Consider the following 288,358-nt stretch of genomic DNA (forward strand, 5'->3'; position numbering starts at 1 on the left):
CTTTTTAGTTATCTTATTAAGTTTCCTGTAATCAACACAAAAGCGCCAACTGCCATCCTTCCTCCTGACGAGGACCACTGGCGACGACCATGGGTTCTGCGAAGGCTGAATGATGTCGTTCTTCATCATGTTCTCTACCTCGTCGCGAATTATTCGACGTTCCGTTGCTGACACACGGTGTGCTCTCTGGCTTATTGATTGATGGTCTCCAGTGCTAATCCGGTGCTTCACCGTCGATATGTCTACTTTGCTCTTCACCAGTGGATTGAAGCATTCAGAGAACGCTTGAAAAATGGCAAACAGCTTTCTCTGTTGTTCCTTTGTGAGATCTGGTGATAGTCGAGCTAGAAGATCTCGTCTCGTAGTGTTAGCACTAATTTCGCCCACAGACTCGGCATGGGAGTTTTCTATGACGCTGAGCTGTTCTTCAATTTACGGCTCAGTGTTTACTATGCACATGCGTCTTGGAAGGATCTGTGGTTCTCAGCGACAGTTAACTATCCACAATTCACCGAATCCGTTCGTAAACGAGACGACAGAGGCTGGGATGACCAAGTTATTCTTCAGTGGTATGCTTCTCATACATTCCACTACAATATCCATGGGTTGATGCATGGCATGACACATGTCAGTTATCTTTCTAGCGCTGACTGCAGGAATGATCACTTCATCCAGCACACATAATCTCCACACACACTCGGATGCGCATCTTTCTGTCCACTGTATCTCATCTCATCTAGCATAATCTTCGAGCGACCACAATCTATAATTGCCTGAGAAGCTTTCAAAAAGTCCCATCCGAGAATGAGTCATGACTACACTCTTGTAAGACGATAAATTCTAAGGGCTGAGGAATGACACATCGAATGACATCTTCCTGTAGGTTTCACCTATTTCCCATAAGCCACCTTCAGCAGAGATGTTTTGTTGTCGACGAATAAGGTTTTCTGCAACTGGCGACGGTACTTCTCCGAAAGGACTGAATATTATGCTCCTTAGTCCACAAGAGCTTGAGCTGGTCGGCCATCCATGAGGATATCGACGTAGTTTCCTATCATTTTTATAGTGATCGACGGCGGAGGATTTTTCTCTTCGGCAGCCTCACCTCCAAGGAAGGTCGCACCCTTTAGTTTTCCAGGTTGAGGTGGCTAGGTGATAGGCTGGAGCTTCTAAATGGCGATGGAGACCTTGATCGGCGTGTTGGGGAGCGTCCTCTCCAGCGGCTAGCTTTCGGCGATGGTGACCTACGTCGTCCTGGACCCACATCTTCTTGTTCATCTTCGTCATCTGGGGTTGGCGTCGGCTAAGATCGGTCTGCTGTCTTCTGGCGCGAGTGTGATCAGATATCCACCGCCTTTCTCGACAATAGCGCACCACATGTCCCGGTCGTCCGCAGTGGAAACATACTGGTTGGTTATCCTGGGTCCTCCAGACGTCAGTCTTCCTTGGTGCCAGAACAGGTTCCTCATGTGGCGTTGTAGGAACGTAACTCCGCCTGGTTCTCGACTTTTTCACCGTTTTAAAGGGAAATGAAGGTCGAGAGATTGGGTTCCATGTCTATTCCACTTCCTCCCTTATGATCTCTTGAAGCGTCTCGATTTTTTGTTCGCTGTGCAATCCAAGTGTCTTCTGAACTTCCCCTATCACTATGTGACGAAGAACACTTGTGAAATCAGTTGCTTCCTCCATCAGAGACATCGATACGACGTTTGGAAGCCGTCAGACTTCTTGCTTGTAATTTTTTTTGATGCATTGTCTCGATATACTGGCACCATTTTATGAAGCCGTCTGCTGTCGAAACCTCCTTCAGGAGTAGGGCTTGATACATGTCCTCAGCAACACCCTTCATGAGATGTGCAACCTTATCTTCCTCCTTCATTCTAGGATCCACTATTTTACACAGCTTCAAGACGTCTTGAATGTAGGATGCTGTAGTTTCTCCTGGTCGCTATGCCCTGCACTTTAATTTATCTTCAGCCTTGCACTTCTGTCGTTGTGTCGCCGAAATAGTTGCACAGTTCCGCCTGGAATACTTTCCAGCTTGTGAACTTCTCCTCATTGTTCTCATACCACTGCTTGGAAGTGCCCTCCAAGTAGAAAAATATGTTAGCCAAACACACGGTGTCATCCCATTTTTTAATTTGGCTGTACGCTCATGTAACTTCAGCCACTTGTTTGGATTTTGTCCATCGGCACCAGAGAACCCGGAAGGATGTCTCATGTGGTGGCACACAGTTGCTGTCATCGTAACGGCCTCTTCTTCTTCTCTCTCCGGTAGATTGCGATCTGTTGAATATGGTTCGAACTTGGGTTTCTCGCCACGTAAACGGCGGCTCTGTCGTGGCCTGATGAGAGCCACTGTGTAGTCGCGTTATCACAAGTTCCAATACCCAGCCCCTCCACCAGAATAATCTCACGTAGAAGAAGGTGTAATTAGATGAATGACGAACACTAACTTCAGAACTTGCACATACAACAGCGCGGAGCGAACTGCCTCCGGCCAGAACACATACAGTATATGTGCAGCTACAGAACATTCCAATACAATGATTCTTGCCATTTGTGGATACTTCTAGAATACTCGAACCGAATATAGAAATGAAAATTGTACAGTCCAGGTGAGTTTTGGACTCACAGCCCTCCATGCAACAATTTAGCATCATAACCAGTACACCACATTGCTACACATTTTCTATTTTTTGATAAATAATTCAAGTCGTTCAGATATTTTTTAGCACAGCGCCAATTTACACTATTCATGTGAAACTTACATAACTTTTTGATATGGAAATAGTGTAGTATAGTGAATATCTTTACGTATTTTGATAAATAATTCAGGTCGTTTGGTTACTCTTGTACACAACGCAAAAAAATTCGTATCATTTGGATACTTTTGAACGAGGTTTCTACACACTGGCTGCCTGTTTTGTTTTAATGCCTGGTAAAATAGTGTGCTGTCATTATCTGTTTAATTTTTTAAACATTCCACCATTAGCATGATGGATTTTTAAATTTCCAGCCACCACGATCTTGTATTTTTAAACATCCCGCCAAGGGCCTCATGGAATTTGATGTCATTGCCTCTAGACAACCCACAAATGTTGGCAGAAATACCCACACTGGGTCCTGAAGCCACGACTTCTAGATCTGAACCCAGGATTGAGTACTATTAGTCCTTTAGAAAAGTGTTTTGCTACTTTCTTTTGATGTTAATGGATTTTGTTTTGCTTAAATATTTCTGATCTTTCTATCATCGTTGTTTGGTGAAATTGCGGTTATCTCTGTCACGACTTTTGTTATCTTCATAAATTAATTGTACATGTTATTTGAATATGCCTAGTGAAGGCCTAATTTGCTTTTCATTGCACAATTTTGAGTGAGGCCAAACAAATATATAAGAATCCAAACCTCTATAGACAAAAAAATCTCAACAAAATAAGTGAATAGCAGCTGTACAAGCTGTATTACATGATGTTAAGAGTAAGATCGTATCTGCTGAGTGGCTCAAAATCATTAAAAAGTTTGGTCGGATGTAATATCAGTCAGTTAAACCATGTTGACCACAAGGGCACCGAAGGGAAAGATGATAAAATAAGGCCTAAATGCTAAATTTTAGCTTTCAAAACATCCACCAAGCAATCACAACACATTTAATACATTCTGCCACATATATTTGCGATAATTGTGAGATACTGAAATAAATGAGGACTTGACACAGTGTCCTATAAATTCTACACAGAGTATGTAGAGGAACTATACCCCCCTGTAGCACAGTTGACTATAGGTCAGTGAGACCCCGTAGTATTCCAGTCTGCAAGAAGTATCACAGCACTGATATGTGTAACTGTAGACCTATGTAACGAACATCAGTTCTGTACTGAAATATGGAAAATATGAGGTCATTCTAACAGTAAACTGTGCTAGTTTGTCGCGATATTTTTATTCTAGATAATGAAAGAAATCTGATATTACATACGAGGGTTTCCCAGAAAGTAATGCACTTCATTTTTTTTCAACAATTCTGTATTGAACATAATGAGAACTACACACACCAAAGAATGGTGTTTTATCTACACACCCTATTTTTTCATGTAATCTCCATTCTGTTCTATGGCCTTTCTACAGCAGAAAACAAGGGCGCATACGCCCTGTCGGTACCAATTCTTGCCCTAGTGGCGGAGTTAGTGCTTCACTGTGTGAACCACCTCCTCAAAATGTCATCGACGAATGGTATCCTTTAAGAGCCCAAACAAGTGGAAATCTGAGGGGGCTAGGTCAGGGCTGTAGGGTGGATGGGGTGACACTGTCCAACCCCATTTTGTGATGTGTTCAAGCAGTCTTCAGTCTTGTGTGGGGCCGAGTGTTATCGTATTGTAGCAAAACATCTCATGTGTTGCCATGTCACCAAAGTCACTGGCAGCGCTTGTGTAGTTTTGTTAATGTGTTGATACATGCTTCTAGGTTAATGGTACCATCTCTTGGCATCACATCGATGAGAATCACACCTTCACAGTCCCAGAACATGGTGATCATGACCTTACCGGTGGAAGCAGTTGCTTTGAATTTTTTCTTCTGTGGGGAGTGGGAATGGCGCCATTCCATCGATTGTCGTTCTGTTTCAGCCACAAAATGTTGAACCCAGGTTTCATCACCTGTCACAATCCGGGACAAGAAGGCTTCCCCCTCAGCTTCAAAACACTGCAACAAATGAAGACAAAATGGTTCAAATGGCTCTGAGCGCTATGGGACTTATCATCTGAGGTCATCAGTCTCCTAGAACTTAGAACTACTTAACCTAACTAACCTAAGGACATCACACACATCCATGCCCGAGGCACGATTCGAACCTGCGACCGTAACGGTCGCGCGGTTCCAGACTGAAGCGCCTAGAACCGCTCGGCTACTAGCGGCGGCAAATGAAGACCAATGTTTTTTCTGTGTAATTTGTAATCCACCGTTAGACACTGCGGAACCCATCGTGCACACACTTTTGAATATCCAAGAGTACAGATAATTGCATCCACACTTCCTTTGCTGATTGACAGATCCAGCGCCAACTGCCGAGTCGTAATGCGTCTGCCCTCGCGAATGACATCAGCTCGCTGCAACATGTCAGGCGTGACAGCCGTTTATGGTCTCCCCGGCCGCTGCAAATAGTGAAGCTCCACCAGATCGCCTTCTGATGACCTCACCCTCTGTGTCCAGCGGCTGACTGCACTTCAATTGACAGCAGATGGTCCATAGACTATGCAAAAGCGTTTGTGAATATTCCTCACAGTTTCTTTCTCTACAGTGAGAAATTCAGTGACGGCACATTGCTTGTAATGTACATCACCTACAGACGCCATTTTGAAACTGTCCTGCAGCTACATTATCTATCGAAAGTGGCAGAAGCTCAGGAGACTTCAAATAATACATACATAAAGTTTTGCATTCATAGCATTGTTTTCGGCTGAGAAAAAAAATGGGGTGGATTACTTTCTGGGCAACCCTCGTATTTTGATATCTTAACTATTTTTCTACATAGCCACTATTCTCATTTAAACATTCGCCAGAGCTCTTTACAGCCTTTCCTATGCATGTGTACTGAGTTTCTGCCAAGTTGATGGACCAGTTACTAATGTCATCTTGTTTCAGAACTTCATCAATTGGAGAAGAAGACTGAATTACTCTTTGCTGACTCCAGTCAAACAGTTGTATGTTCAAAAACTGATCACTTAAATTTCCAAAGCAAATCCTTCGTCAACACAGCAGAATGCGGTTGAGCATTATCGCGAAGGAGCACAGCACCGCTGGACAACAATCCACGCCGTTTCTTTTGGACGATGCACTGCAGTCAGTAAAGAGTGTCACAGAAGGCTGCTGCATTTATGGCCTTTCCTCTAGGCGCGAAGTCGACGAGTAGGACGACCTCTTGATCCCAAAACTCTATGGCATAAGATTTTGTTACTCAGAATTTGTTTGGCCTCTTTTGGTTTTGTTGGAGATCGCGAATGATACCATTCCAATGAGTGGGGCTTTGTTTCCCGACTTTTATGTGAAACACAGGTTTCGTCAGCAGTAACACTGTGGTTCAAAAACTCCTAGTTATTATTATTCTATTGACTGAGAAAAGTCAGTGCTACTCCTATTCGTTGTTTTTTATGGTCATTTGTCGTAAGTCGAGAAACTCACCGGGCACACACTTTTCTATAACCTAAATCACCACTAACAAGTTCATAAAGAACTGATTTTAGGAAAGTGTGATCTAACTCCATCAATAGAGGGACGTCTGTCCTGTTGAAATTTTTCCCCAGACGGCTTTTTGTTATGAATTCGTTCGTTCGCTGTCAAATATGACGCAGTATTTTCGAACTGAAGCTTCATTCTTCACAGTTCCGTAAACATTGTTTGTCTGTCTGTAAATTTTGGGAGTATGGACTTCTTTTTGCATTCAGAAATCGTATTTCACTAAGAACCCTACACTTGGCGGGACCACTAACTCTGTCGCATATGTTAAAATCACACAAATATTGTAAACAAGAAACGACTATTTCTGCTCGCTGTTTGCGTCGTAGTGGCGCCAGCGATTAGGATGATGAAGGAGGAGAACTGCACACCAGGTCAGATCAAAACGATATTTTCTTTTTAGAATGACCTACGTATACCAACTTCTCGTATGAAGACTTTTATGGAGACTTTACGACTCCTATGTAGGAATCAACATGGCTTCAGTGACTACTGTTCATGTGTAAACCATAATGCTTCCATTATTCATAAAATCCAGAAGACGGTCGATTGTGGGGATGTGGTAGACGCAGTTTTTATTGATTTCTAGACAGCGTTCGATGCAGTTCCGCTCCGTCACATTGCAAACAAAATAGCTGCATACGGAATATTCAAACAAATATGCAATTGGACAGAGGACTCCCTTGTGAACAGACCTCAGCATAACGTTCTTAACGAAAAATTATCGTCATAATGAAGATAGCATCTGTCATAGGACAGCAGCTTTTATGACATATTTGAAAGATTAGGCAGATTGTCTGTTGCACACTGTAATTTTTCGCAGGTGATGCAGTTGAGAATAAAGAAGTTGCTACGAAATGGAGTGACAATTGGCATTTAGCCCAGAATGTAAATAAATGTGATGCAACGCTCGTAAATAGACGAAAGGATTCTGTAACGTTTGTCTACATATCAGCATTAACTCACTGGTATCAGTCACAACCTTCAAGAACCTAAGAATTTCTGTCCAGAGATACTTAAGATTGAAAGACAACACATTAAACTGAGGAGCAGGACACAGATTCGAAACTTAGTTTTCATGGCGTAATCCTAAGGAAATGTAGTTCATGTGCAAAAGAGATCCATTACAAAAAGTTCTTTGATCAATTCTTGAGTATTGTTCTTCGATCTAGGACTCTTGCCAGGCTTAATTTATGGAAGGCATAGAAATATACAAACAAAAGCTGTACAATTCGTCTCTAGTTTATTTAGTTACAGTCAGAGTGTCACAGAAATCCTCAACAAACTATAGTAGGCGATGTTACAAGAAATACTTGTGTGTCACAGAGAGCCTTACCTACAAAATTCCAAGGACATTATTTTCAAAATGACTCAGAATCATGTTGCTTCCTCCAAGATCTCGCTCAATAACCGTTACACAAAATTAGAGAAACCTTGGCTCATACTGAAGGGTAGCAACAGTATTTCTACCTCGGTACATTTTGTAAATGGAAAAGAAAGGAGGGAAAAAATACTGACAGACATTGTGTCCTCCACCACACATCATGGGGAGGTATGCTGAATACAGATCTAGATGTAGATATTTATATATGATGATTCTGTTAAAAGTGTGGAGATGCTGTAGTATTTCCAGTCTTTCCTCCTGGCTTATTAAGGTGAACTCAAAATGTACTCAAAATGTTCCCTCTGTATTTTTCATTGCAATATATTGGCATAGGAACATGAAGTAATTTTGTATAGGTAGCTCAATGTGGGACACTATGCCCATAATATTTTTCCTCCTTTAAGACATTGTGAAGGCTCCACATGATGTTGCATAAATAACAAAAGTTACAATTTTTACAACTCACTTCCATACCATATTCTGAAAATACTGACTCTAAAGAAAAGACACTGTAACTCGTTTTTTAGTGAAAATATGCAGCAACATATAGTTAATCCATTTTTAAATCGACTATAGTATTATTATTATGTACTGTGAACATGAGTTAAATAAGGCGATTCAATAATTTTAGGCAGTGGGTTGCCTAATGAAGGTTGTGATCCTTCTGTACCCCCAAAAACCTTCTATTTCTACATACATACATACAGACATACATTAATACTTGTTCCATAGATTATGAATACATTTTGTAATGATGTGGAACATGTCGCTTTAACAGAATAATTAATTAATAATTTTTTTACAGTTACTACTACATATGTAAAAATTCATCTATTTAGTAGGAGATGTCATTCAGAAATTCTTTTGATTTGCTTTTAAATGTTAGTCAGCTATCTGTCAGACTTTTAATGCTATTTGGCAAATGACCAAAGATTTTTGTGGCAGCATAATTCACCCCTTTCTGTGCCAAAGTCAGATTTATCCCAGAATAGTGAAAATCAGCATTTCTTCTAGTGTTATAGCTATGGACTTCGCTGTTATTTTTTGATTGAGGTGGGTTATTGATAACAAATTTCATAGATGAATATATGTAATGCGAAGGTACTGTGAATATCTTGAGTTCCTTAAATAAATGTCTGAAAGGTGATCTTGGTTGGGATGCAGCTACTATTCTGATTACACACTTTTATACAATGAATACTTTCTCTCTTAATGAGGAATTGCCCCAAAATATGATGCCATATGAAAGCAGTGAATGAAAACAGGCATAATAGGCTAATTTACTGATATGTTTATCTCCAAATTTGCAATATTTTATAACTAATAACTTAAGTAGCTGAACCTAACCATTTCCACATATCATCAATATGTTTCTACCAATTCTGTTTCTCATCAATGCACACATGCAGAAATTTTGACTATTCTGCCTTAGTAACATATTTCTGTTCATAGTCTACATTTATCAATAGTGTTATGCCATTTAGTGTACAGAATTGTATAATCTGTGTTTTCTCAAAATTTAGTGAGAGTCCATTTGCAAAGAACCACTTATCAATTTTCTCGAAGACATTATTTACAGTTTCGTCAGCTGATTCTTGTTTGTTCAGTGTGATTACTATATTTGTATTAGCAGCAAAAAGAACTAGCTTTGCATCTTCATGAATATAGAGTGGCAAGTCATTAATATATATTAAGAAAAATAAGGGACCAAGACTGAATCCTGTGGGACACCATTCTTGATACCTCCCCAGTTACAGGACCTTGCTAATTTTTGCAGACTATCTATGCTGACAATTTCAACCTTCTGCATTCTTCAAGTTAAATGAGAACTAAACCATTTATGCACTGTCCTACTCATACAACACACTAATCTAGCATAATTTCATGATTCACACAATCAAAATCTTTTGAGAGATCACAAAATATCTTAATGGGTGATGTTAAGTTATTCTGTGCATTTAATATATGATCAGTGAAAGCATATATAGGATCTTCTGTTCAAAAGCCTTTCTGAAAACCAAACTGACATTATGTTAGTATTTTATTTTTACAAATATGTGATGCTACTCTTGAATACATCACTTTTTCAAGGATTTTGGATAATATTGTCAGAAGTGATATTGGGAGGTAGTTGTTAGCATCAGACTTATGCCATTTTTTATGCAATATTTAACAATAGTGTGTTTCACTCTATCTGGAATAATGCCCTGTTCCTGTGAGCTACTACATGTGTGGATGAGAACCCTACTTATTTGTTGGGAACAATCTTTTAGTACTCTTTTTGGCAATGCCATCAATTCCATGCGAGCTTTTACTTCTGAGTGAATTTATTATTTTCCTAATTGCAATAGGAGAGGTTGGTTGTATTTCAATTTTATCAAATTTCATAGGTATTACCTCTTCCATAGACTGTCTTATGTTTTATAATGAATACCTGGATCCTATTTTCTCTACAACAGTTAAAAATGATTGTTAAAAATGTTTTCTGCTTCTGATTTCTTGTTAACAAACTTTTTATTGAGTTTGATAGAAATACAGTCTTCCTGTGCTTAGGTTGCCCTGTTTCCCATTTAATAATGATGCGCAGGATTAGCCGAGCGGTCTAAAGTGCTGCAGTCATGGACTGTGCGGCTGGTCCCGGTGGAGGTTCAAGTCCTCCCTCAGGCATGGGTGTTTGTGTTTGTCCTTAGGATAATTTAGGTTAAGTAGTGTGTAATCTTAGGGACTGTTGACCTTAGCAGTTAAGTTCCATAAGATATCACTCACATTTGAACATTTTTTGAACAATTAACAATATTCCATATTGTTTTAATTTTATTATCAGATGTGCTGATCTCAGACATAATGCACATACTTCTGTACTTTTTAATAACTTTTCTTAATACAGTACAGTAGTTTTCATAATGTTTCACTGTTTCTAAATCATTACTCCTCCTAGCTATAAGATACATTTCCCTTTTCTGTTTACAAGATATTTTTATCCCTTTTGTAAGCCATGGCTTTTACGTGGTTTCTTACAATTATATTTGACTGCTTTCTTGGGGAAACTGTTTTCAAGTATACTCACAACAGTATCATGAAATATGTTAAATTTTAAATTAGCATCACGTTCCCTGTACGCCTCTTCCCAGTCTAACTGTTGCAAGCTTTCCCTAAAATTTTCAGTTGTCAAGTCGTTAATTGAACCCATTATTTTGGAGGACTGTTTTGCACTACTGTATGGAGCTATGTCATATACTGTAACTTACGGTGGATAATGATCAGACATACCATTCTTAATAGGAAAAGTTTCTATTTGATGAAATTAATCTTGGTCTATAAAAATGTTATCTATCAGTGTGCTACATTCCTGTACCATCTGAGTAGGAAAATAAATAACTGGCGTCAAATTGAAAGAACCAAGTAATACTTCAAGTTCAAACTTTCTATAGGACTTTTTCAGAAAATCGACATTGAAATCCCCACAAAGCGCCATTAATTAGTTTAAGCTCAAACCCAGATGCATCTATATGTTGCTCTACACAAAAATTTTTAGTTTTAAAATTTTTCACACTGTGACAGATTTTAACATATATAGGGCAACTACTCCTCTCTCCATAGTGTCTCTACTCGTATGTGCTGAAAGCTTATACCCACTTACATTTATCATTTCCATACCTGTGACTATTCTTGTATTTAATTATTTGGGTAAACTATTTTTATAGCTTTTACAGTCCTGTGAGAATTACTGATTTGTGTGTCCTGAGTTTTGTCAAAATTTAACAGTAATCAATTTGACTTGAAGCATGTTGATGACCAATTCTTAAGTACTGCTCATCTATCTGGGATCCCTACCAGGTAGGACTGATAGAAGAGATAGAGAAGATCGAATGAAGAGTGGCTCGTTTCGTAACTTGGTCTAAAGCTAGTGTGAGAGCATTATGGAGACGATCAACAAACTCTATTGGCAGATGTTGCAAGAGAGGCATTGTGCTTCACGGAGGGATTTACATCGAACTTTCAAGAGAGCACTTTCCAGAAAGAATTGGACAGCATATTAATTCCCCTGACATATGTTTTATGTAATGAACATGAGGAGAAAATTTGAGAAATTAGAGCCAATACAGAGGCTTGCTGACAATCATTCTTCCCACATATTATTCGTGAGGTTTGGAGGACTCAGTTAGTGGTAGAAAAAGTACCCTCCGCCACACATCATTAGGTGGCTTGTGGAGTACGTGTAGACATAGATATAGATGTTGTTATCGAATATTTCGTTAGATGGTGTTTCGCCAGGAGGTCTGGAAATATTTTTTTTCCTGTTCTTGTATCATCTGCAAGAAGTTTTGACTTTGTGTCTTCTGACAATGCAAGTGAAAGATCATTTATGGGTACCAGAAATAGTAATGGAGGCAGAATATTACCCTGAGGTACAACATGTCTGATGGATACAAATTCTGAGCTCCTATTTTCGTGTGACTGAGATGCAATTGATGCCTTCTGCTTTTGTACACACAAATAAAATAACAATTGTGAACCAACTGTGATTATTATTCCAAAATGCATTGCCTAATAAAAAAGGGAGGAGGAAATAAAATAAAACTTCACGAATTGAAATGGTATGTGATATTATTTCATTGATTACAATATTGTGTCAAATTTACAAAGGACTTGGCAGTATAAGCCCACTATTCAGTACAACATTCCACACCCTCTGGCCTGAATGCATGCATTGACTCAGTTGTGAAGGGTATAGTGAAGCTGTTTAATACTCTCCGAGACAAATTGTCCAAAAATTTTGTAACTGGTCCTTTATATCTGATTAGTGGCACTGGGATAGAGTTGATGTCTGAGCAGCAGTGGCTAGAATCAGATGATATTATCTTAATAGGCTGCATTCTGAAATAGCATTTTGCAGTGCATGTTGAGTCTGTCAGTAGAACATCGGTTTTTGATTAAGTCTGGCCACAGTGAAATGGGATAGCTTACATGTGGATGCTCGACCATTTTCGTGAAATCTTCAGGTGTTCCCATCAGTGCTTTTCAGTTCCATAGTCCAACATTTTTTTGCTTTCTACAGACCAATGGTCATGCACATGGAATGTAATTTTGATCTTCTTCATGCCACTAATTTGATTGAGAGATACATAATGAATTACGTGGAAAATGTGAAGCTTTGATTTTGAGCACGATTAGAATCACAAAATACGGGTTGTATAAAAAAGAATAAATTAATTTTAAAAAAATCATAACTATTATGTTATTTGAGATGTGTCCCTAAACAATGTACTGTTGGAAAGAGCAAACTGTCGAGTTTTACATGGTCCCTGCTACGTAGCAGCAGTGTGGCCCACTTCAGTTCTAGTAAAAATGGTGCTGGGACAACAGAAAGCGTTTTGTGCACTGCGTTTTTGCAGTGAGGGTCAGTAATAACTGTTCAGCATGACTTTCATACTAGGTACTGTGTGGATCCTCCCACAGCACAGTGCATTAGGCAATTGCATGAACCATTCAGAGAAACAGGTTGTTTGTTTAAAGGCAAATCGCCGGGACATCCCAGAGTGTCTGACACAGTTTCACAAGTAGTCTGCACAAATCTATTCACCATGCAGCTCAGCAGCTCAGATCCACTCACTGTGCAGCTTGTCAGCTCAACATGCCCCTGATGTCGGTCTGGTGTGTATTGCATCGACGTTTCCACATGAAACCATACATAATTCAGCTACTACATGTTCTTCGTGAAGGTGACAAACAGCAACCTCTGGAGTTCTGTAATTTCATTCTTTCAGAATGGAGGATGACAGTTTTCTTCCATGCTTAATGTTTAGTGGTGAGGCAACATTCCATTTAAATGGAAAGGTGAACCGCCATAATGTGAGAATATGAGGTATTGAACAACCACATCAAGTTGTACAACATGAAAGGGACTCTCTAAAATTTGATGTGTTTTGTGCAGTTTCACGGAAAAAGGTGTATGGTCCATTTTTCTTTGCCAAGACCAATGTTACAGGGAGCACATGTCTCAATGTGCTTGAGAACTTTCTTTTCTCTCAGTTGGAGACCTATTCAAATGATTTCATTTATCAACAGGACGGGGCACCACCACACTGTTGTCTGCAAGTGTGAGAATTTTTAAATCAAAGGATTACTGGACTATGGATCGGTCAGACTGGACCAAATGATTCAACCTTACATTACTGGTGTCCAAGGTCACTGGACCTGACTGTATGTGATTATTTCTTGTGTGTGTTTATATAAGACTCTGTTTATGTGACTCCATTACCAACAACAATGAATGAATTGACATCACATAACAGCAGCTGTGCAAGCTGTAACTCAAGACAAGCTCGCTGCAGCGTGGAAACAGTCTAAATACCATGCTGACATATGCCATACATCTTACGGGGGGCATATTGAATACCTATGAAAAGGTATGAAAAAAAACTTTTTGGGTTTCCCATTGATAAAAAAAATTCATTGTACATGTTTCTTAATTTCAGAAATATAAACGTCCAAATAAGATGATTCTTTTTGATACACACTGCATCTAGAGCGTTTCAGTGTCCTCATGCAAGGCATGTATGATGAAGTGGAAAAGAAAAGACATCAATTCATTTGCGCCCCTTTTCGCAATACATTCAGGATAAATATAAAAAACGATTTGCCCTTTACAAGATCATATAATTTGAATGAGTGCATCGGAGGTTTCCATTTAAAGTAAACATCTGTGGTGGGAATACATTTTTTGGAGAGTCTATACTCTTAGCTACCTTCTTTTTGTTTTTTGCCTTTAATTTGGCACTCTTTTTCCAATTGTAAAACACTTGACTGCTCATGATGTTAATCAGGTCAATTTGTATCTTATGTTCCTCCATTGATGAAGGTTTCATTTTTGCTGTGAATGCATCACTTTCATCACAAGTGTCTGCATGAGGATATCCTAATATCGGATTTTGTGTAGAAAATCATTCAGTATGTACCATGAGATATAGATATGCTAGGATGAATTTCATTAAAAAGATTGGATATTTTCTTTATATTCAGATTTTCAGGCAAGTATGTTTTTTTAAAGTCTCTGAGGCTGTAGTGATTCTGTCAAACCCTCGAACTTATTATGTGATTCTGAGTCATGGTTGTGGTTGTCTTATACTGTTGCCTGTGTTTTGTGGAATGCTTATCCATTTTAACTAAAGGTGCACATCACTTTTCTGCAAATAATAAAACTTATTTTTGATGACATTACACAATACGATTTTGCACAACCCTCAATGTCTTTTTTTGAACTACATCCACTTCTTGACAGATGTGAACTCTGTAAACGAAACCAGCACTGCGAAAATTTTCTTCTATGGCCTTCTATTTGTCACAGACCTAACTTTAATTACCCTTGCCAAATATGAATTCTGTTCATCAGGTGATTTTAAGTCATTGAACTGATGTAACATTTATTTCATGTCATGTTCACTCATGATGTGGTAGCAGCCAAATCGCTTACAATTGGAAGGGGGCCCACGTTCAAGTCTTGCAAGGCTTAGTTTCATATTTACGTCTGACATCCTTCTAGTCTACTTACGTTTTTTTCTATTCATTGTAAACGCTGACACAAACATCTGCACTTCATGCCATAGCTGTTAATGCCAATTGCTTCAGACAACTCATAGTATGACCAAGGCATAGGGATTGAAACAAACAACTCATCAGTACACTGAGCAGAGAGAACACAGCAGATTTAAATGGGTATATATCTATTTACCTTGACATATGATATACTGTTATCAGTAAATCAGAAATTACTACCACTAGGAATATTTTTTGAGTTGCCAAGTCTTTTTGATAGTGTGGTCCATAATATTCTAATGCAGAAGTTAAAATATTACAGAATATTAGGTTCATAGTTTGTATCTATACTTGTTGACAGAAAGCAATGTGTATCAGTTCCATGTCAATGACATAACAGGCATTCAGAATTTGAAATACTCAGACAAGGTGTATCACAAGATGTGGTTAAGTGTCCTCTGTGTCTGATAAACAAAAATGACCTTCCACTAGCAGTTTCAGATGATATAAAATTTAATTTTTGCCAATGCTACAAGATTTAGCAGTAAAAATAGTATTCGTTCCCTTACTAAAAAAGCAGCTAATAAAATATTCAAGTACAACAATAGATGGTCCAAAGCAAATGGAGTATCATTCAATTTTGATAATACTTGATACAAACAGTTCAATACTCTCCACAGAACTCTACAAGCTTTGAAAATAAGTTTCTCAAATACCAGAATACAAGGAGTAGAAAGGGTTACGTTTTTGGACCTGCAGATACATCACAACCTTAAATGGAAAACCTACTGCATAGAATTAATAAAGTACCTTGAATCAGATCTGTTTAAAGTACAGATGATTACTGCTACAGGTGATTTTAAAATAAATTAAGTAGTTTATTTTGCATATTTCCCCTCACTCTGACTTAATGAATTTTGTCTAGGAAAATTCAACTTACTGGCATCATGTTTTCAGAATACAGGTGTGTGCTATAAGAATTGTATTTGGTGTTAAATCGAGAACATTTTGTAGAGGTATCTTCAGAAAACTTGGTACCTTGACAAATACTACACTATACAATTATTCGTGAATGTCTTTAGACATTATCAATATTTTTCTTGTAACAAAAAATAGTGAAGAGCGCTAAGAACAAAAACAACCTCTAAAAAGTCCTCAAGAAGTTAACAGTAGTGCAAGTAGGCAACAGGTACACCTGCTTAGGTACACATGTGTTCAACAACTGTGGTGGCCCAGTGTAATGTTAAGCTCTCTCTAAACAGCTTAAGCGTTTTCGTGGACTTACTTGTTGAAGGATGCTGGTTCTGCTTTCTTGCAACGCCGATGTCTTCTGCTAGCACCGGATGCTTCTCCGAAGATTTCACTGCTAGGAAGGGGAAATTTTCACTCTCTCTCTCTCTCTTCTTATTTAAAAAATACGCTACTCTTGGAATATCATTCAATGCACCAGAACATATTTGTTTCCACTTCGTACAAAAAAACAACTAAACTTTATGATGTAAGCCCACACATTCCTGGGCACCCAGAATCAGTTAAGTACACATTTTTGAACACAATTAATACATAAGCTTTTATCGTGGCTGACTATCCACGTCCAGTCCACGTACTCTCAACAGCAGTTCAACATCTACTAAACAGTCACTATTTCGAGTCTCTCCATTTGTTTTTTAACAGTACAATACTACATTACCCTTTGCAGCCGGCAACGGAGCTTCCGGGCCATATTTGATTATTCTTGGCAGGTCGCGCTGAACATTTTTCAGCCTGCACAAACAATAAATGAGTGCAGTATCCCATGCTCATCCTTACGCCCTGCTTTAAAATAACGTGTATTCGAAATGGTTGGAACACAAGTGTCTCCAGACTTTTGTAAAATTCTGGGGGCACTACACAACTTACCAGAAAACATTAAATGTCATGCAGATAATTTTATGGAGTTTAAAACTGAATTAAAGGATTTTCTATTGGGCAATTCTTTCTATTCCATTGAAGTGTATCTTCACTGAAATTCCTTGGTTAATGTACTATTAAAATGAGCACTATAAAACAGTAATGTAATGCCATTTTACTGTACTGCACTTAAAGTTAATTTAATGTATGTTCTAAATTTCTGTCCACATTCCAGAGACCAGTCTCTGTGAGATCCCTGTACTATGAATAATGTAATGTAATTAACAAAAATTAACCGACAATGAAGTCATAATTACCAGAGCTGAGAAAGTAAATACCTTAATTATAGTGACAGATCACAACACACCACAAAACCTTTCAGTTCTTCACTGAAAATGACGTTGCAGGAATGCATAAAGATTCCACAAAACTTTTCAGACAAAACATGAACCACAGCTCAAAAACATGTTGTCTTAGAGTCCAAAATATAATTCAGAAGTGGACTGTCCAATCAGACCAACTCTCAACTCAAGAAACAACCTCAGCTATAAAATCACCCAAAAGCTTAACTGGACAATAACTAAGAGTTATACATATATAAAAAGCTCCACTACATTATCTTTTCACTTTTTTTGGGAATAGAGAAATATAGCTAACAACAGGTGATGTAATGAATGTTCACCAATACATTGTCCGCCCTGGTAGCTGAGTGGTCAGCGTGACAGACTGTCAATCCTAAGGGCCCGGGTTCGATTCCCGGCTGGGTCGGAAATTTTCTCCGCTCAGGGACTGGGTGTTGTGTTGTCCTAATCATCATCATTTCATCCCCATCGACGCGCAGGTCGCCGAAGTGGCGTCAAATCGAAAGACCTGCACCAGGCGAACGGTCTACCCGACGGGAGGCCCTAGCCACACGACATTTCCATTTTACCAATACATTTTGTGAAGCAGTTTTTAAAAACATCTAATTTTCTGAAGACTTTGGTGATGGATGTTTTAAAATTAACTTCAGATATTGTTATTATTATTATTACTGTAATACACATTTGTATCTTTATGCACTAAGAGCAGCGCGTAATCAGCTGCATTTATATGAAAATAAATTATGTGTCTCAATGGTCACAAAATAAAACAAAGGGAAGCTCTACTGTTATGGCTTCTTGGAATTGAAGGAGTTGGTTGCATTACCAGGACCTGTTATCATAAAGTAGACACAGTTATTGGTCTTTGATAAATAATGTCTACTATATACAAGCAATAACCTTTACATAATCACTGCTTTGAGAAAGATGGGAGATGATCATCTGATGACAAATATAGCACTTACTAACTTGAAGATATAACTTGATCAGAATAACATAGTGATTGACATCTGAATGTGGAAGGGGACTATGTTGTTGGTTCCTGTTGTCTGTACATTTAATATGGCTGCAGCAGCAACATCTGTACATTTCCTGTCTGGATGCCTTCACACATCCAGTATTGTGTCTGCTTAGATGGACTGTAGTGGTCTTACCGCTTTTATGTGCACTTTCATAACTAGTTTAGGACATTATGCCATATACAGACACCACTGTAAAGAGAAATAATGCAAACAACCAAATCGAATCGCCATTGTTACATTACTAACTGCAAGTTTTGTCTGCAACTGACTGTCGCAACTGGCACTTGAGGTACAATAACGATATTACCACACTGAATAGAATACAAGCCTTGACTTAGCTTATCCTCTGATTGTTTGTTGCTATGGTAGCTGTCCTGTAAACATGTAGCTGTCAATCACATTTTTCTCCTGATCCAGGTATAGTTTTGAACGCCGGACTGCCACCCTATGCAACGTTCTATTGGATTAGTTAATTACTAACCTTATGACCATGGCATATAAACATTCAACAAACTGTGTAAGAATATATAGTGTAACAGTAATCAGAATTGGTACACAATTCACATCTCTTATCAGCAGAAGGTTCGCACTGAACTCCCGATTCAGCTTTAATGTTATTGGTTGCCATTGACACTTAAGTATACATGTTCCATGGGCGAGATCAATTACAGCTTCTCTGTCCCATAAAAACTCAAGACCAAGTAATACTGGTATTGACAAGTTTTCCATTAATACGAATGTGCATAAAACGCTATCATTTCCAAAGGAAACTTCAATCTGTGTCTGGTGCTTTATAATCTGTGCCTTTTTCCCAGTGCTCCTATAACCTTACAATTCGGAACAGGCAAAATCGGCAGTTTTTTATTTGCGTTACCCTCTTGAAGAATTGTGTATTCATTACTGACACACTCGCACCTGTGTCGAGGAGAATAGAAGTTCCTACACCATTGATGGTTCCAGTGACACTTGCTTGAATATTCTCTTTTTCTTGCCTATAAGGGACAACAGATTCTTGATAGAGTTCATCTGTGATCCTCTTACCATCCTGATAGCGAATCATATTTATTTTCTGTTTTATTGACCTATTGCCTTCATTCTTGGTCTTGGTCGCCTGGTGAAGACCTACAGGGACCAAGCTTAATTTGTTGGCTTCTGTATATTCTGCTTTGGTTCTGAGGGTATCTCCACTAGTTTCACATTTTGTGAGTCTACAGTCGGAGGTGGCCTACTTGGGTCCCACCATTGTGGATACTGATTATTTGTCATGGGTATAGCCTGTATATAATTTATTGGCTGACCTGGATTCATAGAATTTTGTTGCGGCTGCCAATGACTTGTCCCTGGTTGTTGCCAATACTCATAGTTGCCTCATATGTTTCTAGGTTTATCCTTGTACGGACTGTCTGATCTTCTGTCATTTCGTCTTTTACGATTACTATTGTTGTTATTATTATTAGAATTTTTGTTATTATACTGCCTCTCATTACCATTTGGATGCTGGTAGTCATTGGACTTCTGGTAATTATTGTTATTATTGAAATATTCCGAATTTTGGTTGTAGGAATGTCTACTATTATTATATTTCCCATTATTATAACTCTTGTTTTTACTTTTCTTGGGACTACCTTCGCCCCTATTTCCACTGTTTCCATTCCAAGAAACTTTTCCATTAGGTTTGTTGGTATTACTTTTCAAAGCACACAAGCAACCAATGCCAATTGCGTGTGTGTTGGAACATTAACATGAACATCTGTTCCTACATTTTTTTACATCTGTGTGTGGATGGACACCACTTCTTAATCAGTGTTGTACAGCTCTCACTCCACAGTTGACATACACTCGCACAGAAAGCTCAGTAATGAAATAAAGAACAACACAAGCAATAATATTTTGTTATGGTACACTGTAACTGTAAGAAATCCCAATACTTAATTATTAAATAAATAAATGAGCATTGGTGGCCCCACATTGGGCGCCAGTGTGGCGGAATTGGTTTTTAGTATTTCGTGACTTTAATTACTTATAAATGATATATCAGGTAGATCAAAAAAATATATAAAACCATTTACCTATTGTCAGCGTAACAATTCGTTTGATCTCAAAAATGATTATCCTGGCTTATATTTGTCACTCTGCTAAGGAAATCTTCACTTGACATTGTGTAGAAAAATTGTTTGTAAAGTCGTGTGAGTGGCACTAAATTGCATATCATTTACCAGATTTTACACAACTGTTACTTAAGATGGAAGCACTTTTCTCTAGGAAAAAGAACATTTAGTCACAAAATACTACCCTCATGCGATACTGGCATATATCTCGTATAAAAATATTTCATATAAATCGTCCGAAATCATTAGGCTTCATACGACAGCAATGTAATGTGCAGTGAGCACTATTTTTAAAGATTCAATCTGAGTTGAACTATGTCTTTTAAAGTACATTCAGGACCCCTGGGGCACATTATTTCCCTTCATTTATATCTAACAACATTTATGTTTGTTAAAATTCTCGATTCAAAACTGTCATTGGGATATTTTTGCTAAGGTGGCGGCAGACAGACGATATGTTGAGTGGTACTTAGGTAAATAAATTAGTGAAATCAAAGAGAAGTAGAAATTAGAATATAAATGAAAAACTTGGTTTAGTTTAGAGAGTTACATATTCGCAAACAGCGGGCAGAACAGCAGAACAGAAGAGACAATGACCGTGAAGTCAGCAAGTTCCACATAAGTGGGCGCTGTCGATTCAGCTGTCAGGGCATTGCCCTACCAGCTCACGTGTTTCTCAGTTGTCGCATGTGAGCAAAGGCCCTCGCCTACATCCCAAGAGCCAATGACCTACGTTAAGAAGACTCTTCGAGAAGCTTTTCAACGTGACAGAAGAGGCAATGACCGGCTCACATGTTTCTCAGTCGTCACATGTGATCAAAGGCCCTCGCCTACATTCCAAGAGCCAATGACCGACGTTAAGAAGATTCTTCGAGAAGCTTTTCAACGTGACAGAAGAGGCAATGGCCGTGAAGTCGTTCACCTCCAGTGAACTGAAGTGAATAAATACGCGAGACGCGGTGGGCCCGACAGATGAAGACGGGGACGAAGACGAAGACGGAGACGGAGACGGAGACGAGAGACGAAGGAAGAAAAGAAGAGTAGCAGTAGTTTTCAGTCAGTTTCGGTGCTGAAGACCGTCATGCAAGAAGAGACTGCATCATGCACAGACGCACCAAGTCCGCCGCTGTAATGGAATAGCAAGCAGCAGCCGCGGCGCCAGAAGACAGAAGTAAAAGGTATTTGAAGTCTCATTTTTAGGTACCTGGGTGACTCGTGAGGACGGGAAGGAGACGGCCTCACCTCAGCAGTCACCTGTGAGCTGGGATGAAGACCTGACAGCCGAAGACTGGCAAGCGGGAGTCCGTGGTTCGAGTTCTGGACACTGGCCTTGCCCCGCCGCGGCGCTCCGCTGGTCGACGCACAACACACGCGGCAGCTTAGAGAAGAGAAACACTGGGACGCCACATCCAAGGTATCACCATCCGATGCACGACTTCGCTCGCAATAATTAAACGGGCCACCTCACGCTGCGCGTCTCCAGTCAACTGGGCGAGACGGCGACATGAGATACACACCGCTACGCGTAATCAGACGCCGCCGCTGCCGCCGCTGCCGCAGCAGAAGACTTCACAAACGACACAGCTGCCGCTCTCCGAACCAGAACATCCCGTAAGATACAGTTGTACAAATCTTCAATAAAAGTTATCTTATGTAAAAATGATGTTTCATTCGACCTCATACCCGAGCCAAGGAAGAACCCACCCTGCCCACATGTTGTTAAGAGAGAAAATTTATTTAATATTTTCACCCTGACAGAATGCTTTAGAATGCTCATCCTGACAACTGTCAGCATCAAAAGAGAAAACCCAGTTACATTGAGTGACAGACGTGTCACATTTAGTAACACAACTGTTACATTTGGTGTCAGAGAAAAAAACCCTTGGCTCAATATGAGGTGTGAATGACAGTCACTAAAGGTCCCCAGTTAGTATTTTTTAATGTGTGATGGGATAGAGGTTTGCATAGCAGTCGTAATATTTTCTTTATTTAGAAGTGTATTTTCTCTCATGATTTTAAGAGTTTGTCGGAAATATTTAAACATCTTTCAAATTCAGTATAGGAAGATTGTGTAACTAACAGTTTGTAAAATGATGACACGAAATCGTACAAAGTCAGAGTCAGCACCACAACCGGTTTCTGCTGATGAAGCTATTCAGATCTTAGTTAATCAGATAGCAGAGCTTAAAAACGATAACAATGCATTATTTAAACAGTTGAGTGAGGTTAGGCAAACCAGTTCAATCCCTCCCACCCTAGATTCCTCAGCAGCAGCCTTAATAACTCCTTTTTCAGGTAAACCTGGCGAGGACATAACAGCCTTTTTTGATGATTTAGTAGCAGCTGCAAAGTTAGGATCATGGTCAGATGAACAGCTCTTACAAATGACAAAGTTAAGATTGACAGGAGAGGCTAAAGCACACGTCTTATACCATGAAGAATTACGGAATGCTCCAACATTTGAGGAATTGAAGAAAGGATTGCTTAAACGTTTTCAAAAACAGAACAGCTGTAGATTTTATAGGGAACAGTTAAACACTATCACTCAGAGGCAAAACGAGTCGTTAGAAAGCTTTGTAGATAGGATTAGAAAAGTTAATATTAACACCTATCAGTTGACAACTAGTGATGAAGCAAATAAAGTTATTTTACAAGAGGCAGAAGATAGAGCTCTGGATACATTTTTACGTGGGTTACCTCCTGAAACGTCCCGTCGTGTCAGGGCAGAGTTTCCTAAAAATTTAGCAGAAGCTGTATCTGTGGCGACAGCTTTTGAAGAAATTGACATTGCCACCAGATACAAGGAGAAGCGAAATATATTTTCAGCAGGAGTACGATGTTTTAGGTGCGATCGACAGGGACATATAGCAAAAAACTTCAGACAACCTCAATGCACTAATTGTCAAAGAATAGGTCACACATTCAAGGAATGCAGGTCTAAGAAAGTTTTTGGAAATAGAAATCAGTTAAACTCAAACGGGAATGTCGGAGCCGCCGCCAGGCATTCCCAATAAAATTTCATGCCATTAAGGCGAATGTGAAGGCGGAATGCTGGTTATCTGCTACCATACAGGATAAAGAGGCAAGGATACTGGTGGATACAGGCGCAAACGTATCAATAGTAAGTAATGAATGTATTGGAGAAAAGAAATATGACCCTCCAAGGTATAGATTGAGTGGAGTAGGAGGAGGTACAGTGAAGTCGTTAGGATGTACATCATTGATTTTCTATATTCACGGTGTACAATTTCAAGAAGATGTAGAAGTGGTAACAAAGGTAACTGACGGGTACGACGCGATCCTAGGGTTGGATTTCCTGAGTAAACATCACGCTAAAATCGACCTCAGACATCAAACTGTAGAACTTAGCGGAATAGTGTTTCAGCTAGGTGACACCGCTGCAAAGGGCCCTCTGCCGCAAGATTTCCCTAACTGGAAGGCGAAATCAACTATACTGCGTGCAACGTCCTTGAAGGTTGATTCGCGGGATCAGATACCATCTGGCTCAGGAAAACTTTTCTGGATGACCGTTGACCCCGAAGTACCTACAGATACAGTGTGTCTAATAGAGCCTTTAGAGGAAAATGAGGAATTAGATGTATCACATTGTTTTGTACGTAGGAGTGTTGTATGGGTTCAAGACGTTGAGGGAGAAAGAAAAGTACCGGTACATATTGACAATTTCGGAGTGGAGGACAAAGAGTTGCATAAGGGAATATTAGTAGCTACAGTCAGTACTTTTGAAGAAGAAGATTTCATTTGGTCAAATATTAATGATGGTCAGAAACCAGACGCCTATAAAACCGCATTACGCCAGAAGATTGAGCATTTGCAAGGAAAGGATAGAGACACGATAGAAGCAGTTTTAGTTGAGTTCCAAGATTTATTTAATGCAGAAGGTCCACTGCCAGCAACAGATATCACACAGCATAGGATCCCAACAGAAAATAGCCCCCCAGTTCATAGGAAGCCTTATAGAGTTCCGCATCACTTACAGCCAGTACTGGATGAATTTTTAGAACAGCATCTAATAGATGGCATTATAGAATATTCTGATTCGCCTTATAATTCAAATATCGTAATTATTCCAAAGAAGTCTCCCGACGGTACGAAACGATATTGATTTTGTTGTGACTACAGACACATTAACAAACAAACTATCTCAGATGTTTATCCTCTTCCAAACATTACAGATATCATTGACAGTTTGGGTAACAGTAAATACTTTTCAACAATCGATTTACGTAGCGGATATCATCAATTGGAAGTTGCACCTGAAGATAGGCATAAAACAGCATTTTGTACCCCTGGAGGCCACTGGCAATTTAAAAGAATGCCTTTCGGTTTGAAAAATGCACCAGCAACTTTTCAAAGACTACTCGATGGAGTATTGCGAGGACTCAAAACTCAGCAATGTTGTGTATATCTAGACGATATTATTGTATTCTCCAAAGACATTAATGAACATGCTGTGCCTCTTCGTAACGTTTTCCAGAGACTTAGAAAAGCTAAATTAACATTAAATATGGAAAAATGTAGTTTTGCATTGACAGAGGTTACATACCTAGGGCATGTCATTAGTGAAAAAGGAATTAAAACAGATCCTCGATTAATTTCGGCAGTTAAGGACTTCCCAACACCACAACGCGTTAAGGAGGTACAAAGTTTCATTGGTCTCGCATCGTATTACCGAAAATATGTTCAAAATTTTGCTGAAATTGCCCAACCCTTAACCCAATTATTGAAAAAGGGTGCAAAATTTCATTGGTCTGAAGATTGTGAATCAGCATTTCAAACCCTTAAAGATAAGTTAACACACAGTCCAGTATTAGCCTACCCAGATTATAACAAAGAATTTATTTTATCCTGTGACGCAAGTGGTCATTCAGTAGGAGTTGTTTTGAGTCAGAATATTAATGGCGCGGAACACCCCATAGCCTACGCTTCGAGACAACTAACAACGGCAGAAAGAAATTATTCCACAATGGAGAAAGAATTGTTAAGTGTTATTTATGGTATCAAAGACTTTAAATGCTACTTGTATGGTAGGAAATTCAAGGTTATTACAGACCACGCAGCTTTAAAATGGTTGCTTGGATTAAAGGATCCATCTAGTCGTCTTACCCGTTGGGCCCTATGTCTTTCCGAAATGGATTTCGAAGTTATCCATAAACCAGGCAAAAAACACACGAATGCAGATTGCCTAAGTCGGAAAATAGCACTTTTGGAAGCAACAGGCCGAGATACTGAGGACTGGAGAAAGGCACAAGATGAGGATACAGAATGTAAAAAATACGCAACTCAGAAACAATTTTGCTTTGAAGATGGTGTATTATGCCGTAAAACAAAACTTGGACCGCGAATTGTTTTTCCACATCACCTTAGACAAGAAATAATGGCAGAGGCCCACGATCATATCCTTGCAGGACACGGGGGACAGCAAACAACCGAAAGACGTGTAGCAGAGCGATTTTGGTGGCAAACCAGAAAGCAGGATGTTGCGCAGTACGTTCGTAATTGCATTGCGTGCGCACAACGAGCTGAACTTTCTCGTTCAAAAATACCCTTACAGAGGCTCCCCGAGGCTTCATGTCCATTTCAAATCTGTGGACTGGATCTCTACGGGCCATTTCATAAAACACCTGCTGGTAATAAGTATGTTCTTACAATTATAGATCACTTTACACGCTATCTAGCTATGGTGAGTCTCCCAGATCAGCAAGCAAATACAGTTGCCCAAGCTTTAGTTAACAACTGGATACTTAAATTTGGCGTACTTGAAGGTATTATCACAGATCAGGGATCTAATTTTATGTCTGAATTAATGAAACAGCTATGCCACTTATTAAAAATACGCAAATTACGCACAACTCCGTTACACCCTCAGTGCAACGGGCGCACAGAAAGAGTTCATCGGACAATTGGCAAGATGCTTAGTTATTACATTAACGAACAACATTCTAATTGGGATACTTATTTACCAATAATCGTGTCGGTATACAACGCCAAAACGCATGAAGCAACTGGCATGTCACCTTATGAAGTGGTCTATGGGAGAAAAATGCCGTCCCCTTTTGATGTAATCAGGCAGAAAACGAAAAAGTTGGAGAAACAGTAAGAGATTTCAGTCGAATGATGAAGGATGTATGGAAAAAGGTTCAAAAATCTAATACAAAGGCTTTGGAACGACGGGAAAGATTAGGTAATGCCCAAGCTAAATATCCAAATTACAAAATCGGTCAGTGGGTGATGCTTTCAACTCCATATATTGCGAGAGGAAAAACGAAGAAATTTGTAACAAACTACAGAGGTCCTTACCAAATTATTGAGATCACGTCACCAGTCAACGTTAAACTGCAACTGCCCACCCGAACTACTATTGTCCATACAAGTCGTTTAAAACCTTTTAAGGGTGCTCCAGATGTAATTCCTTCAACAATAGTGTCTGCTTTTCCGAAGGGTGGAGGAAGTTCCCATAAAGGAAAAAGAGTGGCCACGCCAGCACAACATACAGACATGGCACCATAAATCTTCGATCAAGGGTGCGAATGTCCTAGTTGAATCTTAGTAGACTGTGGACAGTATAAAAATGTAAATAATTAAGAAATTATAATGGTTTATTTTTTAAGAAAGAAAAGTTGAACATAGAAACATGTAGATCTTGTAGTTAACAATGTATTCCTTCTTTTCTTTGCTTTTGTTTTTACTAGGTTTGTAGGTCCATAACCATGTTGTTTGCCTTTTTTTTCAGAAAACGCCATGCAAGCATTTCCTACACAAAACCTATCCTACCTCAATTACTACCTTGACAGTTCCCTTCTGAAGTCATTAGATATGTTCATAAACTCGCAGCAATGCAAAATTGATGCCAATGTTATGATGCAACATGTCTTAAAATTAAAAGGTGAACGCAAAACTAAAATTATAATGCTAGGAACGGGTATATCTGAAACCTTTGTGTTGGTGTTTCTGCTTTGTACAGTTTTATTTTATTTAAGACGAAAAAATAAGCCAAATAATAATATACCACTTCATCAAATCCCTGTTAACTGGATACCACACTCTTAACTGGTGTACTTCAGTAGTTACTTTCGAGCATTAGTGTATTAATTTTGTTTATTGTACTTCATTCTTTATTAAACAGTCTCTTGTTAAAATAAACAATACTGTAGAATAGATATTCTTGCATTAGTATAGGGTAGATTAAACAGCTGTTGCTATGTAATTTTCTAAGTGCAAAATCTATTTTTTGTTTATTCATTGTCATCAAGATTTGTTACACTTATTACAACCATTTATGTAAGAACTATGTGATTCATGACCGTACAGTGCTTTTGTAAAGTGATAAAGTATTTTCCACATACTTAATGTGAAGCGTGTGTAGTCTTCTAAGTCGAGAGTTTTCATTGCTTGTGCTTTTTCCGTGTGAAGAGTGGAGGAATGTTGAGTGGTAAATCGAGGGCGAATTTCTCCGAAGGGTGGAGGAATGTTGAGTGGTACTTAGGTAAATAAATTAGTGAAATCAAAGTGAAGTAGAAATTAGAATATAAATGAAAAACTTGGTTTAGTTTAGAGAGTTACATATTCGCAAACAGCGGGCAGAACAGCAGAACAGAAGAGACAATGACCGTGAAGTCAGCAAGTTCCACATAAGCGGGCGCTGTCGATTCAGCCGTCAGGGCATCGCCCTACCGGCTCACGTGTTTCTCAGTTGTCGCATGTGAGCAAAGGCCCTCGCCTACATCCCAAGAGCCAATGACCGACGTTAAGAAGACTCTTCGAGAAGCTTTTCAACGTGACAGAAGAGGCAATAACCGGCTCACGTGTTTCTCAGCCGTCACATGTGATCAAAGGCCCTCGCCTACATTCCAAGAGCCAATGACCGACGTTAAGAAGATTCTTCGAGAAGCTTTTCAACGTGACAGAAGAGGCAATGGCCGTGAAGTCGTTCACCTCCAGTGAACTGAAGTGAATAAATACGCGAGACGCGGTGGGCCCGACAGATGAAGACGGGGACGAAGACGAAGATGGAGACGGAGACGAGAGACGAAGGAAGAAAAGAAGAGTAGCAGTAGTTTTCAGTCAGTTTCGGTGCTGAAGACCATCATGCAAGAAGAGACTGCATCATGCACAGACGCACCAAGTCCGCCGCTGTAATGGAATAGCAAGCAGCAGCCGCGGCGCCAGAAGACAGAAGTAAAAGGTATTTGAAGTCTCATTTTTAGGTACCTGGGTGACTCGTGAGGACGGGAAGGAGACGGCCTCACCTCAGCAGTCACCTGTGAGCTGGGATGAAGACCTGACAGCCGAAGACTGGCAAGCGGGAGTCCGTGGTTCGAGTTCGGGACACTGGCCTTGCCCCGCCACGGCGCTCCGCTGGTCGACGCACAACACACGCGGCAGCTTAGAGAAGAGAAACACTGGGACGCCACATCCAAGGTATCACCATCCGATGCACGACTTCGCTCGCAATAATTAAACGGGCCACCTCACGCTGCGCGTCTCCAGTCAACTGGGTGAGACGGCGACACGAGATACACACCGCTACGCGTAATCAGACGCCGCCGCCGCCGCCGCCGCCGCCGCTGCCGCAGCAGAAGACTTCACAAACGACACAGCTGCCGCTCTCCGAACCAGAACATCCCATAAGATACAGTTGTACAAATCTTCAATAAAAGTTATCTTATGTAAAAATGATGTTTCATTCGACCTCATACCCGAGCCAAGGAAGAACCCACCCTGCCCACATGTTGTTAAGAGAGAAAATTTATTTAATATTTTCACCCTGACAGAATGCTTTAGAATGCCTATCCTGACAATTGACAGCATCAAAAGAGAAAACGCAGTTACATTGAGTGACAGAAGTGTCACATTTAGTTACACAACTGTTTGTCTATTGTTATTCTCGATCCCTTGTATATGAAGTTAATATATTAAGATAAAAGTCTTTAATCCTTTTGTTCTCTATTCTTTAGCATTTAAAATTATTCTTGACGAAAAATGTTTCATATTTTTTATAGCAGCTACTAGTAAAGTCCACTACAAGTTACTAGCGCTAATGGCTGCGCTGCTAACTGTGGAGCTAAAAATTAACACTTAAAAACACTAATTAGATTGGATTACAATTGAAATAAATACAAATCCATGTCTAGACAACAGCGATTCTATTTTTCAAGTAATGATTAACAATGTAGTTACAGGTTGTCTCCTTATATACCTTACACATCTCATTTCCAAACAGGTCATCAGTTAGCACAGGAAGAAGAACTGAATCACAATTATCACAGATAACGAAAATAAATCATAATTGTCGTTGTCTATGAATGTAGTTCTCTGATAATAGTTTTATTTCACTCAGAAATTAAATTATTACAGAAATAATTATCGTCGTTTTTACACGGTTGACTCTTTTTTATACGTAGTATCGATAATATTCGTTGAAGTTTTTACACTTAGTTCATTTTAACGGTGGCAGTAAAATTGCACAGAGTGCAGCAAATTTTTGTAGTTACATCATAGGAGTGTAACAAATTTAACTACTGTGCAATCTTAATTACCAAAAGAAACTGGAATTCTAATCAGATTTTGAAATTCAAGTGATAGTTTGTTCATGATTATCCACAAACCCATAAAAGTTTTAGCTTATGTACGACAATGCTTTGTAGGAGATCACATTTTCCATTACAAAACTATCTTTATAATGATGAAGGTTTCTCAGGTCTCCAGCTGGGTGGTAGCGTTAGTATCTCACGACGTGTCAGGAAGTGTCATACTACCCATCTTCCGGCGAAGAATATGGGTACTATGACACTTCCCGAAACGTCGCGAGATATCAACACAACCACCCTGCTGGAGAACCGAGAAACCTTGATCAATAGTTTACACCGGGAAAGCCTACAGTCACACATATCTTTCTAATACTTATTGTAACAGTCTCAGTTGTAATATATCTTTCATGGTAACCACTTTCGGTCACTTAATGGTTATCTGCGGATCTAACAATAAAATAAAACATTGATAAGTATCTAAGTTAGGTAGATAATGTAGACTAAAATGATTTAAAATACATATATTTTTAAATTGTACCTGATTAATCATGAGTTGTGAAAAGACAATATTCTTATAAAAGAACATAGATATCAGCTGTAAAAATAATAGGGACAGCACTATAACAGAATTGTGAAAAATTTAAGTGGTATATTGTCAGAAGTTTGTTACATACATTTGACAGCTCCTGATAATTTTTGATGTTTGTCAACTCCTGATTAATCAGGTACATTTTACGAGTATGTTATCCACTGTATCAGGTACAAATTTCAGAATTATAGTTGTAAATAATTTCAGTTTATGTTATCTACTTAAGTAGATGTTTCTACTCAAATAGGTGTTTCTTATTTGTTTTACGCGTAAAGATGATCATGAGGTGATTCAAAATAGTTTTCATTCGAGATAAATTGCACCTAAGACTTACGTACTAATTTTTTAAAATATGTTTTCACAGTTGCGTTATCTCGCATGACATTATCTCAGCCATTATTAAGAAATGTAGTCTTCTAAAAGTAGTCATCTCATCAGTATAATATCTCTGGTCTATTACAAAAAAATAGCCATAAATGTTACTGGAATGATCGACTGAAGTATATGGACAACTATAAGCAATTATATTTCTTGAAGTCTTATTTGTTTATTTTTGCTCTTATTTCAGTTGAGAACCATATCGATACCATAGCTTGAATTGTCTCGATATAGCTCGAAATCGCATATTGGAGTTTTGATACGTCTTTGTTTTTCATTCGACGCCATATTTCGTATAGGATGATTTGTTTTGTATAATTTCAACGTTGTAACAGATTCGTTTGTGTTTAGGTTTGAAGAAGAGGGAAAAAGTATTCTTGCGGTGAGTGTATTATTGTTTCATGTTATTTATATGTTGGTTGTAATTTTGAAAAGCTTCCTTTAAGAGAAAAACACGGATGTGGTCAAGTGGTGGATATTGTATCTGTCGTTGTATATACTGTCGTTCGGTGCTGCTGTCTCACAAAAACAATTTGTGTTCATTCTTCGTGTTATTGATTTGTTAAAAACACTGGTCATTTCTGTATCGATGATTTGCATCCATTTGAATGATATTGTTTGGTCCGCACACGATACATTTTTTGGTATTGTGTGTCAACAGAAGTGCTCCGACTTTGAAAACCTGTTTCCTCGTGATTGGTGAATATTACTCATGAATGGCTATTCCTATATCAGTGCGAAAGTTTACTCCTTGCTTGTAGACTTCTGATGCACATTGAAGTAATTGACGAAATTTTTGTTTATTTTGTGGGGCACGGATCTAAAGTAATTTGCTTCAAGCTGGATTATCAGTAGTAGTCATAAAACAGTTAAACACTAAACAGCTCCGCTGAGACGACAAACACGTGAAAAATTTCCGAATGCTCTGTAATAATGTTTACTCCATTGCTTTCTAACCTACATTTTCGACTCACGTTTTGTTTGGGGAATTTTGTAGGGCTATGTAAGGACTGTTTGCCATTTATCGTCAAATGTAATAGGTTAAATGTGAGTTTACGATTGCTAAGTATTTGTGAATGGAGGATTCTTATACCACATTCGACTGCTTAGAAATTTTTACAGCCGATTCATGTCAGTAGGGGTGTACATACCACATTGCACACCAATAAACATAACTTTTGCTGCTGATGATTTGTGTTAATTGTGGCAATAGTGTGCTTAGGCATCTCTGAAAGTTTCGTTACATACTGATACAGATACAGTTTTATGGTGGTAGCCTATTTGGTGCACTTAATGTGTTAGAAAGAAACAAATGCTATCTTGAATTCGATGCACTTGATTAGAAGCTGCTTTCGTTTTGATATATTGTTTTTGTTTTCATGTGTTTCAACCCAGTAGTTGCTTTCAACATGTAATGTTTTCTGTTGCGCCATTAGTATAACTTTGGGTTACTTATGTGGCCTCAAAACTCAAGTTTGGAAGTCACACTCATTAATTTGTGAAACGGAGAGAATGTCATAACTGTGTGTGGTCGTTTATTTTTGCTATAGTTTGTGGCTGCCATTCATGTGTAAGCAAATTTGGGGTGAAAGGACCAAACAATGAGTTCATCTGCCCCATCGGAATAGGGAAGGATGAGGAACGAAGTTGGATGTGCCCTTTCAAAGAAACTATCCCGATATTTGCCTGTTTCTACCCACTGTGCCACCTCACTCGGTACTGTGATTTTTCATCACTCTCATAGTCAAATCTCAAGAAATGCGTTAACAGTTGTGGTATATTTTCAGTTCTTATAGTTGAGATCATTGTCTCTCTCTCACAGTTACTTCGCAGTTTTGTGAACATTGCATTTTACATGTAGAGGTAGGTCTATCAGCTTTGTTGCCAAAATTTTCACGCTTTTCGATAAGGAGAGAAAATTCTCTCAGTTCCTTGTTTCTTCCACTCCAGTAATGTGCTCTTTGGGCTTACTGTTAAAAACAGGAAGAGGAGAGTGCAATAATTTTCCTGGTGTGTTGGGAAAGAATTGCAATAGTGTCATTGCCAAAAGCCTGCCATTAGTAGGCTGTAAGAATGTCACTAACTTTTGTCATTAATAATCTCAAAAAATGTGTTTGTAAGGCAAGCTTTTGTAGAAACTCTAGGTAAACGTGCATTAACCAGTACCGTTTGGTGAATTGTAAGGTGTGTTCTAAGTTACTTCCTTTGCATAAAATTTCAATGCCTGTCAATGACAATGCAGATTGAATCCGTCTGGCATTTGCATGTACTATTGTAGGTCATTTTATTTTAGACTACGCCAAGCTGTAATAATACACTATCTTGACTACAGTGTTTGTTTATGATATAGGCCAACAGAAATACGTAATCTGTGCATATTACTGTCTGTTTGCTTATCTTTAAAGTATGTTGTTAGCCTCCACACCTAACACTGGTTTTCTGAAAATTTTACTAGAGCCACAGCAGTTCACGGTAGTTTGCTTACTTATGAATGATTGCATCCCTCAGAAATGATTGGTTAAGTCATGCTGAAACACAGTGGTCCACTACGCTTCTTTGTGGCATAGTCCTCAGTTTGAATTTTTGGTTGCCATCCAGAACTATGTGCATACTGACAAGGGAAACTCCCAATCACAAGCCCCTCAGATTTAGTGGTATGATGTGCTAGTGGATAGCCTGTCAAAAACTGAACACTGATCATGCATGAAAACAGGAAGAAGTTGCACTGAATTGGGAAAAAAAGAAGTTAAATAGAAGTAGTGAACGATCCAAGCTCAAGATGTGCATCGAGTGAATTTGAATAGCCATGGTGTGGTGGTTATGTGGTCATGGTTTTGGACTCCGATGTGGGAGATCCATGTTCAAATCTCCCTCATGCACCATATTTATTTACTTGTGTTTATTTATTCACTTCACAAAACTGGTCATTGACATATCTGTTCAGCGTATTCAGATTTGTCTGTGTCATGGTTTAACATCTGCTTGCAACAGTGAGGTGTAAGGAAGGGACCTACAGGCATACATACCTCCTATTTATTCTAGGCAAGTACAGCATGTTACGACTCTTGCATTCCTTTTTGGAAGTTTTGACTCTTGAATTCCTTTGTTGTAACATAGTTTACTCCTGTGCATTGTTTCCATTTCTGTAAGAGGTCTATGCGGCATCTCGCCTTGTCTCACTATTCATCACATTTACTGGTGATGGTGATATATTCGGTGCACTACTCATATTATATAACCAGTGTATAGTATAACAGTCGCCAAACCTGCAGAAGGAGAACAGACGTGTCGGTGACCGCCTGGAAGGTTCATAATTTTGTGGGGGAAACAAAGAGAGTGTGTGCGAGAGAGATAAGGGGGGGGGGCAGCGAGACGGAGGAGATTTGTACATGGATCTCCCGCTTTGGAGTCCAACACTGTGACCATCCAACCGTGACACTGTGGTTCTTGCAATTTACTCGATGTTGCACATCATAAGCTTGGACTGTTCACTTTTTCTATTTTGCTTCTTTTTCTAACAGTTCAGTACACCTTCTTCCTGTTTTTGTGCTTGGTCTGTGTTCAGTTTTTGATGGGCTGTTCACTGGACCATTTTACCACTAAATCTGTGGGAGGTGCAATGGGTAATTTCCCTTGCGAGTTCTGTCTGTTAGATGCTCACCCAAGTCAGCTAGGACGGAAAATGGAACAGAGCAGAGAAAAATATCCTGGCATTCAAGTTTTTGTGGAAACTACAGATAAATATATTGGGGTGGTTGATTGGTGATTTGATCTCTGCTCTTTCCAGATACATTTGTTGTCTTAGCCACTGTTGAGGCATGAAATTTGTGCAGCATTATTATAAATGAGTAATTGGAGAATAAGCTTCACCATTTGATTAAGCATTTTGTACATTGTGGCCACTAACATGTCAGCTCTTAGGTGATCTTTGTGTGTATGGGGATGAATGTGGTTTAAAATGTTGGAAACATTTTGTTCTGCTTGAAAGATTATGAGAGTTATTTGTTGTAATGCTAAATATGTCATACAACTGACTCAAAGGAATGTAACAGAAATAACACAACAGAACACCGAAATAACAGTAGTAACCGGGAGAAGTGGTCACAGGAGGTTAACTGTGTGTTGTTGAGCAAGATATCGAGCTCGACATAGGTTTTCTTCTCAAGTAGATGATGATATGTAGTTGATTTATCAGAATATGCTCCAGAATGAATTAAAGAGTATCATTTCTGTTTGTTATTTAGTATTGAGTATTGACTAATCTTGAGGACCTATTGCAGTAAAATTTTTGCAGATAATGTCATAAAATTGGTATAAATTCGTTTACATATATTATTATTTACAAGAATTTCTCTTCCTGGAGCAGTTACAAAATTCAACAATATACCCAGAAAATTACTGCCTGGGTAGTCATATGTGAATTGGTCCAGAAAGGACAGAGTGAATGCAGTGCACATAGGTATTCATTGTATTTTTTGCTGGTCTACTGAAAAATGTGAGTTATCCAATGTTTTTTGTATTATGTCGTCATATGTTAAGTAGATGACATGGGATGCTTTTGTTTTTATGTTTTAGTTGTAGATAAGGGTTGTACATTTTGTTTATAATGTGGGTGGTGGCTTAGTGTGTGTTGTTTACAAGACCGATATAGGTTTAGTGGAGATGATGCATTGAGGGAATGAAGTTGTGATTTGTGTTGTATACTAGACATACATAGGGTTTCATTTTGTTTTATGATGATGTGGTTATGGATTGAACTAGGCTAGGTTGATAGGTGATAGGTTTTGAGTTGGCAAAGTCAATGAAATATGTTATAAAAAACTGTCCTTTTTGTTAAATGAAGTTTGCAGTATCGGACTATTCTGTATCATAGCCTGAGGCATAGATCACACTGGAAGATTACTGTGCGATTTTGAGTTGGCTGAACGTATGATTACAGACCTCTTTTGTATAAACATTGCATGTTTAATATGAACATTTATACACTCATCAAAACCAATATTTTCTGTCTGTGGTCTGATTTTTCAAGTTATTAATGTGTTCCAAGATGTTGATAACATGGACATTATAGGCCCAAAACCCTGAGTCCCGTTCAGGTCCTCTTAGTTCGTTGAATTTTATTTTTCTGTTGTGTTCTTGGTGCTAGTAATTTCAACCATTGATCATTTCTTTTTGTGTGTTAATGACCACATCTGTCTATTGTTGCAGCATCATGTTAACTAATCCCTGCTTTTCACCCATAAAATGTCACTGATCTGTGTAAGTGGTTCTGGTTAAATGCTTTCACAACATATCAGAGTAGGTTGAAACAGCGTAGTTTGCCTTATTTGGTGAAGGCAAATTCCAGACTGTGTTTATTGGTTGATTTGTGAGGAAAAGTTTCTTTACATTAGTAAAATTCAATGAAATTACAAAACCATCAAAGTTGCACAGAATTTTGTTTTTATTTACGTAGCGGCCAGCTTTTGACTTCAGTCCATTATCAAGCCAACCATGTAAGCCATACCCTAACACTGTAATGTGTGTACTCTGGCCGCATTGTTTTTATGAGTGTCTAAGTGCAAGGTAATATTTGCATGCAATAGTCTAGGGCTGTGTGTCCCAAAAACCAAACACAGCACTGGACTGTCATGTGGGAATTGTAACTTACACTTAGCCACTCAAACAAGTAACGTGGCTAGTGTAGACACATTATGGTAGGACTTATGTAAATGGCTTAGTAATGAACTAAAGTTTAAAACTGGCCAAAATTTAAACAATCTACTGTGCAACTTTTTTTGTTGGTTTTGTAATCTCATTGTCTGCTTAATTATCTGTTTGTGCTTGAAAGTGTAGTACAAAGAAGCATGCCTGCTCCAGATTAAATCTTCCAACTGATATACAATGAGGACCAATGTGCCAGCCAGTGTGGGTGTGGTTTTCAAGTGGTTTACCTCTTCCAGATAGTTGAACTCCCGTCTGCTGCCTATGTCCCGTTACACTACTCGCGAACATTTTGAAAACGTTGACACAATTTCACATTGGGATAATATTAGATGCAAGCAGATGGCATACAAAGAATCCGTCCCAAGGAGGGAAGGGTTGGCGAAAGGACACACATCTGATCACCATTTGTCACTAACATTGCTCAATCCAGATTAACATGCCAAGCCTGTAATGACATGGGATAAGGCCAGAGAAAAGAAGAAGTGAGGGAAATAGAGTACAAAGAGGACTTGTGCAGTTTTGACGAATTTATTTGCTTAGCCTGAGTTTCAGAGATTTAAACAAACTAGAAGGATTTCATAAATGATCCAAAGGAACTGTCTTCAGAGATGCTTTCAATGACTATTTTACTCCGTTATTGTTATAGACCAATGATAAAATTAGCATACCCACTGAGGGACATATCAAGCCACATTTCCCGTATGGTGTGCATAAATGGAATTCGAAAGTTACTAGGTGACAACATTATCAGGTATATCTCACCACACTGGTAACAGTTAGGGTCGAGGCCCCAGTTATGGCCACATTAAGGGCAATTCGAGATACACCACATTTTTAGTATAGGAAGAAAGTATACAAATTACTTAAAAAAATTGTATCTATTGCTTCAAAGTCTACACATTACAACCATGTAAAAACAAATATTCTAAGTTATTTAACAAAAGCAGAAAAAAATATTGAAAAATAAATGGCGCATTTCCCCAGTTTTGGCCATGTTAACCCCACCTATGGCCAGTTGTTTCCCCACTTATGGCCACTTCATATTATAATAAAACTATGGCTAAAATAATTGTCAATCCATGTGCCAGAAAGTAATTTCTGCTTTATACAAGTATATAAGACAACAAACATACATCAAATAGGTAAAAGGTACAGAAACTGAATGAACAGAAAAAAAAATTCGTTAGGCAAAGAATTGTCCCAGTAATTACTTAAATCAATTTCCACACAAGTTTATTTCTCACGAGTATCAATGGAACCAGGGAACTTTGTTTTTAATGAACGTCCTTCTTGCATCAAGACTGGATCTGGCAGTTTCCCTATAATATCTTCACCCGTTATAGTCGAAACATCATTTGCAATGTATTCGAAACAAGTTTTCTGAACATTAGAACTTTTTAGGCACTGAATTTCATATTCAGAGTCAGAAAGCACTTTCAAAATTACAGATACTTACTTAAAAATTGCAGGTCTTGTTCTTCTATTTCCTGTTAAACTAAATTTTACCAAAATAAAGTCCCCTACTTTCAAATTCTCACTCGAAGATGGTTTCACATTTTCTGGTATTTCATCTTCATCTCCTTCTACATAGTCATCGAAACTGCTTCCATTGTCCGTCCATTCTCGTTCCTCGGAAGAACTTGTTGGCCTATCACTTAACTCTTGTCTGTTTCTTGTTTTCCCCTTTTCTACGTGTGAGAATGGCAAGTGCTGCTCTTTGGACTTTAATTCCTTCATAGCTTTTCTCTTCCTTTTTTCCTGCTCCTTCTCCTGCTTCTCTTTTTCTTTCAGTTCATGATATTCCACCCACTTGTCACTAGTCACAACAGTGGGTGTATGTTCTTTCTTTCTCTTTGTGCCTCGTTGTTTAGGTTCTGGTCAAGTGATGACACTTTCAAAAACTGTTGCTAATGATTTTGGTGGTGTCACTTGGATACACACTGAAGATGGGCTATGGTTGGATATTGGAGTAACTGAATTATGTGAAATACTGTTGGGGGTTGTTGATATATCTGCAGGAATAAGACTGTTGGTGGGTGTTGAAGGAATATCTGAATTGCGTGTTGAAAATATGTCAATATTATCAACATTTTGATTAAGTCTGTCTGCGTTTTGTGAAACATTCTCTGTTTGATTATCTTCAGAGGGAGGCGCTATGCTAACTGTCAGAATGTCATCAGTGTTACCACTAGCACCATGCATTTCAACCTCATCAGCTATTTTTCTCCAGAACTTGAAAAGTAATAATGCTTCTTGATTTCCTTCCCACTCATGATTGCTTCTCTTGGTTGCTCTGAACTCATCTAGAAGGACAGGATCAATTTGCTTTTCTATGTATGAGAAATGTCTCTGAACTGTGGTTGAGGCTGGTATACTACGAACAACTATCTTGCTGTAATCTACATTGTTCACATTAAATGGAAACAGACCAGTGGCCCTGAAACTAGCACGAATATTTGCCACCATTTTAGGTTCTGTAGTAATTTGTGACAGAACAGAAGGTACATCAGATTTTGAAATTTCAGTGCCATTATTTTCAAAACGCCATTTCTGAACAATCTTCTTCCACATTTTTTTCATAGGTCCAAAGACAGCTACATCTAATGGTTGCAAGATGTGTGTAGAATTGGGATGGAGAGCAACTAGAATGATCTGATTTTCCCTACAATATCGGCTCAAATGAAGTGTCAAATGAGAGCAATGCCCATCTAAAAATATTACTACAGGCCGGGGAATTTCAGCTTCTTTCAAGACCGGATCAAATACATTTGTTATATACTCAAAAAAACTTTCACCTGTCATCCACCCATTTTCTGTTTTTCCAATGCCCCAGTTTGGAGGAGCTGCTTTCACCAATGATGCTGGAATCCTTGCATATTTGAACAGTGTTAAGGGAGGAGCAAATTTTCCAGCAGCATTCACTGCAAACAATGTAGTAACGTTATCTTTGTCAGAGTTACACGACTCTTCATAAACATGATGGCCACGAGGACCTATGATTAATTCCCCTTTAGGAGCCAGAAAAAAAGAAGTTTCATCCATATTAAAAATTCTATTTGGGTCATTTAACACATCCATATCATTTAAAGTGATGGATACTTCGTGAAACCAGTTTCTTATTTTCTTTTCTGTAACAGAACCTCTAGACCTATTGATATATTCTGCATGTTTTTGTGACAGAACCTTGTGCCTCTTAAGAAATCCATAATACCACTTTTTTCCAGGTTGATTGTTAGTAAATGTAGCCTTACAACTTTCCATATCTGCATTCTCAATAAGTTTGTGCACAGATGCACAGAGATTTTCTTTAGCAACTGGAAATCCCATGCTAGAACAGTCCAAAACCCAGTCCACCAATTTTTTTTTTCAATTTGTTCTCCTAAGACAGAATGTGGACCACAGTGCCCTGTAGATTCTTTTGGAGATACACCAGAAATTTTGTTTCTTAATGTTGTCCTTGGAACTTTGTACAACTTGCTTGCAGTAGCAACCTTCATTCCCTCATCAATAGCCTTTAGAGCATCTTTAACTTTGCTGGGAGAATACTGAAACTTCTTATTCTTTGGTTGACTCATTTTTCCTATAAATAATGCACAAAGATTTAGTTAAAGAATGTTGCATATTTGAATAGTGCCTATTGCATATTTTGTATCTTACAAGCATAGGTAAATTAGTATGATATGCCAAGACAATACTAACAATGAGGTATATATTGATATAAAAATACCAAAAATATTTTAATAAGCCTATTTAAATAAAATTAGCCTAGTGTAATGTAGGACAGAACACTAATATTGATGTGTTTGTATCAGTTTTTAGAAGTGGCCAAAACAGGATACATATATGTCTCCACTTATGGCCACATGCGTGGCCATAACACAGAACCAGGGCTAAATATGGATCTGTTAATGGCCACATACTTTTGATAACATGTTTTTAGGCTGAGCGATATAAAACTTAAAAGAAATGAAAATATAATGTCTTATCTTACCTCTGAACAGATTAAGTTTCTTCTGATGTTTTATTTAAACATGTAAAATACAAAAAAACAGATCATGTGTTGCTTAAAGAAAACTTCTGCAAAACCCAGCTTCTGCAACACTGATCATTTCACAAAATGGTGTCTCCAAACAAAAACAGACAAAAGAATTATTATGTAGACAAATGAAGAGAGCCTTTCACAAAGTTTATAATAATCTATAGTAGAACTGGCTGGTATTCCAGAGAAGCTTAAAAATTAACCTTTGACATCAAGGTGGCCATAAGTGGGGTAGTGGCCAAAACTAGAGCCTTCACCCTATATGTGGATTATCAGAGTTTTTTCTATGTATAGATTTTAAGAGAGTAAAGGGATCTGCAGCTGACTAGAGTGAAGGGAACATACTTACACTGAAAGGAATGGAAATGAAATACATTGAATAAGATAGAAATTTTCTCTGTGTTTCCTATTTAATGAATATATACATTAATTTTTTTTTACTCTCAATTGACAATGCAGAAATTTTTCAGTTTCAAACAAAACTAGATTACAGATGTCACACTGAATAACAGCAACCAAATTGTGGGACCCAAATATACTGCCTTGACAGTACACTAGCTGATTTGTGTTCATGTGAGGAGGACAGATTATGTATGTATGCTTAAATGGACATTTATTGCATGTTAAAGCTTGTGGCGGGTCAGAGGAGGAGTCTGATCCCACCCGTCGGCTTTGATCCGTGACATAAGGGTGTTGTTGTGTGTGACGTCATGACGGAGTAGAGTTTAGTTTATGCGTATGTTGTTTTTGTAGATATTGTCTTTCTGCAGTTAGTGGTGTCCTCTGGTGGTATGTGTATGGTCTGCATATTATGTGGTGTATGGGATTCATTTGGGTGTTGGTGCTTGAAGTGTGCATTTGTTGGTAGTGACTGTTATAGAAGAATGGAAATTGGTTTCAGTGAGTTAAGAATTAAGTTTCCGTTGTGTTTTTGTTATTGCGGTGTCATTTGATGTTATTGGTTTGCTGTTTGTCGTGCAGTAAGTCGTTTAATTCAATTTGTGGCTTCTTTTGTTAGGTATGGATATGACTCCCAAGTTTAATAGTGTGCATCTGAGGGCTGAAATGGGGGACAACATGTTGTCCATCATTAACTTTCTGCAACTTTTTGGGCTTGTGATGGAGACAGTGAAATGTGGTGTATGCAAGCAGAATATGCGAGTTGGTTGTGTTTTTCTGTGTGTGTGTGTGTGTGTGTGTGTGTGTGAGAGAGAGAGAGAGAGAGAGAGAGAGAGAGAGAGAGAGAGAGAGAGAGAGAGATTGGGGTGCCTGCCCTAGTGTATAGCACCGGAAGTTTTTTTGTGGTAAATAGTCGTTTTTATGGATCTATTGTTTGCGCGTTATGATGATCAGTGGGGTTTTTATGTGTTGTCGGCTCGGTGTTATTTACTGCATGTGTTGGTGGTTGATGTTTTGGTGTTGGCACTTGTGGTCGATGTATGTATCTTAGGGAAAGTACTCGATTTCAATTGTTTTGGTATCGTCAGTTGTATTTGAGCTATATAGGTCATGGGAAGTTACTGATTCGAATTTATCATCGTAGCTATGTGTGTTTTGGTATCGTGAGCTGTTGTTGACCTATATAGGTCAAGGGAAGTGTTCAATTCCACTGTGTCGTCGTCGCTATGTGTGTTTTGGTATCGTGAACTGCTGTTGACCTGTATAGGTCAAGGGAAGTGTCTGTTTCCAATGTGTCATCATAATTGTGTGTGTTTTGGTATCGTGAGCTGCTGTTGACGTATATAGCTTTGGTAAGCATCCGATACCAATTTTTGTTGTTTTAGGTGTTGCTTTTGTGGTATCGACAGTTGCGGTGTGATTATAATTTTTGGAATAGTTGGTTTCTATTTTGTGGTATCGACAATTGCAGTTGAACTATGTCGGTGAAGGGAAGTGACCGATTCCTGTTGATATTGTTAGTGTAGCGGAATTTGGGAATTTTGTGGTGTTTTTATGTCGTCATTTTGTGTGGTTTGGGATTGTGGTGTCTCTGTATGTATAATTAGTTTGTCCCCACCCAAAAACCCCCAATTTCCCGCACTGGTCCCATTAGTTTGATTATATTTTTGGAGGGAGATGTATTTGTTGGTTTTATATGTATTTTTGTGTTTGTATAATGGCGTCATATGTGCCATATTGGAGATGTTGAGAATGGTCATTTCTGCCATATTGGTGACGTCATGGGTCAAAGCAGACAGACGGAATTTGGCGCTTCTGTATTCCCCTTGTGGCAAACAAAGAAAAACCCTGTCTGGCTTTTGTTGTCATCACTATGTTGCTTTCAGTCAGTACCATGCCTCACATCAGCTGCCCTTCTGTTTTTAAAAATTCCACAATACTCCTCTGTTAAGCTCACATAAAAGTCTCCTGTAAGAGAGGGATCTAGGGGGGGGGGGGGGGGGAATATCTGAGCCCTTGATCACCCTCATCAAAATCTACTGAGGGTTTAATCAAATGATTATACTTAAATGTACTTATTAATATAATAACAGTAGAAAAAAGAGACACTTGTTATTAGAATTGAAAATACTACATCCAATCTTGTTTAGCTATTCATTACTATGAAACAATAGAATGATATACATGTTATTGGGCTTCATGTTTTGGCTCCTGTTGTATAATACATTCTTCCATAATGGCTATATTGATAGTTCATTTGTAGGTTTCACTGAAGAAGAAACTCCTTCCCACTTGCAAATGATGGTTACAGCTTTTTTTATTTTTGTTAGGTAGTTCAATTCTAGGCTTCTTCTGATGACTGTGTATTGTAGATGTTAGTAGTTTCTGTCTTGATTATTTACAGATGTTAGAGATAACATAGAGTGTTGGAACAGTTGATTTGGGACATATAAAAAAAAAATGCAGGAGTACTCTTATTTACAATGAAGAAAAGAAAATTGGATTGGTGCACTAGTTTTAGTACAGGTGAGGGTACCTCAGGTGTTTTTGAGGTTTACTGCATATGCTGTATGCTGGTGGCTTTTTTATTTTTTATTTATTTATTTTTATTTTATTTTATTTTTTTTTTTTTTACAGGCTGCTGTGCTTAATCTTGCTATAAAAGGTCAACACAATGCTTATATATTTCAGCTTGTGGTTTTGGTTTCAGATGTGTCATTTCTGGTGCAGCATCTGCAACCCGAGCTAAAAAACAGTTGCTCGACGAATTATCTCTTGAAATTATCATGGTTGGACTGATTTGTAAAACATACAACCAAGTAGGTATAAAATTTGGTGTTGTGTGCAAATAATATTTGTTTGCAACTAAGGTTTCTTAGGAATTAAGTTGTCCTGTCAGCTAGAAAGTGTAAATTGAATCGGCTTATAACAGTGTCTTCATTAATTCCTTACAATGATTTTACGTGACTGTCTTTTAGGTATAAATGTTACAGTTAATGCCTTAACAATAAGGAAGTATTTGTTGTGCACTGTAATATGCAGCTAATTTTCCAGTCTTCAACTGAGTCTTTACACTGTGTCACGTTTTATCAAAATTGGTCAGCTCAGTGGTAGTGAGCAAGCAGTTTACTACTAGTGCACTACTGTGCTCCACTGGAAGTTGTAATATCACTGTTTTGAACTGTGGAAGAAACAAGGTACTCAGCTAGGTGTAACTTATTTTGTGTTTTGTTGTGATTTTGTTCATAACATTTGCTGCTAATGTGCAGTAAAGATTGGCTTTGGTTGCTTTTGCACTGCCAGTGATTGATATTTATGAAATTGGCACAATGTAAGGACACACTATAAGGTCTAAAGACCATTGCATGCTTATACAATATACCAAGTTGTTGTTGTTGATAGATAGATAGATAGATAGAGAGAGAGAGAGAGAGAGAGAGAGAGAGAGAGAGAGAGAGCGCGAGCGAGCGAGCATGGGCACACGCACTGATGCTGAGAAAGCAGTGATGACTCACGTGTTGTTGAAGTGTGTGTGTTTGACAACCACTATTTGCCTGTGAGTAATTGTCTATTGTCACTTTTTGTATGTAAACTTTAATAATTTGTTTGTTGCTGATATTATTTTGAACTACAGTGGTAAATGTCAGTGTTTGCTGGGTCTGGAGCTGAGATGTGTCTGGAAGTAATGAAGGTCAGTACAAGATGTGTTGTATAGTTAGGGAAGGGACTGGATGATCTACGTATTGCCACTTGATTCTAAGTGTGACCAATAAAATTGCAAGTTTATGCCCAATTACTTTTCCAACCTTCAATCACCCATTGAGGGGCCATCAGTAGTGTGAGAGGGAATGATGTACTAATTATTTCTTGAAGTTCACAGTGAAGCTTTCAGTCGTCATGAAGTAATGAGGGATTGTCTGCAGAGAGAGAGAGAGAGAGAGAGAGAGAGAGAGAGAGAGAGTGAGTGTGTGTGTGTGTGTGTGTAGTGTGTGTGTGTGTGTGTGTGTAAAATTGCTATGCAGATTAATGAGGGATAGTTCATACTCTGCTTGTATTTGATCACAACAATTATCATATTTGATCACAACAGTTACCGATATAATATACCTTATCGATGCTGCACTTCACATGTGGGATAAACAGTCAGGTTTCTGTTGGTAGATATGCAAGATGATGACAGATCTTTCTGGCTACTCACTGGAATTTAATGAAGGTCTCTCACTTCACCGAGCAAATCTGCTGTTTGTCAAGGAAAATGTTCCTCTTAAAATTTTGGAAGTGTAAGTTCCAATTCCTACAAGGCCTTGGCGTGTGACCTGTCCCATTCTCGTTAAACACATGTATGTATTTATATGACTGTATACATGACATATTTTCTCTTGTATGAAATTGACGGAGCTTGTATCCCTGTGAAAGTGAACCATGGATGAATAAAATTACTCTACTACATTAACATGGGGCAAGAGATGTAGCTTTTTCTCCATGTACATCTAACGAAATTAGGGAAATATTAGACTTCCATGAGAACAGGACATAAGAAGAGGAGTGGGTATACAGTGATGATAAATAGTAAACGTACTGTCTGCCACAAAATGTGGAGTACAGATGTAGATGTGGGAGGGCGAGTAACTGAGTGGAGGGGCAGAAAATTAACAGCTTATGAAGAGCTAAGATGACAAGCTGCAAGAGAAAATGGTTGATAACCAAAATCAGTGCAATGGTGAAACCAGATATTAGCCAACAGGTACTCAGATTTGTTGAAATGGAGGCATTCATGAAAATCACTTTAGAATTTGTTACAAACAGTGGTTTACTACAGTGCTGCAAGTTGGATACTGTAGATTGTAGTTGTTAATGGGATATGCATCAATCCATTACCTGCGGCCGAAGAGTAAATTTAGTGAAAGCATAAAAATAACTTTTGGATAATATTGAATTCTGAGATACTTAATTGTCTGTGTGCTGTACTGATTTATGACATGACTCCCTAAGAATTAGTTCGCCTAACCCAAAGTAAGTGATCAGAAAAATGACTGAGTGGTGTCATTTATGTAGAGACCCAAAGAAATTTTGTGCATACATCATTTCACAGGTTATGAAAAATTACATAGCTGCCCAACTTTATTCAAGGGGAAAGTGGGAAATCAGATCAGTGGTTCAGCACTTTGAGCTGGTAAAGATAGGAGACTGTGCAGGTCTTCAGAGTAAAAACTGATATAGTGTATATCTTACTGGCTACGAAGACAGTCTACAATGGATATAAGTTACGAAAGATATTGTATCACTGTAAATAATTTAACAGAAGCAAAATCTCATTTAAAATAATCTGTGTGAGAAAGTAATTGAATAGAGACATTTACTTTCCAGTTGCAAAAATATAAATTCATGTTGTAGAATTCCATGCCCTAGCTGTAAAGAAGGTAGACTTTTTTGTAGCCTGTTTCCATTCCAAACATATGTTGTTGAGTTGCCACATGAAATAATCATCGTATTTGCTGTGCTAAGCCCTTGGCATGGCTGTTCAATGGTTTATAATTTTACTATCTTTGGCAGGCATAAAATGAAAATTCCACTAAAATCACTGCAGCAATTTCCATAAAGGAAAAACAAGAAACAATGAAATTATGGGAGAAAGTTGGTAAAATCTGTTACTGCAGTAACATTATCCATGCCTGTGCCTTTGCTGTTAACAAGGTCAGGTAGTTTTTAGTTAAACTCGAAGAATCTGTTTCATAGCTTTTGTTATGTTACTGCAGCAAATAGTTATTTTGTTATTTATGGGTTTAGTATTTATAACCTCTGGGTAGTAGAAGTAGCTCATAACTATTTCATCCTGTGCAGAATGGGACCTCTACATAATACTGCTCCTCTGTCTTCAGCTTCATTCCAGCAGGTGTTGACATTTCTCAGGTCATCTTTCAATGTTTGTTTCAAATTTTTCCATGGCCAGCCTTGTTGTAAGTTCTCTTGAAGTGATATCCAATGTATGATTGGCTTTCAGTCATTTTTAAGATGTTTCTAGTAAGTGTTCAGAAAGAGATGTGATTTGTCACCTTACTAGCTCATCATTCCGTATATGTCCGGACAAAGAATACCAAGGACATTCCCAAGGCAACGTCGCTCAAAAACATTATCTATTTGATCATTTTGGCTATGAATTTCCATGTTTCACAGGTGTATAAAGTTATTGGGATGAAGATTTATTCAAGAGTTTAATTTTCATAGAAGTGCTTATGGCTTTGGTTGCCCAATTAGGGTGCATGAACTGAGATACAATTGATGCCATTCCTCTTCTACAAGTGACGTCCTTCTTGGTTTCTACATCAGACGACATGATGCTGCCTAGGTAAGTGAATTGTTGGACACCCTCTGTAGTACACCCATGAATGGTTGCAGGAAACAAGCATGTAAAACAAAAATCTTTTAAGATGTACCGTCATGTTTAAAATAGATCCATTACTTATGGAAGATTTTGGTTCCAAAAAGAGCCATCACTTTCTTGTATACAGACAATTAATTACCAGAGAACAGTAGACAAGATCTGAAACACACTACCGTACTATATACTAAAGCACAGTGTAAGTATAGTGCAGTGTATTTCGTCTTTTCAATCAAATGATTTTTGGATTAGGTGAAATACACACTTTGTGTGGCAGTAAAAAAATCAAGGACAACTGGGAATACCCTAAATGTAATTGTTGTCATTTATTTAAAATAAAACAGCTTGATTGGCAGCTATGATCTATTTTGTGCTGATGGGGTGCATTTTTAGTGTCGTAATAATGAAATGAAACTGTCAGGTGTGATGTTGCCCCTGTTTATCTGTTCTGTGTATCAGAATTTGGCAAGTGAAGGCCATACTTTTTCTCGGAGAAAGGTGTGTCAGTAATTATGACCTTCGATTGTTGTTAAATGCTCAGTTAGTTTCTCCATTGACAACTGTGTTTTGAGATATCTTTTGTGAGGAAATATAATTTTTTATTGCGTGATTTCCCCATTTGCTCAATGAATATTATTCAGCTGTTGTATCAATGTCATTTTCAAACACGTGAAGCTATGTTGTTACACAGTGTCAGTTCTACAATTTATCAAAGTTGCAGAAATCAACAAAAACTACTGAACTTGTGGTTTATTGTGCACTTTGTGTACTGTTTGGCCAGTTTCTGTTATTATAAAGAATCTTCCAGATCCAATAAGTCCTTGACGCTAATCTGTGTAGGCATGTACTGCTTTAAGAGCACAGAACACACTGGGCAGCCTCCTAGTAGCATGTAAGTACACCATTGTCAAGCCTAAATCATCTGGAGTACCTCATGAAGTAGATTATGGTTTGATCCAGAAGATAGAGGTACCAGATTTTTACATGGATTTTGTACCTGTATATAAGACACAGCACTGATTTTTGAGTTGAGAGAGAAGAGGGAACTCAGTGTACGAAAAGAAAGGTCACCTTACCTGTTTACAAAGACTTGTCATATGGTCCCTCTTATCACATTTTTTAAAAAAAAACTTCACTATTTGTATGTATTTTTTTCATCGCTGTCAGTATTTGTGTCATTTTCCTTTCAAAATATGTTTTTCTCACTATCATATAGGGCATTGGGCATGCACCATTTCTTTATGCCTTTGATGGTAGAATATGGTGATATTGTGTACCATGAAGGGAGAATCTAATCACACTTAAGGGTAACTGATGCCATTTTTATTTTGCCAAATCGAATGAGTGCATGATTTCCATTGAAAGCCAATAAGATTAGTGTTTTTGGGGACTGTGTTTAAATTGCTTGTTTGTGACATGATCAAGCACCTACAGTTTTGAAGTCATGCCTCCTGATAAAACTGTTATATCACAACTTGCAAATATCTGAGGTCAGTCTATTGCAGCTTGGAGGGCAGCGCGGTATTCTCTGCCTCAGAAGATACTATTGGAAAATGTTCAGTAGTATCTGTACCACTCGCAAATGGCCCCACTTCTCAGAGCCTAAGATAAATAGGGTTACGCTGATAGAGGCAGGTAGTTCAAATTGCCGTTGGTTGTGAGTATGACAGCACATATAGGACAGATTATTGATGATGATTTTGCTTCTTTCTACAACTTAACAAAATGGGTACTCGAGATCAGTTGTGGACTCTGGCTGTGGACTCGACGTGAGTAATTGATACTGCAAGTCCAATCAGTATTAGTTAAGTACCGTAATTGTCATTGACAGAGTTGTGTGTGTGTGTGTGTGTGTGTGTGTGTGTGTGTGTGTGTGTGTGTGTGTGTGTGTGTGTCTTTCTCCAGTGAAGTTGTAATTGTCAAAATACAAAAATAATAGTTAAGTCTGTGTGCATGCAGAAACTTTATTTATTACATCAGATGTGCAGTGACGTGTAAAGGTATTCAGCACTTTCCCTTAAGAAAAATTTTACACTTCAGAATAATGTGGGAGAGGGGGGGTTAGCTTTCGTACTGATACCGTGGTAATTTTGTGTTCTTCAATTCTAGTTGCCCTGTTGAGATACTTTTTTATTCATTTATGGTCTACTGTTGTTGCTTCGTATATCCAAAGTCTCATTGTCATTGCTGATTCATGGAGAAGCCAAGAGTGCAGCTGCTGCTGCATTTGGATTATGTGCCTCTGGCAGCTGACAAATCCCTCAGTAAAATCTTCTGGTGTATGTATGTGTGAGGATTCTGTATCTTCCAACATTAGAATCGTTATATTTTGTGATATTTTTTGTAAGTTTATTGATTAGCGTTACCACAGAGTATGTAGTTCGTTACTGCAGCTACCATTGGTAACCGTGTCCAGCATTTAAGAGAAATCTTTGCCCATTGTCAGTGCTTTCTGAAATTGTGACTGTTGCTTCTTGTGCAAGCTTGACACACAGCATTACCAAGTGGACAGTTGCAGTAGGAAGTCGGCATTGGTTTGCCACACACTCTAATGCATTCAGGCTCATTAACTGTTCTGCACTCGTATGGTCTACAGGTTTCAGTGTGAAATGATTGACATTGTATTGTGTCATACAGGACATTGCTAAAACTGAGTGTATTGAACTGTTTTAAAACAAAGAACAACTTGGGTAATAAATTGTACAGTCAGTGGTCTATTAGTAACAGCTACCAATTGAACTTTTTGTTTTTATCTCCCTAAGAATACCAGTACAAGAAAGTGGACAGGGTGTAATAGAAAGGTATGACCGTACTCTCAGGCAACATTCCTCACATGTATTTATTATTATTCTGGATTTACAATGTGAGTACATTTTTCCAGCACCTATTCTAGATTACAGTAAGTTCCTCACATGTAGAGGAAGAAAATATGTTACATGTACATAGGTCCAGAAATGTTTTATTTCCATGCTAGAGCTCATTTTCTGCTTTTCATAATCACATTAATCAAGGGAAACATGAAAGAAAAGAACATATCGGTGCAGTGTGAAACACTTTGCTAACTCATATGGTCAAAATGCCCTCTGTTAGAAGGGATACATGCATCAATCCAGTGTCACATTGAATCCCTGATGCAGTGGTGTATCCTGGAAGAGTTGCACATTGTTTCACAACGCTTTACAATACAGGCATGAAGGCTCTGTAAATTTTATACTGAGATTCTGTACACAAAGAGCTTTCAAAAGCCCCCCAAGAAATAAAGGTTTTGTCGGTTTAGTGCTGGAGAACATGGAGGTCAAGCAGTTGATCCTCCTCTTACTCAAAAGATGACAATTAATTGCTTCAAACATCCTCCTGCAGGGGCACTGTCGTCTTTCTGGAAATCTCTCCCGATTACAAACATTGAACATCATGGCCATTACCATCTGCTAATCTATACAGTCATTAGGCTACAAACATTGAACATCATGGCCATTACCATCTGCTAATCTATACAGTCATTAGGCATTTGCCAACTCCGCATTTGAATACACTTCCATTGCCCTGTTATGCAAACCAAGCCCATGGTGAACACTGAACAGTTGATGCTACATGCTTGATGCTAGAACAGCAATGGAGATAGTCACATGTTGACACATGCAATGAAGTGAGTCACATGTCAACGTTACCTTCATTACATTGGAACAACAAACACTGTTACAACTGACCATATAATCTAACAAATCATAACCAAGAAGATATTTTGAATGTTTCATGTAAGGAAACACTTCTTGTAATCCTGGTATATTCCGTTGCTGTGTATTTCCCTCAATTAGTGTGATTATGAAACAAAGTAGAAAATGAGCACTAACATGGAAAAAGCATTCCTGGACCTACATATAACAGTTTCTATTCCTCAATGCGTGATTAATATTTCCTGAAAGTTTGGCCATATCTTTTCGTTACACCCTGCATAATTAGGTCATTGAGGAGTAGAGGGGGTACACAGCATCTTTCAATATAGCACACCAGCAAGTCATGGTATATGTGCTAGGGAAATATTTAATGAGATAGAGGGCCACTTGTATGTATAAACAAGTGACACCAACTGATACTTCCATGGAATTCTGCCTGTGTTAGATATCCCATGTTTCCTTTTACCTTGTACAAAGAAATGAATATCTTCAAGCTCAGGCTTTTCCCAGCCTTTGGTCATCTGTAGGACTTTTTTTGCTGAAACAGTAGTTTACCATTCATTCTCCATTGTGATCTAACAATGCACATTAGATTCATCCAAACAATACTTTGTGCTGACTCTTATTGGATATACTCTTCACATAACAAACAACATAGTGTTTGAGATTTGCATCATAATTGCACTGATTTCTGAAGGTTAGTGATAATTTTCTTTGGATGGCAGTGATGCTGCTTTATTCTTTATTTGCAACTGAGGAGCAAGCACTGGAGTTGAAATTTGTACTGTGCAAAAACCCCAATTTTTTTATGGCTGAGTTTTGGGGGAAAGGTACAGGTCATATTCAGCTCAGTTTGGTATTTATATGATGAATAGGTTGTTTCTGGAGCTGGTGCTTGACAAACACATTAGATTTGTGTAAAAAGGTTGATATGCACAACTTTTTTGAGGCCAGGTTTTCCCATTATTTTCCTCATATACTTACATAGTGATTTTTCAGCTACTGCTATGGGACATACTCATGATGACAATGCCATGCAATGTGGTTAAAACATGAACTATGAAGGCATGAAATCCACTCACAATAAAACTTCTATAGCTACAGATTGCAATTTCCATTTTGAAAAAGGGAAAAAAAATAATAAATCTTAATTCCAAGGAGTTCCGAGTGATTTTACTTACTTTGGGACAGCTGCTACTTGATAGTGAATATCCTGCTGCACATGTGTTTAACAGATATTTAGATGGAAGACACTATTCTGACAACCATCCACATTATTTAACAGGAAGCTTGATTTATTTCTTCTGGTAGTTAATTTCCATGATCCAAACAGGATGTTCATATGTCCACTATAGTTGAAATTACAGATGTTATTGGGCAAAAAAGTTGAAATACACAAGCTACCTGTTGTGCAGTTTTATCTGGAACAGTGTATGATGAATTACATACTCAGAAACTTTTACAGCTCCCTGCTGATATCATTTGACCTGTCATGCTTCACTTCCTGTGTTCACATTCTTGGTGAGATATGCTTTGTTATTTCTAGTTGTCAACATTATTTATTTTTATTAAATGATGAAAGGTGAATGATTTTGTGTGTGTGTGTGTGTGTGTGTGTGTGTGTGTGTGTGTGTGTGTGTGTGTGTGTGTGAGAGAGAGAGAGAGAGAGAGAGAATTAGAATGAATAATGAAGGAATTTGTGGTGCATCACAAGTGTTCCCACAACTCTTTCTCAGAAAATAAAGCTAACTATCAACAGTGAGTGTACACCCTTGTTGCAAAACTTGCATCACTCTTCTCCATTGTGGCAGTTACTTGACCTGCACGCCATGGCCCCATTTAAAATCAAGCAAGTTCAGATGTATGCACTATATTTACTGTTCGTAAATCACTTCATTTCTGTACTCCTTACTTCTGAACTGGCAGAAATTGAACGACTTCAGGCTGTTAATGCTTTGCGTCTAACCACTCTATTAATAATATATATGACGGTAGTATCTGTTCCCGAAAGAACAGTTACCGTGGATGACCATGCAGCATGCCCGCGGTGGCTCAGATGGATAGAGCGTCTGCCATGTTAGCGGGAGATCCCGGGTTCGAGTCCCGGTCGGGGCACACATTTTCAACATGTCCCCAATGAAGTACATCAACGCGTGTTTGCAACTTGGGTGTCCATTTAATTATCATTTCATTTCTAGCAAAGCTGCATGGTCATCCACGGTAACTGTTCTTTCGGGAACGGATACTACCGTCATATATAGTTAAAATATGGCTTCCCGGCCATTGACCTTCTTGTGCGAACGCACACGCTATGCCCGAACTCGTACGGGACTGGTGGATTAATCTGCCACGAGTAATGAGTATGATGGGCAAACATCTATTAGGTGCACTACGAATGTAGTGGTGTGGACATGTTGGGAATGTGGATCTCACGGGGAGCTTGCAAGGGATAAGTCCCTTCAGATGCACTATCCTCTGTGCCTGCGGTGGCTCAGATGGATAGAGCGTTTGCCATGTAAGCAGGAGATCCCGGGTTCGAGTCCCGGTCGGGGCACACATTTTCAACATGTCCCCAATGATGTCATCAACGCCTGTTTGCAGCTAGGGTGTCCATTTAATTATCATTTCACTCTAATAATAATAATAATAACAACTCTGTGTACAGCACTATAGCAGCCCTCCTGTGATTACTGCTGTTTCGTTCTAGCAATTAACTCATTTATGTGTTTCAAAGTGAATAATGAAGCAATTTCTGAACCACTGCAAGTACTATCTACAACTTGGAGAAGACATTTTCTTGAAATATTTAGCATTTGTTAGTATATGTCTCACTTTTATCATAAGCATTGTGCGGGACAAAGCACAACATGTGTGTTTAGTGGTTGGACTAAGTGGGTAACCTGAAACGTCCTCTGGATTAATGCTACTAATTGAGCAAAAGTAATTATTGATAACTCACATAAACAGTATTGGAGTCTTACAAAATCCTGATAATCTTCTGAAAATAATTTTGTTTTGTGACTGAAATAGAATCGAATCATTAGGTTTTCACACCTCAGAAAATTTTATTTTACCCCTCGGGGTAAGTACTGCAGGTTGGGAACCACTGTTTTAGGCCTTAGGAATTTTGTATCACTTTAATTTGTGAGTCAGGCCTTAATCAATTAATCAAGAAATAAATTAATATCTATCGATAAGAGTAGTGGAATTTATCCACATCAAGTGAGATCAAATTGTGTGATTTGTCAAAAACTATTCCACCTAAACCATGATTCTGTGACTAAAAGTTCTCAAGGAAATTAATAACAAGAGTGACGCGGATGTGTATCAATCATGGGTACCATCTCATCTTAATCAAATGCAGATCTTGAATTCTCCTTATTGTGGTTGTGACAGTGTCTTGTAAGCTGATCTGAATCATATTTTCTTCTGTTGTTTTAAACACAGTAACCATAGACTTTGAGAAAAGTTGCCATCCATCTATCTTCTTGTTATCTCGGTCTCCTCTATGCCAACTCCATATGTGTATACAGCACCTGCCGAAAGAGTGGAACATGCAGAAGGGATGGAGGAAATGAAGTGAAACTTCATGGGCTTGAGGGGGTATGTCAAATTTACAAAGAATGTGGCAGCCCACTTATGATGTTGCACCCCCTTAGGTCTGGGAGCATACACTGATTTGTTTGGGAAGGTTGTCATAAAGTTGTTGTATCTCCTCATGAGGCGAGCTGACCCACAACTCTAGCAATTGTTCCTTGATATTCCAAGGTACTGGCACTGGGACATGTTGACGTGCTAGCTGGTCCCCACAAGTTCTATCAGAGACAGGTCTGGAGATCTTGCTGGCCATGGGAGTACCTCATCATCATGCAGAAGGTTCACAGAGACACAAGTGCCATTGTAGAAGAGCATTGTCGTGTTGAAAAATGGCACCACAATACTGTTGTCTGAGAGTTAATGTGAAGATGATGGATGTCCATGAAGTACCCTTGTGCTGTCAGAGTTCTGTCAATTACAATCAGCCGTGACCTGAAGTCATACTCAGTAGCTCACCACACCATGATGCTAGGAGTAACACTGCTGTGCCTCTCGTAAACATTGGAATAATCGCACTTCTCTCCAGTTGCTGCCACACTCGACAATGATGATCATGTGGATTAATACAGAATCACTATTCAGCACTGAACACAATGCAGTGCCATGCAGCACCAGTTTGCAATTCAGGTATGGCACCACTGCAGACACATCTGTTTATGTTGTGGTGTTAACAATGGCCTATGCATAGGACGGCAGTTCCCTAGGCCGGCTGGACTGCTGCTAGTATTTGCCAGTGGTTCGGGATGACACAGAATATTGCTGGGAGTTCATTACTTGTTCTTGGATTGTAGGTGCAGCTGTGAAGGGGTTAGTGTTTCTAGTGCACACTATAGGGATCCTACCTTGTGGTGGTCAGACAGTGTGATTAGCAGAACTTTAGCAATGAATATGCCTGCCCTCACGTTCCCATGCAGTTCAACCGGACCATTGTCGCACCCGAATGTCCCACAAATCTAGATGCTGCAAAGTTCGAGCAGCTGGCTCAGTGCTGACCCACAGTGAGGCCCTTTTCAAACTCTTTGTCTGTTGTTGATATGCTGTATCACAAGAGTAAGCAGCATCTGCTTTCTTTACTGCAATTGCCATCTGATGCTGATCACACCGACTCTAAAACATTTACATACCTGCAAATGGTGTGTAAGTGTACAAAGTCCCTCCGATCATGTCTTCATTTTGTCAGTCAGTGTATCGATGATACTTAAATTCTTGACATCTTGACAAATTATGGTATAGCTCTTATTCCTAATACCTAGATATTCTCTGTTTGGGAAATAAATAGTTAAGATAATATTTGTAACAGCTATTTGAAACATATTTGCAGTATTCATGGCTATGTGGTATTTCTCCTGCCAAGTGCCAAATAAATACAGTAAATAAATAAATAGGAAACGGATCCCATCCATATTATAATACTTGGTGTCTAGCCAGTTTCTGCAACAGAATGATTCAGTATTATTTTAACTCTGTGTTGTTGGTATCACATTATGTGCTGCCACAGACTTATGTGCTTGTTAATCAGATCTAATAATGTTTGACAAATGTAATATTGGTGACATTTTCTTAGTGACAGTTGCTGTTATATAAGGGGCATTCAAAAAGAAATTAGCTGGAGGCATAATTACAGAAACCACTAACTGTGTGTTATAAGTATTGACCCTGGCTGTTGAGACACTTGTCCCACTGTGACACAAGGTGGTGAATGGCTGCCTCATATAATTCCCGGGGCTGCGATATTAACCAGTTCCCGCATGTACAGCTGGACGTTTTCCTCCAAGGTGAATTGTTTGCCCCTCAGAGCCTTTGTAAGGGGACCAAAAATAGCGTAATCACAGGGAGAGAGGTTTGGACTGTATGGAGGGTGGCCGAGAAACTCCCATTTGAATTTCTGCGGGAGTGCTGTGACTGTGTTGGCCGTGTGATGCTTTGCACTGTTGTGGAGCAGAATGACCCCACACGTGAGATTGCCTGGTCGTTTTCATTTGATCGCTTGGCGAAGGGTGGTCAAGGTTTGCGAGTAATGCTGGGCATTCACTGTTGTCCCGTGCTACAGGAAGTGAATCAGGAGGGGATCATCTTGGTCAAAGAAGAATGTCAGCATAACCTTTCCTGCAGTTGTGTGGATGGCCTTAGCTTTTTTTGTGGTGGTGACCCTGGATACTTCCACTGGAGACTTTGTCATTTTCATTCTGGTTCGAAATGATGACACCATGACTCATCTCCAGCCGCCACTTGTGCCAGGAACGCGTTCCCTTCCCAAGCATAGTGCTGCAGATGAGCAAGACAATGGGCCATTCGACATGCTTGCTGGTATAGTTGAAGACTGTGGGGCACCCATTGGGCTTGCGCTTTGCACATGTGCCGTCGTTCCTTCATGATGGTGTGAACACTTCCAATCCTCAGTCCGACCATGGCAGCTATGGCTTTCACTGTCACTCGGTCCTGGGTAATGAGTGCGTCCGCCAGCTGGACGATGTCATCGGTAATGCAGTGTGGTGCTGCAGACTGTGGGTCATTGGCGAACAACACCCGCCCTTCGCTGAAGCGCGTGTACCACGCCATGAGTCTTGCAAGGGACATGCAGTGTTCGCCGTACACTTGCGACATTCGTCGATGAATGTCTGTTCCACCTACTCCTTATGCTGTCAAAAATAAACACCACCTCTTTGCTCTTCATTTGATGCCTCCATGTCACTGTTCACAATGTGACTGGCAACATTGGACGATTGATGCATGCTGCTGCTAGCTCTGTATAGTCACGTGACATGCATGCGTGCCCTCTAATGACGGGCTGTGAACTTCCACGTTCTGGTCGGAACCACACCTTGTTACACTCGCCACGATATTACTGTCCTGTCACCAGTTAGCGCATTCCAGACTCCAGCTCATTTCTTTTTGAACACCCCTTATAGTAAACTCTTCTACTATACTTCTTTGGAAAGATTTCCCTGAATCAGTAGGAGAATAATATTGTATTAAGGACAGAGGAGAATTTACATTACATAAGTTATATTTCATTTATCCATGGAGAGGGGTCTCTGGGATGGGGAAGAAGTAGGAATATATAGTTTATCTAAATACAGTTTAACATTGTGATAGGTCATTGTGTTACAGTGCTAATGTCAATTGTAAAATAACACAAGACATTAATTTTAAATGTTTCTGTTGATATACCCTTCAATGGAGTGTGGAGAATTGTACAGTAGAAAGTTCTTTAATTCAGTCTTAAACTCCACCACATTATTGTTGGCAGTGCAGAAGAATGCCTATGAGGTTGAGAGCAGAGGAACCAATCTTTCCTTTTTTCCCTATGTTCCATAGCTGTTAGTAGTGTGCATTATTGGCCATCTGAACATTATTGTCTTGCTAGTAAGATTTCATTTTCTGTTTTGTTGTGACCTAATTATGCTCTCCAGTATTATTTTATTTGAATACTTCAGTGGTTGCTTGCCCATTACTAGTGCTGTAAACCATTTTTACAGCAGCTATAGATACTGTGGCAAGACAGATTAAGAATTTGACTGATTTTATTCCTGATGCATCACTACATTGAAAAGGTGTGATGATTTGTTGCTCAGGCCTTTGTATGGGAAGTTTTTGCTTTGTTTTGGCCCAACCATTCGTTTCTTTTCCTTGTGTTAGCACAAAACCACCATTTCTTGTCACCAGTAATGATACTGATGTTGTTGACAAGTCAGTTGATGAAAAGCAAGCAGAGATGTACATATGAACACATGCTGATTTTTGTGATTTTGGCTTAGAGCATGCAGTACCTTTCCCATTTCATGCAAATGTCACACAATGGTGCATCACAGTTTACTCCATTTGCCAGTTTTCGAGCACACTGATGTGCGTCATTGTGGATTAATGTGTTTAAACAACCTTCATCAAACCTGAAACATCTTCCTGAACGTCGAAAGTCACTAATGTAAAGATGATCCTTCATGAATTGACAGAACAGTATTCTTGCCATGCTCTGTCCACTGGTATTATCCCCATACAAGTTACAAATGTTTCTAGCTGCCTCTGCTGTTGTCACCCCTCCATTGAACTCAAGCAGAAGAATATGCGGGAAAGGTTCACATTTCTCCAGTTGGCACTCCATTTTCTAGTGTCCACAGCTCCAGTCAAGATCTCCAAATGATAATATGACAATATGTAAGCTCAAATGGCAGCAGTGAACTATAGGAATTGCTAAATAAACCCATAGCAATCTGAAAAAAAGAAACTGTGAGCTTATGTGCCAACCTAATATGATTTATTATTCCCATTATGTTCCATCAAGTCATTTACAATGTGATTTGAAGTTGGGAACTGATATTCTGTTGTACCACTATTCATGTGCTAACTTACTTAACACTGCCTTTGATTTTATCCAGCTACCATGTATACCTCTTCCTCCTCAGTTCTCCTCTTAATTTATTTGTTTCATAGCAGTATTTCTTTTCACTGTGATACCATTTTCTAAATTAACTTGAAGAGTGTGGTCATTGTAATTACAAGAGATAATCAAGAAGTTTCTGTTCAAACGCCGTACTGTCCAGGATTGGTATGCCAGTCGGGTAAAATCACTGAGCATTGAGGCAATCATCCCAACAACACACTGGTTGAAAATACCTGTATTGTAAAACACTACGACCTGCTGCACGAAGCAGACCATAACTGCATGCTGCAAATCCTCATCTGACAGGAATCGTAAACCCTTCAAGGCTGTTTTTTAAGTCATTGAAGCATGATTATCACACAGGGAGAGATTGGGACTGTGGGGAGAGTGCGCAAGTATCTCCCATCTGATTTGGTGTAACGTCTGTGCTGTGACATTTACAGTGTATGGAAGTGTGTCATCATGAAGCAGCAGTACCCCTTGGTACACCATTCCACAACAGTGGTTTTCGACAGGCATGCTGCCCCAAACACATTCTTTGTTCTCCTGTGGATGGTTACCAGTATTTGGTCTTTGACAGCCAAGAAAAGAATATAGCATGCAGTCCTGTTTAAACACTTTCGGTAATAACATTGCCATAGTTCACATTTACTGCATGCTCTCCAGAAACACAAGAATGCCACACTAACTCCTTGCCTACGTGTTGGTGCTTATATACCTGCATTGAAGTGAAGCTACATTGCGTATACGCTGCAGCAACACCCTCGTACAGAAACTTTTTGATCACTTCTTGTATCTCTTGAAACAATTGTAGAATTGATTTTAGTCTTTGCAGTTAAAAAGGCATGAACATTAAATACTTGACTACAGAAAATAACTTGTTTGGAAACGGAACATTGCTCTTTGCGTGAAAATAGGGAAGGACAAGTGATCACTGAGTGCAAAACTGGAGTTTGGGTATAGGGTTAATTATTTTCGTATTCAGTAGATTCATGACTTTTACTGAAATAAATCAACTGTATTTTTATGAGTAAAAAATGAGTTAATTATGTTAACACATAACTGTAATAGTTTCATAACTTTTGAATCAAATACCCACAATCAAAACAGATTTGGGGATCTGGTTACTAGAGTTGGTGAGATGGTAGTAAAACAGTGCCAAATGTCCTGTGCTGCAAAATAGAACACACACAGTTTATTTTATGTAAAGTAGGCGATACACTGCTATTATTGGACCACAGCAGATTGAATTAATTGAATTTCTGACATTGCTCTGCACTTCTAAAAAGAAATCATTTTTATTCCTGTCTGTCCCTCCGTCTCCCTGAGGGATAGGTGAGTAGGTCTAGGGGGTGGAAGTCTTTGTTGTTAGTTATAGTTTACATGCCAATTCTTGTGCAGTTATTATCAAAATAATAATAATAATAATAATAAATTAATAAATTAATAATTTCTTGTACCTGCAGGATGTGGCCAGCCCAAATACAAACACAGCAGCTCCAGCAGTTGCAAACCCAGAACCAGCTTCATCAGAAGCAGGTACAAAAGCAGCAACTGCAGCAGCAGCTGCTGCCACAACCCACTTCTTTGCTGCAGCAGCAACAGCAGCAACAACAACTGCAGCAGCAGCAACAACAACAACAACAGGAGGACCAGCAACAGCAGACTGGTCCTCGTACCCTTGGGATGACCTCTGCCATCAGCCTTGCCATGCCCAAACCCATTGACATTCAGAGAACTCTAGAACTGCAAGAAGTCCTTAAACCGTATAATGTATTTGAAACTGACGAAGAGCTCAATCATCGGTATGTTTACTGAGTGCCAGTGTTTGACTTCAGGTTTTTTGCAATTAAATGTTGACCACATATTTAATCTTTTGGTTATTACAAATATGTTTATTTCTTTTTTAAAAAAATTCTGCCAAAGTCGTAATAAAGTTAAATATTTTGTCGTATTGCTGTTATGAACTGCATTTAAGAGATTCTAGCTTAACAAACCTTTGTAATAGAATAATTTTAGCAATCAAATTGTGACATAGGGTGTTATTGGAGATGTCACAGTGCATTCCTTTGTATAAAATAAGTCAGCACACATAATAGTAGATTCTTTCACTTAGTATTTCAGAGTTGGGCATATGCAGAGAGTGACTTATGACAAATTTTGATTCTCAGATTTTGTGTTTTATTTTATCTCAGTTCAGTAAAACCCCTTCTTAACGAACTCCGTGTACCTAAATATTTTTTTCCTTAGATGGCAGTTTTCTTAAATGGATGGTTTTGCCAGTGTAAATGAAGGGAGTGACCCAGAATCATAATTCAAACATATTAAGATGATGTAACAGCTATTTATTTATATAATTACCAATATTCTTTGCTGAAAATTTAAATGCAGTAAATATATAATTATTTCACTTTTCACAGAACAGCACATTTTATTTATTTGTTTATTATTATTATTATTATTATTTTAATCAAGATGTCTTGTCTTGTTCTTCCAGCATGAAAGAAGGTGTTGCTCCAGCTGGTTGATATAAGTTAGAGTTGATACATCTAAATTAAAAGAGAAAATTTCTGACAGTATCAATTACTTGCACTGTGGCAGTGAAACATGATGCAATGCCCTCCTCCTCCTCCTCCTCCTCCTCCATCATCATTGCTGCCACCACCAGCTCCTACCTGTGTTTCTTCATAAGAATTTAATTTGCATCAATCTTCAGTATGAAAGTCACAACAAACAGTGTCCCAGAAGGTTGCACTTTCAGAAATAACAGTTTTGGTACTCCATTCTTCTTCAAAGACAATGTTTTCTTCAATTGATGTACCGTAGTGAAATAGTTTAACACAGACTATTGTTTTACAGAATTCCAGGCTGCAATAAACATATCTGGCGTCCATCTTGGCATCAAAACACACAAAAAATTTTAAACATTTCTGGCATCTGTGGTGACTGCCATTGTACTCATAAGTATGAAGAAGTGTTTTCATGTTTTGGAAACACTTGGGAATTAATGGGGGAGGCAACTTCTTACTTCAATCTCTATTTACATGCAGTAGCATTGCCATCTTTTCTTTACATATTTTTATCTCCATGGCATTTTTCTCCCTTAACCCTTTTGCTGCTACAGCTGTACTCTTTGGATTCTGTGCTGAGGTGGCTTTTGTTATGATTGTACTGCTCATCAAATGTGGTACCTGTGCTGAGAGATGACATTCTGACCGATGTTGTTGCTATTGTTTTGGTGGTGGTGGTGGTGGTGGTGGTGGTCAGTCCAAAGACTTGTTTGATGCAGCTCTCCATGCTAATCTATCCTGTGCAGGATTCTTCAACTCCAAGTAACCACTGCAACCTAGAGCCTTTGAATCTGCATAGTGTATTCATCTCTTGGCCTCCCTCTACGATTTTTACCCATGTCCCTCCATTACTAAATTGGAGATTCCTCGATGCCTCACAACATGTCCTACCAACTGATCCCTTCTTCTAGTCAAGTTGTGCCGCAAATTCCTCTTCTCCCCAATTCTGTTCATTACCTCCTCATTAGTTACGTGATCCATGCATCTAATTTTCAGCACTCTTCTGTAGCACCACATTTCGAAAGCTTCTATTCTTGTCTAAACTATTTATCGTCCACGTTTCAGTTCCATACATGGCAACACTCCATACAAATACTTTCAGAAAGGACTTCCTGACACTTAAATCTATACTCGATGTTAACAAATTTCTGTTCTTCAGAAACGCTACAAATGCTAGAAACATAGGTTTGCTTTAGTCTATCTTCTAAGATGAGTCATAGGGTCAGTATGGACAGATATGAAGTGCTCATGATCTGATTTTTCAAAAAATATTTACACATCTTTCAGGCTGATCTCTTCACTTGATGAAGAACTGAATTTCTTTTCATTATCCTTTCATACTTACTGTGCTGCTTCAGGTAAAACACTACATGAAACTTTAAAGAGTTTGCAGAGGTAAAAACACATGACATAAACCTTGGTTGATTTTAGCTCATACATCGCAGTGAGTGACATGTAGATAAGATATCAAAATTTTATTTAAAATTAAGGACCTCGTTTCATTCTCAAGTTATTGGGTGTTATATAAGCAGGTCATTCGCACATGATGTGCCCTTTTACATTGTTGCACACCGCGAATGGTGGCCATAACAATCTTCATATCTTATAAATGATTCAAGATGTCAAAAAGAAGTTTTTTGCAAATGATAGCGTGCAATAAGGCACATAAGTTCTATGATAAATACTCGAAACTTTTTTGTTCACCAAGATATGGAAGTAACTCTTCCGCAGCGGTGAGAGGTCAGCAGCTCTGAATACATTCAGATGCCCATAGCACTGCAGGAAAATCCAAGTGTCATGCCTATACACGTCCACAACACCTTTTAAATGGTGTAGCAGGATGTGTACTCACACCCACAGCAGCAAAAAGGGTTAACGGAATATGATTTTGCAAGAAGTAAACTATAGAAGATGTCAGTATCTTCAAGGTTAAAAATGTATGTGGACTCATAATCCCATATTTAATCATGTCAGTGTAATCTGTATCCAATAGTTTACACTTTCTATAACTGGAGCCTCACTTTTTTATAACTTGTCAGTCCTTTATTGGTTTGATGCTGTCTGCCACAGATTCCTTTCCTGTGATAACCTCTTCATTCCAGAGTAGCACTTGCACCCTGCATCCTCAATTATTCATTGGATGTATTCCAGTATCTGTCTTCCCCTATAGTTTTTACCCCTTACAGCTTCCCATAGTACCATTGAGGTTATTCCCTGATGCCTTAACAGTGCTGTATCATCGTATACTGCTTTCTTGTCAGTGTCTTTCCTTTCTGTGCTAATTCTGTGAAGAACCTCCTCATTCCTTACCTTACCAGTCCACTTAATTTTCCACTGAGCGAGGTGGTGCAGTAGTTAGCATATTGGACTCGCATTCGAGAGGGTGACGGTTGAAACCCATGTCTGGCCATCCAAATTTAGGAATTCCGTGATTTCCCTAAATCACTCAAAGCAAATGCCGGGATGGTTCCTTTGAGAGGACATGGCCAATTTCCTTACCCATCCTTGACACAATCCGAGCTTGTACTCCGTCTGTAGTGATCCTGGTGTCAGTGGGACAATAAACCCAATCTTCCTTCCTTCCAGTTAATTTTCAACTTTCTTCTGTAGCACCACGTCTTGGACACTTTGATGGCCTTGTCACAGATTTCCCTCTGTCCAAGATTCACTACCATTATAATGCCGGCTCCAAATGTACATTCTCAGAAATTTCTTCTTCAAGGCATCTGTTTGGTACCAGTGGCTTTCTTGTGACTTCATAGTCACTTTTTATGTTCTCCTTGCTCCTTCCATCCTGGGTTATTTTGCTTCCAAGGTAGCAGAATTCCTTAACTTCATGTACTTTCTGATTATCAATTTTGATGTTAAGCTTCTCGCTTTTCTCATTTCTGCGACTTCTCATTACTTTTGTCTTTTTCCAGTTTATTGCCAGTCTGTGTTTTGAAATCACTCATTCCATTCCACAGATCCTGTAATTTTTCTTTACTTTAACTGAGAAAAACCATGCCATCAGCAGATCTTGTCATTGATATCCTTTCACCCTGAATTTTAATCCCACACTTGAACCTTACTTTTATTTCTGTGATTGTTTCTTTGATATATAAACTACTCAGTAGGGAGTGAAAGACTGCATCCGTGTCTTACACCCTTTTTATTTTGAACCCTATGTTCTTGATCTCCCAGTCTTATTGTTCCCTCTTGGTTCTTATATGTATGAGAGATGATCAGAGGATAATAGGAATTTTTGTTTTTTTAAACAGTATTTTATTTATTCATCATTATCATGAGCTTTGTCCCCTTCAAAATAATCCCCCTCAAGTCTAATATACTTGTGCCGGCACATTCTGTAATCTTGGAAGCACTTCTGGAGCTCACTTTTGGTATAGTATTCAGTTCCTTCAGCAATTCTGTTTTTATGTCATTTATGGTGTTAAAATTACATCCTTTCATGATTCTCCTCAGCCGCGGGAATAGGAAGGAGTTGCAGGGGGCCACATCCGGCATATACGGTGGCTGAAGCAATGTAACAGTTTTGTTGTTTATCTAATAATCATGAACAAGCATTGAGGTGTGAGCAGAGCATTATTGTGATGCCGTTTCCCCGAGTGGTTGTGTCACAGTTCTCGTCATTTTCTTTGGATTGCTTCACACAAATAACTTCCAGGCAGTATTCCTTATTGACTGTATGGCCATAAGGCAGGAACTCACCATGCACTATCCCGTTATAATAAAAGGAAACAATGAGAAGAACCTTCACGTGCTGTCAGAGTTGTCAATTTTTTTGGTTTGGCTCTTCAGGGAGTTTCCACTGGGACGATTGAGGATTGGTTTTGATGTCATACCCATATACCCATGTTTCGTCACCTGTTATAACCTTCTTTAGAAGTTTCGGTTTGCTGTCGACTTCATTCATCAATTCTTGAGTGACATGTTGTTGGTTGAAATTCAACAGTTTCGGAACAAACTTTGCTGCTACATGTTTCATGCACAGATGTGCAGGAAAAATTGTTTGGTGTGGACCAGAGGATATGCCGGCATCAACAACCACCTCTTTTTTGATGGATGATTTGGCTATTTTCCAGAACCATTTCCCTTATTTCTTCCACATTTTCGTCAGTAATGACTTGCTAGGGTGTCCGGGACAGTCGTCTTCAGCATCTTCTCGATTCTGTTCGAAATGTTTATACCACTTGTAAACTCCTGTCTTACTCCTAGCAGATTTGCCAAAAGCTACAGTCAACATTTCAAATGCAGCACTGCACATTATTCCATATTTTTGGGAAAATTTAATACAGAATCTTTGATTTATCCTTTTCGAAAGTACAAATTCTCCAAGCACTCGAAAATAGGTAAAACCTTTTCAGCTGTTAACAATAAACTAAATATTCAAAACACCTGAAAATGCAAACACACATCAGTAACGTGGCTACCAAAAAGATAAAAATAAAAATTTGAAAATAGATGTATAATGCCCCCAAAATTAAAAAAAAAAAAATCTTTTGGTTTTTTATCACACCATAACCCAGCTTTCCCCGTAGCTTACTCGTATTTTTCTTAGAGTTTCATACATTGTGCACCATTTTACATTGTCAGAGACTTTTTCTAGTCAACATATCCAATGAACGTGTCTTGATTTTTCTTCAGTCTTTCTTCCATTATCGAGTGCATCATCAGAACTGTTTCTCTGGTGCTTTACCTTTCCAAAATCCAAACTAATAGTCATCTAACACAAGCTAAAATTTTGTTTTGGATCTTCTATATATTATTCTTATCAGCAGCTTGGATGCATGAACTGTTAAGCCGATCGGCAATAGTTCTCGCACTTATCTACCCCAGATATCTTCAGAATTGTGTGGATGATATTTTTCCGAAAGTCCGATGGTATATCGCCAGTCTCGTAGGTTCTACACACCAACTTGAATAGTCATTTGGTTACCACTTCCCCCCAGTGATTATTGAAATTCCGTTGGAATGTTATGGATTCCTTCTGGCTTATTTCGTCTCAAGTCTTCCAGCACTCTGTTAAATTCTGCCTCTACTACTCAATCCCCTATGTCTTCCATATCAACTCTAATTTCTTCTTCTGTCATGTCATCGAACAAGTTCTCCACCTCATAGAGGCCTTCAGTGCACTCTTTCCACCTATCCACTCTCTCCTTGACATTTAACACTCTGAGGACTGGCAGCTTACACACACTCTTGGTCCAGAGGAGTGGCCACTTTTAGTGATTTTTGAAATGTCACTGGCCTGTTTCTATATAAGATATCTTGAAACAGAAAACATATTATGAAAGAACAGTCTTTAAGGTTTATTTTAATTATATTGCTTGATGACAAAATTAATAACAATAAACATAAAATGTATGATTTCGGTTTCACAAAAAATGCATTTTTTAGTTTTGTGTAAATTTGCAGGTAATTAGCTTCAGTGTGGCTGATTTTGAAGCATTTTGGCATGCAGAGTGGTACATTGCATTCTGGACACCACCAGCTGGTTTCCTTCCTACCTGCTTTACCACTAGATTTTTTTGGTTTCTCAGAGCTAACTTTACAAACCCTAGTTGGACACTACTCCTCATTGGCCGAAATTTTTTCTGCAAAGTGTCGTCCTGGAAGTCTGTTGCTGTAAATTTCACTAGGAACATTGTCTAGTGCCAAATTTGTACCTTTGTGAATCAGTCCTTCACCAGTTTGTCGTAGAAAAGTGGAAAAATGGCAGCTCTTCCTTTGAGCAGGAGTCCTGGTTTCCCGATATAAGACAAATGCATTTGTTGCAGCCAGTATAAGCGAGTGGAAGAAAAACTTCTTCCACTGCTTCATCTGTTTCCTCCTAAATGCATAGTAAGAAATCATTTCATCACTCCTTTCGACCCCCATTTTTGTAAATATTATAATCATGAATGGCACCTGATTTTGATTTTACTTTGATACCTTCCTTTGTATGATCAGACGTGTCAGAGCTGATCATTTTGTGCACAGTGGACAGGCATTGTACATCTCTTGTGTCTTTCCACTTCAAACAAAGTGGATTATTCCTCCTCATTGACACAGACTCATACCTTTTCAGTTTTTTGGAAACAATTTCGTTTGGTAGTTCCTTTCGGTAAGTCACGCATGTACCTTCTGCTTTCATTTTTATGTTGCCACAGAAAATCGAATATTGTTGGTGAAGTATAAAATTTGTCCATGTAAACAGTGTGGCCTTTTCCCAGGCAATCTGCTAGCAACCTCTCAAATAATGGTGTTATGGAGTTGTCTTGTGTTCCTTTCCCAGCATATACCTCCAATCTAAGAACTTAACCAGTTTTGGAATCGCACACAATAAACATCTTGATTCCATACTTGTCAGGTTAATTTTTTATGTACACCCGAAATACCACTCTTCATGAAAACCACTCATGCCTTCGTCAATAGTGATGTTTTCTGATGGGTAAAATGATTTTTATGATTCTAATAAGAAATGATCGAGGATTGGCCTGACTTTATGCATGGGGTCATGCTGAGGTTGACTTTTCAGAATGTAAGTTGCATTGTCATTCAAATGCAGGTTTGATAATATTGCCTTGAATCTGTTTCTAGCCATAACAGAACCAGGGAAAGAGGTTGAAATAAAATTGTTGGTAGACCAGTAATCAGTTTTGTTTTTTTCACAAGACACATGTATAAATATGCCAAAAAACATACATTTCGTGCAGCTTTACTCCAACCCATGAATTACAAAAACTGTGAGGCTTTATCCTAGAAGGTGTTTTGAGTTTGTCATAAACAGACATTTCGTAGCTGTTTGTTTCGGATTTTGTGTGTTTCATTATGGAATCAGGGGAAAAGATCAAAAACACTCCGAGAGGAGTGGAATTCTTATGAACAGCTGCCATTACTCCACTTTTCTCTACAAATGATTTGCTGATCATCAGCAAATTTCCAGCCTAATTCAGCATCAGTGGGTTTTTTCCACAAAATTCGTTGTCTCTTTGTTGGTGGTACAGACAGCTGTGTTGGAGCTGACGCCTGTGTTGCAGATGATGTACTTTGTTCACTAAACAGCACCTGCACAGATGCAGGCTCATCAGATTCCTCTGCAAGATAGATAAGATGAACAGGAATAAATTTTCTGCTAACTGAAGCAATTCGAGCAATATAAGTTGTAATAATAACACTGAAGAAAAACTGCACTAGACATCTCCTTACCTGTATCTGAATCCTCTTCATTCTCTTCACATTCAGACATTTCCCACTCAGAACCAGACTCATCCAATTCTTCCTCTAAGGCTTCTAAAATTTCTTTCTCACTCAGAAAATGTGACATATTTGAGAGAAAAATTAACAAGAAACACCAAACAGTAACTAGAATGTTTGAAATTCAGGACTACACCAATGCACAGTGGCACAGTGTGTCATGGAAGCTGCTATGCGCGTTTTGACGTAGTTCTAAAACCAGAACACACAGGGGTGCAGCAGTCAAGTGACATATAGGCAGGCGTTCCACGCAGCACTGCCACAGTAGCCAGCCTACTTCCAGAAAGCTAATAGGCTGTGAGTGGCATCTACGAGCCGTCCGAACTGTACTTGAATGTGGTTGTTTAAAAGCAGTTCTCTGGCCCGACCTATACTCAGCCTCGGTTGCCTAAGTGTTAACAGTGGTATTCCCATTCCACTTGTAATATTAACATCCATGGTTTTAATTTCACTGAAGGTTATCTTGACTTTTCTTTATGCTGAGTCAGTCCTCCTGATGATAATTTCTTTTTCAATTTCTTCACACTTTCCGTGCAGCATTCACTTACCATTCATTTCATTCATAAGTAATTTGTATTGTTGTTCCTGTCTTTCACTGAACCTTTTTGTACTTGCTGCTTTTGTCGATCAGTTGATATATTTCTTCTGTTCCCCCTGATTTCTTCGCAGTTACCTTCCTTGTACTCGTATTTGTCTGTCCAACATCTGTGATTGCCCTTTTTAGATGTGTCCACTCCTCTTCAGCTGATCTGCCTACTCCGATGTTCCTTATCACAGTATCCAAATCCGTAGTGAACTTCAGATGCTTCTCATCATTCCTTGGTGCTTCAGTATCCCACATTCTTCCACACGGATTCTTCCAGACAATTCCCTTTAACTTCAGCCTATTACTCATCACTATTAAATTGTGGTCTGAGTGTATATTTTCTCTTTGGTAGGCTTTCAATCCAATATGTGATTTCGGAATCTTCGTCCACAAAGGGGATGGGATCTTCCCATGTCTCTGGGTCTTTTCCAAGTATACCTCCTCCTCATATGATTCGTGAACAGAATATTCACTATTACCATCTGAAATTTGTTGCAGAACTGTCTCACTCCTCACTTGTGTCTCCTGTCAAGCCATTAGTCTCCCTTAACTTACCGAGCGAGGTGGCGCAATGGCTAGCACACTGGACTCGAATTTGGGAGGATGACGGTTCAATCCTGTGTCCGGCCATCCTGATTTAGGTTTTCCGTGATTCCCCTAAATCACTCCAGGCAAATGCCGGGATGGTTCCTTCGAAAGGGCACATCCGACTTCCTTTCCTAATCCGATGAGACCAGTGACCTTGCTGTCTGGTCTCCTCCCCCAAAACAACTCACCTCAACTCTTTATTCTGTTCTTTTCCTTACAACCACTTTCCATTCTCCCACAATCATTAGATTTTCATCACCCTGTATATACTGAATTATGTGTTCAATATTCTCGTATATTTTCTCTGTATCTTCATCAACTGCTTGTGACATTGGCGTGCATATCTTAACTGTCATTGTCTGCATTGGTTTGCTGTCAAATCTGATAACAATATTGTCGCTGAACTGTTCACAGTAGCTTCACTGTGCCCTAATTTCCTATTCATAAAAAATCCTACTTCCGCTATACTCTCCAAATACACTTTGAAATGACAGGTTACGGTGTTCTTTAAAATGATTCAGCCTGTCATTCGGTGCACTGAAATTTCCAAGGTCGAACTTCAGAGCAGTTTCACGAATCTTCTCTTGCAGTATGTTTCCACTTGTAGGAAGACTTTGACTTCTCAGTACTTGAAACAACTTTAGAAGAATATTGTCCACATCATTGAATGTAGACATATGAATTTTCTTCTGTTTTGGGTCCAAAGAAATTGTTATCTTCAGCATTTAAGAACGCTTCCTCATTTTTGAATGTGCTGCATGGGTAGATGGCATTAAATTGTGTGTGTTTTCCATGCCTGAAAGCTGTATGTTAGGATTAGTCATTAGAATTCTGGGTGATCGTCATCTTATTCTGAAGTGTGTGCATTCTGTGTTTGCAGGCCATAACTCCACAAAAGTAAAATTGAAAACTTTGACACTTCAGTAAACAAACTACTACACTTTTCATGCTCCCTGGACTCGGAGAGACTGACATCAGATCACGTGAACTTAAGTTGCGTGGAAATACATTTCTGATTCTTTCAACATGTCTGTCAGTATTGCTAGAAGCAAAGTGGAGTTATTGACAATTATCTAGGTTTGTGTAGAGTGGTTGAATCGGCGACCATTTACTGTGTCACCGGACAAAAAAATACCACCTGTGTGAAATGGAAAGAAACCAGAAACTCACTTGAACATATTAGGTATTACGTAGAAAATAGATTTCAGTTTGCAAAGTGTTTCATGTTTATTCCTTAAAAACAGACTTTTTCTAAAGTATGGTTCATTAAAAGCAGGGAAAAATAACATTGTTCTCGTGGGAGTTGGGGTTTACTGTATTATGTTTTCAGTTTGCTACTTAAATGTCCATTGTCCTGAATCTCGTATTTTCATCACATACAGGCTGATTATCCTGATATGGTTTCTGATTTGTATGGACTGTGTTGATATTTTCACTTGTAGCTTGGCCGAAGCAGTGTTCATATAATTTAGGAGTAAAGAAGACAGCATACCTAGTAGTAGAAGTATTGATTCCTTGAAAGGCATACAAAAAAGAAGAATCTTTTAACAAGCTAAAGTACACCACTTACACAGCCACCTCCCACCTACACACACACACACACACACACACACACACACACACACACACCTTCACTTCTAAAGAAATTCCAGTAGGAATAGTCTCCCCTCCTGCTTGCTTCTTCAAATTTCTAGTGGATGCTGTTAATATAAATGACTCATCCCGCTTTATATCATCTTGTCTTCCTCATCGTAAAAAGATAAATTGTTTGCTAGGAAGCTTCAGAAATTTACCCTCTTTCCTCGTTTATTGTCAGTTACTGTTTCACACTTCATATGCATTTGTCCTCGATGTGCCATGCCTTTATTCGTACTGGTCAAATTGCTGAAAGTATGCTCTCCAGCTATCAGTTGGCTATCATTAGCAGCTCTTTGTGAAAATTTCGTTTGGTATTAGAAATTGTTACCTGTTCACAGGCACAGTCTCATCTTTATTTTGACCAATTACCATTTTATTTTTCGGATTTGAGGTCCAACCCTATTTCTTTAGTAACAGGCTGTGTGTTTTAGACAATTTCGTAATACTTCTGATAAAATATGATCTGCTTGAAACAATAGTTTGAAACAGCTCTTTTGTGGTTGTGCTTGTGGACCCAAAGAAGGTAGCAGTTATAACATAACCCCAATTTCCATTGCTGTATATGAATGATTTTTATGGTCCTTGCACTCCAAGTTCCTTCTGAGCTGTGTCATCCTTAACTTTCACAGCTGCAACAGTTCAGTATGAATGTACCTGTTCATCGTACAATATAGTGGTATTTGTACTGTTAATGACGATGTAGGTACATAGCTACACAGTGTAGGTACTACATTCCTTTCTGTACAAAGGATGGAAGTGAAGTTAATCTTCTTCCTCATCTCCTCAGGAGAAAAATTGATGACTTTGGTAATTTCATGCCAATCATTATTTTTTATTTTATGTTGAAAACCTCTTGGCTCCCACAAGCACTTCCACATCTGATATTTTTAATTGCTGCCAAGACCTCTTTATTGCTAACATAAACAAGCATGACTATTGGATTACTGCATATTTAAAAATGCAGAGAAGTAGCTGATGGTGAAAGCAAGTGCTCTCTTCTGTTTGCAATTTGGCAAATGTGAACATCTTTTGATGATCTGCAAAAAATACTGACAACTGACAGAACGCAAAACTAACACCTACAGATGCAAAACCATATATATATATATATATATATATATATATAGAGAGAGAGAGAGAGAGAGAGAGAGAGAGAGAGAGAGAGAGAGGGGCCATTTGATCTTGCTTCTCTTGCTTACACCAACAGGAAGTTGTTTTCAATGATGTTCATTCAATGATAATCAGTTCACTCTAGTGTAATCCAGCTATTAGAGATACATACTCCATTGTCCCAAGATACCATATTTACAGAATTGTAACTATTTTGGGTATGTGTTGTAGAGTTATGGCTTTGTAGTACCAGTCGCGGTGCACTGTTTGATAGTATATTTAAAACATTCTTGGTTTTTGCCAATGTTAATAGGAATTCTTGTATTATTTTATTTAAGAATAATGTTTTGCATATGTATCAATCCTGAAGACAGGTGCTTCAATCCACTGGTGGAAGGTTGTACTGCTGTAAGTGCTAGTATTTTTAATGTTATCAATTTAAATATTTGTTGTTGTTGTTTCGCTATCGTCTCCTGAAGATGTTACCCATGTGGTGAACTGTTGTGCACTTTATTTAAAAAACAACTTCTTTACAGCTACTTAACAAAACATTTTCATAGGTGGTTGTGAAAGAGGTGTATGACACTTTGTTTATTGTTTTAATTAATTCAGGCTAGGGTTTCCCCTCCCCCCCCCCCCACCCCCCCACCCCAGTAATGTCCCTCTTAAGACTAGTGGTATGCACACATTTGTTCATTTTATAGTGTAAATAATTTGATTTACAGAGTTCCAGTGTCATTATTTTGCGTATAAACCCTTTAGCAAATGAGATATGTCATTTTATTTTTTTTCTGAATTTCAAAGTATTTTCTTACATTCCCTGTAGTTTTTAAATATATTTTTCTTTTATTGTCTGTTTTTTGTGGGTATAAAAATTAATGGTTTTACAGTAGTTGTATGGTGTTACCCGTGTGTCGATTGTAACCTCAGAAAGGAACTGAATTGCTTTGTGGAATTTTATATTGTACTTAATAGTGGTATCTGAATAGTGCATACTGTAATCTAATTATCTTATGAACAGACAAACTGATCACTCATCTGTGTTGTAGCTTATTGCTAGCCAAAGCTTGAGTAGTTTTGGATGCACGCTCCTTCACATGCTATCATTGTACCAAGGAACAGCTTGAATAATTTCTCTGTTGATTTTTTGGTTGATGACTATGCCAGCTGCTGTAGTTGCCAATTTTATTTTCCTCAGATTCAACAACCGCATTTTTTTTAATCGAGTGATGGAGGAGGCTGTTTTCAGTACACTATAATGGCATATTTTCATTCAGTAAAGTATTTCACTGTATTTTAATTTTTTGTTCCACATTCTTCAACCCATCCAATAAAAGTCTGCGTCACCAATAATAAAAACGCTATACAGAATACCGAAACAGTGAAAATGATTCTGTTATCAATACTGTGTAAACTGTTGAGTGGTTTATATATAAAGAGATTTTTATGCTAGGACATATATTGAAAGTTTGCCATATGCTGTGAAGGCCGTTTGGTTGGTGGCTTGTAGTTAAATGATATCCAAGAAATTTCTTGCAGCAAGTTTCATGAGAATCTTAAAGTAGTGTGAACTACAAGTGACTGTTTTTGCTTTGATGTATCACCTATATGCATGGAAATTTTTGTTTAACATTGATTAGTAGCACTGACCTCGCGACAGTACTCCAGTGTTTTGAGAACGTGCATAAAAAGATGTAAAGTGTAGAGTTCTCTGTTTATAACATTGCACTGTTCATGTCAACAGGGTTCATGGAATGCTTAATACACAACTGCTTTCAGACAGTAAATAAATAATTGTGCAAATTTTTATCTTTTGCCAACAAATCTGTGCTTCAGACAGGTCCATATTAAAAAAAAAAATTAAAAGTAATGTTGTTTTTAGAATATATATCCTTGGGCTTACATCCATCTAGAAACAGTGTCTTACATAGAAGTTCTGCATTTACCAGAATAAATTTTGGAGCGTATTTACGAGTGTAACAGTAAAAGTTCAGAGATGACTTATGATAAATTAGTTTTGTTTGTGCTGTCACTTTTTTATGTTATTCCAGGTAGCACATTGCTCTGTTATACACTATTTGTCTTAGTGTTGTCACTGATTTCTGTGTTTTTATTTTCTAGGATGGAAATTCTTAGTAAACTTAATTCTCTTGTGAAGGAATGGATTTGTGAGGCTAGTGTGAAAAGGAATATGCCTCTGAATGTAGCAGAGCAAGTGGGCGGTAAAATATATACATTCGGATCGTATAGACTAGGTGTACATCACAAAGGAGCTGATATTGATGCTCTTTGTGTTGCACCAAGACACATCGAACGTTCCGATTATTTCACTTCATTTTTTGAACTCTTAAAGCAACAAAAGGAAGTCACAGATCTCAGAGTAAGTATAGAACAAATTTGTTTTCATTGTTGCAGGGATATATAATGCAATGTGTATGTATATGTTATATAGCTGCAGCTCTTCTTCTTTGGTATTAACAATCACTACTTCATGGAGAGTACACCCCTTTTCACCTCACACACAGTGTGCTGGCAACTGTTCTGTGGACATACTGAACTAGAACCATGATTTGCAAAATGTTGTTGTTATTGTTTCCCAGTTTTTGTAATGTAGCGTAACAAGGTATAATCGATAGAGGGAAGGGATCTAAAAGACTGGAAGTAAAATAAAGAGTTAAAGTCTAGAAACCACTAACATATTATATACAGGCTACTATTCAGCAGCTCTAGTTACAATGTTGCCTCTGCCCATGAAACTGACATCACAGTGAGCTGAAAGTAAAGATGAAGAAGTAGGACAATGCTAGGGAGATTCAAATGACCTTGCTGCAATTAACACCAAGGGGTTATGGAAAATATCCAGAGGCTACACGAGTAAAACAAGGTAGAATGAGGAGCTGTGTCTGACCATATTAGATAGGGAAAACAAAGGAAGAGAGAGCCATAGAAAATGTGGTCAAAAGTGCTAAATAAGAGACATTGGATACCATTAAAATTTTTTTCAGTAATGAGTCACGAGACTCTGTGCAAACGGGGATAATTGTTTTAAGATAGACATGTGGAAAATAAGGCAGTATGTAAGGGAACATTAATTCCAAGTTTTCTAGATTGCAGATATAGACTAACTATTTCAAGGTATTCATGTAAATATGAGGTGGCCTTTCAATAACTTTTAGTGTGGCAGGAGTAAGTAAGGGGTAGGGGGTAGGGACCGGAAAATATTGCTTCTATTTTTGGAAAATATTGCTTCTATTTTTGGAAAATGTGCATCTATTTTTGTCACAACTCTTTTATTTAAAAAAATCGTTGGACACACACACACACACACACACACACACACACACACACACTAAAAAGGTTGTCACACTATAAGAGTGAAGACAGACAAAGCCGTTGTTCTTTGAAATTGACTACTTAAAAAAATAATAATAATAATAATAATAATAATATGCAGATTGGGAACTTTCGATGAGAATGTTTGGTTTTGCAAGAATTTCAAGAGCTTTTTTTCTGAAATGACTTTGTTTTCTTCGTTTGGCTGTATTTAAGCTTTCAGCAAATGATCATTCTATTGAAAAGAGTAGCATTTTTCTGCAAGAGAATTGACTGTGTCTCTGATTTAAGGTGTTTCTGGAAATTATTTGCTTTTTCTGCCCAATTTGACAATTACAAAATCTGCAGAATATTAAGTTAGACTTTTTGTTGGCATTTATTTCTGTGCAATCCATGCTTGACATTGCCACAGGTAGAACTGACAAGGCACTTAGTAACTCTATTTTAAATTCAGCTCTGTTGAAAAACATCATGTCGGATTTTGTTTCTCAGGCGCTAAAGTGTAGAGTGCAGACACTGTACTCCTATAGTGGCAAACAGCTGTGAGCATAAACAAACAAGAATTTTGACCACTAGAGGGGAAGGGAGCAGTGCAGGGAAACAAGCCCCACCTCCCTCTTGCAGGGTAGCAACCTACACCCATATTCTGTGAAAGCTGTACTGACATAGGTATAACTGATCTCCTTTGGTGTTATAACGTGGTGGACAAAGATTAGTCGCTTCATTCATTTCAAAATAAGAAAAGAAAACAATGAGCAAAGCTCAACAAAAAGCATTCAGAAACAGCTACTGTGCAATTGCTTGTTGGGGTTGGCGGAGTATTGTTCATGACATAGCGTAGGCCGAACCTATAGTGGTATGTGACCCTACCATGGATCAGAACTTCAGCCACCTAATTTGCCATGCTAAAGTATCTGTATTATACCAACTTTTGAACTTAAGTAACAAACAAAAATATGTCTTTCTTTGTTATAAAATGCTAGATCCCACAGCTGAGTACTATGTTGCATTGTGCGGCTTCCGTCTTAAATAAACCATTGAACCCCCCACAATTGCCATGGCACCATACCATCAAAGTTGTTAATGTTTATGTACTTTTTATTACACAGACCGGTTCTGACGCGCATTACCTTTCCAAATTGGACTTGGCTAGATGATGTACAATGCCAGTAACTGAAAATTGGTTGCATATTTATATGTAGAAAATATAGCTGTTTTCAACTATCTCTGATAACATACTTCAGCTGGATTCAATTTGCTATAAAATAGTATATATCAGGTATTTTTGCATATTGAGGCAGAATTTAAAGCTACTTCATGTTTAATAAAAATGCGCCAAGATTTTTCCGGTTCCTAGTAAGGAGCATATATGGATACAGGGAGGGGGTGGGGAGTTGGAGCAGCATGGCACCTTTACCACATCAACCTCTTTTGTTACAACTACCACCATCACCACTCTTGCTGGCCCTCTCACAGATGTGTTTCGTACCATCCTAAGTTTCCATTTGGCAGTCCCCAGCCTTAATCTGTAAAGCCAAGTCGCACAGTTCCAAAAAGTCCAAAAGCTGTTTAGTGTTGTTGTAATTTATATAGAGGGTTGAAAAATGAATTCAGATCAAATCATAATGCTAGAACACTTGTTTCATTATTGAAATTGGAACAAAATGAATATTGGAGAGGAAACTTGTGCCAAAGGCCATTTAGAACAGTGAAAAGTGAATATAAATCTTAATATTCCTGAAGACTTTATATTTTGGTCTACTCAATGTGAGTACAGCTTTGAACATTATGAGAGGGGACAAAAATATTTACAGAATTGTCATCTTCATATTAGCTTCATGGCAGATAGCAATATTCACTGTAAAGCAACCTGACAAGTTAGTAGTAATGTACTGTAAATAGGACTGCTTGTTTGCAGGTGTGGGTAATTATATTCGTTGAGAAATACCATTGTATAGTAAACCACAAACAGCAGATAAATGGTTTTTTGGTATAAACGAGGAGGAAACACCTTTTTCAAAGTAGCCACTTTCTTTCTAATTTAATGGATTATATGTAGCTGTTAAAAGCATAAACAGTATAGTGATTGCTTGTGTGTACAATTTCTTGTTCTTTTCTTAATGTATAGCTTAATTCATTCCACATTCGTATAGGTTCTTGTTGAGATCTATGGAACATGATGAATGACTAAATCTAATGCAGTAACTGTCTGGATCTGAGTTGAATCTATCATTAAAGTGGTGTGCACATAAGAAGAAGGGTGGTAGGGCAAGGTGCAGTGACAAGAAGCAGTGTACTGTTTGATGCTTCAGGAAGTAGCATCATTCAGCTGTGTCTGTAGTGCACGCCTCAGGGTGTGAGTAGAACATTTAGCATTGATTTTAATGTCATTTTAGGTACGGTAAGGTCACTTACCCACTACAGTGCTCATTGTGGGTGACATAAAGCAAACATGATAAGTTTTACATCAAGAAGCAACAGATATAGTTTTCCAAGTGCATAAATATCACTAGGGAGAGTCACGAAAAGAAACAGTGGCGTTGTATGGCGCCTATCTCTGCGTTACCAGTTATTAGGGCTGCAATGGCTGTAGTATGAGGTGTGGGGAAGAGACAAAGAGCACACTGGTGACACCACAAAGTATTCTGTCTCTCTCTCTCTCTCTCTCTCTCTCTCTCTCTCTCTCTCTCTGCTCAGAAAATATAACGCAGCTGCCTTCTAACGTGTGCACCCATATAGTGTTTGTTATTTTTTTCCTGAAGCTATTGCGACCTTGAAACTGCAAGTACATACTCTGTATCATTTTTTCTATTCACTGAGGCATCAGTCAGTGCATGTTAATGTTTGAGATCTCATCACATTTAAAATAAAAAAGTTTATACAAATGTTAAATGTCAAGCTGCTTACTTATTTGTTCTCTCTGTCTCCTTCACAGGCTGTTGAAGAAGCATTTGTTCCTGTTATAAAAATGAATTTTGATGGTATAGAAATAGATATGTTATTTGCAAGACTGGCTTTAAAAGAAATTCCTGATACAATGGTAAGCCTTACTGATAGCTTAATAACTATTGTTGATGTTGATATTAATCTATGACTTCATCCTGTAAGGAATTAGGTGTATGAAATAAGTAAACATTACTGGATTTTTGTTCATCTTGTCCATGTCAGTAACTAATTTATTATTTATGACATTGTATACAATGATTATTCCGTCTGTATTACAATATTATTATTATTATATTTTAGAAATTGGCAAAAAACCTCAAGTGACACATATAGAAAGATTTCAGCTGTTACAAGATTTTTCTATATTTTTAAAATAGGGATGTGTTATTTTAATTAAAAACACTTACGTTCAGCAAGACCGGCAGGTAATTTTGTAGCAATAAACCAGCATCTAACCTAAATTCAGTAATCTTCTTACTTAATTTAGCTCATATATGCCAGTGTATTTTGATGCCCACAAAAACAAAATTCTCACACAGCTAGCATCAAAACCAAGACCTTACATATGTGGTCTGACACCATATACAGTTGGCTGTCTCAGCAATGCAGAAAAAAAGGTGCAATTTTAATGCTTGGTAAGCAAAATCGTCCCTTCTGTTTTTCAAGTATGGTGTGTTCTGTACTAAGATCCACAGGGTGAATGGCTTTAGTGTGAGAGTGCTGGCATATTAAACTACTGTATGACCTTGTTTTTATGTTCCCGGAATTAATGTCTTTCTGCTGTTTATGACAATTTTTATAGCTCCCATCAAATTTCTTATGTTCACAGTGTTAATTTGCATCTAATTTTACGTTTACATACTTCTAATTTTCTCACAATTTATGCTGTATGGGACAGTGTTCATGGAGAAAAAAATGATGTGGTATAAAATTACACTGGCATAACTTTGGCCTTCAAGTAGTGTTTAGAATTGTTACATGGTTAAGTTTCTTGACAGCAGGGTACTCTACTCAACAGATCTGATTTGGGGAAAAATCAGAACAATTTGTGCTTTATATCTTGCCGCTGCCAAGCTCTCCTCGGCGTGGTGGGTGATGGGAGTAACTAGGTTTGTTCCAGTTGAGGTATCATGATCAGTCACAACCATTTTCGAACTGTCTACGCTACACATGCACAAATTCATGGTCATCATGACACCTCAAATGCATATTTCGTGTGTTTCATTGTGAGGCACAGTACCTTAAAACCTCAAAAGGATTACTACAGCTCAAGAAACACAGAACAACTCATATGCAAACATAGCACAAAATATTGGTGCCATGTTTCATTATTTAAATAATGAACGACACAGTTGCTGGCTTTCCAGAAAACACCGATTATGTCAAATGTTTCTACTTCCCAAACAGTTACCAGTTCCATTTACACCTGTGGCTAAACAGAGTACAAAGTCCAGATAACCTTTATTTCATAATAAACAAGTCCCTGATACGTATTATGATGCCTGTTATGTACACATATGACACATAAACTACCCATATGCAATTTTACTGCTTAAAAAGTTATTTCCTATGTTTTATATTTTCTTGCATTTTACACTATTTTTTAAAGCTCCTTGAAAAGTGTAAAATTGGGGTTTCTCTGTATATCACAATTAAGCCTGTGTTCTCCCCTTTTGAGAAAAATTGTTCTGTGCTGTTTGTTTATAAAAGGGCCCAGAATAAATAAGATATTATATGTGAATGAGATTGGATTCTTTGAAAAACACAGAATACATTCAATTTTTATAACAAAAGTCAAGTGCACGAATTTTAATAGCCTATGGTTTATTTAGACAAAATGTGGATTCATACAGATTATATTGTGGGTAAATACTGGCAAAATGATAGAGTCCGAGGAGTATTGTCAAACAAAAGTGCCTTCTGTGTTTAATTACGTAGGGGGTTGGCGTTCAGATGTGTAGTGTGTGACAGTGCTCCGCCTGTGAGAACACTGCAGTGTATGCTATTACTAAGTCCCTTTCCTGTTTTCATTTCTTAAGCACAAATGTGCTTGCCAGCCTTGCCAGATCATCAGTTAGCTTTGTCGGGTAGTGCAGACAACATTTCCAGGGTTAATCTTGCATTCCATTTTACATTTTATTGTTTAAAATAGTGAAGCAGTGTCTTGTTTTCTGTTGTGATTAATAAAAGATAAGGTTTCTTGTTGTACTGCATCTGTGTGTGTTGGTATTTTAAGTTATAGTTTGGTTCAGTATTCAGTATTAATTTAGTCTTATCAGAGTGTCATTAAATGTTTGAGACTGTGCCAGTGGGAACTGTTGGCATCTGTAAGAATACTTGGTGCATAAAATAATAATTTTATTATGTGATTGAATATGAATTATTTGGTATCCTATCTCATTTTGTTATCATTAGGATAATTCATTCAAAGTTTTGTTGTAATTTAAAGTGAGCGTTTTAATTCACAACTATACCCCATTTGAAAATAGCCTTTTCAGTAAAAGCTTTTTACCATTTTCTTAATGAGATGTAAGTATCAAAGGTAACATATTTTTTTCCTTAGTTTTACATTAAACTATTCTTTTGTGAAGTAGTGGGCTCTGTCCAGGATACATCTTAGATTTAGATTTAACCCATTGACCATTCTGGTTCCTTTATCCCTAAGAGCTCTGTGTGTGTGTGTGTGTGTGTGTGTGTGTGTGTGTGTGTGTGTGTGTGTGTGTGTGTGTGTGTGTCAAGGACCATTTTTAGTTGCAGTGGTCAAACATTGTGTGTTACAGTATGGGTAGGTTTCAGCCTCTCTATCACATAGCTGATGAGGCATCTGGAAGTGACCTATGCACTGAGCTAATGAAGGAACATTCCTAAGCAGTCACTCTGTGGTATACTTTTATTACAGTGACCCAGATTTTTTGTGTGTGTGACTTCTGTGATCAATATAGAAGTCAAAAACTAAAACTTCAGCCGTTTTGGTGGTCTGCATAGCGTATTACAGTTAGCTTCCAAAGAAATGCTAATTGCTCTGTGCAGTAGCTTGTGCAGTATGTATGTATATGTTATAAAGAATCCTTTTAAAAGGTATAAGAGTTAACTGATCAAACATAGTGCTATTAATTGTTTGCCTTAGTAAAACATAGTTCTCTTGTTTTCAATATTATGATAAGGAAAGTTGCCACTCACCATATAGCGGAGATGCTGAGTCGCATACAGGCACAACAAAAATACTCTCACAATTGTTTAGTTATTTAAAGAAGATTCTGCGAATGCAGAGCTTCAGTGAAATTAAGAGGGTGTTGTTTGTTGGTAGGGGACCATTATTAAGTTGCTTTGACGAGATCGGGGAGGGGAGGGGGTAGAGCGTGACAACAGTGTTTAACTAAATACAATAACGCACTTTAAAAGAAAGTCATTGTGGAGAGTCATACTCTCAAACTTCCGAGAGCTAACTTTCCAAGAAGCATTACTTCCTCAAATTTACATTACTGCATAATGATCATGAGAATAAAATTGGAGAAATTTGGGTTTCTACGAATGGTTACTGACAATCATTATTTGTGCTTTTGTTTGTGAATGTTACAAGAAGGGAGAAAAATAATTATATGATACATTATGTACTGTCCTCCAAATAGTAGTATATTCCAAAGTATGGGTATAGGGTAAATATAGACTGAACAGTTGACCAATTAGGCACTAACAGAAGTGCAGTTATGTTTGTTTGAATGTGAATATTGTATGGTAGAATTAGTATCTGACTTTTAATTTACCAAACTACAATAATTCACAGTGGCTGACACTCTTTAAATCTTGCAGTTTAAGGGGCCTTTAAGCCTTCCAGTTTAGATGCTAATTACTATATTCACTCATCTGCAAAGTAGATGTGTTGGATGTGTATATTATATGTTTGTGTGTTTATAATTCTATCTGTGTCAATTGTTACAGGACTTGAGAGATGACTGTCTTTTAAAAAATCTTGATCAAAAATGTGTGAGAAGTTTGAATGGCTGCCGAGTGACTGATGAAATCCTTAGGTTGGTTCCAAATATTGAGAGCTTCCGTTTGGCCCTTCGAACAATAAAACTTTGGGCGAAAAGTGAGTAGTGATAAAATCTTGTCTTTTAAAGACTTAACCTTCAAGGGAAATATAACTTTTTCAGTACTTTAAGAACATACCTCATGAATTTATAAAAAAGCTGTTTCTTTTCTGTACTGAGTATTTTTATACATGTAATGCTGTTTACTAACTGAACATCTTTACATACAAAAGCAGTGTAAGGGTGAAAGTGGCAGAAAACAGCAGACTGAGCATGGACTGACAATAAGCTTGGAAAGAAGGCAGAAGTGATATAGGGGTGGGATAAAGGAATGGAGTATGAAGCAAAGGAGCAAGTGTGCCCCACCACCGCCACACATGGTTGTGCGCATGTTGCCCCCCCGCCCCCCCCCCCCCCCCTTTTACACACACACACACACACACACACACACACACACACACACACACAGAGAGAGAGAGAGAGAGAGAGAGAGAGAGAGAGAGAGAGAGAGATATGAAGTCTTGGGAATATCTCCCAACAGTTGAAGTTGTAACAAAATCTTAAGAATATTTCAAATCGCTTAAGTGATTATACGTATGGCACAAACAGTAAGTAACCCAAACATATTTTAGAATGAGAGACATTATTATCTCTATAAGGTAAGAATAAGGGGAAACCGTACTGGTAGAAGTGCTGTCAGCAAGTTATGAGATAGAAAAGGATAGATTGCTACACTAACGTTAAAGCAAAAAAGTAGATGAATTGAAAATAATTACTACAAAAGATTATATTGTTTTAATGGCTTCATTTGTGGCCCAATATGACTGTCCCCCATCCCAGCAGAGTCGTGCTTAAGTGAAATTTTTAGTGTTATGTCTCGTGAAGGGCTCAGGTATTGTTAATGTGGTCCTGTTAAAAGCTGTAGACACTGAATTTTGCATTTTTTGGATACCTGTTCCCAGACTAGTGCTCATCAAAGTTGGACAAATTTTCATATTTATGAAAAAAATTTCATTTTAACTTCTGCTTTTTGGTAATATCATTTAAAGTTACCCATCTATCAATAAAGTGGTCTCTATAAAATTTATAGAGGAATAAGTTCTGCATCCTGTGAGACCAAAAGTGAATGTTTTGGACCACCCGTTTCCGTACAACTCCACCTTAAAGTTGGACCATTTCCCACCATCTATGAAAACTGTTTAAAGTGAAGTTCTGCAATAATTGTTATTTACACTATATTAAATGTAGTAATATGGTACTCGTTTGTACTACTCTTGTACTTGGTAAATATAGTGGTACAATAAAATATTAAAAGTGTAACATATATAAAAAGATAATATTAAGAAATGGTTTCATGTAGAATATGATGAGGTCCACTAATACGAAGATGGAGGCAGGATAAGAAACACAGTTCTCTGAAATCGATTAGTGAGGATTATATTTCATGATAAGAAAAATTGTGGGTAAAGGTATGAAGATGAAATGAGGAAAAAATAGGTAGGTTCACAAATTTCACAGGCGTCAATCCCTTGCTTGTCTTTGGATCAGTCGGCACCTCAGAGTCTGTAATTTTCGATTGGGAATTTGTTGTTCCCACCACTCAGATTCTCAAAGTCTGTAATTTTTGTCTCCCCATAGGTGCATTCCAGATCTTTGCCAGCATCTGGTTTTTCAGTTTCATCTGGTTGGGGGAAATTAGTGCAGGAGTTCCCTTTCCAATTGGCACAAATCAAAGAGCACTTAATCCCAGCCTTCTGCCACCCACAACCATCTCACACCACTTGTTGCATTTGCAGAAAATTGTGGAGAGAAGAGACTGCAGAGCTGTTTTCGTGAAAGTAGGAACGTGGTCAAGACCAGACTTTGAAGCCTGCCAAGCCCAGAGGAGGAGATCCACCTGGTGTCGTAACTACATTTGTAGTTTTAGGTAAAAACTCAAGCAGTGTAGCTGGGCTGTGTCGGATGTTATTGGTATGGATGTCAGGTTGAATTTGAATTTCACAAGGGCTTTGGAAAAGAGGTTGAATCACGATTTATCTAAAGTATCTCGTGCCCTATCTTCGTAGAGGTTTGTTAAAAGTCGTACACCAGCTTTGGCAGTAGCTTCTGCTTGAATGGCATGCTCGAAGAAATGTTTGATTTCTTCTAGAAGAAACTTATTTTCGACAGACAGCTTGACCATCTTCTTGTTCTGCCTGAAGAGTGCTAAATTTGTGTCGCAGCCACTTGTGGCATGGAGAAATATGAGTGGCCTTCTGACGTCTGCCAGTTTGAAGCTGTTGGGACCAAATACTTTTGATGATGTCATTCCTCTTCCAGGTTTTGAGAAATATATAATTGCTGATGTGGCTAGGCATTGAGCATGATAAGAACATCGGCATCTTCACCAACTACTTCTCACGCTCCAGTGATACCTCAAGGGCCATGGCAACAATCAGGTGATCTGTGCCTCCAATAGCTTGCTGTACTGAGCAGCCTTTTCGTTTGAGCCTCTCAGTAAGCAAGCTTATGAGACACACGTTATTTCTGTCACTGGAAAAGAATAGTGCCCGAGTAATGGTCACCAACATTAACTCTGTAAAAGTGATCTCAGAAGTATTGTTTGGTTTGCTTCAGCAGAGGCACTCAGCATATTTGGTGTACAAGTCTTCTGGGTAGCCATCAAACACCACGTGTGTTGCACTTGGGCTATAGTGTCTTTTTAGGCAGTCAGCATATTTCCTTAGGATTAGTTGGAATGTTTCACCATTCTTTCACACAACCCGGTAGGGAAGAAATCTACCATCAACGACAAAAGTTGCTCCTTCCAGGCTGACCTGATTCACTGTTGTAAACAAGTCGTATAACATTGACTTTAGAGTCTTCCTCATTCCAACTGCATCAAACAGAGAGAGAGGATAGGTGCCAGTACATAACAGAATAATTCTTTAAGCAACAACAAAAAAATTCTCTACTCTTACTCACAACCTACACAATCAATGTGAGTTGGTCCAAATTTAAGGTGGAGCTGTACGGAAATGAGTGGTCAAAAAGATTCGCTCTTGTTCTCATAGAATGCAAAATCCATTTCTCTATAACTTTTTTATTGACGACTTTATTGGTAGATGAGTTGTTTTAGGTGATATTACCAAAAAGCAGAAGTTAAAACAAAAATATGTAAAATTTATCCAACTCTGATGAGCACTAGTATGGGAACGATTGGTCGAAAAGACGTGTTCTGCTCTCATTCAATGCAAAATTTAATGCCTTACATCTTTTAATAGGACCATGTTTTCTCTACTGTGAGTCCTTCACTAGATACAAGTATAAAACCACAATAATACCCCCCTTTTGGGGGTACATTTTTATCCCCCGCCACTTAAGCTTAACTCTGCGGAGAGGGGGGGGCTTAGGATCATCATAGTGGGCCACAAATGAAGCCATTAAAACAATAAAACCTTTTGCATCAGCTATTTCTGATTTGCTACTCACCATATAGTGGAGATGCTGAGTCAGAGATAGGCACAACAAAAAGACTGGCACAAAGTAAGCTTTCAGCCGAAAGCTTATTTTGTGACAGTCTTTTCATTGTGCCTATCTCTGACTCTGAAAGCTTATTTTGTGCCAGTCTTTTTGTTGTGCCTATCTCTGACTCGGCATCTAAACTGTATGGTGAGTAGCAACTATCCTTTTCATAATATTGTTACATTCCAGCCTGGATTTTCCATTGGTTTATTTCTGATTCAGACTTTATGCCTACTGGCCTTTTCACCGTAAAGATGACCCGTTGAGTTGCAGACCGACATGACAGACAGACTGTTACACATTATAGCTTTCAGTCAAAGCCTTCTTCAGCAAAGGAAATACACACACACACACACACACACACACACACACACACACACACACACACATCCAAGCAAGCACATCCCATACACATATGGCCACTACCACTGGCAGCTCTGACAGGAATTAAGAGATAAGGGAAGCCCAGACTGACCGTGACAAGGTGTCTTAGACCGCGCAGCTGCCCCATGCGGCGCATCACTCCTTTGTCGACCTCAAAACTCAACACACAATGCTTAACTATGTTCACTGCTTAACTATGTCCACTGCTTCAGTAGCATATGATATTGTAGGAACAGGCAAAGGCTCTGATTCTTGTCTTCACTTTCTTCTTGTTTCTCTGCCATTTGCTCCAGCAACACTTCATCAATTATCACAGATTGACAGACATCTACACCTTTTTCATGTTCAACATAGTCATCAAAATTAAGATAGTCAGTTTTCATCTTGCTCCATTATTTCTTGCCACTGTTCGGCTGCAATTCCTTCGTTTTCTGGTGAGAAGTATTCTCTGAAGAAAGCTAACTCTCTTGAAGCAGTTTGAAATTGTGATTTCTTGCATGGAATTCAAGGAACTTCTTCAAAAATGTGTAATGTCCAAGATCATTACCATTTTCATTCCATTATGAAGACAGGCCAGCCTCTTCTGTACAAGAATTTTTTTCTCAGGTATTTTATAATGCATTGGTTGGAGGGGGCGAGGGTGGTTTGTGCAGCTGGGAGGAAAAACGCTACGTTTATATCACGTAGATACACTGTATCTTGGGGACGCACAGCACAGTGGTCAATAAACGAGATGATTTTCCTATTTCTAACACCATCTAACACCATCATAGTCAGGCAAGAACTGTTCAGATGTAGTTGTTGTTACCCAAGCTTTCACATTAGACATATGTTTACTTGGAAATGTCAACACATTTTTAAAGCATCATGGACTCTGCCTTTTCAGTTATCCATGACACCAATTTTTCTGTTCCTCTTTCATTACAACATAATAAAACAGTTAGCTTCCCTTTACTAAATTTTCTGGTGAGGCGTTTCTGTGGTGTGCTATAGTGTGCTGTGCTGAATTCAAAAATTCTATCTGGGTCCACATCTGCCTTCAGTACTCTGCAAGCCATCTGATGCAGTGTGGCAGAGGGTACTGCTGGTACTACTGACTGACCAGTGTTCCACTCGCGAATGGCATGTGGGAAGAATGATTGTTGGTAAGCCTAAGCTCTAATTTCTCAAATTTTCTCATCGTGGTCATCTTGCAAGATGTATGTGAGAGGAAGTAATATGTTGACTGACTCTCTTGAAATTTCAAGTGTGAACCTCTCCATTATGCACAATGCCTCTCTTGTAATGTCTGCTTCTGGAATTTTTTGAGCATCTCTGAAGAACACTGACCAAATGGTCCCATAACAAAACATCCCACTCTTCATTGGATCTTCTCTATCTTGTCTACTAATCCCACCTGGCAAGGGCCCCAGATTGATGAACAATATTCAAGAATCAGTTGAACATGTGCATTATAAGCCACTTTCCTATTTGTATAATGTGTTTATTCCTCTTACGGCCACTCTGGGTAGTTGCCCCTAGTATTTTACAGTAGGTACATTTTTCAGCAATTTGTCAACAGTAGTTTAGTTGTACAGCAGCAGATTTATTTTCCTTTGTATGCACAATATATTACATTTATTTACATTCTGGGTCAACTGCCAAAACCTGCACCTTTCATCGATCCTCTATAGGATCCTACAAATCGATTTTGTATTGTGGTGTTACTGCTTTCTTACATTCAATCTCACCATCTGCAAACAGTCACAAACAGCTTATTCTGCTTTCTACTGTATATTTTACATACATTGTAAATAATAATGGTTCTATCACACGTCTTTGAGTTTCTCCGGAAATTACCTTTACATCTGTTGCTTTTGTTCCATTAAGAGCAAAGTGTTGAGTTATGTCTGCAAGGAAGTCCAATTGCGAATCGGGTCCAATGCTTGGTTAGCTCATATTTTTTCACTAAACAGCAGGGCAGGATGGTGTGAAATGTCTTCCTGAAGTGAAGGAATGCAACGTCTCGTGAGTGCCATTGTCTACAATGCTATGGATCTCGTGGAGGACCAGAGGGAACTGAGTTTTGTGAGATCTATGTTTGCTGTACCCAAGTTGATTTTTATAGAGGCAATTTCCATTCTCCAAAGAGCCATAATTTGGTTCTTGAGCATAAAACACGTTCCATAATTCTACTACAGTTTTGACATCAATGATATAGGCCTAAAGCACCTGACGAGATTCGAACCCACAGCCTTCTGCATGTAAGGACTATGTCTTAACCATTATGCTAAGTCAAGCAGAAGGTGAAAAAATAAGCCCATTTTATCTGTATTAAAAACATCATTTTTACTTTACCTTTTTACGATTGATGGTAGAGTATTTTTCCACAATTTAACAATGTCAGTGTTTACGCTTCCAGCCTCACCTCAAACACATTTGTACAATAAACAATGTCAGTCTTTGAATTTTTCAATCGAACCATTAGAGGCTTTGAAATATGTGAGTTCCAACTTTTGTGCCAAATATATTGCTTTAGCATGAACCACCGTACCATTAGTTGGAATATTCAAAGCAGGGACAACACGGAAATGAGTGCCATACTAACAAGATTCCACTGTAATGTCTGACCTAGTTGGGTACATCATTAATAAATTGAGAACAGTAACAGAGGTATCAGACTTAAAGCTGTACTGGTTGCAAATTATGCTTTTGACTGAAAAATGTTCTGTTTGTCAAGAAGGCTACAATCTTAGTACATACCTGTACCTTAAATTCCCTAAGTGCCCTCCCCTTTCAGTCTCCAAATAAGATGTGATATGCAAGCACAAAACAAGTTCCAAAATCCTTCTATAAATTGATACCATCGACATAGGTCTCCAGTTCAGAGTATTTGATCTGTGACATTTCTTAAAGCCTGAAATTTTTTGCACATTTTCCAATTGTGTGAGGTGCTCCTTCGTTTCTGCGAGCTAATGACAATAGACTGTTGTGAGAAGGAGAGCAAATTTTCTTATATATTTTATATAAACTGTTGAAAAAAATTTTGCAACAACTACATAATTGTGAAGGTGTGTGGGCTTAATTGACTGGGAGCAGAGAATGAAAGAATAAGCCCTGTGAAACCAACAAAATAGCTTTACTGTGAAGTAAATATAAAAGAAGACAAAAACAAAGGCAGTCTGTGTAAAAGTGCACATTGACGAAATCAAAATCTACTTCTGGGTAACAGGGGTAATATATTGCTCACCCTGTGAATTGTGATATTTCTGGATATTTCACACCATATTGCTCACAAAGTGGCTGAGACATTGGTGCTCAGGCCTTCTGAGTCTGATCACTCCAGTGTGAGTAGGATTCTTATAGTGCACTAATAGTTTCAATTGTTTCCAAGCATACTCACTTGAATTCATGTAAGCAGATATTGCTAGCCTTTGCATTCAGTTTACTCATGCCTCCTGAAGGAAGGTGTGATGGGATGTACTCATGCATTCTAATGTTTGAAAGACGATACCATAGTTCAAATGTTTATTGTAGGGCTAAACAGTGGATACCTAACTTAAATTAATATTAAATAAATTCTGTTTTTTTTTTTTTTATTTTTTTAATAAAACATGTTAAAAGCAGCAGAACATTGCTAATTCTGTAGATGCTATGTAATACTTCTGAAATAGTATTTTATGATTCATGTAAGTTGTTCACATTTTGAATGTTGAAACCAATTAAATTCTTCAGCCCATATTTTGCTATCATAAATTGAGAATCTATAACAGCTAATGATAATGACAGGATAATGGGTTTCACAGACGACCTATTGTTCTGGCTAATTTTAAAATTGTGCTAAATATCAATGATAACATGAAAATCAGTTAAATGGACCATTTTCCATTAATAGTGGCCATTCAATCAATGCTGGAGAACAAATGATCAGATTTTACACGTATTACTGCAACCCAAGTCCATCAGATGAATTAACATTAATTAAATATTAATCATGATTTTAAACCAGAATGAAAAGTACTCCTGTCATAGCATAAAAAAGTGACTGTGTCCTGGGCAAGGTTAGGGATGTAAAAAAGGGACTCACTTTTTGACTTACCTGACAGCTTCATAGATATTCAAATCAACACATCTTTTTTGACTTTTGAACCATGTTGCTAATGCAACAACATGTATAGCTTTCACAAAACAACAACAAAGTGGCACACAAAAAGAACTCCCAGATATATTTTTTATGCACTTTAAATTCAAATGAAGCTAGATTTTTGAAAGAGAGTTTTTAACTTGATTTAAGAAAGCATTTTTCATTTATTTGATTCCTTTAAAACAGATAAACATGTTTTTTGCCCCTAAAATCCTAATGAAGAAACTTTTTTTTCAAATGGTTAAACTAAGTTCCAATAAACCGATGGACCCAATTTGAACAATCAGTCTTGCTCCAAGTCCGGAGTTAATTAAGGGTGACTGTTTTTGCATGTAAAATCTGAACAAGGGTGACTGTTTTTGCATGTAAAATCTGAACAAGGGTGGCTGTTTTTGCACATAAAATCCTAATGGCGCACATACAAATGGTGCCATTAACTGAGTGTTAATTTCAGCCCAAAAATATTTTATGTAAGGAGTCAATTGATTCACCCAATCTGCCAGAGTGCCAGCTCCAGTTGTCATTCAAACATTGCTTAATATTTTGTAACATGTCTACAGTAAGACAGCTGTTCAAATGGCTATATAAGTGGCCACTTTTCGAGGCTGAACAAAAAAAAAAAAAATTCCTTAAAGATGAGTCATTTTGCACACTATTATAAACTAGTTTTAAATTTTGTAGAAATTCCAATTTTTTCATTTTGCTTATGTGGCAGAATGATTTGTGGAAGGAGTAGATGACTAAATTCTTGTTGCTACTACATTAATGTGCAAAGAACAGTTTTTTTGTGTGAAAACTAATGTAAATTAGAATAGTGCCCCCTATCAGGCAGCTTAATTGTGCTGTAAAGTACATATTATACTTCGTTTTTGTGATGTCACTTCCCTTAAACTGATGGGAAGAGGGCTTTCAATAAATAGATTTTTGAGACGCACAGCGACAGGCAGTTAAGGGTGAGATAACATTGAGATAGGTCATGTGAACAACAATACATGTATTTTTGTAATTGCCTAGCAAAGTAACGTAGGCATCACTGGAAAAGCATTGCTGATGACTGATGATGCTGTTACTGTGTTTGTCAACTATGTATTCATAATGAATGTAATTATGTAGTAACCAGGTGATACACAAAACCAATCAAGTTAACACAAATACAGCTTTATTCATAAACCTCTGAACAGTAATTGAAATAGCCTCTCATGAATCCACATGTAATGTGAGCAGTACAACTAAGAATGCAAAGGGAATCAGTCATCACTGCTCTGTGCGTATATATGTGCAAGTTGACAGCACAGCGGAGACCATGCTGTGTGCTCACCTACCACAAGCAGCGTCCAGCAGCCGGCCCACACTGATGCAGTTGGCAGCCAATTAAAGCGCGTTCCTCCCTCCACACACCAAATACACGCGCACGCACGCACGCGCGCACACACACACACACACACACACACACACACACACACACACACACACACACACACACACGAACTACAAGCAGTCTTTAAATATATCTGCTTGTGTCTGTATATGTGTGGATGGATATGTGTGTGTGTGTGTGTGCGCGAGTGTATACCCGTCCTTTTTCCCCCCAAGGTAAGTCTTTCCGCTCCCGGGATTGGAATGAGTCCTTACCCTCTCCCTTAAAACCCACATATCCTTTCGTCTTTCCCTCTCCTTCCTTCTTTCCTGATGAGGCAACAGTTTGTTGCGAAAGTTTGTATTTTGTATGTATGTTTGTGTTTGTTTGTGTGTCTATCGACCTGCCAGCGCTTTCGTTCGGTAAGTCACATCATCTTTGTTTTTAGATATATTTTTCCCACGTGGAATGTTTCCCTCTATTATATTATGTAAGGAATCAATTGATTCACCCAATCTGCCCGAGTGCCAGCTCCACATGATAGAGAAATTAAGCCAACAAATTTCTAAACAGAAAAGGAACAAATGCACAACACAAACACAAAAACTTACAAAACACAGACCAAGTCAAAGACCACATGCAAGAGACAACAATGGCAACAATGCACACACAAAACAAAATGGCACACACTCACCTACAATAACAAAATTGTCCACAGAGCAGACAAAATGTTAAAGAAACAGTACTTCAAATAGGATACGGGACAGACAACATAACACAGAAAAAACTTTGAACATAAAAGACATCCACAGATAAATTCAATAGATCAGAAATATATGAAATCACAAGCAGCACGGCACCAAACTATCTTGGGAACACATGAACGCCAACGACGTTAGGAAACACAACATAGTACTCACTGAATTTTGTGAAGCGAAACTGCGTTTATAAAAAACAAAATCGTGCAAAGTATGTTAATATGTGTGTCCTGTGCCCTCAGACCATATAAGAAGAAAGCTCAGTCACACAAGTACGTGCATAATAACAAACATATACACAAAACATTTTGCCACCCCAAAATAATGTTTTTTAAAAATCGAATTTGTTAACTTGCCTATGAAATCTACATTTACATCGTTTGGTTTGCAGATGACAAGCTATCAATGCAGGACATCATACGGATGATCTTGCAAAATCATATAGAGGGAGAACCTATATCCTGTAATTTAACTGCAAATGTGGAAAGAAAGACGAGCTGCAAACCCAAAAGATGAATTTCATTTAGGGCAATTTAAAATGTAATCGGTATCCTGTCAGTGCCAGTGATGTCTTCAGTTTTTCTTTCTTTTTTTTTTCAATTCCTGGTCATTTATTTCTTTATCTGTAATTTTCACTTCTGAGCAATGATCAAAGGTAGGAGCTCTGTTATGATGTACTTGGAGAATGAACCACATGGTGCCTATATTTCTAGCTCAGTGTAATAAAGGAGAGGACCATCTTGAAAACAGTTTGTTGCGCATGTGTAGTTGTTTATCATGGAGAGGATTATTTCTAGAGAATCACAAACATTCATATTGCCTTTAAAAGCATTGAAATGTACAACGTATGAGCTTAACACTGACATAATACAGATTTCATTAATCTCTTAAGTTCACTGCAGTTATAAGAAACAGGCAGCATTTAAACATTGCCATGACTGCTTAGGTCTTGCAGCTTTGAAAAACAGAGAAAGAAAAATGTTAATAATAACTATTCAGTGTTTTGCATTAAGGTCCTTAATACAGAGCCTTTATGGTAACCAAATTGTGCAGGATGTTTCAAAAAGACGACCTGATTTTGGACAGTAATAATTATGAAACACGGGATATGTCAGCAAGGAAATGTATGTCATTTGAATAAGTGTGGCCTAGAGTTTCAAAAAATCACCATTAGATGTCAGTCAGTGTGCCTTCTCAGTTTGCAATCAGTCAGAAGTAAGATGGTGTTCACTCAACAAAAGGCATTTTGTATGCTGCAGTTTGCAAAGAGTGAGTCTCTGATTTCAGTCCAGTGAGCTTTTCGTCAGAGTTTTGGCATAGATCTGCCTGCACCCGAAAGCATTCATTGTTGTATCGCCAATTTGAAGACACAGGGTGATTATGCAAAAGTTAGAGCCCAGATCGACCTCACAAGGGAAAACACAGTGACTTTAGTGAGCTATCTTGAAATGTTGCAGAATTGGCTTTTTCTACAACTTCAGAACTCCATTGATTTCATTTTTCAACAGGATGGAGCTCCACCACACTGGCACAACGGTGTATGTCAGTTTCTCAATAACATTCTACCTCAACACTGAATAGTGCGCACAGGACCCAGAGACACTGTCCTGCATTCTTTGTCTCCAAGATTGCCAGACATGACCCCATCTGATTTTTTTTTATTGTGGGGATGTGAAGAAAAGTGTGTTCATCTCCCCTCCCCTTTACCTCATGGCGTAGAAGTAGTGAAGAACAGATTAACAACTGCCGTAACTGATGTGTAAAACCAAATACAGAGTGTCAGGTTTATGACGAATTTAGCTATCATTTGGATGTTGTTCGTGCTGATGCTGGTGGACACACACAGCATTTGTAATAGCATAGCCAAAACGTTAAAAATAATGTTGAGTATTTTGCAGTCTATTCCAAGATTGTAATGCGTTTTTGTCAGTAAATATAGAAGTTTGAAATCGGGGCATTCTGTTCGGAACATCCTGTAAATCACAACTGTCAGTTTTTTCCATTAATGAAATGCTTTGGATGGTATGCACCATCTGACTTGGCAAAACTGAAAATTGTCTGGTAACCTCATAAAATCATATGAATTTGTTCATTTAAATTTAAACAATTAAATTACCTATGCGTCTTTTTTTCATAATGTAGCCTCTGACATTCATTCATTCATTCATTCATTAAAAATCGGTTTTGTTTCTTCATTTGTTTTTATAGTATTTATGTGTTTTGCATGTATTCTTGCTAGCCACTTCTAATGTGACGAAAAAGTGTGAATGCTTTATAATGTTAACACTGGTGCATTAAGACATGTTACTCCCTGCTGGTAGCAATTTTGTTACAACACAATTGCAGTGTGTGTGTTCACTATCTTTACAGTTTCTTATTTGGGTTATGAATGAGCTTACTAACTCAGAGCTGTTTATATTTGCTGTATTTCAAGCTGCCAGAACAAATTGTTTTAGTTGCTTGGTCTTACGAAACTTTTTCCGTAATTTCTTGTATGCAGGACGAAAAAAGTCTGAATTAAGTTGAAACTTTATTAAGTGCTAATTATTTTGTGGACTGCATACTTCTCAAAAAATGTTTTGATATTGTTATTTTTTAGTCATACAAGACACTAGTTTTGCACCAGCATTTAGGGAAGCTGTTATTTGTACCATATTTGTCCAATATGTTTGTTTACTGCATAAATTCATTGCCATGTATTGCAATTGGTTATGAAATGACTATTCATGTAATTGCTTGTATCCAGAGCATGGGATTTACAGCAATGCACTGGGATATCTTGGAGGTGTCTCATGGGCAATGTTAGTTGCACGAACTTGCCAGCTGTATCCAAATGCCGTCGCTGCGACCTTGGTGCACAAGTTCTTCCTCGTTTTTTCTCAGTGGAAGTGGCCCCAACCTGTCTTGCTGAAACCACCGGACACTGTTAACTTGGGATTCCCTGTGTGGGATCCAAGGGTAAGCTAAAGATTCATTATAAGATCATTGTACAAAAAAAAGATTAGTTCATGGTTTGTTGTACAGTTGTCTTGAAAATGTATTTTATACTGCTGTATACCTTTGTAGATTCTAGAATAGTAAACTTGAAATTCTCACTTTAAGCTGATGTGAAGTAAAAAGGAGGAGATATACTTTGAATAGAAAGAAAATTTAAGCCTTGTTAGTGGGAACATATTGCTATTTCTTTAAAGAGAGGGAAAGTAGAATTGGATTGAGGAGGACATTTAGTTGAAAAGACTGATGATAACTGGGCAAATAATTGAGAAAAATGTGTGTGAAGTAATTATATTGTTCAGTGCTTTTCTACATTTCTTCCATCCCATTTTATTGTGCAGTGAGTGTACTAATATTCCTTAGTATTGGATATATTTCTGGTTTATGTCTTGTTGTCATCTCCATAATTCTGATTGTACCTTATCACACACAGAAATTTCCACAGCATTAACTGCCATCGTTAGACTTGGCATTAAAAATCTACTAATGTAATGAGATATCAAAAGAAAATTCATTTAGTCTTAAAGTCATTAAGTTTTCTGCTGGTTTTGACTTTTGCTATGTTTTCCCATATCTTTTGCTATCTCATTGTTTTGTGTGCCTTACAAAATGTTCATTTGCCTTTTTCTCCTGCCAGCGAGCTGCTCATTTTCACTGCATGCATTGGCAAGTTTAACTCAGCACTGTTGCTATTTTGATTTCACTCCTTGTATAGTAACATCCCCCACTACATTGCATTTCAGATACTTCTTCTTCTAGGGTTTTCTTGCTTTTTAAATTTCGTCTTCATGTTGTCCAATTCTCAGGATATATACTTTCAGAAAGATCTGTTTGGTCGGTGTTTAGAAACCAGCAGATATCTGTTAATTACTCTCCTGACTATGTGACAAAGATGAGTGACATTGTGCAAACTTAACCATATTATGGAAAAGGATAGTTGCTATTCACCATGTAGCGGAGATGCTGGGTTGCAGAAAGGCACAACAAAAAGACTGTCACAAAATAAGCTTTTGGCCAATGAGGCCTTTGTCAAAAATAGAGGACGCACACATGAACCAGTCTGTGGCTTCAGCTGCCACAGACTGTGATCATGTGTGGGTGAGTTGCATAATATTGTTACATTCCATCCTGAATTTTCTATTGTTTGATTGTCCAAACTTAAGATTATTGTATCTGCACTGTGAGTTTTTGTTTCTAGTGGAAGTACTTATTCTTCTTGCCTTCAATACCATTATTGAACAAAATATTTTGTTCGTATGTGATATTTTATGTATCTTATAAATTATTTTTCAGATAAATGCTGCAGATAGATATCATTTGATGCCTATTATCACCCCAGCATATCCACAACAAAATTCTACTTTCAATGTATCTATATCAACCAGAACAATAATGCAAGAAGAATTTAAACAGGGCCTAGCAATAACGGAAGACATAATGGTTGGAAAATGCACTTGGAACAAATTATTCGAGCCTCCTAATTTTTTCTCCAAATACAAGTAAGAATATTATACATACAGCTTATATATTTATTGAAATATTTCTATTCCAGTAATGCACTGATAGTGGAAGTTTAAACTCACTTCTGTGTGTTTAAGATTTTGGGAATACATCTGATCAAAATATTATTTTACTAGAGAAGTTAAAAGTCTTTCTTTTTTTTGGGCTTGTAAAAATAATCTTACTGCTTTTACAGAGTACACTGATTAGGCAAAACATTATGACCCCCCTCCCACTGTGAGATTAAATGCCATCTGATGGTGATGCAGGCATGTTGTGCGGTGAGGAAAATATACTGCATAACCCCACTCTCATGTTTCCGGAACTAACATTTTCCTGATGTTTATGAAATTTTTTGTCATTCATCACCTGTGTTAATTCACACCCAGTTTGATGTTAACGTATCTATTATTCTCCCACAATTTACACATGAAAAAATATTCATGGAGTAAAGAACTAAAGTAAATGGACGTTGATTGTCAAATAATGTTTACAAATGTTACGTGGTTAAGGGGAGCCGGAGGTGCCTATGCTGCCCATGTTAAAATCACTAAGTTTGAGGAACATTTATGAATAAACTACCAAATAGAAAAATTTGAATTTTTTTTTACATATAGAGTGGTTTAGTATTGCAGTTATGACAGAGGGATTTTGGAGTATCTTTTCTAGTTTCCTTCCCTCTCTCTTTTTTTTTTTTTTTTTTTTTTTTTTTTTTTTTTTTTTTTATTAATGACCCAAATTTTTTTTACAAATAATTGCTTTATAATTAAACTGAAATGAAACTACTGAACATATTGCCAAATGGCTGTATTACAATGTAAGTTTGACCACTAGGAGTGTTGTATAAAAATTTCATCTCTCTAGCTTGAGTGGATTTTGAGAAAATGTTCCTTATATTCGAAAAATTCTAATTTACGGGAAATGGCTATCAAAGTTTCTCAATACATTCCTGCACTATAGGATGGATTATTAGGGTCTTCTTCTTCATCCTCCAAAAGCTTCCTCTTCTGTCTTCTTTTCCGGCCTGTTGTTCCATCATACTTCATATGACTTTCTCTTCTTTCTGCTCCACTTATCCTTTCTCTGTCAATATTTCTTAGTGCTCGTACAGTGTTCACCCCAGCTGTAAATCCTAATGCCTTCAGAACTTCACACTTCACACTGTTCCCTTGGTTGTAGGTTGCTATTGCATCATAAATGCCAAAGTGCAGTGTTTTTATGCTTACAAACACCCTTTTAGGAATCACTTTCCAAATCAAATTGTTTACGCTCTCATTAGGATTCTGCGTCTTTCCGTGTAGACATTTGTGTAACAATTCTGGCTGTGCTAAGTCATGAAAAATATCATCACTGTCACTAACATATTCACGAAATCTGTCACTTCCACCAGTCAGCTTGTTGCTAGAAGATGTCACAGGGCTATGGCCGGCCATGTGTTGCTTAGCAGAAGAACGCACTGTTTCAGTAATTGTAGTATCGCAACTTGATATTAGTGTTAATTTTCTTTTCCCTTCTTATATACACGGTTACTAAAATGTGGCATCGTAACCAGAACAACGCTTTACACAAGAAGTATAATACTACCAACAACAGGCGCAACACTGAACAAATTCGAAACGGTAAACAGCAAAGAGACGATATTCCGCGCTCTTAGCGCTTCATTTGTCACAGAAAACAATGTAGCCAACCCTTGCACACTCGCTGTATGCGTAACATAAGGTGCTGTATGCGTAGCAGGCCGAGAAAATCCCAAGCAGTTCGCCAGGAAGTCACGAGAGGGTGTTAGATGCATTCAGCGCCCGCCGATTTCCTCTGCAGGAGTGGGGGAAAATGGTAATAACTCCACTTCCAGGTCGAGTAGAACAATAATTCAAAGTTTACATTAAAGAGGAATGTTCCAATTAATTTTTGGTAGCAAAAAAAAAATTGTAATTTTTTGGATTCGACCGCCTCCGGCTCCCCTTAAGCTTCTTGACACCAGGGCCCTCTACTCAGCAGATCTGAACTGGTAAACGGATAAAAGTCAAAACAATTCATGCTTTATCTTATACCACTGCCAAGTGCCACTCGGCATGGTGGCTGACGTGGTTTGTTTGAATAAAGGTATTATGACGAAACACAACTATGTCAAAAATTTCTGTACTGCGCATGCGCAGCTTCAAGATTGTTGCTGTCGTCTTGAAAACTTTGTGTTATTGAAACCATATTTAATGTGTTTTTGTTAGTTTGGCTACATGTAGAGCTAGTTGACACCTTTGCTCGCTTTGCTTTGTTCAAATATTTTTGTTTGAATCACAGCACCAGGTTCATATTTTTTAATGCTTAGCAAGATGTGTTTCAAGAATTGATTGTCGTTGTGAAGTGCAAATATTTACAGGCACAGTACCTGATAACTTCAAAAAGATGATTACGGTGCAAGAGACACAGAACAACACATATGCAAACACCACGTGAAATACTTATGTGAATATTTGCACTTGACAACAAGAACAAATTCTCAAAAGGTGTCATGCTAAGTGTGAAAAAACATGTAACTGGTGCAGTGTTTTGTTATTTATGTAATGAATGATAGTTGCAGACTTTCCAGAAACATTGATTATGATGTATGAAATTGAGTTCAATGTTTCTACTTCCCAGACAGTAGGTAGTTCCAGTTACATTAGTGGTTTTTATTAGATAACAAACTGTTATTAAATAATAAACAAGCCTCTTGACAAGTATTTTGATCCATATTACATACATATATCATACATAAAGTGCCAAAATGCAAAGAAAGATACCATACGTAACTTTTACTTCTTAAAACATTATTTCCCACATTTTATGTTTTCCTGCATTTTACACCATTTTTTTCAAGTCTCTCACAAAGTGTAAAAGTGAGGTTCACTGTGTAAGAAAAGCAGAGATAATGAGGGATCCTTGTGATTATATGCACCACAAGTAGAGAGTACAGCGATGGTGCAGGCATAAGTGTTTTCAGAGCACACTATTCAGTGCACATTTTTGGACATGGGTCTCTGCAGCAGGCAACCTCTGTGTGTTCCCATGTGGACAAAACAGCATGGTAAGTTACTATAGCAGTCGGTACACCATCTTCAAGACTGAACACTCAAGCAAGGGAAACATGTCACTTGGTCAGATGAATCACATTTCTTTTTACACCATGTCAGTGGTCATCTTGGGATACACCATCATTCTGGTAAACAGCTGCTCAAAAGATGCACGCTGCCATGGATGCAGGAGTTTAAGCTCCAAGTGACATGGAGTTGGACTCCATTGGAGCTATGGTAGTTACCATAGGCACCATGGTAGCTGTCAACTGTATGATCATAACTGCATATCACCTGCATCCCTTCCTGCTGTCTTCACTGACAGAGGTAACATCACTGCCACATTAGAATAATGCTATTGTGGTTTGAAGAGCATGATATGAACTCACTTTGTAGTCTTCGCTACCCAATGGTACACATCTGGGAAGCTATCACACACCAAGTCTGTGCCCACAAACTACTGGCATGTAATTTACGGGAATTGAATCCTCCTGCTTAGCTGAGTGGTAACGTGTTTGCCTACCATGCAGTGGGCCTGGGTTTAATTCCCAGCCAGGTTGGAGATCTTCTCTGCTCATGGACTGGGTGTTGTGTTGTCATCATCACCAGCACGCAAGTCATCCAATGTGCAACCACCCGAAATAAGACTTGCAGTCAGCAGTCAGACTTCCTCAGATGGGGCCTCCAGGCCATTAATGCCACACAATCATTTCACACTCACACACACACACACACACACACACACACACACACACACACACACACATATATATATATATATATATATATATATCTAAAAAGAAAGATGATGAAACTTACCAAACAAAAGCGCTGGCAGGTCGATAGACACACAAACAAACACAAACATACACACAAAATTCAAGCTTTCGCAACAAACTGTTGCCTCATCAGGAAAGAGGAAAGGAGAGGGAAAGACGAAAGGATGTGGGTTTTAAGGGAGAGGGTAAGGAGTCATTCCAATCCCGGGAGCGGAAAGACTTACCTTAGGGGGAAAAAAGGACAGGTATACACTCGCACACACACACATATCCATCCACACATACACAGGCACAAGCAGACATTTGTAAAGGCAAAGAGTTTGGGCAGAGATGTCAGTCGGGGCGGATGTACAGAGGCAAAGATGAAGTTGAAAGACAGGTGGGGTATGAGCGGCGGCAAATTTCTAATTTCTAATTTCAATTTGCCGCCGCTCATACCCCACCTGTCTTTCAACTTCATCTTTGCCTCTGTACATCCGCCCCGACTGACATCTCTGCCCAAACTCTTTGCCTTTACAAATGTCTGCTTGTGCCTGTGTATGTGTGGATGGATATGTGTGTGTGTGCGAGTGTATACCTGTCCTTTTTTCCCCCTAAGGTAAGTCTTTCCGCTCCCGGGATTGGAATGACTCCTTACCCTCTCCCTTAAAACCCACATCCTTTCGTCTTTCCCTCTCCTTTCCTCTTTCCTGATGAGGCAACAGTTTGTTGCGAAAGCTTGAATTTTGTGTGTATGTTTGTGTTTGTTTGTGTGTCTATCGACCTGCCAGCGCTTTTGTTTGGTAAGTTTCATCATCTTTCTTTTTAGATATATTTTTCCCACGTGGAATGTTTCCCTCTATTATATATATATATATATATATATATATATATATATATATATATATATATATATATATATATATACAAAGATGTAGTGACTTACCAAATGAAAGTGCTGGCAGGTCGACAGACACACAAACATACACACAAAATTCAAGCTTTCGCAACAAACTGTTGCCTCATCAGGAAAGAGGGAAGGAGAGGGAAAGACGAAAGGATGTGGGTTTTAAGGGAGAGGGTAAGGAGTCATTCCAATCCCGGGAGCGGAAAGACTTACCTTAGGGGGAAAAAAGGACGGGTATACACTCGCACACACACACATATCCATCCACACATATACAGACACAAGCAGACATATTGGTCTAAATAGAGGGAAACATTCCACGTGGGAAAAATATATCTAAAAAGAAAGATGATGAAACTTACCAAACAAAAGCGCTGGCAGGTCGATAGACACACAAACAAACACAAACATACACACAAAATTCTAGCTTTCGCAACCAATGGTTGCCTCGTCAGGAAAGAGGGAAGGAGAAGGAAAGACAAAAGGATATGGGTTTTAAGGGAGAGGGTAAGGAGTCATTCCAATCCCGGGAGCGGAAAGACTTACCTTAGGGGGAAAAAAGGACAGGTATACACTCGCACACACACACATATCCATCCACACATACACAGACACAAGCAGACATTTGTAAAGGCCTTGGTTGCGAAAGCTAGAATTTTGTGTGTATGTTTGTGTTTGTTTGTGTGTCTATCGACCTGCCAGCGCTTTTGTTTGGTAAGTTTCATCATCTTTCTTTTTAGATATATTTTTCCCACGTGGAATGTTTCCCTCTATTATATTCATATCATTAATTTGAAGCCAACAATCACGTTTGTTATTGTTATCGTTATTGTTATTGTCACTGTTACATTTCGAAGTCTTTTCTGTCGTCTTATTTCCTCCTCCTGTTTTTGCCAGCAGTTTCACTTTCTATTCACCTTCTCCTTTTTTACCGTAATCCAGTATACAATTTTATCCCGTCGATATACACTCAATAATACGTAATAATACGTAAATCACTTCGAAACCATAACCAAAAAAATTTTTTTCCGCTTGGCTGCTATAAAATCCACCGTTTCCAGTCCACAAACAGTTCCTTTTAGCTATTAAACAACCCTTTCGGCAGTTTTAATAACTTTTGCTTTATTTCCATTTCCGTTTTTCTCACATCACCGATCATTTTTAGCCGCTTCCCACAGGTTTTAACGTCATTATTTCTTCATCAAACAATTGTTAGCTTCATTTCCATAATCTGCCACCACCAAACCACTCCTTTTAATACATCCTCACGTAGTTTTTTCGAAATTTTCCCGAATTTCTCCAGCCTTTAACGTGTTTTGGCGGCAACACAACCACCTAACCTTTATGCACATCATTATCTACCTACACAAGTTCACCACAGGATCAACATAGCCCAGCCCTAACCAACCCTTTTTCGCCTTTTTTCACACCAGATCTCCATTTGCTTTCTTATTTTACCTTTATCTCTCCCCATATATTTTTTCATATTTATTTTCATTTTCATTTCAGCCTCGTGTTCCACTTTCCACCTTCTAGTACCATGTCACCCTCACAACACCTTCACAACGACCCCATTAAGTTTTATTTACATTCCCTCCGCAAACATGCCTTCGCCCTAGCCAGATTACACTCCCATATTTTATTTTCTCAGGCTTGTCTGACATTTGGCATCACCCCCAAAGGCCTCACACTTAAAGTTCCCATCTCTGGCTGCAACCCTTCTTTCCATCAGTCCCTATACCAGTTCCAAACCAAACAATCCATTGCCCTCACCCACCTAATCCTTCACCTACACATCCACTCAGCCAATCAACACGCCCATCAACTCCTATCCTTAATAAAAATCCTCAATCTTTCCTCTCCCACATCCACACCTGTTGTTCAGAGCATCCTCCTACAGGCCAACCGCAAATTAGAACAGCATGCCACCCTCCACCTTAAAAAACTATCCAATCTCCTGGTTTCCCACCTCCGGAAAGGCAACTCACTCACCCTTCACAACCTTTCCAGCAAACCTCAACCTCCTCTCATTGCACACAAACCCAGTCTCTCCCATCTACTCAATCTCCCACTTCCAGCTCCACTCCCTCCAAAACCTCAAAATTCCAATCAACGCAATCTGGAACCACAACACCCCAATTCAGTAGTTAACCTTTCCTCCAAACCTCAAATGGCCTTTACAAATGTCTGCTTGTGTCTGTGTATGTGTGGATGGATATGTGTGTGTGTGCGAGTGTATACCTGTCCTTTTTTCCCCCTAAGGTAAGTCTTTCCGCTCCCGGGATTGGAATGACTCCTTACCCTTTCCCTTAAAACCCATATCCTTTTGTCTTTCCTTCTCCTTCCCTCTTTCCTGACGAGGCAACCATTGGTTGCGAAAGCTAGAATTTTGTGTGTATGTTTGTGTTTGTTTGTGTGTCTATCGACCTGCCAGCGCTTTTGTTTGGTAAGTTTCATCATCTTTCTTTTTAGATATATTTTTCCCACGTGGAATGTTTCCCTCTATTTTTTATATATATATATATATATATATATATATATATATATATATATATATATATATATATATATATATGAGATGAGTGACTAAAAAAGTGCTGGCAGGTCGATAGACACACAGACAAACACAAACACACACATGAAATTCAAGCTTTCGCAACAAACTGTCGCCTGATCAGGAAAGAGGGAAGGAGAGGGAAAGACGAAAGGATGTGGGTTTTAAGGGAGAGGCTAAGGAGTCATTCCAAACCCGGGAGTGGAAAGACTTGCCTTAGGGGGGAAAAAGGACAGGTATACACTCGCACACACACACGTATCCATCCGCACATAAACACACACAAGCAATATATATATATAAACAAAGATGATGTGACTTACCATACGAAAGCACTGGCAGGTCGATAGAAACACAAAGACACATACATACACACAAAATTCAAGCTTTCGCAACAAACTGTTGCCTCGTCAGGAAAGAGGGAAGGAGAGGGAAAGACGAAAGGAAGCGGGTTTTAAGGGAGAGGGTAAGGAGTCATTCCAATCCCAGGAGCGGAAAGACTTACCTTAGGGGGGGGAAAGGACGGGTATACATGTCTGTATATGTGTGGATGGATATGTGTGTGTGTGCGAGTGTATACCCGTCCTTTTTTCCCCCTAAGGTAAGTCTTTCCGCTCCCAGGATTGGAATGACTCCTTACCCTCTCCCTTAAAACCCACTTCCTTTCGTCTTTCCCTCTCCTTCCCTCTTTCCTGATGAGGCAACAGTTTGTTGCGAAAGCTTGAATTTTGTGTGTATGTATGTGTCTGTTTGTGTTTCTATCGACCTGCCAGCGCTTTCGTATGGTAAGTCACATCATCTTTGTTTTTAAATATATTTTTCCCCCGTGGAATGTTTCCCTCTTATTATATTGATATATATATGGGGATTGCATGATGTGCTTTGACATCTGATGCCACATACCTCCAGGAACCTAATAAGGACTTGTTGAAACTGTGCTGGATAGAATCCTTGCTGTATTATATTTCAGAAGTTGACTAGCACACTTTGAGGCAAGTGATAATATTTTGGCTCATTGGTGTATAAGGGCAGGTGTATACTTTTACCTGTGTGGTGAGCCATGTAATTCGTTAATTGTTTTGTGATTCAATACATTTAAAGAATTTCCCGTGAAAATAGTGACTGTGCGCCTTTGTGCCATAATGAAACACTGTGCTGGACCAGCACTTGAAACTAAATACTTTCCTGCTCAGATCTACAAGAATTGCAAAATGGCTACTGTCAGTTTTTAAATTCAGATGACAAACGTAAACAATAGAAAGTGTCTCACATGAGCTATTGTATCAGGCATTGTATAAGCTGACTCAATGCTTCTGATATTTGTTTGAACTTTGATCTTAAGCACAGTTTTAAAGTCAGTTCAATTGAAGGCATAATGACAGATTTTATTTCAAAAGCAATATTTTTTGAAAGAAATACTGAGCTTATTATTTCTTCCAGTAAATAATGAGTGTATGTACAGTTGAAGAGTCCGAAAGAGCTCGAATCTGCAGTTTTAATTCTACTCTTCACAATTTTAATGATCTGTAAGTGGCAGCCCAAGTAAATTTATGGAAAAATCTGGGATAGAATGCGTATGTGCAGCAAGGTAGTGCTCGTAGAACTGTGTGTTGACATGATATTCCCAAAAAGGCAGAAGTTGAATGTGAGGAACATTTTATGTGGTTATTTGCACTAAAAAAAAAAGAAGCGTTCTTTAACTTTTAAATGTAACAGACAGAAAAATGTAACTTCATTAACTCCAAAGGCCATACATACCACAGAACATAAACCTGACAGTCAGTGAATATTTATATATGCTCTGTAGTTTCATACAACTGTGAGAGCTTACAGTAATTTAGATTTTAATATCATAAGATCCCCACCAGAAAACAAACCTATTTTACTAACGTAATACAAATGTTTTTTGTACATTGTTCCTTTAGTGAAAATGTCGGCCACCATATCACACCCTTTGATGAACATAAACTTGAGTCATGTCCTCGTAACATTTTCTCTGAGAAAGTGGAGACGTATAAGTTTGATCAAAAAGCACTTTTTTGAATCTCAGAAGCACTTCTGGAACACACTTTTTGTTATGGCATTCAGCTTCTTCAGCGATTATGTTTTTATCTCAACATTGGTGCCAAAACAATGTTCTTCCGTGGCTCTCTTCAACCTCGGGATTAGGAAAGAGTTGCAGCAGGCCAAAACGACCAATAAAGTGGCTGAAGTGACATAGATGTTTTGTTTTTTTGCAAAAAAATCATGAACAAACATTTAAATGTAAGTGGGAGCATTATTGTGATGCGTCTTCCATGAGTGGTTTTGTCACAATTTTGGTAGTTTTCTTTGTATTGCTTCGTGCAAACAGTGCGTAACTTCCAGATAGTATTCTTTACTGACCGTATGACTGTAAGGCACTATTCCATTGTAAGCGAAGAAAACAGTGAGCACAACATTAACATGCGACTGAACTTGTTAAATTTTTTTGTGGTGACTCTTTAGGCAGTTTCTGTTGGGACAATTGGGCCATAGTTTTGAAGTCACAACCATTTTTTGTCACCTGTTATAACCTCCTTTAGAAGTTTTGGATCATTGATTACTTCATTCAGCAGTTCGTGAGCAATGGCTACCTGACATCGTTTTTGGTCAAAATCCAACAATTTCAGAACAAAGTTTTCTGATGTATGTTTCATGTCCAAAACATCTGAAAAAATTGCTTGGCGTGAGGCAAAGAGGATATGCTGACATGCAGATAGACATTAGGAACAAGTGTATCAACAAGATAAATTGGGTGTATAAAGTCCGCAAAATTAGTCACTATCCCCAGAAAGTCTATTAACAAAGTTTCAAGAACCGGCTTTGAATTATTAATCTAGGGCTATGCTACAACCCGCTATTATCGCTCACATAGGGACTGTGGGGATACAATTAGAATAATTACTGCATTCACAGAGACATGCAAACGATCATTCTTCCCATGCTCCATATGTGAATGGAATAGGAAGAACCCTAATAACTGGTACAATGGGAGTATACCCTCTGCCATGCACCTCACGGTGATTTGCAGAGTGAAGATGTAGATGTAGACGTGTAAGTTTTGTCCTCAGATAGCAGCAGCTTATTATGTTTTCATAATCACAGTATATGACTAGTGCATTATTATGCTTTGCTAATCATGGCATATGACTAGTGCATCATTTTCTCTTTGACCAAGTTCATATTGTACCTGTTAAAGCCATAGAACTTCCTGAGCCTATAGTTCGCTGTTTTCATGAATTCCGTGCAGTACTGGCTTTCTGGAACCAAAAAATGTATCCAGTACAGGACGTCTATGATCGTTGGCTCAGTCTACATCACAATATCGTTATTTCTGTGCAGCCTTCTTTAGTGAAACATAGTTCCAGACTTTCGGTTTCCTGAATATACCTGAGAACTTGTTTCACACCAAGCCAGTGTTCATTCTATAGATCATTGCAGTATTGACTTGACTTGTCACAGCATGCAAAATATCTGGTCTTGTTACTTGTGTAATACAGTATATTACACAAGTCTGTAGAGTATATTGTGTCTTCTTTCAGTAGAATTTTTATCAAATTTTGCATTCACTTCAATATGAGTCCAATCAGGTCTGTAGACACAACATTAAAAAAAAATTTAAAAAATCAGTACTTCTTTGATATACTTCTTTTGATCTAGGTCAGTCACACATGTTCACTATTTGTACTAATGTTCATACCAATATATTGCTTCACTTCACCAATATCTTCTGTGCAAAATTTGTTGACTGACTGATTTTGGGAAGGGAACCAAACAGGCAAAATTTGTTTTTTTTTGTTTGTTTTTGATTTCTAATTTGCTTCTCTGATGGCTAGCAAAAATTACTATATCGTCTACCCACACTGTAAGTAATAGTGTTATTGATTTGTCAACAGAAACCTTTTTTAGTCCTATTTCAAACAATATATTATTTCACTTGAGATTCCAGTGTAGGTTAACCCACTTCAAAGCATGCTGAGACTTATGTAACAGACATAATTGGGCACCTTCTGAGTATATCTCTGGTTGTAACACACAAACTTTGATGTCAGTGTCTGCTGCAGAATGCACTACATATGTTCGATCCACATCTAAGTTGTATTTATCAGTGAAAGATAATAGGTAATGAACAGAAATAGACCTTACAACTCGTGATTAGACTTCATCACAATAAGCATCTTTTCTTTGAAAACATTCTTTAACCGTTAATCTTGCCGTACACTACATTATTTTTTTGTCTCACTTGTCTTTGTTTCAAATACCCACTTAAGAAGTAAAACTTTTTTTTTTCTTGTGGAGGCTGCACCAATGACCAAATTTTATTTTTTGTCAAGGAGGCACATTCTTCATCCAACACTTTCTTCTACTGATCACCATAAGTAGGCAATATAGCTTATGTCATACTCTTCTTTCTGTAAGTACTCATACATTTTACCACGGTTTACCACAAAAAAAAAAAAAAAAAAAAAAAAAAAAAAAAAAAAAAAAAAAAAAAAAAAGATATCCTTTGGTAGACTCACAATACCCGAAAAATGGGAGCTTTAACTTTTGAGTTCCATTTTGGCATTTTTCCTTATGAATTAAAGTAGTAATTTCTGAGCTAAAATTTTTTGTATATTATAAACTGGGTTTCGTGCCTGACCATAACTCCAAAGGTGTCTTTCCTCAAACTCTCACCTTTGATACAGTCTGGTAATTTATTTACACCATTAAAATTTAAACTTCCCATGCATTACTGCCGTGGCATAACAGAATTCAAATTACGAGGACACGTTAAATTAACATTAACTTCTCTTTGTGCTGTTAGTAAATACAAATTTATCTATGTCACTGAACATGCAAACGTTTCCTCCCTGTTATATATTGCAATCATCACACCTAAAATTCATTTGCCAACTGTTTTTGACCATAGTAATAAGTGACAAAAGATTAACAGCAAGTTTTGGTACATACAATACCCTTCTTAATCTGAATTCTTCTGTTTTTGCCACCATTCGGTATCAAATTGAAACTTGTCATATTTTCTAGAGGTAATGATGATGTGCTGCCAACAATTATGGTAGGTATTGCTGAGCTTCGAACATCATACATCCAGTCAGATCGATATGTCCTCTGTGTTGAGACACCTGAGTCCACAAATCATACGTCTGGATTATTGAATGTGAGGAAGCTGTAAAACATGCAATGAAAGCTTTATGAGCTTGTGAATTACATGTCTTTTTCTGCATATTGTGGCACTGTCTAGCTAAGTGATCGTATTAATTGCATTTGAAATACCTTGGCCTCATACTGACTTTTTGTGTGTTTTATTTGTGTTCTCTTTGAACATGCCTCTTTGTCTGTGAAGGATTCTGAACTCACTGGGTCCGCTACTTTTGTAAAAGCTACGTTTTTAAAAGGTTTGCACTGACTTTTATTCATGAGTTTCCAGTTACAATTATGATTGGTTTGTATGTCTTAGGCAAACCAGCCAATATTTGTGTTCCAAACTACTTGTAATTCACAGAAATTTAAAGATCGTAAGTTATGAGCCCCCCCCCAATGAACCATGGACCTTGCCGTTGGTGGGCAGGCTTGCGTGCCTCAGTGATACAGATGGCCGTACCATAGGTGCAACCACAACGGAGGAGTATCTGTTGAGAGGCCAGACAAACATGTGGTTCCTGAAGAGGGGCAGCAGCCTTTTCAGTAGTTGCAGGGGCAACAGTCTGGATGATTGACTGATCTGGCCTTGTAACACAAACCAAAACGGCCTTGCAGTGCTGGTACTGCGAACGGCTGAAAGCGAGGGGAAACTACAGCCGTAATTTTTCCCGAGGGCATGCAGCTTTACTGTATGGTTAAATGATGATGGCATCCTCTTGTGTAAAATATTCCAGAGGTAAAATAGTCCCCCATCTGATCTCTGGAGGGAGGACTACTCTAGAGGACATCGTTACCAGGAGAAAGAAACCTGGCATGCTACAGATCAGAGCGTGGAATGTCAGATCCCTTAATCGAGCAGGTAGGTTAGAAAATTTAGAAAGAGAAATGGATAGGTTACAGTTAGATATAGTGGGAATTAGTGAAGTTCGGTGACAGGAGGAACAAGACTTTTGGTCAGGTGAATACAGGTTATAAATACAAAATCAAATAGGGGTAATACAGGAGTAGGTTTAATAATGAATAAAAAAATAGGAGTATGAGTAAGCTACTACAAACAGCATAGTCAACGCATTATTGTGGCTAAGATAGACACAAAGCCCGTACCTACTACAGTAGTACAAGTTTATATGCCAACTAGCTCTGCAGATGACAAAGAAATGGAAGAAATGTATGATGAGATAAAAGAAATTATTCAGGTAGTGAAGGGAGACGAAAATTTAATAGTCATGGGTGACTGGAATTCGTCAGTAGGAAAAGGGAGAGAAGGAAAAATAGTAGGATTGGGGGTAAGAAATGAAAGAGGAAGCCGTCTGGTAGAATTTTGCACAGAGCATAACTTAATCATAGCAAACACTTGGTTCTAGAATCATAAAAGAAGGTTGTATACATGGAAGAATCCTGGAGATACTAGAAGGTTTCAGATAGATTATATAATGGTAAGACAGAGATTTAGGAACCTGGTTTTAAATTGTAAGACATTTCCAGGGGCAGATGTGGACTCTGACCACAATCTATTGGTTATGAACTGCAGATTAAAACTGAAGAAACTGCAAAAAGGTGGGAATTTAAGGAGATGTGACCTAGATAAACTGACTAAACCAGAGGTTGTACAGAGTTTCAGGGAGAGCATAAAGGAACAGTTGACAGGAATGTGGGAAAGAAATACAGTAGAAGAAGAATGGCTAGCTCAGAGGGATGAAGTAGTGAAGGCAGCAGAGGATCAAGTAGGTATAAAGACGAGGCTAGTAGAAATCCTTGGGTAACAGAAGAAATAATGAATTTAATTGATGAAAGGAGAAAATATAAAAATGCAGTAAATGAAGCAGGCAAAAAGGAATACAAACGTCTCAAAAATGACTTCGACAGGAAGTGCAAAATGGCTAAGCAGGGATGGGTAGAGGACAAATGTAAGGACGTAGAGGCTGATCTCACTAGGGGTAAGATAGATACTGCCTACAGGAAAATTAAAGAGAGACCTTTGGAGAAAAGAGAGCCACTTGTATGAATATCAAGAGCTCGGATGGACACCCAGTTCTAAGCAAAGAAGGGAAAGGAGAAAGGTGGAAGGAGTATATAGAGGGTCTATACACGGGCGATGTGCTTGAGGACAATATTATGGAAATGGAAGAGGATGTAGATGAAGATGAAATGGGAGATACGATGCTGCGTGAAGAGTTTGACAGAGCACTGAAAGACCTGAGTTGAAACAAGGCCCCGGGAGCAGACAACATTCCATTAGAACTACTGAAGGCCTTGGGAGAGCCAGTCCTGACAAAACTCTACCATCTGCTGAGCAAGATGTATGAGGTGAAATACCCTCAGACTTCAAGAAGAATATAATAATTCCAATCCCAAAGAAAGCAGGTGTTGTCAGATGTGAAAATTACCGAACTATCAGTTTACTAAGTCATAGGTGCAAAATACTAACGCGAATTCTTTACAGACGAATGGAAAATCTGGTAGAAGCCAACCTCGGGGAAGATCAGTTTGGATTTCATAGAAATGTTGGAACACGTGAGGCAATACTGACCCTACAACTTTTCTTAGAAAATAGATTAAGGAAAGGCAAACCAACGTTTCTAGCATTTTTAGACTTAGAGAAAGCGTTTGACAATGTTGACTGGAATACTCTCTTTCAAATTCTAAAGGTGGCAGGGGTAAAATACAGGGAGCAAAAGGCTATTTACAATTTGTGCAGAAACCAGATGGCAGTTACAAGAGTGAAGGGGTATGAAAGGGAAGCACTGGTTGGGAAGGGAGTGAGACAGGGTTGTAACCTCTCCCCAATGTTATTCAATCTGTATATTGAGCAAGCAGTGAAGGAAACAAAAGAAAAATTTGGAGTAGGTATTAAAATCCGTGGAGAAGAAATAAAAACTTTGAGGTTCACCAATGACATTGTAATTCTGTCAGAGACAGCAAAGGACTTGGAAGAGCAGTTGAATGGAATGGACAGTGTCTTGAAAGGAGGATATATGATGAACATCAACAAAAGCAAAATGAGGATAATGGAATGTAGTCGAATTAAGTCGGGTGATGCTGAGGGAATTAGATTAGGAAATGAGACACTTAAAGTAGTAAAATGGTTTTGCTATTTGGGGAGCAAAATAACTGATTATGGTCGAAGCAGAGAGGATATAAAATGTAGACTGGCAATGGCAAGGAAAGCGTTTCTGAAGAAGAGAAATTTGTTAACATCGAGTATAGATTTAAGTGTCAGGAAGTCGTTTCTGAAAGTATTTGTATGGAGTGTAGCCACGTATGGAAGTGAAACATGGACGATAAATAGTTTGGACAAGAAGAGAATAGAAGCTTTCGAAATGTGGTGCTACAGAAGAATGCTGAAGATTGGATGGGTAGATCACATAACTAATGAGGAGATATTGAATAGAATTGGGGAGAAGAGGAGTTTGTGGCACAACTTGACAAGAAGAAGGGACCGGTTGGTAGAACATGTTCTGAGGCATCAAAGGATCACAAATTTAGCATTGGAGGGCAGCGTGGAGGGTAATCGTAGAGGGAGACCAAGAGATGAATACACTAAGCAGGTTTAGAAGGATGTAGGTTGGAGTAAGTACTGGGAGATGGGAAAGCTTGCACAGGGTAGAGTAGCATGGAGAGCTGCATCAAACCAGTCTCAGGACTGAAGACCACAACAACAAGAAGTTATGAGCATTTGAGCAGTTGACATGGTTTTGTCAACATAAGGACAATTCCACAGTATGGTAACAAGGCATATATATAATGCCATTCATCTGTTTAAACCATTGTTATCAAAAGCTTTTTACAGTTCCTGCAGACCTTCTTAGCTGTTAGTGCATCTTGTATGTGCATGTAATTCATTGGAACTAATAATGAAATGAAATTCAACCGTGCTTTGACATCTTTCTTTGGCTTATTGTTTGTACTACACACATACAACCCTGTTCTAAATACACTTGTACCAAGAACTTCCAATTTGAATGATTGTCGTGTCCAGTGAATTTCTCAATTTGTTAAATGCAACGGACAGTAAAATGTTAAATGCAACGGACAGTAAAGTGATCTGTGTAGCAGTCTGAAAATAAATTAGTAAGTTTCACTGCTGGCAGTTGCTTCTGTAGAAGCAACATAGTCCATGGAGTTACCTACATTATAGAATAATAATAATAATAATAATAATAATAATAATAATAATAATGAAACTTCCTGGCAGATTAAAACTGTGTGCCAGACCGAGACTCGAACTCGGGACCTTTGCCTTTCGTGGGCAAGTGCTCGCATGACTCGCGCCCCGTCCTCACAGCTTTAAATCCGCCAGTACCTCGTTTCCTACCTTCCAGATTTCACAGAAGCTCTCCTGCGAACCTTGCAGAACTAGCACTCCTGGAGGAAAAGATATTGGGGAGACATGGCTTAGCCACAGCCTGGGGGTTGTTTCTAGAATGAAATTTTCACTCTACAGTGGAGTGATAGCTGATATGAAACTTCCTGGCAGATTAAAACTGTGTGCCAGACCGCACACTCCGCTGTATAGTGAAAATTTCATTCTAGAAACAACCCCCAGGCTGTGGCTAAGCCATGTCTCCGCAATAACTTTTCTTCCAGGAGTGCTAGTTCTGCAAGGTTCACAGGAGAGCTTCTGTGAAGTTTGGAAGGTAGGAAACAAGGTACTGGCAGATTTAAAGCTGTGAGGACAGGGTGTGAGTCGTGCTTGGGTAGCTCAGTCGGTAGAGCACTTGCCAGCGAAAGGCAAAGGTCCGAAGTTCGAGTCTCGGTCCAGCACAAAGTTTTAATCTGTCAGGAAGTTTCATATGAGTGCACACTCCGCTGTAGAGTGAAAATTTCATTCTAATAATAATAATAATAATAATAATAATAAACCCTCAAATCCACAGTTAGAAATAATTTTAAATTTATAATGAAAGAATGCATGTTTGAAAGATGCCGTGTGAATTAGAAACAGTATCATAATGATACCCTTACTTAGAATTCCAAATAGGGAAATGTCCTTGATTGTGTAGGTAAAAACTTCAGAGTGTCATATAAAAACTAAAAGAAGTCAGTAAGAAGAAAGGTTAGATAGCTGCCAAGCTTCAGACAGGTACAAGAAGTGAACCTTGTGAATGAGCAGAATTTATTGACTTGGTCAGAAAATAGGGAGTAAAGTAAATGTCTGAGTTTTCAGTAGAAAAAATGAGAATACGGCAGCTAAAAACACAGAATTGTCACAAATAAAAATTTGATGGCGAATACAAGCTGCATCCAGATTTAGGAATTTCAGACCCTTATGCCCTATGTAATGAAGTGCCAGAAATAAATGAACCCAACATTAGAAATACCTACAAAATAAGGCACTTAAGCATAGAAAATTTGGCCTGTTTTGGTCATATGCTGAATGAGAAACTGCTCAGTACAGCACACTATTTCATACTCAGAAGATTGGCTTAACTTTCTATAGAAAAAAAATTTCCACTCAGAATATTCCTTAAAAAAATTTATAAACTAGATTACCACAGAAATAAAATTTCGCGATGAACTAAAATGCAATAAAAATTCTGATTTTACTAGCTATGTTGAATGCTTTAATACTTAGAAAACGATTTGAAAAAATTGCAACAAAGGGTAAAATGAAAAATGAAAATTCCATCCTGAAACATTGCCAGAACTCAAAGGTGGTGTGACTTATTAAACCTGAGCTAGATATTACTGTTAGTAGCCGAGAAGTTCCCAAAATTTAAGTCATGAAACAAAACTATTGTAAGTGATACTTCAATACCAGAACAGTTCAATCAATTTATTAAAACAGTTTCTGAATCATTACTTGATGTGTTTGGTTACTCTGGGAAAGTACAGTTTCATTGTTTAGACCTGCAAGAAAAATAATATTTAGGCAGGTTTAAGCAAGTTGTGTCAAAAGGTAAAGGAAAACCAATACTATGCTGAAAAAATAGGAAAAGGGGGGGGGGTGATTATGTATAGAGTACCTGCTATAGGAGTAAAAGCAGTTTCTAAAGAAATAACATACCCTCTTAGATGTAAGATGTTTCCCCGATATTCAGAAAAATGTGCAGAGATGAAACCACTGTATAAAAGAAGGTTCAAAAGAGGACTTGAGACCATAATTACCATTGGATCTCCATTATTCCTATATTCTTAAGTGTACCGAAAAGTTGCTTGACAGATATAATAGTTCAGTGTCATTGTAACAAAAAAAATCAATGTTGATTTCGTGAAGAACATTAGCTACTGGTACTCTTTGTATAAATCAAAAATGTCCAAGGAATTTTCTGCAACCCTACAAAGGTATTCAGTAACCTGAACCATACTCTTATGTTCCATAAATTAGAAACAAAAGATCAGAGAATGCTTTGGTGTGATTCCTGTAATATCTCTCTAACTGAAAACAAAGATTCAGTGTAGCATCAAACAACAACAAAGCATTTCTCGCGGTGGAAATCAGTTCCACAATGGAGTCCCACAAGATACAATTCTTGATGAATTCCTTACCACTTTTATGTAAATGATTTATCTATAATTCAGTATTATTCACTTATATCATAAACTCTCTAAATAACTCGGTTAGCAAATTTCATCTAAATGACTAAACTTTGAGAAAAACCAAATAATGCTGTTTAGGACTTAACAAGAAGACTACATAGCAGTTGGATTTTTGTATTTATGGTATGTGAAATTCAGACCTCAGATATCAATTTCCCAAAGCAGTTCTATACAACTCTCAAAAATTCTCAAGAAAATTGAGTTTGAGGTTTTTGGAGAGTCTTTAATCGATTAAAGTGAGTATAATTTTTTGATGGGCTGTGTGGCTCTATTGTAAAATGCTTGGCTGTCACGTGGGTGGTCCCAGTTCAGTTCCCAGCCAACTCATGTTCTTAAACAAATATGTGTGTTGTACAAGAAATTTTGTTAAGTGCAAAATACAGAAAGATAGGGAAAACATTGGTGATTAGTGTCTCATTTCAGTCATTATATTGTGTTCTCCCCCCCCCCCCCCCCCCCCCCCCCCAAATTAGAATATCTATGTCATTTAAATCTACTACTCATAAAATATATACTAATTTTTATGTACCTAATTACTAATGGAAATTGCGTTTGAGTTGAGGGGAAAACTGAGTGAATGCAGGCATTTGTACTGTGTGTGCGATGCCATGAAAATTATTGTTTTCCATGTTTTTACAATGCTTATCACTCTAGTCAGTGTGAGACCATATATGTGATATAAACATATAATCACAGTCCAGATAAACAGTATTTAATTTTTCATTTTTTGCCCCCAAAAAATTAATTTGTAGTATTTTTTTAATTTAATAAGTCTTTATTAACAGTCTTAAAAATCATTAATTAAGAATTTGTTTGGTATGACAGGATATTTTAATTATGTTTGAAACAGAAACCATATACAATAGGATAATAACTGGGAGAAGAGTGGTATGTGTTTGGGATGGTATTGATCTTTTCTCTCATGTCAGGGATGGTAAGAAGTGAGACACAGACCTATTTACAACATCAGTTAATGTAAAGGAAACGTGTTGATTGTGTTGCTTCTATGAGTGACTTGAGAAATACAGATGCTTTAGTAAGCAAGGTAACATAGAACCATACAATCAAAGTTTGTGAGAATGATAATTCTATGTAGCAAGGTGAATGTTACAACAGAGCCCAATGTTTCCTCTAAAAATCGGTGCATAATTTGCATGAGAAGTTAATTTTAGGTCTTTTGGAGCTTTCATGCAACATAGGGAATAGGTGAGTGTGCACTGTTGTACCTTTTGTTATAACAGTGTGCAAGTAAGAGGGCGGGCGCTTAATGTGTTCTGTGCAGACAAAGACTGAGCATACTTCATTGCCAGGGTACACTCTGTCTTTGTCCTACACCCCTTATGCTCCATCTTTTACATACCATGTTTACTGGTAGTGCTGGGGTAAGTGCCAAATTGAGCCACTTTTTCTGTCTCTTGACTGTCCGTAGAAGGAATTATATTCTCAGGAAATTTTTGCTGTCATTTGTCGATATAATACTTGATGTGTTTGCTTTACACAATCGCTAATCAACCCTGCAGCCGCCAGATACCTTTACCACAGCCAAACTAACTTGAAACTCGATGCTAAATGTTCGGTGTGTACCCCGAAGTGGACCCTATAGGCAGGTGCTCGACATCACCTCACCAGGATCTGGAGGACAGTTTGGCAGAGTATAGGAACAGTTAAGCTTCTTTCACATTTATTTTCCATTTGGCTTCTATGTGTGTCAGGTTTCATCAAAATTGACATGGTGTGGACCAGATTTATAAAATTTGGTTTATACTTCTCGTATCGTTCTTCTTGTATTACAGTATTAAGCCCATTATTTATAAGAGCAACTGATTCTCCTTTGAGGGGAAGGTACCGATATATAAACAAACCTGCATACAGCCATGGGCACCTACATAGCACCACATAGCACCCTCCTATGCAAACCTTTTGTGGGCCATCTAGAGGAAACCTTCCTAGCCTCCCAAAACCTCTTGTCTGATTTAGGTTCATTGGTGATCTCTTCATTACCTGGACTTAGGATCAAAAGGCACCCCATCCTCATTCATCCACAGCCTCAACACCTTCTCTCCAATCTGCTTCATCTGGTCCTCCTCAACTGTGTTACATTCCTAGACATTAATGTTCACCTCTGTGATGGCTCTGTCCTCACCACTGTCTGTGTTAAACCCACTAATTGCCTACAGTACCTGTCATTCTTTCTACACCAAGAAATCACTTCCATACAGCCTAGTTTACAGACAAGCACTACCCCCCTCCCTCTCCAAACCTAGTCCACAAACAGATTTCCCAAATTCTGTCCTGGCACACTCCTAATCCTCTCATCATCTCCAAGAATAAGCTACAAAGGAGTGCCACCTCGTCACCCAACATACCCTTGGACTGGAAAAACTGAACCATATCATCCTTCGCTAGGGCTTTCATTATCTATCATCATGCCCAGAAGTGACACATCCCACAGAAGGTCCTCTCTACCCCCCAGAAGTGATACTCAATCACCCACCCAACTTACGCATCATCTCCACCCAACATATATAACTTTCTGTTCCATTCCTATGTTACTCCCACTTCCAACCCCTTGCCACAGGGATCAAATCCATGTGGAAGACCCAGATACGAGACCTCGCCAATCCACTGATCCAGCAATTCCTAAACGAGTCCTGTCACAGGTTTGTTATGCCCCATTGGAGGCAGGGCTACCCGTGAAAGTAGCCATGTTCTGTATCAACTCTGCTGCAGTCACTACACAGCATTTTTGTTGGTATATCAACCAACCAGCTGTCCACCAGAATGAATGACCACCGCCAAGTTATGGACAAGAACATAGTTGACCACCCAGTACCACAACAGTCAGCTGAGTACAACATGCTTGATTTAAATGACTGCGTCACCAGTCAGTCCTTATCAATCCCTCCCTCTTCCGCCACCACCTTTTCCAAACTACGCAGATGGCAATTATAATTGAAAAACATCCTTCAGTTCCATAAGCCTCCTGGCTCGAATCTCTGTTAACCCACTGTCCCAGCACCACTCACCAAACAGGATCCCCTTTGTCATTTCACCCCCTCCTGATACACGTCACCTTTATCATGTGCTGCACTCCACTGGCACCTATGCATCACATGCCTAGTCCATGCACCTACCATTTCAACCCCCACATTCCTAGCCAGCAGACCTGCTGCCTACATCCTAGCCACTAGCTACATGCCCCCATTCTCTCTTCCTGCCTCCCACCTCTTTGTCCCACTACCCACTCCATCAGACACAACCTCCACCTCACTCTAGTCCATCTGCCTAGATGCAGTCCCAACATTGGGATATAAGTGTGTGTGTGTGTGTGTGTGTGTGTGTGTGTGTGTGTGCGTGTGTGTACTCTTATCTCGACAAAGAATTTATTCTGGAAGCTAGTAAGTTTCCTTTCTCTTTTGTCTGTACCTTTTGACGACTGAACACTTCTGCTATTTGGTGGAGTGATTTTAACTCTTAAAATCATATATAAGAAGTTGTAACATGACACATCCTCATGTATAGCTCTGTCCAAGAAAATATGTTCATGCTAAAACACTGATGCTTTCAGGAACTGCATGAGGTGCACTGTGTTAAGGCCTGTTTTGTCATTGCATTTGGTCTAAGATCAGCAGCAAAATACAGACTATAATATACTTGCTGTTCCATATTTAATACCTTGAGTGGACATACACTAAGATGACAAAAGTCATGAGATACCACCTAATATTCATTTGGACCTCCATTTGCCTAGGGTAGTGCAGCACTTCGATGTGACGTGGACTTGACAAATCGTTGGAAATCTTTTGCAGAAATATTGTCCCATGCTGCCTCTATAGCCACTCACAATTTCAATATTGTTGCCAGTGCAGGATTTTGTGCATGAACTGACCTCCAGATAATGTCCCATAAATATTCGTTGGGGTTCAGGTTGAGCAATCTGAATGGCCAATTCCGTTGCTCGAGTTTTCCAGGATGCTCTTCAAACCAGTTGTTAACAATTACGGCCCGGTGACATAGTGCATTGTCATCTATGAAAATTCCATCGTTGTTTGGGAACATTAAGTCCATGAATGCCTGCAAATGGTCTCAGTCCATGAATGCCTGCAAATGGTCTCCACATAGTCGAACGTAACCATTGCCAGCCAAACCTAACCATTTCCATGAAATGTATTTGTAGTTGCGAATATGAATAACCATCAGCTGTATAATGTAATGACAACAACGAAAATTTGTGCCGGACTGGGACGGCAACTCAGATTTCCCAGTTGTTATGAGGGGTTGCTTACTGTTAGGCTATCCGAGTACCCCAAACTTCCATCTGTCTACAACCAAACTCGTACATGTGTTATGTCTGGGTCTGGCCATATGTGTGCTTGGATAGCCTAATGGTAAGACGATTGCTCACAATAAGCGGGAAATCTGAGTTGGAGTTTCAATCCAGCACAAATTTTCACTGTTGTCATTCCATTATACAGTTGATGGTTGTTCATATTCGCAACTGCAAATACATTTCATGTATTTCATAATAGCTGTAGTTGCCTAGTTGCTGCATGTCTAAAGGAATATTACATTTTGCTTACTACACAGGTGCTGCAGCATTGAATAACCATTTCCAGTCATCCAGTCAATGATTGATTAGCTGTGTTAGCTCACACTAGTATGGAGCCATCACCAGTTCGCACAGTGCCTTGTTGATAACTTGAGTCTGTGGCTTCCTAGGATCTGCACAACACTCGAACCCTACCATTGACTCTTACAACTGAAATTGTGACTCATCTGACCAGGCCACGGTTTTCCAGCCATCAAGGGTCCAACCGATATGGTCATGACTCCAGGAGAGGCATTGCAGGTGGTGTCATGCTGTTAGCAAAGGCTCTCGTGTCGGTCATCTGCTGCCATAGCCCATTAATGGCAAATTTTGCTGTACTGTCCTAATAGATACATTCATCGCATACCTCACATTGGTTTCTGGGGTTATTTCACACTGTATTGCGTATCTGTTAGCATTGCAGTCATTAAGTGAAGGCTGTGAGCCACTGTGTAGTCCGTGGTAAGAGGAAATACCTGAAATTTGGTACTCTCAGCACCCTCTGAATTCCTTAATAATTTCCTAAATGGAATGTCCCACGCGTCTAGCACCAACTATAATGTCCCATTCTGAGTCTGTTAAGTCCCGTCATGCGGCCAGAATCATGTTGCAAACCTTTTCACATGAATCACATGTGTACAAATGACAGCACAGCCAATGCACTGCCTTTTTATACTTTGTCTACGCGGTACTACTGACATTTGTTTGTGTGCATATTCCTGTCCCTTGACTTTTGTCACCTTCGTGTCTAACTGCATCTCCACCCTTTGAGCACATCACTACAAAGGGCTAACTTCATCACCAGACACTCATTTGATAGGGCTATATTTAGATTTGTAGTTCTGAAAGGAATTCTCTGCTTATAGCCCGCACAGGGTACGGTGGCTGATGTGCAGTGACCAATTTTCATCCAAAGTTCTGGACGAGTTCATTCGTTTGTTTGGGGTGGGAGGCCAACAGTGTCTGAAACATTTTGACCAGTTGGCAGTGACAGAATCGAGGCCCACACCCTGCAGTCTTTCTCAAACGATAAAAAAAGTTTGTTACGAAAAGTGGAGGTTGCTATGATTTTGCATTTGGTCCGTATTACGTAATATGTTGCAGCATATGAAATTTAGCTAACATATTGAATTTTTCTTTAGAGTTGGCTGGTGGTGAGAAAATTTATCTGACATAGCACACTCATTTATGATTGCACTGCACCAGCAAAAGAAGCCACAGTAAAATATCCACATTCCTCGTATTCCATAAACAGTTTGAGATATCAAAATGAGATTTTGGCAAATAATAGCACACAAAGAGGAGAGTATTTTGCTATATGATATTATGCAAAACTTCATTATCTACTGTGTTATTCCGCTAGCTACAGACTTTTTTGATGAAAGAATGCAACTTTTAAGGGCCATTTATAGCTGGTGAAATGAAAATTCTGTGGGTTTTGGAACAACATAAGTGAAGACATTACACATTTATTTTGTACCAAGCATGTGCTGTTTCATAAACTCTTCCTCATTTCCCCACTTAATAAATTTAATAAACTGCATTTTCAGAATTCTTTTGCAACTGTCTCTGCACAACATGTTAGTGAGGTGCGATTGTGTGAACTCCACTATGTTTTGGTAAAAGAAGCAAATCTTAATGTGGCAACCAGAGAAATGTGTAGGTTTTACTCAAAATTTGCCACTCGTGATGCTTCTCTGAAAGTTACAAATGGTTAAGAAGCCAGGCGAAAATAAATCACTGCATTTTTGCCAAAATTCTTTGCAGATACTAACCAAAGCAGAGGTGACAATAGATCTTTTTGAATGGCCACCATGCAAATGTGGGTGTGGAGGGTTCCCACTTAATATTGACAGAAAATGTGAGCATGGGCTTCAGTTCAGAATGGCACTCCCCCTACAGCGCCTGCCTGTAACTTCCACCACTACCGCTCTCCCCATACGTTCCCTGCCGTCTGCACATCTAACGGCCATGGCATTTTGCGCTCACTATAGAAACGCTGTAGAAAAAAAGAATTATTACCTTATACCTGACTCCTTTGGAAAATCTTCGGCAATATAGGCTGGTAGTACTAGGGAGTAAACCAGTTAAGTTTTTAGGTTTATATACCTTTCTTGGAGAACAGCGATCTTTGTTGTCATACAATTATTTAAAAACCATCTTGAACACAACCAATGTTAACTTCTGACAGGTTTCGTCCTTTAAGGTTTTTGAAAGATACTGTATTCCTTCTTTTCACAGAACTTCAGTGTTCATTGTGTCTGAATAATATTGTTTGATCATCATTTATATGGGATAATGAAAGCAAATAATGAGACATGGTTTTCAGGTCAGTCTTCACCATTCAGTAATCCAAAATACTTCTGATCAAGAAAAGCTGTACACCACATGTCAAAATCCACACTTTTTAAATACAAGCTGTACAAATATAGCCGAGATGCTGAGTCGCAGATAGGCACAATGAGAAGACTGTCACAAATAAAGTTTTTGACCATTAAAGCCTTCGTCAGCAGTAGATGACGACGCACGCGTGCCCGCACACACACACACACACACACACACACACACACACACACACACACGACTGCAGTCTCAGGCAGTTGGTTTCAGTTGCCTGAGACTGCAGCTGTGTGTGTGAGAGTTGCATTTGTGTGTGTGTGTGTGTGTGTGTGTGTGTGTGTGTGTGTGTGTGTGTGTGTGGTGGTGGTGACGAAGGCCTTAATGGCCGAAAGCTTTATCCGTGACAGTCTTTTTGTTGTGCTTCTCTGTGACTCAGCATCTCCTCTATATGGAGAGAAGAAACTTTCCTTTTCATAATATTGTTACATTCCATTCTGGATTTTCCATTGTTTGATTTTTGGCTGTACAAATATGTCATAGTTATGAATGCATACGCTGATATTCTTACTCAATAGCTTTGACTGAAATCAAGGATTGTGATAATTACAATTTGGCATTTGAATGTAATGAGTTGTGAAACTGCACACACATCTAGGGCTTTAGTGGCAGCAGTCTCTCAGAGGTTTCATTGACATCTCGTATGCGAGTGTGCCAACATTTTTTCACCTGCTCATTCAGTTTATATTTCTTACTATTTATTTTGAAGATTCCTAAAAGGACAGGTTGCCTCAACAGAACACATGTGATTAATGAGCTGGAAGAGCATTTCCTGCAAAGTGAAACATGATGCAACCATATTTGATGCAGCAGGGTATTCCTAAGTTCATATTGAGGCCCCAAGTGTGATTGTAAAGATTTTGTTAGGCTCACCCTTAAGAGTGAAGAAAGTAGAGGAAATTTCCATTTTCTCGTAGTGACTTTATTCTAATTGTATGTGTTGCTGCTTCCTCATGAACCACTTACATGGGCATTCCATAATTCGCAACCTTCTTAAGGAATGTTAGCACATTATGTAGGCAAAGCAGATTATTTGTGTGTTGAAGAACAATGCCCAAATATTATTTTCCTTTTGAGATAACAAGGAATTAATAGTGGCCAGTTCTTGATTGATAGACAGATTTGAAAGAAATACTTGTTTTAGGTAATCTTTTAGGACAAGTACCTTGATAATAGTAAGCTTCATATTGTTAAATTCCGTGAATATTTTCATCTAGCTTAAATATAGAAACATAAAATTTCAGACAAGGATGCTATAAACAGACTATCAATCACATGACATATGAAGTGAATAGTGGACAAGTGATGACATGAATCTGGGGGGGGGGGCCATGTTGTTATAAGAAGGCAAGTTCAGTAATTGAGGAAGAGCAATTGACCCCTTTTTTATGTGTATTATCTGCTGCACTGTTGTTCTTTCACGTGGTGAGTAGTACTCTGTTGACAAACCTGTTCCTATATTTTTAAAATTTTGTTTCATGTTACTACACATTGTGTGACTGATTATCTATAAATATGAAATGGTGTGTATGTTATTTCAGTCAATGTGCATGATAAAATATCTTTTTATGTAGTGCTTATGTTTGTATTTTGCCATTGCTTACATGCTTGTTCATTATTTCAAGTTATAGATTCTGACTGTTTCTTGCATTGTTTCACACACACGTTTGATTTCTGCTGCAGTTTTCTCAATTAAGTTTGTGCATTTTTGGCACACATTCTGTTTTTTCATTGGCAATCGAGCATTTTTTAGTCAGTTATAGCTTAGTGTATTCTGGGATTTTGTTTTCATATGCGAATAGTTTTTGTTAATATCATGAATATCTTTCTGTAACTTCTGGTTCTCTTTTATGACTTAATGTAATGATAGTATTCATGTTCGTGATTAGTATAGGATTTGTGGAAAGAAGTTGCTTCTTATTTTCCCATGTTGTATGGTTATCAGGAATCTGTTTATTGTGTATGAAATGTAATAGCCCTATAACTTGTATAAATGTGTTTCTTAACACACTGACCTAATCATCCTAAATGACTGAACTTCAAAGAGAATTCCAAACATCAGTTCACTACACATTTTGTCTCTGCAAAAAGTTGAAGTGTTCATGAAGCAAATCAGTTAGTGATCCGTTGTAAGCAAACTATGGATCTTAATAGTGCCCCGATTTTTAACTTTATGGTCAAGTATATTATATTTACAGCATCAGTACTTTTGCTCCATTGAAGAAAATTTAAATGTATAAAGTGTATTTCTTAACAACTCTGTAATTGAATACATATGCTCATTCTGATTATCTCCCTCTGCTGTAGCAAAGGGAATAAAAATTTAGATTTTATACAGGGTGTTTTAGTAAGAGTGTGCAAAAATGTAATGGGACGTAGAGGATGCACCACTGAACAATTTGAGGTAGGGAACCTGGAGTTGGAGAAGCCAGCTTAAGGAGATAACTGGAATAAAATCACATTACTGTTTTCTTTTTTATTTACATTAGTTACAGTTAACTGCAAATACCATCGTTGACATAATGAATCTACCATTTGTACTTTATCTCACAAAATGTGCAGAAACTGACAGTCATCACTCTCAGTGCAAGCATGACGTCAGCGAACAAGATTCTGATGCACCCAGACAAATACCCAGGGTGTTTTTCAAATCACATCACATCACAGGCAGCTACAATTCTGGCAACTAATTCCTTCTTCATATCCATGGAATATGACCTCCACTTCCAATCCAGTGACCAGGAAATACACCATTGAGATGGTTGTGGACATCCACATTGAAGTGAGGTGGTGCACTGACATGGTGTATCCATATCCTCTCACGAACAGCCAAGGGTATGTTCTCCAACAGCTCAGGAAGAACTCGTTGCACGAATCTCAAGTACAGGTGGCTATTCAGACAGCCAGGTAGATGATATGGCCGAATGATATTGTCGCCTACAGTGCCAGCTCAGATATTCACAGCAAAGCATACTTGATGGTGTGACTCTATTACAGTGTGAGGGTTTTCCTCATCCCACACATGGCTATTCCTGCTGTTGGAAATACCATCATGATCAAGTGCTGCCTTGTCAGTAAACAGCATGATTTGGATGAGATCTGGTCAATCATTCCTTTGTTGGAGCAACCACTGACTCAATGCAACCCTTGGTGCAAAGTCAGCCACAAGCATTGCATGGACCCATTGTGGATGAAATGGGTGTAATTGTTGTTCATGGAGTACTTGCCTTATGCTCGTGTGTGCAGCGCCCGTTTCACATGCAATACGACGAGTTCTCTGCTGCAACACATTCCAGCACCTGCTTTTCACAGTTGGATGTGCGAGTGGTTCTTACGTTGCCAGGTCTCCCATTTTTTCTTTACAATGAACCAATGTCCCACATTCATTGATCAAGAGAAATAAAAAATCATCGTGATGGGTGATGCCTGTTAGGAAATCGTTCCCTGTACAGCCTTTCTTTCAGCAGTGAGAGCATTGTAACATACTTCCACTTACACAAGGTGTATGTCTCCCACTGCGGATCCGAGGGTTAGAATAGGCTCAAGGTATTCCTGCCTGTTGTAAGAGGCGACTAAAAGGAGCCTCACACGTTTCCGCCTTTATGTGATGGTCCCCTGTAGGGTTTTTCAAAATTTTCCCGAAGAGTCAGCCAATTGGGGAAGGGTACCTTACATGGTGCATAGAGTCCATCATGCGCTGAGACCTCTCATATTCTTTGTCAATGTGGATCTGCACTTCGCTCATTCTCCAACTATCCTGAGTGCATTATCGCTTTCTGCGTTGTCAACGATAATTGACTTCTTAGTTCATTTGCGCCTGATATCCAGCATGGTAGCCAGTCCATTGTGGTGGTGCCGCTATGTTCCCTGTTGGTTGTAACCCCCTGACCACACAGGGATCACTAAGCTGATGCCTGCACCGTTAACTCCCCAAGGAGTAGATGCCTGTCACCCTAGGGCATCAGGACTCCCGGCAATGGCCATCCTACCAGGTGGCCTTTGCTGCGGCAGGGTGGCACCAATGGCGAGGCCCCCTGGTCAGAGTGGGTGGCATCAGGGCGGATGACATGCCATGAAGTATAGTACATCATCTCTTGCTAGTGGTCCAACACCGGCAGTCTCTAAGCGATCAACCTCTAACTTCAATGCTAATAAGAAATTAGACTCCAAATGCCCCCTCCTCCCCTCCCCGGCCACACCATGAGAGGAGCACCAGGCCAAGGATGGCAGAACCCGGTACCTCACATGTACAAGAGTTGATGGGGAATCTTTCGTGTCAGTGAAACCTAAGTTTTTTGTGGAGCATTTAGAGCACAAGTTTTTGGAGGTGGATGGCTTGTCCAAAATGCGGTCAGGGTCAGTCTTGATCAAAACAGCATCCTCTGCCCAGTCACGGGCACTACTCGCATGTGACAAGCTGGGGGATGTTTCTGTTTCCATCACACCTCATAAGAGCTGAAATATGGTCCAGGGTATCATACATCGCAGGGACTTTGTTTTGCAGTCAGATGATGAGCTGTACGCCAATTTAGAGCGGCGAGGTGTCCATTTCGTCCAGTGTGTCCACTGGGTTCTGAGGAATAATCAGGTTGCCACCAGTGCCTTCATCTTCTCCTTCGCGGGTGACCCATTACCCGAGGGTGACTCACTACCCGAGAAAGTCAGGATGATATTCTACCGCTGTGACGTAAAGCCGTATATCCCTCCCCGGATGCAGTGCTTTAAGTGCTGGAAGTTTGGCTGTATGTCTTTCTGCTCTACTTCCAGCGTCAACTTTCGGGATTGTGGATGTACTTTACATCCCAATACTCCCTGTGCCCTGTCTCCCATCTGTGTCAACTGCAGAGAACAACATTCGCCTTGCTCGCCAGACTGCAGGATTCTCCAGAAAGAAAGAAAAATAATGCAATACAAGACCATAGACTAACTGACCTACACTGAGGCTAAGAGAGAATATGAGAGCCTACATCCTGTGCGTATGACATCAACCTATGCCGCCACTACGACAACGGCTCTACCATCTTCCGCCGCATACAGTTGGCTCTCAGAGCCGTCAGCCTTTACCTGCGCCCTTGATGGTGGGGAACACTTCCCTCTCTGTTGCTCCTGCACCACATACTTCAGGAGCAACACCCCTCCAATCATTGGGGACAGTCCCCACTTCTCAGCCGAAGAAGTGTAGGTCTTATGCCACAGGTTTTTTCGGTTTTGGGGGATGGAATGGTATAACAGTAAGCACAACAAACTGTGTGTCATTAAGGAAACTATGAATGTATGGAACTCTTCCATGCGGTCCTCTTGCAGGAAATCAGTTGTCTTCTGCTGGCTCCACCTTGGCCATATGTGGCTAACGCATGGTTACCTCCTCCGTCACGGGGGGGGGGGGGGGGAGGCACCTCAGTGTCACTGTGGCTCACAAATGACGGTCATCCATTTCTTGCTGGACTGCCTACTTTTAGCCGCTCTTTGGTGGACTTTTAACTTTCCCAGCACCCTACCTTCAGTGTTGGGCAACAATGTCTCAACAGCAGCTTTAGTTTTATGTTTTATTTGTGAGGGTGGGTTTTATCATTTGATCTAAGTTGTAGCTCATGTCCTTTTTCCCTCTGTGTCCTCCACCCTAGTGCTTTTATGGTGGAGGTTTTAATGTGTTGCAGAGTGGCTGGCTTCTCCTTTTTATTCTCATGGTCAGCCAGCCCTGGTAATCTGCTTTCTTATTTTGATTTCTTCTACATGTTCAGTGAGTTCTGCGAAACTATACCGGTACCGCTCTGCCCTGTTGTACTGTACATCTCTGACTATCACTGAGTAATGAATGGATCTGTCATTGATTCATAGCACATTCTATCATGGGCCAATGTATATACAATGCAACAGAGCCATCATATGGACAACTAAAGTAAACAAAACCTGCACTGTGACTTCCTAGTAATCAGGCTTGTCCTCCTTGTTTCCTTGCAGCAACTGAAGAGTAAACACCACAGTACGTATCAACTTTTCCACATATTGGTTTAAATATGCTGGAAAACAGTAATGCTAGACAAAGCGATAGACAAGTTTACTTCCATATCTTCTTAAGTTGGTGTCTCTGACCCCAGGTTCCCTACATCAAATTGTCAGTGGAGCATTCTCTATGTGCTCTTACACTTTTGCATGCTCTTAAGGAAACACCCTGCATGTATAGCTTCTAAATTTAGTTTTGTAATTTAAATTTGTGTGTGTAGAAATATGGAATAGAATAAACAATAAATGTTTTATATACTATCATCTTACCTGTATCTGTACATATCCACTACCTAATATATAAGTGATCTTGTCGGACATCAGATGCAGAAGCTACTTACTACAAAAAAAATACAGTCTGTGAGATAACTATGTGGCTTGCAGAGTACATTTCACAAAATACTCTTAACACATTTTAATAAAGTTTTATCTCTCTCTCTCTCTCTCTCTCTCTCTCTCTCTCTCTCTCTGTGTGTGTGTGTGTGTGTGTGTGTGTGTGTGTGTGTGTGTGTGTGTGTGTGAATTTAGACTGTGTTGTCTTCAGAGTGCAGTTGACATAAATTTAATCTAACTTTTACTTAATTCATAGGCATTTCATAGTTCTTCTGGCAAGTTCAGCTTCAGCGGAGGATCAGTTAGAGTGGTGTGGACTAGTTGAATCTAAAGTGAGGCACCTTATAGGCAATTTGGAACGCAATCAGCATATAACATTAGCACACGTGAACCCAGAGTGCTTCCCTCCTCTTGATGCTGAACCCGGTGTATTCTGTTCCATGTGGTTCATTGGACTTGTTTTTGCCAAAACTGAGAATTTAAATGTTGATCTCACATACGACATTCAGTCATTCACTAACTCCGGTAAGTTCACCAGTGCTATAAGTCTTCCAAACAGCTTTAGCATTTTCATTGTATTTAAACATTGGCTTTGTGTGAATTTAGCATTATCATTTGTATATATGTCTGTGCAATGCTAGGCATATATTTTTCCATGTACATATAGAGATTACCTCAATTCGAACTAGGAAGAATTCCCTTAAAAACAAAAATACAAAATGATGATGATGATGATGATGATGATAACAGTAATTCACTGTACATCCGTTCTCCTAAAAAAGGAGAAGACACTTGTTGCTTATGTTCAGGAGTTAGTAAATAATGACAATATTAAGTGTCTGTTGTGGTTGATAGGTAAACTTTTTGAGTGTGCTACTTATGTTAGTGTGTTCTGTAAAACAGAGAAGTAATTTAATGGAAGTTACAAGTAATTAGTTAATTAACAAAGTCTCTGAATTTTAAGGGATGATTCACATTATTGCTGAAGTAACAACTCTGAAAGTCATGGGCCATTCTTCATTCTTTTGGCCTTAAATACTTAAAATTTATTTAATTTTATTAGGACTTAATTGAAGTGGTCAGTAATTATTTGAACAAATGTTGTGTATATGCAAATAGAGTATAGTAAATATCTACCTCCAATCATTCCTTTTAGTCTTCATACATTCTAATGTGAGTGCAGTTTCAGGTTTTGTCTTATCCATTTTCCTGGACAGTGTCTGGTGAAAAACAAAAATGTGTGTGGAAAACACATTAATTCCTCATAGTATTATTTATTTGCACTCAACAAAAATGCATGCAACACTGTACATTAACTAGCTTTTTGTTTGTGTTTTTATTGTTAGTTCTGTTTGTCAATATATTTTCATGTTTATAATTTCTTCTGCAATCATTTGCACTCCTTTTGTTATGTTAATGTCAGAGCACAATTTTTCATGTGTATTTCTAGTTCCACTTTCAAATACCTTCTTGAGAATTGGGCCCTTTTTTTACAGTAGCTACAAGAAACATGATCTTTTACTACTGAAAGTAAGTTTGATTTTTTTATGTGTATTAAATAGAATTTCCATATTATTACTTTCAGGAATGAGTAGTTGCATTTCATCAGATCATTTTTGTTATGCTAGGTGAAGATTCTGCATCTGAATTTTCTGACATTTGAAAGTTTTGATCTTTTTGTTGACCATTACTTATGTTAATTATATCCTTGTTATGAGAAGGGAAGTTGCTACTCACAATATAGTGGAGATGCTGAGTTGCAGATAGGCGCAACAAAAAGACGCGCGCCCACACACACACACACACACACACACACACACACACACACACACACACACGCCTTACCACAGTTGCCCAGGACTGCAGTCATGTGTGTGAGTTGTGTTTTTGTGTGTGAGCTTATGTGTGTCTATTCTTGATGAAGGCCAATGGCCGAAAGCTTTAACTGTGAGAGTCTTTTTGTTGTGCCTACCTGCGACTCAGCATCTCCGCTGTATGGTGAGTAGCAGCTTTCCCTCTCATAATATCGTTACATTCCATCCTGTGTTTTCCATTGTTTAATTATACCCTTAGTGCATTAGGTAATAAACATTACCTCTTCTAGTGTAACCCATTCTTGAGTACTGCTCAAGTGTTTGGGATTCCCACTACATAGGATTAAAAGAAGGAAATGAAGCAATTCAAAGGCTTGCTGCTAAATTTGTTACTAGTAGGTCTGATTAACAAGCAAATATTAAGGAAATCCTCCTTCAATTCAAATGGGAATCCCTCATGCCATTTGCAAGTGGAACAAGGAAAGGAATAACTAGTCATGGTACAACATACCATTTTGAACTTTCGGCACTGTACATTTAGTCTCTGTGAATGTTTCTGTTAAAGAGGTTACACTCAGTTCAACAGTATGGTTGCTGATCCATTACCAGTAATAAAATCCCACATAGTGCAATTATTGTCTCTCTCTCTTTCTCTCTCTCTCTCTCTCTCTCTCTCTCTCTCTCTCTCTCTCTTTTTTATTAAAATATTGGCAACTGGTACTCTGCAGACAAACAGTTCAGAAACAAGTTGCTGTTGCTTCTGAGAATCAGTATCACCATTGACATAGTTGTCAGCCGTATTCATTTTTGGCGCAGTTTTGAAAGAGTTGTGTCAAAGTGGCAAAATTATACTTGTATTAAAAAAATCCTTCTGTTCCAATTTTCGATACATTTCAGATACTTGACAACACCAGACATTATACAGAAAGTTAGTTTGAGTATATTTCTGAGTGTTTCTTTGTGTGATTACTAGATGGTATTTTCTACATGGCGGGACACCTGATTCAGTATCACTTTCTCTAGTTAAGAGCGTATCGTCGTCATTGTACTCCTCATATACATTGTCCGCACAGTCAAATGTATATAACACCACACATTACACTGACTCATCTTGCAGAAACACTAACATTTCATCAGCCACTTCTCTCTCACTCTGCAAGATTCCTTGGATTCCTTTCTGAGGAAATGTTGTTATAGCTGTAATGCAATGTTTGCTTTGTTTATCATTGCCATTGCTATGCTTTGCATCAACACCACTAGCACTGTTGTGAATTGCTCGTTGACTAAACAGCTCAACTACACTCCGTAGCCTCATGCTGTGCTAACCATTGGGTTCCTCCAGTCCTGTACCCTGTTGCCATTAGCAGCAAATATTGTGGTTGCATGGTAGGCAATATGCAGGGCATTGAATGCATAAACATCACTACCTTTTGTGACCTTGCACTCAAGGGGTTCCTTGTTAGTATACAGATGATACAGTGGCAAAAGAGCAATCAGTTAGCATATAAACTACGAATTGATAATCCTATCTTTTGGTATGGAAACTACAAATAGAATTACTATTTTGCTTGTGATTAGCAGTATGCATAATTCCAGTAAAATTGCTGAGCTATCTTCTGTTTGGTAGTTAACTTTGTTTGTTAATTGTACTTGGTTGAATTTGAAATGACTAAAAATTTCAGTTTCTTCAAGAATATTAATTGTGAAACGAAGGAAAGGTTTAAGTGAGCAACAGAACAAGTGGGGGGAAAAAATGCTGCGTTCATTCAGTAAACATACGGTTGTGGTATATTCAAAGGAGAAGATTGTTATTTGTGACTCTTTTGTCGTATTCTGTAATTGCCCTCTTCATTGCAGAGTACTGCTTTTTCTTCTATTAGTGCCTGTATACCAGTCCTATCCATACTTTATGAGATGCCAAGAGAACTTGTTGTAGAGTTCTGAAAGCTTAAGTTTAAATGTCTCTTTCTGCCATTTGTGGGTCTGTCAGCACTGAAAAAGTAGTTTCCATTTAAGCAGCTAAGATTGGCACGCTGTCCCGTCTCTCTCTATCCAGAAGTTCACAGCTTTGGATGTCCTTTGGACTTGTAATTTCTTTACAGTGTAAGTTAATATAACAACTTCAGCATTTTGTAATCTAAATTTTAGAACAGTAGTAGTAGAAACAAACAGAAATAAGGAAAAATAGCATGATAGACACTGTAAACCTAACTCAATATTCAGAATAGGGAAAAATACCATAAAGATTCACATTAATTTAATTTTATATGTAATGATCCATTTTTGTCACCAAGAACGTGGATTGGAATGAATGAATAAATAAATAAATCTCTTTTATTTTCGTGTGTAATTCATTATTCCTCTTGAAACTGTTAGTTAGCTACATTCAGATGTGTTCGACGATTTGGCAGTGTTCAGTAAACAAGAATCATCTGTTAAAACTGGGAACCGGTGGAGGAGATTAGCCATTACACACCTTCTGGAAATACAATTGCAAGAACTGAAGGTACAAGTGCTCAGAGTAGAAAATAATATTCCTAACTCCCCTCTTTTGGAAGCAGAAAGAGATTAATAGAAGAATTTAATACATACTATATAAATAAGAAAATAGAGCATGGATAGACGAAATGAAAACAACATAATAACTAAATGGAGGAAGAAGAAAAAAGTAATCAATTATAAATCAGTGGGAGAAAGAAAAGTAGGATGACCAATGAGCAGATGACTTCACTGTTGAGGGTACAGGCTGTAGGCTTACTCCATGAGTTGAAGAAGAAGAAGAAGAAGAAGAAGAAAGAGATTAAATGGAAGGTGGGGCAGAACAGATTACGGAGACCCTAAGTTGAGAGCAGCTGTGGGGGACGAGGGTGGGAGGCAAAAACAAAGGAGAATGACTTCAGAGAGAGTAGGAGGTCAAAGATAATAAACCAGTTTCCCAGTTTTAGTTCAGATGTGATGGAAACTGCTGAGTGAGAAGTAAAGATGGATGGATAATATGAGAAAAAGAAAGTGTAAACTCAAAGAAACAAAGCAGTTAAGGGTGAAAAGAAGAGAGAGGGAGAGATGAATTTAAATGTGAGAAAGAGAGTAGGGGGTGATGAGAGAGAGAGAGAGAGAGAGAGAGAGAGAGAGAGAGAGAGAGGAGGGGGGGGGGGGGGGTTGGATGAAAACAAGTAACTGAAAGGAATTTCTACGATATAAGAAAATGGAAGCTATGCTAAAAACAGGTTAGTTCGAGTACTAGGTGTGAGGATCCAGTACACCATTTTTGGCAAGTGGACACCAGTATCATCGAGATGCTACAAAGTCACGGTGCTCTCGTATACTACCAGAGATTATGTTTACATTTATGACGAAGGAACATTAGTACTGACGCTGGATAACACTGATTATTTCTCTGTAGCCTTTCTACATCAATCGTCTGTTTCCGTGGCCACTAAGGACCCTACTGCAGTGGGGTGCCGCAGCCAGTCTGCTGCCAGAGATGCCAGGCACAATGTGTGGAACTCTGTGCAGCCGCCACACCTGGTATCAACTTGAGTGTGGCAGCTCTGCCAACAGAGCTGCCACCTCGAGGTTCTGCTGCCAGGGCTGCTAGCTTGGCAGCATTGCCAGTTGAACACACGGCAGCTTAGGGTCACTCCAACCAGGACACCATTAGAGCCACCCCACACTACTTGTCATTCACTAAGACATATAAGGGGAAGTCAAATGAAAAGCGAATACCCACCACAATGAGACCATGGAATGGTTACATTCAAAAGTAATCACCACACGCATAAAAACATTTATCCCACTGGGAGAGAAAATGGTTGATTCCTGTGTCGTAGAACGTCATTGGCCGGTGACAGATCTGCACCCGTACCCACTCTTGCACTTCATCGTCTGACTGAAAGTGACTTCCATGTCTCTCTTTCTTCATGTAACCAAAGATGTGAAAATCACGTGGTGACAGACCTTAGCTGTAGGGAGGATGTTTCAGTGTTTCCCAGCAAAAGTTCTGAAGTGTACCCTTTGTTCGATTGCCACTGCGAAGCCGGATGTTATCGTGCAACAGTATGATAATGTCCGACAATATTTTTGAGCATTTTGACTTAACAGCGTGTTGCATATTCTGCAAAAGTGTCTTAATAGTGCAGTGCATTGATTGTGGTTCCACACTTGAGGAAATTGATGCGCAGAGGGACCCTGCAGTCGAAGGAGGTTGTCGTGACCCTACTGGAACTTGTGTGAACAGCTTTGGATTTCTTTGATTTTTTGGGGGGGGGGGGGGGAAGATGTATGATGTTTCCTTTGTTGGCTTTACCATTCGCACTCGGGCTGTCAGACGGTATCATCCTGTTGCATGATAATGCCTACCCCACACTGTCAATCAGACAGAGTCTATGCTTCAATGACTTGGTTAATAAACCCTGCAGCAGCACTCCATACAGCCCAGATCTCTCACTGTCTGATTTTCACATCTTTGCTAACCTGAAGAAAGACATGCGTGGATGTTGGTTTTAGTTGGACGAAAAAGAGCAAGAGTGTGTACTGTTGTGGATCTGTCGTCAGCTGACTGTGTTCTGTGAAACAAGAATTAATCACCTCATTTCCCAGTGGGATGAATATCATAACACATGATGTGGTGATTACTTTTAAATGGAACCATTCCGTGGTTCTGTTAAGGCAGGCGTTCGGTTTTCGTTTGACTGCCCCTCATAGTTTTCTTCAAATTTCACGTGTGCTGTGGATGGCATTGATGCCAAATCTTTTATCTGTGATTTTCAGAAGAGACCAGCAATTTGAGATACTTTATTTCGGTACTATTCAAACTGCGAACTGAAAAAAGTGTGTTGAAACAAAATCTGGAAAGTTTTGGAAGCAAGTTTGGAAGACATAAAAGAACTTGGTGTTTCAAAAACACTTCATTTTATTTTACTTCATTTTAGTGAACATAAGTATTTTGCAACATAAGGGTATCATGTTTAACAAAACACTCAGCAAAAATCTCTCTCTCTCTCTCTCTCTCTCTCTCTCTCTCTCTCTCTCTCTCACTCACTCTCACTACAATCACAGATCACTCTCCTCTGCCTTATTCTCTCTCACTACAATCACAGATCACTCTCCTGTGCCTTAATACCTAATGCATTCATTATTAGTTACAGAAGAGGAGGAAGATTTCAGTTCTTTTGCTTGTGAACTGCACTGCAGGGAATCTGTAAAGCCAAGATCAGGTGCATTCTTAAAGAAGAGTGAATATATGTATTTCAGTCAGATGGTGTGTTTCCAGGTTGTTGCTGGCATAAGGAAACAAGAACAAATCAAAGCTGCTCTCAGAGATGAAAAAACTGCCTTACCTCATGAGACCTCATTATGATGATGATGACCTTTTAATTAAGATGCTTAATGCAAGTATGCAGTTGAGAGTTAAGAGTGTGGCAAGCCGAAGAGGACAAAGACAAGATGTTTTTACTGTCTCTGTTGAACTCACTTCAAAGTATTCCCAAAGAAAAGAAAATTACCACAAAAATTAGAATCATGAGTGTCATAAGTGAAGCGCAGATTGTAGAATATGCGCCTCTACATTACCGAAACATTCAAACTACTTATAACAATGTGCTTTAACCTGTTCCTGTTCTTCTACTACAGTCACAAGAACTTTACACCATAGACAAAGCACATTACTAGCTGGTATATGGAGGCTTTCCTCAAAATGTTCTACCCTAAGTCTTGTGCTGCAGTGAATGTCATTAATGGGTCTGATACATCAGATGCAAGAGAATTATTTTAAGAAATAAGACTTGTAAACAAATGAGACACATCACATAATTTTTGTCTCAATTATTGTGGTATAGAATTTGAGTTTATTAAGAAGTGCTTTTGAAATAAAAACTGAAAAAAATCTCTTCTGTGTATACAATAACAGTTACAACTAAAATTGTCGAAATCTGTGCAAGTGACAAATAATTGGCTTCTTAATAGACCTTAATTTAAGAAAATCTTTTTTTCCAATTAGAACGCTTTTCTTAAATCAGTGTTCTTTTTTTCAGTTCATATTGGCAGATCTCAGATAACGTACAGACATTTTCGTGGCACTGAAAAATGTATCACAGTAATTTGTTAAATCATTGTATAGTGTGCGAAGTAATCTCTTTATGTCAGTCAGCAGTGAAGGATTGTACCAAAAACTACTATTTCGGCATTCTCTTTTTATTTGGATATCACACACAAAGTGGAGCTACTAGTTCTTCTGTGTGTATTTTGATACTGAGCTTAAATTGAAAGAATTTCCCTGGTATCTAAAGCTGGTGGACCGGATATCTGCTAGTAGATGTGCCATGATGTCCCAGTGCAGTAGGGCCCTAAGAGTACAACTGCTATCCCAGTGAAAGTTATTGTTGCACATTCAGATCAGAATGGCTACTTTGATGACAGAATTGCAGTAGGTAGGTGCAAGGCATAAGATTTTTGTTTCATCAAACATAATCATATGTTTCTTAATGAGGCCGTGTACACCAACAACAAATTTTTCAAAATTGCCTGATTTAATGTGGCTTTGATGTTCTGTGCTTCATTCTAGAATGAAACAGAAATCGTGTTGGATACATCAAGAAACAGAAACATTTGTCAAAATTCTTTTATATATATTCATGCATTTGGCCAGATTTATGGTCATCATTCTAGGACAAGAAGCCATGCAGCACATACATTTTAGTTACTGCATAGTTCCATATATCACTCTGCCTTTGATAGATGATTTGCCAGTAGTGGTGCTGGAATTAGTAGTTCACATGCTGCAGATGGCAGGTTGTACAATAGCAATGATAGTGAAGTTGAGAATCTTGGTATTTAAGGATGATTGTCTGGGATTATACAAGGGCAAATCAGAATTTGTATGCTCCTATTTTTTATTAACCAAAATAAGGTGTACATACAGGTAACTACAGATACAAGTTCAATTTTATGTACCTTAAGTGGCCTACAGGTGATCTGTTTTGGACAGTTGGTTGGACGGACTTGGTGAGATGTTTTCGGGCTGTGTGTTGCTGTGTCAGCTGACAGGTTTATTGTCGGATCCTTGTCAGGTGGTTGCACTACCTGACCACACCGGACTGTCCGTAGTGCTCTTCAGTTGTGCTTTGGACGTCACCACAAAAAGGTCATGTGTATGTGCATCACAATGGTGACTGTTGCTATTTAGCGATGAGTCATTGTGGAGTTCTTAGAATTCTATAAGACTTCAAATGCTTGTATTGCAACAAGGATGCCAGAAAACGGGCACTACAAATCCTTGCAGAGAAACTGAAAACATTTGCAGGTATATGAAACCCAGATGAACAAACAGGTCATGTTACATGCAGGGAAAGACATGCTACAGATAGCATAAGAAAACAGGAAAATTTGACATGGCACAGTCATTGCTTTCAGCTGGATGGGGGGAAGGGGCAGTAGATGAGATATATGAGTGGTGGTTGGCCTATAACTATGAGAACTGAATGGTGTTCATTGGTGCATTGCAGAAAAATTAATATTTGATGTTATTTTACTGTCATCGATCATTAATTTAAGTGATATCATCCCGTGCTCTCATGATTGGTTTCATCAACATCATCAAGAAAGTGCAGATTCAGTTATTCCAGCAGTACACCCAGTTCAACAGTTCCCCCAGTTATTTCAAACATACTGTTCTGTTGCTCAACATGAAGCAGAAGAACAAAAATCCGAAAAGAGTGCTTGCTTTGTATATGAGTTCCTTGTATTTAAGAATACTGGTAAACTATAAATACATGAACACTGTCTCTGGCCACAGCTGATTAGTGAAGCAATTGTTCACTTGCCTTTCGTCGTGTCATCCAACTGCTTAGGCACCGACCAATATGAAACCTTCCAGTACCTGAATCACATGTGAACTATGTCATAAACATTCCCTTATGAAATGCCAAGCTCCTGGGAAATGCCTTGAGGTGGACACACTGATCTGCTTTCACCATTGCATCCACATGGAAAATGTTGCCATCAATGAACACTGTATGTGGCCTCAGCGAATGCTTATTTTCATGCAATTCTTCATGGCATTTTGCGCACTCTCAACACCAGCACCTCACGTTTCTCAAAGCGAGGTACTTTTCCCCAAACATGGGTTGCATTTCCCTTTTATTTTGATGGACATTCATCCCTTGCTCCATAGAAAATGAATCGCATTTCATTGTTCGTATACGTGGGTGCGAGCTTCAGCAGATGACAACAGTGCCACACTGTTGAGCTAGTGGTAGATAAGGCCAGGCCAGTCCAAGAAAGGTCCATTGCTGGGAAGGGATATGTTGATTTCATATTTACAGCCATAGTTTGGGTAAAAAATAATACGGGCAAAGACTTTGATTCACTTTAGTAATACTGTTTGACAAGCTTTGTGGCAACAGAAGCAAGCTTCATTCCATAATCTCAAATCATTTGTTTTATGGTAGCAACATTCACATTTAGTAACAGTGTATGTGTAGTAATTCATGCACTTTAGTTAAATTTTTAATGGCAACTAAAGCATTAAGTCTTGATAAAAATGTGTAATCACAGTGTAATAATTTTTATGTAGTTTTTATACTTAATTTGTTTGCAGACGTTTCTTGTAATCTTCATTACCATTTACTGGCTTGTGTTGGGAATAGACATATCAGACCTTGTGTAAGTTGTATTGCACCTCAAATTGTAATGTTTCAGTGTTAAAATATTTTGTGCCCATATTTTGATTTTGTGTTTTGATGTGCATTTGGGATCTAATTTCAGTTCACAGACAAGCAGCACAGATAAAGATGTTGAAGGATGGGATGAAAATAGAAGCACGCCATGTAAAAAGGTAAGGGGTTATTTGTACAGTACAACCTCGTATTATGGAAATAAAACTTAATAGTTTCCTTATCCTGTGGGATTGCAGCCAAAGAAGTGTAAATAATGGGTGATGGGAAGTGGGAAAATGTATGGAAAGGAAGATCAGAACTTCACTGCAGAGAAGAAATTTCAGTTACACGGGGAAGTATTGGAGCATAATAATGACATATTACAGAGTATTGTACAAATATATTTTAAGTCACATAAGATTTAAAAAAAAATACAAATATGTTCTACAATTATTGGAATTCATTATAAGCAGATGGAATGTACATGTAAAAGGAAACGTGTTCTATGTGCTTAACTGCTTAGAAATTTCTATGCTGAGTTTAGCTGTGACAAGTTCAGGTTGAAGAGAGGAGGAGGGGGAGGGAGGGGGTGACTTTCTTTAACCCTCCTGCAGGTGTGCTGCTTTTTATAACATAAGCGGGCATGTGGTGTACTTTGTACACAGATACAGAATAGCTGTCTTTGTTACCAAAGTATACATGTATGGACAAAATTACAGTTTAATCTTAGTTTAATTAAACTGTGATAAAATAAACTTTAATTGTATCACTCTGATGCTGCATAAAAGTGTTAGCCCACAGGAATACCGCATTTACTCGAATCTAAGCTGCACTCAAATCTAAGCCGCACCTGAAAAATGAGACTCGAAATCAAGGAAAAAATTTTTCCCCGAATCTAAGCCGCACCTGAAATTTGAGACTCGAAACTCAAGGGGAGAGAAAAGTTGTAGGCCGCACCTCCAAATCGAAACAGAGTTGGTCCATTGTAATATGAGACACAATTTAGGTCGAATGAATGACGATACTGCAACAGCAGTTTAGTTCGAGCCGTAAACTTAGCAGTTAAGCTTTACCAGGTTGCCATTGCTATGCGTCAGGCGCTCCGTCCGTATGTATAAGGGTACCGTTCCTTTTTCACGTGCATTGTCTGGTTTCAATTGATTGCTTATTTTTCTTTGATCTGATAAGTGTGGTTCTCTTTGTTACAGGTGTTTACATCACTCTAAGCTGAAAATGCATTAATGTAGTGTGTCATGCATTGTTTGTCGCATTCTGATACTGGGTGTTTACGACCTGTCGCCAACTAAAAAAAAAAGGAATCATCTCATTAGCGAAACAATGGCAAGAGACCACTATTTGTTGTTACTTACACTGCTGCTTTCTTTGATAATGATCAACAAGAACCAAATAATAGACTGCGGCTGATAGATGATGATCTGAACGAGAGTTTAGCGAAAAATTTTCTCCATTTGAAAATCTTTGCAGACGCCTCTTTAGTACATTATATTCCGCACAGAAATTAGAGTCATCTTAGATTTAAAAATTTATTCAGTTGCCATGCTTCATTTCTGACTGTATCACTATTAGGCATAAGAATAATACGAATATAAACATGACATTATATGTATATCCTTCCGCGGTTTGCTGTTCTCTCACTCTAGTTCCGTAGTTTGTTAGGCAGACAGGATTTAAATCAGATAGCAGCAAACACGAAAGAATACATAGCAAAATGTTTATATTCGCGTTATTCTTATGGTGAAGAGAATACTGCATGTGATTCACAATTCATAAAAGTCTCTATTAGCAACCATCTCTTCTCACAGGAAGGAAAAAATTCAGAACATAGAGTTGGCCATATTGACAAACAACCCAAACAGTCTTGCCAGTCGGATTTTCGTAGTTCATTGATATGCTGCTACATTCGAAGATGAACAATATGGAATTTGTATTTACTTCATTGGGTAATGTAGGAAATGCAGTGGTCGAAGCTCGGGGCGGAGAAAAAAAGCTCGTCTTCCACCTTTTTTTAAATTTATTTACTGATGCAGAGGTTTTGACGCCAGTATTTATCTTTGTGCCTGCAAAACATGCCTGTGTAGCACTACATATATTCGACGGCAGTAGTTTGTGACGGCACCTACCAACATTTTGCAGAACTTCCGTTTACTCTGCACTCAATTCTAAGCCGCAGGTGGTTTTTTGGATTACAAAAACAGGAAAAAAAGTGCGGCTTAGATTCGATTAAATACGGTAATACACTCGACATAGTAAACAGTGCAGTTGCATTAGATCATAGCCAACCCCTTATTCAATTGCTAATTATCTAGTAGACAACTGCCTCATTGTGGCATTGTGCCACTAGCTTGGAATCATGGTCCTTTTTCTTGCATCGATTGTACATTTTTTCTCGCCTAGGTCGCTGTTTATTGTATATTATGGCTGCTCACTTGTACGTATAACAGCACAACTTAGTAGTGTGTTAGCTGAAGCAATAATGAAGGAAAAGGTATGGGCTCACAATTTTAAAGCAATAATGGATAAGTACAAGGCAGTGTTATTTGTGGTTGGCAAACTTCATGCAGAGGCTTGCGCGCTCTAGGGTTAAGGTTTATATGTGATATTGTAATTCTGACAGAGACTGCAGTTCAATAGAATGATTAGTGCCCTGGACCTAGGTTTTATGATGAATATCTACAAAAGTAAAACACGGGTAATAGAGTGTAGCTGAATAATGTCAGGTGATGATGAGGAATTAGATTGGGAAAGGAGACTAAAGATAGTAGATGAGCTTTGCTATTTAGGTAGCAAACTAACTGTGATGCCTCAAGTAGAGAGGATATAAGTTGCAGACTTACATTAGCAAGAAAATTGTATACGAAATACACTCCTGGAAATGGAAAAAAGAACACATTGACACCGATGTGTCAGACCCACCATACTTGCTCCGGACACTGCGAGAGGGCTGTACAAGCAATGATCACACGCACGGCACAGCGGACACACCAGGAACCGCGGTGATGGCCGTCGAATGGCGCTAGCTGCGCAGCATTTGTGCACCGCCGCCGTCAGTGTCAGCCAGTTTGCCGTGGCATACGGAGCTCCATCGCAGTCTTTAACACTGGTAGCATGCCGCGACAGCGTGGACGTGAACCGTATGTGCAGTTGACGGACTTTGAGCGAGGGCGTATAGTGGGCATGCGGGAGGCCGGGTGGACGTTCCGCCGAATTGCTCAACACGTGGGGCGTGAGGTCTCCACAGTACATCGATGTTGTCGCCAGTGGTCGGCGGAAGGTGCACGTGCCCGTCGACCTGGGACCGGACCGCAGTGACGCACGGATGCACGCCAAGACCGTAGGATCCTACGCAGTGCCGTAGGGGACCGCACCGCCACTTCCCAGCAAATTAGGGACACTGTTGCTCCTGGGGTATCGGCGAGGACCATTCGCAACCGTCTCCATGAAGCTGGGCTACGGTCCCGCACACCGTTAGGCCGTCTTCCGCTCACGCCCCAACATCGTGCAGCCCGCCTCCAGTGGTGTCGCGACAGGCGTGAATGGAGGGACGAATGGAGACGTGTCGTCTTCAGCGATGAGAGTCGCTTCTGCCTTGGTGCCAATGATGGTCGTATGCGTGTTTGGCGCCGTGCAGGTGAGCGCCACAATCAGGACTGCATATGACCGAGGCACACAGGGCCAACACCCGGCATCATGGTGTGGGGAGCGATCTCCTACACTGGCCGTACACCACTGGTGATCGTCGAGGGGACACTGAATAGTGCACGGTACATCCAAACCGTCATCGAACCCATCGTTCTACCATTCCTAGACCGGCAAGGGAACTTGCTGTTCCAACAGGACAATGCACGTCCGCATGTATCCCGTGCCACCCAACGTGCTCTAGAAGGTGTAAGTCAACTACCCTGGCCAGCAAGATCTCCGGATCTGTCCCCCATTGAGCATGTTTGGGACTGGATGAAGCGTCGTCTCACGCGGTCTGCACGTCCAGCACGAACGCTGGTCCAACTGAGGCGCCAGGTGGAAATGGCATGCCAAGCCGTTCCACAGGACTACATCCAGCATCTCTACGATCGTCTCCATGGGAGAATAGCAGCCTGCATTGCTGCGAAAGGTGGATATACACTGTACTAGTGCCGACATTGTGCATGCTCTGTTGCCTGTGTCTATGTGCCTGTGGTTCTGTCAGTGTGATCATGTGATGTATCTGACCCCAGGAATGTGTCAATAAAGTTTCCCCTTCCTGGGACAATGAATTCACGGTGTTCTTATTTCAATTTCCAGGAGTGTAGATACGTTTTTAAATATATAATAATAGAAATTTAATTATTACCGTATTTACTCAAATCTAAACCGCACCTGAAAAATGATACTCGAAATAAAAGAAAAAAAAATTTCCCGAATCTAAGCTGCACCTGAAATTTGAGACTCGAAATTCAAGGGGAGAGAAAAGTTTTAGGCCGCACCTCCAAATCGAAACAAAGTTGATCCATTGTAATATGAGACACAATTTAGGTCGAATGAATGACGATACAGCTATAGTAGTTCGGTTCGAGTCGTAAGCTTAGCAGTTAAGCTATACCAGGTAGCCATTGCTATGCGTCAGGCATTTATACGGGTACCCTTCCTTTTTCACGTGCTTCGTCTGGTTTGAATCGATTTCCTTATTTTCCTTTGATCTGATAAGTGCCGTTTTCTTTGTTATACGTGTTTACGTCACTCTAAGCTGAAAAAGAGAGAGAGAGAGAGAGAGAGAGAGAGAGAGAGAGAGAGAGAGAGCAATCGTCCAATCGTCTCATTAGCGAAACAATGGCAAGAGACTGCTATTTGTTGTTACTTACACTGCTGCTTTCTTTGATAATGATCAACAAGAACCAAATGATAGAGGATGTTCTGAATGAGAGTTTAGCGAAAATTTTTCTCCGTTTGAAAATCTTTGCGGCCGCTTCTTTAGTACATCAAATTCTGCACAGAAATTAGTCATCTTAGATTTAAAAATCTAGTCAGTTACCTTGCTTCATTTCTGACAGTATCACTATTACGCATAAGAATAATACGAATATAAACATGACACGATACGTATATTCTTCCGCGTTTGCTGTTGTCTCACTCTAGTTTCGTAGTTTATTGGGCAGACAGAATTTAAATAAGATAGAAGCAAACACGAAAGAATACATGGCAAAATGTTTATATTCGTATTATTCTTATGGTGAAGAGAATACTGCATGTGATTCACATTTCATCAGGTTCCTATTAGCAATCACCTCTTCTCGCAGGTAGGAAAAAATTCTGAACGTAGAGTTGGTCATATTGACAAACATCCCAAACAGTCTTACCAGTTGGATTTTCGTAGTAAATTGTAATTCTGCTACATTCGAAGATGAACATTACGAAATTTGTATTTACTTCGTTGGATAATGTATGAAAATGCTGTGGTCGAAACTCGGGGCGGAGAAAAAAAAGCTCGTCTTCCACCTTTTTTTTTAATTTATTTACTGACGCAGAGGTTTTGGTGCCAGTATTTATCTTTGAGCCTATAAAGCATGCCTGTGTTGCGCTACATATATTCGACGGTAGAAGTTAGTTGTGGCGGCACCTACCAACATTTTTAAGAACCTCCGCTTGCTTTGCACTCGATTGTAAGACACAGGCGGTTTTTTGGATTACGAAAACCGGAAAAAAAGTGCGGCTTGGATTCGAGTAAATACGGTAGGTGTTTTCTGAAAATATTTGTCTGTAACATTATCCGTTGTGGATAGATTGGGAAGAAAAAACTTTTTTTTTGTACAACTTGACTAAGAGAAGGGATCAGTTAACAGAACACATCCTGAGGCATCAAGAATAGTTGACATGCTAATGGAGGTAAATGTTCGGGTTGGGGTGTAAAAATTGTAAAGGGAGACTAAGGTTTGACTAGAGTAAGGAAAAAGTGGTGGCTTGAGGGGGCAAGTGTAAAGGTAATATCTTTATATTTCATATATGCTTCCTCCATTGTTGGCCTTGTCGTAACCTCAACTGTCACAAGTCAGAAGCCTTTGGCCTTCAGGTGTCAGACCAAATCCAGATAACTATGCCATCAGACAATGTTGCTTGGCACTTGTATGATGTTATACCCGAAGTCAGTAGATTGCACACCGCAATAACAATTTTACACCCAGAATTGGACTATGCCATATTTTAAACAATTTATTATGGCTGAAAAAACTAAACTTACGAAAATATTATAATGAAACAGCTGCTTCTCCATAACAATGTTTTTTCATATGATTTAGAAAGTATGTTACAACAAAATACATTATTAATACTCATCTATTAAGCTACAAAGCTATTTAGATTTTGATTAAGTGACTTTAAGGATTCCTTAGCATTGCTTGTATATTTAAACTTCAGTACAAAGATAAAAACACACATCTTCTGCTCCCCGCGTGTGATACCAACAAGTATGCACCACAGGCAGTGTACACTTGGTGGCTGTTCTCTCCTGTATTGACAAATTTGAAGGGGTGGGGAGATGACAAGCAAATTATCGGAGAGAGGGAATGGCGTTGGCAGCTTTGGAGAGGTGAAGGAATTTTATTAACATTTCATGCAATTTATTGTTGTTTAATTGTCCTGTTCTGAAGTCGCACTATCCCAGGACTCATTTGAAGCAATGAAAAATACGCTCAATCAACTTTTTTCTGATGCCTTCCATCATTTCCCCCCACCCCCCTGTGCAACACGTACACACATTTAATGCAGTTTTCTACCATGACACATCAGTGGCTTCCTCAAGTAACGTCTTTAATTTTGAGTGTGCACTTTCCAGATGGGACTTTTCTTTTCACTAGGGGCCAAACATTGTCATGTTTATTGGTAATGGTATTGGGCAGCCTACAAGCTCATGATCCATTTCCATTGCTAATCTATCAAGTTCAAATTCCTTGTAAAAGCACTTGTGATGCCCAGTTTCCTCCAACATCTCTGCTTTCATATAGCAGGTCGAAATCAATATAGTTTTCTTTTCCAGGTACTGTGCAATTTCTTCCTAATTGCAAGAATAGGTTCCCAGTAGTGGGATCGACTTATTGAAACCATGTATGTGGTCATGTAGCTTAAGGTCCAAGGCCTTACAACCTGCAACCATCCTCCGTGGTGGGCCCTCATTTGTTAGTGATCGATGAAAAAAATTTAAGTATTTGATGTGATACTTTGAAACTTTAAATAAATTACAACTTACAAAATGCTTGCATAGCATAATGGTTACAGCACTAGCTTCATGTGCAAGAGGTTATGGGTTCGAATCTGTTCAGGTGTTTCGAATTTTTTTATTATTAAATCTTTATCAATATGATTTTGAACATTATTTTATTCAATTCATTGGTTTAAATGTAATTTTGTATTTGTATTTCTTCGTCACATCATTTCAATCACCATGTTAAGTTTTTCAGTGGCTGTTATTTTTAATTTTTCCAGTTGGAAGCTTTGTGCGCGTGACTTTAATTATTTAATTTTTTATTTATCTGTTTTAATATTTAAACGTATGAAAATACCAATGTATCAGTTAAAAAAAATGAAAAACAAAAAATCTATTTTATGTGCAGTGGTGCCAAAAATGCGATTTTCGTACAAGGTGTACATTTTCCTGTATGGTAATCATTATACAAACATTTAAAACATAAGTTCTTACTGCATAATAGACAAAATAACACAGATGAAGATTTAAACCAGGGAAAGGATTGCAAGTAAGCGAAATTCAAGCAGAATGAGGAATATAAATAATAAATGCAATAAAATGGATGAAATTATAGGATGATGGAACAGAAGAAATTAAATTTATGTTAATACGCGGCATTCATTAAAATCGCATGCATAAAGATTCAAAGTGGAAAAAGAATGATAGGGATTAAAAAGACAGCATTTGAAAAAACCATGAATAAAGTGCTTTGACAGGGGAATAGAAATTTAAAAAAAAATCGATTTAAACAATTAATTGAATATAAATAATAATAAAGGTTATTTCGTTAAAGTTTAAAAATGATAAGTTTCAAAGTAGCCAATGAGATTCAAATCTACAAACTCTTGCATATGAGGCCAGTACTATAACCATTGCACTATGCAAGCATTTCGTAATTGGTTACATATTCAAAGGTGTAGAGCATAACGCAAAATTCCCAAAAAAATTTTTGTCAATTACTTGCAAATGAGGGCCCACCAGGGTGAATCGTTATATGGTATAATACCTGGGAGCTTAACCTACATTACCATATAGATTACTGGAAAAAAAATGGATCCCTCTGCTGGGGACCTTTCCTTTAGTATCTGCATTAGAAACTTTCTCCTAATTTATTGAATGATATCAGTTATTGACCATAACTATGAAACAACCCTAGATTAAACTGTGTAATAAATCTAAAAATTGCTGTTTAAATAAATTACTGTTCATCATTTCGTGATAATCACTGGATTCGTAGGATGTAAATATTGCCTTTGAACTTTTTATGAAGCCATATTCAGATGATACTGCATGGCAGTAAATATGTCTGTTTCCTTTGCCAGTCAGTACTTTCAAACCACCGTTACCCTTTGAATCCTGCAATATGTGCTTTCTGGCATTCTTTTGATTGAGCCAGGCATCGTAGAGATAAATAGGGCAAGAATTATTTAATTTTCTGATCTTCTGGATTTTTCTCAGAAAAGTTGATCTAATTGCTACAATATCAGACCTTTCTATCAGAATGTGTGTTTCATCATTGCATTTTCTGTATCAGAACCCTAAAGATTTAAGAATTCTTTCACTCAAATGGTGGTCCCTGTGGAAACAATCTCATCATGTAAAATATGTTTACCTTTTGCCTTGTAAGATACTCACCACAGCCATAAAATTCCAATTCAGTATGATGAATGATGCCTTTCTAGAAAGCAGCCAAGTCAGTGGTGTTTCTTCTTTCAGTAATGTCTTTCCATGGAGATTGAAATTCCATTTTTTAGCCACTGGTTTTCATTTTCTGTTCTTCTACAAATGTTCTCTGTGTAGTTTGTAGTGAAACACAATACACCTTTGCTGTTGCAGTCTGCGGTGCTGATATGATTTCATCTTTTCTGGATTGCTTTTTGGGTCATGAGTGAATTCATATACCTTGTATGTGATTCCCTCTGTTGTGCTCTGTGTGTCTTGATACTTACGCCTCTTAACTCGCCAACAAAAATAGCAATATCACGTATTGAAAATCAGTCTTCACAAACATACAATTCCATATAAAGATGTGTCGGTTGTATTTAATTATGGAAGCTCAAAATTTGGCTTTTATGGACATGAGTCCTCAAAAGTAGAAATAAAGAAACAGATGCAAAAGACTGTTGCTTGGCATATAATGAAGTAATAAAGGTCAAAGCTAAATATGTGAAGAACTCGTGAAAAAGCTGTAGTGTAATGAAAACAAGAAATACATAAAAATACAGAACTGAAAGAAAGGGTACTAGGAAAGCTTTGCAGTATAGCTTCGTTTATTTTGTCTAGAGAATTTTCCTACTCTGAAAGCATCTTGCTATCTTTCAAAATCTGTAATAACACTATTTCTTTCAAGTGGCTTTTGGTAAAATCAGTAGTGCTTCAACATTTTGTTCATATATGGAAATAAGGTAAATGAAAGGCAGGAAGGTCAGGGCTGTATGGAGGATCTTTAAGGACTGTGATACCTCTGCAGCTAACCAATAAACACTAAAGTTTTAACTGAAATAGTGGGTCATTATATCAATGAAAGAATTAACTGGTAAGCCCTAAACTTCAGAAGATGCTTTTAAATATTCTTGTAACATAAAATTATCATTGTTTCACCAGCAGCTGCCATCAAAGTCAGTTCAGAATTTCAAGTATGATGAAGAAAGAGCCCATCATTGTTTCCTTACAAACCACATACAAATATTTGTGCAAAAATACATTAAATAGAGGGAGTGTAAGTGAATTTGGGTACCACTTCACAGGGAAGTACACCGAAGTGCCAAAAAAACTGGCATAGGTATGCGTATTCAAATTCAGAGATACGTAAACAGGCAGAATACAGTGCTGTGGTCGGCAACGCCTATACAAGACAAGTGTCTGACGCAGTTGTTAGGTCGATTACTGCTGCTACAATGGCAGCTTATCAAGATCTGAGTGAGTTTGAACGTAGTGTTAAAATCAGCGCACAAACAATGGGACAGAGCATCTTCAAGGTAGTGATGAAGTGGGGATTTTCCCGTACGACCATTTCACAAATATATCGTGAATGTCGGGAATCTGGTAAAACATCAAATCTCTGACATCGCGGGGGCCGGAAAAGATCTTGCAAGAACAGGACCAACAGTGAGAGAAGCGCAACCCTTCCGCAAATTGCTACAGATTTCAATGCTGGGCCATAAGGAAGTGTTAGTGTGCGAACCATTCAATGAAACATCATTGATATTGGCTTTCGGAGCCAAAAGGCCCACTCATATGCCCTAGATGGCTGCATGACACAAAGCTTTACACCTCGCCTGGGCCCGTCAACACTGACTGTTGATGACTGGAAACATGTTGCCTGGTCGGACGAGCGGATGGATATGTATGGGCATGGAGACAACTTCATGAATCCATGGACCCTGCATGTCAACAGGGGACTGTTCAAGCTGGTGGAGGCTCTGTAATAGTGTGCAGTTGGAGTGATATAGGACCCCTGATACGTCTAGATACGACTCTGACAGGTGACACACATGTAACCATCCTGTCTGATCAACTGTAACCATTGATGTCCATTGTACATTCCAGTGGACTCGGGCAATTCCAGCGGGACAATGCAGCACTTCACATGTCCAGAATTGCTACAGTGGCTCCAGGAACACTCCTCTGACCACTTCCGTTGGCCACCAAACTCCCCAGACATGACATTATTGAGCACATCTGGGATGCCTTTCAACGTGCTGTTCAGATGAGATCTCCACCCCCTCCTTCCCCCATACTTTAACGGATTTATGGACAGCCCTGCAGGATTCATGGTGTCAGTTCCCTTCAGCACTACTTCAGACATAAATCAAGTCCATGCCATGTTGTGTTGCGACACTTCTGCGTGCTCGCAGGGGCCCTACACGATATTAGGCAGGTGTACCAGTTTCTTTGGCTCTTCAGTGTGTATGAGACATTGAATCCTGTGATGAAGATCAATGTTCAAAAATTTTGGAAGTTACTCACATAGATTTTGCGTTAAAAGATGAGTCATTTTGAATTTTTTGATTATTTGTGTGCACCACAAGACTTAATGTCCCATATGCTGCTCTATCCATTTGATGTATTTTTGTGAAGTTGTACGAGTTAATAGAATAGTGTGTCCCAATTTCTCTTGTGTCTTCTTATGAGACACACATCTATCTCGCACCCCAGGATTCCCTTTAGCAGCAACATTTGCTTCAGTGATCCTTGAAGAAATGTGAGCCAACAGGAATTATTGTTGGCTGAAGATTCCTCTGTGGCATCAGAAGATGGTAGAGTAATGTGAGAACACTCTTCTAAATAGAAACATTTCTACAGTGTAGTCATTCAGACACTCTGTGCAATAAAATTTTTACTATGAGACATACTTGAATGTATTTTCTACTCCTAAAATCACAAACCAGTTTTGTCCAAGAAATAGACTAGTTGTAAGAATTGTACTAAAGGAGTGTCACACGAAAACCAAAAACTTAATTTAGAAGTGATCTTTAATGGACAGTTAATGTTCATGATGCAGAAAATGTTAAAATTGCTTTCGATGTTATAAACACAGGAGAAATTTACTAAAAATTCTTCTGACAAGTAACAGCTTGGTTGCAACATCACAAGTTCAATCTTTAGTAAGGCCCATTTGAAAGTGTGGTGTTAAGTCATGAGAGGAAACACATTAGTTGCTAATGACACACCATGCGCATAAGGAGGGTGACAGAAAGTGAGTGTCTGGGAGTTACAGAAATCAATATTCTATGGGATTTATGTTTACACTTCACAAAGTTGACAGCGTCGACATTTAAGAAATGTTCAAAACAAACCATTAAGTTGCACCATGAACACAGAGTGAAAAATGACATGCCACAGTGATCACCAAAGCTTGCACCATCAAGATCGGGGGCAAATTCCTTGGGAGTTACAAACATAGCAGAACATTCAGCTATTTATCCACTCTTAAGGATTATGTATAGAATTATATTGGGGTAACGGGGTGATGAGAACTAATGGAATGCGATGGCATGAAACTGAATGTGAAACAGTCTGCCATTGAACTTACCGTGGAACTGGCTATCCTTTAAGGCATAGCTGCAGATAGTGTGATAATATGTTGTATAGTCATGGAAAAAACAAACATCCAGAGGCTGAATTTGTTCACCTGTTTCAGGAGAGATGGCTTGCTCTAAGGAGTGATTTGTATGCGCAGACCAGTAATGTGGAGGTCATACCACAGTTGTAGTTCTCTTATGCCCATTTTCTTGCTCTATGTTGCTGTGACGTAAACATCACTTGCTGTCCTTGCAAGATCACGCACATGAGAAAAAATCATAGGGAGCAGAGCACCTCCAACTTCTCGCAGCACAATAAATAACTTTCCAGCCACTCTAACATCCAGATTGACAGTCCACTTAATCATATACTAATGCATTAAGACCTTGATGTTAGTTGATCTCGATACAACTCTCTTGGTACCTCTAATTTCCAGGGCTCCTTTTATATGCATTTCCTCTTCAAATTCTGTTTGGTTAAAGTTGAACACAAATTCCTTACTGAACAATGGGATAAGTTTATCTCATCTACAAATTTTCAGGCCAATTGCGCCGTTTGCTGTGCACCCTCAAGTTGATGGTTTGCTTTAAATTGCATTATATTACATCTTCAAGTTCTGTAGCAGTGTTTGAAGTTATATCCACTACTTTCATTGAAATCACTGTAATGTGTCACACACAATTTGATGTGCATAACGTGGTAGGTCACTATGATGCACGTCCTATAAGTTGCATCGAGCATCCTTGATACGTGCAAGCACCAATTTTTTAACAAGTGCACCTTGTCCTCCCTTGAATATTCTTGTTTTTCTTATGCACTACATGGTCATAATGCTGCAAATTTATTAGAAATCTGTTCATAACTATTGATTTTTTTACTATGCTGTGGATGATTTTCCATGCACATAATTTTATTGAGTATCCACTCTTTGGTCAGTGATTGTTCCTTACTATGTTTCGTTGGAGAGGGGATTTGTGGCTTCCTGCCTGACAAGGATGATGAACCACATGGCTCGACACAGGTTTCACTATCACTTGCACTTGTTAAGCATGTATCGTCATCAGTGTACTCCTCATGTACATTGTCCGCACAGTCAAGCATATGTGACACCGCACATTACACTGACTCATCTTGCAGAAACGCCAATATTTCATCTGCCACTTCTTTCTCACTCTACAAAATTCCTTGGGTTCCTTTCTCACAAAATGTCAACTTTGGCAACTGATGTTCTACATATGAGGCAATGTTTGCTTTGTTTATTGTTAACATTGCTCTGTTTTGTATCAGCACCATTAGTACTGTTGTGAGTTACTTATCGACTAAGCAATTCAACTACACTCCATAACCTTATGGTGTGCTTACCACTGGATACCTCCAGTCCCACGCCCTATTGGTATTAGCAGCCAGTATTGTGGTTTCATGGCAGATGATACGTGCCATAAACATCATTCGCCTTTTACGACCTCATACTCAAGAGGTTCCTTGTGAGTGTGGTATATCTTGAAGCAAGGATCCACACGCAAGATTTCAGTCTTCACACCAGATTCTTGTTTCTTTCCGCATTCCCCTCCTAATGGCCATAAGCCCAGGAGAGGTGCTGTAGGCGATGCCGTGCTGTTAGCAGAGCCACTCACACTGGTCATCAGCTGCCATAACCCATTAATGCCAAATTTTGCAACACTGTCATAATGGATATGTTTGTTGTGTGTCCCACATTAATTTCTGCCGTTATTTTATGTGGTGTAGCTTGTTTTTTAGCCACTCACAACTTGTAGCTAAGTGAAGGTTCGTCGGCCACTATGTTGTGCATGGTGAGAGATAATGACTGAAATTTGGTATTCTCAGCACACTCTTGACGCTGTATATCTGCTGCCCCTTTATGCCAAGTGTACATGATACTGTTGACGTCTTTTGTCATGTCTGTGTAGAGTGAGGCAAACAACTGTCTATATGCCTCTGTATGAGTCCTATTTTCTCTTTCGTGAATATTGATGTTACCTGTGTAACTTTTGAGTCTTTCGGTACGGATTTTTGGTCGAGCGAGCAGTTGTATATGATTGCTAAGTACGGACTATTGCATCAATGTACTCTGAAAGGAATCTGACTGGTATACAATCTGGACCGGACGCCTTACCTTTATTAAGCAGATTTAATGTGCTTCACTACACAAAGGATTCATGTTGCTAATGTTGGTGGTTGTTCATGATTCAAATTCTGGAATATTTACTCTGTCTTCTTCGGTGAAGGAATTTTGGAAAACCATGTTTAGTACTACTTCTTTAGTGGTACTGTTATCAATAAAATTGCCATTGATAACACACAGTGAAGGTATCGATTGGGACTTGCCGCTTGTGTGCTTTACGTATGACTGGCACTTCTCTGGATTTTCTACGAGATTTTGAGACAGAGGTTCATTGTGGAAACTATTGAAAATGTCTTGCATTGAAGTCTGCACTAAGTTTCATGCATGAGTAAAACATCGCCAATCTTGGAGATTTTGCAGGTTTTAAAATTTGCGGTGCTTTTATCGTTGCTTCTGCAACAGTGCTTTGAACTGTTTTGTGTAACATGGGGGATCAGTACCACCTCTTATTAATTTATTTGATATATATTTCTCAATTGCCATCAAAACTGTTTCTTTGAATTGAAATCACATCTTGTCTATGCTTACATAGTCAGATTGGGAGAAGTGGAGAATTTCTCTTAGAAAAGTGCCAAGCAAATCTCTATTTGCTTTTTTGAATAGATATATTTTGCTTTTACTTTTTGTGGGTTGGGATGTTATGGTATTCAGTCTTTATACAATGATCTTGTGGCCACTAATCCCTGTATCCATTGTGATGGTCCCTATTTGCTCTAGATGATTTATTGCTAAAAGATTAAGTATGTTTCCACAACCACTTACACTTTGAGTGGGCTCCTAAACTAATTGTTCAAAATAATTTTTGGAGAAACTGTTCAATATGGTTTCGAATAATGCTGTATGCCAACCACCGACTTTATGCATGTATTTCCGCCAATGTATAAAGGGTAGATTGAAGTGATCACTAACTATAAGTGTGTGAACGATATTCCATCTTTATACTACAACCTTGTTGTCACTAATCCCTGTATCGATCATGATGGTCCCTATATGATCAGGATGATGGTAGATTAAAGTCACCACCAACTGTAAGTGTGTGAATTCTGTACCTATTTGAACTGAGACTTCAGTTTTCTTTGTTCAGCAACTGTATCTGCTAAGCAGGATCAGTAAAGGGAAGCAGTTATTAATTTATTCTGAGTGTCAGGTATAATCTCTATCCATACTAACTCTCAGGAGCTATCTACTTCAATTTCACTACGGGGTAAACTACTTCTGACAGCAGTAAACACTTCACAACCAACTGTATTTACTGTATCCTTTCTGAACACCATTACATCCTTTGTAAAAATATCAGCTGAACTTATCTCCAACTTTAGCCAGCTTCCAGTATCTATAACGGTTTGAGCTTCAGAGCCTCTGATTAGCACTTGGAGCTCCAGTTCTTTCCCAACACTGCAACCGTAATTTAAAACTACAATACCATTTGTTCCTAAGTTTATGTTCGTCCTCTGTTTGTCCTGTATATGTTTCATTTTGCTTATTTTAGTAATTTCTTTCTTAATCCATCACTTTTTAGTTCTTTGGTTGTTTTCTGGCCCTTGCCATTTCCGTATAAATTTGGATTTATTTTCTTAGCTTATTCTTCTTTTATTGGAGAAGAAAATTGCGCCCCCTGCCTCTTTCACAAAGAAATTTAAAATTGACACTACTGGTCATAATCTTTTAAGTGTAAGCGCGCTAAATTAATTTTCAGCCTATATAGATTTAACATGATGATTTATTAAGAAAATCCAAGAAAGCAAGAGAGAGCGCAAATGTAAATGAAAGAATTAGTATTTAATTGCAATGTAACAAAGTTCACTCATAATTGCCTGACTAGGAATGTACAGCCAAAGATTGATGTTCTGAAGTAAAAAGATAGTAAAGAAATAAAATGACATTAATGTAACTCTTACTGGGTTCTTATTTATTTCGGTAATAGTTTCTGTGCAATGTCGAGGAATTCATTCTTTCATACTGTTCATTAATCTTCCATACAAAGGTCCTTACTACATGAATTTCAGTTATTTATGAATTTGTAATTTTTATGTTATAAACTAAAGCCTTTTATCTTTCTCTTTCCAGGAAACAATTACATATGTATCTGTCACCAAGCCTGCTCAAAAGAGAGAAGAAGGTATATACTCCATTCACTTTATTTGTATAGTCAGCATACTGTACACATTGATTGGCATAAATCAGTAGTTGTTACAGATAGATTATGTTAACCTTTCATTCATATTTTGTTAGGTGGACTTGTATGCTGTGTTATTTGTGCACAACACATCAAATATGTGGCATTGCATAGTCAGATCTGATTGTATCTCTGTTGATCTATTCAGAAAAAATGTAGTGACTAAACCACCGCCAACATGCAAATGCTGCAAGGACTATCGGAAGGTGCTCGTCACACCCTTGGTGGAAAGTGTGACACCTGTGTGGTCTCGTATTAAACATTTTCATCCATCTGGTATTCTAATAAAATTGGAACATCTTTAGAAATTGAAAAGGTTTAACCAGGCGCGGCTCGTGGTTTCTATACTGGGGAAGGCTGCGGCATTTGTTGATCGGAGTCAACATAGACCTCGGGTTACGCTACAGATTAGTCTGACATAAACAACTAAGAATTCAGGGCTTGGGGGTGGGCAGATCACACTCTACCCATAATTTAATATAATGGAAGGAAACATTCCACGTGGGAAAAATTATATATAAAAACAAAGATGAGGTGACTTACCGAACAAAAGCGCTGGCAGGTCGATAGACACACAAACAAACACAAACATACACACAAAATTCAAGCTTTCGCAACAAACTGTTGCCTCATCAGGAAAGAGGGAAGGAGAGGGGAAGACGAAAGGAAGTGGGTTTTAAGGGAGAGGGTAAGGAGTCATTCCAATCCCGGGAGCGGAAAGACTTACCTTAGGGGGAAAAAAGGACAGGTATACACTCGCACACATGCACATATCCATCCACACATACAGACACAAGCAGCCCTGCATCTTCTATAATCTGGTATTAAATATCATTAGAAGCTAACTTCGAGTTGAAATCTTTGGTTAGTGTTTTTATACGTCATCATTACATTTTCTGACACTTTGCAGCAAATCATGTGAAAAGACGCGTTTCGGAGAGATCTTTAATGCGATGAATGTTAACTTTGTGGCTGCTTAATATTTTTGGTGTTTTCAGTTCTAAACTTAAGGCATTTATTGTGGTTTATCTCCAAAGCTCGCAGTTTACGAGTTTGCATGACGATACTGTGATGTTTTGGTGACTTCACAGGTCTTGTGCTGTGATTGGGTGGCATGAGCAATCTGCGCAACTGCCATATTAATGCACATGTTTTAGAAGCGAACAGTTCGTATTTATTGTGTATTATGAAAATATGCATTTATGTGAAATAGCGCACTAAAGATCTCTCCAAAATACGTCGTTTTTAGTACGGTTTGTTGTGCTTAAGTACACAAAATGTGACACTGTAGCGCAACGCACTGTACTGGTACCAAAAGTGCTTCGTTTGGGAAAATGTCATCACGTTTATGACTGGCTAAACATGACACTACCCTTTTTTACTCACTTCGCTTAACAGGCTAAGTAGGACTTCTTATCAATTATGAATGCACTTTTGCTTACCTCAATTCATTTGTTTATAGATGAAGTCAGCTCGTCTCCCCTTCTGCGCACGTCTCCCCTTCTGCGCAGCAAAATGGTCTATGACCTTTTCATTGCAATTTGGCCGATTCAGTAATTCTTTTTCTAGGGAACACATTGCAAGCGCACAAAATCTGTCCTCATTCATAGTGTTGCGCATGAATGTTTTCACTCGCTTTAAAGTAGAGAAGCAGTGTTCTGCCCCTCCGGTCGTCATAGGAAAGGTTACTATTATTTGCAGAAATTTTACACTTTCAGGAAAAGCTTTAGCCAGATTGTTATTGTAAACAAAGTTCAACAACAAGGTCAAAGCACCTGACGCCTTCATAAAATCTTTTCGGCTGTACAACACATTCAGCTCACGACGTAGATCTGAAAACTGTAAATTGAACAAATTAACAGCTATTTTAAGCTCTTTTTCCGGAAAAATAGTTTGATGTTTTGCAAACAACAATGGATCAAACAGCTGTGCAATCGATAAGTGATCATTGAAACTGAATCGTTCTCTGATCTGAGTTGTGATGAGGTCGCAAACGTTTTGTGCACACACTATTCTTGATTCTGTGAAACATTCCCGTTTTGCAGTTGGTTCTACCTGTTCCCAGTGATAGTCAGTTTCAAGTGAGGCCCTAACTTGCTGGACATAATCTGCAAAGTGCAATACATATTCAACAGTTTTCACTGCATCAGTATTCCTTTGCTGCAGTTGATTGAAGAGAATGTCGCAATGAGGCATGACTGTATTAAAAAAATTTATCCAGAAGAGGAAATCTTTGTCTTGCAGGAAACCCTTCAGTCCCGTGGCCTTGTTTATTGTCTTGTAATCACTGGTATCATCATCAATAATTCTTTCTAGGCACTCAATTTCCTTTTGGTATTTGTACACAGTGGTTACGCTCCGTGATTTAAAATTCTAGTTTCAGTCCAGGCACTATCAGTACTATCTGTAAGAAGACAGGTGAAACAGAAAAATGCATTTTTCACTTCACAACCACACCATCACTCAGCTGCATCGTACATTGCAACAAACTTCAGTCCTGAGACTGGTTTGATACAGCTCTCCATGCTACTCTATCCTGTGCAAGCTTCTTCATCTCCCAGTACTTACTGCAACCTACATCCCTCTGAATCTGCTTAATGTATTCACCTCTTGGTCTCCCTCTACAATTTTTACCCTCCACGGTGCCCTCCAATGCTAAATTTGTGATCTGTTGATGACTCGGAACATGTCCTACCAACCGGTACCTTCTTCTTGTCAAGTTGTGCCACAAATTCCTCATCTCCTCAATTCTATTCAATACCTCCTCATTATTTATGTGATCTACCCATCTAATCTTCAGCATTTTTCTGTAGCACCACATTTCGAAAGCTTCTATTATCTTCTTGTCCAAACAATTTATATCCTCTCTACTTCGACCATCATCAGTTATTTTGCTCCCAAAATAGCAAAATTCCTTTACTACTTTAAGTGTCTCATTTCCTAATCTAATTCCCGCAGCATCACCCGATTTAATTCGACTACATTCAATTATCCTCGTTTTGCTTTTGTTGATGTTCATCTTATAGCCTCCTTTCAAGACACTATCCATTCCATTCAACTGCTCTTCTAAGTCCTTTGCTGTCTCTGACAGAATTACAATGTCATCGGCGAACCTCAAAGTTTTTATTTCTTCTCCATGGATTTTAATACCTACTCCGAATTTTTCTTTTGTTTCCTTTACTGCTTGTTCGATATACAGATTGAATAACGTCGGGGAGAGGCTACAACCCTGTCTCGCTCCCTTCCCAACCAGTGCTTCCCTTTCATGCCCCTTGACTCTTATAACTGCTATCTGGTTTCTGTACAAATTGTAAATAGCCTTTCCCTCCCTGTATTTGACCCCTGCCACCTTTAGAATTTGAAAAAGAGTTTTCCAGTCAACATTGTCGAAAGCTTTCTCTAAGTCTACAAATGCTAGAAACGTAGGTTTGCCTTTCTTTAATCTACTTTCTAAGATAAGTCGTAGGGTCAGTATTGCCTCACGTGTTCCAACATTTCTATGGAATCCAAACTGATCTTCCCCTAGGTCGGCTTCTACCAGTTTTTCGATTCGTCTCTAAAGAATTCGCATTAATATTTTGCAGCTGTGACTTATTAAACCGATAGTTCGGTAATTTTCACATCTGTCAACACCTGCTTTTTTGGGATTGGAATTATTATATTCTTCTTGAAGTCTGAGGGTATTTCGCCTGTCTCATACATCTTGCTCACCAGATGGTAGAGTTTTGTCAGGACTGGCTCTCCCAAGGCCGTCAGTAGTTCTAATGGAATGTTGTCTACTCCCGGGCCTTGTTTCGACTCAGGTCTTTCAGTGCTCTTGTCAAACTCTTCACACAGTATCATGTCTCCCATTTCATCTTCATCTTCATCTACATCCTCTTCCATTTCCATAATATTATCCTCAAGTACATCGCCCGTGTATAGACCCTCTATATACTCCTTCCACCTTTCTGCTTTCCCTTCTTTGCTTAGAAATGGGTTTCCATCTGAGCTCTTGATATTCATACAAGTGGTTCTCTTTTCTCCAACGGTCTCTTTAATTTTCCTGTAGGCAGTATCTATCTTACCCCTAGTGAGATAAGCCTCTACATCCTTACATTTGTCCTCTAGCCATCCCTGCTTAGCCATTTTGCACTTCCTGTCAATCTCATTTTTGAGACGTTTGTATTCCTTTTCGCCTGCTTCATTTACTGAATTTTTATATTTTCTCCTTTCATCAATTAAATTCAATATTTCTTGTGTTACCCAAGGATTTCTACTAGCCCTCGTCTTTTTACCTACTTGATCCTCTGCTGCCTTCACTGCTTCATCCCTCAGAGCTAGCCATTCTTCTTCTACTGTATTTCTTTCCCACATTCCTGTCAACTGTTCCTTTATGCTCTCCCTGAAACTCTGTACAACCTCTGGTTTAGTCAGTTTATTTAGGTCCCATCTCCTTAAATTCCCACCTTTTTGCAGCTTCTTCAGTTTTAATCTGCAGTTCGTAACCAATAGATTGTGGTCAGAGTCCACATCTGCCCCTGGAAATGTCTTACAATTTAAAACCTGGTTCCTAAATCTCTGTCTTACCATTATACAGGGTCATTACAAATGATTGAAGTGATTTCACAGCTCTACAATAACTTTATTGTTTGAGATATTTTCACAATGCTTTGCACACACATACAAAAACTCAAAAAGTTTTTTTAGGCATTCACAAATGTTCGATATGTACCCCTTTAGTGATTCGGCAGGCATCAAGCTGATAATCAAGTTCCTCCCACACTCGGCGCAGCATGTCCCCATCAATGAGTTCGAACGCATCGTTGATGCGAGCTCGCAGTTCTGGCACGTTTCTTGGTAGAGGAGGTTTAAACACTGAATCTTTCACATAACCCCACAGAAAGAAATTGCATGGGGTTCAGTCGGGAGAGCGTGTAGGCCATGACATGAATTGCTGATCATGATCTCCACCACGACCGATCAATCGGTTTTCCAATCTCCTGTTTAAGAAATGCCGAACATCATGATGGAAGTGCGGTGGAGCACCATCCTGTTGAAAGATGAAGTTGGCGCTGTCGGTCTCCAGTTGTGGCATGAGCCAATTTTCCAGCATGTCCAGATACACGTGTCCTGTAACGTTTCTTTCGCAGAAGAAAAAGGGGCCATAAACTTTAAACCGTGAGATTGCACAAAACACGTTAACTTTTGGTAAATTGCGAATTTGCTGCACGAATGCGTGAGGATTCTCTACCGCCCAAATTCGCACATTGTGTCTGTTCACTTCACCATTAAGAAAAAATGTTACTTCATCACTGAAAACAAGTTTCACACTGAACGCATCCTCTTCCATGAGCTGTTGCAACCGCGCCGTGGGGGACTGATGACCTTCGCTGTTTAGTCCCCCTTAAACATCCCAACAACCACCACCAACCGCGCCGAAAATTCAAAGCGTTTGACTTTGTCATCGGGTGTCAGGGCTTGTAGCAATTGTAAATGGCAAGGCTTCTGCTTTAGCCTTTTCCGTAAGATTTTCCAAACCGTCGGCTGTGGTACGTTTAGCTCCTTGCTTGCTTTATTTGTCGACTTCCGCGGGCTACGCGTGAAACTTGCCCGCACGCGTTCAACCGTTTCTTCGCTCACTGCAGGCCGACCCGTTGATTTCCCCTTACAGAGGCATCCAGGAGCTTTAAACTGCACATACCATCGCCGAATGGAGTTAGCAGTTGGTGGATCTTTGTTGAACTTCGTCCTGAAGTGTCGTTGCACTGTTATGACTGACTGATGTGAGTGCATTTCAAGCACGACATACACTTTCTCGGCTCCTGTCGCCATTTTGTCTCACTGCGCTCTCGAGCGCTCTGGCGGCAGAAACCTGAAGTGCGGCTTCAGCCGAACAAAACTTTATGAGTTTTTCTACGTATCTGTAGTGTGTCGTGACCATATGTCAATGAATGGAGCTACAGTGAATTTATGAAATCGCTTCAATCATTAGTAATAGCCCTGTATAATCTGTCTGATACCTTCTAGTATCTCCAGGATTCTTCCATGTATACAATCTTCTTTTATGATTCTTGAACCAAGTGTTAGCTATGATTAAGTTATGCTCCGTGCAAAATTCTACCTGACAGCTTTCTCTTTGATTTCTTTCCCCCAATCTATATTCGCCTACTATTTTTCCTTCTCTCCCTTTTCCTACTCTCGAATTCCAGTCACCTATGACTATTAAATTTTCGTCTCCCTTCACTACCTGAATAATTTCTTTTATCTCATCATGCATTTCATCAATTTATTCATCATCTGCAGTGGGTAGGGCTTTCATTTCACCACGTAACAAATATGAAATGAGCTTCCCTTTAAAACACTCAGCTAAGTGTCACTGCCAATCTCTACAGTTCGTGATCTTGCCTCTTGTACCATTAGTTCCATTTCACATAGAAAGAAGCAATCTGTCTAAGTGTATAGAGGTGCCGCAGGAGAATTACTTTTCTGAGATTAAAGTGAAACTTAGATTATTTTAGCCTATACAATATGTACAAATTATTTAATGGTATGGATGCATTGATTGTAGTACTGTAACATTTACTGATAGCAGTGTATTTTTTGATTAATGGATTAAATCTAAAAGTTGAATGTGTTCCTCATTCAAAATTTGTATATTTTGTTTCAGTTGTCTGTCCAGAAATGAGATTTACACCATAACAACCTGTAAACTACTTTTTCAGGCAAGTGGCACACCAGGCAGCACTCCACCACAGCAAAGGAATGGTGCTAATAATGTTTCTGTGCCTGCTGATGGTAGTGGTAACACAGCTGGCAAGAAACGTGTTTCTGATTCGTCACTTGATGGACTGCCCAAAAAACCAAGGACAACAGATGAAAATTCTTCGCATGTAAGTTATCCACAAGCCCTTTCAACTTTGTAAGCTTTCTCCAGATTCAAGACGATAGAAATGGAGGCAGCTGTGCCTATGATATGGCTGCATTTTGTTATTTATGTTGGGGAGGGGGAGGGGGAGGTGGTGGTGGTGGTGGTGGTGATGTATACACAAAAGAACAGATATGCACTCAGCTGCAGATTATGAAAATCAGCCTTTCAAATAGGTACTGGGCTCATACAATTATAGTTCGTGGTAATTTTAATGTGCCCTTGTTATGTTGGCAAAAATACACATTTAATGTAATTGTAAACATGAAAGATAGTCTGAAATTGTACTAAATGCTTTCTTTGAAAGTTATTTTGAGCAATTAGTTGAGGAGCCAACACAAAGCATATATTGTTGCAATAATGTACCAGACCTCTAGCAACAAACAGAGAGTATCACATCAAATACAGGAATTAATGGCTACGAGGGCATTATAGCGAGACATTACAGTAACATCGAAAGGCCACCAAAAAAAAAAAAAAAAAAAAAATATATATATATATATATATATATATATATATATATATATATATATAAAAAATTAAGAAGCATATAAAAGTTCACTTATTCCAGCCTAAGGGACAGTCATCATGTCTTCCATACCAACTGTGCAAGCATCCGCCAAATATGGCTTCATTTCAAAGAATAGTGGTGATGACAGTACACCAAGTAAATTATCAGTAGACACACATTCACAGCTCTCTGAGACTGCACACGTGTGTGCAAGTTGCACTTGCGCGCACGTGGTGTGTGTGTGTGTGTGTGTGTGTGTGTGTGTGTGTGTGTGTGTGTGTGTCTACTGTTGACAAAGGCCTTAATGGCCGAAAACTATGATTGTGTGAATCTTTTTATTGTGCCTATCGCGACTCGGCATCTCTGCTATATGATGAGTGGCAACTTTCCTTCTCTCATATTGTTACATTCAATCCTGAATTTTCCATTGTTTGATTTTCACCAAGTAAATTAGTAAGATGGAACAGGTCCCCCATGGTATGCAAAACAGTTCAGGCACAGTTGCAAATTCGGCAATAAAAGCATACCACATTACAGGAACACAGTATCTCCAACATGGATGGCAGTTTACATAAACTCAAAAAATAAAAATGTGGATTTCAGTGCAAGGTGCTCTTAGTAGTCTTCACAACAAAACCAACTCAAAATCTGGCAAAAAACCCAGAGAGATTCTCGTTGTACGTAAGGTACACCCCAAGGGCAAGAGACAATCAGTGTCTTCACTGTCCGATACCAATGGTAATTATTCTCGGCCATAATGGCTATGTTTGTGAACTGTGACTGTGTGGGATAATTATTTATTTCTAATTTCTGCTACCAGTCACTTTTTGATTTTAGTTTAATCCAACATAATAAAACATGTTTCGAACATGTTCTGTTCATCTTCAGGTGTTTATCTGTACATACAGAGAAATGTTACTTAAAAATAAACAGTCTTAAACTAGATTATCTAATTGTTTGTTACTGGAGCAGCTGGTGTGGCATTTGGGGGGGGGGGGGGGCAGTGGATGGCTAGAAATGGAAATCAGTGATGTCTTTTGCTGGTTTTTTTCCTTGTGGTTGACTATGTATGATATCACAACCTGTATAGGATGCAGATAGATTTGCATCGGTTATGTGTTATGAAAATAGTGTGAAAGGCTTTTATATGACAGTTGATCACTTACAATTTCATCATCTTCTTGCTTCACTTGTATCACTCACTGGTGTAATGGCGGAGATGTTGATTAATATTACGCTATTGCACATTGCATTTTCTCACTGATGGCCAATGTAATTTGTTGCACAAATTGCTTTGACATACATGTAAACGTTATGCACACAAAACAAGATGGCGGACTGTAGCATGTGAGTCTGTATCAATTATCGAGGTTTTTGTATCGATATTATTGGTACTGACAGATTTGTAGTCCTATACAGGCTGTGATATTATACATAGTCTACCACAAGTAAGAAAACCAGAAGAAGACATCACTGATTTTGGTTTCTAGCCACCCACTGCCCCCCCCCCCCCCCCCCCCTCAAGAATGCTACACCAGCCGCTACAGTAACAAACATTGGACAAAGAGTTCTAGATTAATTTAGTTTAAGACTTTATTTTGGAGTAACATTTCTCTGTATGTATGTATAAATGCCTGAAGATCAACAGAACATGTTCGAAACGTATTTTATTGTGTTGGATTAAACATAAAATGAAAAAGTTACTGGTAGCAGAAATTAGAAATAAATAATTAACAATGGTAATGCTACCATTGGCAGTGCCCACCAAAGCAGAGTTAATAAATACTGTCTTCTGAAATTCATTCACCAAGAGGATGCAGTAAATAGTCCAAAATTCAAATTAAGAACAGCTGCCAACATCAGTGATTTTGTAGTAGATACTTTGTGTACCGAAGCTACGTAAGTCACTTTAGAAAGCCAAGCTTTTGTGCTCCAATTGTATTACTGTGTAGCACATATTAGTAGGGACCGGAAAATGTAGGGTATGTTTGTGGAGAAATTCACTTCTTTTGGACACACAAATGAAGGAGGTTATCAGCTTACGTGTGACTGTTTAAAAAACAAAGTGGTTATTGGGGAGATTTTAGACTGAAATTTTTGCTGTTTCAAAAATTTGAATATTTTCTTTCCAGATTGGCCATTCCCATTTTCCCCACCTTCCAACAAAATAGTGTTTTTTTTAAAAAAAAAAGAAGCAGCAGCATTTTCCTGTCAACGAATAGAGTGCTGCTCTGATTTAAGGTGTTTCTTTTTATTATTTTTCTTTTTCCTACCCAGCTCAATAACCACAAAATCAGCAGGACATTGATTTCAACCTTATGTGGTCTTTCCTAGCCATCCGATCCATACCTGATAATGCTACAGATAGAATGGATTTGGTACTTAATGTAGCAGTAGAACTGAAAATACTCGATTAGGGGAAGACTTTCGGCCTGGTTGAAATATGTTGCCAGGTTTTGTTTTCTGGTTGCTATTGTGCACATTGCAGACTCCGACGGTTGACTGCAAGCGTAAGAATTTTGACTGCTTTAGCGTAGAGTTACACAGGAGAAACAAGAGTCACCTTCCTCTCGCAAGGTTTCTAACGGTGACAGCAGAACTTGTCATATTGATTACTGATTGATGGACCAGGATTACTCTCATCAGTTATTTCAAAATAAGTCAGGAAAACAACGATCAATATACAACACACAGTGTTCAATAACAGCTACATCACAGTTGCTTGCTAAGACTGGCATTGTTGTAAACAAGGTCGTTCATGCCTGACTTCTACTGATACTTAACACATTCACAGTTACTCTCATCGGCTAAAACTGCCGCTTTAAAGTGCAGTGCATTACACTATCTTTTGAACTTCAGCTAGCAGACAAACATTTGGTATGCATTTCTTCATTCTAAGATGGTGGACCCCATGGCTGACTTATCTGTTCCACTACGCCAGATGGATCTTATAAGAGACTATTCAGCGGCCCACAACTGATGTGATACCAGATAATTGAACGCACCTATGTATCATTGCGCGATCCCATCCCCCCTTCCCGGACATGTTTTTATTCATATTATCTTTCTTGTCTGGAGTTTCTCTGATGCTGTGCAATACCCATAACTGAAATCTTGCTACTTTTCTGATACTTGTGTGCTGAAAATTAACCTGTTTCAAACTGTCTATGATAAAATAGTTCATCTGGATACGATTCACTATTAAATAGCGTAACTATGAAATTTTGTGTTTTTGCATTTTGAGGCAGCATTCACATATATATTTGCATTTATTGCAAATGTGAATTTTTCAGATCCTTACCAATTAGGTTCCTTTCGAAGTATGTTGCTGAAATAGTTCCATTTTAAGCAATCATACACAACTGCTCACTTGAAACTTCCTGGCAGATTAAAACTGTGTGCCCAACCGAGACTCAAACTCGGAACCTTTGCCTTTCGCGGGCAAGTGCTCTACCATCTGAGCTACCGAAGCACAACTCACGCCCGGTCCTCACAGCTCTACTTCTGCCAGCTCAGATGGTAGAGCACTTGCCCGCGAAAGTCAAAGGTTCCAAGTTCGAGTCTCGGTCGGGCACACAGTTTTAATCTGCCAGGAAGTTTCATATCAGTGCACACTCCGCTGCAGAGTGTAAATCTCATTCTGGAAACTGCTCACTCGATTGAAGATCTGTACCTGGAAAGTTGCATGGGTCACACCAATATGCAATAAAGGAAATAGAAGTAATCCACTGAATTATAGACGGATATCATTGACGTCAATTTGCAGTAGGATTTTGGAACATATACTGTATTCCAACATTACAAAGTACCTCAAAGAAAATTGACTATTTACGCACACCAGCACTAATTCAGAAAGTATTGCTGTTGTGATACACAACTAGCTCTTTACTTACACGAAGTAATGAAGGCTATCGAATGGGATCTCAAATTGATTCCACATTTCTAGATTTTCAGAAGGCTTTTGATACCCTTCCTCCCTACCAGCTTCTAATTAAATTGGATGCCTATGGAATATTGTCTCAATTGTATGACTGGAGTTATGATTTCATGTCAGGAAGATCACAGTTCATAGTAATTTTTAGGAAGTTATCTGGTAAAGCAAAAGTGCTGTCTAGCCCCCCCCCCCCCTCCCCAGGAAGTGTTACAGGCCATCTGCTGTGCTTGACCTACATCGGTGACTGAAGAGACAATCTGAGGAGCCCTCTTAGATTGTTTGCAGATGATGCTGTAATTTACAGTCTAGTGAAGTTATCAGAAGATTAAAAAGAATTTGCAAAATTATTTGTCAAGCTATCTGCATAGTGCAAAATGTGGCAATTTTCACTAAACAATCAAAAATGTAAGCTCCTCCTGATGAGCACTACAAAACTTTTGATTAAGTCATAAATCACGCAAATTTAGATTAGAGATTAGATTAGATTAGATTAATACTAGTTCCATGGATCATGAATACGATATTTCGTAATGATGTGGAACGAGTCGAATTTTCCAATACATGACATAATTAGGTTAATTTAACAACATACTTAAGTTAATATAACAACTTTATTTTTTTGTGTTTTTTATTTTATTTTTTTATTTTTTAAATTTTTTTTTTAAATATTTTTTCTCTTAATTTATATCTAAAAATTCCTCTATGGAGTAGGAGGAGTTGTCATTCAGAAATTCTTTTAATTTCTTCTTAAATACTTGTTGGTTATCTGTCAGACTTTTGATACTATTTGGTAAGTGACCAAAGACTTTAGTGCCAGTATAATTCACCCCTTTCTGTGCCAAAGTTAGATTTAATCTTGAATAGTGAAGATCGTCCTTTCTCCTACTATTGTAGTTATGCACACTGCTATTACTTTTGAATTGGGTTTGGTTGTTAATAGCAAATTTCATAAGAGAGTATATATACTGAGAAGCTACTGTGAATATCCCTAGATCCTTAAATAAATGTCTGCAGGATGATCTTGGGTGGACTCCAGCTATTATTCTGATTACACGCTTCTGTGCAATAAATACTTTATTCCTCAGTGATGAATTACCCCAAAATATGATGCCATATGAAAGCAATGAGTGAAAATAGGCGTAGTAAGCTAATTTACTAAGATGTTTATCACCAAAATTTGCAATGACCCTTATTGCATACGTAGCTGAACTCAAACGTTTCAGCAGATCATCAATGTGTTTCTTCCAATTTAATCTCTCATCAATGGACATACCTAAAAATTTGGAATATTCTACCTTAGCTATATGCTTCTGATTAAGGTCTATATTTATTAATGGCATCATACCATTCACTGTACGGAACTGTATGTACTGTGTCTTATCAAAATTCAGTGAGAGTCCGTTTACAAGGAACCACTTAGTAATTTTCTGAAAGACAGTATTGACAATTTCATCAGTTAATTCTTGTTTCTCAGGTGTGATTACTATACTTGTATCATCAGCAAAGAGAACTAACTTTGCCTCTTCAGGAATATAGAATGGCAAGTCATTAATATATAATAAGAACAACAAAGGACCCAAGACTGACCCTTGTGGAACCCCATTCTTGATAGTTCCCCAGTTTGAGGAATGTGCTGATCTTTACATGTAACGAGAACTACTTATTTCAACTTTCTGCGCTCTTCCAGTTAGGTACGAATTAAACCATTTGTGCACTGTCCCACTCATGCCACAATACTTGAGCTTGTCTAGCAGAATTTCATGATTTACACAATCAAAAGCCTTTGAGAGATCACAAAAATCCCAATGGGAGGTGTTTGGTTATTCAGATCATTCAAAATTTGACTGGTGAAAGCATATATGGCATTTTCTGTTGAAAAACCTTTCTGGAAACCAAACTGACATTTTGTTAGTACTTCATTTTTACAGATATGTGAAGCTACTCTTGAATACATTACTTTCTCAAAAATTTTGGATAAAGCTGTTAGAAGGGAGATTGGACGGTAATTGTTGACATCAGATCTATCCCCCTTTTTATGCAAAGGTATAACAATAGCATATTTCAGTCTATCAGAGAAAATGCCCTGTTCCAGAGAGCTATTACACAGGTGGCTGAGAATCTTACTTATCTGTTGAGAACAAGCTTTTAGTATTTTGCTGGAAATGCCATCAATTCCATGTGAGTTTCTGCTTTTAAGCAAGTTTATTATTTTCCTAATTTCAGAGGGAGAAGTGGGTGAGATTTCAATTGTATCAAATTGCATAGGTATGGCCTCTTCCGTTAACAGCCTAGCATCTTCTAATGAACACCTGGATCCTACTATATCCACAACATTTAGAAAATGATTATTAAAAATATTTTCAACTTCTGACTTTTTGTTCGTAAAGTTTTCATTCAATTTGATGGTAATACTGTCTTCCTCTGCTCTGGGTTGACCTGTTTCTCTTTTAATAATATTCCAAATTGTTTTAATTTTATTATCAGAGTTGCTGATTTCAGACATGATACACATACTCCTGGATTTTTTAATAACTTTTCTTAATATAACACAGTAGTTTTTATAATTTTTGATAGTTTCTAGGTCACTACTCTTTCTTGCTGTCAGATACATTTCCCTTTTCCGGTTACAAGATATTTTTATACCCTTAGTAAGCCATGGTTTGTTACAAGGTTTCTTACAAGTGTATTTAACTATTTTCTTAAGGAAGCAGTTTTCAAATGCATTTACAAAAATGTCATGAAATAAATTATATTTTAAATTGGCATCAGGTTCACGGTACACCTCATCCCAGTCTAACTGCTGTAGGCTTTCCCTGAAATTTGCAATTGTTAAATCGTTGAATCGTTGACTGAACGTACTACTTTGGAGGACTGTTTAGTATTGCTGAATGGAGCTACCAACCGGTCCCTTCTTCTTGTCAAGTTGTGCCACAAACTCCTCTTCTCCCCAATCTCATTAGTTATGTGATCTACCCATCTAATTTTCAGCATTCTTCTGTAGCACCACATTTCGAAAGCTTCTATTCTCTTCTTGTCCAAACTATTTATCGTCCATGTTTCACTTCCATACAAGGGTACACTCCATACAAATACTTTCAGAAATGACTTTCTGACATTTAAATCTATACTCGATGTTAACAAATTTTTCTTCTTCAGAAACACTTTCCTTGCCATTGCCAGCCTACATTTTATATCCTCTCTACTTCGACCATCATCAGTTATTTTGCTCCCCAAATAGCAAAACTCCTTTACTACTTTAAGTGCCTCATTTCCTAATCTAATTCCCTCAGCATCACCCGACTTAATTAGACAACATTCCATTATCCTTGTTTTGCTTTTGTTGATGTTCATCTTATATCCTCCTTTCAAGACACTGTCCATTCCATTCAACTGCTCTTCCAAGTCCTTTGCTGTCTCTGACAGAATTACAATGTCATCGGCGAACCTCAAAGTTTTAATTTCTTCTCCATGAATTTTAATACCTGCTCCTAATTTTTCTTTTGTTTCCTTTCCACCCGAGTAGGAAAATCAATAACGGGTGTCAAATTGAAAGAACCGAGTAATACTTCAAGGTCATTTTTCCTATTACCCTCTTTCAGAGAATCTACATTGAAGTCCCCACAAATAATAATTTGCTTCCCCCTGTCTGACAGATAGCACAACAAGGAGTCCAAATTTTTCAGAAATAGATGAAAATTTCCTGATGGGAACCTATATACAGTTACAATTATAAATGTGCCTTTATTTAATTTAAGCTCACAGGCACATGCTTCTGTATGTTTCTCTACACAAAACTTTTTTGTTTCTATACTTTTTGCACAATGATAACTTTTGACATATATGGCAACTCCTCCTTTCTCCATATTTTCTCTCATTACATGTGCAGAGAGCTTATAACCACTTACATTTACCTTATCCATATCAGTAACAATGTGATGCTCAGACAGGCATAGTATATCTATTTCATTCTCAGCTTCTAAATCTTCTAAACAAACCAGAAGCTCATCTACTTTATTCTTTAAACTCCCAATATTTTGATGAAATATACTTACATTATTTTTAATTATACTTTTATGAGAACCTTTCCTTATTCTAACATTTGCAGTACTCTCCTGTCTGAGTTTCTCATTGTGCTTAGGCCTAGTTCCTATACCAGTGGTCACATGGTGTTCAGAGAGGCAGATTATGTCAACTGGGTTGGGTGACTTTAATTCATCAATGGAATTACCTAGGACTGAGATACAACTTGGTGGAGATAAAATTTCTGGTGATTGGTGAAAATTTATAATTGATAGCTGTGATTGGTGATCCAATGTGCTAGAATTGTGCTGTTTAATTTCTTTCCTAAACTGAAGATTTGTTTCAATCCTGACCTCTCGTAGAACTTGACATCTTTCTGTCTTACCTATCCTAAAAAAGGTGCTGCTCCAACACCTGTAACCACTGGTATTTTACCATTCATGGCAGTGCCTCCCCCCCTTAAATTTCCTGCTATTACCCCAGCCAGTTTCCCCTTCCCTTTCCTGTTGAGATGTAGGCCGTGCCTGGTATAGTCCCACCTACTGAGATAATCAACAGGAACCACACCAATATGAGCCCCCGCACCCGACCCAAGCAGCCGTTCCAACTCCAAATTAACTCTCCCAACAGAAGAGTTCAAATGAGGCCGGTCATGGCGTCTCAGGACAGATACAAATTCAACATTGGTGTGTCTCGATGCCGACGCAATCTTTATCAGGTCACACTCTATACTGTACCCAGGATCTCTGTCGATGCTGTTCCCTGGCCCTCCCACAATAACCACGGTGTCTTCCCTGGTAAATCCTTTACAGAGTGAACCTAAATCCTCTGTCACCTGATCCAGACTAGCACTTGGTTTGAAAAAATTTGTTACCTGGTATTCTGGTCCTAATTCCTCCTGCAGAAGTTGGCCTACACCTCTGGCATGAGAACTGCCTAATAACAAAACTTCCTTCCTTTTCGATGACTTTCCTACATTCTTTTTCAATTTCCTATTGAAAGTTTGTTGTGCCCTGTCTACACCTACCTCTGCTTGAGGCTCATCAGTTTCTAACTGAAGCAACAGGTCAAACTCATTTTTGACATTCACCACAAAACTGTCAGACTTAGTTCTAGGCCTGTTCCTTCTGCTACCTGTTGCCACTTCCCACCTCTCTTTGCCCTTCTCCCTCCTTAACCTGTCCAGATCTTCCCTAGCCTGATCTAGCTAAGCCTGAAGGGCAGCAATTTTCCCCTCCTGTTCCACTATCTTCCTATCTCTGCTGCAAATCCTACATAACCACTGATGAGCCTGATCCACTTTCCCAACACCCACGCCACTGCAGTCCCCCCAGTGAAAAAAACTACTGCATCCATCACACCAAACCCCGGAACTAACAATTCTACGGCAAGTCAGGCACTTCTCACTCATGGCAAAAATAATACTTTAGCTAGAATAAATCAATTAAATTACCGAAAATCAAAAAAGACGTTACAAGAATTAAGCCTATTCACAAATGTATATAAGCAAGTTTCTGATTTAAAATTCCGCTGTTTTTCTGAGAACTGTATTAAAACAACGAAGGTATACGCTATTTATTATATATTTCACTCGATGGAATGAAAAAAAGGACAATTAAACGAGATACTTTAACTTTGTTTCTCCAAAAACGTTATGAGAATTAGGCCTATAAACAAATGTATATAGGAAAGTTTCTGATATAAAGTTACGCTGTTTTTCTGAAATCTGTATTAAAACAATGAAGTTATACGCTATTTACGGTAGTTTACTTATTTGTTACCGAGAAACTAGTTAAATTACCGTGAAACAAGAAACAAACACGTTTACAAAATTTAAGCCTAAGCGCGACTTGGCGAAGTTACGATCTTTTCGTGTTTTCTGAAAAAATACGCAAAGAAAAGTCAAACCTTTAACGGCAAGACTAAAGTCATAAATCACGCAAATATAAAGATTGTACATTCAACTACATATCTAGACATTACAATTATGAAAAACTTAAATTGGAACCATTACATGGAAAATGTTGTGGGGTAGGCAATCTGAAGATTGCTTTTTATTGGCAGAACACGCAGCATATGCCACAAATCTACTGAAAAGGCTGTCTGCACATTACTTTTCTGTCCTCTTGTGGGGTATTGCTGTGCTGTACAGTACAAGATGAGATTGACAGAGGACTTGAAAAAGTTCAAAGGAAGGTAGCTCTTTATAGGGGAGACTTACATTGTACAAGTTAAATTGGCTGTGTACAATATTTCTGGGAAAAAATTTAAATAACTAATTTTCTCCTCTGAATGTGAAAGTAGATTGTTTGTGAGCATCACCCACCTACATAGGGAGAAGTTAGCTTCACAATAAAATAAATCAGAGCTTGCACAGAAAGATTTGTGTGTTAATTTTACCCGTGTGCTATTTGAGCGGTATGGTTGAGAAATAGCATAAAATTGGGTCTGTGAACCCTGTACCAGACAAACTGATGTGATTTGCAGAGTAGTCATGTAGATATAGATGTATACCAACTGTGAATGGTACATAAAAAAGAAGGGACCATGGGTAAATTAGTCTGGCATTCGTCACTACACATTGTGGAAGTGACAGAGATAAAGTGCTATATAATTTATATAATTATTTTCTTAATTTATAATAATTTATATAATTTGAAATTACTGGGTGACTGTACATGTTTGCTTCTTTTCTATGCATAGGGTGATGAATCCCCAAGCAGTTCAATAGTAGTTCACTGTTGTGAGGATTCCAACTCTGTGGATGAACGTGGCCTTAGTGGAGAAGAGTTGAGAAGTGAAGAGGATGTTTCTCAGGACATCTCAATCAACCGAGAGGTACAGATAACACCTGGTACTTTCATAGGTTCACGAGTCACATTTGTAAGAAATTGTTCTGGATTAGTCATACAACTTCATACAGCTGTGTAACATGTTTTTATGTCCAGGTGGTTGGTGATCAGGAAACACTGTTGAATTTGGAATTTTGTAAAGTTGATCAAAACTGCAGATAATTATTATTTAATGTAATGCTCTGTAACACTGTCATGGAAGAGTGATTTTTATTATTGTTATTTCGTATCACAGCTAAAAAGTTATATTTTCCACTGCTTGTTCATACAGCTATACAAGCTGACATGATTAATTTAAAATTTTGTTTCACTTGTTGTTCCTGGCAGTTTTGTCATATGTTAGTGGTTGTACATGTTGCAGATAAGTTGCATAAATGACTTTGGCTTTTCCCCAGGCTGAGCTACGCGACTGGAAGTTGTGATAATAAAACAATGTTTTAATGTTGAACAGTTGAATTCTAGGAGCCAGGTGTCCCAGACCGAGAGATATTGGGCTATCTCCAACAAACCTCATACCAACAGATTGAATTCACAAAAACTGATATCTGCTCCTTTAATAAAATACAAAGTGCACTTACTCTTTAAACACACACACACACACACACACACACACACACACACACACACACACACACACACACACACACACACACACACACGAGAGAGAGAGAGAGAGAGAGAGAGAGAGAGAGAGAGAGAGAGAGAGAGAGATTAAGTGTGATGGAAGAATGTAACTCGAAGAATGTATTAGCACAGTTTATTGTGCTAGAGTTTTTATGAAAGTAAGCAGGAAGCAATTCTGAATTGGTTGCTTGGGGTTAAAATTACTTTATGAAGTGTTCAGTCTTCTTGTGTAAGTTTCATCAATGTTGTTTTGTACATTATTGTAAATTGGAAAATGTGCTGGTCAGACCAGGTGACAGTGTTCGAAGTACACACTGTGAGGCACAAATTTTCCATTGTGTAGAATGTAAAGTGTGAATCTTGAAAAGTTCAAATGAAGTAAACATTGCTTGCAAGTTGTATAACAAATACGGGATGGCCAAAATTAAACTGGCTTGTTGAATATTTGTAAGTCCAACCTAAAATAAGTTGCATAGTGTGAGGATCCTTTATCCTCACACATCAAAGGGATTTGTTACTTTTTGGCATATTTTTTATTCTGTCCAGTGGTGACATGTGGCAGTAATTATGCGTCAACAGTTGTTTAAGCTGTGTTCAGTGGTAAAAAAAAAAAAGTCTTTAGTATCAACAATGTTTCAGGATTTATCATTGTTGTTCGCACTGGGTGTAAGATTTGAAAAAAAAAAAAAAAAAAATCACAAAACTACCAAAAACTTCTTTACTTTGGGTTTATTAATGCTCTTTGCATTAAGGGGCCTTCCTTTAATTTGAGGTAATGGTGTCTGTGACTTCAAGATGATCACTTGACCGAAACTGGTTGTCGATAAATAAATGCACATTGCAGCAGCTTTTGGTGGTTTTGTGATGCCATGTTTTACAAATACATTGAAGCTGTGCTGCACTGTGTAAAGAAGATATTTTCTAAGATTTGAATGAGTTGTTGCAGCTGGTCAGTAGCATTCTTTAATTAGTCACGTCAAAGTTTGTGACAGAGATGATGTTTTAATGTGGAAGAATTTCTCAAAAGTCATGCCGTACAAGCATTTTTCAGGCATCTTGTATTTACAGTTGTTGGTGTTTATGTAAGAAACAGCATAACAAAAAATAAGTTTGTTATTCTTAATCAACTATTTGAACTTGCAGCCTTCATAGTCTATATCATTGTCCAATTCTACTTACAAAATTTCACAACACCATTAAAGCAAACTACAGATTTATGACCCACAGTTTAAGAAAGTATAAGGTAGGGTTAGAGTAGAAGAGGATTAATATGGCATTACCATTTCAGTGGAATTAGTACCCTGGTTTATGTGCTGAGACAACTTTTGAACTGCTTGTATCAATTTTTACAGTTCTGTTTGCTGTTAGATTGTTCTCACAAAACACCAAAAACACTTCTAAGGCTTGTTTTAGTTGCACCACTCTGTACATTAATTGACCAAGAAATTTTGCATTCATGTGGCCGTGTCTAGTTGGAATAACATTTCCTGTTTATGCTTACCATAATTGACCTACAGAGCTGAGAAAAATTTAAGAAAAGTAACATAGCTCGATGACACTTGGACCATGCATTGGAAGAACTGCTACAGTATAGTACATAACATAACTAAGAAATATGCAAACAGAAATGAAATTCTTATTACAAAAATTACACTGAAGCTGCTGTGATTTATGATGATCCTGTGGCCATTACAAAAGGCAGGACATGGTTCTTCATAAAAAGTGTGATCGCCACAGATGTCAGTGCATGCTCTGCAACACCCACCCATGCTGGCCACAAGATTGGTAAGGTTATCTTGTTATAGGATGTTCCATTCCTCCATCAGTGCAGTTGAAACTGCTTAATGGTTATTTGTGCATTTGGATGCGTTGCAATACATCTCTCCAATGCATCTCACTCATTTGTGCATGTGGACGTTCTATGATACGTCTCCCCAACACATCTTACACGTGCTCAATGCGATTTAAGTCGGGACGGGTCAGCAGTCCCCTAGCTGAAGAGTTTTTCCAAGAGCTGCTCCACCTGTGCAGTTCAATTTGATCACACATTGTCATCCATAAAAATGAACTTGGGGCCGAATGTATCCAGAAAAAGACATATATGGGGAAGGATTACAGTCACAGTAATTTTGAAAGTGTGCCTTGCTCAAAGATTCGGAGGTCAGTATGCCCTACAACTTTATGCCTCCCAATACCATAACACCTGTACCATCAAAACAATAATGTACCACAGTGTTCCTGGGTGCATTACGTTTTCCCACCACTCGCCGTATGAGGGCCCAGCATTGTTGAACGTCATCTATTTGGTGGTCTAGGTGTTACGATGGAGGAGCTCTTGGAATGAGAGGATATTCAGCAAATGGAGGGGCATGCATGTTCCCCAAATTTAAATACCATCGAGCGCATGTGGGATGCGTCGGGGAGACATCTTGCAGCGTGTCCACATGCACCAATGACCATCTAGCAACTGTGAACCACGCTATGGAGAAATAGAACATCCTACCACAAGAACTCCTTACAAATCTTGTGGCCAATGTGAGAGCATGTTTGCAAAGTGTGCAGTGCAATGATCATATACCCTATTGGGATCTGTATCCCATCTGTTGTGATGTCCAAGGGACCATCATAAATCACAGTGACTTCAGTGTAATTATTGTCTTTGAATGCAAATGCCATTTCTGTTCATCTCATTGGATTTTTATTTCAGTTACCTTCTGTACTGTAGCAGTTCTCTTTATCTGTGTGGCTCAGTGGTAAGTACCAGACTACAAATCAAAAAGTCTCTGGTTCGACACATGATCAATCCAAGTATATTTATCCATCACATATCACATCTTTCGCCTCAGGCTGTTTATGTGAAAAATTCCGAGTGACACCGTTGTTCAGAATCCATATTAAACTGTAGGTCCCCCTGTAAGTAGCTAGGTAAGTCAGTTCAAAGGTTGGAGGAAGCAACAGAATATCACCTCCAGGAGGACCATGCCTAGTAAAGCACTGTAGTGTTCGAAACAATCTCTAGATTGATAATTGCGTTAACTACTTATGGCCCAAGTGTCAGACTATGTTACTAGGTAGTGACATGCTATGTGTAAGTTACTTCTGTCTGTAAGTTTTGCACCTCAGTCTATAAATTATTTGAGTCCGTAATTTCTGTTGACCTCACTGTTGATACTTAATGCAGCATAATAATTATTAGGAAAATAGTTTCTTATTTGCCACTGTGCAACATATTATTTTTCATCTTTGCATACATTCACAATCAAAAATTGGTGAATGATGGTAGGTAGTGTATTTTTTCCTTGTAATGATTTAAGTTGCCACTGTTTTTAATATTTGGAATGTCCATTAGTTGTATCAACACAATAATGCACTTGCGCTTCATATTTCAGTAATGCATGTACTGTGTGTCAGTCAGCAATGTAAAAGACTGCTCAGAATGTCATGTTGGAGCATTACTCAGGACATCAGCACTTGATCAAGGTTGAAAAGGCAATATCAGTATGAGGTGCACAAAACTTCACTATATCACAGTGACATGGTGTATGTGCAAGATATATGAGACCATCCACATACAGTGTGTGGGTTGAAGTCAAATGAATGGGACTGCCAACAATAGAATCACAGTTTTATGCATTGTGCATTAGGTAACTGCATCATTTGTGTTTAGCCTTGTCATTTTGGTGCTCCTCTGTGACGCAAGTACACCCTTGACACCTTGCATCACATGCATTGATTGTTGACTAAGCACTTGAATTGTGGCTTCACAATTGTAAAAAGATACATCATCATTCTCATTTGAAAATGTTGCTGTATTCATGGTGGTGATTTTATTGTCTGTGCGAAGCAATTTGTAATTATTGCAATATGGCCAACACTTATGGATGCCTTTGTTTTCTACTATTCATTTTTGGCCCTTGTTTTTTAAAAAGGATTTGTAATATTCTTACAGATTACCGTATTTACATCAGTATGAGCTAATAACTATTATAGTTGAAATTTGTATGAAAATTAGTGACAGATTATTCCAGTTTTATTCAGCTTATTAGCATACTTGTTGAATATTAATAATATCTTCTTTGGAGTAGATCTGAAAAATGTAGACATAGATTAGATAGTGGTTCCTTTGTTTGAGACCGTTGCAAAAACTTGTTTTTGTTGGCAGTTAATTACTGATGCATTTCTTTACGCAAAAGCGACTTTGCCTTGATTTTGTATTTACATCAGGGTGGATGTGGGACTTATCTGAATTCTACTTGTCCTTCTATTCACAAACATCCTACATCATGACAGTCTCATTTAAGTAATAAAACTTACAAAGATTACCCAGCTTATAGAAATGAGAAGGGAAAAATAGAGGAAGATAGGTAGTACATCGGCTAGAAAGGTGTTATGGATTCAGCATGTATTTCAGTTACTGGAGGAGCAAGTAAGAGAGGCAGTAGTTAATGCTTCTTTTGCCATATTACAAAAGCCAAAGTTGTTGTCACTATCACTGCCTCTTTATGTATCAGGAACACTCAAATTGAGTTTCGAAACTTCATAAAATGAAATCTCCGGAATCATTGATCCCTTCCTCTTGCAACAGCTATAAAAAAATTTAAGAGATAAATAGATAACAGACATGCAAAATTGGAAATTGTTAGTAAAAATTTATTGAACCAAACCATACAAATTATTTACATAATACTGAATTAATATCTGGACCTTATGCATGTCATATTCAGTTTCTTTTTGTATCATTCTAATTGTCTCTGTTCTCTCACTTTTCGCAGTATCTTATCAGTTTCCACCCTATCTTTCCAACATAACATTTTCCATTCTCTGCTAAGTCAACACTTCAAAAGCCTTCAGCCTTGCTGTATCTTTCATATTCATGTTGACATATTTATTTATTGACCTTTTATCATTATGTGGGTTTTGTCAGGTGTGTACACATCAGTGATGATGGCACTATATACAGTATCCTTCAATTTGTCCCATGTCTTGCCACAGACGTAGGTCCTCTTTCCTTGGTACAACTACCCCCCTCTCCCTCCCCCCCTCCCCATTTCCCATTCCCCCTCTCTCCACCCCATCTTCCCCCCCAGTCCCCTCTCCCCCATCTCCGTCTCTCCTCTTGAGATACTGTCATCCCTACCTTGCAAATAGAAAAATTAAACCACCCGATTATACGCCCTCTAAATGTCGCCATCTGTTCAATAGTAGCTAGCAAACCTTGACATTAAGTTACTTGTTAGAAAATTGTGTGAGTAAGCCATAAATATTGTTTTATCTGTCATGTGAGCATAGTACAATTTTTGTTTTAATGGTCATGTTAGTGTGCTATAACATGTTGTGATCATTAGTCTGGCTGTTCTTCCCCGTAACAATGTGAGAATGCTAACACTTACAGATCTAGTAGGCTCTGGCTCAGTTGTCTTGTCAATAAAATTGAAGAAGGGATACGATTTGCACTTGCAAGAGGCATTTCTTATAGCGAGTGCATAATGTTTTTTGTTTCAAATATTTAATGCATAGCCATTCAGATAGATACAGAATACTCCTAGTCGAGCCAAAACATCTCTCACTATAAATTTAACATCATCCTTCCAGCAAAGACAAGAGATGAACTCATAATTATGATTATATTTATTTAATCTTTTTTAGATAGATGCTGATAATCAAAGAAGCCACAGATAGAGTTTAAAGAATAGTAAGAGAGAAGGGTTGTTGCACAGAAAATAAAATACGAAAAAATATGATCAACTTCAGACCCATTAGGTCTCAACTAAAAATTCACAAAGAAGCAGCTGTCCTTGAGGAAAGGCATTAATATATCTGGTGGCTTTTTGATGGTCTTTACTAATACATCTTGTGGTACTTTTTCCACTACAATTCTAATCCCAAACATAATCCTATTTATACATTTTGAAATCATTCTCTCTTTCAATTCTAAATTTAAATCAAAACCATAAACAGACATAACTATCATAAGTAGTCCTTTCAGTGAATGCTGCTGTCATGTAATGATTACCTAGTTTTCTATCAGAATCAATCATTTAATGACAACAAAAGTCATTCTCATTAATTTTAAACTTTATGAAATTCACGCAATTCTGGAGCTGGAAAAAAATATGGAAATATCATGAGGAAAGTGTCCTTGAATTCAAATGCAATACTAGCCAAGCCTACAGGCTGCACTGTTGTATTTGACCACAAACGGCACCTGTGCATTGTCCTCAATACAATGCAAATGTCACTCATGTGGAGAATGGTGTTCTGCATAGCTGTGAGTGCATTATGTCGGAGCTAAGTGAATTCAAACCTGGGCCAATTGTTGATGCTTGTGTGATAGGCACTTCCATATCCAAGGTAGCCAAAATATGAGTGTTTCAAGAGAAACCAGTTTGAAGATTTATACTGCATGCAGGGAAAGTGGAAAACTGTCATAAACAAAGTTATAATGAGGACAAAAGTGTAGTGTATGTTGAGTAATCGTGACGAACAGTCATTGAAAAGGATAGTCCAAAAAAGATGACAGCAGGAAAAATCACTACAGAACTAAATTTCATACTCATTAACGGAATATCCATAAGCAGGGAATTGCAGGGAAAGCCGGAATTGCAAAACTACTCGTCAGTGACACGAATGCCCGTAACAGGAAAAACATGGTGTCAAGGCCATAAAACTTGGACTGTGGAGCAATGGAAGAAAGTCATGTGGATGGATGAGTCCGTTTTATACTGTTTCCGACTTCTGTCCAAGTTTACATCCCAAGAACGAAATATTTTGATGATTTCATCATCCATATTATGATATTCCCAAGCCTCATGTTTGTGCAGCAAGACCACATTACTGCCAAGGATTATGCCACAATTTTGGCTGATCAAGTCCATCCCATTGTGAAATGTTTGTTCTCCAATGGTGACACTGTCTTCCGAGACGACAGGACCCTTGTTCAACAGCTCATGTCCAGGACTGATTTTGGGAGCACAGGGATGAACTGTTGCATCTCCCTTGGTCACAACTGTCATCAGATTTCAAAATTATAAAGCCATTGTGGCCTATTCTGGAGAGAAGGATGCATGATTGTTATCCACCTCCATAATCATTACCTGAACTTGCCTCTATTTTACACAGAGAATGGTATAAGATTCCCTTGAAAACCATAGAGGACCTGTAATAACTGTTATGAGGTGACAGAAAGCTGTTCTGAATGCCAGTGGGTTTCCTACACCATATTAGGCATGTTAATGTGTTGCATTTTTGGTGTTTCCATATTTTTGTCCAACCCCTGTATTTCTCCCACTAGTCAAGCTGTCGTTGTGCACAGCTCCGTGTCATACAGTGAAATTAAAGTAAGTCTCTCTTCTTAATGTTAAGATTTGTTCAATCATATCATTCATGTTTCTCCTATTTCATCTCAGTCTTACGTGTCAAAAGTTTGCTTTTGCACTTCACCAAATTGACTTTCTGTAGACTTTAATTTGTTTTATATCTGTATTTACTTCATTAAATTATTCATTTATTTCATTCCTAACAATATCACATAGCTTAACTATCTCAGAATGTAATTCCCTTTTAAATTTAATATAGTGGATTTTAATTCCTGTATTTTTTTATTTATCGGAGCCTTTTCTTGTCATGACTCAGCCGTAATACACAGTGTCACACAAGGAAGAAAAATAAAGATGTTTTGGTGTTTATGCAGCTCGCTGGCTTTTCTGTGCAGCGTGCTTCACTGCACTGCTGTAACACGGTGCAGCTGTGAAGTGGGATTACAACTCTCTCTCATGCTGGAAATCGCTACATGATTGCCCGTTTCCCACTGAAATCAGCTGCCGTCTGCCAAGCAGTTGAACATTTTTCTGTTGTTCAGTCATCTTTTAGCAGTACTTATTTATGTGGTACAATGCTGTGACCACTAATTGTATATCATCAGCACCAAGTTCCTTCTTGATCACTGGTTTGTGACACTTGGATTAGCATGTATACCTTCTTTCATGGATCAGTCATTTTTTTGGTTGCTGAAGGCTACACCACATTTTCACAATAATTTCTCGTGGATTACAGGTTTTTCCCCTCATATACCTAACTCCACTAATCTTCCTTATCAGTTTTTCTTTAATGTTCAATCATTTTAATCTTCTTTTGTGGTTTATGTGTAGTCTCTTGTTAGTTTCTGTTTTTAATTCACATCCAACAATAAATTTCATCTGTCCCCTTCACTGGAATGTCACAAATGAGGTGTAATGTTTAACATGATTTTGCCCTTCTTTACCTTTATTCTTGATCAATCTACCTTTTTACATTCAACTTCTGATCTGTCTTCTCTTGCATTGCAGTTATGAATTGTTACACCGCATTTCTAAATCTTTTCCAGATAACTCAAGAGATTTCAATAGTATTAACTACATTTGTGTTCTCTTCACAAAACATACATTAACTAGTTTAGTTTACATTTCACTGTCTTGGTTCAGTGTCATGTCCCAGCTCAGAATCAGAAAGAGTAACAAAGATTATTTTAACTGCTCTCTTCTTAACAAGATTCTATTATTTCTCCCTACGTTTTGGAACTCAGGGCATCTCCAAGGCAGGGCAGGAATCCATGGGACTTTTGTTGCTGCATGCAAGCAGGTATTTCTTCTCGTGAAGTCACTGCAGTTGTAGTCCTATGTTAAAGATGTGCATCATCCTTCGATAAAACTCACCACCTATATAAATAAAAATGTTAGTGTTTGTTTGTTCAAAGTCGTATGTCTCTGAAAGTTCGTCATTGATTGATTTGAGATTTTGACACAACGTTGCAATTGAATAAGTGAGTTTTTTTTTTTTTAATATATGTACTGGGACGCCATATATCCCCTTTATGTATTATGTATAACATATGGCACTTCAGCGAGTATATGAAAATGCATATATTTCAGTGCAATGTTGTTTCTAAATTTCAAAGCTTTCAGTGAAGAATTTTAAGAGATTTGTGATTTTGTACAAATGAACATTTAAATCTATACAAACTTAAATGTTTGTGCGCCCAGTATCTTAAATCTCCATAATTTCTTCACAGACTGCTTTGAAATTTTAACACAATGTTACACTTAAATGCATTTTTTATGAAGCTGCTAGGATGCCACATATAATGTATGTAATAATTACAGGTGAAATCAATAAAAGCGACAATGTTGTTTTCTACAAAATTGTGAATTTCCAAATGTTTTTCACTGATCGTTTTGAAATTTAGACACAGCAGTCCATTCAAATACACACTTTTTTTTATACATATGCACCCTTTATCAGAAAACTTCCTATACTCTGTATGTCGAGAGAAGAGCTCTGACAGCTGGCAGTACAGTTGCCAGTATTCGACACAGACAGGCAGCGAGGGAGGGGGGGGGGGGGGGGGGGGGGGGGGGGGGTGACAGGCCTTCTCGTCCCACCACCCTTCGACCCACGGCAACACTTGGCTCCATCAGAATCTAACAATGCTGTGTCATTCATTGCAACATTCCTGTAGGGACAGCAATGTACTGACTGATGTGTTTCTTGATGGAATATTTTTTCACAAGCGCTACCAGTGTTCGTTTGTCACCACACACACACACACACGCAAATATTTTCTTTAATGATGTTGCAGACATTTGACTGCAACAATTTTTATTTTGTTGTTATACGGTTCAGATTTTGCTGTATTTCATACCAGTTTGATATCTTTTGACATATAAGTAAGTTACTGTACTTGAAAATGGCCTGTAGCCGAACTCTGGACTGTATAACAATGAAATAAAAATTGATACTGTCAAACGAGGATAACATCATTTAAAAAATTACCAAGACTATGGTTCCAGCCAAAATAAAAAATACACACAGTCAGATTTTCAGCATCAACAAGGTGAAGCAAATTACAAAAATGTTATGTGTAAAATATCGAATAATTTTTCATGCGGGAGGACAGAAAACCCAAGATCATCATCATCATCTGATTGATCATATCTCGTCACGACCACAAAGTCTTCGGTATCTTTGCTGCTGCTGTCCTCATCGTCTGATAAAGAAATTACAATATTATGAACGGATTCTTCTCTTACACCTTCTTCTATTTTTGACCTTGTAATCTCCTTCCGCACTTGGATCACAATATTCTTCCAGTTTCCTGGTGTTATTCAGGTGACAGTTTCATTTACTAGCCTCTTTGTTTTGTTTCGCACCGTATAATCTGCTTTTATTTGAGCCCAGATGAGTTCAATTGCGTTGTAATGGCAGTGGAAGATGTATAACTTTGGGACCGTGGTTCTCTGCTAATGTATCAATCAAATAATACGTCTTCTATGGCTTGTATTGTTTCACTAATTCCGGAAGTTCTGCTTTCCGCATATTGTATTCAAAGCCTGTTTTACTCTCTTTCAACCAGCTCTCCTTGCAGCAGCCATTGGTGCCTTATTTTGTTGTACAGAAAGGTACAGCGCATTTTCCATTACAAAAACACTACCATAACAGACATTTGGTAGCAAATGAGTAACAAATCAGTCTTTGAGTGTATCTGCATTAATCTCCTCGTGTTAGTCTACATTTCTTTTTCACTGAAACATCATCATTGCACCGGGCAAAAAACCATTCATAGAGCCAGCGTGAACTATAATTATTCGCCCTCTCTTACCAGTTGGCATAGTCATAGTTCCATGGTATGTCTCGTTTGCCCATGCGACGGAATGTGCATGACACACGTTGACCCATGTTTCATCAATCCATATTACATTTTCTGGATTCACTGCTAGCAACTCCCGCAAGAAATTACATCTCCATGCTGCAATGTTTCCATGTTCCATTAATACCTTTCGATCTGAGAACTTTTTCCAACAGAAGCCAATTTTTTTCAAAACAGTGGAGAGACTTGTCATTCTGCCTGCGAACAAACCACTGTCTGACAGTGATGCCCTCACCTTTTTAAGTGTCGGACACTTCTGTAGTATGCATATATGTGTTGCCTGATAGCACTTTCGTCAGATTTGTCTGTTTCAGTCACACGACGTGATCTCTTCCTTGACTTTCCAGGTGTCACAGTAACAGGGCTCACAGCTGAATTGACAGCTTCTTTATCATTTGTGATACTCTTCACTGTCGCTGTAGAGATGTTCAATGCTTCTGCCACTCTGTTAACCACTTTACTCACTGATATCAAAGGCCCACCAATGTCCTTTTCCCTTTCAAAGTAAACATGCAATCTGTGTATAAATTCGCATGCTTGGGATTACAGGGTAGCTCCTTTCCCAAAAGCCCTCTTCTCTGTGCAACAGGCAGCCATTTTCCGCTTGTACACAGCAAGAAACTCGCAGAAGTAGTGGAATGCACATGTCTATGTATACACACGAACCCGAACGTAGCATGTGGCACAAGTTGCTGAAAGCAGCAGTCACGCAGCACTACAGCAACACTGGGACGTTGCCATGGTAACGTAAACAAAAGCTCACGATCTGATCGGCCGTCGTGAATGCGCAAAGCACGTGTGCCAAGGCCGCATCAACTGTCAAGAGCTCTTCTCTCGCTGTATGGAGTATAGGACAGCATTTTTTTATTGCTGTTATTGCAGTACTAAAAAGGAACAAATGTTTTAATGTTACCTGGTATGTGTGCATCCTTGAAATGACCTTACTCGTGTTTCTGTGCAAGCTCAGTAGGTGGCAGGGCCGTGCTGAGCAACATACTGTATGGGTTCTTGGCGCATTAGTTATGTGGATGTGATGGATGCTAATTGTGAGCAAAGAGTGAACATTAAGGGAAATACAGAAGCGTCCGATCTTACCCGTCGGCTTTGACCCATGACGTCACAAATGTAGCGGAAACGACTATAAACGACAATTCCAATATGGCGGATATAAAAAGATCGCATACGTATTATCCAATATGGCGGATATAAAAACGTCGCATACGTATTATAAACACTGAAATACACAAGTTTCACAAAAAGCCTAATGACTCTAACGGTACAAGCGTGGGAAATTGGGGGTTTTTGGGTGGGGACAAACTAAATATACACAAATGTAGCCACCGACCGCCATACGAAACCACGCAAAACAACGAAATAAATCAACATCACAAAACTGACCAAATACCAAAAAACACATTCCTATCCAGAATCGGACACTTCCCTTGACCTATGTAGCTCAACAGAACCTACCGATCACATCCTCCAATACAAAAAAAAAAAAAAAAAAAAAAAAAAAAAAAAAAAAAAAAAAAAAAAAAAAAAAAAAAAAAACACTTCCCTTACACCTACATACATCTACAACAGCTCCCAATCACATAAATTACGATCGAACACTTCCGTTGACCTATATAGCTCAACAGAACCTACCGATCACATCCCCCAACACCAACCTAAAAAACCAACACTTCCCTTACACCTACATACATCTACAACAGCTCCCAATCACATAAATTACGATCGAACAAAGATAATAATAAACAAGTGGTACTCCCCCCCCCCGCCAATAAAAAACCTCCCAACCTAACCTCGTATTCAGGGCTACGCTACAGATCAATGTGTAGGTCCCTAACGTCACGGGTCAAAGCCGACGCGTGAGATCGGATGTTTCTGTTGACACAAAACACACATCAAAAACAAAAAAAAACGGAACTTACCTCAAAAAAGTTCCAGCCCGGAAATACAGAAGCGTTCCTAAACAAAAAACCACAACCAAATACACTCAATAACAAACTCACCCGACATACAGCAATGAGCATTAAATTAAAACAAACGAAAACCATGAACACACCACCAGAGAGCACCACAAACAAAAACAAGACTAAACTCTGCGCCGTAATGACGTCACACACCACAACACGCTTACGTCACGGGTCAAAGCAGACAAGTAAGATCGGAGGTTTCTGTTGACCCACATTAAGTTCTGCTTTAAGTGCAGGAAAACCCCTAGTGACACCTGGACAATGACTAAGCAAGCATATTCAGGCGAAAGGTTTTGTGAAGGCATAGATTCAGTGCAAGACAATCCGAGAGCTGGTCACCTGTCTACAGGACATACCAACGTGAAGCATATAAAGCAGTTTTTGCAAGAAGACGTCATATAACTGTGCATGCAACATCAGAAGAACGTAATTTGGATTGTGACATGTATCATAAGATTTTATGCGAAGATTTAGGCAAACAGAAACTTAACGTGAAACTCATCCCTCTTACACTAACACACGAACAGAAAGAGGAAAGGCAAAGAATTTCTGCTGAACTACTGGATAGAGCCAGATGTGATCCCACATTTCTGTCAAAGATTATTGCTGGTAATGAAAGTTGGTGCTACAAGTATGTCTGTAACACAAAGCATCTTATGCTGAATGGCATTGTGTCAGATCACCAGCCTCAAAAAAAGTCAAACGACAACTTTTGAGAACAGAGGCAATGTTGATCGCATTCTTTGATAGTAAAGCTGTAGTTCACTGTAAGTATGTTCCTCCAGCTCAAACAGTGAACCAGACTCTTTACACCGAAGTCTTGAGACATTTGTGACAAGCAATTCGATATCATTGCCCTGATTTGTGGCATTCTCACGACTGGTTCTTATTGCTTCATCTGTTACCGAGTATCTGGGCAGACAATTTTATTATTGCCATTCTACATCCACATATTCATGCAACCTCTCGCCTTGCAATTTTTTTTCCCTTGTTTCGGCAAATGAAAAGGCGAATGAAGGGAAAGGCTCATCAAATATTGTGTGTCCGCAGCTCAGGGTCTAGTGGATAGCACTGCTGCCTCTGGATCACAGGGTCCCGGGTTCGATTCCCGGCTGGGTTGGCAATTTTTTTTCTGGACGGGGACTAGGTGTTTGTGTTGTCCTCATCATTTCATCATCATTTGTGATAATAGCTAGATTGGACTGTGTACAAAAATTGGACTGTGTAAAAATTGTGACTTTGTATGGGCGCCAATCATCATCATCATCATGAAATATCACAGACATCCAATGGGCTTTGACAAATTAGCTTACAAGTATTGCAATTGAAAATTTCCCTGCTTGCTTCCAAGACCTCCTGAAACATTGGCAACTGTGTATAGATAGCAGTGTGGACTACTTAAGTAGGAGCTGGGATTGTTACTGGGTAAGTGCTACTTTCCATTTTTTTTTTTTTTTTTTTTTAAATGTCTTGGAATTTTTTTGAGAAAGGGAGTATAAATTACATTATTACCAAACATATTGAACTTTTCTTGACCGATTTAGTTTAAATTTCTACACAGTGCTCTATATTTTTCGATATAGTAAAACGTTGTTAGCCAACAGGAAAATTGTACTTTTTGCCTATCAGCTATGTTTAAAATACTGCTACAGAATCTGCATGTGCTAGAACAAAGAGAGAGGGCAGGAGAGGAAATGGAGGGAGAGGGGTGGGAGGAAATGGAGTGAGGGGGGGAAGAGGAGAAGGACAATGAGAGGGGGAGGAGGAGATGGGCAGAGAAAGCAGAGAGGAGGAGATTAGGAGGTATATCCAGTTCCCTGACATATTAGAAAAATGTGCTCTCTCTCTCTCTCATATGTTTGTTTATTTTTTTTTATTTTATATAGTTCCGTAAGACCAAATTGAGGAGCAAATCTCCAAGGTCATGGAAAGTGTCAGGACATGAAATTATAACATAAAAGCTATAATAGATAAAATAAAATGTTTATGGACCCAAAAAAGACAAGCCATAAGTTTAAGTAAATGCAGTCAACAATATAACATAGGAATCAACTTAATATTTCAAGGAACTCCTTGGCAGAATAGAAGGAGTGACCCATGAGGAAACTCTTCAGTTTCAATTTGAAAGGGTGTGGATTACTGCTAAGATTTTTGAATTCTTGTGGTACTTCTTGAAAATGGATGCAGCAGTATATTGCACACCTATCTGCACAATAGTCAAGGACGTGCGATCCAATTGCAGATTGGATTTCTGCATAGTACTAACTGAGTGAAAGCTGCTAATTCTTTGGAATAAGGTGATACTGTTAACAAGAATTGACAGTAAAGAATATATACATTGAGAGGCCAATGTCAGAATACCAGACTAGTGAACAGGGGTTGACAAGAGGTTCGCAAACTTACACCATTTATTGCCCAAACTGCCTGTCTCTGAGCCAAAAATATCTATTGAAATGGGAAGAGTTGCCCCAAAATATAATACCATATGACATAAGCGAATGAAAATAAGCAAAGTAGACTATTTCTCGTGTTGAATAATCACTTACTTCAGATACTGTTTGAATAGTAAAAATGGCAGCGCTAAGCCTAAACATGGACTTTCCACAACAATTTACTATCTATCTGAACACCTAGAAATTTGAACTGTTCAGTTTCGCTAATCATATGCCCTTTCTGTGAGATTAAAATGTTAGGTTTTGTTGAATTGTATGTTAAAAACTGAGTTATACTGTGATTTAGGGTTAGTTAATTTTATACAAGCAAAGAACTTACGTCATGAACTTCACTATTTGAAACAGAGCCAACATTGCACACAACATCCTTTACTACCAAGCTAGTGTTATCAACAAAGAGAAATATTTTAGAATTAGCTGTAATACTAGAGGGCAAATCATTTATATAAATAAGGAACAGAAGTGACCCCAGCACTGATCCCTGGGGAAACCCCTATTTGACCGTGCCCCAATCAGACCCCACATCAGTCATTCTCAACACTGTGAATAATGACCTTTTGCTGTCTGTTGTTAAAGTAAGAGGTGAACCCATTGTGAGCAGTTCCCCGTATTCCATAATGATCCAACTTCACGAGCAATATTTTGTGATCAACACAAACACACACCTTAGTTAAATCAAAAAAGATGCCTGGCATTCGAAACCTTTTGTTTAATCCCTCCAGTACCTCACAGAGAAAAGAGAATATAGCATTCTCAGTTGTTAAACCACTTCTAAAGCCAAATTGTACATTGGATACCAAATTATGTGATATAAAATGATCAGCTATCCTTACATACACAGCCTTATCAATAATATCAGCAAATACTCGTGGTATAGAAATAGGTGTAAAATTGTCTACATTATCCCTTTCTCCATTTTTATAAAGCAGCTTTACTACTGAGTACTTTAATCATTCAGGGAACTGGCCATTCTTAAAGAAAAAATTACAGATATTGGTAAGTACAGGGCTAACATGTGCAGCACAATACTTTAATATTCTGCTAGGTACTCCATCATATCCATAAGAGTCCTTAGTCTTTAGTGATTTAATTATTGACTCAATCTCCCCCTTGTCAGTATCACAGAGGAGTATTTCAGACATCGATCTCAGAAAGGCATTTTCCAAGAGAGTTATATGTTTCCATGTAGAAACTAAATTTTTATTTAATTCATCTGCAATGCTGAGAAATAATTGTTAAATACTGTACATATATCTGATTTATCAGTAATAGAAATATTTTTACTTCAAACTGACTTTATATTGTTGACTTTGTGCTGCTGACCAGACACTTCCTTCACAGTGCATTTGAGTCGTATGCTGGTAATACTGTCATTTGCATTGTCTACATTTTCCACACAGTTAATCATTTCTTATCGTCGCTAGGCAATGAAAACCACGTAACTCAAATTGGTCAAATTTTACAGGAGAAACAAAAAACTAATTATAGAAATCACATGGGGACCTGATTAGTCAAATGTAGTGGTTCCTGCTACACAATATGAATCTGGTCATTGGTACATAAGACTTTATTATGCACTTCAAATTGTCTGCCGGTTTTTGGAGTTACGAGGTTTTCACAGTTATTATTTTGGTAGTGATGGAGATAAGAGGCATGTAACGAGTGCGCGGTTAAGAATTGAAATGAGTGAATGTTTAATTTGTTTTAAAAAATTCTTACTTAAACTTTGCATTATTTGTGTATTATGAAACATCTGTAAGGATACAACGACCAGCTTTAGTTGTTGCAAATGCGTAAACTTTTCTGCTCTGATCTTCAGTGGTGAACTGTAGAGAGGGGGCACTGTAAATGAGCTGGGTATGTTCGACATCCTTCTTGGAAGTGGTTCCCATCTGTCACTGAATTTCAGTTTATATTCCATTTTTCCGGAGGGATCATACTTGAGACACCGGATATCAGTCACTGTTGGATCCCCAATTTTGGATCCTGGTAGAATAGACAAATACAACAAGAGTTTATCATAGGACTTGAAAAACGTGTGGTCCAAATAACTGACAACATAAGGTCTAGGACTTTGTCTTGCGGTAGTACAAACTTCTGTGTCTGTTTTTTTTTAACTTACTTTCTATGGTGGAGTGCATAGAATCACACTCCAATTGAGTATGACCTTTCTCCAGAAAGTTTTGCACTAATGTAATGCCTTTCTGATTGGCGAGATGAGCCAGTGCATTACTCATGACTGAGTTTCGATTCTGGTACGTGTATCCGTCGCTATAGAAAATAGCCTCAGAATCATTTTTTACGTACGTTTCTATATAATGCACGAGTATACTGGCTAATTCCGAAGCTGTTAGTCCACCTTCACTCTCGTGCCAAAGGTAACAATAACCATCGTTACTTTTTAAATCATAGATGGTAAAATTGTGGGCCATTAGTTTGCTTTTATAGTACAGTGCAGATGCTTTTAGTCTGGGAGAAAGCAGAAGTGTTTGAAGGTCCATAGTAAACACTCTAGCTGGTCCTAATTTATCACTATTTTTCGCTTCCCTTGCCTCAGGTTTTTGGGCCATATGCAAAGAGTATTCATTGTCTGGGAGATTGCCTGTCTGGCAAGAACAACAAAAATCGCACTGGTCCTTTTTAGGCGAAAATAAGCTAAGATTATTTTCATCAAATACCTCGCAGAACTGTTTGTAAGCAGCTGGGATTTGTTCTCTTTTCTTGCAAAATTCTATATATTCCCTATGTAGTTCTGATTTACTCTGCCAGTTAGGTTCCAAGTAGAGTTTTGTGGAAGAACGACGGCAGTAATACGATTCCAGATTCAGCAACTCCGCAAAAAAATCTGATGCTGATTGTCGTCCACCTGAAACTTTCATTGGTCTCTCCTGCATTTGAGGCCCTTCAGCAAGCGTTCTTCCTGGTGCAGTAGATGCCCATGTTTTGACACTTCATTCGCCTAAGCACAAAGTATTCAGAAACATAGTCTTTCACACAGTTTTTCTCTGTCCTTCTATTACGAAATTGTAACATGGTGTGTTGGAACGGTGAGATTTATTGGATTCTGAATTATTTATGCGTCTTTTAACTGGAACATAGTAGACATGGTGTCTAACAAAAATTTTTCTTTCACGCCAAGACATATCCTGCCAGAAATGATTAAATATTAGCTGTTAGATACACATAAAACAGAACTGAAAATTTACATTTCTAGCTTTCGGAACTTTGTTCCTTCATCAGGGAGGAGAGAGGGGAAAAAAGGGAAGAAGGGAAAGTGGATTCAGTTACTTCCCTTCTTCCCTTTCTTCCCTTTTTTCCCCACTCTCCTCCCTGATGAAGGAACAAAGTTCCGAAAGCTAGGAATGTAAATTTTCAGTTCTGTTTTATGTGTATCTATCGGCTGTACTGAGCTGAGGTAAGTACTGGCCAGCCCCTCTATCTCTTTGTTAGTATTTGTTTCACATCTTATATGAGATTTTCCATTAATCATTTAAATATTAGCTGTCTCTGCTCTTCTGTAATATCCTTGCAATTCCTGTTCCGATTTAAGGAAGAGTGTTTACAAGTATATCGTGGTTTCATTTCCCTCCTACTTCTGCTCATTGTTGGTCTCTTTTTCCGAAACTCATATTTTTGCATTCCTAAACAATCCTGTCCCCTCATACGTTTTTCTTTCTGCAAACTTTGAAGTGATTGATTGCTTTTCCTTTTACGGCTCTGCTTAGTACTTTTTACTCCCACATCAACTTCGTTTTGCTATTTGGTATTGGAGGGCAGCGTGGAGGGTAAAAATCGTAGAGGGCGACAAAGAGATGAATACACTAAGCAGATTCAGAAGGATGTAGGTTGCAGTAGGTACTGGGAGATGAAGAAGCTTGCACAGTATAGAGTAGCATGGAGAGCTGCATCAAACCAGTCTCAGGACTGAAGACCACAACAACAACAACAACTTCGTCATCGTTGTCTTCTGTGCTGCTGTTACTGCTATGGTCATTTTTGTTTTTATTTGGATCATAACACATCACTACTGCCACTGGATATATCATCCTCACTGCTGTGTTCGAAAAGACTTTCAAACTCAAAAGTAGAATTCGCCTCTGTATTTGCTTCTTTTTCCGTATTATCTGTAGTGTAAACAATAATGTCATCAATAGTATTTAAATAATTTCATCTCCTCAACTTTCAAACAAGGATCTTACTTGAAGTTACAACAATATAAACTACGGTTTACCCTCATTTTGTAGGTCTACTTTTTCTTTTGGTGCAGGACAAGGAGGAACCTGACTAGAATCTTCTTGCGGTGATTTTATACGATATGACTCATTGTCGGCTTGTTTCACAAGGTGAAGAGTGAATTTACTCTTTTTAAAAAATGGTTCAAATGGCTCTGAGCACTATGCGACTTAACTTCTGAGGTCATCAGTCGCCTAGAACTTAGAACTAATTAAATCTAACTAACCTAAGGATATCACACACATCCACGCCCGAGGCAGGATTCGAACCTGCGAGCGTAGCAGTCGCCAGGCTCCAGACTGTAGCGCCTAGAACCGCACGGCCACTCCGGCAGGCTACTCTTTTTACCAACAGCTGAAAACAAAGTAGTTTCTGTAGAATGTATAGGATTCTGTTAAGTTCTAAAATTAAAACCTTGTATGTACCGAGTACAGTCTGCTTTACGCGTGATGAAAAAGTCGTAAATCAATATTGTATTTAACGAGGTCATTATTAATTCTGTATATTAAAATACGATACATAAATACCTAAAAATACTAACATGTACTTGTAGCAATAAAGCAGTGTTGGGTCTGTCAGTCAAAAAGGTTACTATCACATCAAAAAATGTTTTAATCTTGGAGCATGTGTTCACTCTGCACACTAACAATGGCGATTACCGGAGATGCGAGGTTTACAGCACGAACTACATATCGCTGGAGATGTGAGGTTTTCATTATTGCCGCTAGATGGTGACACTGTATAACTAGAAGAAAGAAGGTTTGAACAGGCTACGTGGCATAATTGTCTACATTTGGTAATGGAGTCAGGTGGATTTCATTGTCAGATGGAGTTACGAGGTTTTCATTGCCTAGCGACGTTATGCTTTAATCACTCCTCTTTAGTTTCTTCCATTACGCTGTCCTCCTGAGTAGTAAATGACATATTCTTCTGATTTCAGTCTTCGTGTCCATCCTACAGTAATTCAGCAACTTCTACCGGGCTAATTTTATTTCTAGCCATCTCTCTTTCAAGATTTTCCAGTTCCCTGAGATCTTGTGGCAGCGCATTTTACATTCAGGTACAAACCTAACATGAAGGAAGCCATATTTTACATAGAAAATTGTGACTGTGTATTGCTGGGAAAGTAATCTGTAGTAGTATTCCATTACCTTCCTTAATCCTGGAGGCTGCCCCCTGTCATAGGGGTATATGTCAGATGTTGCATTGCATGTTGGTCCCCAAGAGCTATTTCATTTCCCTCCTTCAGCTGTATCTGGGAGACATTCCCTTATATGCCATGTGGGGAAATGCCTCGTAGCTGGCTGTCCTTATGTGCCTTAGCGGTTAGGCAAAAAGTGATTCATTGTAAACTGTTTCCTTTACATTATGGGCAAATTTGAACCAGTCATAAAATATTCTCTGCTTGCAAAGTGTCATAATTTATGACAGATGATGATTTTATGTTTTGTTCTATATCATTATGATGAAAGTGTTCACACACACTGTATTTGACAAGCCACACCAGACAGATCTGATTTAACTTATTTGTTTGCAACTATGTGGCACTTAAAATGTTCTGTCATTTCTGTCACTCGTTCTTATGTGAATATTAATCCATAAGCCACAATTTGTAGATGTATCCTGCGTGACATCCAAAAGGTGGCTGCTCATTCTTCATAATATGTGGGGTGTATATGCAAAAAGCAGCTTTCATATCTTGCTTGAACTTCTATATTTAGCAGAGTATAAGACAACACTAAATGTAGAACTACCCCCCCACCACCACCACCACCACCACCACCACCCCACCCCACCATTTTTAAGAAGCCCCTTGAGAAAAATTTATTTTTAACATGTTCTTACTAATCAAAATTACAAACTTTTATTGTCATAAAGTATCTGCCAAAAAAGTTAACATCATACCTATTCTAAACTTATGCCATTTGCTTATTGTGTACATTCTGATAATATTAGGAGAAATAAAATAAACAAAAAGAAACAGTTTGCATTAATTTTTGGTCCATGTTCTTTTCTGTCTTTTTGCTTAGTGATTCTGTAGTCTGTCGTATCACTATTTTTAATAATCACCACAATCGCTGTAATAGCACAGCTGGAAATTTATATCTTCATTCTCACTAATAATTGGCTGTTTCTGACATGAGAATGGTACAGTGTCTCGTGCTTCCAAACATATGAGCTGCCCACCAATCTCTCATTGGCTGTCTTGAAGCAGCTGACACACCACCTTTCATTCCCATCATACATCGTGGTTAACATTGATGACTTTGCAGCAAGAAACATGTAAGTATAGCACTGACCCTTTCTAGACTTGGCAGTTTCCTGCAGAAATGAATACTACTGTTGAGTATTTTTCCAATTCTGTTCAATGCCGACTACAAACTGCTTTAGATAAACTGCAGTTTAAATGCGGTAGATGTTCATAAAAAACCAAAGTACATGGTATAGATTCCCAATGTTGGCAAGATGGTGAAATTTGCTGCTCACTCACTTCTCCCCTCCACCCAATCATCATAGCTCTCAGCCAAGCTGGTGTCACTGTTTCCCTTCCAACCGAACTGTAGTGCTGAGCTTGAACAACTGTAATAAACAGACTGCAATATCTTCTAGCATACAGGTCATATTAACACCATGACCAAATAAAATATTATTATGGGTTCTGAATCAACTAATGTTTTTTGAAGGACAACATTTCCATTTTTGATCTGCACCATTATTTTAAAAGCAGCATTAATGTTTGTTAACGCATTGGTACACGTATGAGAACATTTAATGTTATTTCATCCTGTGTTTCACAAAATTGTCAAATTTTAATCAGACCAGTAGTCTGTTGTAGTGGCTAGTTCATAGTTTCTCGTTTATCATATGATTGTTTGAGCAACATCGATACTGTATCAAGCACTTCGGCATATCGGGAAAATCTTGAGCTTGTTGTAAGGCAAGTATCATTTGCTGAGCCCTGCCTTTCGGAGTTCTTCAAAAAAAGTCTGCACGTAACCTCATTAACCAAAGCTTCATCTCTGAATGTAAAAGACTCCTATAAATGTAACACTAACCCTATATACTCTACCAATCAACCTAAAAATATTGACCTCGACTGCAATAGTTTAATCTGTGAATATAAGATGAATCTGTATTTTTGTAATGAAGAATTTGAGAAAAAACCTCATCTTATAATTGCAAAAGGGGAATGCACACACAAACAATTACATCATTATGTAACTGGGCAAATATGATATATGATATTGAAAATACAGTATATGGTATTACTACACATAGGTTTTTTTTGTGTATTTGGTCCAAGTATGCATAATGGAGATAAAAAATTGGAAAAAGTGACTGGTAGTGTCTAGCCAATGGAGATACAGTGATAGTGAAATAATTAATTTACATTTAATGGGGGAACAGAGCTGTGCATAGACAAAAGAATTTGCCAGAGGAGAGGGGAATGCAAGACAGCAGAAGACAAAACCAGTAACAAATTAGCGAAATTGGGTACAGTAATGGATAAACATTTGGGAAACTGCAGATATACCTTAATTCATTCTGTAGTATTAAAAACTGCACTCAAATAAGTGCTATCAAACAAGAGAAACATGACCAGTAAAACTGAAAGGATTGTTCATTGGTTATTTATAAGACCATTTTCATAAGATTTGTGAAGATTCAAATGTCAGAAAGCTGATGGCTATTCTCCCTTTCATTTGCGAGCACGATTCTGTACGGAACGCACATAAAATCTAGCAATACAGTTTTAAACTGCACAATGAATTATGTCACCATCCACAGAAACAGATGACTTTTTGAATATGTTAATGGTCCTAAGAAAATATTGTAAGCTAATGCTTGTGATTCATATTATCTTGTTGACAACTGGTACACTGCTGTGTATTTGCCGTGGCATATTGCCAGCTGGTGTTATTTACAATCTCAATATGCTGCCTACAAAGTTGCAAATCTGGTTATCAGTAAAATAACAACATTGTGTGATGTTCTTGGTTCTTAATCTAAAGTATCTTAAATTCCTAGTCCTAGTCCAAGTTCATCTTTCTAAAGTAACAGTGGAACCATTGGAATACCACTGGGAAGCCATATGAATTGGAAACAGAGCGAAAAATGACTCCTCAAGTCAAATTACTGTCTTCCAGTCATCAGCAGCTAATGTTATCTCATTTTGGTGTCATTTGGTTAGTGTTACCTCATTATTGGTATTGACAAGAGGTTAAGAGATTGACTCTTGATCCTAGATGCTTACATTGTGCAGGTCGTAATGGAATTTGACTGGTAATTGAGTTATTAGGTCAGTTGTGAAACATTAGCTTTGTTGCTCCTTGTAACAGACATTTTCTCTTTTTAGTGACAACTAACTATTAGCTTGATTCAGTATGGTGATGTTTTAGTGGGGATTGTGTGTAGTGATGTAAAATGCCTGGGAATTTATGCATTTTGAAGAGTATTTATATTTTATATTGGTAAAGGTCTTTTGCAATACTGCTTCAGTGGTGGTAGGGTAAAAAAGTTGAAAAAGCTGCAGGAGCGTTAGGGAAGAGTCAGTAGGGGAAATAAATTGGAGTGTAAACATAACTATACATTCTTAATGAGGTCAGTTCTTGGGGTAGTACATAATAAAAAATAGAAAACAAAACTGAAGTTGAAAAGTAATTCTTGAATAAAGTTCGGTTTATATTAAGTAGGTAGCCTGTTGATGGTATTTAATTAGGGATGAGTCGTGCCAGGTCAGCTTCCGTGGGTCCAAGAATCGCCAATTCTCTAGGGATTGAATGATTCCAGAATCTTGGGCATTGATTCTTTGTTATTAAATCCCTTGTATGTCGCCTTTCTTACTTCATCTTCGCAGCAGTGCAATCATACAGAAATAGATAAAGAGAGGAATAGAATAGAAAACTATAGTCTGCCTCAAATCTCGCTATGTCGCTTATCTGTCAATAAAGCTTGCTCCCCTCCCCCTCACTGAAAACAGTTTAACATTTATTATCAAGAAACACATGCCAGCTGTTTATTACATTCAGTAATAATTGTGCTATCAATAATTATTCTTCAGTAATATTCCGAGATTTGACTCAGATTATAAAGTGTGTTACATTACAAAGTGGTGACCTAGGGACAGTGTTCTTTTGTACCAGGCTACTATCACTACACAGTTGTTCAGTGCAGTGTTCGCTTGTTGTGGGAGCAGAAAGGGGGGGGGGGGGGGGGTGGAACCAATAAAAATAAAAGGACATTGTAAATGATGAGCAACTGTCAGTAACAAGCATCCTTCATTGGTACAGCAAGTTGGAATGCTAGTGATAAAAATAAATAAAGAAAATTAAAATGCTTATCACTTCTTTCATTTTGTTCTTGGTAATACAGGCAATGTATGGCACACGTATGTTCAAATATAAACATTTACTAACTTATAATATCGGGAGTATAGTCCCATCCCTTATTTTAATTGGTAAGTTATACATTGTAGCTGTAAAAACTTTCAAAAGTACTTTTTTAAATAAATACCCAGATTTTGAGCATTTAAAATTGCTTTGGGCAAATTCCCATTTATAAATATTCTGCCCACTGGACATTTGCCTGGATCACATCACTAGTTATGTGTGCCATCACATCAGGACTTTGTTGTTATCGGTACACTTGACCTACATGCCGTGTTCAATAAAGTCACTAACTGCACTGTGACATCCTCCCCTTACTCATATTGAGAGAGAGTTATCACTTTTGCCTCAGCTACATCTGACCAGTTGCATGGATTGTAACATACTGCTTAACATGCTCCAATCTTAATTCCTGCACTGCAATAGCACAGGTCAGACACATTGAACAGATGATCAGCATTACTAATGCACAAACACATAGTATTCCAGAAAATAGGTGTTCCCATTATTTTGATGACAAATTATATTGTCTTCACTGTCACCTATGCCATGAATAAACAAATTAGAAAACCATATATAGGTTTGTATGACAGCTGGCGGATTGGTACCCCCATGGAATATAACATTCTCTAATGTTCCCCTAGTCCGCAGACTACCTCATCTGACAGGCTGTAGGTTCTTGCTGTTTTAACATGTAACATGAACCAGACGGCAAATTAATATTTATTAGTAATCCGGAAAGTATTGGAAAGGGGTAGGGGGATGAATTGACATTCAGACATGAATTCTTTGGTCTATTGCCCTGACATGTAAAGGACGTAGTTTCATATGTCATATGTCTGAGAGGGAGGCTAGATCCTTCTGGCTGAGTTGATTGTAATCTACATGTAGTTAGCCAGGACATTGTAACTGTTCAGTGTGTGTGTGTGTGTGTGTGTGTGTGTGTGTGTGTGTGTGCATGCTGTCAACAGCTCAGCATCTCAACTCTTCATGGAGTTATTACCTTTACTCCTTTAATTATTTATATTCCATCACGGATGTGACATAGGTCATCCACTCATTTCCCACCTTTCTCCCCTCTTTCCTCCACCCAGACACAGATAACACATTGCAAGTTCTTTTTAGGTAAAATGAAGTTTATTCCATTGTTTGGACTGCACAAACAGTTAATTTTTTTAATTGTAAAAGCCAGTAATCTTTGGGTGTTTTCAGTCTCTTGTTATGTCTCATCTCTCATGATCTGAGATTGTGTTAGTTTTGTACTTTGTCCCTAATTAGTCTCATTTCCTACAGTGTCTAATTTCTTCTGGTGAATAGAAGGTCCATTGTTTTTGGAAGCTTGCACTAAATGTAATTTCTTCTTCATGCCTATCTCTGTTTCTGCTCTGTACGTTAAAACTTTAATTTGTAGTTATTTGATGACATCTTTAATCTGTTGATAATTTTCCTTGCCTGTTACCCCGTTCTGCGTGGTTTAATACTAAAAGATTGGATAGTTTAGGGAAAACTTCCAAGGCATTTGTTGGATGTGAAGTGGCAGTTCATTATTCATTAAAATTACCATAACCATTTACTGATTGTCCTCACTGCATAATTAGACACTCTTGTGACTTCTGCTGAGTGTATTCCAACATCTGAAGTTTCAACAATCCATTGAATTTTTGTTTCAGGTTTATCTTAGATTCAATCTGTAAACATAAATGTGGAATTTGGGATACTGTGATTTTTACTATAGTCTTACATAATGTAAGCTGCTAGTCAGGCTCCAGTGACCAGGGACAGTGGCCATGCATGTGCACGCACGTTTGTGTGTTCTATTTCAGGAGGAGGTCATTTTCATCCGAAATCATAAATGTTTAGTAATCTTTTTCGTTGTGCCTGTCTGCAATTCAGTGCCACCTCTATGTGATGAATAGCAATCTATCCTCATTGTATTGATATTCTGTAATCTGAGAAATTTAAGAGTTACAGCAATGTGAAATAGAATACACTGCTACGCACCACTTAGATGAAGCTGTGCTGAGTGATAGGCAGATAGATAGAAAGTAAATTGCTTCATATTACAGCTTACTAGGCAAGTGTGGTAACCATTGCCCCATCTAGGACACGGCGGTACCGCAACTGCACGGACTATCTCAGTACGTCTCTTCACTGATCCTCACTCCCTTTGAGCGCCACCTATCCGCAGTCCCTGTCCATTATACTCCTGTTCACTACTTAGAGATTTCCATCTGAGGTTGGATGTATTTGTGCATTTGCACTGAAGAAAGTGGATCCATTGCCCAGAAAGGCCATTCCTGTGTCTCAGAAGGCGCAGTGGTTACCACATCTGCTTAATAAGCAGGAGATCCTGCTTTCAAATTCCGGTCTGGTACACATTTTGGTTCATCACCACTGATTCCGCAAAATATCCTGCTGCAACTGATAGCAGTGATCCTCCTGCAATTTACATATATAGTGCTCCACAGCTGCTGGATCTGCGTGGTGTCTGTTCTTTGGAAGGAGCAAATACTGTGCATTCAACTGTTATTCTGGCTGATAAACATGACGACATATGACAATTATGGAACTAAAGTATTTTCTTCCTAAAAAAACTGTAGGGAATCAAGAAGTGACTGCATTTACAAGAATCTGTAGAACAATGACAGTAAATGGCATAACTGATAGAGATTCCAGACAAACTTTGAAGGAATCTGTAAGAACACTGTCTTGTTCTTGGTACTCACAGCAAAACGATGTCAACTTGATGAATGTATTATAGTGCCCTGCTTCAGAACTAGGAAAAGGCTGAGCCTTACAGGAACTTTCAGTTTTTCAATGAAGCATTTATATTTACAGTTAAATAATATTTTGCAGATGTGAGCGAAGTGTACTCAGTAAAGGCAGCACTACTGTATTTTCTTGTTCGATGTGACATGCCCCCCCCCCCCCCCCCCCCCACACACACACACACACACACACACACACACACACAGAGAGAGAGAGAGAGAGAGAGAGAGAGAGAGAGAGAGAATTTTGTATTGATATGAGAGATGAATGTGATACAACTGTGGCATATATTGTAAACCAGCTCACTGTATGTTGCATAAAATTAAAATTAACGTGAAGTCTTGGAAAGATATCTCTAATTGTTTAAACATTTTAATGATTTATTTTGTTGCACAGTCTCACATAATTCAATAAGAAATCATCAGTTTCAGTCATCACAAGTCTTTTCGTATCATAAGAAGGAAACAATAGTTTACTCCCAAGCTCTTTGAGGAAACCACTTTGTCAAATGATATTTCAAATGTCTTTCTGGGTGTGATTTTTTTTCGCATACATGCAGGATCATGGGACCAATGTAAGAATGCTAGTCTAATCAACCCCATTATTAGAATTGGCTCAAAAAATTGTTTTATTTCATTTTTATTTGTCACTGTCCATTTGCCCAAGTACGGTGATGCATAAAAGTTTGTTTGTTCATTGGTTTCCTCAAACAATTTATCCAGTGCAAATAATTTGTAGAAGGTTTCTATTGCTACATCTGACCTTATATTCAAACAATGGAAAATCCAGGACGGAATGTAACAATATATGAAAAGGAAGGTCGCTACTCACCATATAGATAGCAGAGATGCTGAGTCGCAGGCAGGCACAACAAAAAGACTGTCACAAATAAGATTTCAGCCAATAAGCTTTTCGTCAAAAGTAGACGACAGAGGCACAAACACAATCATGCAAACACAACTCTCACACTGTGTGTGTGTGTGTGTGTGTGTGTGTGTGTGTGTGTTGTATTTTTGACGAAGGCCTTGCTGGTCGTAAGCTTACTTGTGACAGGCTTTTTGTTGTACCTATCTGTGACTCAGCATCTCCACTTTATATTGAGTAGTGACCTTATATTCAAATTTTCAATTCCAGATGCAGAACAACAGGCGAAAGGTATAAGCTGTGTTTGATAACTTTCCAGATCATGCTGTCCTGCAACATTCTTCTCTTCTTCCTCTAATGACAAAGCTCAACCACTCTGTGCTGTTTATTAGGATAAATAATTTCACTGCTGTTGCTTTCACTCTCTGTGATCAACATTTTCACATTCAAGCCTAAAGACAGATGTTTGTGTACACTTGACCAGGAACTGGAGAGAAATGAATGAATATAAACAACAAACAGTTCTACAATGTTTGTATTGCTTTGTCATAACTTGAACAGATCCCAGACCACAAGCCGGTCGTGATGAAATCCTATCTAGTGGGGGGGGGGGGGGGGGACAATAATGTGCAAAAGCTTGCAAATTGTTGAAAGAATATCCATAATCATATCATTCTAAACATAGTTATCTTGTACTATGATACGAAACATTGGACCTTATATGTTTACACACCTGCATCAAGTAAGTGCCAATCTTGCTTGAGCGTTTAGCATTACAATATCAGAAATCAGAGCAGTTCTAAGCAGCATACGTGGCCTGATGGAGAGATCGTTGCAACTTTGTGCAATAGTCAGTGCATTGATGATGATAGCATCCTCGTTGGCAAAATTTTCCAGGAGGATGGCAGCATCAGAAAAAACAACATGGAATGTTAGATCTCTTAATTGAGTAGGTAAGTTGGAGAATTTAAGGGAAATTGATAGGTTGAAATTAGATAGGGGGAGAATTTGTGAATTGTGGTGGCAGCAAAAACAGGACTTCTTGGACAGGTCAGTAAAGTGCCATCAACACAAAATCAGAATGAGAATTTCACTCTGCAGCAGAGTGTGCGCTTATACGAAATCTCCTGGCAGATTAAAACTGTGTGTCGGACCGAGACTTGAACTTGGGACCTTTGCCTTTTGTGGGCAAGCGCTCTACCATTTGAGGTTCGCAGAAGAGCTTATGTGAAGTTTGGAAGGTAGAAGATGAGGTACTGACAGAATTGAAGCTGTGAGGATGGGTTGTGAGTCGTGCTTTGGTAGCTCAGATGGTAGAGAGTTTGCCCGCAAAGGTCCCGAGTTCAAGTCTCTGTCCGGCACACAGTTTTAATCTGAACAGGAAGTTTCAACACAAAATCAGTTGGGCTAATCCAGAAGTAGGCCCAATAATGAATAAGAGAATAGGAATGTGGGTAAGCTACTGTGAGCAGCATAGTGAACACATTATCATAGCCACGACAGACACAAATCCAATACCCACCCCAGGAGTACAAGTTTGTGTGCCAACTAGCTCCACAGATAATGAAGAGATTGGAAGAATCTACATTGAGATAAAGGAAATTATTCAGGTACTGCAGGTAGATGAAAATTTGTTATGGGTGACTGAGACTTGGTAGTTGAAAAAGGAAGATAAAAAAAAAATGAGAACATGGACTGGGGGAAGGTAATGAATGAGAAAGCTGCCTAGCAGAATTGTGCACAGAACATAATTTCACCATCGATATCACTGGGTTTGAGAATCATGAAAGAGTGTTGTATACATGGACAAGATATGGGGACACTGGACTGTTGCAGATTGATTATGCAATTGTTAGACACTGGTTTCAAAACCAGTTTTTAAATTGTTATGTATTTCCAGGGGCAGAAGTGAACTCTGATCATAATTTATTGATTATGAATTGCAAATCAGAACTGAGGAGAAAATATTAAAATTCAGCAGGCAAAAAGGAATGCAAAAAAATAAAAAATTAGGCAATGGAAATCCAGGATGGAATGTAACAGTATTATGAAAAGGATAGTTGGTACTCACCATATAGCAGAGGTGCTGAATCACAGAAAGGCACAACAAAAAGACTGTCAGAAAGTTAACTTTTGGCCAATAAGGCCGTTGTCGAAAATCGACAAAACGCGCGCGCGGCGCCGCGCGCGCGCACACACACACACACACACACACACACACACACACACACACACACACACACACACAAAAACCACAACTTGCACACACATGACCACATTCCCTGGCAGCTGTAACCAGACTGCAAGCAGTACTGCTTTATGGGAGAGGCAACCAGGTGGGGGTAAGGTTGGGGCAGGGAGGGGGAAGGGTAGCAGAGTAGGGGTGGGGGATGGTTAAGTGCTGTTGGGAGTGTGCATGGACGAGGTGCACAGCAGGGCCGCTAGGTGCAGTCAGGAGGTTAGATGGATGGCAGGGGAGAGAGAGGAGTGTAGCAGAAAATGAGAGAAGTAGAGAGAGTGAGTACCTTGGTGGAATAGAGGGCTATGTAGTAATGGAATGGGAATAGGGAAGGGGCTAGGTGGGTAAGGGCAGTGAGTAATGAAAGTTGAGGCCAGGAGGTTTATGGGAATATATTGCAGATAGAGTTCCCATCTGCGCAATTCAGGAAAGCTGGTGTTGGTGGGAAGGATCCAGATGGCACAGGCTGTGAAGCAGTGATTGAAATGAAGAAGGTCCAGTTGTTTCTTGGCTACAGTTTGTCGATAGCCATTCATGCGGACAGACAGCTTGTTGGTTATCATGCCCACATAGAATGCAGCACAGTGGTTGCAGCTTAGCTTGTAGATCACATGACTGGTTTCACAGGTAGCTCTGCCTTTGATAGGATAGTTGATGTCTGTGACCAGACTGGAGTAGGTGTGTGGGAGGATGTATGGGACAGGTGTTGCATCTGGTTCTGTTACAGGGCTGTGAGCGATGAGGTAAGTGATTGGGAGCATGGGGTTGTGTAGGTAGTGATGAGGATATTGTATAGTTTTGGCGGGCGTCGGAATACCCCTGTCGGAGGGATGAGGAGGGTAGGACATTTTTCATTCAGGGTACAATGAGAGGTGGTCGAAACCCTGGAGAGAATGTAATTCAGTTGCTCCAGTCCTGGGTGGTACTGAGTCGTGATGGGAATGCTCATCTGTGGCCGGACAGTATTGGATGACTGGAAAGAAAGGGAACAGGAGGTCTGTTTTTATGCAACTGTTAACACCTTAGTCAGACCCTCAGTATATTCAAAAGGGAGCACTCGTAACTACAGATGCGATGGCCAAGCGTGGTTAGGCTGTATGGAGGGACTTCTTGGTTTGAAAAGGGTGGCAGCTGTTGAAGTGGAGGTATTGCTGGTGGTTGATGGTTGATAGGTTTGATATGGACAGAAGTACTGATGTAACGATCTCTGAGGTGGAAATCAAAGATGGGTAGAGTAGGACCAGGTAAAGCGAATGTGGGGGGGGGGGGGGGGGGTATTGAGGTTTTGGTGGAATGTGGATGGAGTGTCCCCACCCTCAATCCTGATTACAAAGATGTCATCTGTGAATTTGAACCATGTGAGATGTTTGGGATTCTTGGTCTAGGAAGGATTCCTCTAGATGCCCCATCAGTAGGATGACATTGGATGGTGCTATGCGAGTGCCCATAGCAGTACCCTGGATTTGTTTGTAGGTAATGCTTCAAAGGAGAAGTAGTCATGGATGAGGATGTAGTTGGTCATGGCAACTAGGAAGGAGATTGTTGGTTTCGAACCATCGTGTGTTGGGGAATATAGTGTTCAGTAGCAGTAAGGCCATAGGCAATAGGGATGTTAGTGTCCATAAAAAATAAAATCTAAAAATAAAAATAATAAGATTAGATTGACAGAAAGTGCGAAAAGCTTTAGCAGGAATATCTAGAGGACATATGCAAGGCTACAAAAGCTTCCATAACTATTGATGCTGCTTGTAGGAAAATTAGGGAGTCCTTTGGAGGAGAGAGAAGTAACTGTGTGAATATCAAGATCTCAGATGGTAAGCCAATACTATGGAAAGAAGGGAAACTTGAAAGGTGGAAGGAATATACAGTATGCCTGTATGAGGGGAACAAACTCGAGGAAACTTGACAACAATATTATAGAAAAGAGTAGAGGAAGTAGGTGAAGATGAGAGGAGAAAATAAAAAGAATTTGACAGAACACTGAAAGACATACGTGGAAACTAGGTACCGCAGGTGGACAGCATCCTCTCAGAATTACTGAAATCTTTAGGAGAGCCAGCCATGACAAAATTATTCCACCTTGTGTGCAAGATACATGAGACATGCTGTATACCCTCTGGCTTAAAGAAGAATTTAGTAATTCCAATTCCAAAGAAGGCATATGCCAACAGGAGAGAATACTACCAAACCATCAATTAGATAAGTCATAGTTGCAAATAATGACACAAGTTATTTAGAGAAGAATGGAAAACTGGTGGAGGTCAACACTAGGGGATATCAGTAGAAAGACAATAGGAAGAAAAACATTTCTGAAAGAGAGGAATTTGTTTACATTTAATATCAATTTAAGTTTTAGGATGTCTTTTCTGAAAGTATTTGTCTGAAGTTTAGTCTTTTCTGGAAGTGAAATATGGACAATTCAAACACGAAGAGAATAAAAGTTTTTGAAATGTGTTGCTGTAGAATAATACCAAAGATTAAATGGGTACATCGACTAATGATTGAGAGGTACTGAATTGAATTTGGGGGGAAAAATTATGGTGCAACTTTACGAAAAAAATGGATAAGTTGGTTGGATACATCCTCGGGCCTCAAGGCATTGTCAGTTTGTTAATGGAAAGAAAGTATGGGGAAAAATTGTGAAAGCAGACCGAGACTTGAATACAGTAAGCAGGTTCAAACAGGAGGAGTGTGTGGTAGTTATGCAGACATGGAAAAGGCTTTTACAGGGTAGACTAGCATAGAGAGCTGCATCAAATCAGTCTTTCGACTGAAGGACACAGCAACAACATATTTTTTTTATATTCCATTCATTTTTGAAACTTGTGTATTTTGTCTCCATTGATGAAGTATTATACTTCTTGTTGCTTTCTATAGTCATAAACGAGCTTTATTTCTCCCTTTATGTCATTTTTAATGCATTTGTTAACACACTCATACTATATATTTCTGCTCTGAACTACTATCTGTATGCAATCTACCTCATCTGGTTGTCATCAGCTTTTCTGTAGATGTGGAAAGACGGGAATTTTTCAAACATAGCATTTAAGATATATTTGAAAAGGAGTTCAGGAGATAAAATGCCAAGTACTCATTTCAGTAAATAAACTGCTGAAAACAGTGGAAGCTAAGGGAACATGTATGCATAGTCATTTTTGGACTGAAGTCCTATACAATAACAGTCTTCTATGTGTGTGACTGTGTCACAATTTACAATAAAGATTGACTGCCATTTCAGGCAGCCTTCATGAGGGTAATAATTATAATGTGTCATTGCAGATGTACTGCATGTGTCCTATTTTTCCAAGTGTCGCATGTCACAGGCACTTGTTCCCCCTGCGGGTCCGGGGTAAGAATAGGCCCGAGGTATTCCTGCCTGTCGTAAGAGGCGACTAAAAGGAGTCCCACCCCCTCAAGGGGGTCGTTAGCGCCTGCGTCCGGAGATGGACGGTTCCACGACCTCTATTTGCGGTCATTTTGCTTTTTCACTTCTCGTTTTTTCCTTCCTTTGGTTGGTTCCTTTCTTTGCTCTTTTCCACCTCATTGTCTTCCTTACTCTTTCCCTTGCCTTCTCATTGCCTTCTTCTCCTTGCCTTCTTCTCCTTGCCTTCTCATTGCCTTCTTCTCCTTGCCTTCTCATTGCCTTCTTCTCATTGCCTTCTTCTCCTTGCCTTCTCATTACCTTCTTCTCCTTGCCTTCTCTGGTCTCCGCCTCGGCGTTTGAGACAGTCTGTCCTCTCTCTCACTCTCTCTCTCCTTTTCCTCTTCTTCCTTCCTCCCTGTGCGTGCCTGAAGGCCGACCCATGCGTTCGCACGCGTAATTCCCCGCCCTGGGTAGACATGTAAGGCACGCACGTACCCCCTGGTAAAGGCCAGGCCCAGGGAGGGGTGATTGCCTGAGCTGATACCTTCTGACCATGCCGATTGGTCCCTCCGTCTGTTTCTCGGGAGGTGTGACCTGAGGTGTAACCATTCACCTAAGGCGGGAGTGCCCTCTGAGAGGGTCCCCACAAGGAAGGAGCGCGCCATCGGAGACGCTGGCAATCATGGGGGATTTCTCCGCAATGGATTTCACTCCATCTGTCTCGACTTCTGCCCAAAAACGGAAACGTGACCAGCCACCAGTGACAAAAGTACTACTGCCTGCCCCACAGTTCCTCGTCGTTTCTCGATATGAGGATGGAAAGGATTTTTCCTCTGTCAACCCTTTCGTTATCCAGAAGGGTGTAGATGCCATAGCCGGATCTGTCACATCTTGTACCAGGTTGCGTAACGGTACCTTATTACTAGAAACTGAGAGCGCCTTTCAGGCGCAAAAACTGCTTCGGGCCACACTCCTGTACACGTTCCCTGTGCGGGTGGAGGCTCACCGAACTTTGAATTCGTCTCGTGGTATGGTCTATACTAGCTCCCTCGACGGATTGACTGACGAGGAGATTCAATCATTCCTCGCTGAGCAGGGCGTGACGGCTGTCCATAGGGTCATGAAAAAGGTCAACAATGACCTTGTACCGACCTGGACACTTTTCTTGACCTTCGATAGTGTTAAGCTGCCATCGCGCATCAAGGCGGGCTACGAGGTTATTTCTGTTCGCCCCTATGTCCCGACACCTACGCGCTGCTACCAGTGTCAGCGTTTCAATCACACTCGACAGTCTTGTTCCAATGCAGCTAAATGTGTCACTTGTGGCAGGGATGCCCATGAGGGTGACTGTCCACCTCCGTCTCCTCGTTGTGTGAACTGTCTTTGTGACCATGCCGCATCCTCCCGCGACTGTCCTGTCTATAAGGAAGAACGCTGTATCCAAGAAATTCGGGTCAAAGAGAAAGTGTCCACCTCGGCTGCTCGCAAGCTATTGGCTAGTAGGAAGCCCACGCTGCTCCCAGCGGGGAAATACAGTACTGTCCTCGCCTCTCCTCGGACTACCAGGGAGGTGGCAACCCAGACATGCGATCTGACCTTCAGCACCACGGTCGTCCGTTCGGCCAGTGCTAAGATCGCCCGGTCGACGTCTCCTCTTCCTCCCGTCAACCCTCAGACACAAGCACCTTCATCAGCTTCTGCCAAGACGAAGACCCAGAAGTCAGATGCACAGGCCTTCAAGAAGGAACCGTCCCGTGCAGACTTCCTACGTACCTCGACCTCCCAGCCTTCGACCAGTACTTCCACCAAACGTCCTTCCAAGAGGGCTCATAGGAAGCACAGTTCTCCTTCTCCGCCACGGCGCATTTCTTCTCCTGCGCCACCCAGCGGTTGCCGCCCCAGGCCGTCATCCGTTTCGCCTGGCCGCACCGCTGGTAGCCGAACATCTGGCCGTTCACCGGCGGAGGAAGCTTCCCCTCCCGGCCATCTTCCCAAGATGGCCGATGAACCTATAGACCCAATGGACGATGACTGTCCGCCTACTGATAGCGGCGGCAGTGCTCGCTCAAAGCCAGGCCCTCAGCGGCCTTCGAGGTGACCCCTTCTTTCATCTTCCTTTCTTCTTACGATGGCACTTATTCACTGGAATATTCGCAGCATTCGCTCCAACCGAGAGGACTTGAAGTTGCTGCTCCGCTTGCACCGTCCGCTCGTCGTAGCCCTCCAGGAAACGAAGCTACGCCCATGCGATCAAATTGCCTTGGCACACTACACCTCTGTGCGTTTTGACCTACCCCCTGTGGTAGGTATCCCGGCTCATGGAGGGGTTATGTTGCTGGTCCGGGATGATATTTACTACGATCCCATCACGTTGCACACTGGCCTGCAGGCAGTTGCCATCCGCATTACTCTCCCCACTTTTACATTTTCCATTTGTACCGTTTACACTCCATCGTCATCTGCCGTTACCAGGGCAGACATGATGCAACTTATTGCTCAGCTACCTGCACCATTTTTGTTAACTGGAGACTTCAATGCCCACCATCCCCTTTGGGGCTCTCCAGCATCCTGCCCTAGGGGCTCCCTGTTAGCAGACCTTTTCAACCAGCTCAATCTTGTCTGCCTCAATACTGGCGCCCCTACTTTTCTTTCGGACACATCTCACACCTATTCCCATTTAGACCTCTCTATAGTACTCCCCAACTTGCACGCCGGTTTGAGTGGTATGCACTTTCTGATACATATTCGAGCGACCTCTTCCCGTGTGTTATCCATCTCCTGCAGCATACCCCCTCTCCGTGCTCCTCTAGTTGGACCATCTCCAAGGCAGACTGGGGGCTCTTCTCTTCCAGGGCGACCTTTCAGGATCAAACCTTCACAAGCTGCGATCGTCAAGTCGCACACCTCACGGAAGTCATTCTCGCTGCTGCTGAATATTCCATCCCTCACCCTACTTCTTCTCCACGTCGCGTACCGGTCCCCTGGTGGACTGCAGCATGTAGAGACGCTTTACGTGCTCGTCGACGTGCTTTACGCACCTTTAAACGCCACCCTACAGTGGCGAATTGTATCCATTATAAACGATTACGTGCTCAGTGTCGTCGTATTATTAAAGAAAGCAAGAAAGCCAGCTGGGCTGCTTTCACAAGCACCTTCAACAGTTCTACTCCTTCTTCTGTTGTCTGGGGTAGCCTGTGCCGGCTATCTGGCACTAAGGTCCACTCACCAGTTTCTGGCTTGACGGTCGCGAATGACGTCCTTATGGCCCCTGATGATGTCTCCAATGCCTTCGGCCGCTTTTTCGCCGAGGTTTCAAGCTCCGCTCATTACCACCCTGCCTTCCTCCCCCGCAAACTGGCAGAGGAGGCTAGGCCACCTAACTTCCGCTCCTCGAATCGTGAAAGTTATAATGTCCCATTCACCATGCGGGAACTCGAAAACGCACTTGGCCGATCACGGTCCTCCGCTCCAGGGCCTGATTCTATTCATATTCAGATGCTGAAGAACCTTTCTCCTGCGGGTAAAGGTTTTCTTCTTCGTACTTACAATCGCGTCTGGATTGAGGGACATGTTCCCGCATGCTGGCGCGAGTCTATTGTTGTCCCGATTCCTAAGCCGGGGAAGGACAAGCACTTGCCTTCCAGTTATCGACCCATCTCGCTTACCAGCTGTGTCTGTAAAGTGATGGAGCGAATGGTTAACTCTCGATTGGTTTGGCTGCTAGAGTCTCGACGCCTACTTACCAATGTACAATGTGGATTTCGTAGGCGCCGCTCTGCTGTTGACCATCTGGTTACCTTGTCGACCTTCATTATGAATAACTTCTTGCGGAAGCGCCCGACCGCGGCTGTGTTCTTTGATTTGGAGAAGGCTTACGACACCTGTTGGAGGGCGGGCATTCTCCGCACCATGCATACATGGGCCTTCGCGGTCGCCTCCCTCTTTTTATTCGTTCTTTTTTAATGGATCGACAGTTCAGGGTACGTGTGGGTTCTGTCCTGTCAGACACTTTTCGCCAGGAGAATGGGGTGCCACAGGGCTCAGTTTTGAGCGTCGCTCTCTTCGCCATCGCGATCAATCCAATAATGGATTGCCTCCCAACTGATGTATCAGGCTCCCTTTTCGTGGACGATTTTACCATCTATTGCAGCGCGCAGTGTCCACGTGTCCTGGAGCGCTGTCTTCAGCGTTCTCTTGACCGTCTTTACTCCTGGAGTGTCGCCAATGGCTTCCGTTTTTCTGCCGAGAAGACGGTCTGTATTAACTTCTGGCGCTACAAAGAGTTTCTCCCACCGTCCTTACGACTCGGTCCCGTTGCTCTCCCAATCGTGGAGACAACAAAATTTTTAGGTCTTACATTTGACAGGAAACTTAGCTGGTCTCCACATGTGTCATATTTGGCTGCCCGTTGTACCCGTTCTTTAAATGTCCTCCGTGTTCTCAATGGTATGTCGTGGGGAGCGGATCGAACCGTCCTGCTTCGTCTATATCGGTCGATCGTCCGCTCCAAGCTGGATTATGGGAGCTTCGTATACTCCTCTGCACGGCCATCCATCTTACACCGCCTCAACTCCATACAACATCGGGGTTTATGACTTGCGATCGGAGCGTTTTATACTAGTCCCATAGAGAGTCTTCATGCTGACGCTGGCGAATTGCCACTCACCTACCGGCGCGATATACTGCTTTGTCGGTATGCCTGTCTGCTACTGTCAATGCCCGAACACCTGTCTTATCGTTCCTTTTTTGACGACTCTCTCGACCGTCAATACGGGTTGTATGTCTCTGCCCTGCTACCCCCTGGAGTTCGCTTTCGTCGCCTCCTTCAACACCTTAATTTTTCACTGCCTGCAACCTTTCGAGTGGGCGAGAGCCACACGCCACCTTGGCTCCAGGCTCAGGTCCGCATTCACCTTGACCTCAGCTTGCTCCCAAAAGAGGTTACCCCCGGTTCGGTCTACCACTCCCGTTTTGTTGAACTTCGTTCAAAGTTCATCAATATGACCTTCATTTATACAGATGGCTCAAAGACCAATGACGGGGTCGGGTGTTCTTTTATTGTCGGGGCACAAAGTTTCAAATACCGGCTCCATGGCCATTGTTCGGTCTTCACAGCTGAGCTCTTTGCCCTCTACCAGGCTGTTCTTTACATCTGCCGCCACCGACATTCTGCTTATGTCATCTGCTCAGATTCCCTGAGCGCCATCCAGAGCCTCAGTGATCCGTATCCGGTTCACCCTTTCGTGCACCGGATCCAACGCTCTCTTCAGCAGCTGGTGGACGTCGGTTCTCCGGTTAGCTTTATGTGGGTCCCTGGCCATGTCGGAATCCCTGGGAACGAAGCTGCAGATGCCGCGGCCAAGGCTGCGGTCCTCCAGCCTCGGACAGCTTCTTGTTGTGTCCCTTCATCAGATTGTAGCAGGGTCATTTGTCGGCGCATTTTATCGCTGTGGCATGCCGATCGGGCTGCACTTACAGACAACAAGCTTCGGGCCTTGAAGCCTCTTCCCGCGGCTTGGACGTCGTCCTCCCGCCCTTCTCGGCGGGAGGAGGTCGTTTTGGCCCGGTTGCGCATTGGACACTGCCGGTTCAGCCATCGTCATTTGCTGACGGCTGCGCCGGCGCCGTTCTGCCCATGTGGGCAATTGCTGACGGTCCGCCACATTTTAATGTCCTGTCCTGATTTTAACACACTGCATCTAGATCTTAACCTACCATGTACTTTGGAAGCCATTTTGGCAGATGACCCACGGGCTGCTGCTCGTGTTCTTCGTTTTATCGATTTGACAATCCTCTCTAAGGATATTTGATGATGCTGTTTTTTAATCCTATGCCTGTCAGTCTGTCTTTTATCGTGTTTTCCCTTTTAGTTGTCGTTTTAAACTTGTGCCTCGCGGTGCATTCTTAACGTAGTCAGGGCGCTAATGACCATTGAAGTTGTGCGCCCTAAAAAAAAAAAAAAAAAAAAAAAAAAAAAAAGGCACTTGTGTTTGGTTTTCCAGGATGTAGTAGCATTCGGGATACAAGATGACAGACTTGGACACATTGTATACAGAAAGCTATTGGGTACAAATGGATATCTGAATGCTTTGTGCTGCCACTGTCTAAGCCAGAAAAATATATTAACCATAGGGACCCAATGAATCAAAGATGCTGTCAGTCAGAGTAGAGCTACAGGAGCTATTTATACCTTAACAACAAATGTATAGAGGGAAAGAATCGTTCTGTTTTGACATCGAGGAACAGGTTCAACAAGGAAGAAGAACAGTGCTTTGGCGTTTTATAATACAAAGAGAATCGGAGGTACTGCCATTAAATGTACCATTAATAAGCCTTGCACAAGAGGAACAAAATTCTTTCTAACAATTGAGACTCATTCTATATTGATGCTACTAGTTTACCCTTTACCGTATGTGTGGCAATACTACTTAGCAAAGCTTATGCCCTTCTTAAGCAGCTTCCTAAAGTTAAGAGAAAAATTATAGAAGCTGGCAAGATAAAAGAAACAAATACCAGCATGAACCACAAGGACAATTATAAACTTGCCATTTTGTTACCAATGATTTCCTGTCACTGGGCCAACAGGGAAGACCTACCAAGCACATTAGTAAGTAATCAGAAACACTGAGATTCAAGGTGTTGTGCAAAGTGCATAAACATATGTCATGGCAGCATTTGAAATCTAATCCACAATTACAAATAACAAAATAAAATGTAAATTCTTTCACCAGCAAAATTCTGTCTTTGCCCCCCCCCCCCTCCTTCCTTGAATATCTGCAGATATAGCAGCCTAGTAGTGCTGCATCATTGGCACAGCACAGCACAAGCAGACTCTCATCATGTATACCTGTAAAATAGGCAAAACATTGCCTCTTACTCTTCTATTGTTCATTCTACTACATGAAATATAACCTGTATTACAATTTTTATAGAGTATGTACACTAACTTCTAGAATTAATCCCCACATTTTCTTTTGTGAAAAGTAAAATTAAATACATTTTTTATTGTGTATGTAGTGTGTTTCATTTCCCATGCTGCAACTTTCCTGTACTAATCACATGCTTGTCTTTTGTTGTTCATTTATTACCACTTACTATTGTTCCATTTTAGGAAAGGCCAAACAGTCTCCAAGAAGGCTTTATTTGTACATGACAACAAGAAACAAATACTGAAAGACTTCGCTGTTAATTTCAGGTAAGTGTGTTTTAAATTGTAGGGTTCATTTACAAGTAGTTCAGTTAGCCATTGCAATGATTATGGTACTGAATTTCTCTGAAGACATCGGCTCCAAGCTACCCCAGTCACACACTATTGTTACTTTTTAAAGAAGTATTATCCTTTTACAGTTAGCATCTCAGAAAGGTAGTCCATCACAATTTCTCTGTGGTCATGAAGCCAAATGTCAAAAGTAATGGATAAATATCTGTAGCTACAGTTGCTCGATTGGCTAAAAACAATAGTAAATCTGCTTTCCAAGTTGTAGAAGAGATTGACACATCTAGCTTAACTGTACCTGTGTGTTAACTTTCAGCTTTGCCAGTTGTAAGCAAAACAATTTTTTGTCAGTGTTTGACTGAGTTCTCATTTTATTTATTATTATGTAATATTAATACAGTTATTACTGCTATGGATCCAGAGATGTCCTCAGGTAGCGATTACATTAAAGTTTCTAACCATTGCACGCTTGTCACACTTCTTTTTCCAAGCTCGCACATTCTATTGAAATTTTATGAAAAAAATGTAAAGTTCCTGTCCAGAATGTGTAGCAATTAAAAAACTGAGATACATAAGAATCTTCCATTGATAATAATATTTACTGGATAAAATTTTCTCAGTTTTATTGAAATAAACATTGACTGTTGTTCCTAGAAATTAAAACTCCTGTCTGCTGAGGTAGGCCAAAAGAAGAAAGGAATATTAGTGTTTGCTGTCACATTGACAACAAGGTCACTATAGACGGCTGAGATAGTCAAGGCAGCAGCTTCTACAATGTTCCACAGTTGAGCCAAATAATCGCATATGCAATAAGGCGAATTAAGCAGCCAGTATAGATTGGTTGAAGTTATTGCATCTTAATCAAATCTCTGCTGTTTCATGATAGAATTCCAGTATGTAGCCACATGAGCTGCGCTCCTCATCTTCTGAAATAATATGCTGTAACCGTTCTCCAGGCTTACTATGTTTTACTCGACACTTGTGTTCAATCTAGCACACAGCGACTGTGCAGATTGTTTGTCCTATGTAACTACTGCAACATTTGCAGGGAATATAATACACACATGGCACTCCTAAAACAAATTTCATCTTTTTGCAATAATCAGAGTGTTCCATAAACTCTACAGAACACGTCACATCTTGCTAATAATCATGCCATAGTAAGGAAGACATGCCGTTTTCTTGACCACCTCTGTTGAGTCATGAAGGATGAGGAGAAGATGATTAACTGATTTACAGGGGCAAAACTGTCAAAACCTAACATTGGTGTGGATAGAACACTATTTGCACATGTTGTATTTCCTAATAAAGGAAATGGCATGAGATTACTTGATACTAAAGGTAACCAGCACATATTGTCACTGTTAATGAATGGCAAGACATACTGCAAACTTAGTCTTAATGCTCCTCAACGCATTGTCAGAAAGATGAGGAGCCTCTTACAGGACTGGTATACCAGATGAAGTGGTTGAGAAATTTTTAGTGCATGCCATCCAATTTCCCAGGCTATGTTGACTGCACAAGGTTCATATGGAAGGGGGCTCTTCTTGTTGGGTTCCACAGACTTGTTGTGCCACAATAACTGAACAAGGCATATCTGCTAAGGTGTGTGTGTGTGTGTGTGTGTGTGTGTGTGTGTGTGTGTACACTACAATAACTGGATGTAAGCTGATAGCAAAATGCTGTCACCATATCAATATTATGTTAAAAATTAACAGGGATAAACTCAAGGAATCTCAATGCTGGTTGTCATTTATTTTTGTGATCTGATTTTCTTGCTAATCATTGTAGGCAGTGCAGTTTACATGCATTATGAAACTGATTTTTAGTGGTATGTGTGCAACTAGAATATTGAGCCAACTGACAACAATATTACTACTTTGTATTACTTTGTTTCAGAATTTTAAATCAGTGACCCTACAATTCACTTTCCCTTTTGCGTAAACTTATTTGTGTAAGCCCTCCTTCCCCCAGAACTTGAACATAATGTGGCTTGAGAGTGAAACTTCTTTCATTTAGGCTGGTTGCAAACTTTTTTCTTTACATCACATTGTGTCCAGTTACAAATAAAACTTTAAACTAATGCACTTTTACGGTATTCAAGCTCCGGTTTCCTTTTTAGTTTAATACTGCCTTTACTATTAACATAAATTTGTTGAAATTTGGAATGGCAGTAGTAACTTAATATTTTCTTTTCAATAAACTGTATAATTTATTTAAAAAAGAAATTGTTAACACTTCATTCTGCGTTTCTGAGCTGAGATAAAATTTCTTTAGTTTATATACAGCCTCTCCCTTCAAAGGAATAATAATCTTTTTAAAAATCTATCTGAAGTGCCACCTTCTTCTACCAAACAAAAATTACATGTGATCAAGGAGAATATGGCGACTTTACTCTCATGCCAAAGCTACACAACTCTTCGTCGCACATCTAACCCACACACTATCCACTCAACTTGGCAACAAATATTTCTGTTGCTTGTTATAATTTACAGCAATACCAGTGAAAGATGGCTTCTCACTCAGCATGCTTCTGTCTGGATGATAGGTAAAACGTGACTCTGATTTCATGAAACAAACAAGCTGATGCAAACAGAACATGGTAACGGGTCGTACAAAATAAAAATGGGACATTAACAGTGAGACCCATTGACTTGTTGCAGCCTCTGTGAACACAAAGTTGTTGACTCATGTACATTTCATTTAGTAAGCACGTCAGTGATGCTTCAGCTCTTGGCTGATACAGATTTGCAGCTCTTTAGCTGTTAAGTGTTCATCTTTTTCCGTCTTTTTCTCATAGTATATTTATTAAATTTCATACATGTTTCCAGAGCTGTAAGCACGCATTTTATAATTGTAAATTCAGGCATCTGTAGTGCAGTTTTTATTTTTGAACAGCCAGCTTCATAACTCATTGAGGCATCAGCATCCATTGGTGACATATCAGGATGGTAGAAAGTTGCATGTCTAGGATTCTGAGTGCTTTTATAATTTACTTCTTTAGTTAGTCTTACTAGGATGAGTAGGATGTGTGCATTCTGTGTGCAGACACAGGAGGAGCTGGCCACAGTTTGCGAACAGCTGAATGTGCTTTTGGCTACAGTCAATCGCCTTCAGGCTGCTGCTCCAGGTTGTAGCAGTAGCCGAGAATCTGGTGTGCCGCACGGGATGCCTTGTGTCGCTTGTTTTTCCCGTGGGCTCTGCTACCGAGGTACCTTGTGTACCCAATGTTGTGGATTCACCCTCAGGGCAGAATGAGTGGCAGGTGGTAACATGTTCACGTCACTGGATGCAGAGGGCCAATGTGTAGATTGGTCATCAGGCTTCGCCTAATACTGTGTGAGTGGACAGGTGGCCACTCCTTGAACAGGGTCCGAGCAGGCACACGGGTGCAGGGGTTTACTAGCTATTGGGAGCTCCAACATTAGGCACCTTATGGATCTCTTTGGCAGATGGTGTTCAGGGCTGGAAAGGAAGCCAAAGTGGACTCAGTGTGTCTGCCAGGGGGCCTCGTCTGAGATATGAAGGTGGCCTTGCCTGTGACTCTAAAGTGTGCAGGGTGCAGTCATCTGCAAGCTGTGGCTCACATTGACACCAAAGACATCTGTTGTATGTGTTCTGGGGCCATCTTCAGTTAGTACTGGTGGATGGCAGAAGTGGTGAAGACTGCTGACCTCTCACGTGGGTGCAAGCAGAGCTCTAAATTTGCAGCATTGTACCCAGATTTCATCGGGATCCTTTGGGTTTAGAGCTGAGTGGAGGATCTCACAAAAGGATTTGTTGACTCTGCGACGGCCTTGGCCTTGGCTGCAGATATCTAGACCTGCATTATCAGTTATAGATTTGTAGGACTCCCCTAGTGCACTACTCGGGTAGCGGGGTACTTGTGGAATACATGCGAGGGAAGTGAGACTGCATTCATTGTAAAGACTCTTAAGCTGTCAAAATTTTATCAGTAAATTGTCGAAGTATACGTAACAAAATTCCTGAATTTGCTGTCCTTCAGGAAGTTCTTGCACTCAAATTGTTCTTGGGATCTTGCTGAAACCTGAAGTGGAAAGCTCTGGCAGATTTAGCAAGACTGTAGACAGATTAGAGGCTATAGGAGGGGAGAGTATTCGTTGTGAGATCGAAGTTGAGTGTGACACTGAAGTTATCTTTTTACGTGTAACAGGTCTGTGTGAAACCAAGCTAATTGTAGGATATTTTTACTGGACTCTTGATTCTACTGTGACAGTTCTTGAGCCATTCAAAGAATGTCTATGGTCAGTAGCACATTAATACCCAGGTTATTAGTTGGAGGTGTTTTAACCTACCGAGATTAGACTGGGATGTCTATGGATTCATTGCAGAGGATTCACACAGACAGTCATGTGAAGTCCTTTTGAACACATTTTCTGAAAATTGTCTTGAACAGATAATTCGGTAGCCGACAAGAAGTGGAAATATCTTAGACCTTGTAGCTACAAATAAAGCGGACCTTATTGACATCAGTATAGTAACAGGGGTTAGTGATCATGATGCAACTATGGTTACAAAAGTTAATGACTCAGTTAAGAAGGCTAGGTGAGTGTTTCTGCTAAAAAGAGCAGGTGAGCAGTTGTTAGCATTTCACTTAGAAAGTGAACTGACGTCACTTAGTTCCAGTAATATGGAAGTAGAAGAATTATGAGTAAAGTTTAAGCAGATTGTAAATCTTGGTCTGGAGAATTATGTGCAAAGTAAGTGAATTAAGGATGGAAAAGGTTAGTTGAGATTCTTGTGCATGTGAAAACATCTGTGCGCGAAGCATACAACTACTACCTGGGTCATACCTTCATAAAATATATGGCAGAGAAAGTGAGAAAATTTTGGTGCATTATAAAATCGCTAAGTGGGTCCAAGGCTTCCATTCAGTCACTTGTTGACCAACCTGGTAAAATCGCTAAGTGGGTCCAAGGCTTCCATTCAGTCACTTGTTGACCAACCTGGTGTGGAAGATGAAGATAGCAAAATGAAAGCCAAAGAAATTCTTCAAGCAGGAAAATAGTCCAAACATACCTTCATTTGACCATCAAATAAGCGTAGTAACTAACATCTCTGGCGTATAGAAACAACTGAAGTAGTTGAAAACAAATAAGTTACCAGGTCCGAATAGAATTCCAATTTGGTTTTCCAACAATTACTCTACGGCATTGGCGTGTTACTTAGCTTGCATTTATCGTGAATCTCTCGCCCAGTGCAAAGTCCCAAGGGCCTAGAAAAAAGCTGTGTGTAAGAAGAACAAAATAACAGACCCACAAAATTACAGACCACTGTCCCTAATATCGGTTTGTTGCAGAATTTTGGACCATGTTCTCAGTTCATATATAATAAATTTTGTTGTGACAAAGAAGCTTATGTCCATGAATTGGCATAGTTTTAAAAAGCATCACTCACGCGAAACTCAACTTGGACTTTTCTCACGTGATATAATGTGAATTATGGATGAAGGGTAACAGGCAGAGCCCAAATTTCTAGATTTCTGGAAAGCATTTGACACAGTGTCCTATTGCAGGCTGTTAAAGAAGGTATGAGCATATGGAATAGGTTTACGGATATGTAAGGGCTCAAAGACTTCTTAAGTAATAGAACCCAGTGTGTTGTCTTTGACGGGGTGTTCTGAAACAAGGGTATTGTCAGGAGCGCCCCAGGGAAGTGTGATAGGACCGCTATTATTCTCTGTATTCATAAATGATTTGCCAGACAAAATGGGCAACAATCTGTGGTTGTTTGTTGATGATGCTGTGATGTACGGTAAGGTGTTGAAGTTGAATGTCTGTAGGAAGATATAAGATGACTTAAACAAAATTTCTAGTTGGTGTGATGAATGGCAGCTAGCTCTAAACATAGAAAAACAAACCAGTAATGTTCAGATACAGCGTTAGTAGTGTCCTGCATGACACAGTCACGTCATTTAAATGCCTGGGTGTAATGTTGCAAAGCAATATGAAATGGAGCGAGCATATGAGGATTGTGGCAGGAAAGGCAAGTGGTAGACTTTGGTTTATTGGGAGAATTCTTGGAAAGTGTGGTTCATCTCTAAAGAAGACCGCATATAGGATGCCAGTGCAACCTGTTCCTGAGTACTGCTTGAGTGTTTGGGATCTGTACCAGATCAGATTAAAGGAAGGCATTGGCACAATTCAGAGGCGGGCAGCTAGACTTGTTTCTGGTAGGCTCAAACAACAAGTGAGTGTTATGGAGATGCATTGGGAACTCAAATGGGAATCCCTGGAGGGAAGGCGACATTCTTCTTGGGGTACAGTATTGAGAGAATTTAGAGAACCGGCATTTGAAGTTGACTGCAGAATGATTCTGTTGCCTCCAATATACCTTGTGTGTAAGGACCATGAAGATAAGATATGAGAAATTAAGACGTATATGGAGGAATATAGGTAGTCATTTTTCCCTCATTTTTGTGAGTGGAACAGGAGAGGAAATGACTAGTATTGGTATGGGGTATCCTCAGCCATGTGCCGTAAGATGGGATTGTGGAGTATTGATGTAGATGTAGATGTTTAAAGAGCTGAAGGTAGACCAGACAAATAGTTCATCGTGATGCAGTGCCACTTTTTACAGAGTATGTGTACAAGACAAGTTCGATTTTTTGACAAAAAACTTTTACAGTTCTATACAGTTTTACAAAAACAATTACTTAGAATCTCTACAGGTACGAAAGGCTGCATCAGAAAGTCCCTGTCCTGAAAGCAACAATTAATGGCACAGCGCGACAATATAATTTTTGAGCTTAGAGTGACATAAATAGGTATAACAGAGGATAGTACTTATCATGGTAAACAATATAAGAAAATGATTTCAAACGAGTGCAGCATATGAAATTCAAGAGTGATCCAGCACTTGACATGCAGCAGTTGCCGTAGCACTGAAAGGGTTATGTGGTGACAGTTTTCACGTATTAATTTACTTTGCGCATTTCTGGGAGAACCCAACAGCTGGCGATTTGGACTTGAAAATATACAAATATCTGTTTGCATTCATAGTTCCTAATATAACACAACAAAATAGTTATACACTAATGGCCTTTAAAATTGCTACACCAAGAACAAATGCAGATGATAAATGGGTAGTCATTGGACAAATATATTACACTAGAACTGACATGTGATTACATTTTCATGCAATTTGGGTGCATAGATCCTGAGAAATCAGTACTCAGAACAACCACCTCTGGCCGTAATAACGGCCTTGATACGCCTGGGCATTGAGTCAAACAGAGCTTGGATGACGTGTACAGGTACAGCTGCCCATGCAGCTTCAACACGATACCACAGTTCATCAAGAGTAGTGACTGGCGTATTGTGACGAGCCAGTTGCTCGGCCACCATTGACCAGACGTTTTCAATTGGTGAGAGATCTGGAGAATGTGCTGGCCAGGGCAGCAGTCGAACATTTTCTATATCCAGAAAGGCTCGTACAGGACCTGCAACATGCGGCCATGCATTTATCCTGCTGAAATGTAGGGTTTTGCAGGGATCGAATGAAGGGTAGAACCACGGGTCGTAACACATCTGAAATGTAACATCCACTGTTCAAAGTGCCATCAATGTGAACAAGAGGTGACAAAGACGTGTAACCAATGGCACCCCTACCATCACGCCGGGTGATACACCATTATGGCGATGACGAATACACGCTTCCAATGTGCGTTCACCATGATGTCGCCAAACATGGATGTGATCATCATGATCCAGAACCTGGATTCATCTGAAAAAATGACGTTTTGCCATTCGTGCACCCAGGTTCGCCATCGAGTACGCTGTGATACAGCGTCAAGGATAACCGCAGCCATGGTCTCTGAGCTGATAGTCCATGCTGCTGCAAACGTCGTCAAACTGTTCGTGCAGATGGTTGTCGTCTTGCAAATGTCCCCATCTGTTGACTCAGGGATCGAGACGTGGCTGCACGATCCGTTACGGCCATACGGATAAGATGCCTGTCATCTCGACTGCTAGTGATACGAGGCCATTGGGATCCAGCACAGGGGTTATTTTTCTGCATTTAACAAGGGTGAAATTGAGTTGCAGTCTGTCCCATCATGGATTATGAGTGTACCTTTGTTGTAGGTGCCTGTGTCATAATAATAGTTTGACCAACAGTCAGGTGTGGAAGAGAGAACATTGTTGTTATTTCACTTTACCTGCACAGAAATGGCAATGGCAGCATCTGCTGTGTGATTCAGTATTGAATCCATTTACAAACCTCCCCCATTAACATGAAATAATCAATTTGTGTCGCATGATTTTAGTAGCCATATCGCTTTTCTATGCACCGTAGCTGCTAGTTTCAGATATTCTGTTATGTAAAAATTGAGAAATAGAGCACAAAGCAAAATTGAATCATAACTTGTCTAAAAACCCTTAATTGTAATCTGCAGCTCCATGTGGTAACTGAGACTTGGGGAAGCAGACCTTTTTTTTTTTTTCTCCCTCTCCCCCTACTTATATGTTATCTTCCTTTCATGAATTTGTGTTTTTTTTTTTTTTTTTTCTGTTTGTGACCTTTCGGTATCACTTCAGTCTTTCCATTAATACTGCCACTCCACTAATACACACACACACACACACACACACACACACACACACACACACACACAACACAAACATGGTCTCTCTTGTTCTATGTCCAGTGCTCTTTCTCGTTACCTTTTACACTTTATATATGTTTTAATATTCTTTCTCTTTCTGGCCTGAGCCTGTCTGTTCTACAACTAAAGCACGATTGTGTTTCTTTCCAGGTAAAGCAAAGCAGCTATCAGTTACAGAATCCCTCATTGTGGATTTGTAGGCTGTCACTGCTGTTGGGATGTTTATAAATGCTTTGTCAGGCATAAAGATATGACAACTGGTATACACAAGGGATACTTGAATTTCTTTCTTCTTAAGATACACCTCAGGTGTTCATCAAGTTTTACGACTTCAGAAGAGTATGGATATTACATGATCTTGCATATGTACATTCAGGCAAATGGTAAACAGTACAACTGAATGTTGTGAATCCATTCGACACAGCTAGCTGTGTACTTAAATTGTGTACATATTCCTATATACATTAATAATGTTTTAAAAGCACATAGCTTCCATGAATGTTTTGTCACACCAAACATTTTTTTCTTGAGGGTTAAAAGTAATTAACCAGAAATAGATTTTTTATTCATTGTACTGACTTGTACTAAATTTTGCAGTGAGTAGTGTGCAGTGAGAGAACTTAAGAATACATGCTGTACAGTACAATTGTATACACACACACACACACATACACATACACACACACACACACACACACACACAGACATATATATATATATATAAAAATATATACATATAGAAATTAGAGTGTTTTATATTTTTCTTTTGACTTGTTCAGTGTATTTCAATGAGCCCTTTTGCATTTTTTTACTGTTCAGTGGGGGTTGTTGTGCCACCACAACATAGTGTAGTTATGTTTATTGAGGGATTAAAGCTGATAGAGAAAGTGATTAGATTTGTTTCATACTGAAGTGTTTGACACCTATAAATATATTTTATATGGACAGAAATGAAAGATTGAATTAATATCAACCATTGTAAATAAATTAAATCTTCCAAGGAGTGTGTCATTAAGTTCTCAGTCTGTGTCCAGTTTATTTTCTAATGCTGAATGGGAATCTGACTTTTTACATGTGTGTACATGAATATTGAGTGATTATTTTATTTATACATACCTCACACATTGTAGACTGCATTTTATAATGTGCAGTTTTGAAGTTGTTAGAATTGTGCTCTTTGTACCCTCATGAAATGCCGTATGTTTAACATGCAGGGACGCCTGCAGTTTTGTTTGAGGATTCATCTTCATGACTAATTATCACTACAGGTAATTGGGTTAAATGTCTTTTGTTTTTAATTGTTGGTAATGGAAAAAGAAGTTGTAGCTGTTTGCTGCAGGAGAAAACATTTATTTATTTAATTTAATATGTTGCTCTTTGTAAAACAGCAAATGAAGTGTCCTGCAGACCTGCTGTAGGTTAATCATAATTAGTAATAAAGTATGTTTCTGGAAACTCTTCAGTATTGAAATACATACCTCCTTGAAAGTAATATGAATTACCAAACTATCTTTTGTTATTCAGTAGTCTTGTGCCAGACACCAATACTAAACTTATTGCATGTATCTGAATGATAATGAGGATTATAGTAGTAATAAATGTCTACTCAATTTTATTAAAGCAAAAATTTGATTTGCCTCAAACCACAGTTTTTTTATTTTCTTACTTTCCACAGATTATGTGCATTTTATCATCTGTAATGATAGTCATGTTAATAATAAACATGTGTAATGTGAATTTTATGACCACATGTCTGTCCTCTTAACAGATATACAAAGGTTCAAATTTTATTTTATATCCTGTTATAACAATGCCTTTGCCAATCAAAGCTGCATAAAGTTTTTTACCCTGGAAAATATAAAAATGATGAGATTTTTTTATATTTATGTAGGATATTAATGAGAATGAAATTGAGAGAATTTGGCGTCAGCATTCCATTAGCTATTTGTCTTCGTTACTTATTTTTTACAATTGCATCAAACTATCTACCAGTCAGTATTTTCATTTTCAGTCTCATTTAACATTTTGTTTTCTGTTAAAAAGCAGATTAACAAAATTATGCTCAGATAAAGCCTGAATTATGTCTTTAAGTGGTATGGTGCAATTCTGCAAAGATGTAGAGATTAGTATGAAATGATTTGTAAAGAATATAAAGTGTTTGATAAAAATCTATGCTCATTTTATTTTTACCCTACCTTATTTCATAGTTATTTTGATTAGTTCTCAAGCTGTGCCACTGTGTTAAGAATTTTCATTTCTGTACTGTATTTAATAATTGTACAGTTTGCTTTATATTTTGACACAATCTCATTTTTCCTTCATCAATGTGGACAGGCAGCCCACTTGCTCCCCAAACATTTCCTTGTTTGGAAATTGGAAACAGGGACTCCAGTTCCAGTCTTTCAGACATGTTGACCGATTGCTTGTGGAAGCTGGTTTGCATTTGCAGCCACGACGAGAGTTACTAACTTCCAGCCCTAGAATGACAACATATGTGGGATTGCCAGGATAAGCTGCATGGGAGTTGGCTACAAAAGTTATTGTCTTCTGATGTTATGTTGTGGACAGGAGTTCCATAATATGGTGACTCACCAGTGTGATTCGTGGGAAATTGTTTCCTTTATACACACCTTGCTTGTAACAGTCTGATGAAACCAAAAACATGGGGCATTTTTAATATGAAAACATTTTCTTTTGATGTCAATTTATATTTCCAGAACATTTTATTTGCATATTACACATTAAAATATTTAAAGTTAATATATATAATTTCTTCCACTAAACCAAACCATCAACTGTACGACTCCCTAAAAAGCAGTTGATGAAAGTCATTCTTTGAAGATGAAGTCAGTCAGTGAACTTCTTTGGATAGATTTAATCTTCTTTGCGGTGTAAAAACATTGCTCATAACAACTATGTAGACACAAACACTGACAAAATCATAGCTGCAAGCTTCAGTTGCAAATAACAGAAATGTATGCAACTAATTTTGTTATAAATTTTATCACAACTGCTCTTATCTGCATTCAACCATCCAGGTTTAGTTGTTTCAGGTTTAAAACAAGTGCCAAGGTGATTCCTTTGAAAAGCTTGTTCCCCATCCTTCTCCATTCTAAGCTTCTGCCACTAAATTTCCTTCTTCCTGACACACTGTAGATCTGTGTGTTCTAAGTGTAGTTCAGTTTCCAAATTATCCATACCAACAGAAAAGGGCTACAAAACATGTTAAACATTTCACTTGCCCTAAAATTAGAAACTGATTTCTAATCTGTGGGGATAACTTAAAATTTTGGCCACATGTTGTGAAAGCTGACAACTTGGATAAATCAAGTGTTTCTATTGTGGTGTAACAGGTTGTTTCCCTGTTACACTTTGGCGTCATGGATGGCAGTGTTTTGGAAGGCCTAGAGCAGGAACCCCTGCCTACAATGACAACACCCAAAAACAACTGAAAAAGCTGAGGAGAAATGTCATTCTCTTATGTTGTGTTCTTAGATCCACTTCAGTTATGTTCACTGAAAAGGCAGTTATGTCATTTTGTCGCAAGTTTTTGTATATGTGAGCTTTCTTACAGCCTTCGACCTTATGCAGACAGCAAAGATGTCCCACGGTACAAGTGGTGACACTGCATAGCAGGTGCACAGCATCAAGAAAATGCAAGAAGGTAACGTTCAGTTACAAACCACAACCACTTCTGCCTTCTACTGGCCTCTTTATGGTGCCCAAAGTGAAGGACGCAAATAAGAGTGCATTTGTGACACTAAAAGAATTTTCAATAAATAAAAGTATATATAACCAGAGCAACCCATGAATCATGGACCTTTGCCGTTGGTGGGGAGGCTTGCAGCGATACAGATAGCCGTACCGTAGGTGCAACCACAACTGAGGCTATCTGTTGAGAGGCCAGACAAATGTGTGGTTCCTGAAGGAGAGGCAGCAGCCTTTTCAGTAGTTGCAGGGGCAACAGTCTGGATGATTGATTGATCTGGAATTGTAACACTAACAAAACGGCCTTGCTATGTTGGTTCTGCGAACGGCTAAAAGCAAGGAGAAACTACAGCCGTAATTTTTCCTAAGGGCATGCAGCTTCACTCTATGTTTAAATGATGATGGCGTCCTCTTGGGTAAAATATTCCGGAGGTAAAATTGTCCCCCATTCAGATTTCCGAGTGGGGACTACCCAGGAGGACGTCGTTATCAGGAGAAAGAAAACTGGCATTCTACAGATCGGAGTGTGGAATGTCAGATCCTTTAATCGGGCAGGTAGGTTAGAAAATTTAAAAAGGGAAATGGATAGGTTAAACTTAGATATAGTGTGAATTAGTGAAGTTCGGTGGCAGGAAGAACAAGACTTTTGGTCAGGTGAATACAGGGTTATAAATACAAAATCAAATAGGGGTAATGCAGGAGTAGGTTTAATAATGAATAAAAAAAATAGGAGTGCAGGCAAGCTACTACAAACAGCGTAGTTAATGCATTATAGTGGCCAAGATAGACATGAAGCCCACACCTACCACAGTAGTACAAGTTTATATGCCAACTACCTATGCAGATGGCAAAGAGAGTGATGAAATGTATGATGAGATAAAAGAAATTATTCAGATAGTGAAGGGAGATGAAAATTTAATAGTAATGTGTGACCAGAATTCAATAGTAGGAAAAGGAAGAGAAGGAAAGGTAGTAGGTGAATATGGATTGGGGGTAAGAAATGAAAGAGGAAGCTGCCTGGTAGAAATTTGCACAGAGCATAACTTAATCATAGCTAAAACCTGGCTCAAGAATCATAAAAGAAGGTTGTATACATGGAAGAGGCCTGGAGATACAGGAAGGTTTCGGGTAGATTATATAATGGTAAGACAGAGATTTAGGAACCAGGTTTTAAACTGTAAGACATTTCCAGGGGCAGATGTGGACTCTGGCCACAATCTATTGGTTATGAACTGTAGATTAAAACTGAAGAAACTGCAAAAAGGTGGGAATTTAAGGAGATGGGACCTGGATAATCTGACTAAACCAGAGATTGTACAGAGTTTCAGGGAGAGCATAAGGGAACAATTGACAGGAATGGGGGAAAGAACTACAGTAGAAGAAGAATGGGTAGCTTTGAGTGATGAAATAGTGAAGGCAGCAGAGGATCAAGTAGGTAAAAAGACGAGGGCTAGTAGAAATCCTTGGGTAACAGAAGAAATACTGAATTTAATTGATGAAAGGAGAAAATATAAAAATGCAGTAAATGAAGCAGGCAAAAAGGAATACAAACGTCTCAAAAATGATATCGACAGGAAGCGCAAAATGCCTAAGCAGGGATGGCTAGAGGACAAGTGTAAGGATGTAGAGGCTTATCTCACTAGGGGTAAGATAGGTACTGCCTACAGGAAAATTAAAGAGACCTTTGGAGAAAGGAGAACCACTTGCATGAATATCAAGAGCTTTGATGGAAACCCAGTTCTAAGCAAGTAAGGGAAAGCACAAAGGTGATAGGAGTATATAGAGGGTCTATACAAGGCCGATGTACTTGAGGACAATATTATGGAAATGGAAGAGGATGTAGATGAAGACAAAATGGAATGTATGATACTGCGTGACGAGTTTGACAGAGCACCGAAAGACCTGAGTCGAAACAAGGCCCGGGAGTAGACAACATTCCATTAGAACTACTGACAGCCTTGGGAGAGCCAGTCCTGACAAAACTCTACCATCTGGTGAGAAAGATGTATGAGACAGGCGAAATACCCTCAGTCTTCATGAAGAATATAATAATTCCAATCCCAAAGAAAGCAGGTGTTGACAGATGTGAAAATTACCGAACAATCAGTTTAGTAAGTCACAGCTGCAAAATACTAACGCGAATTCTTTGCAGACGAATGGGAAAACTGGTAGAAGCCGACCCCGGGGAAGATCAGTTTGGATTCCGTAGAAATAATGGAACCCGTGAGGCAATACTAACCCTATGACTTACTGTAGAAGATAGATTAAGGAAAGGCAAACCTACGTTTCCAGCATTTGTTATTCAGTCTGTGTATTGAGCAAGGAGTAAAGGAAACAAAAGAAAAATTTGGTGTAGGTATTAAAATCCATGGAGAAGAAATACTTTGAAGTTCGCCGATGACATTGCAATTCTGTCAGAGACAGCAAAGGACTTGGAAGAGCAGTTGAACGGAATGGACAGTGTCTTGAAAGGAGGGTATAAGATGAACATCAACAAAAGCAAAACAAGGATAACGGAATGTAGTCGAATTAAGTCGGGTGACGCTGAGAGAATTAGATTAGGAAATGAGACACTTAAAGTAGTAAAGGAGTTTTGCTATCTGGGGAGTAAAATAACTTACGATGGTCGAAGTAGAGAGGATATAAATTGTAGACTGGCAATGTCAAGGAAAGCATTTCTGAAGAAGAGAAATTTGTTAACATCAAGTATAGATTTAAGTGTCAGGAAGTCATTTCTGAAAGTATTTGTATGGAGTGTAGCCATGTATGGAAGTGAAACATGGATGATAAATAGTTTGGACAAGAAGAGAATAGAAACTTTCGAAGTGTGGTGCTAAAGAAGAATACTGAAGATTAGGTGGGTAGATCACATAACTAATGAGGAGGTATTGAATAGAATTGGGCAGAAGAGGAATCTGTGGCACAACTTGACTAGAAGAAGGGATTGGTTCGCAGGACATGTTCTGAGACATTGAAGGGATCACCAGTTTAGTATTGGAGGGCAGCTAGGAGGGTAAAAATCGTAGAGGGAGACCAAGAGATGAATGAATGCACTAAGCAGATTCAGAAGGATGTAGGTTGCAGTAGGTACTGGGAGATGAAGAAGCTTGCATAGAATAGAATAGCAAGGAGACCTGCATCAAACCAGTCTCTGGACTGAAGACCATAACAACAACAACAACAACAGAGCAACCTAGAGTAAACAACAAAAAATATATAGGTGAGCACACAAAGTAGTTTTTCCCAATGTAATTACAGTATTTAAGAAGTAATTATGTGATTTGGTAAAAACCAAAGTTTGAATTATCACAACAGAAGCAATAAATGAGATTAGTTGATCATAGCACCAAGGTCAATGACAGAAAATATTTACAGGTTGAAGTAACTGTTGTCACATGATTCAAGAAACACTATGTTGGCGAAACGGAAGATTTCAGTATGATGATTCTGAGGCTACAAGTGCAAGAGCAATTTCTGAGATCAGTTCTGTAGCAGCCAACCAGTGTAACAGCATCTTGACATTGCTTCACCCATACACGACATAGCTGCAAATTATTATTATTATATTATTATTAATTTTTTTTTAAAACAGCATCATAGGATTTTACTGTTCTTGAGTATATGTGTATGTAGTTTTGTTATCACTATTCCAGTGTCTGCACGCAGAATGGATAGCAGTCGTGTCAGACATCTTTAAGAAACTAGAAGAATTTTCAAATACTCCAAAACCCAAATGGAGCAATCAAACAATAGTATTAAAAACAGTAAAGAAGAACTATCAAATAATACTAACAGTCCTAGCCAAGCATTAGAGGAAGTAAAAAAGTAGTATTAATATTCAGGGCAAATATTAGAGGAGGCAGCTACAAAAGTATGTAAGATTTCTAGTATAGAAAATATGTTGGCCCAATTACGTAAGAAGTTACAAACTGAAATAGAAAAACAATGCAATTTAGTCAGGAACTAGCAAACAGAATAATTTAAAGAAAAGAATGGCAAGATACTACATATCGAGGAGCATCCACACAGGAAACTGAGGATATACATAGTCAAACTCAGAAACACAAAGCCAAGTAGCACCCTTATAACAAAGTAAAGATTTTGGCAAAGTAATTAGCACCCCAAACATTTTGACTAATTTGGAGGAGCATTTACAAGAATTAGTTGAACAGAAAGTACAAGAGAGAGTTGAATTAAATAGTGCTACCACTAATTCTTTTGGTGACACTGTAAAACATCAGACGTAGATTCAGAAGTTGTGGGAAGCATTAGAACATACCCAAAAAGAACTTCGTAAGAAAATGGCCATCAGTAGTACTTGATTATCAAATAATGTGGTAGGGGAACTACAACCTGGAAGCAATATGGTTTTATCAAAACATTTTCCAAAGATTAAACCAGACTGTGAAATACACCTCAGTTATTTTCTACGAGTATTTTGTATATCATTACCTAAGAAGTGGGAAGAACAGAAGAAAATTAACTGTGCCCTTAGTTTTTTGGAAGGGGACACACGGCAGACTGGGGAACAGCTCATTCAGAGGATTTGAAATCCTAGGATGACTTTCAGGAGGAATTTAAGAAGAAATATTGGTCCTCTAGTACACAGGAGAAATTGACTTGGGGAAGTTATAAGAAATACATTTAATGACATTAATTAGATATAAATATTTGGATAACCCAACAGAAGAGTATGTCTTGCAAAGATATTAGTACGCAAGTTACCACATTATGCAAAAAAGAAAATTTGATGGAGAGCATGGATAACCATTAGTGATTTGTTGACCTGCATTGAATGGTTGGACACATTAAATAAACAACGTAACAAAGATGTCCAGGCAGAGAAGTGGGGGCAGTAATAATACAGAAGGCAAACATTTCCCCAACACTTTTTCGAGAAAGAGGGAAACTAATTTATGTCATGTGAGTAGCAGAAGTAATAGTCAAAAGTCACGAAAGTGGATAAAGGGTAACACATAGTCGCAAGTGTTTTTTCAAAACACAGACTACAGTGATATGGTTTACGTAAACCAGACTATGGCCAATAATGTGGTACTAAAAGGGAATTATCCTATTATTAAAACGGAAAAACTGAACATCCTGGGACAGGGCCTAGGATCCAAGACATGACGCTATAATTGTATGCTCATACATAGTAAAGTTTATAGCCTTTGCCCATAAGTAAGTTTATGTACTCGTCAAGTTCCATAGGATTAAATTGAGGAGCAAATCTCCAAGTTCATGGAACATGTCAGTATATGAAATTACAACATAAACATAACAACAGATAAAAATAAATGTTTGTGAACCTTAACAAAGTCAGTCCATAAGTTTAAGTAAACACTATCAGCAATACAATAAAAATCAGCTTAATTTTTCAAGGAACTCCTTGACAGAATAGAAGGAGTGGCCCATGAGGAAACTCTTCAGTTTCAATCTGAAGGTGCTAGGATTATTGCTAAGATTTTTGAATTTGGGTGGCAGCTTATTGAAAATGGCTGCAGCAGTATACTGCACACCTTTTTGCACAAAAGTTAAGGAAGTCCAATCCAAATGCAGGTTTCAGTTCTGCCGAGTATTAACCAAGTGAAAGCTGCTTATTCTTGGGAATAAACTAATATTGGTAACAAGAAACGACAATAAGGAATATACGTATTGAGAGGCCAATGTCAAAATACCCAGACTCGTGAACAGAGGTCGACAACAGGTTCGTGAACTTACACCACTTATTGCCCGAATCGACCATTTCTGAGCCAAAAATATCCTTTTAGAATGGGAAGAGTTACCCCAAAATATAATACCATACAACAACAGCGAATGAAAATAAGCAAAGTAGACTAATTTTAATGTCGAATGGTCACTCACTTCTGATACCGTTCGAATAGTAAAAATGGCAGTATTAAGTCTTGAACAAGATCCTGAACATGGGCTTTCCATGACAGCTTACTATCTATCTGAATGCATAGAAATTTGAACTGTTCAGTTTCACTAATCATAGGCCCATTCTGTGAAATTAAAACGTCAGGTTTTGTTGAATTGTGTGTTAGAAACTGTAAAAACTGAGTCTTACTGTGATTTAGCATTAGTTTATTTTCTACAAGCCATGAACTGAGGTCATGTACTGCAATATTTGAAACCGAGCCAGTGTTGCACACAACATCCTTTACTACTAAGCTAGTGTCATCAGCAAACAGAAATATTTTAGAGTTACCTGTAATACTAGAGGGCATATTATTTATATAAATAAGGAACAGGAGCAGCCCCAACACTGATCCCTGGGGCACCCCCCACTTGACAGTACCCCACTCAGACCCCACATCACAGCCGTTATCAACATTGTGAATAATGACCTTTTTCTGCCTGTTGCTAAAGTAGGAGGTGAACCAATTGTGAGCTACTCCCCGTATTCCGTAATGGTCCAACTTCTGGAGCAATATTTTGTGATCAACACAATCAAATGCCTAAGTTAAATCAAAAAATAACCCTAGCATTCGAAACCCTTTGTTTAACCCATCCAGTACCTCTCAGAGAAAAGAGAATATAGCATTTTCAGTTGTTAAACGACTTCTAAAGCCGAACTGTACAGTTGATAGCAAATCATGTGATATAAAATGATCAATTATTCTTACACACATAGCCTTTTCAATAACTTTTACAAACACTGATTGCATAGAAACAGGTCTAAAATTATCTACATTATCCCTTTCTCCCTTTTTATAAAGCGGCTTTACTACTGAGTACTTTAATCGCTCAGGAAACTGACCATTCCTAAAGCAAAAATTACAAATATGGCTAAATACAGGGCTAACATGTGCATCACAGTACTTTAATATTCTGCTAGATACTCCATCATAACCATGACAGTCCTTAGTCTTCAGTGATTTAATTATTGACTCAATCTCCCTCCTGTCTGTATCACAGAGGAGTATTTCAGACATCAATCTCGGAAAGGCATTTGCCGAGAAAGTTATATGATTTCCCTTTAGAAACTAAATTTTTATTTAATACACCACTTTATTCTACATGATATCCTTATCCCACTAGTCAGCTACCCTGGCTGCCCATTATTGCTAGTACCCCATTTAGAACATTCTAAAAGGAAGCAACTCTCAAAGAGCAAGAGAAATGTGTTAAGGAAATCATTTTATTTATCATCTATGCTTTCGGCATCCTGCCACTCTTGTTCCTTGACAGCGTTTAAAAAACTCTCTATTGCTGTTGGATTAACTTTCCTACATAATTTGTATTTAAATATGACATTGGTTTGAGTACAGAAGCCTTTTAGTGTTAAAATTTGTGCATCATGGTCTGAAAGGCCATTCACACTTTTACTAACAGAATGCCCATCTAGTAATGAAGAATGAATAAAAATATAGTCTATGGCTGTGTTACTGTTCCCCTGCACCCTAGTTGAAAAAAAAACAAAGTTTGCATCAGATCATGTGAATTTAGGAGATCTACCAACATCCTTTTCCTTGCACCATCAGATACAAAATTTATATTGAAGTCACCACATATAATTAGTTTCTGGTACTTCCTACAAAGTGAATCAAGAACCCTCTCTAGCTTGAGCAGAACTGCCCTGAAGTCGGAGTTAGGGGACCTATAAACATCAACAATTAGAAGTTTAGTTTCACTAAATTCAACAACCGCTGCACAACATTCAAATATCTGCTCAGTGCAGTGTCATGATACGTCTATGGACTCAAATGGAATACTGTCTTTTATGTACAGAGCCACTCCCCCACCCAGCTAAGAACTCCTTGAGAAACGACCGAGCGAGGTGGTGCAGTGGTTAGCACACTGGACTCGCATTCGGGAGGACGACGGTTCAATCCTGTCTCCGGCGATCCTGGTTTAGGTTTCCGTGATTTCCCTAAATTGCTTCAGGCAAATGCCGGGATGGTTCCTTTGAAAGGGCACGGCCGATTTCCTTCCCCATCCGTCCCTCACCCGAGCTTGCGCGCTCCGTCTCTAATGACCTCGTTGTCGACGGGACGTTAAACACTAATCTCCTCCTCCCTCCTTGAGAAACAGCCAGCTAATCTGTAGCCTGGTAAAGGAAGCCTCTAAATTGTCAAATTATTTAAGTGGTGCTCTGATATACCAATAATTTCATAGTCAACATCTATAAGCAGTTCACTAACTTTATCTCTAATACCTCTTATATTTTGATGAAATATGCTAATTCCTTCTCTACTTGGAAACATTACATCCTCGAAAGGTGAGCCCTTAATTACTGGTATTTCCTTTAAGCAGGTATACTTATCAGCTGACTTCAATCTAAAAAAGGTGCACCCCTAACACTAACTACTACAGGAATTTTTCCATAAGTGACACCACCACCCACTACACTGTCATCTATAAGCTTAGCCAGCATCCCCTTCCCATACCTATTGAGGTGCAGGCCATGCCTAGTGAAACCCAATCAACTGATTGACCCAACTGGCACCACTGAGATGTGACCCATGCCCTCTGCCATCAGCGCCCTCCCCAGCCCCACGTTAACGTGCCTAACAGCCTCATTAAGGTGAGGTCGATCATGATGCTGAAACAGTTGCATAAAATTCACATTAGTGCCACCAGTTTGAGCAGTTATCTTAACCAGGGCACCACCTACATCGTATTCCCCGCCCCTCTCGAGGCTGTTCCCTGCTCCACCCACTATCACTACCTGACACTCCTTCGTAAAATTCTTACATAACTCCCCTATACTGTCAGTCATCTGAGCCAACCCTGCACTAGGCTTCACAATGCTGGTGACCTGGTACTCACTCCCCAACACTTCCTGCAACTGCTGGCCCACACCTCTACCATGAGAACTACCTAGCAGCATAACCTTCTTCTTTCTGCTAGACTTTGCGACTAACCTAGGCTTCCTAATTTCTGAGGACTGCTGCATGTTCCCTACATCTACAGCTACACGAGGTAAATATTTTTACAGACTCAAGCAGTGAAATTTCCCTATTCTCTCATGAGTTTTTACAAATGATGAGAAATAAATGTTGTGTCCTATATTGTCTGTTATAAAGGTATATACTGTAGGGTTATTGGAAGGGAAGGTAAGGTGATTTAACAAGAAATACTTCTATCTATATGTGTAGTAAATTACTGATTTATTCAAACTTTACTGATAGTACCAAATGCTAACTTACAAATATTATTTGCTGTAGATTGGTTATTGAAGCATAACATGACTTCAGATTTTAATGCAGAATTATTGTTCTGGAAAATTGATGATTGTTGGGCAGTTTTACCTGTTAAGATGGACACCGTGATGTGTTAAAAAGACACATCGGTCAACAACATATGTTTAACTGCAAATGCGAGATTTATGAGCCAGGGAGAACCTACACATAATACACAAATTGATAACTAACAAAGACATAGTAAGATTTATGAATCCGTCCTCTTAGGGAAGGAGCAGAATAAAGAGTTATACAATATCATATCGAAATATAGGTCAGTATTCTCTGATAAACCAGCAGGAACAAGGAATTACATTTGTCAAAATAAAAGATGAAACACTTGTTGTGTAAACCTTGTCCTGTACAATGAAGTTTACAAACTGCGGTACAGGAAGGAATAAATAAAATGATAGGAAATCAAGTTATTGAATGTTGTGTGTGTATGACAATTCATGCTAATTGTTAAAAAAGGCACAGGCAGTGTGCACCTGGTCTTAGCTGCACATACTCTCAATAAGCATATGAGAGACCGAAAGATGGAGATTTATGTGCACCAGTTGATTGCTCTCTAGGGTTGAACAAGCCAAATACTTCAGTTCAGAGAATGTGACACCTTGATACTGGCAAGTAAAATTACATGAAAATTTGAATCATTATACAGCTTTCTAATTTGATGGAAAGTCGTATCAATTTACAAATGCTACCTTTTGGACTAAGTACTTCAGTTTCAGCATTTATTCGAGCCTTAGATGAAGCTTTAGAGGAAGAATAATTACATCTGCATTAAATTGGATTTGGGAAGAAGATGAGCCATAAAAGATTGTCTAGAACATAAAATAACTATGCACTTTTCTGACTAACCATATTTTATTGCTGATATGTGCAGGATCAGGTATGAACAATGCCTCACTGTTTATCATTAATAAAACAGTGGTCTAAACGGGTATGGAATGAATGGGCAGCAGACTTATCTGTCAAAGTTCCTTTACTATAGCATTCTGAAATTTTTTTATAATTTATGGAAAAAAATTTTTTTTTCAAAAATGCCAATCCATAAAATTTTGATGTTTTGCTGTTGGTTAGTACCATATAGTTCTACATTCCCTGAAAAGGAGAGCTTCCGCTTTCAGGTTGAAAAGGTTTTACAAACAACTGAAATTTTTGCCATATGTAAAACCCGTATTATCATCACATTGTCACCTAACAGGCTCATAAAAATCAAAACTTAGTCCTATGTAATATAATTTTAATTTTATCTAAAAACAAAGATGATGTAACTTACCAAACGAAAGCGTTGGTATGTTGATAGAGACACTAACAAACACAAACACACACACAAAATTCAAGCTTTCGCAACCCACGGTTGCTTCATCAGGAAAGAGGGAAGGAGAAGGAAAGACGAAAGGATGTAGGTTTTAGGGGAGAGGGTAAGGAGTCATTCCAATCCCGGGAGCGGAAAGACTAAGGGGGAAAAAGGGACAGTTATACACACTCGCACACACACACACACACACACACACACACACACACACACACACACATTCACATGGGGGCGCGAAAGCTTGATTTTGTGTATGTGTTTGTGTTTGTTAGTGTCTCTATCAACATACCAACGCTTTCGTTTGGTAAGTTACATCATCTTTGTTTTTAGGTATATTTTTCCCACGTGGAATGTTTCCCTCTATTATATTCATATCAATTTTAATTTTGTAAGATAAGTAAGAGACTCATTTTTCAAGCATTTTAAATGGTTCCAAAATGTATGTGAAAGGTCCAAAGACCTCAAGGTTTCAATTTATATAGCTTCTGTACACACTGTTTTGTACTGAAATTAGCCAGTCAATTAACTAAAAATGTTTTCTGTTGCTTCAGTATCTTACTTTGATATAGAGTGATGCCTTCCTGTTGAATCAATAGGAACTGGAGCACTTACAATCTTCAGATCATTGTGAACAGGAAGTGAACACTGATGGTGTAGTTGCTGTCCTTCAGCTGGAAACCCTATATCCAGCAGCTGGCCCATGTGGTAGCATAAAGTTCACTACAGTTTCATTTAACTCATAAGTGGTGTCTATAATCTCTGCAATCCAGCAGTCACAATAATACGCCTGCTATTTCTGAGGTGTTGGCCGAACAAATGAAATTTCTTCTTTCTTGCTCTTTAAAGTGCGTGCAATATGAGTTCGCCCGTCTCTTTGTGTTCAAAAAGGTGTTTTCTGAATTCTTTTCACAGGAGTAGTTTGTTGGGAATATTCTTCTTTTTTCTGCTCACAGATTTCTTCAATTTCCTCTTTGGACAAAACAATAAGGGTTGTAGATGTGTAAGATTTCACGACTCTCATAAAATCCTCAGCATTCTGAATCACAGCTGTATTTGGTCTGGACAGATTATGTTTTGTAGCGTGGTGCTTCAGCAAGCCTCCTACACCATCACAAGGCCCCTTCCCATGACCAGTAGCACAGTATACCCATTCAGTTGGCAGAAATGACTTACTCAATTCAAACAGCTGGTAACAATTTTTAAAATGACTAGGAGCACCATCAGAAATAATGATGATCTCTGCCCCTGCTTGCAGTTGAAGAATTTTGTGCATTGATAGCAAAGCATGTGCTGAGTCATGTCCTGTGTCATCACTTATAACTGCAATACTTGTGGTCTTGTTTTGAAAATATGTCACTCCTGTAAAAATTGAAACCTGGACATTGCTGTAACAATACCTTTGTATTTCTTGTGGGAGAATTACAAACCAGTTCTCAGCAAAATCACAATGAAGCACTAAAATGATTGCACTATTTGAACTTGAGCTGCTTCTACAGGATGACAATAACAGGGATCTGCTCTTCCAAAGAGTCCTTTTACAGACCACACATTTCTTGATTTGTCTACCATGTACTTTGATACTGATGGAACGTGGTTCTTTGAAAACATCTCTGGAATAATAGTTAAAATTTGCTCCTTTCCACTGTAGGATGCACATTATTCAACAGCTGAATTGATATTTGTGAAAAATTCCTGTAAAGAGGTGTAAGAGTGCTTTAGTTCATTTTCTTCTGAAGATGGAATTTCTACTTTGAAGAGTGTGGTCAGTTTTGCTAAATTGTATTCATCCATAGCTTTAGTAATTTCTCTGGGTGTTCTTGATGCATAGAGCTTATGACTCGACTTCACTGACCATGGCTTCTTAACAGGACTAACACCTACCTCTGTAGTTGACTGATTCATGATATTTAATTCTTCCTCTATTGGTGCAAAATCTGCATCATCTGCGCCATGGGAGGCTTCACCTTGTTCAGATACTATCAGCATTGTTATTCTGTCAAAACCTTTTAGAACGCAAACAGTCATCACTGGAAACACATTCACTTTGAAACAGAGTCTTCAAATGAGAACACTTATTCCCAGCCTGAACAAAGTCTGCTTTTTTTTTTTTTTTTTTTTTTTTTTTTGTTTGTCTTATATATCTCTCTTTTATGGATACGCAAATAGTCAGCACGCTTCACTCTCCTGTGGCCCCAGTCCGAAGACATTTCACAGTCCTTTTCACAAAACACACTGCAACTGTGTCAACTGGCAAATTCCTCACAAAAATGCAGAAATCACTGGATGGTCTCAGATTTCTTAGAAGTCTATTCAGTAAACAAACTAGCACTGAACAACTACAAAACAGAAATCTGCACTGAACCACGACAAAGAAACTGACAAGAAACTACAACAAAGTATAAGAAATATCTGCAACAATGAAAGTGAAAAGAAATAACTGCAACAAAGAAAGTGATAAGAAACAACTGCAACAAAGACAACAGAAATAAATATTGTAACAAAGAAATTAGTTAGAAACAACTTCAGTGAAGATATACTTTCCCCTTGAAAGTGAAGAAAAATTATTTTCTAAAATAAAACCTGTCCAACTTAAAAGTGGAAGCTCTCCTTTTCAGAGAATATAGTACTACATGGTACTAATCAACAGAAAAAAATCTAACTTTTCTGGATTGGCATTTTTGATAAAGAAAATTTTTTTCTGTAAATTATAAAAAAAATTCAAAAGGTGACAGTAAAAGAATTTTGACAGATATGTCCAAATGGAGGATACCATTGTAATCATATAGCAATTATCTTTCAAATAAAAAAACTCTGACAAAGTATCTAGAACTGTTACAGAGATACAGCATTTTTGAAATTTTTCCAAAATTTGCATCTTCAAAATGGTGTTCGCAGTGTTGTCTTTGGAGGCCTGTATCTCGGGGCAGGAACTTTTTTGGAAAAAACAAAAAAATACATGTTTCTTACTTACTCCTAAATTTTAACATATGCTAAGTTCAATAACATCTGAGACTATGAAGTGACATAGATTATGCCATATAAATGTATTGACAAAGACAATGTTTTCTCTGTGGGTTTTTTTTTTTTTTTTTTGTTTTTTTTTTTTTTTTTGTGACACAAGGTGACTGAGGTAACCTTTTATACATCCAAAACACAAAAAGAGACACCATAAAGGGATTATCCAAATGGGGTATAAATTGGTAGATGTGATGTACACGTACAAACAAACAATTGATTAAAGTTCCAGAAAAATTGAATAGTTTATTCAAGAGAAAGAGCTTCACAAATAAAAGTCAGTAACATGTTGGTTCACCTCTGATACTTATGCAAGCAGTTAATTGGCTTGGCATTGATTGATGTAGTTGTTGGATGTCCTCCTGGGGGACATCTTGCCAAATTCTGCCCAATTGGTGCGCAAATTGTCAAAATCCCAAGCTGGTTGCAGGGCCCTGCCCATAATGTTCTGAATGTTCTCAGTTGGGTGGAGATCTGGTAATCTTGCTAGCCCAGGTAGTGTTTGGCAAGCATGAAGACAAGCAGTAGAAACTCTTGCCAGCCGTGGGTGAACTTTTTTTTTTTTTTTTTTTTTTTTTTTTTTTTTTTTTTTTTTTTTTTTTTGTGCTAACCTCTTCATCTCAGAGTAGCACTTCCAACCTACATCCTCAATTATTTGCTGGATGTATTCCAATCTCTCTCTTCCTCTACAGATCCCTCCAGTACCATGTAAGTCATTCCCTCATGCCTTAACAGATGTCCTATCATTCTGTCCCTTCTCCGTATCAGTGTTTTCCACATATTCCTTTCCTCTCAGATTCTACGCAGAACCTCCTCATTCCTTACCTTATCAGTTGCAGAGTTACATGGCTTTATGCTTAATTACAGACTTACTATTTTATCAGTTGATTTGTTTTCACCACGTAACGCCCGCTGTTTACGTCCTTCTTCGTTGCTGAGCGATGTATCCTTTTTGTTCTGACGCCACAACTCTTCCTTTCCTATATCTTTACTACTTTTTATCTATATAAATGTTGAACTATTGGTTTTGCCGTTTAACAACTTTTTAATAACTGTGGAAGTATTACAGGCATCGGGTCCCACCTAATGTTTCACCCGCCTATATGTTTTACATGAACCTTTCAAGACTCAATCAATCTGTTTACAAAGAGAAAGCAGAATATCTCATCCTTTGACGTTGTCCAACAACAACCTAGGAAGCTCGACGCCCTCATGGCCCAGGCTCTTCCATGGCTCACAGTAGTTTGCAGCATTCATTTTATTCCTTGTCCACTTGCCGCTACGTCAAACTTTCTTGGTGATCATTGGGCAACATCTTCCATGTTACCTGCAACATAAATAAACTTTCTTCCCACAGTATTTCTGAAAACCCAAAAACAAACTTAAAGAACATAATAATAATAACTGTTCTTACAATTATTCATATAAGTCTTGGTCAATTTAAGGAGGGGTGGGACAGGCCTAAGCCTTGTGACACCACACAGTCCACCTAATTTTCAACATTCGTCTGTAGCACCATGTCTCAAATGCTTCAATCCTCTTTGTTCCAGTTTTCCCACAGTCCATGTTTCACTACCATACAATGCTGTACTCCAAACATACATTCTCAGAAATTTCTTCATCAAATTAAGGCCCATATTTGATGTTAGTAGACTTCTCTTGGCCAGGAATGCCCTTTTTGCCATTGCTAGTCTGCTTTTGATGTCCTCCTTGCTCCAACCGTCATTGGTTATTTTACTGCCTAGGTAGCAGATTCCTAAACTTCATCTACTTTGTGACCATCAGTCCTGGTGTTAAGTTTCTCACTGTTCTCATTTTTACTACTTCTCATTACTTTCGTCTTTCTTCAATTTACTCTTAATCCATACTCTGTACTCTTTAGACTATTCATTCAGTTCAGCATACCATGCAATTCTTCTTCACTTTCACTCACGATAGCAATGTCATCAGTGAATCATATCATTGATATACTTTCACCTTGAATTTTAATTCCACTCCTGAACCTTTCTTTTATTTCCAAAATTGCTTCCTCGATGTACAGATTGAACAGTAGGGGTGAAAGGCTACATCCTTGTCTTACACCCTTTTTAATAAGATCACTTCGTTCTTGGTCAACCACTCTTATTATTTTCTCTTGGCTGTTGTACATATTGTATATGACCCATCCTCCCTATGGCTTACCCCTACTTTTCCCAGAATTCCGAACATCTATCACCATTTTACATTGTCAAACGCTTTTTCCAGGTAGACAAATCCTGTGAACGTGTCTTGATTTTTCTTTAGTCTTGCTTCCATTATTAACTGCAACATTAGGATTGCCTCTCTTGTGCCTTTTCCTTTCCTAAAGCCAAACTGATTGTCATCTAGCACATCCTCAATTTTCTTTTCCATTCTTCTGTATGTCTTGAACTTCAGCGTACTCTTCATCACTACTATTGTGATCTGAGTCTATATCTTCTCCTGGGTACACCTTACAATCCAATAACTGATTTTGGAATCTCTGTCTGACCATGAAGTAATCTAACTCAAATCTTTCCATATCACCCAGCCTTTTCCAAGTATACCTCCTCCTCTTGTGATTCTTGAACAGAGTATTCACTATTACAAGCTGAGACTTGTTACAGAACTCAATTAGTCTTTCTCCTCTCTCATTCCTTGTCCCAAGTCCACATTCTTCTGTAACCTTTTTTTCTCCTCCTTCACCTACAACTGCATTCCAGTATTCCATTACTATTAGATTTTCAAATCCCTTTACATACTGTATTACCCTTTCAATATCCTCATACACTCTCTCTCTCTCTCTTCATCTTCAGCTTGCGACATTGGCATGTATACCTGAACTATCATTGTCAGTGCTAGTTTGCTGTCGATTCTCGTAAGAACAACCATATCACTGAACTGTCCACAGTAACACACCCTCTGCCATACCTTCCTATTCATAACAAATCCTACTCCCATTACACCATTTTCTGCTGCTGTTGATATTCCCTATACTCATCTGACCAGAAATCCTTGTCTTTTTTCCACTTCACTTCACTGACCCCTACTATACCTTGATTGATCCTTTGCATTGCCCTTTTCAGAGTTTCTAGGTTACCTACCAGTTCAAGCTTCTGACATTCCACGCCCTGACTCGTAGAATGTTATCCTTTCATTGATTAATCAATTTTTTTCTCATGGTAACCTCCCCCTTGGCAGCCCCGTCCCAGAGATCTGAATGAAGGACTATTCTGGAATCTTTTGCCAATGGAGAGATCATTATGACACTTCTTCAATTACAGGCCACATGTCCTGTGGATACACGCTGTGTGTCTTTAACGCAGTGGTTTCCATTGTCTTCTGCATCCTTATGCTGTTGATCACTGCTGATTCTTCCACCTTTAGGGGCAGTTTCCCACCCCTAGGACAAGAGAGTGCCCTGAACCTCTGTCCACTCCTCCATTCTCTTTGACAAGGCCGTTGGTAGAATGAGAGGCGACTTCTTATGCCGGAAATCTTCGGCCGCCAATGCTGATTATTAATCAAAATTTAAGTAGCTGCAGGATTTGAACAAAGACATTTTTATTATAAATCAAAGACGCTAACCCTAGACCACGGTGAACATTACCTTGTTCAAATATAAGGCCAGGACACCTTGCCATGAATGGCAATGAAACAGGATTTAGAATATTGTTGAAGTACCACTATGCTATAAGGGTCCATGGGTGACAACTAAAGGGGTCCTGCTATAAAAAGAAATGACACCCCAGACTATGACTCCTGGTTATTGGGACATACAGTGGGCGACAGTCAGTATGGTATTCCACCAATGTCTGGGACGTCCCCAGATATGTCTTTGCTGATCATCAGGGCTCAGTTTGAATCAAGACTCATCCCTGAAGACAGTTCTACTCCATTCAAAGAGATTGCAGGCTGAAGACATTTCTGGAGATGTCCCACACAGCAGTGGGATATCATTCTGTCACCTGCCATACTGTCTGACAACTAGGAGTGATGGTCTGGGGTGCCACCTCTTTTCGTAACATGACCTCTTTGATTGTCAGTCATGGCACCACTACAGCACAGGGGTAGGTTGATGATATTCTATGCTCTGCTTTGTTGCCCTTCATGGCAAACCACCCTGGGCTTATGTTTCAGTAAGATAATGCTCGCCTCCACACAGCAAGTGTTTCTACCTCTTGCCTTCGTGCTTGCCAAATCCTTCCTTTGCCAGAAGGGTCACCGGTTCTCTCCCCACTTGGGAACATTTGGAGCATTATGGGCAGGGCCCTCCATCCAGCTGAATATCGGCACATAGGTGGGCAAATAAATAATGAAAACTGATAAACAATTGCTACTTCAGTAATTAAAAAAAATAATTGGAAAGAATAATTGGAAGAAATTGGCAGGTACACATATCCTGAGTAAACTGTAACTGGTACTAATATCAACAGATCTTCAATGTCAATACATTTAAGATCAATATTCATCATTTTAATTACATACTTCTTTACATTAATTTCATTGTGCATAATCCTGATTATAAAAATGCCGATGCAGGATTGCTCCTCCGCTGCTTGCGCAAATTCCTTGTCTGCTCTGAACCTCCTGATGCAGGATTCTCAGTGCGGGGATGATGAACAGAACGGACAGGTGTGGTCGATGTGAATATATAAATTAAACTTTACTTTCCTAATACCTTTTTCTAACACTTTTAATGTGCACTTGAAATACACATTTTAAACAATACAGGTATGACAGATATTGTCATACAGCTGCCCGCTACCACTTATCGAAATGAACAGGTGCATATACAGAAATTAATCAATTGAAGAGCATATCTCTTCCTTTTTTTGCGGCAAAACATTATCTCTGATACAAAGTAGCTCATTAATTTGGCTTTGTGTATAAATGGCTTACATCTATAAAAGGAAAAGAATGAAGAAAGAAAAAATAATATGATCCATTATAACTGTCTCCCCTCCTATGCACTGATGTCATGTGGAGGTACGCATTGTCTGAGCATATTTCCCTTTTTGAGGGTTAATAACCCTGGCCTGTATGGGCATAGCCTTTATTTTTGGCCTTATGGTAATCAATTTATAAGGGCATTCAGCTTCTTTTAACACATAAATACATAAGTTTTCTCTCCTAACAAAGTGCTTGCTGTAACCACATATTTCCATTGCTGCACAGTATTAAGCTTGTGAAGCAGCTCAACATCCGTTATCATCCCAGTTCGCACTCACAGGTTCAATACAAGGCCAGGGTGCCCGCGTCATGCATTTACAGTAGCTTTCACTGCACAAATTTATGAAACTCATGTTCAGAGGCATGATCCTTTGTAAAATCTTCAATACGGTGAAAACTGGTTTCCATATCAGAAGCCCGAGGAATTTTGTTTCACCTCATCGCTCTCACTTATTCAGTGGGGACACCAGCCGTATGTCTGACATCCGTTGGCAAGGTAAGTTTCTTTCCGCTTTTACGTCATTGTTGAGCACAGAAAATTCATGTTACGCAAAGTATTGCCATCTTTAGTTTACCTCACACACACCCATGTATATTGCAAGCACACTTAATACTTTGCAGCCAGGTTTTGTATGTTTTTGCACATTGTTTTTGAGCATCTTTCATACAGTTGCATCACATAAAGTTTCTTTAGCGACCTTTACACATACTACACACATAAAAAAAATACAATTACAAAATACACATATCCTATTGATTTGCCGAAATGCCATTATTGTCGCTTATCCAGACACCCCAAAAACATACATTTTTCATATTAGGTGCATTGTGCTGCCACCTACTGCCAGGTACTCCATATCAGCGACCTCAGGAGTCATTAGACATCATGAGAGAGCAGAATGGGTCGCTCCACGGAACTCATGGACTTCGAACATGGTCAGGTGATTCGGTGCCATTTGTGGCATACATTTGTACGTGAGATTTCCACACTCCTAAACATCCCTAGGACCACTGTTTCTGATGTGATAGTGAAGTGGAAACAGGAAGTGACATGTACAGCACATAAGCGTACAGGCCAACCTCGTCTGTTGACTGACAGAGACCCCCGACAGTTGAAGAGGATCGTAATGTGTAATAGGCAGACATCTATTCAGACCATCACACAGGAATTCCAAACTGCATCAGGATCCACTGTAAGTACTATGACAGTTAGGTGGGAGGTGAGAAAACTTGGATTTCATTGACGAACGGCTGCTCATAAGCCACACATCATGCCAGTAAATGCCAAACAACACCTCACTTGGTGTAAGGAGCATAAACAATGGATGACTGAACAGTTGAAAAACATTGTGTGGAGTGATGATTCACGGTACACAAAGTGGCGATCTGATGGCAGGGTGTGGGTATGGCGAATGCCCGGTGAATATCATATGCCAGCATGTGTAGTGCCAACAGTAAAATTCGGAGGTGGTGGTGTTTTGGTGTGGTTGTGTTTTTCATGGAGGGGACTTGCACCCCTTGTTGTTTTGCATGGCACTAGCACAGCACGGGCCTACATTGATGTTTCAAGTACCTTCTTGCTTCCCACTGTCAAAGAGCAATTCGGGGATGGCGATTGCATCTTTCAACACGATCGAGCACCTGTTCATAATGCACGGCCTGTGGCAGATTGATTACACAACAATAACATTCCTGTAATGGACTGGCCCGCACAGAGTCCTGGCCTGAATCCTATAGAACAACTTTGGGATGTTTTGGAATGCCGACTTCATGCCAGGCCTCACCGACAGACATCGATAACTCTCCTCAGTGCAGCACTCCGTGAAGAATGGGCTGCCATTCCCCAAGAAACCTTCCAGCACCTGATTGAATGTATGCCTGTTTGAGTGGAAGCTGTCATCAAGGCTAGGGGTGGGCCAACACCATATTGAATTCCAGCATCACCGATGGAAGGCATCATGAACTTGTAAGTAATTTTCAGCCAGGTGTCCGGATACTTTTGATAGACTTAACTGTGATCCCAAGAACAAAATAGTTTTTTGTTTATAAACACAACTCAAATCTGACAATACCAATCGTATCAGATACTCATTCAGTGTTTAAAAGTGCAGCTCAGTATTTACTTGTTATGTTCATTGTATAAAGGATAACCATTTCATATGCTGAGGTATCAGAGTTGTCTCATCAATACGATATGTTACGTACAATGAGCATGAAACACTATTTACATAAGTAACAAATGTGCATAAAAATTTTACACTTTTGTAGGTAGGTTTCAACCCCTTGATTATTTGGTAGTACACACTCTTAGTTTAGCATCGTGGTATGTGATGTACTGCAACAGTTTTCTCCTTCACATGCTTTCACACTATCACATTCATATGTATCATAAACATACAACTATATTTACTTGCCGCATAGTCCTTTCTTATGTTTAAATGGTACCTAACACTCTACAAGCATTTATCTTTCTTCACTTTAGGATGTGCTGATGCATCATTCCCAGGAAGGAAAAAAAAACTTAATACTAACTTAAAACAAAACCTTCATAGATAAGTGTATAGTGCTCAATGGTTACCTTTTTCATATCTTCAACCATACATTCATTCACTTCAGTGTGCAGTTGTGCTGTTACAAAACTTATTTAATGTCAAGTGTGTGTCTCTATTTATCTTATAAATCTGAAAGATACAGTGTATTAGAGGCATGGTGCGACCTCTCATTCAGTTTGCCACTTGCACTGTACTCGCTTGTTTACCTGCAGCAAGACTTTTCTCGTTCATCAAGTATGATTAGTGCACGTACATTCAGTACTACAAATTTGTAAATATTGTACAAATGTTGATATAATGTATATAGTAGCATAACTTAAGTAAACATCTCATAGTTTAGCGCCCCTTTCCTGTGTATATTATCCCTTAACTTATCTTTGTATGTGTGTATTGTGTAGATAGTTGTAGTTGTAGTATAGACTCTCCCTTAACCTTCTATTGCATGACTTTTCTTTAGAAACCTATCTCAATGAAAAACATATCTGGGGGTAGGGTTTGATATGCAAAAAACTGTATAATAGCTTAAACATAGAAATTTTTTTGTAATTTTGATTTATTCAATATTTTAAGTTTGTTGCCATGTGGCAACTCCTTGGTATGTCAACACACTTCCCAGAAGACTCAAACACTTATATTCACATACATGTATAAAATGACTTAGGAAAGATACACATATGTGCTCCTATATACATTAGTGAATCGTATAAGATGAAAAACTGTTACTTTTCTGTTTAAAAAAATATTTTGTCATATTATTCAACAATTCAACACCTTGTTTCATCACTCAGTGTGAAATTTCAAAAAACAGTTTTAATTTGCAGTGAAACATAAATGCACTTCGCATTTCAAACACTTCACTCACACAATTCTATTGCATGATGGAACTTTGCACCTTCCTTTGATATCCATAATAGGCAAATGTTCTATGCCATCTAGCCACATATCTTCTTCAGGCAGTGCAGCTGTTGGTCCTTCCTTCTTCCTCTTCTTCTTCTTCTTCTTCATGTAGACTCTCTCAGTGGAATTACTTCGAGGTCTTCCTTGCTTTCTTGCCTCACTTTTCCCCTGGAACAACAAACCTCTTCCTATGGCCTTCTTGAACTCTGCTAAAGTAAGCATGCTTTCCCAATGCATTTCACTTGATAGTGCATCTCTTCTGTAAAGAAACAAAGCATTCACTACCGTCAGATCTACAATATGAAAAAATATTCTGTGATATCATTTTTTGTAACGTATCTGAATCCTAGACAATGCTAGAACTGAATCCATACGATCTACACCTCCATGAACTCATTATACTCTTCTACTGCCCTGGGGCAAGGCACCTTGACTAACTTCTTCAACTTCTTGTCAAACCTTCTACTTCACTCATTGGAATTTGCTCCCACAAAATTGCTAGGTAATGTCACAAACTTTTTGTCATGCCACTTTGCAGTAGAACACTGTCTTTCATCTGTTGCATTTCTTCCAGATCTCTTCATTTTCTTGTCAGAGTTGAACACACATCCCTTTAGATGATTGGAATGTACAGTGCCTAGGCTGTAGATTCCTCTTTCTGCCAGTTTCATTTGCAGATCTAAATTACAGAACCAGTTGTCAAAAAATATTTAACAATTTTTGTGCTCAGGTATTACACTAACATGCAAATTTCCACTGGCTCCTATGTCAGGAAGATGTTCATTTGGTTAGTTCTACCAGGGTGCTGTCCAAAATTTTCAGGACTGGTGCTGCCATCTGTTGAAAACTTTACTTTTGGACTAATGGTCACCACCACCCTCGAAATAGTTCCCATCCGCATGTACACACCGGTCCCAGTGCTTCCGCCTCTGAACAAACATTTTCTGGAAGTCCTGCTCTTTGAGGGTGATGCTTCTTGAATCCTCTATAGAGTGTAGAACTGACAGCCTTTCAGCTTGAGTTTCAGTTTTTGGAATAGCACGAAGTCGCAAGGTGCCAAATCTGGCAAGTACAGTTGGTGGGGTACAACAGCCATGTTGTTTTTTTTTTGCCAAAAAGGTCCTGGTGAGCAAGGATGTGTGACAGTGTGCGTTGTCATGATGCAGCAGCCAGTTCCCTTGACACCAAAGTTCGGGCCATCATCGCTGCACATTTTCATGGAGCAGTCTTGGAGAGCCTGGGCTCTTTCACTGGGATGATTGCTACTTTGTTTCTGGGTCATAACCGTAAATCCAGCTCTCATTGCTGGTGATAACCCATGACAAGAAGGTTGGATCATCAGATGTGGTCTGACAAAGGTCTGTGCACACTTCAACATGCTGTGCCTTCTAATCGGCAGTCAAGATCCTTAGCACAAATTTTGCGGTGACACGATGCATGCCCAATTCATCAGTCAACATTCGTTGACATGTCCCATAACCAATATCCTCTTCATCCGCAAAGTCTTGAGTGGTTCAACCTCGATCCGCACGAACCAGTTGTTGAAGTTTGTCAACAATGTCTGGTGTTGTGTGGCTAATGGGCCTTCCAGTGTGAGCATCATCTTCGACACCTGTAAGGCTGCCCCTGAACTGAGCATGAAGGCTGCCCCTGAACTGAGCATGCCACTCAAACACACACATACAGCTCATGCTGTGTCCCCCAAACACTTGTTGAATCATTGCAAGGGTCTCTGTAGCACTTTTCCCGAGATTTGCACAGAATTTGACACAAACGCACTGTTCTGTTCACAGATCCATCATAAAATCGCCACATACCAAACACAGAGTATTACGGAAATCACTGTGGACACGCAACATGTCCTCCCAGCTGAATACCACTCCGCACACTGGCTCATAAGATATGCAGCTCTCGCTACCTAGTGGTGCAAAGATCTACTACGCCTACTTTCCAGATGGCAGCACCAGTTCCGAAAACTTTGGACTCCACCTCGTACAGTTCAGTTCAAAATTGTATACTAAACCATTCACATCAAACAGTACAAACATTCGTAGCCCCATCTCTTTGGTTTTCTTGGATTGTACTGTTTCATTGAATGACACACTGAAACCTGACAGACAAAAATTAGAACTTTGGATAGGAATGGTGTTCTTTATGTCTGTGATTAGACTCCCTTCTACTAGAGATTACTGGAATTCTGAGACTATAGTTCCCATTGTAGTTGATAGAATTTTTAAATGGTATAATCTGCTCGTCAAGGCTGAATTTTTCCAGCTTTGGTAGCACTTTACACTTAGAAACAGTCAATAAGGCTTCTAATCTTGTATATAGAATCATACCCTGGCTCTCCTTTGTGTATTGTTCTCAAATTATGAGAAAAATGTATGTTACTTTTTATTTATTCAATGCAATTTGTACACATTCTATCAACTACAATGGGAACTATAGTCTCAGAATTCCAGTAATCTCTAGTAGAAGGGAGTCTAATCACAGACATAAAGAACACCATTCCTATCCAAAGTTCTAATTTTTGTCTGTCAGGTTTCAGCCCTTTTGCAGGATATTTTTGAATGGATAGCCTGTTTGACTCCTCAACAATAATGTCCAATATTTCACTTCCAGGAAACATATGAAAATATTCTTTCAGACTGCATATATGAGAAGGGCTGTCAGGTGTACCTGTCCATTCTGGCATAACTAGTACTTTCCAGCGTGGAACTAGGCCTAAGCATGCCTTTAATTGCCTTTTGTTTTGAGGAACAGGGCAGTTCCTAATGACATCAAGTTTTTTAGGATCTGGCAGTATGCCTTCAGAATAGATTCTCTCTCCTAAAAATTTTACCTTTTCTTGTAAAAAATTAGATTTCTTGAGATTTGCCATTACTTCATATTTTGAAAAGCGGCTCAATACTTATTCAATTAATCTTAAGTGTAATATCCAACTGGATGTAGCGACTAAATGGTTGTCCACTTATACCATTACCTTACTCAAAAGTTCGGGCCTAGCACTTTGTCCAGTCAAGAGCAAATACACCCGCACCTTATGTTCAATCCAAACGGTAATACTGGAAATTTGAAGCCCCTGTCCTGACATATGAATGCAGTATACTTCCGACTTTCTTCATGTAGTTTTATTTGCCAGTATGAAGACCAGAGGTTGATTATAGTAAGAAATTTAGCATCATTGAATTTCATAAGCTGTTCCTCTATATTGTCTGGATGTGTTTGGTCTGTACAACACTCTTATTAATGTTACGGGTATCGAGGACCAAGGGCACCTTGCCATCTGGCCTACTCACAGCCAAAATAAGACTGCAATAGGGGGAAAATGATGCTCCTTTCAAGCATCCTGTTAATGTCTTTTCTTACTGTTTCCCTTTTTGTCCAGGGTATAGGGTATGAAGTAGAACAAAAAGTTTCGTGAATGAGATTTTCACTCTGCAGTGGAGTGTGCGATGATATGAAACTTCCTGGCAGATTAATACTGTGTGCCAGACCAGACTCGAACTCAGGAACTTTGCCTTTGCGGGCAAGTGCTCTACCATCCCTTTATCCCCTTTTTTTTCCCCCCCCATTGTGTTTGATCGTTGTGCACATCACATGACATCCGTTCAAGTTCGTTGTTGATCCCTTCACTAAGTTTTTGGTTTTTTTAGCTACCCAAGCACGACTCACAACCCACCCGCACATCTTCAATTCTGCCAGTACCTTCCAAACTTCACAGAAGCTCTTCTGCGAACCTTGCAGAACTAGCACTCCTGGAAGAAAGTATATTGCAGAGACACGGCTTAGCCACAGCTTTTTCCAGAATGAGATTTTCACTCTGCAATGGAGCGCAGTTTTAATCTGTCAGGAAGTTTCATATCAGTGCACACTCCACTGCAGAGTGAAAATCTCATTCTGGAAATATCCACCAAGCTGTGGCTAAGCCATGACTCCGCAATATTCTTTCTTCCAGCAATTCTAGTTCTGCAAGGTTCACAGAAGAGCTTCTGTGAAGTTTGGAAGGTAGGAGACAAGGTAATGGCAGAACTGAAGCTGAGAAGACGAGTCATGAGTTGTGATTGGGTAGCTCAGATGGCAGAGCACTTGCCTGCGAAAGGCAAAGGTTCCGAGTCCGAGTCTTGGTCCAGCACACAGTTTCAATCTGCCAGGAGTTTCAAAAAATTTCGTGAGGATATACTTCCATTTTGTACACAAAATCCTTGATGATAACTGGTCTTTTTTCAAAGTTCCGCTTGCTGTTCTTGAGACAAGCAGTTTGATTCACTTACCTTTGAGTTTACTGTGTCTACATTTAACTCTTTCTGCTGCCAAATGGTTGTTACTGTATGTGGTGACAAACATAACTATGGGGTTTACCAGCTGAACTTCAAAGTCGTGAGTAATTTCAGTTTTAGGTCTATTAGTACTATCCCTGATAAGGTCTATTGCAAATAACTGGTTAATTACAGCGCAATGATATTGGCCCTTTCCTACATCAATTTGTACTTCTTGTTGTTGTTGTTGTTGTTGTTGTTGTGGTCTTCAGTCCTGAGACTGGTTTGATGCAGCTCTCCATGCTACTCTATCTAGTCAAGTTGTGCCACAAACTTCTCTTCTGCCCAATTCTATTCAATTAGTTATGTGATCTACTCATCTAATCTTCAGCATTCTTCTGCAGCACCACATTTCGAAGGCTTCTATTCTCTTCTTGTCTAAACTATTTATCGTCCATGTTCCACTTCCATACATGGCTACACTCCATACAAATACTTTCAGGAACAACTTCCTGACACTTAAATCTATACTCGATGTTAACAAATTTCTCTTTTTCAGAAACGCTTTCCTTGCCATTGCCAGCCTACGTTTTATATCCTCTCTGCTTTGACCATCATCAGTTATTTTGCTCCCCAAATAGCAAACCTCCTTTACTACTTTAAGTGTCTCATTTCCTAATCTAATTCCCTCAGCATCACCCGACTTAATTCGACTACATTCCACTATCCTTGTTTTGCTTTTGTTGATGTTCATCTTATATCCTCCTTTCAAGACACTATCCATTCCGTTCAACTGCTCTTCTAAGACCTTTGCTGTCTCTGACAGAAATACAATGTCATCGACGAACCTCAAAGTTTTTATTTCTTCTCCATGGATTTTAATACCTACTCCAAATAGTTCTTTTGTTTACTTCACTGCTTGCTCAATATACAGATTTAATGACATCAGGGAGAGGCTAAGACCCTGTCTCACTCCCTTCCCAACCACTGCCTCCCTTTCATGTCCCTCGACTCATAACTGCCATCTGATTTCTGTACAAATTGTAAATAGACTTTTGCTCCCTGTATTTTACCCCTGCCACCTTCAGAATTTGGAAGAAAGTATTCCAGTTAACATTGTCAAAACCTTTCTCTAAGTCTACAAATGTTAGAAACGTAGGTTTGCCTTTCCTTAATCTATCTGCTAAGGTAAGTCGTAGGGTCAGTATTGCCTCACGTGTTCCAATATTTCTACGGAATCCTAACTGATCTTCCCCAAGGTCGGCTTCTACCAGTTTTTCCATTCATCTGTAAAGAATTTGCGTTAGTATTTTGCATCCGTGACTTATTAAACTGATTGTTCGGTAATTTTCACATCTGTCAGCACCTGCTTTCTTTGGGATTGGAATTATTATATTCTTCTTGAAGTCTGAGGGTATTTTGCCTGTCTCACACATCTTGCTCAGCAGATGGTAGAGTTATGTGAGGACTGGCTCTCCCAAGGCCATCAGTAGTTCTGATGGGGCGTTGTCTACTCCCTGGGCCTTGTTTCGACTCAGGTCTTTCAGTGCTCTGTCAAACTCTTCACACAGTATTGTATCTCCCATTTTGTCTTCATCTACATTCTCTTCCATTTCCAGAATATTGTCCTCAAGTACGTCACCCTTGTACAGACCTTCTATATACTCCTTTCACCTTTCTGCTTTCCCTTCTTTGCTTAGAACTGGGTTTCCATCTGAGCTCTTGATATTCATACAAGTGGTTCTCTTTTCTCCAAAGGTCTCTTTAATTTTCCTGTAGGCAGTATCTATCAAATCCATAGTGAGATAAGCCTCTACTTCCTTACATTTGTCCTCTAGCCATCACTGCTTAGCCATTTTGCACTTCCTGTCGATCTCATATTTGAGAAGTTTGTATTCCCTTTTGGCCTGCTTCATTTACTGCAGTTTTATATTTTCTCTTTTCATCAATTAAATTCAATATTTCTTCTGTTACCCAAGGATTTCCACTACCCCTTGTCTTTTTACCTACTTGATCCTCTGCTGCCTTCACTACTTCATCTCTCAAAGCTACCCATTCTTCTTCTACTGTATTTCTTTCCCCCATTCCTGTCAATTGTTCCCTTATGCTCTCCCTGAAACTCTGTACAACCACTGGTTTAGTCAGTTTATCCAGGTCCCATCTCCTTAAATTCCCACCTTTTTGCAGTTTCTTCAGTTTTAATCTACAGTTCAAAACCAATAGATTGTGGTCAGAGTCCACATCTGCCCCTGGAAATGTCTTACAATTTAAAACCTGGTTCCATTATATAATCTATCTGATACCTTTTAGTATGTCCAGGGTTCTTCCATGTATACAACCTTGTTTTATGATTCTTGAACCAAGTGTTAGCTATGATTAAGTTGTGCTCTGTGCAAAATTCTACCAGGCGGCTTCCTCTTTCATTTCTTACCCCCAATCCATATTCACCTACTACCTTTCCTTCTCTTCCTTTTCCTACTACCAAATTCCAGTCACCCATTATTATTAAATTTTCATCTCCCTTTACTATCTGAATAATTTCTTTTATTTCGTCATACATTTCTTCAATTTCTTCGTCATCTGCAGAGCTAGTTGGCATATAAACTTGTACTACCGTAGTAGACGTGGGCTTCATGTCTATCTTGGCCACAATAATGCATTGACTATGCTATTTGTAGTAGCTTACCCGTACTCCTATTTTTTTATTCATTATTAAACCTACTCCTGCATTACCCTTATTTGGTTTTGTATTTATAACCCTGTATTCACCTGACCAAAAGTCTTGTTCCTTCTGCCACCGAACTTCACTAATTCCCACTATATCTAAGTTTAACCTGTCCATTTCCCTTTTTAAATTTTCTAACCTACCTGCCCGATTAAAGGATCTGACATTCCACGCTCTGATCTGTAGAACACCAGTTTTCTGTCTCCTGATAACGACGTCCTCCTGAGTAGTCCCCACCCAGAGATCTGAATGGGGGACTATTTTACCTCCGGAATATTTTACCCAAGAGGACGCCATCATCATTTATCCATACAGTAAAGCTGCATGCCCTTGGGAAAAATTACGGCTGTAGTTTCTCCTTGCTTTCAGCTGTTCACAGTACCAGCACAGCAAGGCTGTTTTGGTTAGTGTTACAAGGCCAGATCAGTCAATCATCCAGACTGTTGCCCCTGCAACTACTGAAAAGGCTGCTGCCCCTCTTCAGGAACCACACGTTTGTCTGGCCTCTCAACACATGCCCCTCCGTTGTGGTTGCACCTACGGTACGGCCATCTGTATCGCTGAGGCACGCAAGCCTCCCCACCAGCGGCAAGGTCCATGGTTCTTGGGAGCGCGGCGGGAGGGGGGAATTTGTACTTGGTATGTCCTAAATGTAGCCATACCAATTAAACAATCAACTATTAATTTCTCTACTATCAAAACATTGCTTCATACAGATAACTGTCCTAATTGTAAGGGAATTATGACTTGTATTTTGACTCCTTTTGATTTATGACCAGTGGCAATTTGTACCTTGCAATTTTGCACTGGCAATGTGGCTGTATGCCCAGATTTCTTCAGTTCTTGAAAGAATCCCTGTGTCATCAAATTAGTTGTAGCACCTGTGTCAAGCACAATGGGTACCGTCCATGAAGGTCAAATATTTCAGCTTTAATAGTAGCTTGTCTCTGTCAAGTTTTTCTGTGTACCCTCATTACTTTGATGGAGATAAACTTTCAGATCACTATCTTGATTGTATTTGATACAGCAAGTGTTGATTGAGCTCATACCCCCACTCTCCTCCAGGATCACAGAACAGGGGCCTACCATGACCAGTTCAAGTTTTCAGGCATCACAATGGCATCAGTCTCTGGGTTAGGTGTAACTTCCATTATATGGACTGTTAGTGTTTGATTACGCCAATTAGTATCCTGTGAGGCTCACAACTGAAATTCTCTTTGCCTTTGCGTGTTCTTCAGCATACGTGCATTACTTTGCTGGCCGAATTCCGCTGTCTGCGGATTATTCGGCTGTTTGGTACTGTTTTGTGTTTGCCAAGCAATCAGCTGATTATTGCTGGTAGCTGGTATCTGTACATATTGTACAGGCTGGCCATATGCTACTTGACCCTTGTAGTTATTTTTGTTAAATTTTTGCCCATTTCTTTTATATCCACCTTCGAATTTACGACTTTCTCCACTGCCGTTGTGATTACCATTACGCATACAACATAACTGCTCTACCACACAAACATTTCGAGCTACACTTGTCAGGTATGAGACATTACCGAGTTGGGGGGGGGATCTACTGGGGGCCAAACTGCACAATAACCCTAGGTTTGGTGTAGATGAAGCCTCTCCATTGTTCTGAGGTACCCGGTTTAATACACAAGGTTTTGTAACTCACCTGCAAGTTGTTCCTGTTTATTGTCTACGGATGATACTTTTTCCGTTAATGTATTTATATTGCGGAATATGTCAGTAATTATTTCTTCTTTTAGTTGTTTACCTAGCTGTGTCAACTTTCCGAACAGTTCTTCAGGTAATTCAGTACGTATACTTTTGCTCACCTCATTGAACTTTTGACTAATACTATTCCTGAAGTCATTGAACATCTGATTTTGCTGTGTAAGCTGTTGTCCTATATTTTCTGGATGTTTTGTTTACTACTGCGTAAGCTGTTGTCCTATTTTTCCTGGTGTTTTGTGAACTGCTGTGTAAACTGTTGTGTTGTTAGTTGCATGAGTTGAGCAAATTGTGTGTCTCACTAGTATTTACATTGGTTTTGCAAATTGTTTCCTTGTCTTGCGGTCATGACGTCATCAGCAGATAATCAAAGGAATTTTCAATGTCGCGCTTCAGTTTCACTATTTGGAAAAATGTTTCCCAGAGATAACTGAGAAATTGCCTCATTGAGCATCATAAAAGTGACATCACGATTAGTTATATTACCAATGTCATAATTTTTTGATAGTGGGACACCAACCATGTTGTTTTGGTTGTCATTGGCCAGATCACAAGTTCGCACGTTATCTTCAACTGTTGCCAAGCTCAGATTTCCAACATCTTGGCATATTGCAATTTTGTCATGAATTTTCAACAATGGCCATTTCCTTTGACTCCGTTGTGAATATTTTTTAACAAAATTATGAACAAAATTTTTCAAAAAGATGAAGTTTTATATGTTTTGGCACCCTTCAATTAAAGTAGATTTAGCTGCTTATTCACTAATAAGCCTGATTATTTTCTGACACAGTCTTATCGAATTTGATGACCTATCTTGCACTTTCATGATTACTTTATACAAATTTTCATCTTTTCTTTAGAAATGCACATTCTGTTAAGGATATTAATTGGAAGGATAAGAGATTATCTACTGCCAGAGAGATGGCACCAAGCATGGCCATATGAGCATGCAGCGTAGCAGTTTCCTACCTTTACCTCTGACATCATCATTCCTGGTGCGTCTCATTTGTAGGCAGAAATTAGTTTTAATTTGCTGCTTCAAGTTTTTATGAGCCCCAATCTCGTGGACATGTAACAAATACAATGAAAGTTTTATGAGTTTCTGCTAACAATAAAATGAAATATCTATCTAAAAAAAAACAAATTCTCAACAATTGAAAGGTCTGTTCATATCTCACTCAGTGCCATCCATTGAATAATGGCATATAAGCGGGTGGATAAATAATGGAAACTGATTAATAATTGCTGCTTAAATAATTAAAAAAATTAATTGGAAAGAATAATTAAAAGAAAATGGAAGGTACACATTCCTGGGTGAACTTTAAATGGTACTAATATCAACAGACCTTCCATGTCAGTACATTTAAGATAAATATTCATCATTTAAGTTAACTACTTCTTCACTTTAATTCCATTGTGTGTAGTCCTGATTATAAAAATGCCGATGCAGGATTGCTCTTCCACTGCTCGCACAAATTCTTTGTCTGCTCCAAACCCCCTGATGCAGGATTCTCGGTGTGGGGAAAATGATGAACAGACAGGTGTGGTCGATGTGAATATATGAATAAAGCTTTACTTTCCTAATAACTTTTTCTATCGCTTTTAATGTACGCTTGAAATAGACATTTATAAACAATACTGGTATGACGGATCTCATCATACGTTGGCCCGCTACCACTTCTCGAAACGAAGAGGTGAAGGTACAGAAATCAATCAGTTGAAGAGGATATGTCTTCTCTTTTTTGTATCAAAACATTATCTCTGCCACAAAGCAAATCATTAATTTACCATTAGCTTTGTGTATATATAGCTTACATGTATAATAGGAAAAGAACGGAGAAAGAAAAAATAATATGATCCATTATACAACTCAGGATTTGATCTAACACACCAATTGGACAGAATTTGGTACATTATCCCTCAGAAGAACATCCAACAACTCTGTCAATCAATGCCAAGCCAAATAACTGCTTGAATAAGGGCCAGAGGCGGACAAATGCATTATTGACTTTCTCAGCTTGAGAAACTATTTCTCTTGAATAAAACATCCAATTTTTCTGAAATTGTAATCATTTGTTTCTGTACGTGTACATCATATCTATTGATTTCCATCTCATTCAGATAATTCTTTCGTGGTGTTTCTTACAATGTATTACAGTTAAATATATAATTGCATCTAGGCTCCATCAGAATGTAATATTACTACTTCAGTGATCCAAAAATGTAATCATAATAGTCTAATAACAATAAATAAACCAGAGGTGAATAGACTTTAGCAACATGCATAAGAAAATTATGAAAGAGTCAGGAAATAACCATTTGAAATATCCAGGTACAGCAAGATATGGGCAAACTTCGTTATTGAAAGTTACAGGAGTAAAGGTCATAAGCTGTAGATATAATTTCAAATTTGTAAGTTTGGATGGGTCCAGTTTCGTGTAGGTATGAGAGGGAAAAAGGGTAGAAGAAACCCAGAGAAGGACTGATCTAATTTTTGGTCAGGTGAATCCATATATGCAACAACCTATACCACTTTAGAGGTGTATTGCAGAGTAAAGGGCAGGTGGACCCGAAAAAGGGATGGCATATGCCTAGGTCAGGTGAGTCCACAGGAGGAATGACCTGTACCACTTCTTTTATGTAGAGGGGTAAGGAAAGAGCACCCACATCACAAAAATAATAATATATGTATACAGTGTCTTCCCATACGATAAGGTGTGAGTGCAGTTCTTACAAATGTAGGGACTTATAATGTGACTGTTAGCCAAGCTAATGAAGTATTCACTCAAGTAGTCAAAACAAATGGCCCTACCTGCGCAATGAATTTTCATTTCCTTACATGTTGACTTACAGAAAATCTGAGATTGAAAGCTATGGAAAATAGCATAGAGTGTCATGTCGGCATGCAATCCTTGTGGTAAGTAAAGACTTAAACCTTGTACACTGTAATAAATTTGAGACTCTGGTGCTGTTATATACAATGATGTAAAAACAACGTAAAGCTACGTGCCTTTGAGCTAAAGTAATGAACTAATGGTTGAGCCTGGTCAAATAGAACTAATGTCTTATGGGTTTGCTTTCTGCTGTGAAAATCTAACAATGCGTTTATGAAGTAGTTGGATGGCTATAGGAGTTTAAGAGAATGCAGGAGAATAGAAAAACAAACTTAATGAAAATACATTTTACACTTTAATTAAGTAAGCATAAATATACGCTAAAGACATAATCAGAAGATAAATGGAGCTATTGTTGAATCTAAGAATTAAAAACTTAAAATAATTGGCTTAAGATGTATGATTTACGTGATGAAGTTAGATTAGATTAGATTAAGTTTTCAATCCATAGGGTGTGGAACATGTCAGCAAGTATAACATAAAACATTTGAATATAAATAATACTTACTAAACCTGATTATTTGTCAGGAGATTGTCAAAATAGGTGATTACAATGTAGTAAAAGGGAACAGATAATATATACAGAATTAACACACTGTCAGAATGAAACATGATTATGCACTTATTAATAAATTTATCATACACAAAATATCTAATCTTGACTGTTGTGATCAGTGCTGTTAAAACTGAACTCTAATAGACATTTTTACTTAAGCTGGCTTAACAGTCTCTGTTAAGATATTCATCTGTAGAGTAGGAGGAGTTGCCTATCAGAAAGTCTTTCAAACTCTGTTTAAACCGTGCTTTATCTGAAACCAAGTTTTTAATGGTTGCTGGCAATTTACTGAAAATGTGTGTTCCTGAATATTGGATCCCTTTTTGGACCAAGTTAAGTGATTTTAGGTCTTTATGTGGATTGTTCTTATCCCTAGTATTGATACTATGTAAAGAGCTAATGGTTGGAAATACAGATATATTACTTGCAACAAATTTCATTAAGGAATAAATATATTGAGAAACAGTGTTAGAGTACAAAGTTCTTTGAACAGGTTTCTACATGACCACCTTGAATTTATGCCACAAATGATTCTTATCACACGCTTTTGAACCCTAAAAACTTTTGCTCATTTTGATGAGTTACCACAGAATATGATCCCATGACATAATAGAATGAAAGTAAGCAAAGTATTCAATTTCTTTTACATTTATACCTCCTTCATCTGACATCATTCTCACTGCAAATACAGACTTGTTTCAGCACTTGAGCAATTCTGTGGTATGCCCTTCACAACTGAATTTATTATCGAGTTGTAATTCCAGAAATTTAACACTGTCAACCTCTTCGATCTGCAGGTCTTCATATGTTATACACATGCTGGAAGAAAATCTCTTACAGGTTCTGAACTGCACATAGTGGGTCTTCTCAAAGTTTAGTGACAGTGAATTAGCTTTAAACCATTTATTAACATCAGTGAAAATTTGAGTAGACTTGCTACTTATTGCAATGTTCTGCTGTGTGGAGAAGTGACACTGAATTCAGTCTTCTGAGATATTAATTTTTGTAACAAAAATAATTTATCAAAAGTTGAGGATGATAAAAAATTTATATCTAGTTAAGTAAAATTGAGCCATGAAAATCCAGGACAGAATGTAACAGTATTATGAAAAGGAAAATTACTACTTTCCATATAGTGGAGACACTGAGTCACAGATAGGCACAATGAAAAGACTGTCACAAAGTGAGCTTTCGACCAACAAGGCCTTCATTGGACACACACACACACACACACACACACACACACACACACACACACACACACACACACACAGTTTCTAGCTGCTGAGGCCGCCACACTGGGAACAGCTGCGCATGATGGGAGAGACAACCATGTGGTGGGGGTAAGGAGATGGCTAGGGTGGAGAGGGGAAGGGATAGTAGGGTAGGGATGGGGGACAGTAAAGTGCTGCTTGTTGAAGCATACAGGGATGAGGTGGAGAGGGCATAGGGTAGCTAGGTGCAGTCAGGAGGAAGACTAACAAAGGTTGAGGCCAGAAGGGTAATGGGAACGTAGGACATATAGCAGGGAGATTTCCCATCAGCACAATTCAGAAAATCTGGTGTTGGTGGGAAGGATCCAGGTGGCACAAGCTGTGAAGCACTCATTGAAATGAAGAACATTGTGTTGGGCAGCATGCTCAGCATTCTAAGTGAGCATAACAACTGACAACTAACAAGCTGTCTGTCCGCATAAACGGCCATCAACAAACTGTGACCGAGAAACAGCTGGACCACTCCGTTGCTGAGCACGCCATCCAACACAACGTTCATTTCAGTGACTGCTTCACAGCCTGCGCCATCTGGATCCTTCCCACCAATACCAGCTTTCCTGAATTTCACAGGTGAGAACTCTTCCTGCAATGTATCCCACATTCCTGTAACCCTCCTGGCCTCAGACTTTGTTTGTCCTTACTCTCTAACTTCTACTCTATTGCACCAATGTACCCACAGTATTTTTAACTCTCTCCTTATGTGCTAATACCTCCTTCCCCAACTGTGCCTAGTTGCCCTACCCTCTCTCCACCTCGGCCCTGTATGCTCCCATAAGCATCACTTTATTGCTCCCCACCCCTACCCTGCTTCAGCATCCTCCTTGCCCCCTCCACCCAATTGTGTCTTCCATCATGCGCAGCTGCTCAGTGTGGCCTCAGCACCCGAGATTGTGGTCATGTGTGCATGAGTTAAAGGGGAGGGAGGGGGGTGCACTACGAAGGCCTTGTTGGCCAGAAGCTCATTTTCTGAGTGCCTATTTGCGACTCAGCATATCCGCTATATGGTGAGTAGCAAGTATACTTTTCATAAAATTAGTTAAGTAAATTATTTTACACAAAATTTCATCTTAGTTAGGGGATCTATGGTGTAAGATGTTGTTCCACCTTTTCCTCACACTCAGATGTTTAAGACTGTTGGTTAGGTAGTTAGCATATAGAGAATTTCTACTGTGCCCACTTTTATTTTGGTCTGTGCTGAGACAGTGGGAAAAGTATTAGTACAAGGACACAATGCTGTCAAAAAATCTCCACCTGTTGTTGGGGTGGTATTTATGATTTTGCATCACAGTGTTTTGGAAGGCACAGAGAAAGCAGTTCTTCCTACAATGACAACACTCAGAAACAGTTGAAAAAGCTGAAGAGAAATGTCGTTCTCATATGTTCTGTTCTGAGATCCACTTCAGGTATGTTGTCTTGAGTAATAAGAGATTTGTCACCTAATATTGTAGATGTTGAATACAAAAACAATCAAGTACAGAAGAGTTCTCTGAAGAGGCAGTTATGTCATTTTGTAGCGAGCTGACATAGATGTGAGCACTCTTACAGCCCTCAGTGTTCTGCAGATCATGAAGAAGTCCTTTGGTACAAGTGGTGACTCTGCACGGCAGGTCCATGGCGACAGGAAAACATGAGAAGACAACCATAACTCGCAAATAAAGCAGTTACAACCCATAACCACAGCCCTAAACACTTCACTATTTCTTAGTTTATTCCACAAAGGCAGTTTTATGTGAAAACTGTGTATGTTGTCAAACATTCTGAACTTACCCTGAAACATTGAATATAAAAGATTCATGTATTGAATAACGTTAGAGAGGGATGCCACAGCTCTTCAACAGATTTATCACTATGTCCATGAAATTTAATACAAAAATCCCTTGAATTATGCTTCAACTAAATCAGTATATTTCACAGTAATGCACTAAATCCCTATAACACCTTTACAGGTCTTGCCAAAAGGATTTTCATGGACGGTATTTTGAGTTAATGTCCATAGATGAAACAAGCCAGCACACTCAACAATTCTCTTATGCTTACGCTCTTTATATATATTGTTTTGTGGATAACTAAGAGTATTACAGAAATGGATAAAAATTACAGTGTGTCTTGTAAAATTACAACAAAACTGATATTTCTTTCACCACGGCATATATTGCTTGGGAAGAGAGAGAGAGAGAGAGAGAGAGAGAGAGAGAGAGAGAGAGAGATCCTTCCATTGCAAGTCATATTGACATCAGTCTCCTACACTCTTGCAAGAATATTTGCACCTGTTGTGGCTTTCATTAGAACAATGTCCAGTAATTGTGTGATAAATGCTGATCAATTGCATAAATTTAAGTTGCCAACTGAGTAACATGATAGCTGTTGATGCACTCATTAGCATCATAGAAAATACAGTTTAACTTTAACCCAGAACAACAGTTCTTTTTTAATGTGAGTGATCATTTTTTAGTATTTGCATTGTGTGATTTAATGAGGGTGACTACTGACCTTAAATTCTGTTTCTCGAGAATTATTTCCTCTGCTGCGCAAACTAAATATTTACACACAATCAAACCTGGATTAGAGACATCTTACTGAGGTTTCTCACTTAACCAGATCTTCAGTTACACAGGTTTAGTGACTTCTCTCACTGAGAAAGGTTTTCCTTAATCCATGTCTAGTGGCTAGATCCCTCACTTAGGGATGTTTTCTTAAACATTGGAAACAGATCAGGAATGCACATAGGATTAAGAAATACAGCAATGACCTTTAACATAATAATCTTATAAATTTGCAGTATCACTTATTTGAAGGTGTTGGTCAGTTTTTGTCTTTTTTCCATATTGGTACATTGAACGTGTTTTCAAGATCGTATACATTATCAAAAGCTAACTGATCAGTATCCTTGGAAAATTCAGAAAATCTGTGCACTGTCTCTAGTATATTTAAGCTCCTTGCTTCTTTGAATAAGAGATTTCGTACTCATCAAAACATCCATTTGTCTTAAATAATCATCTGCATCGTTTCTGTCTATAGATGTACTTAGTCTGCGACAATGTGATCACCTGTGTATTCTCTGACAACCAGTACATCATCAACGTCTACAAAGTCTTTGAATATGGACGCTGAAATGCTCGTTTCTTCATAAATGAATTTGGTCCATTTCTAATTGCTAGGTCCAGTTTCAGCATCAATTTCCTCTAGAAACTTGGCTGTCTTTGCTGATCCAAAATCGAGCTTTGTTGAAGCAATTCTTCAAGAGTATTGGAAAATCAATGTGAGTAGAACAGTATTCAACAGTATTTTCTTCCTTTGTTCTTGACTCCACTCTCTTCCTTCAGCTATCACTCTAATTTTTCCATCGTCATGCAACCCTTCATTGTTGCTATCATAGGCAATCGATGGAATCTTTACACCCGTGAACAATGAAATTACCAAACTGCAAATTTAGCTCATGCTTTCCCTCCCTCCCCTTCAAAGGCAGATGAAATTAACCCCATTAGCACAATTAGAATTATTCAGACAGAAGTAAAGGTATTCTGTTCAATATAAGACCAACAATGGCCTCAATTCCTCTCAACCAGAACCAGCAAGGGCCCAGGCAGCCCTGTTACCAGTGTTATCACAGCTGGATCTCATACCACTTTGCATGAGCGTGTGGCAGGTACATTTTTTAGTCTTGATGTGAACATTGTCATGAGTGGCCAGTAACAGGCAGCCTGTCCAATTACAATAACTTTGTAGATAGTTAAGAAGACATCCTATAAGTCTCCCATTATTGATAAAGCTGTGAAATACAATCACATTTTAAAAAAATTGAAACTAGTTTTGTTATGGGCAAAAAAATGAAAATAAAATGACATATTTAAACCAAAGACTAAGTATACAGCAGTCAATGAAATGCTGTTGCTGGCTCATCAGTCATGGCTGTTTTGATGAATGATGTAGTGTTATCATTAGTTTCATTACAGTATCACAAATTATGATAAAGTGCCCATGAATATCATTCAAGACACATGTATCATGCCCCAGACATGTCTATAACATGCACTAAAGATGATATTTTGAAAGTCAATGACAAAGCAATCTACGTTGCTAATTACTGGGAAGGGAAGATATAATTGGTGCATCCGGACACGAAAGAAGAAGAAGAAGAAGAAAAAATGCCCCAATGAAGGCAGTTTTTCCTTTCAGGCAATAAGATACAGTTTGCTAGTATTGGTATTACTGTACTGTAATCAAAAATGCAGGTAATGGTTTGGTGCCAGGAACAGGTAGTCTGAGGTGACAACTTGCTGCTGCACTCTAGGAAACAAGTCTGATCTGGATTGTAAGTGTTGTCTGGATGAGACCTGCATGAAAGAATTAGCACATCTTCAGTCCAGTGCTTACAAAGTCTCTGACCCACAGATTTTCTTTCCCCAGTGCCTTTCTCAAAAACCTAGTTGTTCCATTTTTCAAAATTAACCAACCAACCACTGCTAGCTGGAAAATTCAGTATTCCCAGGTTTTTTTGTGAAATTTTGTACTTTCCTTTTTGACAGTAGAGATGGGGGATCCGCTCCTGAACTGATTCATGGAGTTGAATCTTTCAAAGGAGTGAACAATCAGTGATTCAGAAAAAAAGAACGGTAGCTCCAAACGTTTCCCACGGCAGAGAGAGAGAGAGAGAGAGAGAGAGAGAGAGAGAGAGAGAGAGAGAGAGAGGAGAGAGAGAGAGGGAGAGAGGGAGAGAGGGAGAGAGGGAGAGAGGGAGAGAGGGAGAGAGGGAGAGGGGGAGAGAGGGAGAGGGGGAGAGAGAGAGCATATCAGCGGGGCCTCTGCTGGTCAGAGCACACTGCACGCCACACAACACAGCCAGCGCCGGCCTCTGCCCTGCTTTTGCCTTGGCTGCCTGCATTGTGCAATGCCCCATTGGATTTTGTGTTTCACATATGCCGTGCCGTCTCTGTGCAGTGTCTGGCGCAGCTTAACTTAGCATCGCACTCCGTCGGCGATCGTTTCAGTCGCACGTCCTGCCCTCTGGGCAGTTGATGCAAGCAACAGGACAGAGAGCCTCCTAGCAGAGAACATAAGAACTACTTGCAACAACCTGCTCGCAAGAGAACGGACAATTTGTCTCGGAGCGGGTGACTGGTGGCCGTTCACCACTCCCCCCACCCTCGGAACTCGCCCGCTCAACGCTCATCCCAACATTCTCGACTCTAGCCAGAGCGTTGAGCAAAGCAACTCAGGTGTCACTCTGGTCTCTGCGGTCTTAACTCACGCAGTAATACAGCTGGCGGCTCGACCTGCTTGACTCAGCGCCTCTGCATCGGAGTTCATCTCTACTGGATATTGTTCTTCGTAGTAATACCGCTATGTATATTACATTATTATGTTATGTATACATCATTTGTTTTTATTGTATTTTTATTTGTTTAAACTGATCAGATTAGGTTCCTGACGACTCCTCTTACTATAGGATTTTTATTATGGACACTCGAATTTACACTTTAATTACGAGCGAACCGATAAATGTTTCACAAAATGTGATACGCCAATATTTTCCTTGTTTTATTCTGCGTAAGGCTATATGCAGCACTTTAGTCTTACAGTCAAATTTATGTATTTTTTTTTCTTATTCTGGTTCGGATTTTGCGATTTTAGGCATCTTCGGAAAAAAAACGATGTATTTGTACGAGGTTAATGAAATTTTAATACATTATAGCCAAATATATTGTTAATGTAAATCTCAAGTTACAACATTTTCCAATCACCCAAAAAACCACGATAGTACAAAATAAATCAATAATCAAAAACTTTGTCATATCGTGAAAATTTCAATAAACAATACAAAATCCTTACTCATTACCTGTGTTACTTCAAAATAGGATCAAATAAGATCAAAATACAGGTACAGTACTGGAATAAACCAAGTTTAAAGGGCAATGTGCCTTCCATTTATTTTCTATTGTGAATGAGTGGTGAGTCATGAAAAAGAGCTAGTTCATTTCAGGGAGTGAGCAGTTCTGATCTGATCTCTGAAAAGAACAGTTTTGCCCATCTCTATTTGACAGTGCTCCATCTACGGCAATTTTTTTTATCAAGAATTTGTTTGATGCATTCTAATCTTCTTAGCGTTCGGAAATTCAGCAGCTCTGTTAATACTTCTATGTCCCCAAAAGCACTGAGATGTTATGGTACATTTGTCTTTTATGATCTTATAAAAGGTGGATGGAGCTAAAGTCAAACTTGTAAAGAATCTCACTTTGCAACTTTCTTCCCTTTAACACTCTCAAAATAGTAAGTTTATTGTTTACAAAAAGCACTTTAATTTTTCACTCTGACATCCTGAAAATGTAGCAAAAACTTTTATCAGGTTATTTTACTGGACATCCACAGCTAAAAAGTTTTACTCCATTCCAAGAATCATGTCACACCTCTTGTACATTGTTTATCATGGGGTGTGATGTGATGTGATGTGATTTTTAGAATGGAGTAAAAATTCAAGGAATCAAGTGAAAAGTTTAGTCTCAAATGTACTCCAGCATCATGCTGTAATTGACTTCATGTGATATGTAACTAACATTAAGAAACTGGATGAGCTTTTGAAATACAGCTGAAGTGGTGTTTTTATTCAACTTAGCAGAGATAGTTGTCAACTAATTCGCGTGTCTCCAAAAGCTTTGTCACTATGAAGAGAGAAAATGATCACACACCTGACTGTCGGATCTATCGAAAAACACTCAAAACATGTCATTTCCCATGGTATGTATGAATAACCAGGTTACCCAAACAGTTATGGAAGTGTTTAACAATACATGCATGCCTATTGCATATACATTTAAAATTTTGGATAAAATAACTGTTTAAGTAAGTTGTTTCCCTACATTTCCCTCAAATCACTCTCAATTAGTGAGAAGTTAAAATTAGTACTGGATCCATTCATTCCATTTTAATGGAATGTTTGGACTTCAGGAGTATCTCAGCAAAATTTGTGCCTTGGCACCTTCACCATGATAAAGCACCCACTCATCACTCTCAATTAATTCAGTTCTTTAGCCAAACAGAAAATGGCTGTGGTTTGCCAGCCTCCTTATCCCCCTGATCTAACAGTGAGTGACTTTTGACTTTTCTCTAAACTGAAACAGACTCGGAAAGGATTTCAGAACAGGGGAGACATACGCAGAATGTGATGGAGCATTTGTGCACCATACCAAAAGAGGCTTTCAGTCATACTTCCAGCAGTGGCAGCAAGCATGGGGAGGTGTGTGTAGAAGCTGAAGAGGGCTACTTTGAAGGTGGTCAGTGCCAAATAATTGTATCTGAATAAAAATTTATTTTACAAAGGAAAGTCAGATACTTTTTTGAACAGCCCATACACTCAAACCTGTAATGCAATGGTGGACCACTCCCTTCTTTTTATCATTCTAGTTAATTGGTAGGTAGAAGAATGACCTGCAAAACTATATGCATTACTTGTTTACCTTTTGGATACTGTCCATATCTCAACTCACTGTGTATGTTTTATGCAATGGAAGGATTAATAAATGTTAAATTTCTGATAACGTGAATATTTGTTAATTTAATATTTACACAGGTAGCAGCTCAGATAGTATAAGTATGCACAACGTACACATTGAAAAATAGACATTTCACTTCCTAAAATATTAAGTTAGCTGACTATTAATGTTTTGCTTTTTATCTGGAAACTTTGCACAATGTATCTAAAATGTGAGGTTTTTCTGCAGGAGAAACTACAAGACTTCTACATGAAACTCTTATACTGCAGGGTGCTCTGTTGACAACATGGCAAATTGCGCACTTATAATCTTGTTTTTCATATTCCCAATGTACCAAGTGCAATTTGCATTATTTACACATGAAGATGAAAAAGAGATAATGACAAGATACCTTACTTCTTCTTTTCTTGGTTGCTCCAGAAATACCAACCTTTTATCTTCATTAACTGGTGTGATGAAAGTCATACCAAATGGGTGATTCATCAGATTTCAATAGAAGGACCAAATATGATTTGGCTGTTTCTGAAAGAATATGAAGCACATTCAGCATAGGTTAAACTGCTAGATATTGGTAGTTGGGGCCTTCATTACACGTATAATCCTTTCAAATATGCAATCAAGGCAGCACTTTGGGACATTGCATTATTTTTGAGAGCCTTAAGTAATGTGTTCCAGAACATCTCACCCTGGAGAGCATTATATACTCAGTACACCGACAGCTTCCACTACAATTCCAAAAAATACTTTGTTATATCAGATGTCAGGAGCACTCCTCAGTTGCTCATAGATCAGTCAATATAACCATGGAGAAACACATCGAGGGTGTGAAGAAAGACAAGAATCAACCAAAGACAAAGTTTCATGTTGATGAGGAAGTTTGTTAATGGTCCATTGCTATGTTCCAAATCTGTTTTTCTTTCAAGTCATTCGCCTGCGATATCGAACCTTTCCAAACAGATTTCTAGACACGTGTTCCATTAACTACATTTCTCCACACAGCTCTGGTATCTACAGTAAAGACAGTACTAGAACATTTCATGGGACAGGAGATAGTAGAGAACAGCATTTCAACCAAGAAAGCAGAGTCCAAGGCAGGAAAAAATATGCTACTTGCAAAAAACATAGTTCTAGATTTTGGTACCCAAAAAGAATTAAAGAAAATCAGCTTGGTTGTAAAAACTATTGATATTCTTAAGTTTCAGCAAGAATGTACTACGAATATATATATATATATATATATATATATATATATATATATATATATATATATATATATCCTCTTTGCCTTTACAAATGTCTGCTTGTGTCTGTGTATGTGTGGATGGATATGTGTGTGTGTGCGAGTGTATACCTGTCCTTTTTTCCCCCTAAGGTAAGTCTTTCCGCTCCCGGGATTGGAATGACTCCTTACCCTCTCCCTTAAAACCCATATCCTTTTGTCTTTCCTTCTCCTTCCCTCTTTCCTGACGAGGCAACCATTGGTTGCGAAAGCTAGAATTTTGTGTGTATGTTTGTGTTTGTTTGTGTGTCTATCGACCTGCCAGCGCTTTTGTTTGGTAAGTTTCATCATCTTTCTTTTTAGATATATTTTTCCCACGTGGAATGTTTCCCTCTATTATATATATATATATATATATATATATATATATATATATTTTTTCAAAGTCAGATCAAGCTGTGTCTTGTCACATCTTAATTGCTGGTAGAAGGCAATAATATAATTATATTGGGGTTAAGTTCACTAGCTCTTATTGGTCACTTGCAGTAACAATCCTCCTCAATGTATGATAGTTGCCCCTACAAGTGTTATCATTGAACAATATTCACTGCATGCTTCCTTTGTTGCAATATCTAAACCAGAAAACTTTTCCTTTCCATGTTTCCTTTACTGGAAGGTCTACATAGCTCTCAGAGCTTATGAATAATCTTATACGATACAGTTTGCTGTCAAATGAAATCCTCATTTGGTTTGGTACAGCTATAATTTGTCACCAGTTGCAATATCGAATATCAAATCATATCTTCAAAAGATTTGTTGCAAAGACTAATATAAAAAATTATAAAATTACACAATGAATCCCGCAAATACACTGATTGTGCTAACTCTGCCAATGGCATTCTATTTAATTATTTCATAAACAGAAGATGCATTTCCTTTAGTAGCAGGTGTTACTGACTTTCATCTCCCAGGGAATTTCTCTCATCTCTGAACTGATTCTACAAACAAACAGCCACGACCATGAAAGAATTTCCACTATCCAAGACACTGATCTGCATTTACTCAAAATATCATTTCACAGAAATACTCCCTCTCGACGATCTGGTTGAATGTGATTGTATACTGCAGCAATCAATACAAATGAGATGCCACAGAATTCTGATAGTTTCACATTTTCAAAATTTGCAACAGTAAATAAGCTGATATTGTTAATGTTGCTTAAGCTGGGTTTACACTAGCAAGTCGCTTGCAGAAGTTACTGCTGCAAGTTATTGCTAGCCGCTTGCAGCTGTGTTTACACAGCAGTGCAAGAATTAAGCAAGATTCTTCCGCAAGTTCTTTGGCAAGAAACTTGCGTCAATAACTTGCTGATACTGTTTACATATGCTTTCAGTACCACTACGAGTGTCAGCCGAAGTGTAAAATGACAAGTAGGCGGGTGAGATATGCTGCAGCTCTTGTAATTGTAATGCAAAACGTGAAAAAGAAAAAGAGAAGTATTTTGGTTAGAGAGTAGATAATGAGAAGATCACAAAATGGTGCTTGTAATAACCTTTTGCAAGAACTTAGTATTGAGAGCATGGATACTTTTGCAGAATGTCCTCAAATGATCCTGAGTATTTGTTGATGTTAATAGCGCCCGTCATATCAAAACGAGACACAAACTTTGGTACTGCTATTTTAGCAAAGGAACGTTTGCTAGTCACTCTATGATTTATAGCTACCGGTGAGCTACGAATAAAATAGGCATTTCATTTATTTATGTGAAACATACAACCAAAAAAAGTTTGAATTTTGAAATCTTTTCTTTGTAGGAGACTCATACAAGTCCCTAATGTACTTGTTTCATATTCCCGTCTGCACGATTTCTCTGATCGTACCCGATGTATGCAGAGCCTTTTTAACGTCTTGAAAAGGGAAAATTATTTGAAGGTATGTGAAAAGACAACAATGAAATTAAATTTTTATTGAAATAAACTACATTTTACAGAATGATATGTTTATAAAAACGTTTTTTTTTCTAATGCTCATAAAATGGAAAGTGAAAAGCTAAGTAAATAGAACATGTAATAAGTACACAGCGTCTCTTTCTAGACTCCTAAACAACAAGCGAGTGGATGCAGGTGGCAAAAGGGTTGTTTCTTCAAGTTATGCTACTTTATATGTACTTCTTTTATAGACGTGTCAAATATCGACGAGATTTCATTTAAAGTGCTCATCTTCTTCACTCTATTCTTAAAGTCTCGGTTATGCACGTTCCGTATTTCGGGGTAGCTCTCCATAGATTCAATAAAATGTTCTGTATCCTGCTTCATCCATTCCCATTTCTCCTCCATTTCTGAAATTTGTTTGCATATAATACGTAAGATGGTTGCATAAAATTAAGTCACCACATTAAGTAAAATGTGAAATATGAATGTTATGCAGACGACATACTTACTATAACTTGTGCTTCCTACTTGCAGGAAATAGAAATAAATCCTAAAAGCTGCAAGTTACTTGCAGATACTTCTTGCGTGGTGTTCACACTGGAAGCGGAAAAGGTGCAGCAAGTCACTTCCGCAATAAATTGCTACAGTCGCAAGTCGACTTGGCGATATGTTTACACTCGCAAATCGCGCGGCAAGTTCCTCCGCACAAGTAAATTGCTGCAATAACTTGCTAGTGTAAACCGAGCATTACTGTTCTTGGCACTGTGATGATGCACCAAAATACAGTCAAACTTGATCATACATAATGCAGTAATAAAGAGACACAAATAAAGCAGTTTTTAAATTATAGTAGGCAGGAATTACCTCCCTTTAGTTACTTTCGCACAATAATGTTTAGAAATGTGTGCTGTTTTCCATGATAATAATACTGTGAGATCTGGCAACTATAGGTATCCTCATCAAATAAGTTATCTACGAATTTGAGAATACTGTATATCAGCTGTTAATGTGCAACATTTATGAACAATATGGTTCTAGCAGTGGAGTTGTGTGCAGCAACATCTTGGTTAAAATCCATTAAGATTTTGCAATTTCTCAAAGATGAGTCCTGTAAGGAGCCAAATTATCATATCTTCAATAGTCGTCCAGATGAACCACACACTGCCGTTTTTTTCAGTTTTCTTTCCTCTCCCACTAGTATTTGAAACCTTCATCATGTAGTTAATTGTAAACAGAATGAGAAAATTAAGAATGCACCAATTTAATCATACAAGAAACAAAGTAATTTTTCTTCACATTTTTGTCCAGTCTTTTAAGCACACACTAATACAAGACTGAAAAAGGGAAAAAATCTTAGCAAATCATTCACAAATTGAAAGTCAATGGAGGAGAAAGATCTACCTAACTTCCTTCCTCTCCAGGTTCAGATGCACAATGCAACCGATTGTGGGCAGTATACCGTTTAAGCACTTGGCAACATTTATCCGGAATTGCAGCTCACATCCAGAACTGTTGTTCAATGGCACTATATGGCCTCGAAATTGTATTGACCTACACCTAATGTAAGGTCATATTTTTTACAGCAAACATGAGTGTTTGCTGATGGGCCATTATCAATACTTCTTGCAATAGGCCAGAAAGTATTCATGACAATAGGTGGTGTTGGATGCATTCACGCAAGTCACGACAACACTGTTTAATTGCATAAATTCACTTCTGCTACTGAAGGGGTGGCCTAACAACAGGCATTGACCTTGTAACTTCGACACAATGTAGTGTCGATTCTTCGAGATGTGTTGCTTTCCTCATTTTGTTCCTCAAAACTTCCTCTACAATCATTCAAAGTTTGTTGCTATCGTTTTGTTACAACTTGCATATCCCTTACAGCATGCTGCGCCACAGTCCTTCACTGACAATTCTCATCCCCCAATAAAGCAGGAAATCTGAACTAAGAGTCCCAATCTCACACAGATTTTTTAAAATTAGCGCTACATTTTCATTACCTTTTGCTTGTGCTAAATGAATATCATAATCTAAATATACAACTGGCAGTTTGCCTCCTATCATATTGCTACTGGTGCAGTTCATTTCCAATTACAATGTTCAAAATTATTTTCAGGATTCAACAAATCTAGAATATTTTGGTTTCTGGAATTAACTACCAATCCAATCTTATGTTCATCAATCAAATCTCATAAGTATAATGAATGTATCGGTAGATATACTTGTCCTCTTAAATCACTGTACAAATTAGAAACAATTCATTTGGTGTGGGTCACTACTCATCAGTTCATACATACAAAAGTTTTCCAGCTGCTACAAGAGAATAACAACCTAACTTATTTTTGCCACTGCTTTGGTAAATAGCAATATGTTCTACAAGCTAGTAACCAAAAATGGAACTCTATTACTCCCTGGCCATACCAAGTACATCTCAATAATCCTATATCATCATGGCACTTAATGGGCATCACATTCAGGTCAAATACTGAAATAATAATCATACGACATATCATCACAATATATACAAAAATCCATAATGTTTCTATGCCTTTGAAATTATGCTTTCACTTCCCACTTCCATTACCATGTTATCAAGTCCATCCACCCAAAGCCAATATCTTCTACTATCAGTTTCAGAGTTTTAGAAATTATCTCGTCTCCAGTATTTAAAGTTCTCAGAGATGATTTTAAACTAGTACTGTTTAAGGCTCAGTAAAACAGAGAGCAAGCTGTCCTTGTGGTCAGAGCACGTCTTGCCCACCGTGGTCTGCTGAGAGTCAGTGCTGTGCAGTAAGCACGAGTAATAGTTCTGATGATGACCAACTGTTGTTTTTATTTACGCTCATTTTGAGAAAGGGAACAACGTGTGTACATAAAATGGAAATGTCGTGTGGCTAGGGCCTCCCGTCGGGTAGACCGTTCGCCTGGAGCAGGTCTTTCGATTTGACGCCACTTCGGCGACCTGAACGTGTGTACATGAAAACAACAGTAAACAACAGATTATGGTGAATCTATCCCCATCATCAGGCAATGGCTCCACTGACTTTTCAACATTTGAGGGTATAGGACATGACGACTGTGTGTCAGAAAGAAATTTCGAATGACATGCCCATGGCCAATTCTGATACTTCTTGGCTGAAATTGCACCTCCCTCTATGAATTCTAGTATTTGCAGTAGTAGTCTCTTTAAGTTCTTCCACTTTGCTCATGCATGCTTACCTGTCAAGCAAGCCATATGCAAATTGCTAATTTCATTTCATATGATGCAATTATTACTAACGTATAGGCCTAGAACATTTGGTTCCCAATATTTGGCCATTGATGAAACACCAAACCATTGCTTTTGCATTCCACATGGGAAGAACAACTGTCTCCAGTATAGTCAAACGTGTGTCAGTAATTGTATAACTTTTTTTACATAAACTGTATTTATTTGTTCTGCTTGCAGTTGTTAATCACAATTACAGCTACATGGTAGCTGACATGTGTTGTTATAGCAGACACTCTGACCACACATTTTTTTAAAGCTTCAAGTTTTTCTTTGAATTAATACAAAGCAAATGTATTCTGTTGACAAAACCATTGCCACGAACAAACGTGTCCATCCCTCATGAGCTGATTGGTGACGCAGGGCTTAAATTACAAACATATCTGATGTGCTGTTTCCCCAAACCTTCAGTTCTGAAAGATCCTTCAAAGTCAATTTTCAAAGCACAAATATGTGGGGTCCATCGTGTCGTGGACAATGCTTTTGGTATACTCGTCCAAAATGGCAAGTCTTTGCAGAACCTGTTGACAGAGCAGAATGTTGTCTACAGAACATCCTTCAAATAGCATACCTACTGACTGACAGGAACAGCATGGCAACAGACCAACTAACACTTTTTCAAACATGCAAAGGTTAAAGGAAAGATCATATGGTTCCATTTATGTTGTTTGGACCAATTTCTGACTAATTCGTATAGTAATAAGTTGTAAGGTAACAAGATGTTCCCTCTTGTTATGAATAATGTATTTGTAACTAAAATTATGCTACAAAGGCACCACTAGTTTGTGCTAACATATTATTATTTCAACTGAACTGTGTTTTACACTACAATATGCATCTTGTGCTACACATTATGCAACAACCCATGTATTTATAAACAGAGAAAATAACTGGTTGATTTATACTTGTGCCTATTTCCTTCCTTGTTTCAACCTTTTTCCATCACATTTTTACAGTCACCACATTGTGCATTGTACAAGAATACATTTGCATGCAACAACTCAAGCAATCTTTCTACTACTTCTGTCACGTTATACTCACTTGGCCACCACAGTCTCTAGAAAATCACACTCTGCAGCTTCCCACCATGGGCAAGGACAATCCAGCATGGGTGCTCATCTCCTGTTTGACTGGAATGAAGCCACAGCACACAACAAACAGACTGGAATGAGTGGAATGCCCATGCGAACTACCCACTACCTGTTTCACCGAGCCCCCAGTGGTTTTTAGCTATAAGTAGAGTACTTTAAGAGCCTTATTCTCAAAGAAACATTCATTTTACATGCAAAGACAAACGTGATCAAAAATTACTTTACAATGAAAGTAAAGTAGGTAAAAGTTGATTATTCATAGGTGTCAAATCCAAGCCTGTGTTGCATCTTCAACAACAGTGACAACTATAGGGAAGGAAATTGGCCACTGCCTTGTTTCAAGAGCTATCCCAACATTCATCTTTCGTGAGGGTGTGGAGAAAGGGGAGGAGGGGGGAACCAGAATACATCAATCAAAATGGCAGAAGAGTTGCACGTCCCACCCCACACAAATGCAGATACTTTAACAATATAATGAAAAGGATAGCTGCTACTCACCATATAGCGAACATGCTGAGTCGCAGATACACATAACGAAAAGACTGTCAGAAAATAAGCTTTTATCCAAGGAGGTCTGTCAAAAATAGATGGCAGACACACACATGCACACTCATGTAAATGCAACTCACACACACATGACCACCACCTCTGGCAGCTGAAGCCACAAGGTGCGCTATGGTCACGTGCGCATGCGTGTTTGTGTGGTCATCTATTTCTGACAAAGACCTTCTTGGCTGAAAGCTTATTTTGTGACAGTCTTTTTGTTGTGCCTATCTGTAATTCAGCATGTCCGTTGACATCACTCTGATTCTGATTACAGTTGAGCATCACTTCACAATCCAGTTCACAACTTTAATGTGCCAAGACATGTGCTTGAAGGGTTCAGTTGGTAAAGCACAGGCTGCAAAAGGCTAAGGTCTGAGTAACATCAGCACACACACACTACGAAACATTGAAAGTTTCATTCTGTTAAAAGGCCAGACTCAAATTGTTCAACACAACTTCTGTTCTGAGATTAGATTAGATTAGATTAGATTAATACTAGTTCCATGGATCATGAATACGATATTTCGTAATGATGTGGAACGAGTCTGAGGAAGGTAGATGTACATTTTTATATAACAATGTATGAATGTTCCTTTACTTCACATACTGCTTATTACTACTTTCTTCACTGTTCTGTCTACCAACACTGTTTCAAATTTATTTCTGTATTTTTTTTCTGTTGACAATTAGGGCTTCTTGTTAAATTGTTCTTTTCCAGCACAATTTTGTAAAAACTTCCAAATAATGTGCACAGAGTATTTACATTTATTCAGATTGCATGTCTGTAACAATTATTTCATGGCACCAGCATTTTATGTATATGGTCACAGAGTCTTAATTAACTATCAAGAGAATTTACTGATTACTTTTCAATGCAATTTTAACACAAAAAAATGACCTTTCATACCCATCCTGATGAACTCCAATCTAAAATTTGCCTACCCCGCAATAAAATTAACATTGTGTTTCCGTCTTGCATTATTATGTCATGTACCAAAATATTTTACTCAAGTATGTGATAACATCAATTCATAGTTAATGTTCTACTCAGGTAACCCCGAATGACATACCAAAAAACATGCCTCCATTTTGAAAGATATAAATTCAGTAAACCTAATCTTAATAAATAAATAAAAAGAGGTTTCATTTTGTAAATAGTTGATCAAACAATGAACCAAAAAATGTTTCATTTTGAATATCTACTGTTACAGCTGTCACATATTATAAATTCCAAAGATACTTTAATAGAGTTAGTGATTACAGAGTCGAACAAATAAACAAGACATCTGTGATTTACTTAAGCCGTTAGGATTCTACACAAACTGAAGTATCTAAACTAACTTAAGGTTAAAAATAGTTGTTTTACATTATACAGTGATCAACATCCAACAATTCTTAAAGAAAAGAAAAGAGACCAAATGGATGCTTAGCTGCTTCTAAGTTTACTTTCTTATACATTTAATGCTAGAAAATTTCCACACTGACACACAGTATCTGCTTGTCTTATTTGTAACCAATCATACGTTATTTCCAATTACTTCTAAATTTTTAAAATGTCATTTGATAAAATATTCGTAAGGCACACCTAAGTCTCCTAAAGCCACAGAAATGCTGGGTGCTACCTGTGGAGATTAATGGTTGGAGAAGAATATAAATTATTTACGGAAGCTCATCTTTTCTTTATCGAGTTTTTGTGCCACAAATTCATGCTGAGACAATACACTATAAACCTCCCATAAAATTTTCTGTATAAAATTATACACAAAACACATCCGAACTGTAGCACCAAAGTAGTGTGCGAACTGTATTGAGCTGTTTATGTTAATCATATGTAATGATTAACTTACACAAAGGACATCTGTTTTCAGGTGCAAAAGAGGTATGCATAATTATACAAGTAAAGCGAATATTTTCAAAAGTTTTGGGGCTCTGATATTTTCACCTGATTCAGAACACAACATAATCTGAACAGAGGGGGGAAGGGGTGGAAGTCTTCCGGAGTTCTTTGTACAAATAATTCCACATAAAGAGAAGCAAGTAATCTTTCTTAAGACATGGTATCTCTTGACGATATATTCACGTAAAAAATTGGAGGTGGTAATAAGTGTGGGGAGATGGGATGCTCTGCTCTCTCTGAACTAGCCACAATGCAGAAACAGCAAATCTCTGACTGTAACAACGTTTTCAATACCTGATTAAAATATATATATATATATATGTTGTACTATGCATTGATATTTCACAGGAACAAAATCATGTTTATTTATATGCTGGTAAGAAGAGATCATTTTATACTGAAACTGTCAACAAAACTGGCACCTGCATTCACAAGAAACAAACAACAACAATCACTTGTCACTTCTTTGTGAAGAGTGGACAACATAATTTTAATATGGAGATAAATGTGGCCAGACCACCTCCTCCAACCCACTTATATATTTGCCCATAATTCACCCATCATGACTTCACAAAGAATTTTATGAAATATTTGACAAGTTTGTCTTTAACTGTGAATTAGAGAAGTTTTTGTTTCATTTATGAGTCCATGAGGATAAGTCTACAACTTTTTCGTTTACATACAGTTTCTGATTTAGCATATGTAACCTCAAGGCATGGATGCCAACACAACACTCTGACGGGCCTAAAGGAGATTCTCAAACATATTACACAGTAAACAACTTAAATAATCTTTTTCTTTTTAATTCTAAATTACAACAAACGAAAATGAAGCAACATCATTCAACATGAACAAAAGACAGATGAGACATAATGATGCACTGTGCAAGCTAAATGGTAGCTTCAGAAATAGTTAAAGAGTATAAACAAATGAATACAGTTACTGGTAATATAACACAGTTGTTATTCCATCCTGGACTTTCTGCTGTTTGAAATAACTGATAAAGCTCTATTTTTAAAGAGTATATAATAAAAGAAAGGCAATGTTGAAGAAAGGTGGGATGTAAAAGCATAAATTTGTCGAAAACCTCCAACACAAAAAATATCTAGTACTTGACACACTATTTGAAAAGGACACCCTGACATACAACTTTGTAATTGTTGGAGAGATTCTCAGAATAACATCAGACTGTATTGTTCACACTTCACGATATTTGAACAAATCTAAGCATGCTGAAATCATATTAATTAAGGGGCAATGCAACCATTTTTTTGCACCTTGGATTCCACAACCAACAGCCCATTTTCATTGCCCTTTAAACATGCTATACTGTTATCCAGGTACCAATAATTGATGCCTGCACATTACATGTATCATTGTGACAATTAGTGCCTTCCTCGGGCCATACGCTAAGTCAGTATTATTGCCCACTGATGCAAGACATGTGCTTCACTGCAATGTTGTGAAGTTTCAATGACACCATATGATGCACCATTTGGGAATAAACAGTGTCAGGAAGGTATCTAAGGTCTCAATTTCATCACTGTTTATCTCTATTTTGGTCTGTCCCATCAATTTCATTTTCATTCTAATTCCCATTTGTTTCTCTTCCACCACTTCACACATTCCTCTATGCTATTTTTTACTTTAACTCTAAACAAAGGATACAAGTTTCATTACACTTGGTACAAGATCTGGCAATGTAATGTTAGTGCTGAATCTTGGGCTACAGAGTGGATAAATTTCAATTTTTACCTCACTTAAAATTACAAATAAATAAATAGGTCAATTGAGAGTTTCTTTACTTTCAAAATTCTTTCCTTTCATGTTTTTTTTCTGTAAACACACACCCGCGCGCGCACGCACACACACACACACACACACACACACACACACACTAGCACTACTGAAAGTTTCTTTAGTTTCAAAATTCTTTTCCTTCCTGCTTCTTTATTTCTTTAAACACACACACACACACACACACACACACACACACACACACACACACTTTTCTTCACAACTGCAGGCACTTTACGGCAACGTAAGGTCATTCTCACTAGCTGCATCATCTTTTCAGTTTAAGGAGAATATGTAATCCAAAAGCTAAAGAAACAATCATGTGTGCTAAATGTGGTATGTTCACTGCAGAGAACTCTTTCTGTAATGTGGACAATGATGTATCTTCTTCGCAGCTACATGTATTCCATACTAAATTTTCATTGTCCTTTTAATTTAGTTCATCCGAGGTACATTTAAGCGCAACAAAAAATATGCATAATATTAAGGAAAAAAGTTTAAAACTCACAGTTCCATGGAAGAAAGCATAGGTCTATGTAGTGCCCAATGAATGGCTTCTCGTTATACACTTTGTAAAATTATTATTATTTTTACAAAACCTATAATACAATGGTGCAACCTCTTACAGTATTAAATTTATTTCTTTTGCTACTCTTAATATTAGTATCAGCCAGCAGTACAGCACTGCAGTTATACAAAAGAATTTGAAGTACATCAGACATCAGAAAATATTTCTGTTATAGTCCATATAAGAACCAGCACTAATGTCCCTATAGTGAGCATTCTTTACGAAACCACCTCTCAAACTTTACAGACATTCTAGCACTTTTTAAAGCACTTTTGACATCAATTCACTTTTCTTGACTTCACTTCTATTCAATCCAGAGTACCATTATCACTGAAGGACTTCACTTCAATCAACTTTAACTACACTGTAGATCTTTCGTACAAACCAGAAGCAGGCAAAAAATCCAATGGTTCCTGGAAAACAAAAAGGATACAGATATTTTCAACTCCAAGTCTTACAGTCATATTTATATAGACAAAGACTGACGAATAAGCACAAACAATATGTGTGTGTGTGTGTGTGTGTGTGTGTGTGTGTGTGTGTGTGTGGGGGGGGGGGGGGGGGTGGATGGTAGATCTTCATTTGGCAGGAGTTTCATTATTACCAAATATTTGCAATGTAATTCGAAATCAACAGAAGCATTATAACGTGAGCCTGAAAATAAGACTCAATTTTTTTTCTTTTACACCAGTAAGGCAGATCAATAATTTGTCAGCCCACTGAAGAAGACAAATTTCAATTTCTTTGTTGGATATGCAACTGCTGTATGTGGTATTAAATTTTCAACAAACTGATATATTTTTTTTAGAAACACATAGAGAGATCAGAATCTATAATATAGCTTGGAGTTGTATTTTTATCTGAAGTTATTCTCATTATCTGATTGTATCAATTTGTGAATGCTATGTTTTGCAATATCCATTATTATACTATTAGCAAACTGAAACTGATTACATTTAGTAAGAGACTGTTTAAGCAGTTGTTAAGAATAATGTCTATCCAAATTCAATGCAGCAAACTAAAATTCAGTGATCTTAGTCAATTCTTCATCTGAAAACTGTGGTTCATGTAATGTTAAGTTTTAATTTTTTATGAGTTATGAAAGTTCTATAGCAACAATAAAATTAATACAAACATAAGAACCGAAAAAGCTGTAGCATACTTGTCAATGAAATGGAACAACTTGCACGAGTCCCTAGGAAAGTGGTCCGTAATTAAAAATTTGCACAAGCACTAACACAGCTGTTAACAAATCATTTACTATTGCCCTTTACCCCAACTTCAGTCAGCTCTAAGTAACTGTGATCTTTCTCCATAATGAAATCAAATTTCTCATTCACACTAAATTCTTCCACTTAGGGCAGCTATCGGTTTTTGTTAAAAGTTATTAAAGTTTCAATATTCCTCAAAACAATTTCAGTTCATTTAATTCTTTCTTCTCATTTGCAGAACATATCTATAAAACCAAAAATGTGATGTCTATCGGTTTTCATCTAGACTAGTAAAACAATCAAGGAAAAATGCTAAACAAACAGAAGCCTTTATTCTGCAGCACAGCAATTTAATGAGATAGAATACGAGGTTCTGGATAGTGGATCAAGAGTAAATTAGACATACTATGCAAATGATGAAGCAACAGCCAATAATCATCACGCACAAATTTTACTAACTATAATCACTTGAATGAAATACAATGACTGTTCAGTCAGAGACTAATAATAGTACCAAAAACAAAATATAGGAATGTGTGTTGAAGAGTTCACTTAGGAACCAAACGAGAATCACTAAAGGTTTCTTAAATTATGCACTCTTTATTTCTGTCAGTTTTCCTTTGCCCAGTTTCTCTGATCACATCACTGCAGTACATCATTACACTTACATGGACGTTAAATTTGCAAATACGAGGGTCGTTTAATAAATAATGCCCCACATTTTTTTTAAAAAAAGCTATTAATATACATGGACAAATGTCCTTGTTGGTGCTTCACATCTGATGTTTGTTCTGAGCGCCGGTGGAGTTTCGAACCATTCTGGCAGTTGGCAGAGCCATAGTACAGTGTCAAAATGGCATTTACATATGACTGACATTACAAACAGTGTACTGCTTGCTATTGAATTCTTGTGTGCAGAGAAAGAAACAGTGGTGAACATCAATAAACGTTAATGTGCAGTGTATGACAGTTCTGCAGTTGATAGGAATACAGTTGGGCGATGGGTAAAGAAAGTTACAGCCTCAGGAAATACAGAAACACAGCTTCATGATCAGCCATGCTTGGGGCATCCTGTCACAGCCACTGGTCCACACACGATGAATCGTACGGAGGACATTACTTGTGCCAAATGGTGCATCACAACTCGACACTTGGCTCTACAGTTGTCGGTTAGCATTTGAAGCACATCTGCAATGACTGAGGCTCTCGGGTATTCAAAGAGGTGCTCATGATGGGTTCCATAAATGCTCACAGCAGATCCCAAGACTCAAAGAAAGGCCATTTCTTCTGAATTATTGGAGCGTTTTGAGATCGACAAAGGGGCCTTTCCGTCATAGATTGTTACGAGGGACAAAAGCTACGTGCACCACTTTGCAACAGAAACAAAAAGATAATCCATGAGTGGCATCATCCTCATTCACCACAAAAGAAGACATTCACAACAACCCCTCTGCTGGAAAAGTCATGGTGACCGTCTTCTGGGATTGTGTTGGCGTCATTCTCGTGGATGTGATGCCAAGAATGTCAACCATCAATTCAGAGGCATATGTGAAGACTCTGAATAAATTCAAGAACTGTTTCAGACGTGTTTGATCGGACAAGAATCCAGCAGAAATCTTGCTCCAACATAATAACACAGCCCACACACAAGTCTGAGAAACCAGGAACACATCATCAAATTGGGTTGGACATCACTGCCTCATCCATCCTACAGTTCAGGCCTAACACACTCTGACTTCCATTTCTTTGGGTCGCTTAAAGATTCTCTATGGGGAACAAACTTTGAAAGTGATGAGAGTGTCAGTTATGTAGTGAAAATGAGGCTACGCCTACGGGACAAGAGCTTTTACCAGCAGGGAATACATGCTCTTCCATAATGTTGGCGTACAGCCATAGAATGTGATGGAGATGGCGTAGAAAAATAGGACATGGACAAGACATGTTGATCCATAACATCACCAAATTCTGACTCTTAACAATAAATATGTTCTGAGAAAAAAAAATATTGAATGACCCTCATAAATAACATATAATACTACTTTCTCTTCCATTTGAAATATTTCTTTCTCTCCATTCAGTCTATTGGGAAGAAAGCTTCCCAATGATATATTCTGTAAGTGACTTTGTAGCCTTCGGATATGTATGTCAGCTTTATTAAGAGTTAAAGGACAACCCTTTACTTGTCTTTAATCAGTGCTTCCGTCTTTACCTTGAAGTCACATACATCCAGAACAAAACTAAACCCTCTCCTTCAAGATTTCATTTTCATTGCCAACAACAAATAGGTTGGGCTCTACGAGGCAGATTTATTTACTCAAACTCTACATAGATTTGCCTATAAAGATTTACGCCAACAAAACCGTAAGTGAAATTTCTAGTTCCAAGGTAAGGTTCATTTATA

General features: G+C 38.8%; 2 protein-coding genes and 1 non-coding gene across 8 annotated transcripts in view; 2 read left to right on the top strand and 1 right to left on the bottom strand.

Moving 5' to 3' along the window:
- Positions 1–31,296: 31,296 nt before the first annotated feature.
- LOC124797847 (poly(A) polymerase type 3) lies at positions 31,297–228,044 on the top strand. Of its 5 annotated transcripts, XM_047260903.1 has the most exons (17): positions 31,297–31,427; positions 43,594–43,715; positions 43,900–44,008; positions 47,364–47,535; positions 60,687–61,025; positions 75,070–75,328; positions 79,217–79,321; positions 83,167–83,317; positions 96,131–96,342; positions 97,672–97,877; positions 130,431–130,699; positions 140,752–140,821; positions 157,109–157,160; positions 163,922–164,089; positions 175,293–175,427; positions 217,146–217,229; positions 226,027–228,044. In XM_047260903.1, exons 4-16 carry the CDS (start codon positions 47,522–47,524, stop codon positions 217,185–217,187), a joined length of 2,022 nt encoding a protein of 673 aa, XP_047116859.1. In that variant the 5' UTR covers positions 31,297–31,427; positions 43,594–43,715; positions 43,900–44,008; positions 47,364–47,521; the 3' UTR covers positions 217,188–217,229; positions 226,027–228,044. The 5 variants fall into 5 exon arrangements, with proteins under 5 accessions (XP_047116859.1, XP_047116861.1, XP_047116858.1 ...); XM_047260905.1 differs by lacking the exon at positions 47,364–47,535; XM_047260902.1 differs by lacking the exon at positions 43,594–43,715 and having other exon boundaries at positions 31,300–31,427.
- On the top strand, positions 53,722–53,796 carry Trnat-ugu. Its single transcript has one exon. It is a non-coding gene; the product is annotated as a tRNA-Thr (tRNA).
- A 56,756-nt stretch (positions 228,045–284,800) lies between the features above and the next one.
- Positions 284,801–288,358, bottom strand: part of LOC124797902 (transmembrane 9 superfamily member 2) — a 141,593-nt gene continuing 138,035 nt past the window's right edge. For both annotated transcript variants that reach the window (XM_047261020.1, XM_047261021.1), the window contains one exon: positions 284,801–285,159. In XM_047261020.1, the coding sequence (XP_047116976.1) occupies positions 285,092–285,159 (68 nt within the window). In that variant the 3' untranslated portion in view covers positions 284,801–285,091. The remainder of the gene's footprint in view (positions 285,160–288,358) is intronic.

This window comes from Schistocerca piceifrons, chromosome 5 (genome assembly GCF_021461385.2).
Source record: "Schistocerca piceifrons isolate TAMUIC-IGC-003096 chromosome 5, iqSchPice1.1, whole genome shotgun sequence".
NCBI lineage: Eukaryota > Metazoa > Arthropoda > Insecta > Orthoptera > Acrididae > Schistocerca > Schistocerca piceifrons.

Bases quoted from the DNA above. Each gene is read 5' to 3' on its own strand.
- LOC124797847 (XM_047260903.1), top strand. The intron at 79,322-83,166 runs GTAAGCCTTACT...CAATTGTTACAG, and splicing joins AAGAAATTCCTGATACAATG to GACTTGAGAGATGACTGTCT. The intron at 157,161-163,921 runs GTATATACTCCA...CTACTTTTTCAG, and splicing joins TGCTCAAAAGAGAGAAGAAG to GCAAGTGGCACACCAGGCAG.